General features: G+C 43.9%; 4 protein-coding genes and 2 pseudogenes across 10 annotated transcripts; 1 reads left to right on the forward strand and 5 right to left on the reverse strand.

Annotated features, from left to right (window-relative positions):
- Window positions 1-6,819: 6,819 nt before the first annotated feature.
- LOC143383941 (chymotrypsinogen B) lies at window positions 6,820-11,070 on the reverse strand. Its single transcript, XM_076838961.1, has 7 exons — window positions 11,019-11,070; window positions 9,694-9,797; window positions 9,529-9,608; window positions 9,346-9,424; window positions 8,951-9,131; window positions 8,035-8,168; window positions 6,820-6,981 (listed from the first exon to the last, which is right to left on the reverse strand). The coding sequence occupies exons 1-7, from the start codon at window positions 11,068-11,070 to the stop codon at window positions 6,820-6,822; spliced, it is 792 nt and encodes a 263-aa protein (XP_076695076.1).
- A 6,419-nt stretch (window positions 11,071-17,489) lies between these two features.
- LOC143383249 (chymotrypsinogen B-like) lies at window positions 17,490-19,341 on the forward strand (annotated as a pseudogene).
- A 5,774-nt stretch (window positions 19,342-25,115) lies between these two features.
- Bcar1 (BCAR1 scaffold protein, Cas family member) lies at window positions 25,116-63,890 on the reverse strand. 4 transcript variants are annotated; one of them, XM_076837637.2, is made up of 8 exons: window positions 50,464-50,630; window positions 38,002-38,186; window positions 37,554-37,710; window positions 31,906-32,067; window positions 31,582-31,698; window positions 29,363-30,460; window positions 28,361-28,450; window positions 25,116-26,093 (listed from the first exon to the last, which is right to left on the reverse strand). In XM_076837637.2, exons 1-8 carry the CDS (start codon window positions 50,473-50,475, stop codon window positions 25,581-25,583), a joined length of 2,334 nt encoding a protein of 777 aa, XP_076693752.2. In that variant the 5' UTR covers window positions 50,476-50,630; the 3' UTR covers window positions 25,116-25,580. The 4 variants fall into 4 exon arrangements, with proteins under 4 accessions (XP_076693752.2, XP_076693750.2, XP_076693749.2 ...); XM_076837635.2 differs by lacking the exon at window positions 50,464-50,630 and adding an exon at window positions 63,750-63,890 and having other exon boundaries at window positions 37,554-38,186; XM_076837634.2 differs by having other exon boundaries at window positions 37,554-38,186.
- Window positions 63,891-84,367: 20,477 nt separating this feature from the next.
- On the reverse strand, window positions 84,368-199,859 carry Cfdp1 (craniofacial development protein 1). Its single transcript, XM_076838419.2, has 7 exons — window positions 199,657-199,859; window positions 184,491-184,608; window positions 180,868-181,084; window positions 179,280-179,407; window positions 168,346-168,465; window positions 94,915-95,073; window positions 84,368-84,666 (listed from the first exon to the last, which is right to left on the reverse strand). The coding sequence occupies exons 1-7, from the start codon at window positions 199,718-199,720 to the stop codon at window positions 84,576-84,578; spliced, it is 897 nt and encodes a 298-aa protein (XP_076694534.2). The 5' UTR covers window positions 199,721-199,859; the 3' UTR covers window positions 84,368-84,575.
- LOC143384411 (small nuclear ribonucleoprotein G pseudogene) lies at window positions 141,161-141,382 on the reverse strand (annotated as a pseudogene).
- Window positions 199,860-204,353: 4,494 nt separating the features above from the next.
- Tmem170a (transmembrane protein 170A) lies at window positions 204,354-219,272 on the reverse strand. Of its 4 annotated transcripts, none has more exons than XM_076838815.2 (3): window positions 219,043-219,272; window positions 210,496-210,597; window positions 204,354-208,049 (listed from the first exon to the last, which is right to left on the reverse strand). In XM_076838815.2, exons 1-3 carry the CDS (start codon window positions 219,173-219,175, stop codon window positions 207,919-207,921), a joined length of 366 nt encoding a protein of 121 aa, XP_076694930.1. In that variant the 5' UTR covers window positions 219,176-219,272; the 3' UTR covers window positions 204,354-207,918. The 4 variants fall into 4 exon arrangements, with proteins under 4 accessions (XP_076694930.1, XP_076694929.1, XP_076694931.1 ...); XM_076838814.2 differs by having other exon boundaries at window positions 210,427-210,597; XM_076838816.2 differs by lacking the exon at window positions 219,043-219,272 and adding an exon at window positions 218,711-218,780 and having other exon boundaries at window positions 210,427-210,597.
- Window positions 219,273-236,617: the final 17,345 nt, after the last annotated feature.

Genomic DNA, 236,617 nt, shown 5'->3' on the forward strand with positions numbered 1-236,617 from the left:
GACAGCTAATCCAGGGCCAGTGAGGAGCAGGAGGACTGGCAGACCATATCCTTGGCCCCATCCCGTGAGCACAAAATGCAGACTGAAGAAGATTCTCCGTGGGATAAGAAGTGGCTAGTGGCTTTCTGATGCCTGGGCTCTACAAACTCGGGCTCACCCACAGCTTTCCACAGCCTCAGCAAAGGGATTGACACCGCTAGGGATTTTGGCCTCTTTCCAAAGACCTTATGGGAATAAGTAAAATCACAAGATGTCTGAGAAGCTCAGCTACTTCAAAAGAAAATCCATAAATTGGGATTACAGATTCCATTAGAAACAGATACGAGGGGGGAAATGAACCCACATTTAAAACAGGCATAATCAATACTAAACAAGATAAAATGTTAGTGGTATCAAGTATGAAAAAGACAGAGGCACACGCCTGTAATCCCAGCAGCTCACAAGTCTGAGGCAGGAGGATAGCAAGTTTGAGGTCAGCTTCATCCACTTAGCAAGACCCTAAGCAATTAAGTGAGACTGTCTCAAAACAAAAAAATAAAAAGGGCTGGGGATGTGACTCAGTGGCTAGGCACACCTGGGTTAAATCCCAGGTACCAAAAAACAAAAAGGAAAGAAAGAAAGAAGCCCCAGGGCTGGAGGTTGAGCTCAGCAGCAGAGCATTCACTTAGCACGTGCAAGGCCCTGGGCTCCATCCCTGCGACACAGCATGGAATGAAAAAACAGTACAAAATTATAGGCATGAAAACTGGTGATTGAAGTGAGAAATGTAAGAGATTATTTGTTTTGTTTTGAGTTACTGGGGTTTGAACCCAGGGGCACTGTACTCCTGAGCTACATGCCCAGCCCTTTTAAAAATTATATTTTATTTTGAGACAGGGTCTCATTAAGTTGCCAAGGCTCACCTGGAATTTACAATCCTCCTGCCTCAAATCTCCAAACTGCTGGGATTACAAGTGTATGCCACCACATCAGGCTTTCTGCTTCTCTTTCTGCTTCTTCTGGGAGAGTTAATTGACCTTACAGTCTGTTCATTTATGAACTGTATTCATTTTACTATTGATTCCATCTGTTATGTTGTTGCAGGACACGGTGGCGCACACCTATAATCCCAGCGCCCAGGAGGCTGAGGCAAGAGGATCACAAGTTTGAGGACAGTCTTAGCAACTTAGTGAGACTCTGTCTCAAAATAAAAAATGATTTTTAAAAAGGCTGGGGATGTAGCTCAGTGGTAGAGTGGCCCTGGGATCAAACCCTAGTACTAAAAAAAAAAAAAAAAAAGATATCATTTTCTAGTTGAAGACAGATGGAGATAAATTCCTCAGATTGAAGAGGACAAAATTGAAAAAAAAAAAAACCAAAAAACTTTGTTTGAAAAAACTCAAGGGCACTGCTGGATGATTCCACTTATGTCAAGTTCCAAAGCTGTCAAAATGTTGAACTATGGGGGCTGGGTTTCTGGGTTTCTGGCTCAGTAGTAGAGCATTTGCCTAGCATACATGAGGCACTGGGTTTGATCTCCAGCACCACATAAAAAGACTAAACAAAATAAAGATGATATTTCCATCTACAACTAAAATATATACATATATACACACACACACACATATATATATGTATGTGTGTGTGTGTGTGTGTGTGTGTATATATATATATATATATATATATATATATATATATATATTTAAAAAAACAGTGATTAAAAAAAAAAAAACCTCTAGGGGTGGGAGCTAGAGACACAGAGGGCACATGGGGTCTTCTGGTTTATTTCTGGACCTAATTGCAATGTAAATGTCATTCAAATTGTGGAAAGTCATTGAATTGCTCACTTGTGAGCCATGCACCTATGTTATTCTTCAATAAAGTACACACTAAAAGCTGGAGGCCATGTACTACAAAGTACCTCAAGAATTAAAAATGAAATCATAATAGAAATAAAAATAGTATTGAATACATTTCAAGGGCTGGGGCTGTAGCTCAGTGGTAGAGCGCTTGCCTAGCATGTGTGAGGCACTAGGTTCAATCCTTAGCACCATATAAATATAAATAAATAAATTAAAGGTATAAAAATATAATAATATTATTTTTAAAAATTTAAGGATGACACCAAAGCAGCACAGCCAGAAATATATTAGGAAAGAAAAAAGGCTGAACATGAATGAGCTGACTATCCAAATTAAAATGTTTTAAAAATCACACATGAATAAACATGAAGAAATTAGCAAGCCAGCATTACCCCATACCAAAGCCTGATAAAACATTGCAAGAAAGAAAAGTTAATGCCGACATCCCTCATAAATATGAATGCAGAAATCTTCAATAAGATACCAGCAAACCGAATCCAAAAATAAATTTAAAAGATTATACACTATGACCAAGAGGAATTTGTCCAAAGCATGCAAGGGTGATTCAACATGAGAAAATCAATCAGTGTAATATACCACGTTAATAGAATGCATGGGGGAAAAAATCACATGATCGTCTCCATTGATGCAGAAAATAACTTGGAGAAAATCCAACATCATTTCATAATAATAATAATAATAATAATAAAGGCATTTAGAAAAGCAGGAATAGAAGGGAACTTGTTAAAAAAGAAATACCCTGGGGGCTGGGGTTGTGGCTCAGTGGAGAGCACTTATCCTAGCGTGTGTGAGGCACTGGATTTGATTCTCAGCACCACATATGAATAAATAAAGGCCCATCAGTAACTAATAAAAATATTTAAAGAAAAAAGAAAATATGCCAGATGTGGTGGCACCTGCCTGTAGCCTGTAATCCCAGTGGTTTGGGAGGCTGAGGCAGGAGGATCACAAGTTCAAAGCCAGCCCCAGCAATTTAGCATAACCCTGTTCCTAATAAATAAAAAGGGGGGTAGGGGGACTGGGGATGTGGTTCAGTGGGTCAGTGCCCCTGGGTTCAATCCCTGGTACCAAAATAAATAAATAAATCCCCACAGAGAACATCATGCTCAGTGGTGAAGGGCTGGGCCACAGCCCAGTAGCAGAGCCTGGCCTGGCTTGCACGAGGTCCGGAGTTCCATCCCAGCCCTGCAGACATAGTAATGAACTTCAGTGGTTCTGAGGTCCTAGGAGGAAAACTCCTATTTTATATCACCCGAATCCCTGATGAGGTAAAATTGATCTGAAGATGCTAGTGCCACTCACAGGTTTTCAGAAGCATAAGGAGGTCTCTGTGAAGGAAGATGAAACCATACAGAGTTCCAAATCACCTCTAGAAGTTTTCTCATATAGTGCCCAGAACTCAATGAAAAAATATAGCTCTACATGTGGATCAGAGCATGTGCAAACCTCAAGAGAACAACAAGGAAACAGACCCACAGGACACGTGGATAAGACTGAGATATCAGCCAAACTCAGGGATGCAGGCCTGTAATTGGAGCGGCTCTGGAGGCTGAGGCAAGGGAATCACAAGTTCAAAGCCAGCCTCAGCAATGGAGAGGTGCTAAGCAACTCAAAAAGACCCTCTCTCTAAATAAAATACAAAATAGGGCTGAGGATGTGGCTCTGTGGCCAAGGGCCCCTGAACTCAATCCCCGGTACCTCCACGACCCCTCCCCCCCAAAAGACTGAAATTTCAGCAGAGAACTCAGAAGTGTTTTAGAAGACTCAAAAGGAAATTCTTAAAGAGAAAGCTACTGGGCTGGGGAGATAGCTCAGTTGGTAGAGTGTTTGCCTTCCATGCACAAGGCCCTGGGTTCAATCTCCAGCACCACAAAAAAAAAAAAAAGAAAAAAAAAAAAAGCTACGATAACAAACATTATTAGCTAAATGATTGGGTTTAAGAGATGAAGGGAAAATTAGTACAGTAGAAAAAAATCCAATCTGAAATAGGAATGAAAAATACAAAACACAACAAAAGAGCTACCTGGGAGAGAGAGAAAAGTCTAGCAGAGGTTTGTTAGTTTCCTGAGATTGTTAGAACAAATGGTCCCAAACCCAGAGGCTTCAAACAACGGAGATTCATTCCTTCACAGTTCTGGGAGTCCATCATGAATCCCACTGTGCTGAAGTTAAGGTGTCAACAGAGCCACACTCCCACCTGTCGCCTCTCCAGCTTCTGGTGGCTGCAACACACCAGTCTCCACTTCACCCCTTCACGTCCCAGTTCCTCCAAGTCCAACCTACTGCGGCTCTTTCCGGACACTTGTAATTGGACTCAGGACCCACCTGGATAATCCAGAATGCTTCCCACCTGGAGATTTGCATTACATTCACGAATGCAGAGGCCTTTTTTCCTCATTAGACAGCAGGCGTGACGTCACACGTCATTGGGTGGCCGTGACTCAGCCTGTTACAATGTGTATGACTGCGGTTCCTGAAGATGGAGGGAAGGGGCAAAAGCAGTATTTGGAAAGATGACAGCTGAGAAAGTTCCAAAACGGTTTCTTGATCCATGATTTTAAGAGTCTCCAAGAACCCCAAGCAGGATAAATTGAACGAAAAACCCCAAATCATGGTAAAACTGCTGAAGCCAAACCAGTCTTAAAAGCAACTACTAGCCAATCCCTAAAAAAACAAATGCCAAATGTCTTCTTTGATATAAGGAGAGCAACTAAAAACAGAGCAGGGAGGAAGAGCAGGAGGAAAAGATTAACATTAAACAGGGACGAGAGGTGGGAGGGAAAGGGAGAGAGAAGGGAAATTGCATGGAAATGGAAGGAGACCTTCGTTGTTATACAAAATTACATACAAGAGGATGTGAGGGGAAAGGGAAAAAAAAATCAAGGGAGAGAAATGAATTACAGTAGATGGGGTAGAGAGAGAAGATGGGAGGGGAGGGGAGGGGGGATAGTAGAGGATAGGAAAGATAGCAGAATACAACAGACACTAGTATGGCAATATGTAAAAACGTGGATGTGTAACCGATGTAATTCTGCAATCTGTATATGGGGTAAAAATGGGAGTTCATAACCCACTTGAATCAAATGTATGAAATATGATATGTCAAGAGCTTTATAATGTTTTGAACAACCAATAAAAAAAAGCATCTAAAGAAAAATTATAAAAACCCTTTAAAAAAGGATGCTAATTCACAAAAAGGCAGGGGGCACTAGAGAAGAATAGCATTACCTTTGATTAGGTAGAGGGAAGGGATGGGAGGGAAGGGGTGGGGATGTGGGGATAGGAAAGATAGTAGAATGAACCAGACATTATTACTAGGTATATATGTGACTGCATGACCAATGTGATTCTGCAACATGTGCACTCAGAAAAATGAGAAATTATATCCCATCTATGTATGATATGTCAAAGTGCATAAATGCATTCTACTGTCACGTATAACTAATTAAAACAAATAAAAAAGTTAAAATGGTTAAAAACAAACAAACAAACAAAAAACAGGAACAATAAAGACCTGCAGGCACTGACAGGAGCTGGGGCACCTTGTCATGGTGAGGCAGCAACAAAGTACCCTGTGAACCCCAATAAACATCTGGAGAGCTACTGGAGAAGCTCCCGCTGGCCAAAGAAGGGACCCTGTGAGCTTCAATAGGCTGTTAGAATGGATCACAACCCTCAAATGTGTCTAGATCCCCAACTTCATGATTCTAAAACACAAAAATAAAAACAATTGTATCACTGTTGGAGGAGGGTGGGGAACAAAATCGCTATCTTAAAATCTGGTAAAGGACACAGTGGACCTGGTGACACATTCCTGTAATCCCAGTGGCTCAGGAGGCTGAGGCAGGAGGATTGCAAATTCAAAGTCAGCCTCAGCAACTTAGCGAGGGCTTAAGCAACTTAAGGAGAGCCTGTCTCAAAATAAAAAATAAAAAAAGACTTTAACTCAGTGGTGCTTAAAAAATTCATAAAGAGCAGGTGTCGTGGCGCACACCTGAAACCCCAGCTACTTCAAGGCAGGAGAATCACAAGTTTGAGGACTCCTGGGCAACTTAGAGAGAACGTGTCTCAAAGTTTTTGAAAAGACTACAGATACAGTTCCATGGTAAGGTGCCTGCCTAGCCTGTGTGAGGCCCTGGGTTCAACTCACAGCACTACACACACACACACACACACACACACACACACACACACAAATGGTAAAGGGAAAGGTAAAATTTTGCCCTGTGTGTTCTATGTGAATAGTGTCACTGGGACTTAAGTGGTACTGGGGAGGTATCTTCATGGAAATATACTCCAGGTAATAATGAGGAGAAATGTTGACAAGGGACACCATGAATCTGCATCTCCTTAAAGAACTGATGGCGTTGGGCTTCACAGTTGGCTAACCTCACAGAGAGAGAGAGAGAGAGAGAGAGAGAGAGAGAGAGAGCGCCAGTCCTTACACGGCCTGAGGAAAGAGCCAGCTCTGCCTGCAGCCGTGCGAAGGGTTACATGGAGGGCCATCCAACCTCTAGGACAAGCAGAGCCAACACTCAGTGCTGTCCTTGCTGGCAGCAGGGTGTGTGTGCAGCGTGTGCCGAGGCCGGGGTCTGAAGGGACACTGGGTAGGGAGAGGCTGTGGGCAGAGAAAGTGGCTGGAGCCTTGGCAGAGGCAGAAGGGCTGCTGCCTTCCAGAAAGCTCCATGGGTCCAGTTGGCTCCAGGAGGCAGGGCTTGAGGCTGACCTGGAGTGGAGTCCGCAGCAGGGAGGAGATAAAGACCTCAGCTCCCTGAGGAGGAGGGATTGCCAGGACACCTACACCCTGGATAGGGGACAGGAACACCATCCCTTGGGGGGCAACATGGACAACCCCATTCCCATGTCCCCTGGATCACAGAAAGACACACGTGGTAGGTGTTTCTGATTAGATCAATTTATTGGAAATCACTGGAGTGGGAATGGCCGGAACCATGGTTCAGTTGGCTGCCAGGATCTCCTGAACCCAGGGTATGAGTGCAGTGACGCGGGCATACACAGCAGGGGTGGTGGTAGAGCAGGTGCCGCTGCCCCAGGACACGATGCCCACCAGAGTCCAGGCTCCATTCTTCTGGCAGACCAGAGGGCCCCCAGAGTCGCCCTGAAGGAGAGAGAAGGAACTTGTCTCCAAGCCTGACAGGGGTGCCTGGCTATGGGAGACCAACCTTGCACATGACTGAGTCACACTCCCCGGCTGGGTGCTGAGGCACTCAGTCACAGAAATGTGGCAGAGCTTTCCCCACCCTTCTTGGGTTTGAGGGTTGGTGTCTCGTGCATGGGTGTGTCTTGGTATAGCCCCATGGGTGAAGCCACGCTCACCTGTTCCTTTGTAATATAACCCCTTGCCCTGTTTAGGATAGAATCTTCCATGGAAGTGCCTTGTGTGTGTCCCCTCTTCTTACTGTGCCCCTGGGTGTGGCCTACCCAGGTGTACCTCCTGGCCTGACCAGATCTGGGCTCTGACAGCAAGTGGACAGCACCCAGGTGTCCGTCAACCTGCTGACAGTGGACATCTGGAAAATAGACTCAGCCCCCTGAAACCTGACCCCTTGCCTCATTTGAATAGCTTCTCCTCAATAAAAGGGGTCAGCGCGTGTTCTCACTCTCTCTCTTCCTGCGGACCCTTAAGGTCAGAGGAGCTGTCACAGCGAATCCAAAGAAAAAGGTATCTGTGTCTCTTATGTGGTTATTTTGTGCAGCCCAGTTAGCCCAGTTTACCTGAGCCTTTTAGTTGTGATAACAGAAACCCAGCACCTGGCCCACTGGAATCCAGGGAGCGGGCAGGGAAACGACTTTTGTGAGCACAGTGATCATGACCAAACTGCGCACATCTGGACTGGGTGGCAGTCCAGCTCTGCTCCTGGAGGAGCCTGGCCATTGTCTGAAGCCAGCTGGCTCCTCCAGCTCACAGAGCCAATGTGGGGGCTGGATTCCCGTGGGCAGCACAGCACCAGGCCTGGCCAGGGGACCCTCCTTGGGCATCTTTTAGCATCAGTCTGGCCTTCTGGTGGGCACGGGGGAAGGTGAAGGTAAGCAGAGAAGGGCAGAGGGGAGTGGGCAGCTCAGGCCTCTGGGGAGGGAGGAGAGCTGTGGCCCTCCTGGCCTGACCAGGTCTGGGCTCTGTCAGGGAGTGGACAGCACCAAGTGGCCGTACCATGCAGGAGGAGACGCCGCTGGCCCCAGCACAGATCATCACATCAGTGATCTTGCTGCCCCAGGACTTCTTGCAGTCAGCAGTGGACACCAGGGGGAGGACTGCCTGCTGCAGCTTGTCAGGGGTCTTGTTGGCTGCAGAGACAAGAGAAGGCACAGTCAGGGACCCTCAGGCCCACCAGCCACGGAGAGCGGGGGACCAGGAAAGTTCCTGATCCTTAAAATCAGCTGTGGGCACAGCGCCTGTCAGGTCCACCCTGTCCAGCCCTGGGGCCTCCGCCCGGCAGCCACTGTGGGCAGGCAGCATGAGGGGCCCCTTCTTTCTTCCCAGGGAAGGGGTAGACTTCCTCGAAGGGGACACCTGCAACCTGCCACTCTCAGGGAGGGCCAGGAAGCACCTCCCTTCTCCCCTCCTTGGCCGCCTCTGTCTGTAACAGAACAGGGGACTCTGCAGGGAGAAAATCGAGTGATAAGCTGAGAGGTGGCTCGGGGCAGGTGAGCCAGGCTTCCTTCTCAGGACTCTGAACAGACCTGGGCATTGAACTCCTAGCCATACGGGGGAACTGGACACTCCCTGCCTGAGCCGGACAGACGACCACACTGGACACGTCCTCTGTGGGTCCCACATAGGCCTGTGAGGCCTCCCTACTTGTGCCTAGGTTTAGGGGCTTTCTGATCAAGCATATCACTACCAACCTTTTACCTTCATTTTTATTTGCATTTGGTCGATTTAAAATTTTTAACTCATTTGGACATTTTATAGATTTTTTAATAAAGGAATGGGAAGACTTACGAATGTTGGGATTTAGACAACAACAACAAAAAAAGCCAGATGAGGCCTAGCTGGAGACCCCCACTGGTCAGGCAGCCCCAATGCCAGGGACAGCACCCGCTGTGCAAAGGCAGGTCACACTTACCATTGTACTTGGTCTTGCCCCAGCCGGTGGTGACACACTGTGTCCCAGCGGGGAAATCGTCATTAGCGTCAGGCAGACACACAGCAGACACGGTCTGGGAGAAGCGGGCAGGCGTGGCTAGCTTCAGCAGGGTGATGTCATTGCGGACAGTCAGCAGGCTGAACTTGGGGTTCTTGAAAACCTGTGGGCGAGGACCAGACAGGTGAGGCCCGCGAGCGCTCAGGGTCTGCGGGTTTCCAGGAGACAGGCTCTTTCAGGTGGCCCTTTAGGACAGCAGACCCACAGGAACCAGGGAAAAGGATTGTAGGGTCATCCCAGCCCCACTGCGTTCCCTTGCTGTGCCAGCTCCTCTGCCCCTGAGCTGGGCCCCTGCCCTGTCCAGCTGGCCTGTGTACCTTTGCGATCTTGATGACCTGGATGTTCTCTTTATCGGAGCCCTGGTCAAACTCTCCAGCCACCACCAGGTCGGTTGTCCTAGGCAATGAGACATGGAGGGTTGAGGACGGGGAGTGGGCCCTGTGCCCTGCCTCACCCTGACTGGAGCTGGTAGCAGAATCCCAAGGCTGCCCAGTGCTCACTTGACTCCGCAGTGGGCAGCAGTGACCACCCAGTTCTCGCTGATGAGGGAGCCCCCGCAGAAGTGGAAGCCAGTTTTGTCCTGGTGAGGAAGAAGATGAGGGTCACTACTCCCACCTGCAGCCTGTACCCCCAGCCCAGCCAGTACCCCAGAACGCCCCTCTCACCTGCAGGGACACCTGCCAGGGCCAGGAGCCAGGGATAGCATCCTCTCCATTGACGATCCTCGACAGGCCACTCAGCACGGGGTGGATGGCAGGTACCCCGCAGCCTGAGGGGGCCATAAGGGAGCCAGGTGAAGGGCTTTAGCTGGGATTCAATCTGACCTAAACTGCCCATTTTGCAGGATTCCTGATTTCTACTTCAACCCCCCAGTCCAGCTCAGGACCCCACAGAACAGTACCACCTCCTCTGGAAAATTCTCCTAGCTGCCAATCTCAGTCATGTTTCCAGGGATGCAGATGGACATGGCTGTCCCCACCCAGACCTGCCCTGCCAGAAGGAAAAAATGGGCTGGGCCATCAGACTGCCTGGGCTCCACTCTAGGTCCCCCTTCTTCTCTGTAGACCTTAGACCAGTCAAGGCTGCATTCCAATTCTCAGCTTTCTCAGTTGTTAAATGGAGAGAACAATTCAGTTTCCCAGGTCAAAGCTTTGCTGTTAGATTGTTGGGAGCAGGGGATGTCATACCCCCTACTTGAGAGGCTTAGGCAGGAAGATTGCAAGTTTGAGGCCAGCCTCTGCAACTTAACAAGACCCTGACTCAAAAAATAAAAAGGACTGGGCATGTAGCTCAATGGTAGAGCAACCCTGGGTTCAATCACCAATACAACAAAGAAATAAATAAAAACATCTTAGCAGGGTGCTGAGCTAAGTGGTGCACAGCTATAATCCCAGCCACTTGGAAGGCCGAGGCAGGAGGATTGCTTAGAGTCTCGCAGTTTAGGGGCAGCCTCAAGAGAAAACCAAAACCTTCCAAAAATAAAATAAAAATAATTAACAAAAGAAGATGTAATACCTGAAGCAAACCTACAAAAAGGTAAGAACTGCTAAATCCTGACAGTAGACATGTGGATGCCATTTTCTTTTTATTATCTCTTTTCTTCCTCTTTAATAGAAAACACAATGCTCAGCACGTGCCCAGCATGATAAATACGAACACTGTGTGGACGCCAGGGAGGTCTGCAGCCCTCACCCCTCCCACAGCACCCCAGCTGAGCCCCTTCTGGGCCACAGACCATGGCTGGGTGTAGGTTTGTCTTTTCTCCTACTGAGCAGGGTGGGAGGGCTCAGAAAGCCCCAAAAGACCCCTTTTCTCCCTGCAGGTGCCTGAGTCCTGCTCCTGGGGACAGGGAATGGGGCTCAGCCCTAGCTCAGGGTCATGCCCCTCTGGTTCCTCCAATGGGGCCCCACTGCAGGGTCCACAAGGGGCTCAGGAACCTCCTCTCTGGCCTCCTCCCAAGCCTGGCCGGTTACTGGGTCCCAACACTCACCGAAGGCGGTCCCCAGGAGGGTGAAGCAGGAGAGAAGCCACAGAGAGGCCATGGTGCTTCAGTCAGGAAAGGTGCCGCCTGCCTGCCCTGGAGCCCCTTTTATGTCGCTGAGGATCTCAAGCTGAGGCCAGTCCCTCTGGCCCTGCCCAACCAGGAAGGCCTAGAAGCCGCGCTCCCTGTTATCCAGGGTCCTTGGGCGATAAGTCGGGGTCCAGATTTCCCACTCCTGGCTCTCATCCTGGAACACCCTGGGAAGAGGACAGCTGCTCCATTCCAAAGCCACCTGCGAGCCTCAGCAACACCCGGCACCCCAGGTGCTGAGGCCAAGGCAGTGCCAGGCAGGCGCTCAGCCCCTCAGAGCCAGCTCATGCAGACTTTGCCAGGAGGCAGAGCAGGGGACTCTGTCACTCCTAGTGCCACCGGTGGGCTTCCCAGCTCCTAATTAAATGCAATCCCATCACAAGGTTCAAAGAAGCCTGACCGGGTAGCCCGGAGGCCCCCAGAATCTCTCCTGCTGCTGGCTCAGGACCATAAACATGGACTTCAGGTTCTCAGTGAAGAGTGTTTCAACGGGGGACATTCATCGAAAAGCAAAAGGTTGCATGGACACTCAGAATTATCTAGGGGGTCACCTGTGCCCAGTCCCACCCACAGTCCCTGTGTGGAGAGGACTGAGAAGGAATAGCAGAAACTGGTCCAAGCGAGCAGGACAGTGCCACTGGTCTTTGTAAAGTCAAAGTGTGGATTTGAACTTGAATCAGTTTTGGAGTTGTGTGTTCTCCGTCACAGAGGCCAGTCACAATGCTTAGCATCTGGTTGAAGTGGAACCAGGCCATGAGGGTCCTGCAGGCCCCGGCCCGTGTCTGTGTGGCCCACAGTCCCAGCCTAACTGATACCCAGGCTTTTCTACACCCTAACCACCTGTGTGGCAGCCCCGGGGTGCAGCCCAGTGTCAGCCCTGACTTTGAGCATAAGGAATTCATATAACCCAGGTCCCAGGCCTGGGTTATTTATTGAAATATTAATATTTGGGGGGGTTCCCCCTCACTCATTCCAAGTAGATGGCCCACACATTTGTATTTTCCTTCTCCCAGGGACTTTTCCAGAGCAGCAAGCCGCAAACAGCCCAGTTAGGTCAACTGTGAGAACTAACCTCACTGCGAACTTGAGAACAGGAGGTGTCTGTCCTGGGAAGGCTCCAGGGCGAGGGAGGGAGACAAGCCTTGAACCATCCTTTGGGGGATCCAAGCTGGAAGTGTGGAGCCCCAGGAAGGGGTCACAGGGCTGCAGACAGCCACCACCTCATCTTACTTCCTCAGTGATGTCCTTACGCAACCATGGTTTGCAACAGCAGAGGCTGGGTTTGAGTAACAACCAGGCTTGTACCTTGCTTGTGGTGTTGGCTGCACTTAGAGCACTGCACACTGATCTGTGGTTCGCCATATATAAACACTTCAATATAATTATTTATTGATGGAAAGGACAGTTGGGATATGACTCCTCAGAGGCAGGACCTGAATGGGGGGGGGGTCCTTCATCTACAGAGGCTAGACTCTAGTCAGGTGTCCAGGTTCCAGTGTCTTGGAAGTGCCAGTACTAAGGGACCCATGTCCAGTGCCCCACAGACCCCTCCAATGTCCCAATGCCAGGCAAGCCTGTTACTTCAGCACAACACCCACTCAAGGCCAAACCCAAGGAAGCTGCAGGGTATAGTTGTATCCTGGATCAGGGCCTCCTATTTTTACAAAACACTTCCCCCAAACCCAGGATGCCTTGAAGAGCCCTGCCTGTGGACGCCATTCCCTGTGAGAATACGGATCTCCTGAGTACCTCTCTGTGACTGAACTTCTCCCTGCCTTGCTTACTAGAGGCCACATGCGACAGGGCAATAGTGCAGACTGGGTAGGGCTTCCTGAAATCCCTGGGGCTGGTGGACCCAATCCATGAACATGGGAATTGCTTCTCCCTAGGAATTTGCAGGAGCGGAGATGGATGCGCTCCAGGAGCCTGTGAGAAGAGGCGTAACTCCAAGGCAGACCAGGAGGGAAGAGTCAGAAATTCTAGGGGAAAAGTGGAACCCAGGAAAATACAGTAAAGAGTACTGCAAACTTGAGAGACTAAAGATCCATCAATCATCCATTGACTGATGACTGCTTGTTAGTTGTTAAGCAACAGCCAAGGCAGAGCCATGGCCTGAGGGGAGGTGAGACTGATGTTCTGCTTCACAGTTTTCATGGTCCCTAGCCTGACAGCAACTCTGCCACCAATGCCTGAGTCTTCCCTGTGCATTAGCACCCAGCAGGGGAGGGGAAAGGGCATGGTGGTACTTCCTTGGGAGGCTCCCCTAGATCAGGCCTGAAAGTGACACACTTTAGGGATCCACATTCCATTGGCTAAGCTCTGCCACATGACTGCATCTGACCCAAGGGACACTGGCCATGGCAGTGGTCTAGCTGGGTGTGGAGGAGCAAGAGACCATTCAATTTGGAAGCTGTTGGCACTCTGGAAGTGGGAGCTGGCGTCCACTTAGCAGCACATGCACTGAGATGGGGATGCTGAGAGCTGGCAGGCAGAGAGGAAGTCAGCAGAAACACAGGGTTTGCACACAGCACGAGAGGGGGACTGTCTTCCAAGTGAGCTGCAGTGGGACCTGCTAGACTGAGGGGGCAAAATGCACCTTTCATGCAGAAAACATTCCCCTCCACCACACCTGGAGCAGGATGAACCCTGGTGGGGAGAGTTTGGGCAAAGAAGCGCTCTTAAATTGCTCCACATGGGGATTGTGCCATCAACTACTGGCTCTGTGAGAAACGTCCTAATCTCTGGGGTAAACAGTTCCCAAATTCTATGTCCTTTAGAAGTGCCAGTACTAAGGGACCCATGCCCAGTGCCCCACAGTCCCCTCCAATGTCCCAATGCCGGGCAGGCCTGTTACTCTGGAAGGGAAATTTCACAAAGGTGACCCTCAGAATGGGGCAAGGGTTCCAAAGCCTGTATTTCGCTATTGAAGAAAAAGGTGGACAATCAGTGGCATGACTTGATTGGTGGCGAAGCCCACATAACAGCAACTTTGCCATCTTAAGCCATTTGTAAGTGAACAGTCCAGTGCGTGAGGCCCATTCCCAAGAAGGCCAGCAGACGTCCACATCAAGATGCAGAGGTGACTTCCCAGACCACAGCGCACGCACAGGGACGCCCTTAACAAAAAGGGAGAAGCTGCTGCCCCCCTGGACCCCTGGGTGAGCTTCAGAAGCGTGGTGACAGGAGCAGGATGAAAGGAGGACCGTTCACGACCATGTCACATGAAGTTCCAGAGCCCATGGAGAGAGTCCAGCATTCTGCCCCCCCACCCCCGGGTGGGAGGAAGGAAGGAGGAGGAAGGAAGGCGACAGGGCCCGGGCAGCAGGGACGTCTCCTCCTCTGCCACCTCTGGCCCGGCTGTGGTCCCGGAGGGGCGCGGACCTCCGACCCCCGCGCAGCCTCAGACCCGCCCCTAACTCGTCGCTTTCCGGGGCTTCTGGGTCTCGGGTGGGGTCGGTGTGGCGAGCGCAGGGCGGGGCCGGTTGCAGGGTCCCCCAAGCAGGAGTCCCGCACCTGCGCCCCGACCCCGAGCCCCGCAGCTGCGCGGGTTCCCACGGCCCGCGCCGGAGGTGCAGGCTCCCACTGCCACGTGTCGCAGCGGGCGGGGCTGCAGGGGCTGTCGGGGCGGGCCCCGGGCGGGTCCCGGGAGGGTCCCTCCCCACCTGCTGGGCCCTCTGGGCAGACGATCAGGTGGCCCCGCCAGGTCCTTTCTCGGCTGCCCCCTTAACCGCTGAACCCCCCCGCTGCTGTCCCTAGTCTCAGCCCTTCCGCCACCAGGGGCTGCCTCTGCTGTTCCCTCTGAGTGACAGCACCTCCTGCAGGATCCTTTGTCACTCAGGAAACTCCTAGGTTGTTAAATTGGTGTCCTTTCAGGGTGTCCTAAAGACCTTGGCCTTTTTGTATCAATGAAGATAAAGATAAAATAACTTTTGAGCTGGTGGCCACGCATATTTGACTTATTTATTTTTAATTGACTTTTCCTTGAAGATCCGACCCACCCCATGTGTCTGCCAAAGGCAGGAATTTGGGTTTCTTTTCCTTCTTTTATTCCAGGAGAGGTCTGGCCAGCCTGGCTGACAGGGGGAACTGCAATGTGCACACAGGTCAGGAGATACTGAATCCTGTTCCCCTTCTGCTTTCCCACCGGATACATGTGGCCATGCCTCTCCCATCTTTTTTTTTTTTTTAATACTTATTTTTTAAATATTACACAACATCTTTGTTTGTGGTGCTGAGGATCAAACCCGGGCCGCACGCATGTGCCAGGCGAGCGCACTACCCCTTGAGCCACATCCCCAACCCACATGCCTCTCCCATCTTCTAACATGAGCAAAGGGCATGAGCAGGCAGTTGGTTCAAGAAAAAACAAGGACTGTTAGGCTTGGTCCTGGTGCTTTCAACATGGATCATGTCCTTCTGTCACACATACATAGAAAGGAATCAGAGAGGGTGAGTAAATTGCCTGAGGCTCCATAACTTCTGACACCAAAACCTGTACTGTGAACAAATACATCATGGTCATCGATGCAATGGAAATACCAACAGCCATGGTTCATCATTTCTTATGCCCTTTGGGGGCTTGCCCTACACCTGGCAGCCTAAACCCCAAATTTCTCCCTCCTCCCCACTTCCCACCCTGTGAACCAAACCAGTAGCCAGGTCTACCTGCTGCCTCCACGCCCAGCCTGGTGCCTTGAGCCCAGCCTCCGCCAGCTCTCGCGGGGGAGCTGCTGGCCCAGCACCCTGGCTTCTCCATAGTCTCAGTCTTGCCCTAAGTAGCCACATGGCCACCTCCAGGATCCTGTGCACACTGACTCCTGAAGGAGGGGACCTTGCACGGAGTGAAGGCAGCTTGTCCCTCTGAGCCACTCAGCCCAAGTGGCTACCCCAGACCTCCAGCAGAGCCCTCTTGGCCATTCCCAAGACCAGGTGGTGCGTCCTCAACCCCTGGCCAGTCACTCCTCTGTTCCACAGCAGGGGGCAAAAGCCTGGTCCCCAAACCTCTCCCCTCTTGACCACACTACCCAGGGCTATTTGAACAACAAATGGACTCAGGTATTTGTGCAAGGTCCTCCAGAACACAAGAGATTAAGTTGGGGCTCATATGGTGGGCTTCTGAATGCAACCTCAGAGCAGGGCTGGAGGAGGAAGAATGCAGGTCAAAAGTCCCCTTGTTCAGCCCCGGCTTGGCCCTTGGCCCTTGTCCCCACGCTCCACTGTGGACTGCAGCTGCTGCCATCCCAGGGACCCCTGCCAGCCCTGTTCTATCACATCTTCCCACCAGGGCACACACCCGGGGAAGGGATTATCACTCCAAGGTCTCAGATAACAGCCTGCGCTCAGGGATATAAGGGGCAGCCCTAGGCGGGTGCGCTCCTCTCTTTAACTTCAGCACCACAGCCTGCCCTGACCCCCACCTACTGCCTTTGGTTGGTGCCCGTGCTGACAGGAAGGCTGGGTCCCCTTCACCCCCAATCCTGCCCCCAGTTGAGCCGTGCAGTGTTGGGAGCCAGGGTGAGTCCCACCCCCTCTGAGCCTCACTGGCCCCAGCTCTATAGGGGGGACATCGGGAGGGTTGGACCAGACCACATTCTCGCTCACAGGCCCAGATGCGACCCCACAACCCGGCAGCTGGGGAGCCCTGTTCCTAACCCCATGTCCAGTCAGCCTGAGGCCCCAAAGGAGGCAGAATTTGTAAAGCTGTCCTGAGGCCTGAACCCTGTGTAGGGGATAGGGAGGCTGGTGTGGAGGGACAAAATCTTCTCGGAGCAGTCAGCAGTGAGTATGGGGCTTTGGTGGCCCCTTCAAACCCTTCCATTTTGAAACTCTGAAACTTACCCTTTTAGCCTCCAGTCACTGAGCACCTACTATGTGCTGCTGCTTCAGGCAACTTTTTTTTTTTTTTTTTTTTTTTTGGTGCTGGGGTGGAACCCAGGTCCTGGTGCAGGCTAGGCCAGCACCCCACCACTGAGCTACACCCCAGACTTTTGTCACACATCTTCATACCAACCCTGTGAGCCTGGCACCAGATCTTCTTTTGCTGGTGGGGAAACTGACTTCCACCAAGCAGGCAATGCTGGGCCCAGGCTGAAACACAGAGCCTAGCTCCCTGGTCCTCCCTGCTCCCTCACTGCCCCTGTTGGGCTTCCCTTGACAGGGAGCGTGGGCGACTGAGTCTTCTGCCTCCTCTGCTCAGCACAAGTCACACCGAGTTGCACCTGAGAGGTACCAGGACTAAGGTGGGAGAGTCAGGGCTGGCTTCCCAGAGGAGGGAAGGGGTGAGCCAGGCTGGGTCCCAGAAGCTGGCCCAGGTAAGGGTGAAAGAAGTTGGGACTTAGTGGCCTCAATCTCAAACTTGGCCTCTCCCCTCACCCTACCCTAACCCCCAGGATGCAGGTTCCTGCCATCCACCCGGTGCTGAGTGACCTGTTCAGGATCGTCAATAGAGAGGATGCTGTCCCTGGCTTCTTGCCCTGGCAGGTGTCCCTGCAGGTGAGAGGGGCATTTTGTGTAGTCGGGGGCACTCTGGGGTGCTGGCCAGGCTGGGGGTGCAGGCTGCAGCCCAGGTGGGAGTAGTGACCCTCATCTTCTTCCTCACCAGGACAAAACCGGCTTCCACTTCTGCGGGGGCTCCCTCATCAGCGAGAACTGGGTGGTCACCGCTGCCCACTGTGGAGTCAAGTGAGCACTGGGCAGCCTTGGGATTCTGCTACCAGCTCCAGTCAGGGTGAGGCAGGGCACAGGGCCCACTCCCTGTCCTCAACGCTCTATGTCTCATTGCCTAGGACAACCGACCTGGTGGTGGCTGAAGAGTTTGACTAGGGCTCCGATAAAGAGAACATCCAGGTCATCAAGATCACAAAGGCACACAGACCAGCTGGACAGGGCAGGGGCACAGCTCAGGGGCAGAGGGAGCTGGCACAGCAAGGGAATGTGGTGGGGCTGGGATGGCCCCAGAATCCTTTTTCCTGGCTCCCGTGGGTCTGCGGTCCTGAAGGGCCACCTGAAAGAGCCTGTCTCCTGGAAACCTGCAGACCCTGAGCGCTCGCGGGCCTCACCTGTCTGGTCCTCGCCCACAGGTTTTCAAGAACCCCAACTTCAGCCTGCTGACTGTCCGCAATGACATCACCCTGCTGAAGCTAACACGCCTGCCCGCTTCTCCCAGACTGTGTCTGCTGTGTGCCTGTCTGACGCTGATGACGATTTCTCTGCTGGGACATAGAGTGTCACCTCTGGCTGGGGCAAGACCAGTCACATTAATGACAAGCCAGTCTGGTTGGGAAATGAGCACGATGGGCTGTGGTGCTGACCACCCATCCTGCCCACCAGACTGTAGCACTGTGCCTGGGGCCACCAGGGCAACCAGGCTGCACAGTGGTGGCCCTGCCCCTCCTCTCAAATGCCAACTGCACAGTCCTCAGCAGCAAGACCACTGCTGCCATGCAAGATCATCCCCTGCACAGTCCAGGCTCCTGGCTCTCCCCACACCCTCTCCTCCCCGATCCTGGATGGGTTCACGCAAAAGCCAGGCCTTGGGTAGGGAGAGAGGAAACAGGAATACTAAATAGGTGTTTCTCCAGGACCCTTCCCTCTCTCCAGGGACACGCCAGCCATGAATAGGCAGGGAGACAGGACCCCTGGCTGATCACTGATGGTATCAGCAGAGGGTGCCAGGAAAGGGCTCTACTCTTAGAGTTGCCATTGGCATCCAAAGAACAACACTTCCTGGAGTTGTGCAGTATTCAGCCTGGACAGTGGGACATGGTGGCCCAGAAAGGCTCAGGCAGCCCTTGCCTGCTTACCGTGGCCCTATAGCCACCTCCACCCCCCCTTCCTTTGTTAGTCAAACCATCTTTATCGAGCTTCTATTTTGGGACCTCACCCTGAGGGTGGCCCAGACTTCCAGGGGCACAAACCACCCAAGGATCTGCTGACTCTTCCATTATCCATCCACCCAGTGAGCATGTACTGAACATCTACTGGTGTCAGGCCCTGGACTGGCCTCTAGGAATAATGTCCAGGGGTCCCTGGGCCAGGCTGCCTGCACTGCCTGATCAAAGCCCCTTCTCCCTCTCCTGTAGTCTGACTCTGGGGGGCCCCCTGGTCTGCCAGAAGGATGGAGCCTGGACTCTGGTGGGTACCATGTCTTGGGGCAGCAGTACCCGCCCCACCTCCAGCATGCCCGTGTCACAGAGCTCACGTCCTGGGTGTAGCAGATCCTGACGGTCATCTGAATCCCTGAACCAGCTCTGGCCTCCTCTTACCCTGCTCCCCACAAAGCCTGAAATGCCTGGAGTGCCTGTCAGTGCTGTTTCCCTGGGGGACTCCAAGTCCTCACTTTGCTCCTGAGCTTGGGCCTTCCCTGGTTTGGACTGGGCTGGGTCAGACCAGGGTTTTAAGAGGGTCCCTTCGTAGTCTTCTTCATTTGGGCTTTAGCTTCCCATGCGGTGGCCAGGAATGACATAGGCAAATGAAATGGGGGTGAAAAGAGGGATGATGGAAGACAGGCATGCACCTGTAATCCCAGCAATTTGGGAGGCTGAGGCAGGATGATTGTGAGTTTGAACCCAAAAGAAAAAAGAAAAAGGCACAGCTCGGGAGGATCGTGAGTTCAAAGCCAGCCTCAGCAAAAGCGAGGCACTAAGCAACTCAGTGGGACCCTGTCTCTAAATAAAATACAAAAAGGGGCTGGGGATGTGGCTCAGCAGTCAACTGCCCCTGAGTTCAATCCCTGGAAAGAAAGAAAAGAGAGAAAAGAAAGAAAGAAAGAGGAAAAAGGGAAGAAGGAAGATGGGATCTGGATGGGTGGAGCTGCTGGTCAACCTAAAAGGCCTTCTCCACTCCCATCTCATGCCATCAGGACATCGGGGCCCTTACCTGTCAGCATGCTCAGAGACCCTCCCTGGGGAGCCAGCGGCTGGGGAACTGGCCTGTTCGGCCCCACCTGCCTGTGGTTCTGGGGACTCTTCCCCATGATGGCCCCTCCAGGGTGCCTCTTTCCCAGTCCTATGCTAGAGCCAGGTGACTTTATCAGCCCAAGGACTCGTGATAAGGAGGGATGGCAAGGCAAGCTGTGATTGGTGGGCTCAGTAAACATAATGCCCCCCTCCCCCGCCATACACCATCACAGGCCTCTGGCTGGTCCTCAGCCTCCCCTGAGGGTAGCAGCTGGTGAGTGGGAGGCCCAGGCAGCCTGGAAGCCCCCTCCCCCTCACACCTGCCTGCTGGGGCCCAAACACCCAGAAGCAGGAAATGGGCTGTGGGGATGCAAGTCCTTCTACCACTGAGCACCCCCCTCTGTGGGGCACCAGGTTCCCCCTGGTGGCCAGTTGTGCCATCTTCTCATACCCTGCCAGGCACCTGCCCACTCCTCTGGGCACTCCTTCTCAGTCCCCCTGGGTATTTTTGCTTGCTTGGCTCTCCTGGGCCTCAGCTATGCTTGGAGGAACCTCAAACTCAAGTAGACATATCTGGGTCCCCTCTCTTGTCTTGGTTTCATCCATCTATTCAGTCACCCACCCCAGAAGCCAGGGGTCACCTGGTTTGTTCACCTTCTAAATTTGTCTTCCAGCCCCTGGTCTCTGCCACCCCAGCCTTCCCACAACCATCCCTCCAGCCCCCTGTGAGCTCCTCCGGCTCAGCCCTGTGGCCCTGTGGGCAGCCTCTTGGGTCTGTATCTCCAGGCACCCAACCCATTCCTGCTGCAGACTCCCAGGGGAGGGTAACCGAGGCCTATGTCCCAGAACTCTGAGCTCAGAGGGGAACAGAGCAGGTCAGAGCAGCTGCCCACTGTGGGGGTCTCTGAACCCAGCTTCCTAACTCTGATCCCCAACTTAATGCCCAGATTCTTGGGCCCCCTCTGCAAGGGCACCTGAAGGTGGCTGTCAGGCTAGAGGCGGGTGCCCTGCAGTGGCCAAAGCTCTAGATACAAGTGTGCCAAGGAGGCCTGGAAGTGTCAGGTCTTTATCCTGGCCTGCTGGGCACCATTCCATGCCTGTCCCCACCCTCCAGGCTTCAGTCTCCCCTCCACCCCATGCTGAGGGGCCCGTCCAGGATCATCAATGGGAAGAATGCTGTCCCCAGTCCCTGGTCTTGGCAGGTGTCCCTTAGGTGAGAGGGCATTCTGGGCGTGTGGGGGTCACTCTGGGGTGCTGGCCACGCTAGGGGTGCAGCCCAGGTGGGAGTAGTGACCTTTACCTTCTTCCTCCCCAGGACAGGACTGGCTTCCACTTCTGCAGGGTTCCCTCATCAGCCAGAACTGTTGCCTACTGTGTGGTCAGGTAAGTCTAAAGCTCAGGAAACTGGGGTCCCCAGGGCCAGAGGACCCTCATCCCTCTCAACCTCAACCAAACACTGCACTCAGAAGCAAAAGGGTCTGCGCAAAACCTCCTATAACTCAGCTGCAACCTGCAGAGACAGCCACCCTAGTGCTGCCACTCCACCTCCTAAGACGTGCCCCCCAGGCCACCTGTATTGCAGCATGGGGAACCCTGGGAGGTCAGTCCTGTGCCTTCATTGTGCAAACAGGGAAAACAAGACCCAAAACAAGAGCGGGATGCACTGAGGCCCTATGAGATTCAGTGGCTCAGCTAGGGTGCAGCCTACTGGGAACACTTCCTTGCCCTCTGAGGTGTCAGCCATGAGCCCTTGTATGGGCTGCCACCTCTCCTCTCCCCAAGAAGGGACACTGCATGGTAGCCAGGGCATCTGGCTTTGCCTCTGAATAGGAGCCCCTTCAGGTGCTGAGGTAGTCAGGAGATGGACTGGTGTGACCACAGCAGGGTGACAGCAGGCTCTGGGAGCGAGACCTCCTGGGGAACGGGCAAAGCCCCTGGCCAGTGCCCTTGGCCCTTCAGGGCCCACCAGCAACTCTACCCAGATGTCTCCTCTTTCCCACGCATACCTTCTGCTTCTGAAATGTTTGGGCTGGGATGTGGCTCAGGGCTGGAGCATTGCCTGGCATGAGTGAGGCCTGGGCTCGTCCCTAGCACCGTAACCAATGAATACGTTTTTCTCATTGGTTTCTTGTGGTGCTGGGACTTGAACCCAGGACCTTGGGGATGCTAGGCAAGTGCTCTACTGTTGATATACACCCCTAGCCTTTGGGCATTGTTGAAAAACATGAAAATAAAAAAATTGAACAACCCTGAATGTCACGTGTCATTTCTCCCTGGGTCTCCACAGCTTCCTCTGCCCCATTGTTGTTCCTATTCCACCTGCTCCGAGCCCACTTTGTCTCCCAGCCCAGTATCCTCAGAATTCTCCCGTCCTCCACTCAGAGGTCCACCCAGATCCCACCCTGGTCCCAAGAGTGTTTGAGCACACCCTAGGGGACCTGTGTGCTGTCTTCCTCAACAATACCCTGCCAAGGTTTCCTGCCCTCCTCTCAAGCCTGGGATCCTGCCTGCCGGCCCAGCTACAAGGCCAGCTTCCTTGCAGGCTGTCAGGGGTCACAGTGGCTGCAGGAACACCTAGCACAAGCCTGTGTTCCTACAGGGGCTTTTTAGGGAGATGCAATTTAGATTCTGGTCAAAATTTCAAGCACACTTCTGAATTGTAGCAGTCATAAATCATTCCATTTCTTTCAAATCCTCTAAATTAAAAATCTACCAAACACAAAATGAAAATGAGAGTTAATGACAGAGCCTGAAGCAAACTCCAAGCACAAGCAGGCCTGTGAGGCTCTCCAGGGCCAGGCAGGGAGAGTACAGTTCCCCTACATCATGACTGGGAGTCCAGTGGACAGTTCTGGTCCAGTACTCTGGGAGGGTGGCGCTGGCTCACCTTCCTCACCAGTCCTTCCTACAGTCCATGGCCTGATTTTCCTCCTCTAGAGCACCTGGTTCTGCCTTCCAGGCCTAAGCCCAACCCTGCTGGGCCCAGGGTTCTCGCCTGTCACTGACAGAATCAGCCAGGAAGGGGAAGAGGGAGGTGCTACCTGGTCCCGATGCCTTCATCAGAGAAGTCCAACTCTTCCATGGGAAGAAAGAAGGGGCCCTCACACTGCCTGTCCACAGCAGCTGAAGGGCTGAGGTGCCCAGAGTGGGCAGGGCATGGCTGGTCTGCACTCTGTTGAAGCTCTGCCTGGGGTGGGATTTGACAGGTGCTGTGCCCACAGCTGATTTTATTAAGGTTCAGGGTGCTTCCTGGATGCCCCTCCACGAGGCCTGGGTGGGTCAAGGGGCCCTGTCTCTGTTGCCTCCTCTCTCTGCAAAGACCCCAACAAGCTATAACAGGTGGCTCTGCCCTTTGTGGCCACTGCCAAATATAAGAAGTCCTGAGGCAGCAAGATCACTGATGTGATGATCTGTGCTGGGGCCTTGGTGCTGTTCACTAGCTGACAGAGCCCAGATCTGGTCAGGCCAGGAGGGCCACAGCTCTCCTCTCTCCCCAGAGGCCTGAGCTGCCTACTCCCCTCTGCCCTTCTCTGCTTACCTTCACCTTCCCCCGTGCCCACCAGAAGGCCAGACTGATGCTAAAAGATGCCCAAGGAGGGTCCCCTGGCCAGGCCTGGTGCTGTGCTGCCCACGGGAATCCAGCCCCCACATTGGCTCTGTGAGCTGGAGGAGCCAACTGGCTCCAGACAATGGCCAGGCTCCTCCAGGAGAAGAGCTGGACTGCCACCCAGTCCAGATGTGTGCAGTTTGGTCATGATCACTGTGCCCACAAAAGTTATTTTTCTGCCCGCTCCCTGGATTCCAGTGGGCCAGGCACCCCCCTCAGGCTTGGAGACAGGTCCTGTCTCTTCTACAGAGTGACTCTGGGGGCCCTCTGGTCTGCCAGAAGAAGGGACCTTGGTGGACATTGTGTCCTGGGGCAACTGCACGTGCCTGTGTCACTGAGATCATGCCTTGGTTCTGAGAGGTTCTGGAAGGTAGCCAAGCCTCCTCCTACCCCAACATATGCATAATCCGCTCTCCCTCAAACCCTACCAGGAGCAGCTTCCTGCACCTTTGTTGCCCCCACCTAATTTGCTAGGGGTTGCTGGGTGTAGGTGGCCCCCCTGTGGAGCCAAGAACCAAGTAGGTTGGCAGATCACCCGGCCTTACCCACTTCTGTACAGACGGAGCCAAGTTCTTATGCAGAATGGCCAGAGCTGGGGGCAACAGCAGGAGCACCTGGCACACCCTTGAGCCCCCACGGGCTACAGGCTGCTGGTGGAAGCCTGGGGAGGGCAAGGGCCTGCTCTGGGCCTCTACCCTCCCAACTTGGAGATTCAAATAGTACACTTTGGGAATCCCACAAACTGAAATGAGTTTCCCTATAAGAACACAGTTTTGGCTGGGCACTGTGGCGCACACCTGCAATCCCAGCAGCTCAGGAGGTTGAGGCAGGAGGATTTCGAGTTCAAAGCCAGCCTTAGCAAAAGTGAGGTGCTAAGCAACTCAGTGGGACCCCGTCTCTAAATAAAATACAAAGTAGGACTGGGGATATGGCTCAGTAGTCAAGTGCCCCCGAGTTCAATCCCGGGTAACCACTCTCCCTCTCCCCGCAAAAGAAGTTTTAGATAAATTCTGTGAAAATCAATTTCTTGGTGTGCACAACCAATTTCCTCCAGCGGTGTCCTTGCTCCATGGGACCCAGCAGGGCTCATCTTCCTGCTGGATCTGCCTTCTGGCGGCAGGGGCTGGCTGCTGGTGTGTGGACACGCACTCTCTGGAATGGCCTCCACCACATGCCAGGGGACCACACAGCTGCCGCCTTGATGGGCTGTGCTCACCCTGAGACTTCTAGGCCTCAGGCCCTGTATCCAGTGGCAGGCTGTGCCCAGCCTCTCCCCATCCCGTCCAGTACCTGAGGCTTCATCTCCCAGGTCCAGGCCAGCCCTACTTGTGAGGGCCCTGGTTTTCTTCTAAGGGAACCCACTTTTCCTTCACCCTCCTGAGAGGCCACCCAGTCCTCTTCTCTTACATCACTTCCCCTTAAATCTGCCATTCACACTCCGCAGCATCTGAGGGCCCATCTGCCTCCCAGCCACCGGCCCTGGCTCGACCCTCACACTCCTTAGGCAGCTGCTTTTCATTTTCAAAATTTTATTAAATGTAGACTATTAGTCAAATGATTGGAAAATCAATAATGAAAAATAGTTCTTTCGGGTTTTCTCCCACAGAGAAGGAATACGCCACTGCTGCACTTACCCGTCTCGGGGACAGGGTTAGGCCAAGGGCCACAGGAAGCCCTGGGGACTGGAGCATATGGGCCTCCACCCTGGCCCTCTGTGGCCACCCTCCTGGTCCTATAGCTGTCTCAGGGACAGCACCAGCTGGCTCCTTGGCCCTGGCTCCTTTGAGATGCCATCCCACCATCCTGCCCTGTCATAAATATGTACAAATCCCTGGACAGTAGAGGGCACTGGGCCCGAGGCAAAGCTGGGGTTCCCTGTCCCCAAGCCTGTGGGGCATCCACTCTCAGGATGGCTGCCTGGGGTAGCTCGGGCCATTGCTGCCGCCTCCCCTGCCTCCACACCCTTGTCATCTGCTCTCAGGCAGTGGCCAGCTGGCCTAAGACCCGGCGGAACTGTTGGGTACTGTGGCCCAACTCCTTGACCCTGTCCACCATGTCCTGGGCAGCAGAGGGTGATGGGTACTGTAGGGCAGCAGCCTTGGTGGTGGCCACAATACCACGCAGAAGATCGCACAGCAGGTTGCTATAGTGGGTAACCTGGCTGCGTACGTCAGCTGCCTTGGCCTGCCGTGACAGCGTGTCCCCAATAAACACTAGCTTGTGGGCGCTGAGGATGACGAACTTGCTATGCGCCACGAAGATCTTGGGCGGCTGGTTGGTGGCCACAGCGGTGAAGAAGGCTTCCACTGCGTCGGTCAGCGTGGTCAGGTTGGCTTCACACTGCTCGAGGTAGAAGAGCAGCAGCTGCCGGTCTGAGGGCCCCAGGCCACCTGTGCGCCCTGGTGCCAAGGGCTGGGCCGGCGTCCAGTTGGCCAGGTCATGGTCTATGGGGCGTGATACCTCCTGCTCCAGGCGCTCAAACTGCTTCAGCTGGGGAGGTGGGGGAGCAGGACAAAGGTGAGGCTCTCAGATAGACATGTGTACCACTGTTCACAAAACTAAAACTAGGGGCAACCAAAGTATCCAGGAATAGGATCAGAACAGAACATGCTGGAGGCAGGAGCGGGGGCGCTCGTCTGCTATTCCAGTCACTCGAGAAGCTGAGGCAGCAGGTTGGAGGACAGCCTTGGCCACTCAGACCCTGCCTCAAAACATAATTTTTTGTTAAATTTTATTTTTTAGTTATAATTGGACACAATACCTTTATTTTATTTATCTACTTTTATGTGGTGCTGAGGATTGAACCAAGGACCTCGCACACACTAGGCAAGCACTCTACCACTGAGCCATAACCCCAGCCCCCTCAAAACACAATTTTGAACGCGGGCTGGAGATGTGATTAGTAGAAAAGCACCCTTAGTTTCAATTCCCAGTACTGGTAGGGGGATCCCATGATGCAAGAGTACAGAAGGAGGATAAAGTAGGTGGCTATTTCTTAAAACAATGTAGATTCCAGGGACTGGTGTGTAGCTCAGTGGTGAGCACTTGCCTGGCACGTGTGAGGCACTGGGTTTGATCCTCAGCACATTGAAAAAAATATTCATAAAATATTTTTTAAATGTCACAGATATATTATTTTTTCAAATATGGATATCCATATTTGATTTCAATTATTAATGCTCCTTTTCCTAAGTATCTTCTTCGTGCCAGACACTTCTCAATCATTTCACATTCCACATGCCCCAGTTGACAGTGGAAGCCATGTGGCCAGGGCTTAGGGTGGCACAGGCTCTCTCCTCTGCCTGGCTCCGTACCTTGATGGGTAATGTCATTGTCTTTATTTTGTGCTATTCTATATTTTAACTCTTTTAATTATCTTCACAGTTGGACATAAACCCTTTTAGCATTTTTTTTTTTTTTTAGTTGTATATGGACTATGGACTCAATGCCTTTATTTGCTTTTATGTGGTGCTGAGGATTGAACCCAGTGCCTCACACTTACAAGGCAAGTGCTCTACCACTGAGCCACAACTCCAGCCCCCCTTAGCATTTTTAAGTCACCCCTTTCCTAACCTAAGAGATGACTGAAACTATGAAGAAAACTCTGCAGATAAATGAAGCAGTGTTATTTAAATAAGGACGTTTTGGTACAATGTAAAAAGGCTAGGGTTGTGGCTCAGCGACAGAGCACTTGCCTCACATGCGTGAGGTACTGGGTTCAATCCTCAGCACCACATAAAAATAAATAAATAAAATAAAATAAAGATGTTGTGTTCATCTACAACTAAAAAAATATTTTAAAAATAAAAAAAATAAAAAGGTAACAATAATGTTATAGGGCCTTCAAAAAGAATTTATGAAGAGTGTTTTTATTGTGGTGGGGAAGTGGGTTGCTGAGAGGCCCAGAGTTTAACCGCTCACAAAGTCTCCTCTGTAGCAGGTACAGGAAGGACCTGGGACAGAAACCAGCTGGACCCAACTCCCATGACCACCTCTCCCTGCCAGGGTTTGTGTTCTGCTCTATCACACAGTTCTTGGCTCCCTACAGTGTCTTTGACCATTAACAATAATTTAACTTCATTGACTGGTACCAGGATAGAACCCAAGGCCTTTGGCATGGTAACAAGACTCTCCATGACAAGGCTATACCCTCAACTCTAGAATAATCACTTTAAAATAAAGCAGATTAATCACAGGATGAGGTGGGACACACCTGTAATCCCAGCAGCTTGGGAGTCTGAGGCAGGAGGATCACGAGTTCAAAGCCAATCTCAGCAAAAGTGAGGTGTTAAGCAACTTATTGAGACCCTGTCTCTAAATAAAATACAAAATAGAGATGGGGATGTGGCTCAGTGTTCGAGTGCCCCCGAGTTCAATCCCTGTTACTGCCACCACAAAAATAAATAAATAGATAGATAGATAAATAGATAGACAGACAGATGGATGAATCGATTGGTTTAGGCCAGATGTGCACCTGAAGTCCCAGTTAATCAGGAGGCTGAGCCCAGGAGTTCATGGGCAACACAGTGGGACCCCATCTTGGATAAGATAGGACAGAACTGAATATTAACAAACCAAGTCAAAATTTAGACACAGATGGTCATGAGACCAGACAGTTACTTGCTGTGGGGGGAAAGTGGTGGCAGGTGGATCTGGAGAGGAAATGACCTCACTGGGAGAAGCTGGGGATTAAATGTGTCAGAGCTTCACCAGGCCAAGTAGTGGGTCTGGGATCTCCCTGGCCGGACAGGGCTCACCTGCTGCAGCTCCAGCTGGCCCTTCCCCTGCCGCATGATGTTGCCCTTTTCCAGCAGCTCCTTCTGCGTCTTCTCAAACTCTTCCTTCCCCTGGAGTGGGGGAGACAAGCCTGGGCTGAGGAGTGTCTTTGGGACTAGAAGCACCAGCAGCCACCAGGGGCACAGTGAGGGCCCAGGCACCACCAGGTGGCACTGCATGTGCACACAGGCTAGGAAGGCAGCCCATGCAGGAATTCCTTGCAGGAAGGGGCTGGGCACAGGTGAAGCCCCTCTACTCCCATGTGACTCACCAATGTGGCTATGGCCAGCCTCCCTGATCTGGTTCCCACAGCAGCAATCAAATCCATCCTCTCCCCTGATCTACAAAGCCTGGCCATCTGGTCCCCACCCACTGGTGCCACTGTGGGCCTTGGCACCTACAGGCCCTCAGTCTGGAATGCTCCTCACCAGGACTTCTCAGCTGGCGCAAAGGTACCTGCTTGGGGACCCAACCTCAGAGACCTGGCCCTACCCGACTTTCCTATCCTTCCTATTTCCCCAAACCTCCATGTTTGCAGCCACCTCGGCTGGGATCACCAAAAGTCCAGCTCCAAATTGTTTGAGATTCAGTCCTGTAGCCCCAGTGCTACAGGACCCAAGAACGACCACACTAGATACTGGCACTCATCAGTGACCAAGCCTGGAGTCAAAATCTGACCAAAAGCTGGGTGTGATGGCACATGCCTGTAATCCTAGGGCTCGGGAAGCTGAGAGAGGAGGATTGCGAGTTCAAAGCCAGCCCTAAGCAAGGCCCTAAGCAACTCAGTGAGACCCTGTCTCTAAAAAAAATAAAATAAAATAAAAAATAGGGCTGGGGATGTGGCTCAGTTGTCAAGTGCCCTTGGGTTCCATCCCTGGTACCCCCCTCCCCCAAAAAAGACTGACCACAAGAATCCTGTGTGTGTTGGGGGCAAAAAAGGTGGCAGAGCTAAAGCCCAGGAACTGGGTAGGGAGAACACCCACCTGCAAGTGGACGTAGTCATAATCCTCCATCCAGCCCCCCTCGCTGTTCTCGTATTGCCCATCTGGAGAGTCCTGGGAGGTAAACTTTGGGGGTGAGGGCAGGGGCCGTGACTGGATGCTGCTGGCCTTGTCAGTGGGATTGGGATGCAGGGTTCCGCCCCCCTCAGGCCCTGGGGCAGTGGCCTTGGTCCGTCTGAAGAGCAATGAGGCATTGCCATGCAAGAAGGAGGCCAGCTGCTTGGCATCCTCAGGTACAGCCCGGGAGCAGGCCACCAGACGGTCCATATCTTCAAGGGTAAATGCTGGAACTCCCCGGCCACTGTCAAGGACTGGACCATGTGCCACCAATGTCTGGTACACATCCTCCATCTTCTGTAGCTGCCGACTAAGCTTGGCATGTAAGGTGCGGTCAGAAGTGTGGGCAGCATTGCTCACGGCGCTGCGGGCGAACTCCAGTAGCTCATGGACAGCCGCTTGGACAGCAGCCACTGCAGCCCGTAGGTCCTGCACTGGTGGCTCCTGAGGTTCAGGGGTGCTACGCCAGCCTCCAGCCCCACCAGCACTGCCCACCAGGTCCAGAAGGTGGGACACAGTGGCACTAACACCCTGCTGCAGCCGTGCCAAGGACTCCACAGCGACCTCTAGCTCCAGGGGCTCCCGGCCTGGCACTGCCACCTCCAAGGAGGATGCCGACTGGCTGCTGCGCGTGCTGCCTGTGCTGGAGGCCGACAGGCGCTTGCCCTCGGCAGGAGCCTCTCGCTCAGCTGGTGGGGGCACAGAATACACACCATCATCAACCACAGCACCATCAGCTGCCTCAGGAGGAAGCACCCGTTCACGAGGCACATCATACAGGGTGCCGGGACCAGGCCTCCTCAGGCCAGGGGGCACGTCGTAGAGGTCAGGTGCAGGGGGTGGTACGTCATACACATCCTCAGCTGGCGGGGAGTCCGGGGGAGGTGCAGCAAGGATTAACGGGTGGCGAGCTGGGTCAAAGGGCTTGGCCTTGGCAAAGGCAGGGGGTACATCATAGGTCTCCTCGCGCATCAGTGGGCCATCGGGCACATCCTTGCTCACCGATGGAGGAACATCATACACCTGGGGTACCAAGAGATGGTCAAGGCTGTCTTCCCATCTTCCTGTCCCAAGAACCAGGGCTGGAACCAGCCACACACAGACCTAGCCTAGGTTCACACATGTCAGCCCTAAGGGCCATGGCTGAGGAGTCAACCACTCTGAAGTCAGATGACTCTGCTTCTCTATGCCCATCTGCTCACCCATGAGAGAAGCCCCTCTTGGGTTTGCTGTGAGGATATGTTTACTAGTTTATGTAACCCTGCCCCTGTGAACACTCAGGGAGAGGTTAGTATCATACTGCCTCCCCCACTGCCATCACACCATCACCTCCGCCACCGCCACCACCTCTTCCACCATCACCAACACTACCACTGCCACCATCAGCACTGCTACCTCCATCACCATCACCTCCACCTGGGAACTTTCCACTCTGTAGCAGGTACTTGGCTGAGCTTTGTATGGGTTGTACTTGGGGTTGGCCCAGGACAGTCCTATATAATTATCAGTCCCATTTTTGCTCTCAAAGTTTCCTGGTTTATGGATGGGGTTGTAGCTCAGTGGTAGAGAACCTGACTAGCATGTGTAAGGCACTGGGTTTGATTCTCAGCACTGCATATTAAAAAAAAAATGAATAAAATATAGGCCCATCAACATCTAAAAAAACAAATGTCCTGGCTCAGCCAAGCATGGTAGCACATGCCTGTAACCCCAATGGCTTGGGAGGCTGAGGCAGGAAGAAGGAAAGTTCAAAGCTAGTAAGGTGCTGAGCAACTCTGTGAGACCCAGTGTAAATAAATAAATAAAATGCAAAATAGGGCAGGGTTTGTGGGTCAGTGATCAAGTGCCCCTGAGTTCAAATCACCAGTACCTCCCCTTCCCCATACCTGTCCTAGTTCAGATGACAAATTCAGTGGTCATCTTGCTGATATTCTCTCAAGAACCTTTCGAGAAGGTCCAACAATGGGCCATCTTCTGGATGACAAAGCTGAGGCTCATAAGAAAGCCCACATCTGTTCCAGATCAAGTGAGGGGCTAAACTGTGGTCTGCAGACATAGTCCCCACCCAGGTAGTGCATGGGCCCAACCACACCCGCACAGCCCCCTCGACACCTCTGAGGTCCTAGCATTCACAGAGTGCTCACCGCGTGATGATTAGATGGTGGCAGGCCCTTCTCCACACTGGGGGGCACATCATATACATCCAGCAATGGGTCTCGGCCATTAGGACCCTTGACAGCCATGGGGGGGGTGTCATATACCTGTTGGCAGGTAAAAAGGTACAGTAATACAAGTGTCAGGGTCACCTGGGTTTAATGGGAAGATTGGAACCCTGTGGCACCCACCCCAGAACAGACTGTGGATGCCTAGCTAGGGCTAAGAAAATCCAGTTCCCCAAGGGAGGTGCCAAGCAGAGGCATAGGCTTGCCATCTCTGACCTCTCCCACCCCTCGATCCCCAACACCTACCTCTTGGCCATACTGGCTGGGAAGTATCCCCCGAACAGGGGGTACATCGTAGATGTCCTGGGGTCCTGGGGCCAGCAGGTGGCGTGGGATGTCATACTCATCCTGCTCCAGCTGGGAGGCCTCATATACGTAGCCCTGCCCCACTCGGGTGGGCACCACCACCTAAGGACAAAGAGCTGACTTCACCACGGCCCTCGAAGCCAGCTTCTACAATCCACCCACAGGTCCTCGGGAAGACCCATGAGGCAGGTTTAGAGGCACTGGTTCTCATCCTCTGACATTTCTGTAGTGGAATGCAGAGCTTGGGGTACAACTTAGGCCCCTAGGTTTTGTTTAGACCTGTCTAGTTGTCATGCAGCTGGACGACCACATGGTTTCAGAGGAGGGTATATGTAAGGTGGGTGGGAAGCCACAGGCAGGGTGAAGGGCTCAGACCCTCGCTTCAGAGTGCATTGCCAGTGGGGCAAGGGGCCACCCTTGATTGGGTCCCAGCCCTGCAGGACAAGAGACCTTGTGCAAGGCCTTCTGAGTCCTTCAACAGCTCCCAGCCTGCTCAGCAAGGGAACTGGCTGACAACACTGACTCAGCAGACAGCTGCAGGTGCAGGAAACTAGGCTAGGCCGAGTGGAGTCACCTGAAGGAGATGCCCAACAGTCAGGGCCTAGGTCTCCCAGAAGCTGGGGGCATGGCAGAGCAGCAAGCACTCTTCCCCTGTCCCCCACTATACATCTTGGGGAGACTCCTGAGAGCAACATCAGGGCCAGTTCTTGGGCAGATGAACAGGGATGATTTGGGAGGTCAGAACCAAGACCCCAACCCTCTGCCCCCACACTGACAGAGTTTAACCACCTGAAATGAAAGGGTAAGGCCTCAGTAGAAGCTGCTGGCGGAAGCAGTCCAAATCCTGCTTCCCCAGGGTCTCTGGCCCTGACTCCAGGTCTGTGTCAGTCAGTCCCAGCAGCAGAGCCCTGTACTGGGTAGTGGGTGGGCCGGAGCCTGAGGGTCTGACCTGGAACACTCACAGCACTGTCCAGAGCAATGCTGCCCTCACAACAGCACTCATCCTGGAAGGGGCAGGGGTGTGCCTGGCAGCCTCCTTCCCTGCGTGATTCTCCTCGAGCCAGGCTAAGGCAGTCTCCCCCGCGGGGCTCCCTGTTTAGCTCTCTCCACAGAAGGACCTTTTGTTCCCTAATCAAAGGGGATGTCTGGGACAGGGTTGACTCAGGCCCTCCCCCTCAGGCTCAATGCCCCTAGAGCCCTGCCCAGGCCCCCCAGCAGGCATGTGCCAGCACCCCCCACCCCACCTCTCCCAACCAAGCAAAGCACCAGAGCCCAAGGCCTGGCAGAGCCTCCTGGGCGGCACAGAGGAGCTGGGCAGGTACACTCAGCCAGCTGGGTTCTGGGCTGAGTCTGGCAGGAAAGCTGAGAAGGCTGGTGTGCGCAGTTGCTGGGTCCACCATGGGGTGTCCCCCCCAGTCCCAGAGTCTGGGGGGGGAGTTGTGGCTGCTTCTCTAGACTCATCTCTCTCCTCCAGCCCCAGACTGGAGTCTCCTCCAGAGCTATTTTTAGTAGTTAGGACCTGCCAACAGTGGGGCAGGCAGAATAGGCGGGGCTGGAGGGACGTGGCAGGTTGGCCAGTCCTGAGGCAAGGATTCTCCAGGCCCCACAGCCTTCCAGGGAAAAGCAAGCCCTCTGGGCTGCAGGTGAACCTGCCCCTGGTGCTGGAAGAGGGGTGAGCACCTTCCCACCCGGGGAAGGCCCCATGAGTGCCCATCTGTCCTTAGGCAGATGAAGGCTGGGAGAACAGACCAGAGGGCTCTGATGGCCAGACCCCAGACCCAGGGCTAAGGGCAGCCTGCCACTTCTGCTGCCAAGTTGAGTAACTGTGGCAGCAATACAAGCCACCAATTTTTTTTTTTTTTCCTGTTAGAAAAATAGAGGAAGCCGGCAGCCAGCAGGGAAAAGCTTGTTAGGGAAATGAAATCCCCAGAGAGCTGCTGAGTCCTGGCTAATCACAGGTCACCCAGCTCTGCACCTGAGGCCCCATTAGCAGGATGTGGAAGTCTCTGGGGACAAGGGACGCAGCCAGTGCCTGGGAGGAGGAGATGGAGACAGGCACCACCTCAAGATCCGCACACTCCCTGACATACACACACTTCCTCCCACTCTGTGGAGCAAATAGCATACCGCACGGGACACATGCATGCGTATGAAGGCAGGCAGGGCAGGAGGCTGCTATCCTCCCAACCTTCCCCTCCTTCATAATCAGCTGTCTAGGGGATAAGTGAACAAACTCAGAAATAGGCCAGCTGGTCAGGGAATGAACTTCCAGAGTAGCCCCAACTCTACCAACCAGGGCAGGACATCAAGTGGCAGGTGGCAGGAACAGGGGCAAAGAGATCCCTTTCCTCTTCCCTCATTGTGCATTCTGTCCTGTATACTGACCACCTCTGGGCAACTCAGCTGATGGTCTCCCCTTTCTACAAAATGGACAATGCCCCATGGACCTGGGCCAGCACCCTCTCTGATGCATCTGTGCTGTCCCGTGTCTAGGAGTCTCAATTTGTTTCTCTGGGAATGGAGCAACACTGGAGTGCCACAGAGTCAGGCAGGTGATCACTTACTCTTCCTGGGGACCAGGACACACCTGAAGGGACCAGGACACACTGAAATACAGTCCCCTCTCTACCCCAGCTCTAGGCACCTCTGGCCCAAGGACCCAGCATGCCTGGGAGGAGACCAAGCTTCTCAGGTGAGCAGGGCAAAATCCAGGTAAGTACAATAGCCCCCATGCCTGGCATAGCTGGCCCAAAGGAGCGCCTGCAGAGTGGCTTTCCCCTTGGGGTCTTAACATACATGTGCAGAACACCTACCCTCAGCTTCCTGGTCCCCCCGGGGTGGCCCTGAGTGGCCCTGAGCTCCCATTCCCAGCCACGCACCAGATGGATATTGCTCCAGGGTCTAATCCCTTCTGGCCTCAGCCTTATTGCTTGCCCCCTTGGCTTTCTGGATGCCAGGGCCCTTCCTCCTCAGCCTAGCTGACCATGACCCTGGAACTAGAAGTCTGTTTCCCAGATATCCAAGGAGGCTCTCAGGCTTGTGGAGGCAGGACTTTGAAATGTGGGCATGGATGGACATATCAAGATGTCTAGGAAGCCAACAACACAGCAAAACTGGGAGCAGCCATTCCAATCAGGCTTAGGGAGAAAAAATTTAAAAACTAATAAAATGCTTTTGATATCTAGTGTTGGATCTACAACTTCAAAATGCAGAAGAAAATGTACAAATCTGTGAAAGACAAATAGAGAATATGCTAGACAAAATATGCCAAAATTTCCCAGTAATTACCTCTTGATTGGGGAACTTTATCTCTAGACTTTCTCATAAATTATGCATTTTCTACAGTAAACAAGCATTCCTTTCATGATCATAAAACAAAAGCAGATGCAATGAAGGCTGCCCAGGCCAGCAGTGATGAGGCCTCCTGAGAGGGCAACTGGGTCCAAGGCACAGGATTCCCCTTCCTGGGCCACCAGCCAGGTCAGTATCCTTGGGACACAGGTCTGGGCAGAGAAAGGCTTAGCCAGGTGAAGCTCTAAAGCAGTGTGAGAGCTGCTGCTTCCTAGTGCATGGGGCTTCTGCTGCCTGTTGCAGCCTTAGTTGCACCAGTACAAGTTTTATTACAAAAAGGAGGGAAGGAGAGAAGCCTGCTGTAGGGTGGAGTATGGACCTTGGGTGCATTCGTACATGATATGGGGTTTGTACACATGTGCACGAGATGGACCATGATGTATTGTGATGCTCACTGGCCAGGCACTGCTCCCTGTCCCTTCCCCATAGGAATGCTGGCCCTTGAGGCCCCTGCTCCTCCCCATGGTGAGCCTGGAAATTGTTCCACTTTGGGCTGTACCAGCCTAGCATGGCAGGCTTCTGTTATCTACTTGTCTCTGGCCAGATGGTTGAAGGAGCAGGTAGGTCAAGAAGAAGGAGCGTGTGACCCATAACCCTGGTAGTTAGGCCTGAGGGCCAGAATCCCAGAATCCCATCCTCTGCCTGTCCATAATCCCTGGCCAGGTTTCCTGGGTGCCAGGCCACTCTGTGGGTAGGGCTGGGATGACACTACCTGCTGACTCATGTCCCAGCTACTACCCCCGACCCCAGCCCTGGGCATTTCTGCAGACAAAGGCTCACTGCCACAGCTGAGTGTCCACTTGGCCCAATGTCTCTCCAGATACAGGTGGCTCTGGATTAGACATGGTAATAACATGAGGCAGGGCTGGGATCAAGGAAGCTGGCTCTGCTCTGCCTGGGCTGCTTCTAAGGGCCACTATGCCTATCACCAGGTGGCTGTGCCCGCCTGGCTGTTCAGGTGCTCCCTGCTAGTGAGGTCTGGATCTTGGGGTCCTCTTGGTTGAATGTAATGGAGGGGCAGACTTGGAGGAAAACAGGAGAGCTGGCCATGGGAACTCTACCCTCCAAGCCTGAAGATATCTTCTCTATTTTGGGGGCCCAGAAAACTCTATTCTCTCACTCTTAAAGTGGCTCTGGCATAGGAAGACACAGGTTCAGTGAAGGTGAGAAAAAGTTGCTCCTGACTCAGCCAGAGGCAGCCAGGGGGTCTTGGTCTTCACTCTAGTCCTATCTCCTTCCACAGGTAGACGGACTTGATGGGGACATGGGGACATGCAGTCAGGGAAATACAAGGGAGCTAGGCTCATAGCCAGCAGCCAACAGGTCTTGTCCCACTGTGGAGCCAGGGACAGCCAGATGTACCTAGCCCCCACTTAGGAGCTGACACACAAATCCTGAAGACTCACAGGAGCCCCTGAGCACAGTGGTGTCCCTCTCCCTCATCAGGGTCTAGAAGGCCTCTGAGACCAGAGGCTGCTGAGGGTCCTCCAGGAGCCCTCAGCCCTTCTTCCTCAGGAGAGCCCCTATCAGTGAGACACGCAGCACACGGCCACCAGGGGAGCACAGGTTTAAGTTCTGGCCGACAAGCTCAGAAGAGCCTAAGTAATGTCTGGGAGGGATCATCAGAGAGGGTGCAGCCTCCTTTGTCCTTTCCTTCTTTTTCTGCTGGCCAGAAAGTGGATGTGAGGACTGGAGTTCAGCAGCACCACGTCAGTTCCTGCCTGCTTGCCTCCAGGTATGGTTTATGGAGGAAGAAAATAACTGTTCCTGCTGTTCAAGGTACGCTCTCCAAACCCACATGATGCCCTCCATTCTCCCCTTCAAGTGCCACCCCAAATCCCATGCCCTCTTCCTGAACTCCCTGACCTAGTCCAGGCCCACTGGGCTCTGACATGGACTAGGGGAGGTCCCTGCTGCCCTTGCTTCACCTGCCAAGCCCCACCTGCCCACTGCAGGCCTGTCACGCACACCCTATGGCTAACACCCTCTCACCTGAGAGAGCCTGTTGAGGATCTCCTCATCCCCAAGGCCAGCTTATCTCCTCCCTGTTCAGGCCTGTCTCCACCAGATGAATGAACACATTCCCCCCAAACCTCCCATCTTGACCTCAGACCAAATGCACAGCCATGCTGTAGTGCAGGAACAGAGGTGGCTGGGCCCTCCTGTACTCCAAAAGCAGGGCCTAAAAACTGCACTAAAACCTCACTGTGCTGCACGCTGTGCCAGGATGGCCTTACCTTTGCAGGTGGCTTCGTCCCATCCCAGCTGCGAGTGTCCATGGATGGCGGGACCTGGTAGATGTCATGCCCTATGCCAGCAGAAGGTGGCACCTGGTAAATGTCTTGGGCAGGACTTCCAGGTCCTGGGGGCACCTGGTAAAGGTCTGTAGCTGGGCTGGAAAACGGGTGATGGGGTGTCTGCTTAGAGGATGTGGATGCCTGTTTAGCTGGGGGTGACTGGAACTGTGGACTGGGCCCAGGGGATTGGTATAGGCCTTGCTGAGCCTTGCTGGGTGTGGGTACCAGGTAGACGCTGTCAGACTGGGGCTGGTATGCAGTGGGGAGCATGGGTGTGTACTGGGAAGCTGGGGGTGCTGTAGCATGGAGGCCCTGTGAGAGGCCAGGCTGGGGCTGGGCTGGGGTGGCAGGTGGGCCAGGGCCAGGCCCTGCTGGCTTCTTGTCGTACATGCCCACCAGGATCTTGAGGCGGTTCCCAGGCACAATGCCCTGACGCCCATGCAGCGAGCAGAGCCACCAGCCATCCAGGCCCTGTGTGTCCCGCTCCAGCACTGTCATAATGTCACCCTTGCGGAAGGAGAGCTCATCCGGGGACTCAGCCACATTGTCATAAAGGGCTTTGGCCAGCACGTTCTGGGGAGAGAAGACAGGTGGGCATGAAGGTAGAAAGATGCGTACAGGGATTCCTCCAGCTCCCATTCCCCTGGGATCGGGAGGCACCCGGCTTTAGCTCTGTAAAACAACAACACAATTGGGGCTAAAAAGATTCTGGGACCTTTACCCCCATTGTCCCCACCTGTCCCCCAACAAAAAGGTTTAACTGATCCCAATATGTCTTTAACTGAGCTGGAGGGCTCAGTTAAGGTCAAGTACAGCAACCAACATCAACACCTGAGATAGCCCTGAAGATGTTTCTAAAAACCACTCCTGCACCACATGCCAGCCTCACCACACCAGGTAGGGCAGCAGTGATGATAATCACGGTACCGGGTTATGAGACAGAAAGATTATCCCAGGAGACACAAGAATCACAGCTTCTAAAGATTAAAAACACTGAAGAAATGAAATAAAGCTTCCCAAGTCCATTAGCAAAATACCAGTAATTAATGGAGAAACTTCAAACACCTTCCCTTAAGATTGAGAAGAAAATAGGATGCTCTCTATGCTTTAGTCCCAGAGCCCAGAGTCCTGCTGCCCTGGTCAGTTCAATTAACCAGGAGGAAAAAGATGACAGGGGGTGGGGGGAGGTATGCACATATCACCCAGGGACGAGATGGTCACCACTTGCTCACTGCATGATCACCCATGTAAGAGCCCACAAACTATGGGGTTGGGGTCGTGGCTCAGTAGTAGAAAGCTTGCCTGGCAGGTGTAAGGCATGGATTAGATTCTCAGCACCACTTATAAATAAGTAAATGTCCGTTGACAACTTAAAAAAAAAAAAAAAAGCCCACAAAGTAGAACAGATACTGCCAAGAAACGCCATAGCAAAGACATATAAGAACTACTGACACAGTGAGGCATGATAGCATATGCCTATAATCCCAGTGACTTGAGAGGCTGAGGCAGGAGGATTTAAAGTTTGAGGCCAGCTTCAGCAAATTAGCAAGGTCTCAGCAACTTAGACCCTAACTCAAATAAAAAAATAAAAAATGGCTGGGGAGGGCTGGGGTTGTATCTCAGTGGTAGAGAGCTCACCCAGCATGTGTGAGGCACTGGGTTCAATAAAACACCACATAAAATAAAATAAAGGTGTTGTGTCCAATTAAAACTAAACAAACAAACAAAAAAAGGGCTGGGGAGGTGGCTCAATGGTAGAATGCTGCTAGGTTCAATTGCTAGTACCAAAAAACAAAAGCAAAACCAAGAAAACCCAACCAACTCTAGAAGTTATTCAGGAACTAATCAAGCAACACTGCACAAGACTGCAGAGGAGGGGCTGGGGATGTGGCTCAAGCAAGCGGTAGCGTGCTCGCCTGGCATGCGTGCGGCCCGGGTTCGATCCTCAGCACCACATACAAAGATGTTGTGTCCGACAAATACTAAAAAATAAATATTAAAAAATTCTCTCTCTCCCTCTTTCTCACTCTCTCTAAAAAAAAAAAAAAAAAAAAAGACTGCAGAGGAGAAAATGTTTAAGTTCTATCAAAGCACTCGATACAAAACTTGAAGTAAAGGAAAAAAAAAAAATCTATCAAGTTCACAGAGGAATGACCAACAATAAAAAGTTCACTTGCAGGCTGGGGATGTGGCCTGGCATGCGCGGGGTGCTGAGTTCGATCCTCAGCACCACATAAATATAAAATAAAGATGTTGTGTCCACCGAAAACTAAAAAAAAAAGTTCACTTGCCCAAGCTTTCTTAGGACAGCGGCCCACCTTATCCTTGGTTTTGCTTTCTGTAGTTTCAGTTATCCTGGTCAACTACAGTCCAAAAACAGGAAAATTTCAGAAATAAGCAATCCATAAGTTTTTTTTTTTTAAATATTTATTTTTTGGTTGTAGTTGGACACAACACCTTTATTTCACTTGTTTATTTTTGTTTATGGAGCTAAGGATGGAACCCAGGTCCCGCACGTGTGAGGTGAGCGCTCTACCGCTGAGCCACAACCCCAGCCCAATCCATAAGTTTTAAAATCGTAACAGTTCTGAGGAGCATGAAGAAATCTCACACCATCCCACTCCATCCTGCTTAGGATACGAAGTCCCCATGCTGCCTGTGTGATTCGCTCTTGGTCACTTAGCAGCTGTCTTGGTTATCAGATCCACTGTCATGGCAAGGAGATAACACTTATTTTTATTAACAATGGCTCCAAAGCTCAAGAATAGCCATGCTGGCAATTTAGATATGTCAAAAAAAAAAAAAAAAAAAAAAAAAGAGGCTTCATTTAAGTAAAAAGGTGAAAGTACAATAAGATATTTTGAGAGAAAGTGAAACCACAGTCACATAATTTTTTTTTTGCGGGGGTTGGGGGGGCGGGTTACTGGGGATTGAACTCAGGGGTACTTGACCACTGAGCCATATCCCCAGGCCTATTTTGAATTTTATTTAGAGACAGGGTCTTACTGAGTTGCTTTGAGGGTCTCACTTTGCTGAGGCTGGCTTTGAACTTGCAATCCTCCTGGCTCAGCCTCCCAAGCCACTGGGATTACATATAGGCATGTACAACTGTACCCAGCAACTTTTATTATATTTTTATAATTGCTCTATGTTGTTATTATTGCTAATGTCTTACTTGCCTAACTTATGTTAAGCTTTGTATTGTATATATAGGAAAAAACATAGTATATACAGGGTTCATGCCACCTGAAGTTCCCAGTATCCACTGGGGGATGTTCCCAGGCTAAGGAGGGAAAGAGCAAATTTACTATGATTATGATAAAAATGACAACAGGGTTTTTCTTATTGGTTTGTTATGGTACTGCGTATTGAACCCAGGGCCTCCCACTTTCTAGGCAAGCGCTCTACTACTGAGCTACATTCCCAGCCTTTTTATTTTATTTTGAGACAGGGTCTCCCTAACTTGCCATCCTTCCACTTCAGCTTCCCAAGTAGGTGGGATTATAGGAATGTGCCATCATGCCTAACTTTGTGTTTTTAAGAAATTTGACCAAAAGGGGAAAAAAATCTAGGATGAAATGGAGGAAATTGGGGTTTATGAATAAGGTAAATTCTTTTGAAAATGAAGGGTATGGGAGCATCCCCTTTCCAACATGCCCAACTCCAAGTGGGCCTGGAGGTAGGAACAGGGATCACAAAGCAATGAGGGAAAGGCATTGCAGGTGACAGCAGGAAACTCGGTCACTATGTGAATGCTCAACATGGACATTACCCCATATTACAGATAAAGGTGATTAAAAACCTAAATATATAACAAACAAACACCTAAGTGTAGTGTTCTGGCACACGTTTATATTTGTAGGGGGTGTTATGGTACATGCTTATATTCGCAGCAAGATGAGAACATTGGCAACTTAGTGAGACCCTGTCTAAATAAGGATTGGGAATGTAGCTCAGTGGTAAAATGCCTCTGGATTCAATCCTTAGTATTGGGGGGAAAAAAGTGAGAGAGAGGAAAAACCTAAATGTAAAAGGTCTGACTGTACAGTGAATAAAAGCGATTAATCACAAATTTGAAGGAGATCCTATAATCAACAAGGAAAAGACAAGAACACCCACAGAAAATGCCACAAACATCACGAGTTCCCCAAGGGGAAATTGAATGGCCAAGGCCTACTGAAGGATGCTTAAGAGTTTCAGCACAAAGAGGTACAAATTAGGTCCCATCTGAAATCCAACTGTGTAGTCTACCTGGTGTTCTACCATTTGGAGAAGTGGCACCCCAGGGATGGTGCTAAAAGGAGCTCACTGACCCCACTGACCTCTGAAGCACCCAGCACCCAGGTGCTTGCCCATCACTGCACAAGGCCACCTAAATCTTGTTCTTGGCTTAAGAAACAGAAAATTGATGGTCCAGAGCCCTTCCTATAAATGCTATGAACATCTATGAAACAACATTCTATATATTTCAAAGACAAATTATCTGGGGACAGATCCCAGAATATTTCATTAGCTAATGTGGGTGCTTCTGGGAGACGGAGGGGAATGAGAAAAGCATGAGGAACAAACATGTTATGTGAAAATAAGACAAAGAAAGGGCCTTGTATGGACAAGAGTGCCAAAGAAGAGCAGCAACACCCCGCTGTAGTGAACCTCTTGTTGATTCTCACCACCACCCCAAAAGTGGGACCTGCTAGGGTCCTGTTACAGCTGGCAGATCCTCCTGGAGCAGGGACATGTGCTCCACGTGGCCTGTGTGGGACTTGGACAGGCCATGTGGTTAGACGCAGGAGGACCACAGTGCAGGCAACCAGGGAGCAGGGAGGCACTGGGGGCACAAGAGCCTGATGGGGAGGCTCTGTGGTCCTCCATGCCCACTCATGTGCTCCTCCATGCCCACTCATGTGCTCCTGCCACAGCCTTCCTAGCCCAGCTGCCAGGCTCACCCTGGACCCAGAGACAGCACAGAGGACAGGAAGTACCTGGATGAGATGAAGCTGGGCTTCTATGGCCTCCTCAGATACCAGAGAACTGTGTGCTCAGCAGGGGCCCCAGGGCTCACAAAAGGGGAAGCCTGGTCCCTAGGAGGTCAGCCCCATGAGAGCTGGCAGAGAGACCCCACCAGGCAGGGCTGGGTACTGAGGGAGGCCAGATGATTCGCTCTGGGCTTTAGTGCCGTCCCCACAGCCTGGTCTCCACTCTGATCTAAAGATGCACAGCCAGGTCTAAACTTGCCAAGGAAATGGGACCAAGCTCTGGCCACTCACTTGCTGTGTGTCCTTCCCCATTGACCTGCAGACTCTACCTCCAAGGAATAAAAGATGAGCTGGAATTCTAGGTGGCAGGAAGGGCCAGGGAGCAGGAAGTGGCAGTGGGGCTCCCTCCCCTACAGCAGAGCAGCAAGTCTGGGGAAAGGAGGTCCCCTCCTCCCCCCAGACCATCAACGGAGGATAGCAAGTGCTCCTCTGAGTTCCCTGGTCTTCTGGTCCACCATACTGAGCAGATGGAAGAGGATCACCACAAGGAAGAGGACAACACCACCTGGGGAGATGCCCTGGCAGGCAGTGGATGCTCCAGACCCCAGCAACAGGCCTTCCTGGATACATCACTCTCTTGCCTCAACTCACTTCTCCAAGGCAGCTAAAGGCCTCCAACCCAAGAAAGGGCCAAAGGTCAGAGAATTAGGAGGCAAGAGAAGCAAGGCCCAAGGGAGAAGCCAGACCCAGTAGGCAGCCTAGAGAGGACAGAGCCCAGAGCACTCACCTCAGTTCCAAGGTGAGCATTACAAAGGCAGAGCCCGGGAACTGCGCAAGTTAAGGAAATCCTGTCCATGCCACCATTAGAAGGGAATTGAAAATGCACTGAAGCATAAATTATGCCTCAATAAAACATTCTTCAAAGTTTTTAAATGGGGAGACTGTCAGAATGCCACTGGTAATGTTTCAGACGATGAGGGAGTACTTTCTCTTATTGTTTTGCAGAATTTTTAAATTTTTTGTTTAGTAAGTAGTTCTTCACTTGGGGTTGAAAAAATATACATATCCTGAAAAAGAAAAGAGTGGATAACCTCCTAGGCTCTGAGGCAGGATGAGACAAAGGCAGCTGTAACAGACCAAGGCCCCAGGAGGAGCAGGCAGGGGAAAGATCTGCCCCCCAGTCCACCAGGGCTCCTTGCCCCCATCCCCAGGCTGCCAGTAAGAAGCAAATTTGCCAAATATGGTCTACAGCCTGCCTCCAGGAATCACATCCCGTCAGGGGGCGGGACACCAGGGACACCCTCCCCCAGTGACCCCAGAACATAGAGCCGCCTGGCCAGGTCCCCCAGCCCCTGCCCTGGTGACCACAGGAAGTGCCAGCAGGGTGAGTCACAGGAAAATTCCCCTCCAGCCAAGTCAGGGGTTGGGGTGGGGGTGCAGACAGAGGGGACTGCCCCTTGGAGGTCCCTCACCTCTTAGGAGGGCATCCAGGGAAGTCTGACAGAGAGGCCCCACCAGGCAGGCTGGGAAGGAGCAAAGACAGGGAGTACCAAGGGCAGAGTCCAGTGAGGACAAGGGAGGGGAGAGAACTGGTTTGGCCCAGGTGAGCTGCTGATGCCTCTGGCCTCCCAGGGCTGCCAGAACCCCTTCTCAGCAGGAGTCACTGAACAGGCCAAGTCCACTGCAGCTGTGTAGTGTGGGGCAGCTGGAGCCAGGCTTGGAAGCACCTCGCAGGCTGGGAATGTGGCACAGGGTGCCTGGCACAGGGAGCTCCTTTGCCTGCGTCAGCTGGCATTCTCCAACCCAGAGCTCCCCATGCAGCTTTTTCCCAGTCTTGCCTGGGTCATGGGCACTGCTGATGCTCAACCTATCAACTGCTCCACTTGGCCAAGCCCCCGCCCTTTTGGCCTTTCTGCCTCCCCTACCCCCACTGTTGTGTGACCTTGGGAATGTCCCTTGCCCTTGATCACCAGATCTTCTTCTAAGATGACAGCCCTGGCTTCACTGGATTGTTCTTTTCTGTTGATAGAACCCAGGACCTCACACATGCTAGGTAAGCACTCTACCACTGAGCACCCCTATTCCCCAGGATTATTCTTTTGTTTAACAAAAGATTCACCTGGCTCCGCCTCTTACCCAAGCTCCCAGAGACAGTGTAACTCAACAAGCCTCTATCAGCACAGGGCTTACATTATAATGGGACAGAAAGATATCAAATAATTTGCCATAGCTGAGAGGAGTAACTCAGTGGTAGACCACTTGCCTGGCACACTTGAAGCCTAGGTTCTCACCCTAGTACACAACACACACTTTCCTGAGGAAGAGATACTACTGGTGACTCACCACAGAAAAGCACAGGGGCAGAGGACAGGCATGAGGCAAGGTGCTGAAGCAGGGGTGAGGATGGAGGGAGACATGCTGTGGTCCTGGGATGACAGGTAGACAGGGGCTGATCATATAGCAGGATCCCATGGGATAAGGAATGGATGGCGCAATAAATGTCATCCAAACAGTGCTATGGCCAGTAAGCCTGGATGGGGCAAAGTGCACACCACCATTGCATTCCTGCTCTGGATGTGCTCCCCACCTCCGTTTTCTCTCCTGGGACCCTGTTTGTGGAAGATTACAGGGAATGTGTGTCATGACCCAAATCAGAGGAGTCAGCCTCCCAAGCCCACTTTCCCAGGCTCCCTCACTGCTGGGTATAGTCAGTCGTATGACTCATGCTGGGCCAATCAGGTGCTTCCACTCCATTCTCTCAAGCAGCACAACTGGGGTCTTAGAAGGGAGCAGAGCCAGAGCACAAGTGCTAGTCCAGGCAGATGCTGTCAGCCATCTGTGCCAGGCTGCTACCTGACTTGCCCACCTCTGGCCATTGCATTCCTCCCTCTGCATCCTACCACTCCTCAGGGACACTTACACATCACCCTCCTCCAGGAAGGCTCCCATGACTCTCGCGGAGCACCCAACCCCCTTTCCCTCACCTCAAAGTACTGAGGTGAGGGAAAGACAAACGTGTTGTCGCTGTCCAACTCACGACCCCTGACCCTGGTACACCTGTGAAGGACACTTCTTCAGTGGAATCTTGGGTGCACACACACAGGGTCTGGCATAGGATGTGCCATACCAAGTGCCTGCAGAGTGGATGGGGCCAAGGAAAAACCCCAGCCCAATGCCAACACTCCTCAGCAGGGCCCACTCCAAACAACATCCTGCATGTGGAAGCTGACAGGGCTGCCCCGTGGGCCAGCCTGACTCTGAGAATGGCCCTCTTCGTGTCCCAGCACCGTCAGGCACTCTGATGTGGAGCGACAGATACTCAGTCTCCTGGACTCTGCCAACCGCCTGGAGGAGCCCTGGAAGTGCTGTGGGTATTTCTAAACTCCAGCTCTCGGGGAGGGGCAAGCTGGAGGTTGGGAGTGCTGAAGGGAGAAGACAACATAAGGTTTCTCCTCCAAGGAGCCCTCCAGCAGGCCCAACCTAGGCCGCCTGTGAAGGACACTGCAACATCAGAGGACTGCAGCTCTCCACATCTGACCTGAACCAGCAAATATGTTCTCAGCATCCACAAGCCAGCCCAGGGCGGGAGCCAGAAGGAACAGATAAGAAAAGGGCCACACAACTGATGGGTCCTGATGGAAACAAAAAGATGATATATTTACCCAAGGCCAGAGATGGAGCTCTCTCTTTCTCAGTGATTGTCTCATTTAACCCTCAAAGTGACCCTAGGAAACATTAGGATCATCCCTATCTTATGGGTGGGGAAACTGAGGCTCAGAACAGGTACCTGAATTGCCTGGGTCACAGATGGGAAGCAGCAGAAGCAGATTTGGGGCTGAGAGATAAAATGGAGCTCCCTCATTGCTGGGTATAGTCAGTCGTATGACTAGGGATTCCTAGGGTGGGCTTAGGTTCGTGGAATCCAGGAATGGAAATTTTAGAAGCCTTTCTTACCTGTTTAGTCCCCACCACATGCACTTATTCACCCCACCACCACCTCAAGCACAGAGCATCACATACAGCAAGGCACTCAATTAACACTGGTTCCCTTCATACCCAGACTCACTGCAAATACGGAAGGCCACAATTTTTATTTCTGGTGTATCTTGCTTGTTTGTCCCAAAGAACCTCCAGTGGCCATTAGACATAGGCACGACAGGCACACAAATGACTGACAGTAGCACTGGGGATCCAATGGGAGGCAAGCAGTCACAGCCACTGGACTGGATCCTGATCACCCCACCTCACACTGTCCAGGCTCCAAGGCAGTTCCTAGGGAAAGTGCCTCTTCCTTTCCCTGCCTGGATGTGCAGGGTGAAACTCTGGGACCTGCCAGCCTTAGCAGTGTCCTCCCCTAACATTCCCATGGACAATCTGATTAGCCAGGGTCTAAGCTAAAGTCCTTGGTGCTCGCCTGTCAGGGAGCAAGAGTGTGGAGAACCCCGTGACTTGTGTGCAAGTCTCACATTCAGGTGCTATTTCAAGAGGAGCCAAGGCTTTAGCCGTGCCTGCCTCAAGAGTGTGTGAGGGGGCTGGGGATGTGGCTCAAGTAGTAGCACACTCGCCTGGCATGTGCAAGGCACTGAGTTCAATCCTCAACACCACATAAAGATAAAATAAAGATATAAAAAAAAAAAAAAAAAAAAAAGAGTGTGTGAGGCCTAAGGGCAAAAGAGGTAGTGTGGGGGTCCTCAGCCTTGTGCCTGACACTCAGGAACCAGAGGAAAGATCTGTAGAAAGAGGGAACGATGAGGGTTCTTGTGGGGTGGGCATGCCAGGGGCTCCCCTTTATAAGCACAGGCTGGCCTTGGCTGAGCGGCAACCATGAAAAATTTTGTATGCAAGGCGAGAAGCATGTCCCTGCCCCAACTCCTGCCAAGAAGCCACAGGCACTGTCCTTGGGAAGCTGACAGAGGAGAGGGGACAAGAAGAGGGCCCTTCTGCAGCATCTGCAGCCCCTAACACATCCTGGAGGGTGGGGGCTATCCACTACTGTCCTTTCCTGGGCCCTGATGAAGGACTTGTGAGATTGTGGCTGGAGTTCACGTTTATGATGAGACCCTTTACTTCAGGCACAGCACTAGGCCCAGAATAGGGGTGAATCCTCAACCCCAGATTTATCATTATGGAGGGGTCTGGGGCCATACGTAGAAGGGACAGCAAGAACTTTACTCTGTACAAGACCTTGGTTTCTCCATCTTTTACATCTAAAGCCCCATGGAGCTCACCCTGCAGACCCTTATCTGGGCACTATGGCCCTCGTCGTGTCCCAGCACAGTCAGGCACTTTGATGTGGAGCGACAGATACTCAGGTGTCCTATACTAGACACCTACAGGCCTAAATGACAGCTTTTAGAAGTCCCTAACATAGCACCATCTGCCTGAACATAGACAGAGGAAGAGGTCACAAAAAGGAGGGTTCTAGGGCTGGGGTTCTGGCTCAGTGGTAGAGCACTTGCCTGGTGTATGTGAGGCACTGGGTTCGAGCCTCAGCCCCACATAAAGATAAATAAAGGCATTACCCATCCACAACTAAAAAATGAAAAAATAAATATATATTTTTTAAAAAGTATGATTCTACAGCTTAAAAAACATACCAAATCCCTGATTTATGGAATGCATGTGGGGTTGGGGCTCTGAGCCTAGGCCTGGGAACTGCTCCCACCTCAGAACCCATCCTTTGCTCCATTCCTCACATAGAAGCAGTAAGACAGGTGGAGCCAGGGTCTCTCCCCACTCTTCAAGGGACCAGAAAGAGCCAGATGGAGAGCAGAGTTCCACCCCCTTGGAGTGAGACCACCCTGCAGACCCTTATCTGGGCACTATGGACCATGAAGAAGAGAGAATTGTCAAGTGTCTTTGCTGGAGAACAATCCCCACCCCCCAATCCTGCTCCCCACACTTCAAGTCTGACTCTAATACTGCCTCTCCTATTCTAGGACACCTCCTGGAGGGCAGGGGAGGGAACTGTCCAGGCCAAGGGTAAAGAAAACAATGGATGCTACCAGAAGAGGGCCACAATGGCATAGACTTGCAGCCAGAGGGACCTCACCAAGTTGACAGCCCCAGTATCACCTGCCTCAAGGACTAGAGCTTCCCCCATCCTGGTACAGGGAGTGGAGGCACACAGGATGCAGCACATGGAAACTAGATTCTGAATGTCTTTCTCTGTGCCTCAGTCTCCCCCCTCTGCACCATCCAGAGGGGGAGGTGAGAGCAGCTGTCTGGGGACCTTTCCCAGGGAGACAAGAGGCCCGAGTACCACTGCCCTTACTTCATTTTATTGGCTATCCCTACAAAGATGATACCAGCCCATAGTGCTCACCCTCCTGCTCAGCAGAACCAGTAATGGCCAGAGGCTCCAGTCCTCCTCTCCCTAACTAAAAGTGATTTTTCCTGGCAAAACCTGGGGCTGCCCTGCCCTGACTCCACCCTGCTCCCACTGGGCTCCTTCTATGCCCAGAGCAAGAGGGAGGTGGTTGCTAATGCCAGGAGGGTGTGCCAGCAGTTCCTCCCCAAGGGCTCCCTTCCCTACAGATTCCACCTGCGCCTCGGCCCGGATCCTCCAAGCACTCACACCTGCACTTGTGTCCTGCCATCTCTCTGCCCACAACAGCCAACTCTCCACCTGGGGAAACGAGGGTGTGTCCTCCAGCCCAGGACTGTAGGAAACCTCCTCACCGGCTGAAATCCGCAAGGAAAAGATGCATGGTCTTTCCGTGAAGGTGACCAAAGCCACAGCAAACCCCCAGAAGTGCCCACCGCAGAGGTGCAGAGAATGGAAACCAAATGCTCTTAACACCTATATGGGAGCCTTGTGGATGGAAAAGAGAGCTGCTGCCCCCAGTCTGGAATTCGCAATCCCCAAACTCCCCCACTCCAGACCCTAGGTGGTCCGCTCCCTGCCGGTGTGTGCTACTCAGCAAATCCCGGCTTCCCCGACCCTTCAACGCAGCAAGTAGCAGGGAGCCCCGCCCCTACCCGGGCTCCCCCTCCCCGCGGACGCTGGGACTCTGGGGCTGCGTAAGCTAAAGGGACACCCTAGCTCTGTAGGCTGTCGAGCCAAGGGATTCCCCAGCGTGGACCCCAGAGCCCCCACGTCTACGTTTCGCAGCCTGCACTAGCCCCTGCCATGAATCCCCGAGGTGCGGCCCTGGACTCTCTCCGCTGGAGATCCGGCTCCCCAAACCTTCTGGCAAAGCCGGCGGATAAAGGCCCCGGCGCACCGCCCGGTTCCCGGAATCCGGCGCCGGCGGGCTGGGGTGAATCATTAACCGGCCCCGGCTGGAGCTCCGGCCGCGCCGACCTCCCGACGACGCCACGCACTTGCTCGTCCGGCCCTCAATCCCTACCCTCCGAGCGACCAAAAGACCGACGTACGTACGAACCGCCACCCCGCCTGGAAGTGCAACTTCTCGACCCCTCCTCACGGTCGCGGAAAGGGCTCAGAGGCTGGGCGCAGAGGCCCAAGGTCACACAGCAGGCAGCCACCGGCAGAGGGAGAGCGGGCTGTCCGCCAGCAACTTTCCCGGATCCAGGAACTTTCCTGCGGGCCGGCGGCCCCTGCGCCCAGCCCTTCCAACTGCCCCCGAGGCCCACTGGCTCTGGGCTCCTCCGCAGTGCCTGCCTCCCAGCACCCGGCCAGAGCAGGAATAGGTGCGGGACCGCGGGCCCTGGTCGGGAAGCGCTGAGTATCCAGCGGCCAGCGGCTCCCAGGACCCGCAGGTCCGGCAGGAAATGCCACTAGCTTAACCCCTTCCCTCCCGGGTGCGAGCAGGGCAGCCGCTAGGAAGCCGGTTCGCAAAGCCCATCTGAGCGCGCGGACCCCGCCCCACGGCCGGGAGCAGACCTCGGGCCGCGTCTGCCGCACTTACCAGGTAGTTCATGGTGTCCCGCCGGCCGGAGGCCTCGGCTCCCCTAGAGAGCGCACACCGAGCCACCCGGGCCTCGTACTCGGGGTTCTGAGAGAGCCGCAGCCGCCCCGGCCCGGCTCCTGGTCCGGTAGCCTCAACCACAGCCTTCGTCGCCCGGAGCCGGTCCCACCTAGCTCCGCCCGCCACCGCGGCCAGGCCGGCCCAGCCCGGCTCCCGGCATGCCTGGCCTCGCGCGCCCATTGGCGGCTGAGGCTCCCATGCAAATGAGCCGCCTGCCCGGGGGGCTCAGGCGCGCAGGGGAGGGGGGCGCGGGAGCGCGCGAACCCGAGCCTGCCCAGTGGGACAGCCCCCTTCGGCTCAAGGCCCCAGTCCGGTGTCCGGCTTCAAAACCTACTGCAAGGGCTGGGGTCCTGGCTCAGCTCTAGAGCGCTTGCCTACCATGTGTAAGGCACTAGGTTCGAGTCTCAGCCCTGCATATAATAAGTGAATAAATTTATATTAAAAAATTATACTAAAAATTTATATTTAAAAAAATAACAAAACCCCGAGCTGGGGTTGGGGCTCAGCAATAAAGCCGGCTCGCCTAGCATGTGTGAGGCCCTGGGTTCGATCCTCAGCACCTCATAAAAATAAATAAAATAAAGATACTGTGTCCAACAACAATTAAAAAAAAATATTAAAAAAAAAAAAAAACAACTTGCACTCAGCGGCTCAGGAAATTGAGGAAGGAGGATCGCAAGTTCAAAGCCAGCCTCAGCAACAGAGAAGCACTAAGCAACTCAGTGAGACCCTGTCTCTAAATAAAATACAAAATAGGGCTGGAATGGGGCTCAGTGGTTCTATCCCTGGTGTACACACACACACACACACCAAAACAGAAAACAAAACCTACTGCAAGGGATATTCCTTTCCCTCCAAATACAGGTCTCCCAGAAAATGCCTTTCTTGAAAGTCTGTCTACTCAAACAGCCTCCACTTCCTGGAAGACTGTCAGGATTGCCTTCTCCAGAGCAATAATAGGTGGGCCACAGTCCCCTCTTCCCTCCCTCCAGGCACCGGCCTCAACTTTTGTCTTTCCCACCCACCAAACCCTGGACATTTCCACATGTGTCTATCAGATAATCCGTCTCAGATCTGAATCTAGATGTTATGGGGAGGGAGCATGCCCCAGCCTGCAGAAAAATAACAATAACTACAACACGACCTTGGACAGTTTGACTGTGTGAGGACCCCAGGAAATGAAGACTCAAAGGAAGGAGATTGGAGCTCTGGCCTGACCTGACTTTTTTTTATAGGCAGCACTGCCCCTCCCCCCGCATTCCTCGACCTTCTGGGGACTCAGGCTGGCCCCCAAAAGCCCAAAGGGAGCAGGGCCAAGGTCATCCTGTCCTACCCACCCCCCAACCTATGTGCTCCTGGCCATAGCAACAAGGAACTCAGGAACCAGAGGCCTGATCTGATCCCTGCCTCCCTGAAGCAGCATTCTCTTACTCTGCTCTCACGTCTGCCCTAGGAGACCTGTCCCCTCCATTCTTGAGTCAGTCCTGGCCATGGATAAAATCTGTGCCCAGGACTCCCCTGAAACCTGCTCCAACTCGTGTGTGTGTGTGTGTGTGTGTGTGTGTGTGTGTGTCTGTGTGGACATGAAGAAGTAAAACCACCCCAGCAACACCTGAGTAAGTCTTGGCTCTCCTAAGTGCCCCCTTGGTAGGCTGCAGGTCAGTGACTGCCACCCCACACAGCAAAGCAGGATGCCAGAGTCCAGCGATGCACAATGCTCTGCAAGGAGGTCTAGGATGGAAACTGTTCCAGAGCAGCCAGAACCCTCACAGTCAGCGAGCAAGTGCTCACTATCTAGAACCTCCTGGAAGCATTAGGGTAGACTTGTTTCACCCAGCAGAGAATCCCTGGCATGGCCTGTGATATGCACACAAGCCCCTCCATCTGACAGGCACTTGGCACCCAGAGCTCAGCGCATAGTCCCTACCCAGATTTGCAATTTAGGCAAGCCCTCTGCATTTTGGGTTCCTTTCTCATCTATAAAATGGTAAAGTATTGTACAGTCAGGCTTCTCACAAGTCCTCTGAAGAGCTGATTCAAACAGGTTCCCGGGTCTCACCTCTCCTGAAAAGTGGGGCATCTGCACCTCCCTGAGCTTTCTGGCTTGGAACCCACTGGCCAGAACTTACAGCATAAGGAGCAGTGACCCGGAGTTCTGGAGAAAAAGGGGATAACCAGCCAACACTCTGCCCTCCCCAAGACTGCCCCCTGCCGCGCCAATATAGTTCATTTCCCCACAGAAGAGGAGCCAGCACTCAAGAGCACAGCCTAGGGCACCCCTCCTGATGGACCCCAGGCACCCGTGCCTCTGGCCCTCCTACACCCTATCCTTGTGCAGCTACCAACTCCTTAGCCTGAAGTGAGTGGGTCAGACTCTCAGGGAGTGGTCTAAACCAGCTGGACCAGAAAGAAGTGTTGGAGGCTGAAGGCAGTCTTCAGCTTGTCCCCAGGATCTCTATTTCTGAGGGCAGGGGCAGGACCAGGCCTCACTGCCAAGTGGCATCCTGCTGGTAGGCCTCCTGGTTGAAGGTCTCTGCGGGAATGGGCAGGTATACTAAAAGCCTGACCCTCAAAGGGCTAGCTTGTCAAGGAAGGGAGATACAGAAAGGAGGTGGGACCTTGGGAATGGGAGACCCTCCCCTCTCTGGAGCTGGATTAAAGGGGCACTGGGGGTGGGGCTGCTGGTGTGGGCGGGCAGGCAGGGGGAGGGGAACTGGGCTCAGGCAAAGGCATTTCAAAAATTTGCTCCTTTTCTACTTAAACTCCCCCCTCCCAGCCTGTGCCTCCTAGAATGGTATTTCCGCTTTGGAAGAGGGCCCCAGGATCCTTGTCCCACTGTTTGGGGAGGTGGGGAAGGCGGGTTATAAGGAGAGATGCCCCTTCCAAGGCGAGTGGTAAGAGGGGGAACAGGCTCTGGCTGAGGTGCATGGTATATGGGAAACAGAACCTCACCCCACCCCAGTCTGGCCTCCCAAGCTGCCAAGGAGCACTACAGGGATGCACCCCAGGCACCCAGCACAGCCTTTGTACTGGCCCTATGCCAAATGCCCACAACAATCCCCCATAAAGGGCTTTACCACTGGCCCCATTTTATAGGTGACAGGGGTGAGACTCCATGTACTGGCCCTGGCCTCATACCACACATTCCCAGGCATAGAAGGGAGAGAGCAGGCAGCCAGGAAGGGGTATGGGGGGCGCTGCTAGATTTCAGCACACCCTGACTACCCTGCAGCAGGAAGGAAGCCTAGGGACAGTAGCACTCCAGGCTTGAACCAGACTCCAGTCACATTGAGTCTCCCAAAGGACAGGCAGCCGAGACCTAAGCACCTAAGCACCATCCCCAAACAAAACTGCATTCTGCACTGGGGGCCAACACCTCCCCTACCCCCACTGAAGTTTAGCCCATTGGCAAAGAGGGCACATTAAATATCTGTTGATTGGACGGGACCTCAGAGTTGGCCCTAGTGGAAAGACTGGTGCAGGTGAGTAATTCAGTCTCCTGAACAGGAGGATAGTCAAGTCATGCCCAGTGTATGTGTGCAGGCACACACAGGTACCTGGGCAGTGGGACTGGCAGAAAGGAGAGAGGCCCAGCTGAGGAGATGGGATATGATGTTGGAGGAGGGAGGGCAGTGGTAGGAGCATGGCCTGGCACCAGTGCCAACACTCTCCTGAAGGGGAGATATCACCAACCCCTGGGGCCTGAAATCATCATCTGTGCAGGGAACACGGTGGGCCCAGCACATGAGGACCCTGGTTCTCACTGTCATTAAAGGGTTCACTGGGAAGGGAGCTGCTGCTGCTCAAGCTAGATCCCAAGTAGGGAGAAGAGCCCCAGGCAGGGTTCATGCTCTGGGCTCTCAGATCTTGCCTTCAGTACAGACCCACTGCACTCTTGCTTGATGCCCAACAATGTCCACTGAACCATTTATACCATCAGGATGGGAGGGGCACAGTATAAATGCCCAGCTCCAGGGGATGGCTAGACAAACTCCCCGAGGAAGATCATGCTGCTGTACAGTGGGCCACTTTCAAAGACCAAAATAATGCAGGAAAATGCTTCCAACATGTGAGATCAGGCCTAAAATGACATGCACAATATGATGGTGTATAGCCCCTTCCCTTTCTGAAGCCTTGGTCTTCCCAGAAGCAGGAGGTGAGCTGGCCGGTCAGCGGATGGCCAGCTCTGGGAACAGCAGCAGGAAAAGGTTTCCCAAGGCTGGAGGCTGAGTGCCTTCCCCTGGGCTGGCCACTCGGAGTGGCAAGTTCAAACCTGGGAGAGGGTACAGGGACTCTTACAGATGGCACAGAGAAGAGGTGAGATGGCACAGGAGAAGAGGTGAGGTGGCACAAGAGCTGCTACCCTGGGGACCAGGATGAAAACTACCACTACCCAGAGGCTCAAAGGGCAGTGCCTTAGCCAGCTCACATGGCCAAGAACACCAGAGCTCATACCCGTGGCCCCCCTGCCCAGCAGCCCAGGGGTGTCCCACAGAAAGGCACCCCTAGTGACCCAGACAGAGCAGAGTACGCACTTTCAGGGTGGTGTCAGAGCTGTCAGTCATAAACAGCTTTCCACCCTCTGCTCTTCAAGGATCCCAGTACACCCAGTGCCTCCCACAGACCATGCAGCTCCAGCTTCTCCCTTCAGGTGCTTCCCAGAAGGGGCAGCACAACTCTCCCAGTTATTTTCATTGTTTTTCTAATGTGAAAATTAAAAAGTAGCAGAGGCACCCACAGGGAGGTGTCTGCCTCAGGGTGGGTGCTGTGCCTAGGGGGCCCAAGCTTTGGGGGCCAGTATGGCAGCCAGGCAATGCTCAGAAGCTCTGCGCCCCACCCGGGGTGATCACTATGGTGGTCTGTGTCCCCCCTTTCTGTCCCCCTTCCCTCCCCCCACCTCTCTGTACTAGGGATTAAACCCAGGGGTGCTCTACCACTGAGCTACATCCTCAGCCCTTTTTATTTTGAGTCAGGGTCTCACTAAGTTGCCTAGACTGGCCACATACTTGTGATCCTCCTGCCCCAGCCTCCTGAGTCACTGAGATTACAGGTGTGCACCACTGTGCCTGGCTGTTTCCCTTTCTCTTCTGCACCTTCCTTGCCCATCTCCCACTTCCCTCTCCCCTCCAGCAGGGTGCTGCCACAGCTGCCCGCACATGTGTGTGGAATGAGGAGGCCGGGACCTATGTACTACCCTCCCTGCTGACTGAGATCTGGCCCCTGCAGCCTTGCTCCATGGCAGAGGCAGCCCCTCAACACTGCCTGCAGAGTAAAAGCTGGCAGACAAAACGGCCTTGGGGAAGAGAGAAACAAGGCAGAAGGAGGGGCATGGGGTGGGGCAGGTCCCTGTCTTCAGAGAAAGCTCAGCTGCTGGTAGCTGCCTTTCTCCTCTGTTTGACAGGCTGGGTGGGCAGGGACAGGGTGTGGTCAAGAGGCCTCCCCAGCCTGGCCATCTGCTCTTGCCTTTCCCATGGCAACCAGCCCCAGCAGATCAGGCAGAGGGGGGTGGCTTCACAAGCCATCTGCTGCCCACCCCAGGCTGCTTCCAACAAACTCCAGTGCCCATACCCACAAATACCCACAGAGGGGCAGAACTGTGTTCCCTGCCATTGGGCTGGGGTTAGTAGGGCAAGGGACCAGCAGGTTCATAGGAGGGGACCTGGGGCCTCTGGAATGGGAATACAGGTAAGAGTGGACATACAGAAGGCAGAGCTACAGCAGCCACTAGGAAAGCAATGCTTTCTTTCCTTGGACGTAATGCAGTCATCCCACCTGAGCCTGTTCTAGCCTATAGAGAGGTTCCATTTGCCCCAGGAGATCCAGTCCCAAGCTTTTGCTTACCTTTAGTCTATAAGGACAGGAGCAGACAATGATTCCAGCTAGCTGTGGGACCTCCAGTTAGTCACTGCCTCTCTCCGAGGCTCAGTTTGCACATCTGTTAAATGTAATCCCTGACAGCAGTTGTGCTATCCCAGACCCTGAGAAGGGTGGCGTGTCTGGGCTGCACACGGGAGGGTAACACCCGGAAGGCATGCTGCCAGCAGCACATCAATACCCCACACTGTCACATGTCCAGTGCCACCCTGATGGGCACAATCCCTCCCCTGGACCATACTACATGCACAAGTATACCCTGTTAAGTCTATTCCCCAAGACCTCCCAGCTCTCCCCACCTGCAAAGAACTCCCTCCTCAGGTGCTCTGTGATTCCTTGTTCTTCCCGCAAACCTCATCTGAGGCTCAGGGGCAAAATCCTTCCTTGGAGTTTGGTTGCCCTCAAATCCACAAGCCAATACAGGGGGTGGGCATGGTCTCCCTAGAACCAGGTTCTAGGATGCTGCTTATGGGGTCTATCTCTGTCATTCACACCTACAGACTGAGTATCCACTGCACCCTACGCACCACACTAGAATACTGCTGTGCAAATAGTCCCGTCCTCAGGGAACTTACACCCTGGGCTGCCAGGGTGCAGGACATTATGAACAGCTAATCACACATATCTGTGGTAACAAGGACTCTGTGGGAGAACAAAGCAGACAGCAGCAGACTGAGGGGGAGGGGTTGTTTTACACAAGGTACCTGGGGGGCCTCTCTGAGGAGGTGGCATTTGAGCAGATGTGTGAATCTTTTGCTAAGGCTCATTATGCAGAAAAAAAAAAAAGTAACAGTAAAGACTGGTAAAAAAAATAGCACAGGCGAGCCCACTCCTTCCTTCAGTGTGAAGAGACACTTTAGGCGACCAAAGAACGGCTCTCAACACTCCCTCCCCAGGCTTGGCTTCTTCTGCTGGGCTTGGGGCTCCCATGGTTGAAGCAGGGGCACCCTAGAGTATCTGACTAGTAGGGCATCTCGGTAGGCCAGTAGAGACTAAGGAGAGAGGATGGGAGACAGCTCTCAGGACAGGCTGCATTCTCTCCCACCTCCTGATCTCTTTGAAGTTCTCACAGCCAGGACCTGGGGGAGGGGGGTAGGCTGGAAAAAATGCAGATGCCTCAAATGGCTAAGGTTAACCTGCCAGGTAACTGAGGAGCGGAGACAACTGGAGAGGGCTGTGAACTGGTTACACCCCTTTCTAAGCAATCATGTTACTTTGGAAGATTCAGGATTTGGGAGCCCAGATAACTCTCAAGGCATGCCCCAAGGCTGTATGATTGGATATCAGGTTTTATAAAACACTGAAACAAGATATTAAACCAACCTCTGACAGTGTTCTGGTACTTAAAGATACACAGTACACAAAAGATAGCGACAGCAATCCATCAGCAAGGGAGTAGATCAATGCACTGTGACATATTCATAAAGGAAACACCTCTCAGCAACAAAACAGAGCAAACTATCAATACCACCACATGGATGAAAATCTCAAAACCAACAGGCTGAAAAAAGAAGCCAGATCCAAAAGAGTACCTACTACATGTTCCTACTTATGTAGAGTTCAAAAATAGGCAAATCTGCCAGGCACACCTGTAATCCCAGCAACTTGGAAGGCTGAGGCAGGAGGACAGTACATGTGAAGCCAGCCTCTGCAACTTAGCAAGACCCTGTCTTGAAAGAAAAAAACCAAAGGGCCAAGATGGGCTGGGGTTGTGGCTCAGTGGCAGAGCGCTTGCCTCTCACATGTGAGGCACTGGGTTCAATCCTCAGCACCACATAAAAATGAATAAACAAAATAAAGATATTGTGTCCATGTATAACTAAAAAATATTTTTTTTTTTAAAAAAAAGGGCTGAGATGTAGCTCAATGGTGGAGCACCCCTGGGTTCAATCCTGGGGATAGAGTGGGGGAACAGACAAATTTAAGGCAGTGATAGCAATTAGAATGGTGGCTGCCAAATGAGGTAGGGACACTTGACTGCAAAGGAGCTTTTAAGAACTTTCTGAAGTGATGGAGACATTAATTATCTTGATTTCACTAATGGTTACATAGAAGAGTCTACATTAGTCAAAATTCATCCAGTTATACATTTAACATACCTCAGTAAGAGTCTCAGCTGGTTTAAAAAAAAAAAAAATCACAGAAGAAAAATGCATGGCATTATATACAATTTCAGAATTTAAAAAAAAAATAGGTATTGCAATCCTAAACTCTTTTTTCCCTGGCTTTCAGGGAGCTTAAAATTAAATTTTTATGCCTAATTAGCCTGGACTTTCTGGAATAATCTTTCCTCTTTCCCAATACATTACACAAATAGTCCAGACTATTTGTGTCTTCCACTATAATCTGCTTCAAATCTTTCTTGGAATTTGGCAGAGTTTAAGTAATAAATTAAAATTACTGAAAAGCCCCCTTAGCCTCTAATCCCTCCTAGAAAGGAGATTAATTTTAGAGCTGCAACTTGTGACCCTCTCTCCTGCCAGAGCAGGCACCCTCCAGCACCTTTACTGAGGTCCCTAACCCACCCCAGCTGAGTTTCTTGGAGGGAGGGAGACAATGCCACAGCAAAGGGTGAATAAGAGGAAGACAAAGAAACAAAGGGGTTTGGCCAGGATGCAGTGAAAGCAAGCAACAGCTGTTCCGCAGTCAAGTCCAGAGCTGGGAGCTGAAGATGAGCCTGAGGGGGCAGCAGGGGCACAGAGAACCACAGAGAGAATAACTTCACACCCAGGGAGGGAAGTGGGAGGTGCAAGGGTCATCCCACCCCTACAGCAGGTGCTCAGTCACAGCCTTGAGCCTACTCCTTCAAGTACCTGATCCATAGGATGAGGTGGTGCCCTGCCTGCCCTGTGCCTTGCCAGGCTGCTATAGACCATATGGACAGATCTGTACCACCCCAGTGGCTTCTACTACCTTCCACTCTGCTCTACTCAGGGAACAGAGTATCGACCTGGCCTGGGATGCAGTGGGCCAGCTAGTGGCCCTACCAGATGGCACTCTGTTACTCTGTAGGCAAAGTGATGACAACAACCTCCCACTCAAGGCTTTGGGGGGGGGGTGCCTAGGGCGGGGAATGTGGCTGGGTGATAGAAGCTTGCTTAGCATGTGTGAGGCCCTGTGATTGGCGGGGAGGGGGAATATGGAGGGGGGTTCTTGCTGGCTGAGCCAGAGCAGGGAAGAAGCCAAGGTCATTCCACCACTAAGGCCTTGGAACTACAGCCACCTCAAAAGAAGGGCCACTGGAGGTGGCCCTGGGCAAGCCACAGAGAATGACAGAGGCATGAGGCAGACTGCCTGGGAACCTTCCCCACCCTGTTGTACAGGAGTCAGAAGCCCCAGCAGGAAAGGATAACAATCTCCGCAGATTCTTACTAACAGCATTGTGCATCCCTCACCAAGTTCTCCCCAGACCCTGAAGGCTCAGTGCCATCAACATCCCCATCACACAGAGGATGAACTAAGGCACATCAAGGTTCTCATTTAGGGCACAGAATCAGCATTTTGTGTGTGTGTGTGTGTGTGTGTGTGTGTGTGTGTGTAACGGGGATTGAACCTAGAGGTGCTTAACCACTGAGCCACATCCCCAGCCCATCCCCCTTTTAAAAATAAATTTTATTTAGAGATAGGGTCTCACTGAGTTGCTTAGGGCCTCCCTAAGTTCTAAAGTCCTCTCACCCTTAACCACCAAACACTCCTCCCACCCTGAAGTAGACTCTCTGGGATCCCTCTTGGCTCCCAAGTCTCCCAGGACAGAGGCTGAAATACCAGGCTCTGCACAACAATGCTGGTGGGGTTCCACACCCTCAGCAGATGGCCAGGGGCAAGCTGGAGTCCTGAGGAGAGAGTGAAGAGCCAGGTGGGCGTGGATCCTGCTCTGATGAAGCCTGCAGTCCTGTGAAGCAGCCTGACAGCAACCGAATGACCTCACCAATAAATGCACAATCACAAATGAAGGCTAGGAGAGCTTCCCAGGAGGTGGATGCATGGCTGAGCAGGAGCAACCTGGGAAGAAGGACAGGGCTGGTCTTGGTTTCTCCAGAGAGGAGCAAGCAGAGCCAAGCCTGTGGCAGGAGAGAGTATGGAAGGGGCTTTGGGGACTGAGCTGTAGACTCTGGACTTGGACACTGCTTCTTCCCACCTTATCCTCTTCAGCCCTTTCTATACAGCCTCAGCAGGCCACTGCCTGGCTTCCCAGGCCAGCTGTGAGCCCCAGGGCAGACCCTCCTGGCTCCTTGGCCCCCCTCCCACACACGGCACCTGCTGGTACAGAGCCAGGCACAGAGGTCACCCCAGTACCGCTGGCAGCAGTTCAACCAGATACCAAGCCCTGGCCACTGCTGGGCTGGTCAGGACTAGACCAACCTTGCTACATAGCACCAGGCAAGCTGCCTCCTTCCCAGGGGCACTAAAGGGGTTATATAAACTCATGCCTGGAAGGCCGCAAGCAGAGTATTAGGCTCTTAGCAGTCTTGGCCTGTCAACATCTCAACAGGCTGTAGCCTCTGCAATTACAGAGGCCACGCAGGATGATGGTCACTTTGTGGCTTTAGATTCTGACTGATTCCAGTTGGCTCCTGCCCTGATTCCACCTCTCTCACTGGCCATAGGACTCTGGCAAGACATGGGTCCTCCCTGAGCCTGGGAGGCCCAGCCCATGCCTGGCACACAGGACATGTTCCACACAAGTCAGCATATGCATCCCTTGAAAAGACCCATCCCTTGGTAAAGGAGCACGAGGGGTGGGAGGAACACCACTATTTCATCACAGGAAATAAGGCAAAAGAGACTTCAGGGCATTTCTCTGCAAGCTAGAGGTGGCCTCCTTCCTGACAGTGACAGCACAGTAAGCATCTTGCCACTCCTGAACAGATCCCATCCCAGTACTGGCCGGACATCAAAGGTAGGCCATTTCTAAGTGTGAATTGCCAACTGGGAGGCACTGTCCAGGGCACTGGACAGCCATGCTCAAGAGGAAAGCATATATTAGAGAACAACCTGGAAAAGAATGTCCAGGCACTGCCAAAGCACTGATTTTGGCTCCCAGCAGAGTAAGGAGCACTTAGCAGGGGGGCAGGGACACTGTGGTACCTTCCCCTCTCCAGCCTACGACTCCACAGGAGTCAAACAGCAAGTGAGATCCTTAGCACAAGGCCTGCTTAAAAACCCAGGGAGTCATAACCAGCTCAAAATGGCCCATCCCAATGTCTTCTCTCCTTGCCATCACCTCCCATCCCGTTCGGAAGCATCTTGTAATTTCTGTGGGTCAAAGTGCCTGCGTCAGCCCTATCCAGAAAAAGATTGCCCAAATGAGCGGGTATGCTTAAAACCCAAACGTGTCCCTGAGCACCACATGGGCAGTTACCACTCTGGGTTCCAAGAGCAGAGCTTGAGCAAGCAGCTTAGTCTGGAAGCCTCCATAGGGCCTCCCCAGCACATGAAAATAATCTTCTGCTCCAAAAATTAACTTCTAGTCCTACTATTCTTATACACTACCCAAGTCCTAGGAGACACCAGGTGATCTGACAGCTCAGACATCCTCTGCAGAATGCATGAGGGCTGTGACTATAAGCAAGAAGGTGGGGAGTGACTTGGAGCAGGCCATAATGGGGGGCAGATTAGTTGACCTCAACTGCAGTTCTCCAGTTATACCTATCTGTCCAGGTCCCACCCAATCTGCCACCCTCTCTAGTTATAGATGGGACACCCAAAGCAGATTTAAGGACAGCTGCCCAAAGTCCCATGAGACAAGTGGGCTGCATGCAATTCCAGACTCCACATCCAGAGCTTTGCACTGATTATGGACAACCAAATCAAATGTAGGTCTCCCAACAAGGCCTGACCAGGCTACCATATGGCCAGAGTGGCATTCCCGTTTACCACTGCCCTAGAGACCTTGGCCCTTAAGCAGACCTGGAGGTGAGGGTCCACTTTATTTTTCTGAACAGTGTTCACAGAGGCAGAGTTAGTTGGGCCCTAATGCTCTAGCCCAGGCAGATCCAGAGCTCTGCAGGAAAGCAGAGCAGAAGAGGGTCTGGGCAGGCATTTTCTATCTTTTCTTTTTGGAAATGAGGTAATTATGCTCTGAACCAGAACAGATGGGATGGGGGGTTCACATCAGCTCAGCCTGGAAGCCCTAATTTTTCATCTGTAATTCTGCATTACCGCTTCTGGAGGCGGGCAGGAGCTGGGATCTTTAATTCCATAATAACAGTGCTTTGCATTTACACAGCATCTCTCCTCCAATAATCTCCATACTTTAAAATAGTTAATTAAGAGACCACTTGCCTGCCAGGAAGCCCCAACTGTCTGCTTCACCAAAAGGATGGGGTCTCCCGGGTGAGAAGCAATTCCAGAAACAAGGCCAGGCTGGGCAGGGCTCTGGCTTATTACCTCTTCCTGTCAGAGGGAAAAGCCCCTGACTCAGCAGAGAAACAATGGCTGGAGGCCACAGCTCTCCCAGGCAAATGGTGCCCCCTCTGGCAAGAAGCAGAGTGCAGATTCCCACCTCAGTCTGTCCATCTGTAAAGTGGGCTGGGGCCTGTATGTGAGGCCTGGTCACCCCAGATAGCCAGGATCACTTGCCACCCTCAGGAGGTGAGACCCAGAAGTCTAGGGATGCTGTCCCATCTACGGAACATACAGCCATGGTCTGGGGGCTGCCCAAAGCCACCTGTTGGGCCAGGAAAAGGGGGTATCAGGCAGAGAAGGTTCATAGATTAAAGGGAGGAAGCTGCTGGTCTCAGGGGCCTAGAGGTTCAGCCAGGGAGCAAAACTTCCCGGAAAGTAAGTGGATCAGCCAGTGCAGGGGTGAGAAACGGCTGTCTCTGGAGACAGGACAGACTTTGACCCAGGCCTGGCCATCCTGGTGGGGACGCAGAAGCACAACAGGGCAACTATCCAAGGGAGTTTTCTGGGGGTCAGCACAGACCTCCCCAACCCTCACCCAGCCCAGACCTGGACTTTGGTTCAGGGGACCGACAAAGATCCCTCCCGACTAGGCCTGGCCATCCGGGTGAGGATTCCAGCCTGGCCCAGGTGTCCCAGTGGGGGCAACAAAGACCCCTACCGACCCAGTCGTCCTGGGGAGCTTCCCGAGGCGACAGCACAGACCCCCACCCGGCTCGTCTCTCCTGAAAGCTGATGAAAAGGCAGAGACAGAGAGGAGGGCGTGGGGGAGACGCCCCCAACCTGTCGCCCGACCCCTGCGCGAGAAAGACCAGATGGAGCGACCCCCAGTCTGGCTGTCCCCGCGGCATTAGGCCTCAGCCAGCAGCTAAAGGTTGCAGGCCGGGCCGGGGACAGCGGGCCAGGGGGGCGGCGGACCCGGGGTCCCGGGCGGCATCGGTACTCACCGGCACAGACATCGTGGCCGCTGCTCCCGGGGCCCAGCGGGCAGCGGCGCCGGCAGGCTGGGGGCTTGGGTCCGCCCGCGCCGCTCACAGCCCCCGGCGCGGGGTCCCGGGGCTCTGGAGGCTGCCCGCGGGCTCCTGCGCGCTCCCGGCGGCCGGACCGTCCGGCGGCTCCAGCCCGCACCGCGCATGCGCCGCCCGCCCCGCCCCGCCCCCTCCCGGCTGCTGTGCGACGGGCTGCGTTAAAGGCGAGGACCCCGGACCCCGGCATTTTTCTGTCGGCCCAACGCGGAGAGGAGGCCCGGTCCCCACACCTTATCCCTCCTTGGAGGACCACCTCCAGACGCCTCATCTCATGTCCGCCCAACCTTTTCTGGAGGCCAGAACCTCCGCCCACGGCACATCCCGGGTGCTGGGCGCCTATCCGCGGCCCTGGCCGGGCTCCCAGTCCCGGTGTCCGGTCGTAGACGCGGGTGGGGCTCGGCTAAAGGCAATAGCAGGTCAGCGGAGCAAGACTTAGAACCCTTTTGTCTTCCCCCAGCGCAGAGGGAACCCAGGGATCCCTGATACGCCCCACGGCGCCGCCCAGGGCTCCTCTGGCCACATTCCCAGGACAAGGGAGCTCCTGACTCCCCGGGAGCAGACTGGCCCATCCTTGGGTCCACCAGACAGATCTGGACTGATTTTTAGGGAGGATCCTGTCTCCTGGTAACCCTCACCTATGGGCCCACCCACAGCCATCCCTGCGTGGTGGGCCATCCCTTTAGATGCTGGAAACCTGGCACACACGAACCTCAGCCTTCCTTTCCCCAAGTTACACACCCCCAGTTTCTTCAGGCATTCCCCCACAGACATGGTGGAAATATGCACCAGCAAGCAGGGAGCACATACATGTTCATCATCATCCCTCCACCTCCCTTGCTGCTTCCATATTATTCTTAGATCCTTCAGCTACCAAAAGGCCAAAAGAATCAGGGGCCATTCTGCTACCCACCCGGTACAGCCTGTTCCTGCTTGGGGGTAGGTGGACTTTCAGGTCAAGGAGAGACACAGAATAGTAGCTGCCAGTTGCCCTGGGAGGGTGAGGATCAAGACCAAGCGGGGATCAGATGGGGGAACTGGCCAAGGGCAGCTCCTAGAGGTAAGCCCTCATGACCACCCAGGGGAGGAAAGACAGAGCCATTTCCACGAGGCTAGTTGGCAGCATCCTTGGCTCATGGGGGATCTGGGTTGTGGACAGGGAACTCTAGCCCCTTAGGAAGTATCTCTGGGTGCACTGTGGATCTGAACAGGCTCTTTAGTCTGTCTACCAGCTGTGCAGTGGCAAGAGGCCCAAGGTGATTGGATGGTGGAAGCAGAAATGGGGGTGCTGACTTCCCCAGGGCTGGCCCCAGCACCCCAGACCTTTACATTCCCCATCAGCAGATCATCCCTTGGAGTTTAGAAGGCTTTCAGCCTTCTTCCATAAGGGGTGGGATAGCATTGGTCTCCTCCCCAGGGTGGTTCTGAAAAAGTTCTGATGGTGGCCACCTGCCATGAAGAGAATACAAGATGTCTTAGAAAGGGGACATCAAGACCTGCCACCATACCCAGATCCTAGTTCTAGGACTGATTCGAGGTCCCTTTCTGCTCTGATTGAGCAAGGTTGTCCCCTTCATCCCTGGAGTGAGGGTCCCAGTTGAGCATCTCTGTGTCCCTAGCCCAGTACTCAGCAGGGTATTGCTGGAGGAGGCAGGCGGGGCCACAGCAAGTGGAGGGGTGGGGTCTGGGCTGACAGCTGCCACCTCCTCAAAGGGTGCTCTGTGTGTGTTTGGCACATGGCCCTGCCCGTGCCTACCCTCCTGCGTCCAGCTGGCATGGGGGCTCCTAAGCTGAGAGCAGTAGCTCAGCCTGGCGCCTGGGCTCCCGGCCACACACTCCGCTATCCTGGAGGCCCCCTCCACCACCGTGATAGCCACCCCTCCCTTACTCAGGCTCCACCTCCCTTTCACTTTTCCTAGGTTCTCTCCTGTCGCCCACTTTCTGACTCCTCTCTCTTCTCCCCCATTTTAGGTGCCCAGGCCAAAACAGGGTGAGCAGCAGAGAAAGAACCCTTCTGCACAAGGCAATGGGGATCAAGAGGAGGGCTGCAGCTGGGGCTGATCCTTAAAGCCACATCCTCTTTGCCTCCAGCTGCCTCCGGGGCTTTGCTAACTTGTCCCTTAGTGCTAGGAAACAGGACGCTGGCAGATCTGTCTTTTGCTCTGAGGACCTTGGGTGTGGGGTGGAGGCAGCTAAAAGAACCCCTTGGGGCACTGAGGGCCCTCTCCAGACACTACCTCGGTGCTTCCCTCATTTGCCCTGCAGGAGAAATGATCCCGGGATGACTCACTTAGTCCTTTGGAGAACAGCCTCTGGGGGCCTCACTACCAGCAGTTCAGACTAGAAGCAACAGCTGGGCTGCCCAGGTAGGCGCCAGTGACCCGAGAGGGACCTTGAGGGCAAACAGGGCCCTCATACCAGCTCCCCACCCAGGAAGGCTAATAGTTGTTCCTGACACTAAGGGAAAGGAATTTGGATGAGGCCTTTTGGCCATATAAATTAGGGTGGAGATAAACTTCACACCCGGCATCCAGACACCTTGTCTCCTGGGCCTTTCCATGTTTATAGAACCTGAGGGCTGAGATGTGGCTTGTTTCTCCTTCCCTCCAGGTTACTCTGACCCAGGAGCCTCTACCAGGAGAATGCAGAATCTTATGAAGACTTTCCCAGGCACCATGTCACAATCTTACATGGTACCTTGTCACTGTAAATGAACAAATATTGACACATCCTTAGTAACTGAAGCCCACACTTTATTCAGATCTTCTTAGCTTTCCCTGCTGTCATTTTCCTGTTCTGGGCTCCCATCTAGGATCCCATATCACATTTAGTTATCATTCCTGTCACCTCAAGTCCTCCAGACTGTGGTGGTTCTCAGGATTTCCTTGTTTCTGATGCCCTTGATGGTTTTTGAGGTTTATCAGTCAGGAAGTTTGTAGAATGTCCCTCAGTTGGGACTTGTCTGATATTTTCCTCATGATTACATTAGGGTTATAGGTTTTTAGGAGGAGGATCACAGAAGTAGAATGTTACTCTCATCACATCATGTCAAGATCGCTCATCACCTGGCCTAGGTGGTACTTGTCAGATTCCTCCAGTGTTGAGCTCTCTTTTCATTTTACTCTTGGAAGAAAATCACTGTACACAGCTCACTCCTAAGAAGTGGAGAGTTATGCTGTGCCTCCTTGAGCACAGAGTAGCGACTTAAGTGATCTGGAATTCTCCTGTATGGGAGAGTTGCTTCTTCTCCCCCATATATTTATTTATCAATCATTTGTCTAGGGGCTGGGATTGTGGCTCAGCGGTGGAGTTAACATGGGCGGAACCTGGGTTCGATCCTCAGCACCACATAAAAATAAGGTATTGTGTTGTGTCCATCTGCACCTAAAAAAATAATAATTTGTCTATACCACGTGGACCCATGGATATTTGTTTTAGACACTGGACAATAATCCAGTGCTATACACATATAATCCAATGCTACTACATGTATTTTGTTGCTCAAATTGTTCCCTCTTGGGCCATCGGGAGCTCTTTAGTTGTGAATCAGATTTTTCAAGAGAATCTAGAAACCCAGATTGTTTTATAAAATCTTTGGATTTCAAAATGACTGAGCCAAAGAAAATGTTTCTGCAGATCAACTTCAGGCAACTCGGCTCTGGAAGCAGAAGACCTGATTTGCATCTTGCTCTGTTGCTTGCAGGTGAATGACCTTGTGTGAGGAAGTTAACCTGCCTGAGGCTCAATTTCCTCATTTCTGAAATGGGAGACTACTCCTCCTGGGATGTTTGAGAGGATTCAGTTGAATGATTCAGTGATACAGATACAGTGGGTAGGCACTAGACCTAGCATAGATTCCTTACTTTTTCCCCCATCTGGGTTCAAACCTGGGGGCTCAAACGTGGTAGGCAGTGCTCTATCACTGAGCTATATCCCCAGCCCAGAATCTCTGCTTATTAAATGACAGAGATGATCCCTACCCATATGCACCAGCCATACCTGATTCGGCAGTTCTCTATGAAGGGCAAAGAACTGAGTTTATTCTTGGGAGGTGTCAAGGGAAACTTCAGGAAGGGGATGGCTGAAGGCTCTGATGTGGTCAGGAACAGGAAGTACCCACCCCAAGCCTGGTTTTCCGCATGAGTCAAGCCCCACCACTCTGTAGTAACACTACATTGAAAGGTGGGAGGAGTACCAAGAGCCAGAGGTCTTATCTTACTCTCTCTAAAGAACGAATGTCTTCTAGCTGGGCACCATGACCCACTTGGAATCCCACACACCTGTAATCTTAATGGCTCAGGAGGAAGAGACAGGAGGACGGCAAGTTCAAGGCCTTCAGCAATTTAGGCAAGTTCAAGGCCTTCAGCAATTTAGCGAGACCCTGTCACTAAGTAAAATACAAAAAAGGGCTAGGGCTGTGGCTCAGTGATTGAACTCCTGGGTTCAATCCTTGGTACCAAAAAAAAAAAAAAAAAAAGAGTGACTTCTTCACCCCAGGAAAGTAAAACAGACTGGTACAGAAAGAGAAGCTCAGCTTAGTGAAATGGCTAGGGAAGCCATCAGTCAGCCAGGCTGGATGCTGGGTTTGGTCCTGGTACCACCTCACACCCACTCCAGGACTTTAAGCAGGTCCAGTTTCCAGCATTCTTGAGTGGTTTCACAGTTTGAGCAAAGGTGGGCCTTTGGGAATGGGGTAAGAAAACCCCCTTGTTTTTCTCCATCACAGAACCTTGGGTACCTCCTATCTAGAGAGCACCTGGTTAGGGGACGGTTGATGTTCAAGACATTGGACTGCTGGGGGCACAGAGAAACGTCCTTTAGATGAGGGCTTTCAAGAACTGGGGGTGAGGATACATTAGTTTCCTCTTGCTGCTGTAACAAATTATCACAAACCTAGAGGCTTACCATAACAAAAATTTTCAGGGGGGTCTGAGGTCGTGCTCACTGGTAGAGCGCTTGCCTGGCATGTGTGAGGCACTGGGTTCAATTCTTAGCACCACATATAAATAAATAAAATAAAGGTCCATCAACAACTAAAAAAATATTTTAAAAAAGTTCTTAGAGGGATTTTGTTTTGGTGCTGGAGGTTGAACCCAGTGGACACTTTACCACTGAGCCACATCCCCAGCCTTTTTCTTTTTTCTTTTTTTTTTTTTTTTTAATTTTGAGACAGAGTGTCATTAAGTTGCTGAGGCTAGCTTTTATTCTTGCGATGCTGGGGATTGAACCTGGGGCTTGGGCATACCAGGCAGGAAGGTGATCTACCAATGAGCAGCATCCCCAGACCCAAATTTTTTTTTTTTTTTTTTTTTGGTGAGGATGTACCAGGTATCGAACTCAGGGGCACTTAACCATTGAGCCACATCTCCAGCCCTATTTTGTATTTTATTTGGAGATAGGATCTCACTGAGTTGCTTGTCACCTTGCTTCGCTATTGCTGAGGCTGACTTTGAACTCACGATCTTCCTGTCTTAGCCTCCTGACCTGCTGGGATCACAAGCGTGTGCTACCGCTCCTGGCCAAAAATATAATATTTTTCTGAAGTCAGAAGCTCAAAATGGGTTGCCAGGATTGCATTCCTTTTGGAGACTCCAGGGAAAAATCCCTTTCTTTGCCATTTCCAGTTTCTAGTAGCCACCCACTTTCCTTGGCTCATGCCCCAACCCTACTCTGACATCTGTTTCCAGTCATCAGATTTCTTTCTCTAGTTCGGACCATGCTGCTCCCTCTTATAGGACCCTTTTGATTCCTATAAGTGTCCTCATAGGTCTGAACTGAACCCACCTGGACAATCCAAGAAATTGTCTCCATCTCAAAGTCTTTAGTCTAATCACACTTGCAAAGCATCTTTTGCCTTGTAAAGTAATGCAATCATTGATTTCAGGGATTAGAATGAGGATATATTTGGGGGGTATATTAGCTGATTGCAGGGAGCTTGGGCATCACCCTACTCCTTGGAGTAAGACCAAGTCTCAGTATCTCACCTGATTCCACTCAGAAACCCAGCTCTTGTCCTCCCACTGCAAACCACACCCTGCCTGTGGCTAAGACACAAATAACTATGGAGACCCTCATGCTCCCACAGCGGCTCTCCCACTGGGCGTCACAGCCTGAATGTCTACCTTAGTGATTTGGCCAGTATAGGAATCCTTTTGCTTAGTTTAAGCAACACATCTCACTGTTCGTGGGAACAGCTAGAAATGATGTGAGGCTACAGTGTGCAGACAGGATGATATGTATGGCTCTTTTGACCCCAAGATTCCAGGAATTTATCCTAAAAAATGCACTCACAAAGAGCCAAAGAAATGCATGCAAGGATGTTACAGATTTCCTTTTGATTGGGAAACCTTGGGAATAACTTATGTGTTCAATAATGGGCATCAGTTGAACAAGTCACAGGACTCTACCATAGCAGAATCCCAGGTAGATGATACAAACAATATGGGATGACATGAAAATATGATTATCATGTGCTATGAAGAGAGAAAATTAGTTACCTTATTTTAATAAAAATTCACATTTCTATTTATGTCACATATTTTCACTGGGAAAATAGAATAGAAAGCAGGATATCAGCTCTACTTATGTTGGAAGTAGGGGTGGGATTTTTTCCCACCATATGTGATATTCAGGGATGGCCTTTTATACAGGTTCAGAAGTAGAACCTCTTCTCAATCTTCCTGGGTTAGAATTTCACAGACTACTAGTTTTTTTGTTTGTTTTTGGTACTAGAGAGTGAACTGTGGCACTGAGTCACATCCCAGTCCTTTTAATTTTGAGACAGAGACTCACTCAGTTGCTGAAGCTGGTCTTGCAATCCTCATGCCTCAGCCTCCCAAGTTCCTGGGATTATAGATATGCGCCACCATGCCCGGCTTATTTTCTAGTTTTTCTTGAATTAATTTATTACTTATCCAATTATTCATAGTAAACACGCATTTTAGATTATGTTAGAATAGGCATAACAAGAAAGTATCCATTTAAACCATTGTTAGGTGCACACTTCAGGGGACTAAATACATTCACCATGCTGTATGTACAGCCATTACCGCTGTGCATTTCCAGAGCAGTTTCATCATCTTAAACAGAAACTCTGAACTCATTAAACAATAACTCCCTTCTCCCCTCAGCTCTTGGCAACCACCATCCTCCATTCTGCTCTGTGAATTTGCCCATTCTAGATTCCATATGGATATGTGCAATCAATCGTACATGATCTGTTTTTTTTTGTGTGTGTGTCCACCTTATTTTACTTAGAATCAGATTTTTCAAAAGTATTTATTTATTTTTGAGATGGGATCTCACTATGTCTTAAACTCCTGGGCTCAAGGCCTCCTCCTGCCTTAGCCTCCCAAATAGGTGAACTATAGGCATCAAACCCAGCTATCAAATGTAATTTTGGCACACACCTGTCATCCTAGGTACTTGGGAGGCTGAGGCAGGAGGATTGCAAGTTTGAAGCCACCCCTAGGCAATTTCGTGAGACTCTATCTCAAAATAAAATTTAAATAGGCCGGGCTGGAGGCACACGGCTGTAATCCCCTCAGTTTGGGAGGCTGTGGCAGGAGGATTATGAGTTCTAGACTAGCCTTAGCCAATTTACAAGGCCCTAAAGCAATTTAGTGAGACCCTGTATGAGAATAAAAAATAAAAAGTCTGGGGTCATGGCTCAGTGGTTAAGTGCTGTTGAGTTCAACCCTTGGTACCAAAAAGAAAAAAAAAAAAAAAAAGGGCTGGACATTCAGAGGCAGACTGCTCTGGCCTCCTCCTGGGTTTAATCCCTAGAACCCTGCCCTCTGCCCCTGGAGCAATTTTTCAGGAAAATACAATCACTAAATTCTAGGAACTGCAAGCTGTCCTAGAAAAAGTTTCCCATGGACATTCTGGGTCCTGGGGCGTGGGTCTTCCCCAGGGGGTTGAGACTGAGGGAGGCTCGGTGGGGAGCTATTGAGTCATGAGCAACAGTGTGGAACCCCACATGCCAATCCCCTTCACTCCAACCAGGTGAGAGGCAGAAGGACTCCCCTCCCCAGGTAGCTGAGTTGGGGCAGACCCCCAGGCTTTCGCCTTGGCTCCCAGGATGCTGGCTTCTGGCCTCCTGGTCTTCTAGGACATTTGTAAACACCAAGCAACCAGAGCCCCTTCCAGGAACAGCCTTCTTGTCCTTAGTGACTGTGACAAGTGGAATTTCACTCTCCACTGGAAAAAATCCCCAGGGCATTATATTTCTGAATCCAGAAATGAAGCCAAGCGGCTGGCTAGTATACATTCTCTAAATTATTAAAGAGCCTGAAAGAGTGGCTGCCACATTGGGGTCACCAGTGCGAGTCCCCAGAGTCACAGTTTCACATTCTCAGCAAGGATGGATCACCAGGCATCCTGGTCAGCAGCTCTGATGTTGCCCAAGGTCAAGGATCTGCCCTAGGGTGGGAGTAGGGGGAGCACTGGGAAAATACTGCTGCTCCCTGGGAGTGAGACTGATCTCTGTGAAAACAGGAAGGAACTCACTGTAGGGAGTGAGGTCCGCACTTTGGCAACAATCCAGGCTGCCTATCACCTCTGACCTCCAGTGGCAGGACAGGGTGAAAGGCTGGCCTGGGTTCTGGTCCTACCATGTGAACTTCAGTATGGTATTTAGACTCTCAAAGCATGTTTTCTTCGCATTTCTACGATGGGGGTGCATCAGGCAGCAAGGCCTCCCACAGCTGCAGGGAGCACTCATCCCCACTGTACTCTGTGAATGGTGTCCCTAGGGGCAGGCGGTGCAGTGGCCCTGGTTTAAATGCACAGTAAACATTTTACTGGGAAGCACTGGGACTGGTTGGTGTGGCACAGGGCTCTCTGAATTCACTCAGTTGAAAGTTGATGCTGCAGGAGTTGCTGTGTGACTCAGCCTCTCCATTCTCACGCCACCCCCCTGTGCCTGGCTCCTCGGCTTTCTGCTTCTCAGGATACCCTGTCTACTGAGTGGAGGGGAGACCCATCAGGATGCTGAAGGTTGATGCAAATTTTGGTCTCTTGGCTACACTGAGCAAGTTTTGCATGTAACATCTTTCATATAACTCAATATTTAACCAAAGCAATGCCTGGTAGAAGATTCTAGAAACAGCTGAATGGTGTGGAGTGATGCTCATTGAGAGCACTCGGCCCCATCAGATGTCATCAGGGAAGGGAGGGAGCAAGGGGTGTAAAATGACATTCCCCATGAACACGAGACTAAGGCCCAGATACGTGGAGATAGACTCCAATGGAGGAATGAGAGTGACAGGCCCTTCTCTCCTCCTGCTGGGATTGGTAAAAATTTCCTGGGAGGCAGCCCGGAATGGGAGCTGGAAGATCTCTGGGCAGAAAACTAGTATGGGGAGGGCTGGCTCTGGGATGTGGCTCTGGGATGTGACCTGGACAATGTGACACAAAATCAGGCTTATGATAAGTCAAAGGTCATTGGGGCATAACTGCCCTGTCCACTGGGCTAGTGCAGCGGAAGGTTCTGGAACTGTCCATTTCTGTCTGCTCCTTGGATAAACTTTCTCCTTCTAGTTCAGAGTAGGTCTCAATCAAAACACTGGCTGTCTACTCAGAGAAGGGCAGACAGGGTTGAAATAAGCAACTTGCCCTGTTGAAGAGAGAGACCTTTCTGGGAGGGAGCATTCTATTTCAAGCCCCTGAAAATGTCACCTTCCCTGACACAATTCCATGTGTAGAAGTCATCTAGAAATAATCAGGGATTCAGCGAAAGACCTAAAGACAAGGCAGTCCCACCCTGCACTTTGTAATAACAAGATGTAGGTCACCTAAATGACCAATGGTGGAAAATTGGTAAAATAAATTATGGTATGTAAACCTTAAAAATCATGTCCTTAATGGATGGAGTTGGAGAATATAATGCTAAGTGAAGTTAGCCAATCCCCCAAAACCAAATGCCGAATGTTTTCTCTGATATAAGGAGGCTGATTCATAGTGGGGTTGGGAAGCAGAGCAGGGGAAGATGAGATGAACTCAAGATAGGGCAAAGGGGAGGGAGGGGAAGGGAGGGAGCAAGGGGTGTAAAAAAGTTGGTGGAATGAGATGGATATCATTACCCTAAGTACGTGTACGAAGACATGATGGTGTGAATATACTTTATATACAACCAGAAATATGAAAAATTGTGCTCTATATGTGTAATCTGAATTCTGCTGTCGTATATAACAAATTACAATAAAAAAAAATTTAAAAATCATGTCCTTAGGTGGGTGTGGTGGTGCACACCTGTAATCCCAATTGTTTGGGAGGCTGAGGCTGTAGGATTGCAAGGGGCCAGACTCTGTGACTTAGCAAGATCATTTTCAAAACAAAAAATAAAAAGGGATGAGGATGTGGCTCAGAGACATAACACCCCTGGATTAAATCCCCAATACCATAAAAAAGGAAAGAAAAAAAATTGTGTCCTCAAAGAAGATTTGAGCAAACAGGGAAATGTTCATAGTATAATATGGAGGGGTGGTGTTGTTTAGTGGTAGAGCAATGGTCTAGCATGCGAGACCCCCAGCACAGGAAGGAAGGAAGGAAGGAAAGGAGGGAGGGAGGGAGGAAATAAATACAAAAAGGCATGTAGCAGCCAATCTGACAGAATTCTGCCGTGAGGGAAATGTTCTATACCTACATAGTTCAATACTATAGCCAGGGGTATGTGACTACTCATCACTTGAAATCTTTGGCTGCTTTAATTTTAATGAATTAAAATTTTTAATTTAAGCAGTCACGTTGTCGGTGGTTTGTATTGAATCACACAGACACAGTATAATCCCAAATGTGTTAAGAAAAGGTATAAAAAAAGAACTGAAATTATCCTCAAGTGTATGGAGTGATTTTCTCTGTTAACAAGATTCTCGAATTTACATTGTGTTATTCTGTTTTCAAAGTTTCCTTTTTTGGGGGGGCGGGCAGAAGAGGGGTGATTGAACCAGGACTTCAAGAATGCTAAGCATGCACTCTGAGCTATACCTTCAGGAACGTGCTTCAAAATGTCAAGTAATGAACAGATTCCCTTCTATAATCAGAATAACTAAAAGGACTATCAGGAGGAGGGTGGGGAGAAAAGCCCAGAGCAGGTTAAGCTGGTGCTTGGAAGGGCCCAGCATGGCTGTGCTGGTGAGGAGCTGGAGACCTGGCCTCGGGCAGGACTTATTTTGGCAGAAGTGCTGCCGTCTGGTGCCTGAGTTTTCTCGGAGCTCCAGGGCAATCGAGTGGACACGCTGCAAACTTGGCTAAGCTGGTGTGGGTGTGTGCACAAGGATGTCACCATCTGTTTCCAGAGGCAGCAGACTGTTGCCCCTTCAGCTGTGTCTGTGGGTCTTGGGTGGATTTTGTTGCTTGAATTTCTCCCTTGCTTCCTGGGCCTGACTCAGCTCTGCTTCAGATTCCTGACATCTTGAAGGAGGTGTCAACTAAGCTCCTTGCTGGGACTCCACTGACTTTGGAAGGGAGCAGGAAGTTCCTGCAGGTGAGTCTCAGCAGACACAGGGAGGGAACCTGGGCTGGATACTCATTATGGTTTTGCTGGTGCAGCAGGAATTTAGGAATTTGAATTATTTGGAGTGGCAAGAATAAAGAAAGATGTAATTTTCCCAAATACATAGCCAGAGGCTTAAATATATTCTCTTTTTACAGGTAAGGAGGTCATAAATGGTAGTTCTCAAACACTGGCGTGCCTAAGAATTATCTGACTGCTTGTTAGAAAGGTCGACGGAAGCTGGATGAGGTGGCTCATGCCTGTAAATTCCAGTGGCACAGGAGGTGGAGGCAGAGGATTGCAAGTTCAAAGCATCCACAGCAATTTAATGAGGCCTTGTCTCAAAAATAAAAAGGGCTGAGGATGTGGCTCAGTGGTTAAATACCCCCGAGGTTCAATCCCCGGTACAAAAAAAAAAAAAAAAAGAAAGAAAAGGAAAGCCAAGTGCAGTGGTGTGCCTATAATCCCAAGTATTTGAGAGGCTGGAGCAAGAGTACTGCTTGAGCCTAGGAGTCCAGGGCAACATAGAAAGACTGGCTCTCTCTCTCTCTCTCTCAAAAAAGAAAAAAAAAAGAAAAAAGATTCCTAGTGTTAAATCCCAGTGATTATTAAATAATCCACCCTTAATTTTACAGATGTAGAGATGGGGTGGGGGAGGCAGAGGGCCAACCCATGTGCCTGAGGACACCAGCTGGTCAGCAGAGCTGGGATTAGAATCTGGGTGTCTGATGTGGATATCTTTCAACATATTACACTCCCCTCATTGGCCCGTGGCAGCTGTTTGGCCCTAAGGGCAGACTGAATTAGAAGTGAGGTGTATGGTGTTTCTCAACACCAACCGGTTCTCTAATACCAACTGGATGTCCAGTTCAGTTTTGACACTGACTATGCAGAATTAGTGCATATCCCTCAGGATAAGGGCTTGGTATCACAAGACTGTCTCCATTTCACATATCAGCCACAGATGGATTGCCCAGGCTGCTTCTGCCCAGCTGGCTACACATTTGAGAGTTCCCATGACCTCTTACCCCTATCAGGTCTGATGATTTGGTGGAATAACTCACAGGTTCTGGAAAGTGCTATTCTCAATAATACAGCTTTTTATAAAGGATGCAAAGGAACAGCCATGTGAAGAAGTACACAGGTCTGGAAGGGTCCTGAGTGCAGGAGTTTGTCCTGGTAAGTGGATGCATTCATCAACATCCCTGAACCCTGTTGTTTGGGAATTTTTATGGACATTTCATTGTGTGGGTAGAATTGATTCAATCCTTGACCATCGGAGATTGAACTTGATCTCTGGCTCCGCTCCCCTTCCTGGGAGGTCAGAGTGTTGCTGAAAATTCCAACCCTCTAATCATATGGGCTCTCCCATGCCAGGACCTAGTCCTTCAATAGCATACAAAGACAGTAAATTCCAAGGGTTTTAGGAGCTCTGTGCAGAGAACATGATAGCCAAATATTATTATTTTTTTTTACTATATCATATATTTGCAACTTTTTGGAAAATACTGCCTGCATTGCAAAGACAAGACAGTCCTTTGCAATGCTTATTCTCTCATTTCTAGCCCATTGCAGCTGGCACAAGGGGACCCACACCAGACTCTGGAGTAAAAGAGGTTTGGGAGAGGTGTAACTAGGGTAGGAAGAGGTTCCCCTCTCTGAATCTCAGGACCCTGATGCTCAAATTTAAAGATCTGATAACAGAGGCCGATGGAGAGCTGTAGAACAACTATGGGCCCGCTAGAGACACAGGTAAAGAGGCAGTCAGCAGGAGCACACTCTCAGACCTCCAAAGGGCTTAGAAATGTTTTCCATTAGCCAGTCAGGGTGCCTCAAGCTCTTTCAGGCCAGGTTATAATGCAAATGTGTTCAGTGGAGAAGAGATTGGAAGGGGCTGTTCACAGGACAGCTTCTTGATCTCCCCACAGAGGAACCAGGACTGGAGGCTTAGCCCAGCCAGAGTTGGCCACACCTCCCACTGAGAGAGGGCATCCACTATAGTCTCCAGTGCCCATTGTGGCCCAGAGTTCCTGGGCGAGCTCAGGATACTGGGCAGAATTTGAACACAGATCATTCCATAACTTTTGCCAGAAAATTGAGACATTGATTGTATTTCGTTTCTGTGCCTTCAAATTTCAAGCTCGTGTATCCAGGTCAGGAACCATTGACTGTGTATCCTGCAAGTGCAAGTCCAGGCAGCGTCTTTCTAACACACGGTCGGTCTGTGCTTGTCCTGTTTCTCTGTGTCTGCTGGGGCTGTGTTGGTGAGGGAAGGCCAAAGGCAGGCTGTACCATTGGCTGCCAGGAACAATCCCACCATCCAGCTGTGCTGGAAGGGGGACTGTAGCCTGCCCCAGTCCCTTCACTTTCCCCAGCCACCCTGAACTTGCTTTTGAAAGGGGCAGAAGGGGCATCTGATAGGTCACCTGTGTCAGCTGTGTCTTTTCTCCTGGGAAATATTCCAGAATCCACATGAGGGGATTCACTGTTGAATGCCTAAACTAGAATGGGATGCAGAAAAAGCTCTTAGGCACGCTCATCACCATGGTAACGCTTCCATTTGAATCTCTGGAAAGGAGACTGAGGTCAAATACTAAAATGTGTCGGATAAATAGATATAATAAATAATGTAAGAAATATCTGTTTTCCTCCCTCCCAATTTAAGCCTTAACTCTCAATTGTAAATGAAGCTCCTTTTTCATCTTCCTCTCACGGTAGGGCCTTCCCTGTCCCATAGAAGGAGCCTACCTGCTCAGCTGAGTGTTATCACTAGGTGTCAACATGTATATTTGGAACCAATTAACATATATTTTTACAAGGTTTTAAAATTTTTTAAATTGAGATTCACAGATTATAAAACTAGCCATTGTATTTATTTTTTGTGGTGCTAAGGATTGAATCCAGGGTCATGGGCATGCTAAGCAAGTGCTCTACTACTGAGCTACATCCTCAATGCCAAAGTAATGATTTAAAAATGGACAATTCTGTGGCATTTAGCACATTCATAATGTTGGGCCACCACTGCCTCTGTATGTGCATGTTTTCAACCTGTGTATCTAAGATTGCACTTGGGTCTTTTCCATTTTGCTTTTTGCATTGATATGTGCCCTTGAGCCAGCTGCAAACAATTGGGCTAGAAATAGTGAGAATAAGCAGTAGTAGAGGCCTGCTTTTCGTGTTTGCAACACAAATGGTGTTTTCCAAAAACTGCAAACACACCATGTGGTATAATAATAATGCACATGGCCCAGCTTGTTCATTCTGCAGCCAAAGCTGCTGCGGCCATCCAGTGTCTATTTTCACAATGATCCATTTTCCTGGTGGGCACTGGGTGGTGCAGAAGTTCAGAACAGGTCACCCCTGTTCTCATCTCCTGACTATTTTGAGTTAGAGGCACTTGAAAGACAGTAGATGCCAGAAGGACTCTCTGATCATCCCTCCTATTCTTTCAAGCAGATGGAATTCCCATGCAAAATGTGTCCTCCCTATTCCAGAAGGAAAGAGACATTCTTATCACCAAGGACAGGAAGTCAAAGGCAGAGAAAAATCTGTAAAAACAAAGCTTGTTACCCTAACCCTTACCCTCCTAGTCACTACTCTACCCCTTGTGCCTTGTCATATTTTCATGATTTAATACTCTTTGCCAGGGGCTGGGGATGTGGCTCAAGCGGTAGTGCGCTCGCCTGGCATGTGTGTGGCCCGGGTTTGATCCTCAGCACCACATACAAAGATGTTGTGTCCGCCGAAAACTAAAAAATAAATATTAAAGAATTTTTAAAAAATACTCTTTGCCAGACTCAGTGTGTCTATTATACACACACACACACACACACACATACACAAATACATAAAATACACATATTTTGTGTGGTGCTGGAAATTAACCCAAGCCTTCATGCATGCTAGGCAAGCACTGTATCATAGAGCTAAATCTTTGGCCCCCAACTCAATGTATAAGCCTTCAACACTTGCAGCTTCATATTTCTTATGAGGATTCCTGTACATGTAAAAAAAATACTTAAAGCTTGTATGCTTTTCTCCTGATAATCTGTCTTCTGTAGGTTTAATTTCTTAGGCCCAGCTAGAGACCCTGAGGGCAGAGGAGGGTCTTTCTCAGCTACATTGGTTTCCAGGCTTTTTATGATTACCAATAATCCTGCACATGCTGGAGCATCTCTTGGATGTAAACCTAGTAGAACTGCCATGTCACCAGCTGGGAACAGGTCCAGATTTATTAGGCACTGCCAAAGTGCTCTTCAAAGCAGTACTAATTTATACTCCTATAAGCTTGGCTTTCTTGCAGAATGAGAAATCACGTGCAAAATTATAGTAACTTAGCACTTGGGAAGTGTATAGCACTTAATAAAATGTAATGTGGGCAGAATAGCATCATTGCATTAATAAATCATTCACAGCAATCTATATATACATATTTTTTGAGATGTGGTAGATCAAACCCAGGACCTTGTGCATGCTATGTAAGCACCCTACCATTGAGCTATACCCTAGCCCTCTCAGCAACCTCATGAACATGCACAATCTGAGGCTCAGAGAGGTCAAGGGGGTTGGTTGGATACACAGGTAGGAAGATCTAAGGCAGGACGACAACTCCTATGTTGGAGCCAACCCGGGGTTCTCCTTGGGTTTGTTTCTCAGCCTCATTCTCCCTAATGTGGCCACCCTGTACCATATATGCACAATCCATCCATTTATGAGGTCTCAAGCAACCAGAATTTGCTATGGGTCCTGGAGAAGCAAACCTGAAGGACAGGCTGTGTGGTCTGGGCTGCTCCAGGGTACCAGGAAGAACTCTGCTCAACTCCCACATCCTGGTTGCCTCGATGGGGTCAAACTACTATGTACAAAGATGGCATCTGGCAGTACTTTTGGATCTAAGTTACCCTGGGAAGCCATCAGAAAAAGCAGACTAAAAAAAAAAGACCTTGCAGAGAAGGCTGGGGCAGGAATCAGGGAACACCTGGTAGTCCTGGGGAGGCAGTGCTGTGGGAGTGGCCCACACACTAAGTGGTTGCTGTCATCTGGGCCTCATCCCTCCTCCCCTCACCCCCTGGAGCCAGGTAACATTCCCAAGTGAAGAAAGTAATACCCGCTACGCTGCTCAGCAGAGCTTGATCATGGCGCAGAGTCTGGACACAGCACCGTATGCCCAGGCCTGTCGGAGCCACCTCTAGGTGTCCCTCCTGAGGGCTTCTCAGCAGCACACCTCCTCCTCGGGGAGCACCTCAGACACTGCCCTGGCTGGGCGGGATTGGGTGCTGTGGCCAGCATGTCCTTGGTCTTAATCCTAGTGTTCCAGCTGTCATGCTTTCAACAGCAAGCATCTGGGCATCCTCGGCCCCTGGCTCCAGAGTCGCTCTGTCTCAGCAGGATCCCCCCAGCATGGTTGTGGGAGTCAGAAGGCTGGTCATCCTGCCCTTCCACATTGTGCCCTGCACATGTGACTGCTGGCTGGTTCTCTGATGACCTCAGACAAGTTTCCTCCTCTGGAAAATGGAGGGGCTCTAACAGACAGCACAGAAGGAAGCACTGCACATGGGAGCACAGATGGTGATACAAGGAGCTTCTGGTTCTTCCCCAGAATCCCACCATTCTTATACCACCTCCTGTTTGTTAAGTCACGAGTCTCACCAGCCCACCTGAGCACTTCCAGCTCTGGAGAGTGGCACAGCAAAAGGCCTGACTGCACTCTCCAGGCCTGTTCAGGCCCTGTCAGCCCACACCACACCCACACCCTTCCTCATCAACCACTCCGCCTGTCCTGCTGATGCCTTGAGGTAGCACAGCTCCCAGGAGCCCTTCACCTGGTCCTCCAGTCCCGGGCTGGGCAGTAGCAGCTTCACTCCACTTCCCTCTAGGGGTTCTCCATGTCCTCCCGTGGATCAGCTAGTCTATAGTGCCATGCAGTTCTGGGACAGGCCATACAGCCGGGGCCCCTAGTCCTGTTTTTCCTTGCTAGCTCTGGCAGTATACTGCTCACTTCAGGTCTGGGTGTTAACCTGTTCCCTTTAGCCCCTCGAGGCTCTGTGCAGAGTTCCTAATTAGAGCACTTTGTTCTGCAGGAAACTGGAGCAGAGCACAGAGTCTTTGTTTTATCCTTTGACCTTTACTGTCTTAGGGCAGGTTTTTCAGTAATGAGAAGGCACAGGTGCCCTGGAAATCTGACACATCCATCTGGGACATGGAGAAGACGAAGGACTAATGGCTACGGACAGGCCGGAAACCCAGGCCCTGCGAGTTTCTGGACTCTATAGTACCAGCTGAGAAGTGTCCTTGGATGGGACTCATCAGTTATTCAGGCCAAGGGCCGAGAGTTCTGGACCTGGCAGAAGGCTGTCAAGCTGGCCCCGAACACTGACTCATTCTTTTCACTTCCCACTTCCTGCAAACATTTCCTTGACAATTCCCAACTCCTGGATAAAGAGACATCATTTCCTTTGGGTTACTTTTCACTGAATGTGGATGTGAAGAGCTAGATAAAATTCTTTTTGGTGTGCACTGGGAACACAGCCACAGTCAAACACAGGGCCTTATGCATGCTAGGCAAGTGCTCTGCCACTGAGCCAACTCAACAAGGAAACAAAGCTCTTTATTTTTTGAACCTGCTGAGGACAGGTCACAGGGCCTTGCATAGCCCAGCTCTACCACTGAGCAACAGCCCCAGCTCTTTTCACTTATTTTAAAAACCACTTAGAGGGTCTTGCTAAGTTGCCCAGGCTGGCCTTGAACTTGTGATCCTCCTGACTTGCTGGGATTACATGTCTGTGCCATTGTCCCCTGAGAAAAGGTGATTCTCTTGCTTGCTTTCTCCTGTGGTCCTGGGGATTGGACCCAGGGCCTCGGGCATGATAGACAAGTGCTCTATATCCCCAGGTTGAAAAGGTGATTCTTTTTTTTTTTTTTTAATACCTTTATTTGTTAATTTTTTGTGGTGCTGAGGATCGAACCCAGTGCCTCACGCGTGCTAGGTAAGCGCTCTGCCACTGAGCCACAACCCCAGCCCCTGGAAAGGTGATTCTGCGCATTCCTTGACAGGTGGTCAGATTCTGTCAAAAGGGGATAAACTCTAGAGGCTTTTCCAAAGACTCATCACAGGTCAAGTGACACAGCAAACCTGCTGGGGAAAGATGCACCCAATCAAGGGACAGCAGAGTAGAGTTGTGATAGTCACTAAACGCAGGACACAGAGGGAGAAGTCTACGTGAAGCCTGGATCCTGAGCGAGACAGGGCCCAGGCACACAGCTCCAATTTTCACTGACTAAGGGGCTTTGTTCTCCAGGTGGAAAGTAAGAAGAGCAAATCCAGCTGTGTGCAGAACACACATGCTCCAGAGCTTTTGTCCTAATCTCTTAGACCTCAGAGGTGTGAGCATTTGCTAAAAGGAAAAACCCTAACTTTCCCTGAGCTCAGCACCACTTACTCCATAGGATTCCATATCATTTTCAAACAGAGAGGAGCCAGCTGATGCACTGTTGATAAGCCAGTTGCTGAGCTGAAGGGCCGTGTGAAACGGTATGCGAGGCACACGAACTCTAGATGCCAGCTAGGCAAACAGTTATCTAAGCAGCAAAGGGATGGGTGATGCGCCAGACAGCACCACATGGTAGGACTTTCACCTTGAACCTCGGCTGGTAGCTCCTGTAGGCTGGAGGCCCTATACTAGTAAAAATGCTGGCTGGGCTTAGGCTAAAGGACTTTCTATTATTCCTGGCCACAACAGACCTCACAAATCATGAGTTCTAACGCCAGCCTGAAATGCTCTATTACCATTTCTAGAACCTGCTGTCACAGTGGATGTGAACAGTGTGTTCAAGTGTAGCTTATAAAGTACCTTTCTGGGTAATGATACCCCAATACCCTAACCATCCAGTCAGGTCTTGGTTGTCACAAATGCTGACCACACATTGGCAGCCTGGACGTGGAGACCTGCTCTGAGCTAACACTCATCTCACTCAGGCTGTCATCCACTCCCTTCAAGCCCGGGGCCCCAAAGCTTAGAAAATTGATCCCATTCTTTGGAACCCCACCATCACCCACAGCAGTGGTTGTGGGGCTTAAAGGTTCAATAACATGAATGGTCTCTACCTTCTCCTTCCCTCTTCACCAAAGATCGACTGTTAACCTCCTTGCTGCTCTCCAGACAATGGCTCATGCTAAGCAGGAAGTTCAAAATTTTGATTTTTTTCAGTACTAAAAAGAAAGAGTTCTTTAGAGTATTCTTTTTCTTTCTTTCTTTTCTTTTTTATTTTTTTTGGTACTGGGGATTGAACCCGGGGGTGATTTACCACTGAACTACATCCCCAATCCTTTGTTTTATTTTGAGGCAGGGTCTCACTCATTGCTTAGGGTCTTACTAAGTTGTTGAGGCTGACTTTTTAAAAATTTTTGTTTTTTAAAATTTTTTAGTCGTAGATGGACACAATACCTTTATTTACTTATCTTTTTATGTGGTGCTGAGGATTGAACCCAGTGCCTCACCTATACTAGGTAAGTGCTCTACCACTGAGCTACAACCCCAGCCCCATTGAGACTGGCTTTGAACTTGTGATCCTCCTGCCTTAGTGTACCATGCTGCTGGATTACAAGTGTGTGTCGCTGTGCCTGGCCTTTAGAATATTCTCTGACAAACCAAAAGTTAAAGAATTATTCAGGTGAGAACATCTAAATTGACTCTTCTTTGGGAAGGGGAAAAAAGGATAAAGGGAAAAACCCAGTTCAGTAATAATGTATCTTTAACTCTTGGCCTGACACAACATCAGTAGGAATTCCATTCAGAAGAGAAAGATCAGGAGAGAAACCTGAGCAGAACCAAGAACGAATGCCCAGGGTCTTGGCATTCCTCCACCTAAGTGAGCCTCCTGGCTCCAGAAAATCCACACCCAGGCTGGTCGGTTCTCCCCAGCGTGGCTGGCCAGAGCTCTGCCAGCCCAGCATGCCTGGGATGTGCTGGCTAGGCCCAGGTTGGACTTTGCAGCACAGCACAGGGAAGATGAGTGACTTCTTCATTTCCCCAGCCTCACAGAGGACTGATTTTTATTTATTTATTTATTTAAGGACAAACTTTTAAAAGTAAAATGAATGAAACCACATGAGATCAAGATACATAAACAGAACCTCAAAGTAGAAAAAGATCTTGCTGGGAAACAGTGGATGAGGAACACTGGAAATGTTTCACAGATGCACAAAAAGCTCACATTGTCAACAGGATTAAGCTGCTATGGATTCTCCCAGAACATCAAGGTTTCATTTTGCTCAGTCTGAGATCCCGTTCAATTTCAAACTGCCTGTGGTCCACTCGGTCTAGAAAAGCTTTCCGTTCAATGTACCTAGAAGATGAAAAAAATGTTTGTTAGCAGAATCCAACAGGAGAAAGAGATTCCTCTGTGTTGTCCTGACCCTTAGGGATAAACCAGGCTGTATAGCAGTCACATGCAGATGAGCCCAGCTGGTGCCTAGCCTGTCAGTGACATTCAAACCACTCCGTTTGGTCTATACTAGAGGATGATTCTGGTTCAGACATGAAAGAAAACTTTTAAAAGGAAAGGACAAGGCAACAGCTTATCAATGGAAAGTAACTACAGGCACCAAAGTAGGAAAACACTACACCTTTGCAACAGACTTTAAAGCAAAAAGAAATAACACCAGCTTAGTACAAACCAGAGGGAGCACACCGGCTGGGCAATGCTAGGTGAGGACTAAATCTCTCTGAGCCTTATTTTTTTTTCATAGTGACAAGGTGATTCCATATTTCTCAGTTGTGGCAATGTGTTGGTTCTGTGATGAGAGAAAGCTATGCATATTTTGTGTATATCTCAAAACACACAAAGATACCATTTGAAAATGGAAGAAATAGGACAGAAAATGTCCTAAGACCTACTGAGTAAAGCAAGCTGAGATTTATAGACTGCACTCTTTAGAGGCTATTTAATTGCATTTAGCTCTTTCCTTCCCACCATCCTTTGCTCTACCTGGCATCTTCCACACAGTTTGGGGCCAGGTTGCTTCTGCTAGGGTAACAGGAGAGGCTCTTCCCCAAATTCCACTAAGGAACAAGACTGAGTGCCTCTACCTGCAGTCCACACAGGGTCCCCTTAGGAGGTTGGCACTCTGCTTCTAATTTGGGATCAGGTCACTGGCCCAGATCTCCCTCGGTCCTCAAAGACAGGTGTGAGGAGGACAGGTCAAAGCAGGCAGGCACTAGTGAGGCTGGCTGCTGAATGAACCACAGCTGCATTTTAATGCACCTTCTTGCTATAATGTCTGCTGCAATTTGCCTGGGGAGGAGGAGATCTCTGCTGCTAATTAATCTATTGAGAGAGAAAAATTGCCATTGAAAATGGGAGACATAATTGAATCTCTGCACTAATTTTTCTTTTGTTGCACTGTGGAAAATGTGCATCTGTGGCTACAAGGTTGTTACATTTATGTGAGAATGTTACCAGGTTCAGGAACCTGTGCTCCTTTGCTGAGTTCAAGCTTTGCTTTGCTTTCCCTCCCCACAGCATCCTGTGAAGCGAGGTCCAATCTACCTGCTAACCAGTCACATCTGTGGCCATTAACTCTACATCTAGTACCAAACGCTGGCCAGAAACTGCAGGCTCTGAGGCCAGAAGAAGCTGACTGTGAGTCTTGTCACTCATTAGCTGTGTGACTCTGGGCAAGACACATAAGAGACAAATCCACTCTACTCTGAAGGGCTGCTGAGAGGACTCAAGAAAAAGTATACACACAATGCTTGGCACAGAGCAGGCACCCAATAAAATGGTAGCTAGTGCTGCCGCCATCATTTTAAGAAGCCAGCTTCCATCAGGGTTCTAGAGGACAACAGATGGCCCAAGTTGGGATTTTGTGTGCAATGAGCAACTAGTAGCCACCACCTGGGCTGGATCAGGAACTGAGGTGCTGTGTTAAAACTGTCAACAAGGCTATAACGATGGAAACACTAGGGCAGGGCCACTGTTAAGCTTGACATAAGCCCCAGGCTCAACGTTGTCAGAGCGTTGAAAATATAAGATGCCCGGTTAAATTTAAATTTTAGATACCTTGTCGGGAGGAAAGCTGCAGATACTGTGGACTTCTAATCAAGAGAAAGTAGAGAGCCTGGAGTGGTGAAGAGTAATCACACAACTAAATAACTCACTTCTATCTATCACTAAAAGACCAAGGTTCATAAGAGGTGGCTGCTAACAAAAACAGACCAAGGCCTTCCTCCTGATGCAACCAACCATGCCTGCACCATGGGTTTGGGGGAAGCTGGCTACACAGGAATCAGGGTCTTGAGGATAAAGTGTTTTAACTGCCTTGGCAGAAGAGCCATCCATGTGCAGAGGAATGATCCTCAGCAAGAGACTGCTGTGCCGCCAACGTCTGTGGGAACAAGGGGAACAGAGGGAGGGTTTCAAGAGGACTCCCAGGGCTATCTGGCTGAGAGATCAGGAAGGGGAAGGAGGAGGAAGTATGAGGCTTTGAGTATTTGTGGTCTTCTCCCTGACTTTCCTTTAAAGAGGAAGTGATACCCCCACTGAGGGTTCCTGGAAGCTGTGCTGGGTCCAGCCGCCTTGAGACTATTTAGTGAAAAGCCCAGGATGGGCATGAAACAGGCAGGTACAGGCAGAATTGAGGCTTAGGGAAGGCCTCAGATAGCAATGAGGGGCACATGTGCAGGATGCAGCTGAATTCTCAAGGTCGAGCCAGACAAAGGCCATCAAGGCGGGCGAGTTGATTCCCCTGTTCACAGCTATCAGCAGCTGCTAACAGGATCTGTGACAGCCTTGGTTTACTGCCAAAAGCTGACAATGAAGAAAACTTCTATCAGACACGACTCCCCCATGGCCAAGAGACAGGAAAGGTGCTTCCATGCCGACTCTGTACTTTTGGGCAAGATACTTAATTTTCTGTGCCTTATTTTTTCTTCTTGGAAAAACAGGAGAAAAATGACAATATGTCTTTGACAAAACAATGAAACTGTGAATCGTGCTTTGTAAACAATAAAATTAAAAAACAGCTATTCTAGTTGTTCTGGGCTCCAGGATTCTTGCTTCCCATTTCTGACTTGACTGCCCTGTAAATGGCCTCAGAACCTGGGCAGCCGGCACAGAACTCAGACAGTGAATGCTCCAGAAAGGGCAAGGGCTCTTGGGAAGCCACCTGAATGTTCACCTATTTCACTTCACCTAGGCCTCAAGAGTTTTCAGGCATTTTAAGTGGGTCACAGTCCCAGAACAGACCCGCTGTCTGACGATGCAATGGGAATCCTGGCTTCCGCACATTTTCTGTCTTGGTGTTTTTCTGGCCTATGCCCAGTCCTCCTGGGGGTCAGCCTGATTAAGCCCAGTCCATAGGGAAGCCTAGGTTAGGGGTGCACCACTCTTTCCTGCTGTTTTTGTCTTTGTGGCCCATTTAAGAAGTGATAGCTCTTTATTTTCATTAACAAAATATGTTAATAGTATCAAGAACCTAAGGGGTTTCTAGTTTTTCCTTTTAAAACCAGGTTAGACTCAACAGGCTCTGACATCTTTTGAATCTTCTAACCCAAATTACTTTTCTGCCACAATTTCCCTGAAATCCAGGACAATGGGGAGGGAGAGAGACATGGGAATGTGAATAAGAGAGAAGGCATGCTCCCAGGGAAGATGTTGATATCTCCTGTCTGGGAACCTACCCTTCTAGGGATCAGTGAACTTTAAGGGTGGGCAGAGCTGGGGGCAATGGCAAGATGATCTCTTAAATCTCTGTCATGTGGTCATCCTATTACTGCACACTGGTCAGGAGGAGCAGCATGGGGAGGGCAGGGCAACCTGAAGCACACAGAGGTAACTGACAGGGCAATTGTTATTATTATTATTATCATCATCATCATTGTTTTGTGATACTAGGGATTGAACCCAGGACCTCATGAATGCTAGGCAAGTGCTTTACCACTGAACTACACCTCCATCCCTTTTTCTTTTTTATTTTGAGACAGAGTCTTGCTAAGTTACTCAGGCTGGCTTGTGATCCTCCTGCCTCAGCCTCCTGAGTGGCTGGGATTATAGGTGTGCACTACCTGGCAGGGCTGCATCATTATTAGGCTGTCCAAGCAGAGCCAGCATTCAGTTCCCCAAGTAAGCATTCGGGGGGCAGCACAAACATCGGATGAAAGGGGGTAAACTTCAGTTCCTGGAATAAAGCTCTGGGATTGATGTACTGAGAATTTTCTGCCCTGAGAAATGCAACTGAAAGAAGCAAACTGCCCAACATGGCTCAGGCACACACCGACCCAGGACCTAACTCGCAAACATTCTGAGGGCAAGACTCAAAGGGAGATGGTTTTAATTCAGTTTCTTCTCCCCTGCTTTCTTCCTGTACCACCTCACGGCTGTGTGGCTCTAGAAGAGGACTCCTGGGGGTCATGAAGATAGATTCTTTGGAGAAAGAATTAGTTTCACTGGTGCCTTCTTTTTCAGGCCTCTCTGAATCACAGACACCTAGCCTCCAATCACAAGCTCCTTGACCTTCAAATTGACTGGACGGATAGCAGCAGTAATGACCAAGCTCGTGTTTTTCTTCTTTCTGTGCATTCATCGGTCCCCTCCCCTAAGCCTACTGGCCTCTGCCTTGGCATTGGCAGATACTGAACTGCTGCTGCTGAACACCACCAGGAAACTCGTGTGCGGCCTAGAGGAAACCACACTCAACACCCAGGGGGGGTCTGCTGACACTATCTGGAGTGCTGCATGGGCCCAGAGGCTGAGGTTCAGAGAAAAAGCAGAAATTCCTTGCTGGCCAGACAACTGGCTCTGGCATAGGCATTTCAACCAAATTGCTGACTGAAAAAGGTGCCTGGGTGGAGACATCATTCTGATGTATTATGCCCATCTTTTCTGGGTGGCTAGTGCTAATCCTATTAGGCCGACAAACAAAGTCACGGCTATTTACTAGCTAGCGAAACAGGCATTTAGATACCACAATGGTGCAGCACCTGCTCTGGAATGGGGGCTGTTCTGGGTGCTGGTGCTGGTGCAGAGTTGGGAACAAGATCCTGCTCTGGAGGGTTACTAAAAATGAATCAAAAAACAACATGAATTAGCCAATAAATGCAATGGGAAAAATTAAAGAGGGTGATGTGATTGAGGGGGCATTGGGCTATTCTAGAGAGTGGTGTCCGAGTCAAGTCTTGGATGGCAAACCAAAGCCTTCTGGGAGAGGAGTGCTACAGGGGAGCAGTAAGGCCAAGTTCCAGCAAGCAGGGGAGAAGTGGGCAGAGAAAGGCTCAGGGAGGGTCTGGCCAAGGAGACAAACCTTGATTGGAAGTGCTACTGCAGGGCTTTCTACAGGGAGATGAAAATGGTCTCTATTTTTAAACAATCATTTCAGCAGCAGGGGGAGAATGGATGAAAAGGTCGAGGAAGAGGCAGTGGGGCAGATCAGGAATCTTTAGCTGACACTGGATTGGGGGAAGATCCGCAAAGAAGGATGGGCTGAAATACTTTGGTGGGACAGAAGCACCAACTAGACTTGCTGGGTGTGATGAAAATAAGAAATCAGGGACGATGACCCAGTTTTCTTCTAACAGTAGCTGGACAGTGATGGTGGCATTTTTCTGAGAAGTCTGAGGGAGGGAGTTCATTTATGGAGAGAGACCAAGTATTTGGTTCTGGACATTGATATGTGCATTGGACATCATATGGAGATGCCACCTCAGTCTGTAGCTCAGTGGAGCAGTCAGGGGAGGGGATACCAGTCAAGGGAGGTGATAGTGTGCTTTTTAATCCATCAGCAGAAAATGGTAGCCAAGTCTTGAAACTTGAAAGTGAGCTTCCCTGGGGAGAAGAAATGGCTGCTCAGGGCCCAGATCCCCAAGTTGAAAAGCTCAGCAAAGAGAGAAAAGCCAGTCAGGGAGAGTAAAAGAAGATGTCTCAAAGCTCTACTTCTTACTGATGTGGAAAAAATTCCTGAAGAGTTGGCAGAGAATTAAATGGATGAAGCATCTAGCTTTCCAGGAAGGCCTGAGTCTTGGTGTGGTCAGTAATGGCAGGTGGGAAAAGAAATTTGAGCAGAGGACTAGGGGCCACAGAAAGAGAGGGAGCTTCTATTTATAAACATGCCAGGCATTTTCCCAACTTACTTAATTCCCACAAGGATCCTGAGAGTTATATTAAAGAATTTTCACTTTTTTGATGAAGAAACTGGGGCTAGTACCCATGGCAGGTGGGTAGCAGGGCCAAGATTTGAAATCTATTTATTGTAAATATAACCCATGAATAGAAGAGTTCATGAAATGGGCGAGGCAGCTGGGTGTGGTGGTGCTTGCCTGTAATCCCAGCTACTCAGGAGGTTGAGATAACCAAATAAAATAAAAGGGGCCCAGGATATAGCATAGTGGTAGAGCTCTTGTCTACCATGTCCATAACCCTAAGTTCAGTCTCCAGCACCCCACCCCGCTGCCCCACAGAGCAAGGCAAATGAATCATTATAAAACAAGTGCCGACATGGATGTCACTGAGTCAAGGGGTAAAAGGCTGCCTGCCTTGAGGAGGCCCCTGCACAACTCCTACTCCACACCTCCAAACTAACCAGGTGTGATAAGCTTGTGCAGGACTTGGGACCTCATTTTCTTGCTTTCAAGTTTTTTTTGTTTCTTCAATATTAAAGCTTAGTTGTGCCTCCTTCCGAATCTGATGTAAACAGAATTGCACTGGGTGTATTCTTTTGTGACTTACTTCTTTCACCAACTGACCTAATGAACATATAGCTTTTGCCTGTTTTGACCACCACCTAAATGGAATCATAAAGCTCTTTTTGCTTTTATGTTATTGTAATTTATCCATGTTCATTTCCATTGCTGAACAGCATCCCATAGAGTGAAGAGATCACATTTTACTTGCATAGTCACATGTGTCTTTTAGAGAATATATAACTGATTTTCTGTTGGGAATAAGTTAGGAATAGAACTGCAGAATTACAGGGAAATGACTATGTGGAGCTTCAGGAGGTAATGCCAAATGGCACACTCCAATTTAAACTGTTATATTTCCCAGATGAAGTGGATGTTTTTATCACAAAGAGACTCCTTTATTTCTGGTAATGTTTTTACCTAAAATCTATTTTGTCTAATATTATTATGGCTACACCAGCTTTCTCATGATTAATATTTGCACGATTTATTTTCTCCATTTTTAAATTTTCAATAGTCCTACATACTATATTTGGGGCAAATGTCTTTAAAACACCAAACAGTTTGCTGGGTTTTAAAAATAAATTTATTTATTTATTTATTTATTTATTTTGTGGTGCTGAGGACTGAACCAGGGCCTTGTGCATGCAAGGCAAACCTTCTAAAAACTGAGCTATATCCCCAGCCTGGTTTTTAAAATTTAATCTGTTAATCTCTGTTATTTAATTAGAGCATTTAGTTTACTTAATTAAAATATTAATAAATTTAGTCTTAAACCTACCATTCTATTGTGTGCTTCCCTCTTTGTCCTGCCTTTTCTTTTCCTTTCCTTCCTCTTTTTGGTATTGGGGATTGAATCCAAGGGCACTCAATCACTGAGCCACATCCCCAGGCCTATTTTGTATTTTACTGAAAGACAGGGTCTCACTGAGTTGCTTAATGCCTTGCTTTTGCTGAGGCTGGCTTTGAACTCGCAATTCTCCTATCTCAGCCTTTCAGCCACTGGGATTACAGGTGTGCACCACCACGCCTGGCCCTAGCCAGTTTTTTTTTTTGGAGACAGGGTCTCACTAAATTGCTTAGGGCCTAAGTTGCTGAGGCTGGCTTTGAACTTGTAATCCTTCTACCTTGGACTCCTGAGCTGCTGGGGTTATAGGCATGCACCACTGTGTTCAGCTTTCTTTCTTTTTTTCTTTCTTTCCCCAGTACTAGTGAACCCAGGACCACCCATATGCTATGCAAATGGTCTACCAGTGTGTTATATCCCGGCCCTTTTTATTTTGAGACAGGGTTGCCCAGGCTTGAACTTGTAATCCTCCAGTATCAGTCTCCCAAGTAGCTGGGATTACAGACATGCACTACTGTGCCTGGCCTGGTTCTGTAACTCTTTATATATATATATATAATGTATCTTCTTTGATTACTTAAAATATACAACATTCCATCTTTTCTCTATCCCTTACTCAGAAATTATATATACTGTTCTTATTCTAGAAATTTCAGTATATACATTTTTCCCCCCAGAACTAGAGATTGAACCTGGGGTGTTCTACCACTGAGCTACATGCCTAGATCGTTTTATTTTTTATATTGAGACAAGATCTTGCTAAGTTGCCCAGGCTGTCTTCAAACTTGCATCTTCCTGCCTCAGCTTCCCAAGCAGTTAGTATTATAGGCATAGGCCATTGTACCTGGCTCAGTATGCTCATTTTGTCAACATCTCTCCCTCTTTTCAGTGCTGGTACTGTTCACACATCTCAACATTACCTACTTTGAAGCTGGCTCTCTAGCTGTGTTGTGCTGGGAAGGCTTGCCAGCAACTGGTTGTCTGGCTCTCGGCTCTATTATTTTGATTCTGTGGTCTAGTGATTGGGAACCCCAGCTTTGCATTAGAATCCCTTGGGGAGTGATTGAAAGATATAGGTATTTCTGATCTGCCTATTCTAGACTCAATTCAAAAGCAGTTCTATCCAGGGTGGCTTTATTGCCTGAACTTTGGGAAATGTTCTAAGACATTTTCAGGCTTAGCTAAGGTGAGCCTCAGAGCTGTAATCCCTTCCCTGGAGTAGGCGTCAGGCCTCAATAATCTGCCTGCAGCAGTTGAGAAAGGTTAGTAAGCAGAGGTGTTAGCTGTGCACTGAAGAAGACAGGCATGAAGAGCCAAGGCAGAGCACAGAAGTCACCAGATCTGCACTGGAAAAATACAATCAGACCTCTGGAATCATCTAGTCGTGGTAGTTGGGGGGAGAAGAGCCCCAGACATAGGAGGGAAAAGCAGAACATAAAAGTGGCATGCTAGGGGCTAGGGTCATGGCTCAGAGGTATAGCATGTGCCTAGCATGCATGAGGCACTGGGTTCAATCCTCAGCACCATATACATACATACATACATATATAAAAAAATATAATTAAAAACAGTGGCATGCTATTAATTGTTCCCTAATTCATTTTTTCCACTACCTGAAAAAGTCCTTATTGGGAAGGTGTCCTTTTTAATCCTGTTTTCTTTTATTAACTTTCCCTTATTTTCAATAGTGCCATTCCTTACTTTTATAAGACCTCTGTTGGCTTGAGCAGAGTGAACAATGTCCAACCCATATAATCATGGAAATATAGCTTAAAATCCTTGTGCAAATGTGAACAAGAGGGGAAAAAAAAAAGTGAATAGCAGGGAGCTGAGTCATTAGAGCTGAACCAGAGAGAAAAGGTTTGGGCAGATGTCAGAGCCACACCAATTTCTGTCTTCACTCTACCCAGGCCTTCCCTGGGGAGTGCTGGTGCCCCTGCCTCTGTATTAAGGCTTTCCACTTAAACATACTGACCTGGATCTGATCCCTGGACAAGCTTACAAAATCATTTACACTTTTTTATTTTAAAACATATTGGTTGGCTTTCAGACTCATTCAAAAAATGTTGAGGACTATTTTAGAAATATGGCTCCACCCAACCCCCACCCCCACATGTCTTAATTATAATTTGGGTTATTAATAGCTTGAATAATTTGTACTTAATGCAGGTATTTACATGTGTTATTTCATGAGATCTTCACAACCACATGGTGGAGTGGTATCATTATCCCAATTTTATCAGTGAAGGAGATGAGCCTCCATCTTACCTCCTGTGCTGACAGAGATCATACTGGTGAGGGTGGGGCTGATGAGCAACCTCAGCTTTAGGAGAGGCCAATCAACACTTTCACTGTTAGGGGTGGGGAATGTTGACCTGGGGCTACTGTAACTCTGTTCCTTGTGGAACCCCATTTCTTTCTCATTTTAAAATCCAATTATCAGGAAAAGTAATGTGACAAGGAAGGGACCCTTTTACAACTGAATAAATAGTTCATAGACACCCTCTCAGTATTCCAAAGTGAAGAGAGAGGGGTTCAAGAGGAGCCTGGAATGCTGTCTGAGAGTCTGTGCCTCATACAGGTGAGGGTGAAGCCCATCTAGGGCCACAATGACAAGAACCAAACCAAAACAAAACTGAACAAAAAACCTCAAAATAATGTGACAACACCTAAATACTCTCTGTTGGCTCTGCTTTTGAAGCATTTGAATGACTATTTTCCCAGGAGGCTCAATGGTCCAGACTAGGCCAATATTGCAGCCATGAGCCAGATCTGACCATGTGAATAAACCATGTGACTTGGAGTTCACTGGAGCTATGATTTAGCAAATTCAGCCTGGCAGATGTGACTGGCCCAGAGCAGTGCTGCCAGCACACCCTCCCTCCTTCCCTTCACCCTGGTGGCTTCCTCAGAGACCTGCCCCACGTTAGCACAGAGCGCCACTTGACAAATCAAAGAACATTTTTCACTTCATCATGAAAAGTTCCTGCTTGCTGAGGCTGGGCAGAGTGTCTGCAATAACTCATCCAGAGTTCTGTGGAGGTCAAAGGAATCCAATCCACTCCTTCTTACCCCTCTTTCCCTCGATTATGGATAGCGAGTTCTTCTCCTATCCCTTCCTCCTCCTTGAAGTTCTCCCAGTCCAATTTGGACTTCTCAAGGGTGCTCATTTTCTGCTTCTTGGATCCAATTTTTCCCAAAAGGCTGCTCATGCCACTTGATCTTTTTAACCTAAGGAAAGAGAAAACATGAAACATGTAAAAACTCTGATCTCTCTCTCTCTCTTTAAAAATTTATTTTAACAGTACTGGGGTTGAACCCAGGGGTGCTCTACCCCAGTCTTTTACTGTTATTTTGAGACAGGGTCTCACTAAGTTGCCCAGGCAGTTGCTGCTGTGCCTAGCTAAAAACTCTGTTCATTTGATTAAGATTTTCTGTTGGGCACAGGGCTCCCTGGATTGGAGGCATTTATCTTACTGGAATCCATGTTCACACTAGGGTATTTCCTTCCTGGTGTGAAGAACAGTGTAAGTGGAGCAGAATTCTAATGTGCTTTTCCTGCCTAACATCTCTGACTGCTCTGAGGCACTGCAGACAGGAAACCCTAACCTCTTCAAACCTCTGTGTACTTGGTGTGGCAGGTCTCTGCTTGCAAAGAGGGAGGAGAGTGGTGGGACTCACGCAAGGCCTTGGAGTCACATGCTCAGGTCCAAATTCCAGCTCTGCTTGAATGACTAGAGGCTGGTTATTAAGTGTATGTACCTTGGTTTCCTAAGGGACAAAGTGAATGCTTACTCATGGGCTGTGGCATCTTCTAAGCAAAGGGCTAAAATAGCACCCAGCACAGGGTCAAGGTACCATGAATGTTGGCTACTGAGTCACTGTCATCATTGTGCTCTAAATCCCCAGGGGGCTCTTTCAAGAGTAAGAACCAGTTCCCAGCACTGATGAGCAAGAAGTCACAGTACCATAAAAGGGATCTAAAGTCACTTGCCTTTCAACCCTATGAGTCGGGCCTGGTTTTTCCCAGGAGTGTGGAGAACATCTCACCCCGAAAGCAGGGAACGTACATCCCGTGCTCTGGTTGCTGGTGATGCTATCAAGGGCTGAGGGAGAAACCCCACATGCCCAATTCAAGCCTTGGCAGGTCAAATGTTTCTAGTCAATGTTACATGTATTAGATAAAATAAGAAAAACAGAGGGCAGCTACTTTGTAAGAAGGTGGTTCGGGGGTGGGGTGGGGAAGGAACTATGGAAGAAACATAGCTTTTGGTCTTTTTATGAAAATAAAATAAGTTTTCTATCAGCAGTTAGAAAACTGGAAATTATTTTCTGCCTCATGGAGATATGCAAGAGTTAAAACATTTAAAAATTAGGAGCTGGGCTGAGGATATGGCTCAGTTGGTAGAGTGCTTGCCTTGCATGCATAAGGACCTGGGTTCAATCCCCAGCACCACAAAAATAAATAAATAAATAAATAAATAAATAAATAAATAAATAAATAAATAAAATAAAATAAAGTGAATTGAATATATATTCAAAAAACCTATGAATAACATCACAGTGCTCGGTCTCTCAGTGCTTTCATAGCCATTGTCTCATCTGACCCTCATTATAGCCTGGGACAGTGCATCATGAGCCCTGAGTTAGACCTAGTATGACCTAGTATCCCCTCCAACCCATTATGAAACCCCACGTGTGCCCCGGCGAGAGCCAACAGGACAGTTACAGACTAAACACAAGACTTCTGAGGCCAAACAACTGCCCTAAACGTTCTCATTCTATTAACCTTGGTCCAGAGGATGTCAGCTTCCCTCGTGGTTACGCCCCACTAACGCTGAGCTTAAGCTCAACTCAGAACAGGCCTGCACCATCACCCTTATGTTAATGAAGCTGGACAAATAAAAAAAGTTCAGAGGGGTTAAATGATACAACAAAGGTCAAATCAATAGAAAATGTGGACCCAGGAGAAGTGAGGTTTCCTAGACTCAGTGTAGTTTACTGCCCTGTCTTGCCTCTAAGATAAAAAGTTGCTGGAGAGATTTTTGACAGCCATTTTACTTTGCTTAAGATAACTCCAAATTGCTCTTTATGAGCTTTCAATGCATTTCTAAGCTTTTATTTCCCAGATAACTTATTCCTTATGACAACCTACACATACACAATTTTATCACAAGCACAGCAGAGTGGGGATATAGAAATTCCTCCCTCCTTCCCTCCCTTCTTTCCGGTGCTAGGATTAAACCTGGGGCCTCACCCATACTAGGTGAGTGCTCTACCACCGAGCAACATCCCTGGGATATGGATATTTAATGTTTCAAATCTTTCACTTTCCCCTTCCCCTGCTACTGTTCTGGCTTTCTTTCACCTGGATAATTTGGCCTCTTCACTAGTCTTCCTGGTTTTGTTTTGTCCCACCCCTTATTCAATGGCCCTAACCTGGCATCTACTGATATGCTGTCTTTAGGACAAATTTTCTAAAACCCCAAACTTATCCTGTCTTTCTGCTTATATCTCTTCCCTGACCCCGTACTGCTCTTACAATAAAGTCTAAACTTGTGAAGTCCATCTCGACCTTCTCTGGTCATATCTGCCCTTGTTACTTATGCTCTATAGTCCTGAACTTGCAGTTCATCTTGACCTGTCTCCTTTCATCCACCTAGTTCTACCTCCTCTTAGAAGCCAATTCTTCCTGGAAGCCTTCCCAGAGTCTTCTCTGATCTCTGGGTCAGATGCCGGTGGTGTTTCCCTCACTCCCTGGTTCTCTTCATCTGGTAGGACTGATCCTTCTGTAGCAGACAATTGGGGCTCTCACTTCAGCTGCAGCTGATTGCACAGTTCTGGGAAAGCCGAACTGTCAACAACATTCCATCAAATGCATACACCTAGAAGCTTTACTGAGCTGGCCACAGAGCCTCCTCTGATTCTGCCTGCCATGTTTCTTTGTTTTGGGTACTAGGGATTGAACCCAGGGGTGCTTAACTACTAAGCCACATCCCCAGACTCTTATATATTTTTGAGGAAGGGTCTTGCTAAGTTGCCCAGGCTGGACTGGAACTTGTGCTCTTCCTGCCTCAGTTTTCTGGGTCACTGGGATTATAGGTGGGTGCCACCATCTGCCTACATGTTACAAGCTCGGCCTGGACATGTGGTTAAATGGCCCAGCCACCTATCTTCTCCCAGGGAATTCTGGGAGATTAAATACTTCTCAGAAGTTTTGGTGGTGGCCCCATGGCCTTGAAAACACAGGCGTATACTGGTTTTTCTTGCTTCTTTGTCTTGGTCTTCCTGTCCCTCACTCTTGCTTTCTACCATCACTTCCCAAATAAACTCCCTGTGCTTGAAATCCTGGTCACATTTTGCTTTATGATTTTCCTCATGTAATCTCTTTCTTTGTGGATATTTAAGTTCCTGTGTCTCTAAACCTCCCTATGTGGCTATTCTGCAGATAATGGGCACTTAACACAATTAATGATGTCCCCTGGATCACAGAACCAATTGTTGGGAAAGAACCAGATATCTGTAGAATAACAGGTGTTCAAGAGCACTTCTAAACTGGGAGTTTTAAAAGGAATAATGTCCACGTTTATTCTCCTACCCACTCTCAACATCCCAGGGATCCTCATTTTTTTTAAAAATTTTATATCTTTATTTCTTCTTCTCCTTCTTCATCTTCTTTTTTTTTTTAATGTGGTGCTGAGGATGGAACCCAGTGTCTCACACATACTAGGCAAGTGTTCTTCCACTGAACCACAATCCGAGCTCAGAGCTCCCCATTTTACATGGGCAAAACTCAGGCTATATAAACTCTCACCCCTTGGCCTACACCTTTGATGGCATTCCTAGGCTGTTTCATCTTTGGACAAATCACTTTGAGAAGTCTAGGAGAAAATGATACTAGGTTGCAAGCAGTGAGGGGGTTTCCAGAAAAGGAAAAAAGCCATAATCTCTTTTGCACTGTTCACCACTAAACATCAGCAGAATGTCACTTGCGTTACTATGCTTTGGGGGAAAGCTTCCAGATCTGCCTTTACTGGGTTCATTAACATGGTTTCTGATACCCTAACTTGCTAGTCTCTAAAACAAAATAACCTAACTTTAATTGCATCTAAACAAACTGAATGATGCATTGATAACGGTGGCCAACATACAGCAGGGGGTCTCATCCCAACCAAGAGATAAGCAGCTTCTTCCTAGAATCTGGTATGTGGGGTCCCTGAATGTGTCTGGGTGCTCCTAATCACTCTCCCACCTTGATGTGGGGTTTAGAGGCATAATTCTGGCATCAGTCCACGTTTCAGGAGGGCAGATCTGCCACAACTCTGCCCCCTCTCTCACTAGGGTACATCCATCAGGCTTTCTGGAACCCAGACGGTAAGCTGGCTTTGGACAGAAGCCCTGTAGTGGGCCTCTCTCTCTGAGGATGCAGCTACCTAGAAAAGAGTAAATCAGCACTGGTTTCCTTTGGGCATTTGGCAGCTAGGAGGGAGGAAGTCAGGATTCCCTGGGGATATGGATCTCTCTGTTGTTACTAGGATTAGTGCAGTTCCAGATCATCAGAACCACTGATTTCTCTTTGTTCTGGATCCGGAGCCATAGGGCAAGGTATTGACAGAAAGTCAGCTTTGACAGACCAATCCCAAAACAACGCTACTTCATTCAAGAGAATGCTCACCTTCCTTACAAGTCAAAGTTCAAGGAAACACACCATGCATTTGCTCACTCACAGATTATACCCAGAACATCACAGAGACCTGTGCAGATATTACCAAGATATGTCTAATGTCTCAATGACATTTCTACCACCTAACCACCTTCTCCTGAATATCACACTGCTAATGACTTTGCTGCCATAGATTCTATGCAAAGACATGGAGTGTGGGCTTCACTCTAACCAGCCAGCTTCTGTGCCACAAGAGAGCAGAGCTGAGTGTAGATCACACTGGTGGAAGGAGACTATGACCAAGCTTTCTTTCCTGGTGTATTTGGTTCACCTGTCCATCAAATCAATTAGCATGATTATATTCAGCAATTCCTTCTCACCACACCTAGCCCAATGACCTGTCCTAATAGTAGATCCCAATGAAGACCCTGTACAAAAAAGACTCCTTAATTCAAAAAAGCAGAAGCAACAGAGAAGGCAAAATAACAGGTCATTTTTTCCATTTCTGAGTTCAAAGTTTACAATCATAATTTGCTAGAATATACTCTGCTTCTCTTTTAGCCCAAGAAATATAATTTTAACAAGCTTCATTGTAACTAAATGACAAACTCTATCCTGTGCAGTTTGTCATGAAGATACTATAGTAACTTGTTTGCTTTGTTCCAGGCCCCTCAGCACAGGCCCTGCATCCCAGGATTCACACTGTAGCGAGAACACTGAGAACACTGATCTATCTGCTCGCCCTGGGCTGCTGCTTTGTGTTTACAAGCGGATCTGGAAGGAAGCTGGGAAAGTGCACTCCTACAAGGAGAGGCTGGCAGGGTTTACCAACTGCCAATGAGGGCAGGTGGGATGATCTTTCCCCATAGTTCTTAAAATTAACCCCAGGCACCCAACCATCCCACTGCAAAGAATTTTTGGTTTGGGGAAGAATTTTAGAGTCTTTCATTCACTCATTGTATTCAACCAATAGCGATAACTGAGCTCTTATGTCTATCAGACACTGTGGTTGGAACTGGACATAAAAAATATAAGGCATCAATCTTTGGCTTCAAAGTGAAAATCTAATGGAAAAGAGAGCAACATATAAGCATACTGTACCCACAGACTTTTGGGGACTACAAGAGAAGTAGCCAGGCATGTACACCTGTAATCCCAGCTATTTGGCAAGCTGGGGCAGGATCCCAGGATGGGGCCAGTCTGGGGAATTTAGCTGTCTAAACAAACCAATGAACAAACAACAAAAAAAGAGGGGCTTTTTAATCCAAAATTTTTTCTTATATAGATAAGTTGTACTCCAAAAGGAAATGAACCTGCAAGTTCATGGTGGGAGAGTCTGAAGTAGCACTCAGTGCTTCTGACACTTAGCCTACTATATTCTCCCATGTGCTTGATACAGCTGGGGGAAAAATACTCTGGAGATCCTACCACACTCCAGTTTCTGTTACTGGAGGTGGTGAGGGAGGGGGTCTATTCTTCTTTTGCCGATTGTCCTGAAGCTCCCTGTACAGAGTCCATGTCTTTCTCATTCTTTTCTTGCTCATGGTACATGACTCTTATATTTTAAATGACCTAAGTCCCTGGAATTTGACAGTGGACTTACCCAAATGATTTCCCCCCTCATAACAAAGAGATTTGACACTGTACTCGAACTACAGGCCAGAAAAACTAGTTCCAATAGTGGATCGGTAAGAACAGGGTTAGCATGTGTGTACTGATGCACTCTGGACCTTTACTCAGACTTTGACATAGGGAGCTGGGTTCAGGTCTCTGCCTCCCATCTCAGAACTGGCATAACCACCAAGATGCAAATGATCTGAAACAGTAATTCTTTGGCAGGGGCATGCAGTTTCCTTAGTATCTGTTCACCATGTAGGAGTGAACCTTTTTTTTTTTTGGTGGGGCAGGGGGGCCGGGGGGGGGGCGGGGGGTTGGGGTTCCTGGGGTTTGAACCCAGGGGTGCTTAATCACTGAGCCACATCCCTATTCCTTTTTATACTTCATTTAGAGACAGGGTATTGCTGAGTTATTCAGTATCTCACTAAGTTGCTGAGGCTGACTCTGAATTCCCGATTCTCTGGCCTCAGCCTTCTAAACTGCTGGGATTATAGGCATGTGCCACTATGCCCAGCAAGAGTGGATCTTTTTGTAGTTTACACATGAACTATTTTCCAGAGCCATACAAAGGGTCTGGAAATGGTGACACTCTTGGACAGATAGGAAGAAAGCTCAAGATGAGAATTCCTCACTGAGTGCTTCTGCTTGGAGCTACTGCTCTTTCTGGATTTAGCTGAAATTCACAAGAATGAGAAATAAAACCCAAATCTCTGGGCCAATTTCGCTAACTACCTGTGTAAGTCTCTACGTCATCTTCCCAAAGCCCAAGATCAGATCACTCAAGGAAAGGGACTGGAAGTCAGTGATACATTAGGGAGACTATTCAGCTTCTGTTCATTTCCCAACACTGTATTGACAGACCTCTAAGGACTTTGGGATAGGCTTGAGAACTGTCAGGACTCTTGGTATGATTTGGATGTGAAATGTTCCCAAAAGCTCTTGTGTGAGAAAATGCAAGGTTTTGAGGAGAGTTTTAACACAATCCTGATTGGGATTAATTGGGTGGAAACTGAAGGCAGGTAGAGTGTGGCTGGGGGAGGTGGGCATTGGGGGCATGGCTTTGGGGTATATATTTGTATCTGACAAGTGGAGTCTCTTTTTCTGCTTTCTGATCATCATGTGAGTTGCTTCCCTCCGCCATATCCTTCTGCCATTATATTCAGCCTTGCCTTGAGCCTGGAGGAATGGAGCCACTGTGAATGGACGGAGACCTCTGAAATCGTGAGCCCTCAAATAAACCTTTCCTTCTCTACAATTGTTCTGGTCGGGTCTTTTGGTCAAAGCAGCAAAAAAGCTGACTAAACTCTCACCTACCACTGAAGCTGATACAATACCAGCAAAAAAAGTGACATCTATCACCAAAAGGTGAAAATAAAAGCTGGCAACTAGCAGCAGTGTCAGTTTTTATACAAATAGAAAATAATCTATTATTCAGTTCTATCACTCTTGTGCCAATCCAGGAATGAAGGGCATTTAAGTCTGTCTGAGTTAATTTCAACAGTTCTGTATCTTTGGAACATGTGAATGAAATATATATGATTATCCTGGTGGCAAAAGGCCTGGACTCTTACCTCTTCTGAAACAATATATTACAGAAAGCCCTTTCTAGCTCTTCCTTCCATGTGGTAAGTGCAGAAGTCTGTTTTGCCCTGTTCTGGCTTCTCACCTGACGCTGTCGAGGAAGACAAGGTCATTCTGGCTGAATTTGGTTTGGCTTAAGTGAAGAGCTGTTGCTAGATAAGACAATACCATCCATTATAGCCAATAAGACATGAAGATTTTTACCAAAAGCAACCAAGGTACTCCAAATGCACAGTCTCCTGGTCTCTGTTATGATCAACGGCTTTCATTTTGGGACAGCTAATTGGGGTTAGGTATTCTCAAGTGACACTGAAATGGACTTTTTCTCTGGAATAAGTCAACTGATTTGTTGGGCAGGCTCATTCCTAGCATCATACTCCAAGAGGCAGCCATGTCCCTCTCTATAAACAGGAGACCTCTACTGGTCTACTACTCTACTAAAATGGCCAACACAGTGGGTTTCAGTCCGCTGCCACAAGGGGTAATGTGTTGTCTGTTTATTAATCTGCCTAGTTTAGACCTTTTGGAAACAGCCTAAGTTTGGTAAGTGTTAGGAAAAAGTGGGGCCCCTCTCCCGTCTTCCTTGGTACACATAAGGTGTCTGCAATGCCTGATTCACATGTGTGATACAAAAAATGCCACTCAAGGATGCACAAGGATGTGCACTAACAGTGGGGTACAGTATTCAAGTGTTCATCCCATTCCTGCTTCTGAGGGATGTCAGATGATGGAACCTGCCTCAGTTCTTCAGAGAGGAAAATACTATCAAGCTGTCTTTTTTTAAAAAAATATATTTATTTTTTAGCTGTAGTTGGACACAATACCTTTATTTAATTTATTTATTTTTATGTGGTGCTGAGGATTGAACCCAGGGTCTCGTACGTGCTAGGTGAGTGCTCTACTGCTGAGCCACAACCCCAGCCCCATCAAGCTACCTTTTATCTTTGCATGTATATCCTTGAATTACAAAAATGAAATTCCAACCTTAAGTTGAAAATTCAAGTTGCTCAGTTTGCCCCTAACTAAAGCAAATGAGATGTATTTATTAAATTGAACGACTGAATGCTTACTGTTACATTTGTCTATGTGGATAGAAAGAGAAGGAATGGAATAATTACTTTCAAAGGCAACAAGATAAACTACTTAATGGACTACAAAAATAAATGAACCAATACATGCTACAACATGGATGAACTGTGAAAACATGCTAAGGGAAAGAAGACAGTCACAAAGGACCATATATGGTATGATTCCATCTATATGCAATGTCTAGAACAGGCAATTTTATACAGACAAAAGTAGATGAAATGTTGCCAAGATAGAGAGGGAATAGGAGGAGTTGGGGAGCTGACAGTTACTTGTGGCTAAGGGTGCAGGACTTCTTTCTGGAGAAATGAAATTCTCCATTGGAAAGACTGTGTGGGAAGCCACAGCTTGTTTTCCAGATACTGGTCCTAAAATTGCGGCAATGGATGTACAAGTCTGAATACACTAAAATTTCCTGACAGAGTAATAGGTGGGGAAATCCTTCAATAAAACTATAGAATTTAAATGGGTATAAAGAATTATATTTCAATAAAGGTATTTGAAAAATATAAATAACTACTTTTTTCTCTAGGCACTTAATTTATTTATTTATTTTTTAAAGAATTTTTAAATATTTATTTATTTTTTTTAGTTCTAGGCGGACACATCTTTGTTTGTATGTGGTGCTGCGGATTGAACCTGGGCCGCACGCATGCCAGGCAAGCGCGCTACTGCTTGAGCCACATCCCCAGCCCCAAGGCACTTAATTTAAATGTCCAGTTCATCTTTTCTCATTCAGGAAAAATAAAAGAAACTATTTTTAAAACAAAAATGTTTCCCAGATCCACAAAGCATTTTAGAGTTGACCTATCAATGCAGCTGGTCTAAAGGAAGGCTTCCTGATGGGCATGGTGGCGCATGCCTGTAATCCCAGCAGCTTGGGAGGTTAAGGTAGGAGGACCACGAGTTCAAAACCAAACTCAGCAATAGCAAGGTGCTAAGCAACACAGTGAGACCCTGGCTCTAAATAAAATAAAAAAAAATAGGGCTAGAGAGTTGTTGCTCAGTGATTGAGTGCTTCTGAGTCCAGTGGTAAAGTATCCCTAGGTCCAATCCCCAATACTGTATAAATTAAATAGATAGGTAGGGCTGGGACATATTCAGTGGTAAAGGACTCTGGGTTCAATCCCTAGTACCAAACCAAAGAACCGCAATATGATCTAGTGAGAAATTTCCCAACTTTCTAGTTTGGGAAATATCAAACTGACAGAAAAGCTGAAAGCAGAGACACCACTATCTGAATACTCTTCACTTAGATCCATCAATTATTAACATTTGGCCACATATGCCTTTTTATTTCTATATATAAAAATGTACTTCTGGAGGGAGAGTGTGGAGTTATTTTTAAGGAATTTGTATATACCATGTCACTTTACCTCTAAATACTTTAGCATGTATCTTCTAAAATGCTCTCCCACATAAACTCAACATCTTATATCAATCACAGCCAAAAAACTTGATAGAACCCAAGGCCTTGCACATGGTAGTTAAGTGTTCTACCATTGAGCTATATCCCCAGTCCTCTTTAATGAAGCATAGTCCACTGCCTTTTGGCCTTTGGTGTCACTGTCAGTGTTGAAGAGTCTACTTTGGTTGTCTTATAGAAAGCTGCTCAGTGGATTCACTGTTTCCCGTGAACAGATGAAGGTTAAACATTTCTGCTGGGTGTGTTGAGTAGATGAGGCTGGGTACTTGTTACTGTACCATCACCAAGAGGCACATGGTATCAGGTTAGCCCACTCTAGGGATGTTAAGTGTGGTCCCCAGGGTACAGTGACTTCGGGAATTCTCATTTGTAACTAATGAGTAATACATGGGGCAGTACTCTCAGAAGTAGGGAATTTTTGACTGCTTCTTATTTCTGGTGCTTTGCTCTGTCATTCTCTGGCCATATCTAAGGACAGACAGGGGTGAATGAATGAGAGAGGATCCGACCTGAAGGACAAATATAGAAAATCCCCAGAGGATAATAAAGCTCTACCTTTGAGAAAGCATTGAAGAAGTAAAAGAGCAGTAACTACAGAAAAGGCAAAGGGTTATGGGACTATCAGTAGAGGCCTAGGTTAGACAGGACAATGGTGAGGATAGCATCTCTGGGGCCAACAATAAAGCACTTACCTAGAAGTGAGGGTAATCTTCTTGAGGGGCCTGGTACATGTGAGGGTTAAATGACATACAATCAGTGGCAAGAAAAACCCCCTGGCTGGGTCCTGGTCTCTTGGAAGTGAGACTTCTGACTTCCCTTTCCCCTTTGTCCCATTCCAACGCAGCTTCACTCATTCCAGGGAAAAAGATAATGCCACAGCCCTTCCTGCCTGTGCTCCGGCAATTTCCTTCCTTTAGCCATTTCCAAGTGGAGGATTCATGGCAAAGCAGGGATGTGCTACCATTTCCCAACAGTAAGGGAGCAGAAGAGGCTGGTGGGCTCACTAAGGAGGAAATGTTGAATTTGCTGGGAACTAGGATTGTGCCCGGGATGGGAATGTTTGTTGCAGAAGTGCAAACTGTTACTGCCTTCATTTGTACAATCAGATACGACTGGGAGAATAATTTTACTATCCAAACCAAACAGACCATTTATATTTCTAAGGCAGAAATCTTAAAGGGAATATTAAATACAGTTTCTAACAAAAACCATACTATTATTTTTCTTTACACAAAACCTTGTCACCCAGCAGCTCAGGAGGCTGAGGCAGGAGGATAGGGAGTTCAAATCCAGCCTCAGCAAAAGTGAGGTGCTAAGCAACTCAGTGAGACCCTTTCCTCTAAATAAAATACAAAAAAGGACTGGGGATGTGGCTCAGTGGTCGAATGCTCCGAGTTCAATCCCCGGTACTCCCGTGCCCTGTCCCTCCAAAAAACCAAAACCTTTTGAGCTCCAGTGTGGAAGATATGGCTGATTTTTCAGATACTGGTTCCACGTGGGTTCCCAACTAATCGGAAGCACAGAGAAGCAAAAGCAGAACCAGGAACTGGCATTTAAAAGGCAATGACCGCTATAGGAGAACACTGCCTGGCTTTCTGCTGTGGCTATACCATGCCTGTGCAGGTCTGCACTGGGCTGAGGGCAGGAGCCACATGCATACCCATCATTCTCAGCAGGACAACACTGCTGGGCAAAGAGCAAGTCTCTCCAACTAGCCAATGTGAGAAGCAAAGCACCAGGCACAGAAGACCAATGTGAATCAAAGACGGGTTGTTTGTCTAAATGCTGACAGGGGACTTGGTATGCTTTCTCAAACCTCAATGTTCTGCTTTTTCTTTGACTTTCAGCTTTCTTCTTTTCTCCTAGGCAAGCCTCTGCTTCCTCATGGAAAAAAATCTGAGAATGTCAACATAAATAAATTTTAAATTCCTGGGTACCACCCAGACTGAGGTCACGTTCAAGTTTTCAAGGCATGGGGGTGTTCTCCTTCAGACCAGAAATGATTCCTTTAGGCTTATATCACAGAGACCTCATTTAAATTGGATCATGTCTGCCCCTTTTTAGAAATGGGTAGGCATATTAACCACATGGCCTTAAATGAAACTCAGATGAGCTGGCTAGCATACATTTTGCAAAATTATTCCCCCTTCTTCCCAAACTTCTCACTGCTACTAAATAAGCATATGAAGTCTCAGATGAGAAAGATATGGATGTTGGATCTGGCTGTGATTCCCGACACCTCAGAGTTATGTCTGGAGGGAAGTGTGCGTTTCAGTCCTTTCATTTGATGAGGATGAAGTGGTAAAGAAGGTAATTTTTCAGCACTTGGTGCTCCTGTTGGGATCCTACTCCCAAATCCCTTTCTTGGCAGCATGAGCAACACTGCTTGCTTACTCAGTTGCCAGGGTAGTGTCTCTGGTCTCTTCGAGGCTCCAATCTGCCAACTTCAATGGACAACTTAATGAAGCTCATCCCAACCTGCCCTTCTCCTCCCAGGGGCAGCTCCTGCCTCTCCTCAAAAAGCGAGATGTAGCACCAGCAGCTTTCCCCTTGTCATATCACCTCTCATAAGCCAGGGTTTACTTATTTATTTATTTATTTATTTTTTTAAAGAGAGAGAGAGAATTTTAATATTTATTTTTCAGTTATCAGCAGACACAACATCTTTGTTTGTATGTAGTGCTGAGGATCGAACCTGGGCCGCACGCATGCCAGGTGAGCGCGCTACTGCTTGAGCCACATTCCCAGCCCCTCCTCTCATAAGTCAGGGTTTAAAGAGCCTTTGGAAAGCAAAGGCTGCATAAGGGTGACCGCAGGAAGGGGCTATTTAAGAGGAGTCTAAGATGTCGCTCTGCTATGGGAATGCAATGGATTTCAACAAAGCAATATTTGTTCCCATGTACTTTGGTACTAAAAGCAGAAAACTACTGCATGCAGGAAATGGTTTTCATAGATGCTAGCCACAGCTGGGCCATCTGCAAACCACAACATCATTTCTCTTTAATAAATGGAAGATTTTTACTCATTGCATCACTGACCACCAAAAAATATTCCCATCTTTAGAGCAAGAGAAAATGATAAGTAGAGTCTCTTTCCTTAGTCTGCCAGCTAGGGGTTGCTAATGCAGCTTTTTCATACAGAAACAAAGATTGTTCTCCAGGGTTCCAGTCATGCATCCCTACTTCTGAGTAAAGAATGAACTCTTGGAAAAATCCAACTTCTTTGCATTCTGGGACCTGTCAGAGTTCATGCTTTTGTGGTCATGGCCCACAATGGGTCACAATGTAAAACATATGACGATAGGTCCTAGCCAAGATGACCAACACAGGTGTTTGGCCATTGCTGACTGGCAGGTGAAGGTCTGCTGAAACAGACCATGCCAGGCAGAGTCCGAGGAAAACAACAACTACTACTACTACTATTACTACTACTACTACTACTACTACTACTACTACTACTACAACAAAAATCCAAGTGTGATCAACTAAAAAAGAGCAAGCTATTCAGTTTTCGGATTTGTCCTCATGCTCTGGGAAATTTGGTATCACCCTCCCTGCTGAGAAAATGAAGCCTCTGACTTGTGGCTAGCTGTGACTAACACCCTCTCCTGGGGGACCGCTGGCTTTGTGCTCTCCTTCCCCTTACCATGAGGCTCGGCTAGAAACTCTGCAAGGACTGCATGAATATGCGGCCCAGATGCAGGAAGGAGGCTCAGAGTTGGGGGACACTGTTGGTGTCAACTGAGCAACAAAACAAAAAGGTGGAGCATTCACAAGAAAACCAGAATCAAACTCAAAACAAGACCTCAGTCTCACAGAAGATAAACTTTCCTCTAGGAATAAAGATAATGAAAACAACCCAAATATATCAGTTACTAAACTTACTTGTACTCTGAAAGAATGCTGGAAAAGCTGATCCTCAATCCATCCCTACTTTTAGCTAATACCTTTTTTTGGCAATATTGGAGATCAAACCCAGGGCCTCATTAACTCGAGGCAATCATTTTACCTATATCCTCAGTCCTCAGTGAAAAATTTTAACAGCTTTCTTGAGACATGATTCATAAAGAATTCACCCGTTTAAAATTGTATAATTAAATGGTTTGAAATATGTCCACCATCAGAACCTGATTTTAAAATAGTCACTCCACCAAACCCCCTGTGCCCATTGGCAGTCACTCCCTGTTCCTCCCAGCTCTATGCAACCATTCATCTACCTTCTGTCTCTACAGATCTATCTCAGTTAGTTTTGTGAAGCATACTGGGCTATCTGAGCATTGTTTGTACAGTGAAGTTTCAGATACCACAAATACTATTTTGTTTTGAAAGTACTCACATGCAGTGGCTTTGCAGTGAGTGCAAAATTTGCCTCTGTCAATCACTATTTATATATTTTTACCCTGGGCAAGTTAATTTCTCTGAATCTCAAGTAACCAAGTAAGGGGCAGTATCTGAGATGGGAAGGATGAGAAGGAATTTGCCCAAAGGACAAGCTAGGATAGAGAAATCCAGAAAGAGAAAATAGCATTTGTGATGTGCACAAATGCATTTGGCACAATGTTGGGTACACAGGAGATGACCAATGCTTCTTGTTGTCCCCACACTCGCACACTGCCTTGGCATCTGGTAGGGGTTTCATAAATATTTGTTTACAGAATGTTAGAATCTTAGAAAATGATGTCAGCCTTGTTTATCATAATAAATTCCCATATATGACACCTAGTAAAGTAACAGCTCTGCATTGGCTAGTGTCTCAGATGTTAATCTCCCTTACCTACCCGTTAATCACCCTTTCTAGAGGGGAGCTAAGTACTTTAAAGCAAGCAGAGGAAAACCATGTTTTTATCACAGCAGTTGATAGACATTCTTGAATAGTTGTTAGTATTCTGGAATTTGTCTGGGGCAGGCCTGGGCATCATCCCCGAAGGGGCCTGTAGAATGCCTGACAATTTTGTCAGAAACTGCAATCTGAGATGGAGGAGTTAAGATATCTTAATTGAGATACAAATAAAGGATAGAATTAAGAGGAATGATGAACAAATCTTTGCCCTCCCTTCTCATGATAAAATGCAGGAAGGGGAGAGGGAGATAGGAAGAAGGAAGAAAGGGAGAGGGAGGGGAGACAGCAGGGAGAAAAGGAAAGATTCATTTTATGTGAAAATGGAATTCTATAATAACTAGGCCAGAAAATTAGCCAAAAAGACTTTCTTATATATGGCAAAAGTTTTCTCCATTGTCACTGGCTATAACACACCTGGGATGCTTTTGGTTCGTTGCGGGCGGCAGTGCCCCCTTTGGAATGCTAGGGATAAAACTCAGGGCCCCACACATGTTAGGCAAGTGCTCTGCCACTGAGCTACACTCCCAGTCCCAGGGGCCTCGCTTTTAAAGTTCTACACACTGCTACACCATGAGCCAGGAGCACTGCTTGGATACAGCCTGGAAGCTAAAAACCTACACGGGATGGATGTAATTGGAGCAATTAGCTAACTCAGTACTCATTCAACTGAACAATTTCTTGTCAGAATCTGAATTATTCAGGTGTACAGATTTGCTACAGCAGCAAGCTGAGCTGCAGAAAAAAGATGGCCACTTCCTCCAGCTGTCATAGCCTGCTATGGCCAGGCAAGAGAATTACACAGACACTTAACACTTTAATTTTGTGGGGATCTGAGCTGTAGGCACAGTAGAACTGGCAAGGCAGCTACTAGCAGCTAGAAAGAGAGAGAAGCAAAAAGAAACTGGTGTTTCTCACTACTGGGGAGTGTGGTGTCCGTTAAGAACCTCAGTTAAAAAAAAAAACAAAAAACAAAATCCACATACTTTCAAAGAGAGATGGGGGGAAATGAGGTCATGCACAGATTCAAGACTTCCAAATGGCTTTAGCCTTTTCTTTTTTTTTTTTTTTAAAGAGAGAGTGAGAGAGGAGAGAGAGAGAGAGAGAATTTTTTGATATTTTTTATTTTTTAGTTATCGGCGGACACAACATCTTTATTTGTATGTGGTGCTGAGAATCGAACCCGGGCCGCACGCATGCCAGGCGAGCGCGCTACCACTTGAGCCACATCCCCAGCCCCGGCTTTAGCCTTTTCAACGCTGGAAGCTGGAAGCCAACAGTAGAGCAATGTCCTCACCATTCTGAAGGAAAATCCTTTCCCACTGCAGCGCTGCACCCAGCAAAAGTACTAATAAAATGTGAAGGCAGAAAGACATTTCCGTACATGCAAGCTTTCAAAAATTTAACTCCTATAAACATTTTCCTCAGGAAATTACTGGATGATGAGCTTTATTGAAATGGGGAAAGATATCTAGGAAAAGGAAGCTAAGGATTCCAAGAAACAAGAGAGGTCCACAAAGGGGGAGAAAAGGCAGTCCTTCAGCCCAATAGGTGCACAGAAGGCCAAAGAACAAAGACCCAAATTGGAGCAGGAGAATGGAAGGCTCTAGAGAGGATGTGTATTGGGGAGGGGTTTGTAGGGGGAAAGAGGGAGCTGACAGAATTCAGAATGTAATAAAATACAGAATGGAGTAGAACATAAAATATAGAATACATAGAAAACAGTCTTGTAGGGCTGGGGGTGTACTCAGTGGTACAGTGTTTGCCTAGTATGCATGAGGTGGCCCTGGGCCCAATCCCCAGCACTGCAAGCAAGCAAGAGAAAATATGCACGCACACTCGTATGAATGAAAATGAGAGTCCATTGACTCTAGCTCCATAGTGAACAATATTAACATAATGATCATCACAATAGTATTAAACTGGAGGAACTGAAAGGGAACTGGAATGCCAAGGGGTAGGGGTTGGTAGGAGAATGTTCGGCTCTTTTTTTGTGAAATAGGAATTGGTGCTGCTGCTGTGGCTTCTCTCTCTGAACTCATGATTCTCCTGTTTCAGCCTCCAGAGCTGCTGGGATTACACCAGAATGACCCTCAGTTTACTAATCTTCAAGTTCCAGGGCCTATCCCTAAATACACAGAATCCAAGAAGCACAATTTTACTATTATTTGGAAGGCTGCATCTCAGGCAGACAGCATGAATTCACTGCACCCAGCATGAATTCGTGGTCTTATCATCTAATGTGCGCTTCTACTAAGCTACACCCCTGACCAAGTTGGTGCTTCTTAAAAACTAGAATGAAAAGGAAGTTAAAAAATAATGTCTAGGTAGGTGTGGGAGCACACATTTGCAATTCCAGTGAGCTTATTTGAATGTACCTGTTGTCAATTTTGTTGAAATAAAGAACTGAAAGCCTGGGATTTAATGAGTTAACATGAGGTGAGATTTTAAAAATGATACATATATAGATATGGGATAGAGGTAGCCAGGTGCAGTGGTATACACCTGTAATCCCAGCTACTTGGGAAGCTAAGGCAGGAGGATTGTAAGTTTGAGTCCCAGTTTTAGCAACTCAGTGAGACCCTATCTCAAAATAAAATATTAAAAGAGGCTGGAGATATAACTCTAAGATAAAGCACCCCTTGGGTTCAATCCCTAGTAACAAAAAATTAGGTAGAGGTAAGGCCAAGATGGGGTGGTTTGTTCTACATCTGCTTATTTGTTTGGTACTGGGGATTAAAGCCAGGACCCCATATGTGAGCACCGCTGGCCCTGTCCCCTCACAGGCAAGATGTCTACCACTGAGCTACTTACTCTGCCCCTACATCTCTGTGTGTGTGTATATTTTAGTTGTAGATGGACACAATACCTTTATTTTATGTGTTTTTATTTTTATGGTGCTGAGGATCGAACCCAGGGCCTCATAAATGCTAGGCAAGTGCTCTACCACTGAGCCACAACCCCAGCCCCACAATACCTCCTTTTATTCATTTATTTATATGTGGTACTGAGGATCAAACTCTGTGCCCCACTTGTGCTAGGCAAGCACTCTACCACGAAGCCACAACTCCAGCCCCCTATAACTGGTTTTGAATTCCTCATTAGGGGGAAAATAAAAAAACAAAAACAAACAAACAAACAAACAAAAAAACCCCCACTCAACTTATTGCTCTTTCTCTATTGGCAAAACCGACAAAACCAGCTGAAATGATGTCAGGGATGAGAGCTAGAACATTCTTCCAGCACCTAATATACAAGGTTTTATTGTGTATTTCTCAAAAGATTCTGTGTTCTGTTCACTATAATATGAAGAGTGTATATCTCTCATAAGAATGGCCCTCAGTTTACTAATCATCAAGTTCTACTGTCCATCCCTAAGTACACTGAGTCCAAGAAGCACAATTTTGCTATTATTTGGAAGGCTGCTTCTCAGGCAGACAGTCCAGTCCTTATGAAAAAATAAAGCAAATTCTAGTTATTAAAAAACAAAAACAAAAAAAAAAACAAAACAACAACAACACAAAGTGGGCCTTATTCAGCAGGACTACTTCAATGGGCAATGGGACTTATTCCACAGCTATTTAGGACCAGCCTCCTCTGCCACTGGCACTTGCTGCTCCACCTGCTGCATGCAGGCATCAAGCATTAATAGCCAGGAGCTTAGAAGGAGAATCAAAGGCACAACAAAGCCTGCCTTAGCAAGCACCTGTTCTGCTTCAGTGGGGACCCAATGTAGCCCCTACCCCTCCCGCATTTGCACACTGATGGCAAAAGAAAAGGGTGAGCAATCACTTCAGTCTTTCCCAGGCTCCCTACCCTGCACTGCTTTTTTTGGCCCTGAAACTTATATATAGTGAGGCGCACAGATTTGAAGATATGGTTTATCTTCCATCAATTTTAGCAAATGCACACTCTGCGTACTCACACTTGTAGTCAAAATATAGAACATTTCCATACTGGAAAGTTCCCCTCCCAGTCAGCTTCTCACGTGCCCAGTCATGACTATTCTGATTTCTATCATCAGAGTTCTGCCCTGTTTTGAACTTGCTTATGGATGGAATAATACCGTATGTGCTGTGTCTGGTTTCTTCCAGGCAGCACAGTGTTTCTGAGATGCTTCCATGTGGTGTGTACCAGGGGTCTGTTCCTTGTTATTGCCATTTCGTTATTCCTTCTCCTGCACCCCTGAACACCTGGGCTGTTCACAGTTCTAAACTATCATGAATAAAATGTCCTTGTATTGAGTTCTTTTTGTAGACATGTTTTCATTTCTTCTGGATGAAAATCTAGTAGGTAGGTATATGTTTAAATTTACAAAAACAAAAAAACAGAACCTGCTAAAGACTTCTTCAAAGTCGTGAGCTCTCATAATTTATGCTCCCACCAGCAATGTATTGGAGTTGTAGCTGCTCTGCTGGTAACACTTGGGGCCATCGGCCTGCTGCTGAGATTGTCAAGTCAGAGTTGTGAGACTTTTTGTTTTGTTTTTAAATACAGGGAGAAAAATAAGACAAAAAAGGAAGTCCTTAAAGACTTTCATACCATACCCTCGTTATTAATGTGCTTATTCCTCTTCTTGCTCTCCACAAGCTGATTAAAAAGAAGGAAGTTTCGGTGGCTAGAGCAAGGTGTGGAGATGCCATGGCTTCCGGGCACCCTCCTTATTCATCTGCATGTAAGCTGGCCCCTCCAGCACTCCATCACTCCTTCACTTGTTCTCCTTCAGTGACTTAGACACAGAATCCAATTGACCTCTGGGAGAAACTGAGTCTTATTAATCATCAATGCTCTGTAAGAGCCTCTGTGAAACAGAGGTGCTGGATTATCAGTTACTTCTTGATTGTTGGAAAAGCCCAGCACCGCTGGCCCTGTCCCCTCACATGCATCTAGGAAGGGCCACTTCCTTGTAGTGCCTAAGCCCCTACTGCTGGGGAAAGGTTTGCTTTCTTTTGTCTCTTGCAATTAATCCCAAGAAAACCCTTTAAAAAAACAGAAAAGGTGAACAGGACTAGGAAAGAGGAGGAGAACGAGGATAAAGTGGCTACAGTAATACCACCTTGTTCAGATCATCTTGCCAACCCCAATGATCTAAAAACATTTGTACTTCCCTGGGATGAAGTTCCATAAATAAGCTGCTGGTGGCTCAGCTCCTGTGCACTATGCTGTCAAACAGAAGCCAACACAAGAGGAGGTGCAAAGGGTGGGGGAGGCTGCCCTCAGAGTGAAGGAGAGACAGGGAAAGGCCTCTTGCCCCCTTACACTATTGGAGTTAAAATGTCAAACCAGTCTTAAAAAGAACATGCACGGCACAATCTCAGCCTTACCAAATTGAAAACTCTAGAAACAGAAAAACACCCATTCAGATATAGAGCATCACATGTGAGGGCCGGGAATAGCTCAGGTACTACTAAAGTTGGTCTCCCAGTAGGTTATGGACCCACCTAATTCTATGACTATTCTGAGCTAGTCCTTAGTTTTGGGTTGGTCTTGCCAGCCATAAATGTAGCCTGCCCTGGATTGGGTTTCAAATGCCCTCTTGTCTCTTTAATTACAACTAAACGTTTGCACTATTAGAATATAAATGGGATGTGACAATTCACTGTAATCCCAACAACTGGGGAGGCTGAGGTAGGAGGATCACAAGTTGGAGGCCAACCTCAGCAATTTAGGGAGACCCCCAGCAACTCAGCAAGACATTTTCTTTTTCTTTCTTTTTTTTTTTTAAGAGAGAGAGAGAGAGAATTTTAATATTTATTTTTTTAGTTTTTGGCAGACACAATATCTTTGTTTGTATGTAGTGCTGAGGATCAAACCCAGGCCACACGCATGCCAGATGAGCACGCTACTGCTTGAGCCACATCCCCAGCCCTCAGCAAGACATTTTCTCAAAATAAAAATTAAAGGACTAGAGATGTAGTTCCAGGATAAAGCACCCCTGGTTCAATCCCCACCCCCCCAAAAACCCCCAAAACATGAGGTATAAATTTGTCAGATGACTTGTCTACGCCTCTTTGCCCTTATGGGGCAAAATAACAAACAAACAAACAAACCCACCCAAATTTGAAATGATCAAAAAAGAAACCCAGTGAAAAATAATCCCCTACCTGTCCTCTCACTCCCTTGCCACTCATTTTTTCTCTCAGGCAACCAATATTATGTTTTCAAGTATCCATCCAGAGAGATTCTCTGCATATACAACACTGACAGTTCATTGGCAACTTCTTCAGTAGTTGATTTCCAACTTGATATAAAAGCATTTGTGATAAATTTCCATATACTTACTTTTCTTTCTTTTTTGTTAGTAGGGATTGAACCCAGGGGCCCTTTCCCCTTAAGCTATATTCCCAGCCCTTTTTATTTTGAGACAGGGCATCACTAAGTTGCCAAGGCTGGCCTTGAACTTGTGAATCTCCTATCTCAGCCTCCCAAGTCACTGGAATTACAGGTGTGTGTCACCATGCTGGGCCCTATTTAGTTTTCATTTGAATCAGGACGTAAAGCTCAATAAGATTAAAAAATGTGAAGGATATAAGAGGGGCTGAATCCAACACACACAAAAAAATAGATGACTCCTTCCAAAATAATCACAGAAATAGGAGATGATTGGGAGACACACACAAACAAAAAAAGACCATCAAAGTGAAATTAACATAAGCACCCCCTGCCGCAAGTTGATGCTGCCCCTGCTTCTTCCTCCCACCCCCATCAGAATCAGGTTCACATGGGGTTTTAGTTGTCATTGAGATTTGAGACCAGGAAAGGGTGGATTCAGGACACATTCAGGGCGGCCTGAATGTGAGCACTGGGAAGATGAACACAGTCTGGAGGACTGAACTTCTGATGGCCACGAGACCTCAACTCCGCTGTCAGGAGCACGCAACTTCTCAAGTGCCGGATGGTTACTGACTTCATGCATTGTTTATTTTATTTGCTCTTCAATGTTTTTGTTCCCTGGTCTGGTTTCTAGACAATATCACTGTGGTAATTCTATAAAATTGAGAGGCTGGCCTCATTCTTGCTATTGGTAGGCTGGGCTGTTTTCTCTCTCTGAAAGATCTTAACACATTTTCTCATCCTTAGTATTCCGAAATTTCCATTATTTGTGTGAAATGTAAGTCTTCCTAAACTTACCAGTTGACAAATTCACAGTGGGCACTTTCATTCTTGAAATTCTTGTTTTCTTTCTGTTCTAGGAAACATCCTTCCATTGTCTTGTTGGGTACTTGCTACCTCTTACTCCATTTTTCCCATCTTCTTTTAGAACTCATGGTGGATGGACACTGGAACTTCTGAAAAGTCCCTCATTGTTTTCTTTTTTGGGTCACCCTTTCTGTCTCTTTTTATGTTATAGTCTAAAAAAATTCTTTGCCTTGCTCCTCCTGCTCACTAACTCCTTTCAGCTGTGATTTGTCATTGGAGGAGGTGTGAGGAGTTCCCAGAGGGGAAACTCAATTCAGGATGAGTGGGGTTCTTGAAACACATAGCAGAAATGAGTTTAAGGATGGGTCAGTTAGAAGCACAGGTTTATTTAGGAAAGTAAGGATTATGCACTAGAAAGGAGAGTGCAGGCTTTCTTGAGGGTGAAAGTAAGGCCTTAGTCTGGGGTGTTATTTATAGAGGGACAGGAGCTAAGGGGCAGAGGAGGAGCCAGAGAGGAGTTGCACAACTTCACACTAGCTCTTCTCATATTCTAGTAGAATGCCCCCTTCAGGTTACTTTGCAAGCAAAGACTTGAGCCAAGGACTCAGGCTTACTGCTCGCTAGTTGGTGTTTTGTACTGTAATGGTTCCTGGGTACTTCTCTTTTGAGGCTTGTTATTTCTTTTCTTCCTGTATCCACCAATTCCCATATCACATATTCAGCCCCTTTAATCATGTTTTACTTCCAAGATCCAGGAAATAAAATTTGCTTTCCCCCTAATAGCCTGTTCTTATGAGTGTTTTATGAGTGCAATATTCTCTCTTCATCCTTACGGGATATAAACACATTTCCCTAAGTCTCCTTTATGTTCTATTTCCTTGGATCCTCTGATGTTAGCTCTTCCTGAGCTTGGTGCTTCCCTTTGACGACACTGGAGTCTCTCCAGTGTTTGACAACTCTTAGTTACACGCTTGTCACAGCAGGTATCAGATCCTCTGTGTGTAACTGCTATGCCTGCTCACTACAGGAGGGAAGAGTGGGATGTTCAGGGCTTTTGGACTCTATGATTTCCACCTTTAATCTTATTCCAGCTGCCTCATCCTTTTAGAATTTCCTCAGGTTTCTAGACTATGCCAGACTTTTACTTTCATCATTGTTATAAACCTATTATTTTGGGATTTGGGGCATAAGTGTGGTGGTATGTGTTCAGTTTGTCATCATGAGCCATCTTAGGACGGGCCATTTAGCACTAACCAGGTAGAGACTGTGTTGAATACAAACCACTCACACAAAGCATCCAAAATGCACATAGTAGAAGCATTGGTGGTTCAGTGGTAGAATTCCTACCCGCCAAAATGTACATATCTTATAGTGGAAAACAAAAATTCCTTAAAAATCTCCAAACAGTATGTTTAGAAATTGTTTTAAGATGATCAATCAATCTCCTTGCGTTATCAAAGTTTCCTGCTACTTTTTATGATTTTCTAGGTACTGGTTTTGGTAGGCCCCAATACGACAAACTCCTCTAGTTACTGAAATAATATTTATAAGTTAACAAACAAGCTTTTGAGTTTTCTAAAACAAATGTAACACTGTCATTAATCAATCAATCAAGTAGACTGATAAAATCACATTTACAACCCTGTATCCTCTTTCAAATTATAGAACATTATCAAGAATCACTAAAGAAATAATTTCTGGTTACTCAAAAATAACTGATTTAAAGGAGATGGGTCTTCTTAAGTAAGCTAAAGACAAGATCTGCCTCCTTTAATAAGATATTGATTCCTTTTTTCTCCCTCACATTGAAATGTTTACATAAAACACAAACCACTTACATTGTTCTATTTAAACTAGTTTCTTAACAGAGTAAAGGGTGGGGAAATCCTAATAAAATGTCACTGCCTCAGGGTAAAAGGACATAATTAAAAAACCAATTTGGATGGGAGTATAGCTCATGCACAATCCCCAGCACTGCAAAAAAACCATAAAAAAGAACAACAAAACAGTTTTATGAAGGTTCTGCAATAGCAAAAAATGTGAATGAAATTTCTTTTTAAAAATGAGATTACAGTTCAAAAAAAGATTTAAGAAATAGAGGCTCCTTGGTAGGCTCTGCACTTTTCTGCTACAGGTTCTTTTCTTGCCTCCGATTTCTCATTTGCTGAGTAATGAAGAGTTAACTCATAAATTAGAAAAAATGTTGTTTCAGCTTCACAGAAAGCTTTTAAGAACAGGGTCAATGCAAGGACCAGATTCTTCATTAACTCATTAACAGAACAGGTCAACGTGGCCTCAGGGTTCATTTATCAGCAGGAAAACCTCAGCTGGTAATGATTGGTTGCTTCCTGCACATCTCAAAATGCAGAGTGGAGAAGTAGACTCCATTGTGAGTCTGTTTCCTGACTCAGAAGGAAAGAAAATATTTTCAGGATGACTATTCTTTTCTTAGGCTGGCTACATTTGGCCAAAGGCATAATGGGTAAACATGGGGGCTTCTACTCCCAAAGCACTTTCTAAAGCTTTTCTGTCCTCCAGTTAATGGCATTTTAATGATGCTATGTGTACCTCATTGGGCTTTACTGACAAGGCCTTAGTTTTTAAATGGATTTTTATGTAAATATTAATAGCTGTAAATTAGACAAGTTTCAGCAGTAATTGCCTGCCCATACACCTGTACCACATACCATGAGCTTCAATTCTCCATGGCTGTTGATCTTGATGGGGACCTACTCCAAAGTGGGATTCAAAGGTATTAGTAACCCTTGGAAACCCAAATCGTTTGCTATAATGTTCAGCAAGGCTTTCTTTTATAATACTGCATCTGACATCTTCCATGAAGAAAACTGCAAGACAGAGAAATTATCATACTGTCAAGAGAAGACTGTAGTTTCCAAAGTAAGAGATTGGCTGCAATAGCAGAGAGCTTAAAGCACAAGTCCAGAGGAGATTTCTCAGTGAGTAGATGGTACTACTCAGTGGTTGTATTTGGCATTGCTGTGGTAATTACACCTTGGAAATGTTTCTTTGGCCTTTCTGCAAATAGCAGGTTTCAGCTGGGTACAGGGGAAGGAAAAGAAAAAAAGACCTGACCCAGCAATACCCACACTTTCCGTAGCTCCAGCTGCGCACCTCTAATGAGGCCAAGCTGTTGAATTCCCTTTTCATTCTTGCTTTTGCAATACTGTCCCTGTTTCTAAGCCTTCTGTTTCACACTCAGTTTACTGCTCTTCTCAAGTGGCCAGGTAAGGAGGCAACAAGGTTCCATGGAAGAATAACTGGCTGGACAATTCAGAAGCTCCACTCCTGAGCTGCTCTGAATTTCATTTCCTTGTGATAGAGGGTCCCTGTGGTCTCTTTCACTTTTTAAACTCTAGTGGCATTTTATTAATTCCTATTTGTACCGTAAACACATTCCATGTTAAGAGTTTCAAAGATGCAATTCATGGGACTGAATATCACAGGTCACACCAAAAATTGCTAGCACAATGCCAGAAATCCATTGCTAGAATCTATTCATGACATCTGCTATGCTAGAGGCTGAACAATGCTCTTAACATCAAAGCTTACTTTTTTCAATTTTTATGTGGTGCTGAGGATCAAACCCAGGGCCTCACCCATGCTAGGCAAGCACTCTACTACTGAGCCACAACCTCAGTCCCCCCTTTTTTTAATATTCATTTTTTAGTTGTAGTTGGGCACAATACCTTTATTTCACTTATTTATTTATTTATTTGGCGCTGAGGATCGAACCCAGGGTCCCACATGTGCAAGGCGAGTGCTCCACCACTGAGCCATAACACTAGCCCCCTTACTTTTTAATATAAGTAGAAAACAGGGAGCTGATGCTGTGGCTCAGTGGTAAAGCGCTTGTCTAGCTTATGCAAGGTGCTGGGTTCGATCCTTAGCACCACTAAAATAAATAACTACAACCAAAAAAAAAAAAAAAAAGGATGTAGAAAACAATGGTACTTTCTTTCTTTTTTAAAAAGTGTTTGCATACTGGGCATTGAATCCAGGGTTGCTTTACCACTGAGCCACACCTCCTTTTATTTCTTCAATTTGGAGACAGGGTCATGCTAAGTTGTTGAGAATGGCTTCAAACTTGCCTCAGCCTCTCAAGTTGCTGGGATGTGTCACCATGCCCCGCAACAATGGTACTTTCTAATTATTGTGAAAAATGCGGTATCTATGGTTTTGAAAAATTGCCACTCGCTATAGTCACAAGTCCTTGATGGCACTTCCATTTTCACTGGCATTACTCCCTATTTTCCCAGGGAAAAAAGTCAGTAGAATAGAAACTTATGTGTTCAGAACTCTATGTCTCGGCTTCATAATAGCTTTGACAAAAGAAGTATGTTTTCTTTACCAGATGACTTATTAACAGTAAGACTATAAAAATCTGTTTAATTAGAACAAGGGAACAGGTGTTAAGAAGTCACCGAGCCCATCACCAGGGGTCACCGAAGACAAAAGCAGAGTTAGAGTTCTGCCTGGCTCCTGGATGCCAGACACCTGGGTCAATCTGTATACCAGAACAGAACACGCATCCTTTCTTTAGGTTTTATTTGGGAAAAGAAAAATATTTTGGGGTTGGGTGGCTGGGTCAAGGATTAGGAACCTTCATCCTGCCTTTGGGAGAAATGGCAGGGCAGTGATACTCCACATTGAGCAACTGTGCCTTCAGGACATGTTTAGCAATGACCGGAAATTTTTTTGGTTCTGACGTGGAGGCATTGGTTCTGGAGACGCATTATGGAAATCTAGTAGATAGAGGTAGCAACACTGCTAAATACTCTGTAATGTACAAGACAATTAACTATCCAGCCAAATGTCAGGGGTGCCAAGGCTAAGATGCCTCACGGCACTTGCTCCATCCAATCTGGGCAACTCTGCATATCCAATGCAATGAGGACAGCAGTCTCCAAGACAAAGCTAGTGTGCTCCTCTGAAGAAAGCAACCAGATTTAAGGTGAGGGCCACTAGTGAACACACCCCATTAAGTACCAACTTCTGGATGTTCTTGGAGTGGACAGATACAGAAAAATGAAAAAAGTCCCTTGACTAAAGTGACTCTATTACATGATGCTAAGCGTTTTTAAATATCAGTCAGCAAAACCCCTTCACAAAACATTCTCTTGTCTAACACAGTTCTTTTGTCAAGGATTCTAACTCCAAGAGGCCCTCAAAGGGTAAGCCTGGGAAGAACCAGGCTATGATTCCCTCACACTAATTGTGTTGACTTGATTTTTCTTCAGCAAAAAAGGAGCTGCTCTACATCCTGCAGACAAGGAATAAACACTAATGGAATTTTTCCCAAATGTAAAGGAGTTGTATGGAAAATATACATATATGATAAAACAGTCTGGGCAATTCCCAGAGTCACTAGGGGGACAGGCCCCAGATTACACAGGAGACTACCAGGGAGCTCATGACTTATATATATGTTGTCAATGGATATTTATTTATATATAGTGCTGAGAATTGAACCCAGAGCCTTACACATGCTAGCCAAGCACTCCACAACTGAGCTACAACCCCAGCCCAAGGTTAATCTTAAAGTATGGTAAAGAACAGGGAATAAGGAGCTAGGGTTTTGGCTCAGTGGTAGCATGCTCGCCTAGCATGCTTAGGGCACTGGGTTTGATCCTCAGCACCCCATAAATGTAAAATAAAGATGTTGTGTCTACCTAAAACTAAAAAATAAATATTAAAAAAAGAACAGGAAATAATCCAATAGATAGATCTGAGAGCTGAGTAACCTGAACAATAGATGAGCATGCAGTATTTTATGTGGAATTAAAAAAAAGTTCGTTCATTTGTGACATTTCAAAAATCTCTAATAGGAAATAGTTGCCCCTTATTATGAAATTAAAGCAGCACAATTTTATAGCTCTTATTTAGTGCGATTATAGTAAGTCAATAGGCTAAAATAAACCATGGTTACTTAAAATCCAAAAGACCAACTACATGGTTGCTGAATAAACTGTTAGCAGTAGTACACCAATTCTGAAGCCAATGAAAAGCTTTCCCTCTCAGCACAGACAAGGCTTTGGGGACCCATGCGTATTTTTTCCTTTGTTATACACAAACATAAAAAGGAATCAGAATTATGACAACAATATTATGAATGTACTAAGTGTCACTGAATTATATACTTCAAAAAGGTTAGTTTTTTATTATGCTATTTTACCCCAGAAAAAAACCAAAGGAATTAGGAATCAAATCGCTTCAATTTAGAAAACAAAATTAGGAGCAGTACATCCAGTAGGAAAAAAACCAATAAAATAAGGGTACAATTCATGACCAAACTACCACATTATAAGTCATGTTCATTTGTTTTACAGCAGTATATTCACATGAGAAGAAAAAAGGAAAACAAAATGAAAGACTACTCAAAACATACTTTTAGAAAGGGAATAGAAGAGCCTTAGGGAGAGTCCAGAAACAACACCATTTTAGAAAGAACATCCCCCAAATCTCTGACAGTTTGGTAGCAGGAAATCAAAATAATTTGTTTTCCTACTGTGATTGGTTTGAGGTAGACCAATTTGGAAGCTGGATTACAAGAATATAACTAAAAAAGGTCACCCTTTCAAGGCACGTGTTATCTGATCCTGAGTCAGTGTCCAGTTGCTGTTAAGACCTGGTCATGTAATCAGTGGCTAAATTGAGGCTGCGCCAGGGAATAATTCAGGTCTTTTATGGATAAGGTCTGAAGGGTCCCAGGTCTCTATCCAAAAAGAAATCTGAATGTCTGTTAAAAAAAAAAAAATGGAATTGGATGTAAGGGCGAGCCACATGGAGTGAAGGCTCAAATGCCAAAGTTCAGCATTCAAAATCCATCTCCTGTGAGCACTTCACCCTTCATGCTTACTAGAACACAGCTAATGTTGGGAGTAGAACGATGGTGGGGCTGGAGTTGCAGGCCAGTGGTAGAGCACTTGCCTAGCATGTGTGAGGCACTGGGTTCCATTCTCAGTACCACATATACATAAAATGTCCATCAACAAAAAACAAAGAATAGAAAAGTGGTGAGACTTTATCCTGGATTTTTTAAAAATATTTTTTTAGTTGTTGATGGATCTTTACTTTATTTAAGTATTTGTATGTGGCGCTGACAACTGAGCCCAGTTCCTCACACACCCAAGACAAGCACTCTACCACTGAGCCACAATCCCAGCCCTGAACTGGATTTTGACATAAAAGCCGCAGGTGAATGTAAATGAAGCAGCCCAAGGACCAGGAATGTCAATTTGCTGAAGTTCTCTAGGGGCAAACTCTAATGAACAGAGTACCAGGTAGACAGATAAGATGGAGGAAGCAACAATAAACGAAGTTTTTAGATAATCTACACTGGGCATAATTTGATTTTCCAAGATAGCTCTAAAGGCTCTACTCCTCCGGATGGATCTACTCCCCCAAAAATCAATACTCCCTGAAAGAGATTGGTGAGCCACCTAAACTCTGGAAATAATCCTGTCCTATACCTCTCAGAGACAGTATTTTGCTGTCTAATAAAAACATAGAAATCCTGTTGGTCAACAAAACTTCTCTTTCCCACCCTAAAAAATGGCTTTATTTTCCTTGGAAAAATGTAGATGGTCTTTTTTTTTTATTATTATAGCCGCTCTAGTGGGTGTGAAGTAATATCTTGCTGGTTTGAACTGCATTCCCCTAATGAATAATTATAGACTGTGAACTCTTTAACTAAATATTGTTGTTATCTTAAAACTATTGCAGACCTTTAATCAGCCTCAACTTAAGTAGAAAACCTTGCCAAAACCCACAAACACATAGCATAAGACAATTCACTGCATGAATCTTTGTAATAACAAGACTAGAAAGCACCCAAATGTTTATAAAAGAAAAATTAACCGAATAAACTGTTAGATCATACAATGAAATACCTTGAGTGAAAAAAAAAATCAATGTAAAAAATAAAAAACGAATGAGGAGCTCCTAGAGGTGCACGCCTACAATCCCAGCTATGGGGCAGATTGAGGCAGGAAGATCACGAGTTCAAAGGCAGTCTTAGCAACTTAGTGATACTCTTTGTCTCAAAATAAAATATAAAAAGTGCTGGGGCTTAGTGGTAGAGGACCTCCTGGATTCTACCTCAGTACCAAGAAAAAAAAAAAAAAAGAAACTCTAAGTACTACTTTCAAGTGTCATAAGTAGAAATGAGCAAGGTGGAGGAAGCTATCTGCTGTACTACTATAAATCCAAGAAAGGGTAGATAAACACCAGAAAATTTAAACAACAAAAGCAATCACTAAAAATTTTAAAATTAATCTAATATGTATCTAATGTTGACATTGAAAAAAAAAGACAAACTGTTCAAAGTGACTTTGGAACACAGTATTATACCCTAAGGATAAAACGAACTGCAAAAACAAAACACCCCAACTTAAGCCACTTGTACTAATTCCAACAGGTGATGGTGCTGACATTGTCATTCTGAGAGGTGTGTGTACCTTGAAGTAAAGTAAATTGGTATCTACATGAAATTCCAACATTCCTGTTGTTCTTGGCTTACAAAGGAAGAAGCTTTAAATTATAAGCTGGGAGTTCTAAGCTTGACTTGGAAGTAGTGGTATTCTTTTAGAATTAAGGAAATAACAATAAAGCAAAATGTAATTTTTTTTGCTTCTATGTACTGAAAAACTCTGTAAAAAATGACCGACTGAGTAAGAACAGGCATCCTTATCCCAAGTGTCTTGAAACATTTCCTGCTAAAAGGGACCAGGGCTCCAGGGGTAGATGACTAATACCAGATGTGGGGCAGAAAAATGTACAAAATGTGTCTGTCGTACCTGATAACATGGAAGCTATTGAAAACTACTAGGGTCAGTGTCAAAAGGACTTGTGAACTTATCTGAAGGACTACTTACTGGCCAAAGGTAAAATGATTGAAGAATCAATACAGATAATGACTGTAATGGACTGAAATAATATCAAAATGTTTAAATTCATGAATTCATAATAAAAATACTAACTAGTTACAACTGGAGGATGTTAGTGAACCAACTGATTTTTAAAATGGGTAAATAAAGGAATTTGTCCTTCCTATTTGAACTAGGAACTACGCTGAGGAAGAAGAGATTTATATATTGAAGGACTGTAACTAAAAATCAAGGAAGCAATGATAGAATCAGACCACCATCATTTTATAGCCATGAAGGGATCTAGAATCTTCAGTAGCTAGCTGGGCATGGTGCACAGGCCTATAATCCTAGAGGCTCAGGAGAATGGCAAGTTCAAAGCCAGTCTCAGCAAAAGCAAGATGCTAAGCAGCTCGGTGAGACCCTGCCTCTACATAAAATACCAAATAGGGCTGGGGATATGGATCAGTTTTGCAGCAATCCGCACTGGCGAGGTGTACTGGGCTCAAGAGCTGGCTGCAACATTAATCTAGGAAAAGAGCAAAAAAGCACAGGACACAGAAGTAATTTTCATAACGAGGGTGGGACTGCTCTGCGACCTTAATAAATCAGCTTCTACACTGGAAACAGTTTCTTTCATTTATTTTTTTAAATATTTACTTATTTTTTAAGTGTAGATGGACACAACACAATGCCTTTATTTTTATGTGATGCTGAGGATCGAACCCGGGTCCAGCCTGTGCTAGGCGAGTTCACCACCGCTGAGCCACAATCCCAGCCCCACAATCTCTTTATTTTTATAAGGGAACACACGAAGGAGTTTCGATAGAATGTTCTTCACCAAATAAGGCAGGGGATAAAGTTTCAAGGGGGGTTGTTCAATTCCATTAGGTAACGCCCAAGTCCAGAGTTAGAACAAAACTTCTTTGCCAAATGAGGGTGGAGGCCACTTGCATTGCACAGGGTAAGGTACCAATACCCCCTTACTCAAGGCTGAGAGAGAATGCTTATAGGTGGGTGGCTTTCTACAGCTCAGTGGACAAGTGCCCCTGAGTTCAATCTCTGGTATCCCACTCACCCTAAAAAAAGTTTGAGGTTAGTCTTAGCAACTTAGGGAGAATCTGTCTCAAAAAAGAAAAAGAAAAAAAAAGTAAACTGGGATGTAGTACAGTGGAGAGCACCCCTGGGTTCTGCCCAAGTACCAAAAATAAAAAAGGGCTGGGAGTGTAGCTCCATCATAGAGCATTTACCCAGCATGCTTGAGGCCTTGGGTGAAATCCCCAGTACTGCAAAACAAACAAAACAGCTTTGATAGTAATTTTGTGTGTGTGTGTGTGTTTATGTAGCTGGAATCTGATCAAGTCCTTAGATCCAATTGTTAATTTGTAGGAAAAAAAGAGGATCGAGGAACATATTAAACTTTACCACGAGACTATAACTAGTTAAATCCAGGATGTGGGAAACTCTTTATGACAAAAAACCTATCAAGACCCTGCCTCAAAATTTTAAAAAAATTAAAAGGCTCAGTGACAGAGTACCCCTGGGGTTGAATTTACAGTATCAAAAAAGACAAAACTAAATAACCAAATTTGTGAGAAAAATTGGATATTTGAACAGTGACTAAATAATTGGTAAAATTATAAAAACACTGTTAATTTTTTCCAAGAATTATAACAGTGATTATATTTAAAAAAGAGAGATACATATTGAAATATTTATGGGCAAATATTTTTTAAAGATATGTATTGAGCTAGATGTCAGACATGAGACTGTAATCCCAGTGGTTCAGGAGACTCAGGCTCTAAGTAGCTTAGTGAGACCCTGTCTTAAAAAAGACTGGGGATATGACTCAACACCTCTGGGTTCAATTTCCATACCTCTCACATCACCCCCAAAAAGTATTTAAATATTTATAGGTAAAATTATTTATCTGAAATTTGTTTTAAAATAATATGGGCAGGCTTAATAGGAATACTGGTGAAATAAGAAAAAGAAAGAAATGGAACCAGGGGTGATGGCACATACCTGTAATCCCAGCTACTCAAGAAGCTGAAGCAGGAAGATTGTAATTTCAAGGCCAGACTGGGCAACTTAGCAAGACCCTGTCTCAAAATAAAATTTTAAATAGGGCTGGGGACATTAAAAAAAGAAAAAAGAAAAAAAAAAAGTAAGAAGGGAAGAAAAGGAGGGAGGGAGGGAAGAAGGAAGAGGAAAATAGGACCATGATGTTCATAATGGTAAAAATACTCCTAATTTACTGAATATTTATTCTTTTTCTTTTTCTGGGAACATAAGACAACATTTGTAATTGAAGTAGAATGCTTATACCCTCTGTTGTAATTACTTTTTATGTTTAGAGGAGGAATTTCTACCCAAATTATCATAAAAACCCATGTCTCCAATGAAACAAGTATGCTTCCCCTATTATCAATAACAAAAAAAAAAAAAAATTTTTTTTCAGGTAACATAAAAGTTTACCAGAAAAATAAACTTGCTTACTTTAATGAACTAAGTGGTTTTCACTGGGGGAATATTCAAATATATTAGAAAAGGTAAATGTGAATCTGGCCTTCAGGTGATTTCTCAAAAGAATATGTAAAGTCCACAGAGAACAAAAGCCCTTCGTTTAGAAAACTGAAAGGGTGAAAAGCCAAAGGAAGAAAGGATGGCCTACAGCAGGGACATCAAATATCTTGCAATGTATCAGTGGTTCCTCCACTTCCAAGGTGATGGCCATGATAAATGTGATCAGGTGTCAGGAAACCTATCTGCCACTTGTATTCATGCCTTTGCTTCCCAGCTTCCATCTCCTTGGAAAAGCATCATGATGCAGCACAAAGAGCTCAGGTTTTGGAGGTAGACAAATCCCGTGAATCTGGTTCTAAGCCTGTTTCAACTCTGGGCAAATTAACAAACCTGTCTAAACATCTGTGTAAAATGAGGATAAAACTCTTCTTCAGGATTAGAGACAATACACATTAAATAGCCATGGTAGGCATTCATTGAATAACTACTACAATCATTATCTCTTGAGACTTGCTGAAAGAATAGAAAAAAAGCCAGGGACATGCCTGTTATCTCAGTGTTTCAAAAGGCTGAAACAGGAGGATCTCAAGTTCAAGGCCAGACTGGGCAACTGAGCAAGACCCTATCTCAAAATAAGAAAGAAAAAGAGATGTTGCTCAGTGGTAGAGGGCCCTAGGTTCAAACCTAACTAAAGAAATAGGTTTGCAAATAAGCAATGGGGTATTCTGGACTGGATCCTGAAACAGCGAAAGGCACTTGAGAGAAAATGAAGAGATGGAATTTGGTTACCAGTACTATCCTAATGTTAATCTCTATTTTTTTTTTTTTTTTTGTACTGTGGATTGAACACAGGCATTTTACAATTGAGCTACATCCCTAACCCCCAGCAAAGCCAGAGTTGCTGAGGCTGGCTTTGAATTTGTGATTCTCCTGCCTCAGCCTCCCAAGTCACTGGGATTACAGGCGTGTGCCACCACACTGGGCTTTAAATCTCTATTTTAATAAATGTTCCATAGTTATATTAGATGCTAACACTAGGGAAAGCTGAGTGAAAGTATATGGGAACTCTCCCTATCATTTTCAGAAGCTTTTCTGATATAACCTATTAAGATTACCCAATATAAAATTATTCTAAAACAAAACTTTTTTAAAAAAAGCCTTTATTTTTATTAAAAAAAAGCCTGAAGGGCTGAAATTAAGTAAAATAAATATTTTATATATTTGTAATATAATTTGTGTGTGTGAGATGCTGCGGATCGAACTCCAGGCCTCACAATTAGATGAGTGCTCTACTGCTGTACTATGGGCCTCAAACGTGTCATATATTTTATCTGTAATGAAATAAACATAGTTCTATATAAAATAAAATGATTAAAACCTTAATTTTTAAAATAGATATGTTTTTTGTGAGGATGGGAAATAATCATAAAACACTTCTGTCAAGATTAGGAGGTCTCCTAGAAAAGAATTTGTGCAAGCAAGCTGCAAGCTGAAGAATCTGCTTGGATAACAGAATGACAGTTTTACTTCAAAGAATGGAAAATAAACTAAGGCTATTCACACTTGGGTATTTGGCTGCCATTTTTTTCATTACTCAAAAATGAACGAAGTAAGTCAGTCTGTCACTTCAAGGAGAACTGACAGTATTTTTGCCAATGCTACATTTTGAGGTTCAGAATTTTGGAATATTTTTGTATAGATGATTGTAAGTTGGACAGCTTCCCAGGACTTAAAGACTTCTGATGAGACTGGTTATGCTATTACCCTCTAACGAAATTAGGCAACAGAAGATCTGTATAATCCAGCAAAAAAAATATGCTCCAAATGACTAATGCACGATGTTACAATTCATGCATATTGGTAATAAGATCATTCAAGGTACAAGGCAGAATGAAGAATTTTAATATACTAATACAAAAAGTTTATTGATGTGGTTTAGATTTCACATCATGACAAAACTTGAAGAAACCACCACTGTTCACATTTTGGTGTAGTATCACAGAAGGTTACCAAAGTTATCAAAACAGCTATTAAAATACTCCTTTCTTGCCAGCACAATGGTGTCTCTAATCCCAAACAACTGTGCGGCTGAGGCAGGAGAATCACAAGCTCAAGGTCAGCCTTGTCAACTTAGTAAGAATCTGTCTCAAAATAAAAACTAAAAAGGATTTGGGATATAGTTCAGTGAGTTCCACAAAAGTACCACAAAAGATAAAAGGGGGGGGGGCGGCAGTCAACTCTTTCCTTTTCCAACTACATATCTGCTCAAGGCTATATTTTCTTCTATTATTCAACCAAAACAACCTATCAAAACAGACTGGGCCAGGCATACGCCAGTAATCCCAGCAGATTGGGAGGCTGAGACAGCAGGATCATGAGTTCAAAGCCAGCCTCAGCTACGGAGAGGTGCTAAGTAAGCACTCAATGAGACCCTGTCTCTAAATAAAAATACAAAATAGGGCTGGGGATATGGCTCAGTGGTTGAGTGCCCCTTAGTTCAATCCCCAGGACTCCCCACCCCCCCAAAAAAAACACTCTAGATTGAATGGCGACACAGCTCTAAGAGTCCAGCTATCTCTATTAAGTCAGATAATAAAAAGATTCTAAAACTCGTGCTACTTTTTTAATTAAAAAATGCAGTGCTGTTATTTTAACATGTAACAGGTTTTTAAAATTATTATTATTAAAATGAGCTATTTTTAATTTTCTTAACTTCAGTTACTTATACTATAAATAACAACAGTCCATAACCCACTCGATAATTTTGAAAAATGCAAACGGGCCCTGAGAATGAAAAGTTCCAAAACTGCTGACATAGAGTAACGTCCACAATAAGCTTCTTTTCTCCAGTAGGAAGAAAAGCCAGATTCTTATTAACGGGGAATAATTCACACCAATGTTCCAAAACGGCAAAGCTCTGTGGAGGCAAATATGCTGTGAAGTGGATTAATTGTTGGATTTTAGTCAGTCTGTGCAATGAATTTTCCCCAAAAGACTCTTAGAGAGGGGGAGATAACACTGGGGGTGGGGGAACACATGACTAAAATCTCATGCCTTGAATTTGTCAAATCATCCAACCAGTCTTTCCTGAAAGTCCAGGGTAGTTACAACGTGCAAGCAGGTACTACCTCTACCTGGTACTAACCAACAGTGTTGACCTCCTATCAGATTCTCTTATCTGTTTTTCCAGAGGTAACAGCCTTAAGCAAATCTCAAGACATATTCTGACCACTGAAAGTAAGTATGAACTCAGAACAAAAAGGTAACAACCTCTGACCCCACAGGTATATATATATATATATGGTTGTCTACTTGACCAAAGGTGATTTCCCTGGGTGCCAGTATTTCTTAAATGGCAACTACAGTTTTCAATGCTTTGTTTATTGTGTAATATAAACACTCACATGTGTATTGCTAACTCCCCAGAAAAAGCTAAAATGATTTGCTGAGAGACAAGTTTTCTACCTCACTGAATCATCTATACTACCTTTTACAACTCTGATTTCCCAGCTGGACATGGGGGTAGCATACCTATATTCCCTGTTATTCTCCTGCTGAGGCAGGAGAATCTCTGTATGCAAGAGATTTAAGACCAGCCTGGGCAACACAGAGACCCCATCTCAACAAATAACCCCCATCCCTGAAATCTCTCTGATCTTCCAATAAAGCTTAGAATATCTGTTTTGTGACTTACCCGCACATATTTATCACATCAAATAAAAGATGGCTTCTGAAAGAAGTCATTTCAGAAAGTAAACACAAGGGACTTCATATATTGCAATACAACTTTTATTTCAGTCTTGTAGACTCTGAGGTAGAAGGTGGGGAAGAACTAAAATGTCTCAGAAGAGAATATAGTGCCTAATTAAGTTTCAAGCTCTGAATGAGTATCAGATGGCTGGGTAGAGAATAAAGCTCCTTGGAACCAAAGTAATGGGACTGATTCTAAGTCCTGCCATCAGATGAATAATAGAAGCCCTGGGGAAAAGACAGCTAAAATTTTTTTTGTGGTACTGGCACATAAAAAAAGCATAAACTAATTTTCTTTCAAGATTAGTTTACACATGTAGAATTATACCTGTCTAATAACTATATCAGTAGCATGAACAAATCAAGTTGTATATAACTGGGGTCCACGTAACCCTTATCAGTTACCAGGTATCACCAAGGCCTCAAGGCTTCTATGGGATTATCCTGTCCATTAAGATTTAAATAAAACTGTTCTTAAGTCATATGATCTGCCCAGATTGAGTCAGGAGGATATTGACAACCTAAACAGACCAATATCAATTGAGGAAATAGAAGAAACCATCAAAAGACTACCAACTAAGAAAAGCCCAGGACCGGATGGGTATACAGCAGAGTTTTACAAAACCTTTAAAGAGGAACTAATACCAATACTTTTCAAGCTATTTCAGGAAATAGAAAAAGAGGGAGAACTTCCAAATTCATTCTATGAGGCCAACATCACCCTGATTCCTAAACCAGAGAAAGACACTTCAAAGAAAGAAAACTACAGACCAATATCTTTAATGAACCTAGATGCAAAAATCCTCAATAAAATTCTGGCGAACCGGATACAAAAACATATCAAAAAAATTGTGCACCATGATCAGGTAGGATTTATCCCTGGGATGCAAGGTTGGTTCAATATACGGAAATCAATAAATGTTATTCACCACATCAATAGGCTTAAAAATAAGAACCATATGATCATCTCGATAGATGCGGAAAAAGCATTCGACAAAGTACAGCATCCCTTTATGTTCAAAACTCTAGAAAAAATAGGGATAACAGGAACATACCTCAATATTGTAAAAGCAATCTATGCTAAGCCTCAGGCTAGCATCATTCTGAATGGAGAAAAACTGAAGGCATTCCCTCTAAAATCTGGAACAAGACAGGGATGCCCTCTCTCACCACTTCTGTTCAACATAGTTCTCGAATCACTGGCCAGAGCAATTAGACAGACGAAAGAAATTAAAGGCATAAAAATAGGAAAAGAAGAACTCAAATTATCACTATTTGCAGATGACATGATTCTATACCTAGCAGACCCAAAAGGGTCTACAAAGAAACTATTAGAGCTAATAAATGAATTCAGCAAAGTGGCAGGCTATAAAATCAACACGCATAAATCAAAGGCATTCCTGTATATCAGCGACAAATCCTCTGAAATGGAAATGAGGACAACCACCCCATTCACAATATCCTCAAAAAAAATAAAATACTTGGGAATCAACCTAACAAAAGAGGTGAAAGACTTATACAATGAAAACTACAGAACCCTAAAGAGAGAAATAGAAGAAGATCTTAGAAGATGGAAAAATATACCCTGTTCATGGACAGGTAGAACTAACACCATCAAAATGGCGATATTACCAAAAGTTCTCTATAGGTTTAATGCAATGCCTATCAAAATCCCAACGGCATTTCTTGTAGAAATAGAGAAAGCAATCATGAAATTCATATGGAAAAATAAAAGACCCAGAGTAGCAAAAACAATGCTAAGCAGGAAGTGTGAATCAGGCGGTATAGCTATACCAGACTTCAAACTATACTACAGAGCAATAGTAACAAAAACAGCATGGTACTGGTACCAAAACAGGCGGGTGGACCAATGGTACAGAATAGAGGACACAGAAACTAATCCACAAAATTACAACTATCTTATATCTGATAAAGGGGCTAAAAGCATGCAATGGAGGAAGAATAGCATCTTCAACAAATGGTGTTGGGAAAACTGGAAATCCATATGCAACAAAATGAAACTGAATCCCTTTCTCTCGCCATGCACAAAAGTTAACTCAAAGTGGATTAAGGAACTTGATATCAAATCAGAGACATGGCGTCTGATAGAAGAAAAAGTTGGCTATGACCTACATACTGTGGGGTCGGGCTCCAAATTCCTCAATAGGACACCCATAGCACAAGTGTTAATAACTAGAATCAACAAATGGGACTTACTCAAACTAAAAAGTTTTTTCTCAGCAAAAGAAACAATAAGAGAGGTAAATAGGGAGCCTACATCCTGGGAACAAATCTTCACTCCTCACACTTCAGACAGAGCCCTAATATCCAGAATATACAAAGAACTAAAAAAATTAGACAATAAGATAACAAATAACCCAATCAACAAATGGGCCAAGGACCTGAATAGACATTTCTCAGAGGAGGACATACAATCAATCAACAAGTACATGAAAAAATGCTCACCATCTCTAGCAGTCAGAGAAATGCAAATCAAAACCACCCTAAGATACCATCTCACTCCAGTAAGATTGGCAGCCATTAGGAAGTCAAACAACAACAAGTGCTGGCGAGGATGTGGGGAAAAGAGTACACTTGTACATTGCTGGTGGGACTGCAAATTGGTGCGGCCAATTTGGAAAGCAGTATGGAGATTTCTTGGAAAGCTCGGAATGGAACCACCATTTGATCCAGCTATTCCCCTACCCAGTCTATTCCCTAAAGACCTAAAAAGAGCACACTATAGGGACACTGCTACATCCATGTTCATAGCAGCACAATTCACAATAGCAAGACTGTGGAACCAACTTAGATGCCCTTCAATAGATGAATGGATAAAAAAAAGTGGCATTTATACACAATGGAGTATTACTCTGCATTAAAAAATGACAAAAATCATAGAATTTGGAGGGAAATGGATGGCATTAGAGCAGATTATGCTAAGTGAAGCTAGCCAATCCCTTAAAAACAAATGCCAAATGTCTTCTTTGATATAAGGAGAGTAACTAAGAACACAGTAGGGACGAAGAGCATGAGAAGAAGATTAACATTAAACAGGGATGAGAGGTGGGAGGGAAAGGGAGAGAGAAGGGAAATTGCATGTAAATGGAAGGAGACCCTAAGGGGTATACAAAATTACATACAAGAGGAAGTGAGGGGAAAGGGGGAAAAACATAAGGGGGAGAAATGAATTACAGTAGAGGGGGTAGAGAGAGAAGAGGGGAGGGAAGGGGGGATAGTAGAGGATAGGAAAGGCAGAATACAACAGATACCAGAATGGCAATATGTAAATCAATGGTTGTGCAACTGACGTGATTCTGCAATCTGTATACGGGGTAAAAATGGGAGTTAATATCCCACTTGAATCAAAGTGTGAAATATGATATATCAAGAACTATGTAATGTTTTGAACAACCTACAATAAAAATTAAAAAAAAAAGATTTAAATAAAACTGGTACAATTTGCCATTTAATGGGAAAACATGTATCCCATTTATTCCTATAGTCTTGGAGTCTTTCTTTTATTAGCTGCTTCCAGCTTTTTTTAGTTGTTGTTTTGTTCTGATGAATTTCTAATCTCTGCTCTGTGACTCACTCATCTTTAGCACACATTGTATATATACACACTGTTCCATATATTGAGAACCCAATGTATAAAACTCTAGGTTATCCACTTTACACCCATGAGACTGGCAACACTGAAGTCTGCCACCAGAAAGGACTGATGCAAAAGAAACTCACCTGCTGCTAGACTGGTTCAATCACTTCAAAAAACAAAACGACCATATCTCTTTAGGTTAACATTTTAAACATATTCATCAAATTCATTCTTAGTTTTTTAAAATAGCTGGTTGTAATCCAAAGGATCGTGAATTAATTTAGTGGGTCATAGCCTGTATGCATGCATGTGTGTATTGTGGTGTTAGGGACTGAACTCAAGGTCCCCAAGTATGCTAGGCCAGTGCTCAACCACTTGAGTTACACCTCCAGCTCTAAAGGTAGTATTAAAATGAAACAGAATAGAATACAATGTGACATTTTGCCTCATTACACACTATGTACTGTATTTTACCTTATTCTGTGTAAGTTCAGTAAATTTTGTTTTAGTTGTGAACTCAGTTAGTATGTGTGTACATAAGGCAGTCATAATGAAACTATATTTCTTACTAGGGGGTTACAAAAACTGGACCTGTAGAACTACTTTACACATGCGCAAGAAACATGCAACAATGTTTGTGGTAGTATTTTTTCCAACATTGGAACTCTAGAAATAACACAGAAGCACACAAAAATTGTGATATATTTGTACAGTAAGATATAATAAAGTATATGAATGTCTGGCACCATGACAATGGATAAATTGTGCTATAATTATACTATTGTATAATTATCTAGGCAGCTGTTTAAATGGTGAATGAATAAGTTACATAAAAAAAGATATAATAAAGTAATAAATACTAATAAAGTAAAACTGCATCAACATGGATCTAAAAATAACATGACATAGAAAAAAATCAAAAAAATATATTGTAAACTATCAATTATTTCAAGTTTAAAAACAAGCAAACCTAAACAATGACTATTTAGGGGTACTCACATTAAATAATTAAAAAAAAACACTATAAAGAAAAGGATGAGAGGGGCTGGGATTATGGCTCAGCAGTAGAGTGCTCGTCTAGCAAGTGTGAGGCCCTGGGTTCTATCCTCAGCACCACATTAAAAAAATAAATAAATAAAGGTATTGTGTCCAACTACAACTAAAAAATAAACATTAAAAAAAAAAAAAAAAAAAAAAAAAGATGAGAATGACAAAATTAAGATGGTGCCAGGCCTGGTGGCACATGCCTGTAATCCTGGCAGTTTGGGAGGCTAAGATAGGAGGACTGAAGTTCAAAACCAGCCTCAACAATTTACTGAGACCCTGTATCAAAATACAATATAGCTGGGCATGGCAGCTCACGCCTGTAATCCCAGTGGCTGGGGAGGCTGAGGCAGGAGGAGAGTTCAAAGCTATTCTCAGCAAAAAGTGAGGCACCAAGCAATTTAGTGAGACCCTGTTTCTAAATAAATAAAAAATAGGGTTAGGGATATGGCTCAGTGGTCAGGTGTCCAAGTTCAATCCCCTGGTACCCCCACTCCCTCCCGAAAATAAATAAATTAAAAAAAAATAAATAAAAAGGGCAGCTGATGTGGTTCAGTGGTTAAATGCCCCTGGGTTTAATCCTTAGTACCAAAAAAAAAAAAAAAAAAAAAAAGGGAACCAGTATTTGGATGGGAAATGACTTCATGTCTAGAGGCAAGAAAATAATCAAGAGTGGGCTAGGGATGTAGTTCAGTGGTAGACTGATTGTCTAGCATGTGCAAGGCCCTGGGTTCAATCACTAGCACAAAAACAAAAACTAAATAACAACAAACAAGGCCATCCTGGTATTTTAAGTAACCAGAAAGCAAGAATACTTTTTATTTCTCCCAGTTCACTGAGGATTAAAACTAGGGGCCCTCTACCACTGAAATATTATCCCCAGTCCTTTTTATTTTTTGAGACAGTGTCTCACTAATTGCTGAGGCTGGCCTTGAACTTATGCTTCTCCTGCCTCAGACTCCTGAGCAGCTGGGACTACCAATATGACTGTCATAATCAGTGCTGAAAGGACAAAGAGGTCAGCTCAAAGACAATGCTATTAGCTAGACAGTGACAATATAAACATCAAAAAATAACTACAGTTAACTGAAATGAATTGTGTAAAAATAATTGAGCACCACAGAAAGAGGGTTAAAAATAGGTTTGTCTAAACTGGAAAGGGATAGTAGTTCTCTTTCTCCATCTCCAAAACCTCCAGAGGGAACATGAAGTAAGGACAAACAGAACAGAGCTCTTTTTTAAATTAACTGTTGAAAATCAAGATAACTGAAAATCTACCATCAGATTACCCCAAACAGACAGCAGTGCTTTGTAATAACTGTATTTATATTTTAACAGTTAAGGTATTTTAAAGTGTTTAAAAGAACAAGCCATATTATATATCAGTTCACATTTAATATTTAAGCAACATTAATTTCTAATAGACAAATAAACTAGACATTAAACATACCACAAGTATGTCACAGGGAAGATGTTAAGAAGATACACACAAGACTTCTTTCTTTTAAGAGCAATAGTAAAAAATAGTGGTTGAAACCTATTCTCTAAGAATATTATTCAATTTCTTCCACAGTAAGATGCATTTTGGCTATCCTGTCAGACATACCCATTCATTTCTCAATTTTCTTCCTATAAATCAATTCATTAACCAACAAATATTTATTGCATGCATATTTAACATAAGTTGTTCTAATTGTTGCAACTGGGTTCCCACTGTCTGGTGCTTACAGCTTCATCATATAAACGTGGCTCTGCACACATTAACAATACCTGACCATTGCCCAGTAATGCAGACTTTGCGAGGTAAAATACTGGGTTCAAGTCATTGATTCAGGTCTCTACTAATGTGTTTCAGACATTAACATCAGAACTAGACTGCTGCCAATGTCACAGATTTTGCTGCTTTGGGACAAGAGATCCAGAAAGAACTAAAACTATAATTTTAAAACAGAATATTTGGTCAGCTAAAAAAAAATAAATAAATAAAATTTAAGAAGGGATAACCTTTTGAGAAGCTAAGAGAATGAAAAAAAAATCTGATTTTTATAATACACAATAGAACTGCCAAGGCACCTGTACGCTCCATAAATATACTGTAGAAAATAACTCTGAACACAAGTAAATGTTCTCTACTTGTCTGGTTTCTTTTGGAATTTCTCAATGTCTGTTTCCTCTTTGTTCCCCTGTTTTCCTTGTATTTGTTCTCAGAACTTTTGTTATTTCTTTGCTCTCTTCCTTCTCCTAGTCCGCAGCGTGCTGGAAGTATGGCCAAAGAAAAACAAGCAAAAGAGCCTATCTTGACCATAACTGTCAGATCTATAGGAAATTATTTGTAGAATGTGTAGAAAAAAACAAAGAATTCAATGAAGTTATTGGTTCCCTTAGGTGCTTTCACTACCATCAAACAGCTAGTTCCTCCACTGTAGGATCTATCAAACTAAGTGAGGTTAGAATGGGACAGTTCTGGGTCAGTACTGTCATCTTGTATTTGTACTGTCTGTCCTACAGTCTTCCAGACAAAGAACCAAACCAAGGTTTGCCTACAGGCAACACTCTATTCTGGGTACAGAGGGAGGACCAGACTACAGCTCTAGGAGTTCTGATACCTTCACTGTGGTGAAAACCCACAAGAATCAAATTTAAAATTCAGTATATTCCTCTCTTAAAGGGTCAAATTCCTGTCCTCCAGGAAATGTAACATGGATTTTCTTGGATATATTCAATTGTTTTACTCCTAAATGTATAATTATATTTGGCTTACTTTAAAAAAAATAATATTTAGATTTTATTAAAATTAAAATTTTCTGCTCTACAAAAGACACTGTTGACAGAAAATGCAAGCAATGAACTGGAAGAAAATATTTATCTTAAAACTCAACATTTCACCAAAAAAGATATATGAATGACAAAAAACATAAAAATGTTCACCATTATATTCATCAGAGAACTGCAAATTAAACTAACAATGAGATACTACTATAAAACTATTGTAACAGCTAAAATCCAAAACACTGACAATGCCAAATGCTGGCAGGGATGTGGAACAAGAGGGGGCTCTCATTCATTGTTCATTAAGAATGCCAAAATGGTACCAGATGCTTTGTAAGACATTAAGGCAGTTTCTTTTTTTATGTTTTTAAATTGGTTCTTTTTAGTTATACATGACAGTAGAATTCATTTTGATATAATCATATGAGTATTCTAATTAGGATCCCATTCTTGTGGATAAATATTTGACTTTCTTCTGAAACCACCATAAAATCCTTCTGATAAATAAGTCTATAAATAAAAAAAGATGCTGTCAAAAAAAGGTATGCTGATTTTGGGTTTAGAAAATACACTCATGATAGCCCAAGAAAACAGGCACCACAAGAATGAAGCCAATCTTAAAGACATACTCCTCATTTCTTCACTTACAAGCAAACCTAAGTATTGTGTAAGGAAAAGGATTATTTCACTATGCAATTTCCCTTCCCCCAATACTAGGCAAACCCTCTGCCTGTTTTATATAAAACAAGTGCTAATTTTTAAAAAATATTTATTTTTTAGTTATAGTTGGACACAATATCTTTATTTATTTATTTTTATGTGGTGCTGAGGATAGAACCCAGGGCCTCACACGTACTAGGCAAGCACTCAACTGCTGAGCCACAACCCCAGCCCCACAATATCTTTATTTTATTTATTCATATGTGGTGCTGAGGATAGAACACAGGGCCTTGCACGTGCTAGGTGAGCCACTGTGCCACAACTCCGGCCTCAGTGCTAATTCTTTTTTAAAACAATATTAAGGGAAATGGAGAGGCAAAGGCAGGAAGTTTCTGAATGAACTTTAATGGCTGTAGCAAGAGCACCAGCTGAGAATTTTTAGGATGGCAGGGGTAGATCTTGTGGCAATGGGTGGCCTTGAGTTTGCAAGGAAACTGTCTGCTCTGAAATCCAGCCACTGGCCTTCTACTGGAAGAATCACATTTGGCCAACTTCATTCAGGCCCAAGAAAGCATTTGGTATAATGCTCCTTTTTTTTTTTTTTTTTTTTGCTATTGAAGTTTATTTAACAAAAAGTTTAATATGAAAATGTACATGACCAAATTTTCAAGTCATAGTTAAACAGGGCTTCTGGAGGGAGGACACGGATTTCTCTGCTGAACAGCTGTTATTTATACTCATTCTAAGGCTTCTAACATGATCATACTGTTTCCTCATATTACCACCATTCCAAGATTGTTCTGTTGTCCACTAGTTGCCATCTCCACACATTCATCTATTACAAGATTCATGAAGGGATCAAATCCCCACAATATTCTTAGACATGTCTGCCACCTTTAATTTCAATGATAACTTCTTGTCCATAATTTTTTCAGCTCAGGAGGGTGAGATTTGCTCATATTGTCTACTCTGCAGACTCAGAGATGTTTTGAAACGGTGGTATAATGCTCTTTATTCTGGCACTGGAGTCAGGGCTTACAAAGCCAATGAGGTCTTCTGGGGGAAAAATGCTAATTTTGTTTATCTAGAGAAAAATACAACAAATCAAAGAACGAACAGGAACTTTTAAAATAGCAAAAAAACTTTGTGCTTAAAAGTCAGCATAAGAGAACCACTCTTGTGAAACCTGACTTCCTAAATTGTTTATTACTATTGACTGCTCATCTAGCACACAACCTATAAGGAACCAGTACAAACGCTGCAATCACTAACCTATGTTAAAAAGGTGTTTGGGTAAGACATCTGTCTCTGGCAACTGTCCAGAATTGCTCAGCACGGACAAATGGGAAACTGGTACAAATTCCCACAGATCCTCAATCATTCATTCCTCCAGTATAACCAACTATTACGAACCAAGTCCTGAATTAAGAATAGTGAGCAAACAGATTTGATTTATGCTCCCACAGAGTTAACAGTCTAGAAGGAAAGAAAGGAAGTGAAAAAAAAAATACACACATACACAATAAACACAATAAAAGAAAACAGGGGCAGTGAGAGCTAATGATAGTGGAAACCTAACCTAAATGGGAGAGGTTCTCCAATGTACTTCTCCCTATCCCATGTTTTTGCAGTGCTGGGAACTGAACCCAATGCTCTACCACTGAGCTACATCTCTAGCCCCTAAAGAAAAATAACTTAAAAAAAAAAATCTACCTTTTTGAGAAGGAAGATAAGGACTTTAATAGTTTTAATAGTTTACCTTTTAAAAATAATAATTAATTACAAGGCAAAATATTCAAAATATTCAAGAAGAGTCAGACTCCAGTCTACTCTCAGCTACCAAATTCTCATTCTCCTGAAACAAATATTATGCTTAGCTGATTGAGAATCCTTCAAGGGATATACTAAACCTACAGTACTCAAAATGTGGTTCAGGGATCCCTGAGAGACCTGAGAATTTCTTCAAGGAGTTGAAGAGGTTAAAACAATTTTAATGACAACACTAAGACACTATTTACCCTTCTCTTTCACATTCTCTAAAGTATACCAGAGTGTTTTCCAGAGTCCCATGATTGGTGACAATATCAGCAAGGATCCATGTGAAGTGGCTATGAATGTTGGCTACCTTCTAAAACATCATACAGCTGTTGGTCCTGCACAGTTTACTAAGATAGATATTAAAGAAACTTGCTAAAAATGTAAGATGCACTCTCCTTACCAATTTCCCTTTTCATTTTAGAAAATATACTTATTTTTTCACAAAATTATGCTATTTATGTTAACATATAATGAACTTAATACTGTTACTTGAAAATCAATATTTTAAGTTTCTCAGCTTTAATTTCTAATACGGTAAAATGTCAACAGGCATCAAAAGCTCTTTGGAGTCCTTTATAGTTTATATGGATGCAAAATAGTCCTAAGACAAAATAGTTTGAGAACCACTAATCTAAGCACTTATAAATGTATGTCAATTGTTCATTTTTTAAAACCCTGCTAAATACTAGTTACCTAATATACTGTTTTGGTAGATATTTCTGAGAATGGTTACTTATTTATTTTTATAGGGCTGGGGATCAAACCCATAGTCTTTCACACATGATGAGAAAACCCTCAACCAGTGAGCTACATCTCCAGGTCTTTAATTTAAATTTTGAGACAGGATCTCACTAAGTTGCCCAGGCTAGCCTTGAGCTTTTCAATCTTCCTGACTCAACCTCCTGAATAGGTCATGAGAGTTTTAAATGGATGGGTGCTGAGAAGAAAACCAAGTTACTTACTTGTGGCTATGATCTGTTGTGAATTACCTGGCCATCAATACAATACAAAGTCGGCCAAGGTGACTGGCTAGTTATTTTTCCATCTCCCCTTAAATATTTAGTGGGTTAATACAAGGAGTTACTCTAAGCCTTTAAAGAGCCTACAAATCAGAAAGCAATGATAATTTAGATGTAATATTTGAAGTTGAATAATAAGGTTAACATATATCCATGATGTAAGAATAAGAGAAAAGCTATTATTAAATGGAATAACATGGTAATGGAGTAGGGTGTTTTTTTGGGACAAATCCTCCCAGACACATAACAATTATAAACTCCAGCTAACACACAGAAAACACAGGTTTATTTAAAGGCACTGGAGAGCAACCAAAGACAGGTAGAAAGTGGAGTGGGATCAGCCCTGAGGAATTGGGGACTGACTTTGTGAGATCTGACCAAATGCCTGTGGTACAGAGGGGCTGGATTCAAGCTGAAACCTGATTCTCCATGACTTGAGGAGACGATACTGAATCTGGCTGTCAAAACAGCTGGAAAGTAAAGTGGGAAATCCTAACTTGATCAGAAGATGTACAATCTATAGCATATTACAGGAGATATACACGGCTAGAAAAGGCATGGAAAGATGCTCAACATCAGAAGACATTAGAGAAATGTAACTTAAACTTGCTAGACCAAAAGGATTGACCCCATAAGATGTTGGTGAGAAAGTAGACAAATAGAAACACTTGTACATTGTGGTCAATATGTAAACTGGTGAGGCCACTTTGGCAAACAACTGGCACATTTTAAAAAACATAAAATTATCATATGTCAAGTAATTCCACTCCTTGTTATCAAACCTAAAGAAATGAAAACATGTCTATACAAAAATTCATACAGAAAATGTTCACAGCAGCATTATTAAAAACAACAGCCAACAAGTAGAAATAACCCCAATGACTGTCCATCAATGAATAAATAAAATCATTATAATGGAATGTTATTTAGCAATAAAAAAAAGAATGGATTATTGATATGTATTATACCATGGATGAACTCAAAAACATTAAAGTAAAAGAAACTAACAAAGACTATATAGTATGATTCCAATTGAATGAAATTTCCAGAAAAGGCAAATCTACAGAGACAGAAAGTAGATTAGAAGTCATCTGGTGTTGAAAATAAGAGCAGAAATTGACTGTAAGAGGGCAGAAAAGAACTTTATGGGGAATAGAAATGTTCTAAAACTGATTTATGAATGAAGGCTACAAATTTTAAAAATTTACTAAAAATCATTAAACTATTACAGGCTTAAAGTAGATGAATTTTAGGAGTATGGTAAATTATCCCTAAAAAAATTCTGTTTAAAAAAAAAAAACACAGAAAAAAAAGTGCTGGAGAAAGATGAGGGTAAGGAAGGTAAAATGAGACTTAAAAGGTTATCAGTCAAATGTAACATATGGACCTTATTTACATCCTTACTCAAGCAAACTTGTCAGAGAAAACATCAATTTTTGATAAATCAAGGAAATATGAACACTGAATGACTATTTGACATCAAGCGATTATTGTTTGTTTTATTTTGTTTTCCTTGTACTAGAGATTGAACCCAGGGGTGCTCTACCACTGAGTCATACCCTTGAGTCCTTTTTACTTTTATTTTGAGACAGGGTCTTGCTAAGCCCAGGCTGACTTTGAACTTGGGATCCTCCTGTCTCAGTCTCCCAAGCATGTGCCACTGTATCCAGTACCTCAGTATAGTTTTTGAAGGTAAAATGAGACTAATCTCACTAGGCATAGAAGAATTAAAAAAAAAAAAAAAAAAAAACTTGTGGAATAATAATAAAAGTAGTACAAAGCACATACTGCTTTGGAGAATTCTAATTTGTGCTTCTGCTCTAGATTTATCTAGGCTCATGGCTTTGCAGCAGGAGCTACTTATTCTCCAATGATCTAAACATAAGACGATTGCTAGAGACATACGTGCCCCCAGGCTTAATTCTTCTGATGAAATAGAATAAGCAATATTACAAATGTGTCTACTGGATCTACAATGGCCATTGAAAAAGAATTGTATTAGGCCAGTCGATTCTCTGCCACTCAGAGCCTCAAGATAAGGGAAAGGAAGCAGATCAGATCAAGTCTTCAAACTGGCCTACTTTCTTTCTTTCTTTTTTTTTTTTTTTAAATATATTTTACTTTATTTTTTTATGTGGTGCTGAGGATCAAACCTAGGGTCTCACGCATACTAGGTGAGCGCTCTACCTCCGAGCCACAACCCCAAGCCCCAAACTGACCTACTTTCTTTTGATCCACTTAAAAAAAAAAATTATACAAATCCATATAAACTCCAATTCTACAATATCTCTTGAAAAAACCATAAAATATGGTAATGTTTCCATGTGGCAAAAACTGGCTATTAGATTTTGGAACTGGTGTAGTGGTGCATGCCTATAACACCAGATGCTTGGGAGGCTGAGGCATGAAAATCCTAAGTTCTAGGCCAGATCCAGCAGCTTAGTGAGATTCAGTCTCAAAATTAAAAAAAAAAAAAAAAAAAAATTTTTTTTTTTTAAGAGTTAGAAATATATCTCAGTGGTAAAGTACCCCTGGGTTCAACCACCCCCAGCTTAAAAATGACACTGAAGTTGGAGGACCCCTGTATAAAACTGATATGAAGACAAACACATGTTCAATATATTTGTTAAGCAGGTAATATTAATTTAACTGCAACAAGTGTATGTATGTGTGTGCGTGTGCGCGCGTGCATGCAGGGGGAAAAGGTGCCTCTTAAAATTATTTGCTTTTTTGGTGATTGCTTTATTACATGCATCTTTAATATTTTATTTATATGTCTTAAGAGCTTTTAATTGTCACTAGGCTCATAACAGTCCATGGCTCTTGCTAAACAAAATTCAAGATTCATTTGCAAAAGAACCTGCCTGCTACAAAATTTAAGACAGAACATACCTTTCTTTATTAGTTTATTCATTTTATCAAATATCTCCTATATAAACATATATTGTGCCAAGTGCAACAAAGGCCAATTCCAGAATGATAAAAAACAAACTAAATATACTTCATGGGTTTCACTGTAGTGCTTAACAAGGTTTCTCAACCCTGTCACTATTGACATTTTGAAGGGGAGAACTCTGTTGTAGGGAGCTGTCCTTTGTACTGTAGAATATTTAGCAGCATCTCAAAACACTTAGAATCTAAAGGCCAGTTACATTCCCTATCCCGCTCTGGTTATGACAACCACAAATATCTCTAGACACTGCCAAATGTCCCCTAGGATATGCTACAAACTGAAACAATAATATACAGCTTCATAATTATCTCTCTCACTCTGTCTGTAAAATAGTCAAACACTAGCTAATATCATTTTTGTGTGTATGATGTTGAGGATACAAACCAGGGTCTCACACATGGTAGGCAAACACTCTACCACTGAGGATAATATCTTAAGTAAATGAAACTGTGGGCATTTAAAAAATACCATGTCAAAGCAAATTAAGACACTAAATAATGTCTCTATGAAATCAGATTTTTTTGAAACAGACTGCATGAAACAGGAATTATGAATTTTATTTTACAACCAAATGAATCATGCAAAGCAACAATAAGAATCAGGCAAGTCTGGGGCTGGAGTTGTGGCTCAGCAGTGAAGTGCTCGCCCAGCACGTGTGAGGCCCTGGGTTCAATCCCCAGCACCACATAAAAAAAATAAACAAATAAAATAAAGGCATTGTGATATTATAATATTAATTATTAATATTATACTATAATATTATTATAGTATAATATTTAAAAGAAAAGGAAATAGTGTTTTCTAGTAAAAGAATCAGGCAAGTCTGCCCAAGTCAAAAGCACAGACAAGTGCACTCTACCTACTTCCCTTCCCAGAAGCCAGCAATACTTACAATGGGGATCATCTTCCCTCTACTGTAAGATAAATCTTAAAGAGACTCAAATAATAACTATTAGCAGGGTTTTAATCGGAAGAGTTGGAAAAAGAGCTAAGAATGTCCAAGTTAATCAAAAAAGAAAAACTCAAAACTATCTACTGGTACCAAAATTTGAATGTATACATGTTTTTTTTTTTCTTAATTTTTTGGTAGTTGTAGATGGACAGAATGCCTTATTTATTTTTATGCAGTGCTAAGGATTGAACCCAGTGCCTAACATATGCTAGACAAAGCACTCTGCTCCTGAGCTATAGCCTCAGCCTATATATATTTATTATCTATTTGTGAATAACCACACTAAACAGCAGTAACACTCCCACAATTGTTATAAGACTGCTGACCAATCTCAGTAAAATGTCAATTGCTGCCAAAGGATCCAAATCAGTGGGACTTTCCAGTTCTCTAAGGAAGCAATGCAAGGTTGTCTGCAAAATGGTTCCAGAACCCAACCCATACTAGAAATTAAAAATAAAAACAGATGAAGCTCTGGGCATCAAATAGCTCCATGAAAGAATCAACAAAATCTAAGTGACTACTCTAGCTGTGTCTCAATTCAGAGTTTCAGGTCTGGAAATCCATTTATTTTCTCAACTGTTTGGAAAGTTCATTCAATTTTTCCTTCCAAGTTTTGTTTCATGGAAGAAAAAACCATCATATCTCTCTCTCTCTCTCTCTCTCTCTCTCTCTCTCTCTCACACACACACACACACACACACACTCACTTTGAATGCCTGTTTCAATTCTAAATAAAGCAGAACATGTGTCAGGGAGGGTATTAAAAGAGCCTCAGCAAGGAACATTTTAGTTATGTTCCAAGGACAAACTGTTAGCTGAAAAGGAAAATTAACTTTACCAACTGTATGAGAAAGAAAAAAGCTTGTGACCTTACTGATTTAAAGGCGTTTCCAGGCATGGAATCAGACCATAGCTTTAATTCCTGGTGTAGGAACGGAACCACTCTGGCCTGAAGATCACTCTGGCCTGAAGATGAAGTGGTGACAGTGTGCCTGACACACCTCTCTTGGAGCAGCTGCTCCCATCTGTCCACTTTCCCTCCTTCTAAAAGCTCCTGCAAGGTTGGGTTTATCCAGTTAACATGTGCTAAATGAAAAGGCGGCACATTTCACAGGCCGCAGCTATGAAAATAACACAACAACTACTTCAACACTTCCACAAGCACACGTGAAATCAGCCAAAGTATATTTAAATAATTTTATTCATTCTAGCTAAAGTTTACCAATATCTTTCTCTTATGGGACCTTCCTCCCACAGGAAAAAAAGCAATTCTGGGGACTGAATCCAGGGATATGCTAGGCAAACACTCTACCACTGAATTACATCCCTAGCCCTGATTTTGTTAAATGGAGAAGGGGATTACATACACATATACATCCATATACATGCTTAGGGAAAGGTCTACAACAAATCTGTATAACAGGAATACGGGAGCCATATAAATAATTTATAAATTTATAGTAGCATGTTAAATAATATGAAAGTGAAAATATATTTAATCCTTTATTTAGTCCAATAAATCCAAAATGTTGCTTCAACAAAGGAACTGATATAAAATTATTGACAGCTTGCTTATTATCTTTTTCTTACTTATTCTTCACACCTTAGTGTGGTTTTTATACTACACACCTCAAAATTCAGACTAACCTCATTTCAAGTGCTTAATAGCTACATAGGGTCAGTGACAAAGGAGGCCTAAAAAATAAACACTAAACTATTAACTTCCGTTTTGTTTTCCATGCCTTTCTGGGTCGTTAATTTTTTTTTTTTTTTTTTTTTTTTTGTGGTGCTGGGGATTGAACCCAAGGCCTGGTGCATGTGAGGCAAGCACTCTACCAACTGAACTGCATCTCCAGCCCTTCACTGTTAAAGGGTTAGGGATGTAGCTCAGTGGTAAAGCACCCCTGGGTTCAATCCCAGTACCCAAAACAAACTAAAAATTTAAACATAAAAACGACCCTTAGTTTAAAAAAAGAAAAAAGAAAGGAAAAAACTTCTTAACCTCAGGTTAGGCAGATTTCTTAGGATACACCAAACATAAAAAAGATACAAATTCCATCAAAACTGAATTTTTTTTGCCCATATAAACACTTCAGGGGGAAAAAAAAAAAAAAAAAAGGCAAGACAGGGACTGACAAAAATTCACAGCATTTATATCTGACAAACACTCTCAGGCCCACAATATATAAAGAACTACAAGTCAACAAGAGAATAACAACCCAATAAAAATGGGTAAGACTGAGACACTGCAAAATTTTACATATAAAATTTGCAAAAGATTACATATAAATGAAAAGATGAAAAGATATATAATCATTATTAGGGGCTGGGGATGTGGCTCAAGTGGTAGCGCGCTCGCCTGGTGTGCGTGCGGCCCGGGTTCGATTCTCAGCACCACGTACAAACAAAGATGTTGTGTCCGCCAATAACTAAAAAATAAATATTAAAAAATTCTCTCTCTCTCTCTCCCCTCTCTCACTCTCTCTTTAAAAAAAATATCATTATTAGTATTCAGAGCAATGCAAACTAAAACCACAGGAGACATTATTTTTGCACTTACTAAAAACAAACAAACAAACAAACAAACCCGGACAACACTATACATAGACAAGGATATGGACTAAGTGGAAATCTTAGGCATCAGAAATAGGAAAATGAAACAATATGACTATCTTGGAGATCTGTTTGGCAGTTCGTTATAACATTACATGCACATCTACCCTGTGACCCAGCAAATCCATTCTTAAACATTAATACACCTAAAATAAATAAAAACCTATATCTTCAAAAAACAATGCATAGGCCCATCAACAGAATATAAAAAGAAATGAACTGCTTATATACATAGCAACGTGATAAATCTCAAAAATATGTTGATTGAAAGAAGACAGGCACAAAAAACTAAACAATATATGATTTGATTAACATTAAGTTCTGGAACAGGCAAAATTAACCTACCATAATGAAAATCCTTTTCTGGGGTGATGTCACCATGCTATACCTTACTTTACCTTGTGGCTACATGGATGTATACAATTGTACAAACTCAAGGAACTTAATGGTTCTATGATAACTATCTCTTCTCATGAAAGTCAAATGCTAGGGGAATCAAAAAAGCAGTACTTTATAGATACTACTTGATACATGACAAATAGATTAAAACTGAGAAACTAATGCAGCTTGAAGGAGAATTATCATTAAAATGCTCTTCAACATTTTAATACTATATTGATGTGAGTTCACACATCTCTGTATTTTTGATATAATTTATCATTTATAAATAAGACAAAGAAATACTATAATTAAGATGATATATCCTTGTCTCTTTGAAACCTTGTTTTTTGGTTTTTTTTTAAAGTAACTCAACCTTTTCTTCAGTATTTCTAATGAACATCTATAATAACAAGGCTACCAGGTCAAGTAACCAGAAAAGGGGGGGGAAAAAAAGGGGGAAAGACATGAAGCTACTATATGCTCAGAACTAAAAATCAGGGGAACCACTGAAAAAGGTCAACATTTTATACCTCCTCCTCCCTAGCCAGTAAAAGTCACAGAAAATCACTTAAAGCAACAAACAGGGAGTCACTCCAAATCATCTTAGCAATAAACAGAATACCATGCCAAATGGCAGTAAGTTAAGCTCAAGTCCCTGTAATGTCCCTTCCATCTATTCTACCCAGCAACTTTGCTAGTGGTCACCAGTCACAGCCTGAACAAATTAGTAATGGGGTATATCATACATCAAAATCCCTTAGATACATTTTAACCAATGCTGAATGGGAGAAAACAAATGAAGGGCTTTCCTGTTATCCAGAAGGCAACCCAGCAAAGTACATGAAAAGCTGAGGGAATACCATGTGTTTCCTGACTAGCAAACAGGGCTCCCGGGCAAATGGCAGGGCTTCTGCATACTCCACAAGGATGTGCATTGTGAAATACACTGCTGTGGGAACAACACTTCTATGAGAGGACAGGTCAACCTGAAATAAAGGAAATAGCAGGAATTGCAAAATAGGTTCTTGTGGAATGAGTAAGAAACTTTCCACATGTCTATGCTTGAACTCTGGCATGATTAAGCTGAAATAAAATGTCATTCTAATCATATAAGAAGATATTACAGTCTGTTTCCGGGTTTAGTTACTTCCTGAACTCAAGCTGTGGAACCCAAACCACCCTGCTGTTGAGATTATAACTGACAGGAGAATACACATATAAGCAAAAAAATAAGAATTAAATCTTAACAGATCCAAATTTATTCATTAGTTTTTTTTTTTTTAAATGTGGTGCTGGAAACCAAACCCAGGGCCTAGCGCATACTAAGCACATTCTCTGCCACCTAGCTACACCCTCAGGCTTACCCATTACTTTTTTGTGTGTGGTGCTGGGAATCTGAACCCAGGGCCTTGTACATGCGAGGCCAAGTACTCTACCAACTGAGCTATATCACCAGTCCCTTATGCATTACTTTTTAAACATAATCACCATTAATAAAAGCTATTCATTTACTCATTCATTTAAATACTTGTAAGTTATTTACCACACACCAAGCTGGACAAACAAAGAAAAGATAAGATCTATGCCCTCAAGCTCACAGTGCAGTGGGGAAACTAACAGGTAAGCCAACTGGGAGTTCAGTAGAGTAATTACAATAAACACTACTAAGTGCAGTTGTAAAAGAATACTAGAGTTTTAAGATGTAAAACAGACCAACTGGCTAATTTAGACAGAAAAGGAATTTATTATAAGATATTGGAGTAATAAAAAGAGATAGGCCATCTCCTGGGACCACAAAACTAATGCAAACAAATTCAAAAGAGAGTCGAAATCTTAAAAGAGTATGTTCCCCCAATGATAATGTATTCAAACTAAAAAGCAACAGTAGAAAGACAACAGAAAAACTTCTAAACACTAGGAAATGAAGTTATACACTTTTAAATAATTCATGTGCCAAAGACAAGTCTCAAGGGAAATTTTAAAAATATAATTAATAGAATAAAAATAAGACTAATGTATCAAAATTTGTGAAACAGAGACGAAACAAGCAAGAAGGAAATTTATAGTGGCAAATACTGTTAAAGAGAAAAAGTCTCCAATCAACAATCTCGGCTCTCTCTCAAGGAACCTAGTAAAAGGAGAATAACACATAGGTCAAGTATCCCCTATCCAAAATGCCTGGGACTGGAAGTATTCCAGATTTCAAAACAATAAAAATTTTTTTTTAAAGAATATTTGCATAGAGTTTACCAGTTGCGCATCCCTCATCTAAAAATCCAAAATCTAAAATGCGTTAAAATTTGAGACATTTTGAGCACGGATGCTTTTTGGATTTTGATTTAAGGTTTTTGGATAAGGAATGCTCAACCTATGTAAGCAAAGCAAGCAAAAAGTAAGAAAATAATAACAGAGTAGAAGTCAGTGAAACTGAAGACAAAGACAGGAGGGGGAAATTCTCTGAAAACATAATAAAACCAACAAGAGTCTATCAGACTGACAAAAAGAGAGGACACAAATTACTAGTATCAGAAATGAAACACGATATCATTTACAGACATCAAAAGACAGTGAGAGAATACTTTGAAGAACTCTACCCACTAATTTGACAACCTATACAAAGCCCACAAATTACCACAACATACCCTTATGAAACAGAGAATTTGAAGAGCCCTAAAACTATAAAGGAAACAGAATCTGCCGTTTAAAAACTCCCCAAAAGGAAATTTCTATATTAGTGGTTGCCAGAGATTAAGAAGGGGAATTAAGGAGCTATAAAACTGAAACACACGGGATCCTAATGGAGATGAAAATGTTTTGTACCTTGACTGTATCAACCTCAACAGCCCAGTTGTTCTATTACAAGATGGCACTTTAGGGGGAAACTGGGTCAACGATGCAAGGGATCTCTGTTATTTTATAACTGTGTAAGTCAATAATCTCTCAAAATAAAAGTTGTTTTTTTTTTAAAGGTATTGGTTTACTTAAAAAATCTAGGAGGACTTAAGAATCAAGTTCAGAGACCAAATCAATGACCTAAATCATATGCAGACCTAGGCAGCCAGCACCCTCAAGGGCCCAAGAAAATTCTCAGTGTTCCTTCCCTCTGCCTCACCAGCCCTGGACTCAAAGTCCTAGGCTGAGGTGTAATGTTAAAGCTGAGGACTGTGAGTGACTAAGAACTAGATGCAAAGGAGCTGGGAAATCAAATATTTTGATTCATGCCTCCTGCGCCCATCAAGAGTGGCATCTAGGGCTGGGGATGTGGCTCAAGCGGTAGCGTGCTCGCCTGGCATGCGTGTGGCCCGGGTTCGATCCTCAGCACCACATACAAACAAAGATGTTGTGTCCACTGAAAACGAAAAAATAAATATTAAAATTATCTCTCTCTCTCTTTAAAAAAAAAAAAAAAAAAAAGAGTGGCATCTATGAGGTTTCTTGAAGATTTCTAAAGGAGTCAGATGCTAAACAAACAAAAAGGTTCCAATAATGAGAGGTAAAGATTTTCAAGAGACATTAAAAAGAAGCCAAATAGAATTTATATAGACTGATATGGATGAAGGGAGTTTCAAGCAAGCAAATTCATGTTTTAGAGTTAAATATTCTTAGGGTTGGGAGTGTAGCTCAATGATGAGGCATTTGCCTAGCATGCATGAAGCCCTGGTGTGATTCCCCCAGCACCACCCAAAAAAAAAAAAAAAAAGGGAGCTGGGGTTATGGCTCAGCAGTACATCGCTCGCTTAGCATATGAGAGGCCCTGGGTTCGATCCTCAGCACCACATAAAAATAAATAAATAAAATAAAGTATGTGTCCAATTATAACTTAAAAAAATCTTGGGTATTTTGTTTCTAACTAGAACAGAGAAAAACAGCAGAGGGTACAATGTAAATATAGCTCAAAAGAAAAGAAAAGCAACAAAAATTTAAGTTATAAAATATTTTAATGATGAAAATCAATAAGGCTTGGCTAGAAGAAGCTCCTCACATTGCTCAAAAAAGAAAAGTCATCAAATTATTTCAAAAGGATATTGACTATTCCTTCCTATGTGCACAATAGAAAGATAACGTTCCCTTTAAGTCTATTCAAATTTGTCAAATGCAATGAAAAACTTTAAAATTCTGTACTAGATGCTGGGAAACCAACCAACCAACCAAACTACCCCCCCCACACACACACCCCAAAAGGGTATCTCTACCCTTAAACAAAAGAGCTCATATTTTAGGCAAGAAAGAGATACTTAAGATAATCTAAATATCTTCCAGAAAAAGACACAAGAATGCTAGACAAAATATATTAAAAAATATTTAAAACGTATAGCTAAACTCGCAAAAAAGAAAGGGAAAACCCCAGGTGCTAGACTCAAAGAAGGAACTGAAAACCGCAGTAGTACCACATGAGCTGAGGGGGGTGAGGCGGAAGCGGGGGAAGACTTTTAATAACTTCCGGGCTTGGGTTTCGTTAGCCACATGAACAAAGTATTGGCCTTGGGTTTACAAAAGGTAGGGAACTGGAACTAAAATCCTAACTAAAGTGGAAACTATGTATCCTCAATGAAAGGACAGAATGGGGAAAAAATTCACCTAATAGCCCAGGGAGCAAACAAGAAAGTTTGTCTTTGGTTAGGTTGTAGCAGAGTAGGGAAAGTCTCTTCTGAAAATAGAATTGTGAGTTTATGACTCATATAGATTTGGGGTTCAAAATTATAGTACATGAATGGTCCAGGAAGTCCAAACTAAGAAAACAACATAACTAGAACATCTAGATCCTTCCCCCCGACCCTTTTTCAGAGTTGGGGATTGAACCCAGGGCCCGATGCTCAAGCACTTTACTACTGAGCTACAACTCTAGGTCCTTTAACCAGGACACCTAGAAGAAACAAATTCATACCCACTTCTGAGAAATAAAACTTAATCCCAGGCCTTCACACAGCTGAACTTTTGCCTGGCTTAGGCCTGCATGATACTGTAAAAAAAACAACTGACTCAAGATACCCCAATAGGAAAGCTGGCTTCATTCACCATACCAGCACTGAGAAACTTAAAAGTCAACTGATCTAACCTGGGACAAAATGGGATGACTTTCTGAAATGCTGTAAAAAGCCTGGATTAGTCAGCCCAGGGCACAACACAGAAACATGCTGGGAAGCAGACCCGATGATGTGGATTCCATCTTAAATGGAACTTTTCCTCAAATCTTTCCTTTGAAGGTAGTCACTCCATACAAGCAACCAAGATAAGAGTGATTTGTACTTGGTACTCCTTGGATCTTACCAGATCTCACTTTGGGTCCAAACAAGTCATGTCATGTGCTATGTGGCTGTGGAGAAAACTCCTCCTTTGGTTTCCACCTCCCATAGCATGCCATCACTCAAGCAGCTGGACCTAAAGAATCTCAGCTCAAAGCAGAAATCAATGCAAAACTTGGGCTTTTCCTGCTCACCTTCAAAGTAGCAACCACTGACAATGTACAACATTCAAATTGAAGCGAGCTAATTATCAAAAGGCTGTGATTTTTCTATAATGATCTTAAACATCCAGATTATTAAGTCTAAATACGTATGTTTGCCTAGGCTGCAATTTTCTTAGTGATATGGAAATACTAGCCTAGTTTTAAATTATTTCAGCTGAATTTTATCATAGGTTCACTTGAATAACAACTTTGGCAAGAATCCAGGACTAAGTGACCGAATATAGTAAGTGACAGATTTCAGACCAGTCTGATTTTCAATCCCTAACCAAAATAATTAGAACACAGCTGCTCAGCCTCTCTTATAAGAAAAATTCTCCAATCAAAACAAAAATATTTATCTAATATGAATCTTTCTGTATAATCATATATAATCACAGCCATCCACAAAATGGTATTAAGATTCCTTTATCAGAACCTTGCCAGAATACATGAATCGCTGATAGTCATGCTTTGAATGAACATTCTTCACTCACATTAGAAATTTGGGGGATAGTAACTTTCAACATAAGACATTTTCAAAGGATCAATACTATACAGTACCCAAAGGGGCTCATATACTCTCAGTGTTCATAAGATACAGATTATTTTTTAAAACCTGAACTTAAATTGAGAATTTACTTTGATGATTTGATACAGCTACAATACCCAAATCTAATGTATTTATTCTGTAAACACTTAACAAATGCACAAAAATGTAGCATTAGTTTAATTTTTGAAATAAAAGTCTATTTTCAGTGGAGGTTTTCAACGGAGTGGAAATTGTAAGGCACAACTCAGATAAGCATGTTAAGAAGTTTTGGTTGATATAGTGATTATAGAGAATATCCTGATGGATGCTGGTGATTGTATTGGAAATAGGCACTCTCATGTAATATGGGTAAATCAGTATTATTTTTGGCTACCTCTGTTAGAATTTAAAATGCACACATTTAATGGCCTAGCAATCTCCCTTCTAAAATTGCCACCAGAAATGACAGAATGAGAACATAAAAATACATGATCAAGGATTATTACAGAATTAATCTTAATTGTAAAGTTTGGAAAACTAAATGTTCATCAGGAAGGGAAGGGCCACTCAAATTATGGTACATTCACAAAATGGAATACCAGGTAAGTGTTAAAAAAGGAAAACAAGATTTTTATACTAAACCTGGAAAGATATCCAAGATGTCTGTTAGATAAAAATATAAGTTGCAGGACTGGGGATATAGCTCAGTTGGTAGAGTGCTTTGCATGCACAAGGCTCTGGGTTCAATCCCCAGCACCACAAAAAAGTTGCAGACCAATATAGACAGACCGAGTGCATTTTTTCCTTAACTATATGTATCAATACAATATGTTAAAATGGCACAGGGAAGGATCTACATACAACTGATAAGCAGTTAACAAAAGCACAAAACCATTAGCCTCTGGGGCTGGGAATAAAGAATTAGGCAGGCAGAAATGAAAAAAGACCTTTTTTTTCTGAAAAAATTTAAGTGGTAAGAATATAGGTCATTTTTACTTTCTTGTATATAATTTAAAAAGTAAACCCACAAGCAACAAAAACACCTTTGCATCTCAAGGACAAAAATGAGAGGGAAAAAAAATCTTTCTCTAGTAAACACATATGTAGGGTTGAAAACAAATTCTAATAAAAATGAAGAAACTGCATAGAACAAAGAAATCAAGAAATGAAAAGATATCAAGAAATGACCCTAATCAGAAAATAAAAACATACCACACTCATATATCTGTCCTAGAAATATTTCAGGTTCCTGAGAGCTATCTTTTCAGGGGGAACTCTGCCCTCTAGTGCACACTAAAAGACAAAGTCCATGAAGAAGTAAATACCAACAAATAAATGTTACAAAGTTAATTAGAATTTTCTCTTCATTCTGAGAGCATCACAACTCTCCTTAAATGAGGGTCTTCACATTCTTATTCCTAAATAACTGTCTATTATTATACTGAATAAACATTTTTGACTCTTCTACACACCCAAGAAGCACCAAAAGTGCTTAAAGACCCATTTTTTACACCAAGAGAAATCCAGAATGGTCAAAAGTGTAAGAAAATATAGAAAATTAGTTTTACAAGTTTAAAATACAGATAAACATCTCACTCTTAAAACCATGTTTTTTCTTCTTTTTGAAACTTGTTGGGACTATAATTCAAGAATAAAGGAAAAAGGCTGCCGTGTGTAATAAAGTTCATTTCCTTATAAGATTTTCCTTCTAAGAACACTAGAATTTGTCCAACTGTGGACGACTCTGAAAACCATTAGTGACACTTCCTAGATTCATTGTATTTGCTGTAGGTATCCAATCTAAATTGTCAAAGATTACCCCATCCTGGTTACTACAAATGAAAAAGTTTTTGCTTTGAAAGCTTTCCTATGTTTGGCATCTCACTTAAATGCTCACTCTGGCAGAGACTTCAGTTCCTGATCCAAATGTTAGGCATCAACCAGAGTGCCCCATTTCCAAAAGAGTATCAGTAGTCTCCCCATTGATACATCTCTCAATATAGCTTGGCTGGAACAATATCTCTGAATCAAGAAGGTAAATGAAATCACCATTAACAGATTCAAAATATTCAAAACTATTTATCTTTAAAGAATTATTTTCTTCATTTAATTTCAAATCTATTTTCTACGTATTTGCAACAAAACTTATGAAGGTATGTTTTAGTCTAATTCAATTTAATTTCTGGAGGGTTGAACCAAGGGCCTTGTGCATGCTAAGCCAAAAAAAAAAAAAAAAAAAGCTAAAACCAAATGGAGTATTAGCACTCACTGAAGAACATGGGCATTCTTGCTCCAACACAGTTCACCATTCTACAGCTGAAAGGTAAGACAACAGCAGTAGTATTAACCTGGGTTGCAAAACCATTTACTTCACTACCACTAGTTTCTAAATAGGATTTTTCTTTTTTGAGGCACCAAAAAAAAAAAAAAAAAAAAAAGGTTAGGGGTGCTCTGCCAATGAACTACATTCCCAATCCCTTTTATTTTTCATTTTTAGATTGGGTCTGGCTAAGTTACCCAGACTGGTCTCAAAATTGCAGTCCTCCTGCCTCAGCCTCCCCAGAGCTGGGATTACCCATATGTGCCACCACCATACTGGGCTGAAGCATCCTTTTAAAAGCTATCTCTAGTTTGTCATATCCTGGAATAAGTGGCTGCCAGAAGAAATACACTTAACCCAAGTTGGGCCAGGCATCTCTTATTTGACTCCCCTAGAACAACCCCTCACATAAGCTGCCCACAGTATATGATTCACATCCCTGCAGGAGTTGGCCATCATATGGGAAGAGCAATAGCCATTATTCCCCTGGTGCCGGATCACATCTTGTCCACAGCTCTACTGTTGTTAACAGATATCAACATACAAACACACTGAGAACTCACCTTAGAAATGTTCCTGTCCTTCAATTTTTTTAAAAATATTTTTTTAGATGTTGATGGATCTTTATTTTATTCATTTATTTATATTCAGTGCTGAGAATGGAACCCAGGTCCTCACACATGCTAGGCAAGTGCTCTACCACTGAGCCACAACTCCAGCCCCCAGTCCTTCAATTTTATGAAGCAGAAATCATACGGAAATACAGTACAGAAAACTTGGGTTTAACCATAATTAAAGGAAAAAAGACTTATAAAGGAATTACACACTAGCCTTCAAAGTCTCCCTCATTAGTTATAAAGTTGGGAGATTCTTTTAACAAATAAACAGGACCAAACAGGATCAAACAGGAGGGCAAGAAAGAGCAGTTGCATGGAAAGAGCTCAGGCTTTGTTCTCAAATGGATCTGGACTAGAGTTCTGGCTCCAGTAATCATCAACTCTGTAACCCCAACAAGTTAAGTGTTTCTTTAAGTCTCTCTAAGCCTCAGTGTCCTGATTTGTGAAATGGGCACAACTGTGGACGCAGTAAGAGGTAGCACCTCCCTCTTAAGTGTTTATGTTGACTAAATGAATTAATGCAGGGAAAACACTTAGCACCATGCCTTAAATGTGACTCAGCAGTTAACAAATAGGAAGTATTTATTCTTTTAAAAAGGATGATGAAATTCTTTTAATTCTAGAAAGCAAATTGTTTCCAAAAGGAAACTCACATGGGCATTCAAGAGAAACATGTCACCCTAAACTTGGGAGAAACAGCTTCCTGTAAGAGCTAAGGAGTGACACTGCCAATTAAGGACAGAGAAAGGCTGAACTCAAGGTATTCTGCATCAACCCATTTTTGCAGTAGAAAAGAAAGGCAGTAGCAAAACATCTCATCTCTCAAAAAACCCCAGAAGTCCAGACATTTAAAAATCAACATACTGACTAAATAAAAACATATACAGATCCAGTGATTTAGGAGATTGAGGCATGAGAATCTCAAGCTTGAGACCAGCTTGGGCAACTTAATGAGACCTTGTGTCAATATAAATAAGAAAAGAGTTGAGAATGTAGTTCTGAAGTATAGTACCCCAGTACAAAAAAAAAAAAAAAAAAAAAAAAATCAATAAACAAACAACCCCCTTCCCCCCAAAAAACAGGAGAGACAGATCTGGCTCGTGAATGGTCAGTTTTTTGAATTACAGCCCTGAAGCCGAAGGAAAATTGGTTATGTAAAGCTGGCATTTGGGAAAGGAAAAGTATTCTATACCCAAACTACATTAGCAATGCAGGACATTTAACATCCCTGAACCCCATCCACTAAGTACCAGTGGCTTCCTTGAGTCATTATGACCAAAAAAAAAAAAAAAAAAATCTTACCACACATTTCTGAACACGTTCTATTGGCAGCACCACATCCGCTCCAAATAACAAAGTTTAATTCAAAATTCAGTGGGAAGATCAAGAATATCTATTTACAAACAGTAATAAAATCAGGACAGGGCCAGCTGTGAGTCAACTAAACTAAAATCCAGAAATGTCATCAACTAGGAAATCTCACAGAGTAGAAAGCTTGAAGCTGATTTTGGAAACAAACCAAAAGACTTAATTCCCTCTTATTACTTCCAGAATTAACTTGGACGGAGAAAACTGCTTTTTTTCTCTTCCCTCATCATTGTTTTACAGCATTACTGGATATTATAGTTTTTTCATTGGTCTCTATCTGACAGCTGGAGCTTACATATAAAGCTATGTGCTTCAGAGATGTGACTACAGAAGAAGTTGAGGCACAAAAGGCACCTTACCCCTAAGCTGCGCTCCTGAACTTTCCCTTATGGCTCGTTCTCCTACTCAAGAGGCTGTCCAAATTACCACATAAGCCAGCAATTCCACTCCTAGTTACATACTCAAGATAACCACATAAAAATTTATACACAACAGTTCACAGAAACATTTGTTCATAACAGCCCCAAACTAGAAACCACACTATGTCCACCAACTAGTGAAAGGATAAATTAAACATGGTACAGTCGTATCATGAAAGATTATTCATTCTATTGTATGAATAAAAAAAGACATAAAAAAGAATGAAGCAGAGATAAATGTTACAAGATGGATGGACCCTGAAAGCATATGCTAAGTCAAAGAGCCAGACACCAAAGGACAAATATGACAGGATTCCAACCATATGAAAAGTCCAAATAAGCAAATCTAGACACAGAAAGTAGATTGACTGGGAGTGGTGAGGGTGTGGAGGTGGGGATGGGGACAGGGATAGGACTGAAGAGTGACCTCTAAGAGGTTCAGGGTTTCTTTTGGGGGTGATAAAAATGATCATGGCTGCATAGCATTATGAATGTGCAACCCTGTGGATATGCCATGGGTATTAATTAAATGGGTGAATTATGCAATATATGAATTATATCGCAATAAAGCAGTTTTTAAGAAAAAAGAATACAACCCATTATAAAGTATTAAACCGACATAATTTCTTCCCTTAAAGAAAATCACTTCTAAATTTAAAAAAATATCATAGGTCATGTTTGCTGAAAAATTTGCCTTCGTCTAATTCTCTCTCTCTCTCCTTTTGGGAGGAGAAAGGAGACTGAACTCAGGGGCACTTAACCACTGAACCACATACCCAGCCAGCCCTTTTTATTTGAGATAGGGTCTCATTAAGTTGTTAGAGCATCTCACCAGCTGCTGAGGCTGCCTTTGAACTCTCAATCCTCCTGCCCACAGCCTCCTAAATTGCTGGGATTACAGGTGTGAGCCCCCATACTCAGCTGCTCTAATTACCTTAACTATTACAATATTTAGCAATAAGCCCTCACTCATAACAGTTACTCTTTTGAAACAAGCGGGATTTCCTTTTGGAATGGCCATTCTCTTGCATCATATGACCTCACATGCTGATCTATTCCCCAGGTACATAGGCTCATGCCAACTGATCATGAGTCTCACAAAAGGATCAAACCAGGAAATGATGTCAGATTCAAAGGTAGCTCTTTTTGTTGTTGTTGATATAAATGTACTTGCTGTTGAATAATCTAGAGCCCCCTCTTCCCTTTTTAGCAAAAATTAGGTCCTGTTTTAAAAAACACACTCCCAACAACATGACAGCAATCCTTCAAAGGTTAGAGGCCCTTGGGCTGAAGATATGGTTCAGTGGTAGAGCCCTTGCATAGCATGCAAACATTCTGGGTTTGATCCCCAGTAATGCAATCAACCAATCAAATCATCATAGGCTAGATATCTGATTGTTTCATCATCATAACAAGAGATTCTAATTGAACATTAGAAACATTTCTTCCCAACACTGTGTCTGATTTTTATTACTTTATGTGAAATAGTTAATGTTCTGTATCAAAAGACAATATACTGAGAAATTTTGAAACTTAAAACCATGAGTATGAGCTGGGGTTGTGGCTCAGTGGTAGAGTGTTCACCTAGCAAGCATGGGGCACTAGATTTAATCCTCAGGACTACATAAAATTAAAATAAAAATTGTGTCCACCTAAAACTAAAAACAACAAAACAAAACAAACACCACAAGTAAAATTTATGTTGACTCACTCAAGAGGAGTGGGAGAGATCAGTCAACTGCCCAGACAGAAGACTGTTGCACAAATCAAAGGTTCTGGGACTGGGCAAATACACTGAAAACTGACCAACCACTGGGTCAGGCCTGGGTATTTTTTTGGGGGTGGGGGTATACCAGGGATTGGACTTGGGGGTATTCAACCACTCAGCTACATCCCCAGCCCTATTTTGTATTTAATTTAGAGACAGAGTCTCAGTGAGTTGCTCAGTCATCTTGCTTTTGTTGAGGTTGGTTTTAAACTTGTGATCCTCCTATCTCAGCCTCTGGAACCACTGGGATTACTGGTGTGTGTCACTGCGCCCAACTAGTATGGGTCTTGATCATAAGTATAGCACTACGAATAATTCTATCCACCATTGGGACAAACACTGCTTAAACTGACTCCACCCATAAGGTTGTTTGAAATTCAACAGTAAGGCATTTTTCTTTGCTCAAGAAACCAAGATGACAAAAGAAAACCACATGTGAAAATAGTAGGTTTTACTACTCTAGGTCATTCCCAATCTATAAGAAGGAGGCTAAACAGCAGGCCCTCAATGCCTGGGGAGCAAACCCAGGCCTCTGGCATGCCAGGCAAGTGCTCTACCAGCGAGCCACATTCTCAGACAATTCCTACAGTTAGGATTATAAAATTTGAAGACTAACAGGATAAGTAATAAATGCCAGGTTGAAAGCAAATGTAGCAAATGAGGGGCTGAAGCCTGGTCAAGCAGTTACTAGTACATGCCGGCAGAAGCTGAGTGCAGGTAGTGAATAGAAGAGGTAGTAAAAAGGACTGGAGGTGTGGGGGAAGAGGTGATCGCGGGCTTGGGATGACAAGACCATGGAAATTTAGACCCACCAAGTAAGCACTGTGCTTTCTATCACCAAACACAGACAGTGTACTTCTTGTAGTCTGATTCCGGCCTCTAATTAAAAGACAGTTTACTCCATTCTCAAAGCATAAACTTTAGCTTTTTATAGTCTAAGCAGTGTGCTATTTTAAACATGTGGAGGAAATGCATTTCCAGTTACAAACATTTGTTCTTCTGAATCTGTTCTTATTTGCTAGCAAAAGATGTGGGACAGGATGTTTTACTCTTCTGCTTTGGCCTTCCTGTATTGCTTAAATCTGTTTAGAGAAAAGGAAAATAAACAAAGTGTTTCTGTTGTGTAATTTCTATAAAGTAAAGCAGCTCCCAAAGTGAAAATATCAATGGAAAAATATTTTACTACATGAAGAAATATATATTTAAATTTATTTTTTATTAATTTATTTTTTGGTACCAGGAATTGAACCCAGGAGTGCTTAACCACTGAGCTACATCGCAGCCCTTTTTATTTTTTATTTCTTGCTAGGTTGCTTAGGGCCTCACTAAGTTGCTGAGGCTGGCTTTGAATCCTGAGCTGCTGGGATTATAGGCATGCACCACTGCACCAAGCATTTATTTCTTTTAATATATTAGATTACGCCAGTAGATTCTTCCCTGAAAACACCTCCCCTTGCTCTGCATGTGAAGTCTGCAGAAGATCCCAATGTTTGCACTGACAAAATGAGTCCACTCGACACCCCAGAGCAAGTGAATTCTCTTGGCAGTGTCTCTTTACAAGCATAATTGCAATCATAAAAGCTTTTCAAAATGCATTTCAGAAAAATGAGCCGGCCAATCTTGAAGGTCATTCTGGATTTATCAGAAATTCAAGACACACTGTATCATAATTAAATGTATCCCCATTTTCATGCACAACTCTGAGGACTTTTAATCAGGCATTTGGTAGACATATCCTTATAATCCGTAATGTTCCATAATAGCTTTCAAAGAAATTGATTTTGGTCAAACTTCACTTTATCTCCTTTATAAAGGAGTCAGCAGTTCCTTCATCTACTAAATAATATTTCCCTGGAATAGGAAATATGGAACAGTTCCTGGTATAATTATCAGATTCCCTCTATGCCCACTCCCTTGTCCTCTCTGCCCCAGAAACTTGCCCTGTAGAAACAATTTTCCTTAATCAAACTATAGCCAGACTCCTCTCACTCCTATTCTCAACTAAGCCTAGATGTTGACTCCTGTCCTTGCTGGGCATGACCAGTTTTAGAAGGAATCCTGCTAAGTCAGTTTAGAGAGAATCCCCTACATTTATAATTCAATCACCATACCTGCCTTTAGCAAGAATCCCTCTACCCTCTTAGTACTTTTCCACCCAGTGGCTCTCCTTTCTGTTATCTTTGTACATAACAGAATTGAGCTCTTTTATTCTTGATACCTATCAAAACAAGTCCTCAATCAAGTCTTCCTGACTATTTTAATAAGTGTCAGAGTAATTTTTCCTCTAACAATCTGCAATGGGCAATAAAATACCCTGGCAAGAGATAGGAGGGAGAGAAGAAAAGGATATCTGAACATTTTCCTTTTCCCTGGGAGGGTCCATGGCCCAGCTGAAGATCTCAGCTCCTGTGGGGTGAGCCCATTCCACATAATCTTGTCTTCTGCCAATGACTGTTCCCTTCTCTTGCCCCTTTGGGCCTACAGATCCAATGGAGTCTCATTATTACTAGCCCCAGGGACACCACACTATTCCTGTCCCTGTGGTTTTCCCATTACTTTGTGAGTTATTAAGCTCTCCTCAAAGTATCGGAATTTGAGGATACCATCTGTTTCCTGCTGGGTCTCCCTAATACAGATATCATCTCAGCAGATTTCTTATTTTAGAAAGGCAGCAAGAATACAGGAACAGGGAGAGAGATTTTCATGTGAGCAACCCAGAAGTTTACCCAAGCTGACTGTCAAGCTGCCATTTCTCTCTCCCCTAGCTGTCTCCATACTCTGCAGAGTACTTTCTGAAATAAATAATTTCCATGTAGAATTTTGCATCAGTAGGGATTATTGTAAGAGATACGATGGAAGTTAGAAGTAAAAACCGTGTTAGCTGAAACTATGCTAGAAACACAATGTAAAAGAATTTGTCTTTTTTTATCTGGTAGTTATATCCTAAGGTCACTTTCATAACAATACTTTTAATAAATCCAAGAAAACCTGTTTAAGAACAGCAGATGCAAGTCTGGCAACCTATGTAAAAGCTGCTGAAGGCTAATTCCATATGTAGCTTGAGCAATATGTGCCAAATTCAAGTCACAGTAGACTGCAAAATCAATTCAGTGGGTAATAACATTTTTTAAATGACACATAAACAGAAAATCAAAGTGAATCATATGTAATAAGTATAAATATCATTTCAGTAAGTGCACAGCAGTGTACATCTGCAGTCCTCGCTACTCAGGAGGCTGAGGTAGGAGGATGGCTTAAGTGCAAGAGTTTGTTGTTGTTTTTTTTGTGTGCTGCATAGAACCCAGGGCCTTGTGCATGTGAAGCAAGGACTCTACAACTGAGCTGCACCCCCAGCTAGAGTCTAAGAGTTTGAGGCCAGCCTAGGCAATATATCAAGACCTTATTATTATTATTTTTTTTAAAAAAGGGGTGCTAGGGATGTAGCTCAGTGGCAGACTGCTTGCCTAGCATGTGTGAGGTGCTGGGTTCAATCCCCAATACTGAAAAACAAAATCATCTCACCAAATTTTTATTCCTGTTTCTTATAAATCTATTTTTATGAGTTTAAAAGCACATAATGTAGAATGTATTCCTTACTATGGATGGCAGTCTTTTGACTTTTTAGTCTGAGGTTCTCTCTCCCTTTGGAGATAGCCTACATTCTCCCTTGAATAGGTAAGCAATCCTAAATAAACTTATCTATGCCTTTGGTGGGTGGGTGCTGAAATTCTTTTATTTTTGGATGATAAGAATGCAGCTGGTCCTAAGTTAAGTTACCCTTCTCTCTGGGAACTCCCTGGACTGTTCTTCAGAAATCTCTCTTCTCTGGTGACAATACTACCTGAAAGCTACTGGTCTGAAGAGAACCCCCTCAGACAATACAATGAATAAAAGGCTAAAAACACACTTCATCAGCCTACAGATTCCTATTTGCTTTTTATCTCAACCCTCACTAAAAACTGTTTATCTTTGTCACCCAGGAGAAGCACATCAATAACTAAAATAAAATATTTTAGAGAATAAAATATAGCAATATTTTAACTAATAAATGCAGATCACAGATTGAAGGCATGCTGACCCAGGGAACATTAACAGGGCCAGGTCTGGAGAATTCTTCATATTTCCATGAAGTTCTGCTCTTCTATAGACGTTCATCTGCTTTGTGTCAATTTTACTGTGGTAGCAAGCAATCAAATCCTTTTCCTTCTGAGATTTCTTTGAACGCCATTGATTTCTGCTACGTGGGAGCTCCAGTGCAGAACAATTAGGTAAGGAAATAAAGATTGGTGCAAGGCAATGTAGCAAAGTGGAAGGAGCTCCCTCCACATTGCCCCACGTTAATCACCAAGGAACATGCACATCATTGTACATCACTGTACTCCCAAGAACCTACAGCTCATGGCCAGAGGACTGAGCGCAGGGAACATGCAGAAGCAATTCTGAGCCAATGTCAGGCCAGAACTGGAGGGTAAATATCTGAGCTTCTTGGCTCCTCACTCTTTCTTCATAGTCTCAAAGTTTCTCAGCAGGGCTGAGTGGCAGCCACTATTAGCAGCAACCTGTTTAAGAACAACCCTTAAACAGCTGCTTTCTCCCTTTCACCTCTTTTCTGGGGCTTCCTGGAATCACCTCTCACATAAATGACTCGACTCGCATGCAAACCTTTGACTCAGGACTGGGCAGACACATCCTAAGAGAGTATGCCAGAATAACACAGGATTGTTTAGAGTCAGGGCTGCAAAAATTAGAAAGGCCTGCCCTAGAAAGCTCACCATCTAATAGAAAAATCATCTTTTTTCTTTTTTTTTTCCTTTTTAAACGTAGAAGAAATAAAAGTTTACTATTTGAACCAAACACAAGTTTGGAGAGAAGGAAGAAGTGACACAGAAGGAAGAAGTAAGGGTCAAAGAATTCAATTTAGAGACACCTTTTCTATCCCAAACACCTAGGGATATTAAGAACACAGAAATTTCTGCAGAAGTCAGCTGGGTAATCAGAGCTGTGCTGGGGATGCAGTCTGTGTGCAGTCTAGTGGCTGCAGGCTGCCACTTTCTTATTTACTATAATGCTTTATTTTTTACAAAGACCAAGAATTCTAGTCTTCAGCTAAAGATAATTCAAGTTACATAGAAAATACAAAGGAAGAAAACATTAAATTCAAAACAATATGTTAAGAAAACTATCTACAAGTCACCTTTGATTCACCATTTTTCTTTAAGGCAGGGTTTTATTATGTTGCCCAGGCTGGCCTCGAACCCCTGGATTCAAGTGATCTTCCAGCTGCAGCCTCCTGAGTAGCTGGGACTACAGGCACATGCCACTGTGCCTGGCTTGACCTTTTTATGTTCCTTTGAAGTCATGGGGGATGGGAGCGAATACTCAACTCAAATCTTCATTCAAAGTTCTGATGAACTGCTAAATATTATCATTCAAAATTTATTATTTTTAAATATAAACTTTACATGTTCAGCTTTGCGGTCAACACTGTAAACCAGGGCTTCCTTCAGGCTGGAATTAAAGGAGACCTATGGCCCATTTTCCTTTGCCTCTTCCATCTTGGTAAATAGTTCAGCAAAGGCAGCATAGTGTAATAGTTCAGCAGCATAATTCCTTCTCTCAGGAAAGGAGCCATGAGCGCTGCAGTTAAGGCAGGTCCTTGCATGGAAAACAGCTTTTCCAAAGTGCCCAGTACACCTGCGATTGAGACTTGAGTACTCACCCTGACCCAGCAGGGAGTGACGGCACAGCTGAAGGGACATTAGCCTGTGGTTTTTCTTTCTCATTTTGCTTGAAGAAGGATTTGGCTTCTTTAGATGTAGCATCCACTTCCTTCGTTACCCTGTTCCAAGGAAAAAGAGACATCAAATTTACAAGAGGAATAAAGAGAAACAAAATCTAGTAAAAAGAGAATAATGAGAACTAGAAACATATCCATCATAGGGCTTTTAATAAATTCTGGCTGTTGAGTTTTAGGATAAAAGTCTACTACAGTATTCTAGATAAAAGCTTTTTCACTGACTAAAGTTAACAAGTAAAACAACAATGCATGTAAATTTTATCCCCCTAAGTCCTCCCGTTACAGCTGTCAGCAAGAAGCACACTCCAGAGTCAGTCTTGTCAGTCTTACAGTAAAACAAGAAAATACAAAACCAAAATGTGTGAGTCATGTTCAACTACTCATTCAGAAAAACACTGGCCAAGAATAATGATAGAAAAATCCTATAAATCCACCTTGAGGGAATATAAGTCTATTCACCTTCAAGGATGAATTTTCTTACTAAGGATCATCTCATTCCTGAACCTAGTACTGTGTCTTGTATACAAGTGGCACAAAATGATGGTTAAGCTTGTAGCCAACATAGGATTGGCCAAACACCACATACCCACAGGCAAATGAGGAAAAAAATGCATGTTTACTGTTGTTACCACCAATACTGGAATGGTTTGCCACACAGCACCACTCTAACAACAGATGGCTGACAGTCATGCAGAATGGCCCCAAATAAGCAAGCCAATCTGTGACAGCACCCTCAAAAGCTCATTAAATTGAGATGACAGGAATTTTGAAGAAGGTGGAGGAGTAAAGTAGGCTGAACCCACCTGAGAGTCTGTTTCAGGAGAAACTAGGCCTCAGATCCCTTTTCCAACTCAATACACAGGCTACTGCCCTCCACTCCCAAGCCGGCAGGACCCTGTTACCCTTTGAAGAAACAAAAACCACAGGAGATCCAGACTCACAAAGGAAAGGACTAAAGCCCATTCTTAAAACAGAATTAAGTGAAAAATCTATTGATTCATTCTTCCCTTACCATAGTACCTTCTAAGGTCACGTGCTCTAGAGGATAGTGTTGCCACCCAACTCATAGTGGAGTCATACCAAAAAGAAATACATATACTACATTATGCTACTGAGGTGTGGAGTTCATTTGTTACCCAGTCTCACCTCATCTAACGTCACTGCATCAATTCCACTATTATAAATTTCAAAAAGAGAAAACTGGGAGGTTACGATAATAAAAGAAAATTTCCTTTAAGTGAAGGATGACATTCCACAAAAAAGCAGAAGCCAGGCTCAGTGGTGCACACCTGTAATCCCACCTACTCAAGGAGGCTGAGGCAGGAAGATGGCAAATTCCAGGCCAGCCTTGGCAATTAGTGAGACTCTATCTCAAAACCAAACATAAGATCAGGAAATGTAGGCTCAGTGATAGAGTGCCCCTGGGTTCAATCCCCAGTACTAGGGAAAGCCACAGAACACCTGACAAAGCAAAATCACATCAAGGCACAACATTGTGAAATTTTAAAATAATGATGAAAGAAAAGATGAAGATCAAGTGGCCCAAGTTACAGAAAAAGGAAAGCAGCACTTATGCAACACATTTTGGTTTTGTGTTTTCTTGTTTTACTGTAAGACTGACATGACTTTTTGTAGCAGGCACCTAATTAAGCATTTTTTGAAAAGCAACCAGATGCAGGCACTATGTTAAGATATTGGATGTGCACAGAAATACAACATGGCTTCTGCCCTTAAGGAGCTCACAGTCCAGCATGACAGCCAACCATGAAATCAAGTTGTGATGCTACATGATGTAGAGCACCACAGAGGGGGCATAAAGAATGTATAACATGTGGAGAAATCTTTATTTCTTAGTGTCAAACTCTTATCCATATTCACTAAAAACATGTTACATAAATTGGTACATTTCTCAGGGCTTTTGATAATTGACACTAATACCAGATTACTCTTCAGATAGTATTCCTAGAAGAACTCCATTTTTAATAAGCAATAATAGATTTGGCTATCAAAATATCTTCAAGGGGCTTGAGATATGGCTCAGGGGTAGAGCACTTGCTTATATACATGAGACCCTGGGTTCCATCCCCAGCACCACCAAACAAACAGACAAAACAAAAAACAAAATCAAAACCAAAATAAACAAACAAACAAAAATAACCCTTCAACCCTTCAAGTAGAATAGTTAAGTTATAAACCATTTCATACACAAGAGGGAACCCTTACAGGAAAAGGCCCATTATCAGCAATAACTAATGTAAGTATTTTAAGTAGAAATTCTACTTTAACTTAATTCTCACTCAGTATTTCCTGAAGTTTTTATTTGGGGAGAAACTTTTCCATGACTTATCTTTTCCAAAAGGTGAATCATTTAGGAAAGTCTGAGCTAACTGGCTCAGCTGGTTAAACGACAGGGAAAAATAAAAAGTACTATTTCCCCCCATTTCCCAAGGTAAATAAACTATATATTTTTCAAGAAGGGAAAAACAAAACAGCAAAAACCCCAAATTTAATTAAAACAGTTATTAAAAAAACTAAAAGACTAGCTTTGTACTAACACTACCTTATGCTTATACTTACAAATTCTTCCCAGTCATCACTAGCTTTTTCTCACATTTCTTAAAGGTGTAGTAATGCTCTTAACTTGATACAAAGACAAAAAAGAAAAAGCAAAATGACATCAAGAGATTAAAAGATATGCTAAATCCACACACCAAATCTGTATATGGGTTGTCAATTAAAATTCAGATCTCTCAAGTTCCCTCAAGAGGATTCCTTATAACACCTAAATTTAAGTATAAATAATTTAAGCTTTAAAAAAAAAATTGCCAACAATTAACGGTTTTTGTTCTCCTTAGGGGTAGGAGTTATAGAAGACTTTCACTTGCTCTGTCATTTATTTCTTTTAACATATGACTTTTTAAAATAATAAGCATTAATTACTTTTCAAGTATAAATAAACACATGCTAGCGAGAGTATGTAATTTATGGAAAAAGTGCCTCCATATTCTTATTTCCTCATTTTCTTTTTGATAGAGACACATCACTGCCCTCTTCTGGCAAATGGTGGGAATAATTGACTCACTAACAATCATCCAGTATTTAAAATCACCATGCATTGGCTTTCAGAAACGAAATAAGACATTTGTGTAATATAAATATCATATTCATAAACAAGCACATAAAATTTAATTTGATCAGAAATTTAATGATTTCTCATAGCAACAGTTAGTAATCAACTTTCTGTACTCTATATAGAAACTTATAAATCTTCCTTTAGGTATCTTGTTTTAATTTTTTTTTTTTAGTTGTAGATGGACACATTATCTTAGTTTTATTTATTTGTTTATTTTTTTATATGGTGCTGAGGATCGAACCCAGTGTTTCACACATGTGAGGCAAGTGCTCAACCACTGAGCTACAATCCCAGCCCCTTTATGTATTCATATGTACCCCAAGACACATGAGAAATAATCCAAGCTGAGAGAGACTTAACTTCCAAAAATTTTGAAACCTATATTCTTAATGGTACATTAGTACAGTTTCTATATTACTGTTATAGGATTTCTAAACCATTAAACGCTGTCAGTGTTCTGCTACTTATTACTGGACAAGGCAAAAGCTTCCAGTATGATTTCTGGAGGCAAAATACATCATTAATTCACATCAATAATTACTTAATGAGTCCCAAAAATGATTAATTACAAAGGAAAAGGGTGTCTTACAATGGAGAATTCTGACAGATATTGCCTTAACTTATCACTACAAACATTAGTGATTAGTAATATTTAATATATTAAAATAGTAAATATCCCTGCTGGATGAGAAACATTGCTAATGTAGTGTTTTTATCTAACATAATTAATCTGAAAGTAAACATGAGAAAACAGTGCAAAAATCCAAATTGAGGGGCATTCTGCAACACAAATGGTCTAGACTCTCTGTTCATTTAAGACTGGGTCTCGCTATATTGCCCAGGCTGACCTTCAGCCTCCCAACTAGCTAGAATTACATGCCAAGCTGGTAGACTCCTAAAAGATCAAATGTAGCCGGGCAGGGTGGCACATGCCCGTATTCCTAGCAGCTCAGGGAGGCTGAGGTAGGAGGACCAAGAGTTCAAAGCCAGCCTCAGCAACAGCAAGGCACTAAGCAACTCAGTGAGACCCTGTCTCTAAATAAAATACAAAAATGGGCGGGGGCTGTGGCTCAATGGCTGAGTGCCCCTGAGTTCAATCCCCGGGACAACCCCCCCCCCCAAAAAAAAAGACCAAATGCAGTATTTAATCTTGGGTTAAACCTTGCAGTGCATAAGAAATATAATTAGCAAGGACATCGCTGAGATAACTGGGGAAAGTCTGAATAGAATTGTGTGGGCAGCCACTCTGAATGACCATGCCTTCCAATCCTGAAGCACAAGGCTCTGACCAATCACTACAGTTCATGGTGACTTGGGTGTTGTCCCAGCTCAGATAGTAAGACTGTAGGCATACCCGCTGGGGTTGAGTTACACTCATCTGCTCCCTTGTAATCCTACCCCTTCTGCCCTTTTATGGACAGAACTTTCTAAGAACAGTGTCCCCCCCCCAAAAAAAATAGCCTACTTTCAAACGTGCTCCCTCTCTCTTATAGTCTCTCGTTGACTTTCTCTTGATCTCCCTTTTGGGGAGCTTGAGGCTAAAAGCCGGGGGAAGCCATCCTGAAGCTTGTGTAAAGGTAATTTGTGTCTGTGTTTATTTTGCATCACCACAAATTCATGAGTGACCTTAGTTCAGCTGCCCGTGCTGGACAGGGGCAACAGACTTGTACATAGTGATACTCAAAGTATAGGCTATAAAACTACATATTATTGGGAAAAAAACTTAAAAACAAAACAAAAAACTACCTGTTACTGGTTCAAGACAAGATGGGTACAGAAATTACGAGTACTTAGAAACCTGTTTAGCAATTTGACAGAGTCACAATATTCAAGACATGATCAGTAGTCACTGCATTAAACAAAATTAATTTAGTTAACATCAAACTTCTGAACTGAGTTGCATGCAATATAAACTGTTATCCAAAGTAAAACCACATTATAATGGGTGTAATATTTTATGGTTATTGTATCACCTGAAATCCAAAAATCTAGTGTAATAAGAATTTATGTTATTTTTATAAGCACTTCAATAACCAAGTGTGATTTTTTAAAAACTTAGTTTAAAATTAATAATTAATTTAAGAAAGTAAAATTGGCATTATTTTTATTCCTAGTAATTTAATGACAAAACAAAGTCTTGCCCCTGCTGAATGTTTCTGAAAAGAAATCATACACCTTTTTCTGAATGCAGCAACAGTAGTAAACCAGAACACTAATCAATATCATATGGGCTTGACTATGATCTTTCATATACTGAGTCTGGGTTTTGATCATACAGTGATAAAATTATAATGAGTTCTTTTCAGAGATGTTCTGGCTAAAAATGGAGCAATGACTCCAATAAACTTCAGGAGCGTTTATACAAAACATAAAGAAATAAGTTCAAAGGGAGTACTCAGGCCAGGTATGGTGGCACATGCCTATAATCCCAGCAGCTTGAGAGGCTGAGGCAGGAGGATTGCGAGTTCAAAGCCAGCCTCAGCAATTTAGTGAGGCCCAAAGCAACTCAGTGAGACCTTGTCTCTAATAAAATACAAGAAAGGGCTGGGGATGTGGTTCAGTGGTTGAGCACCCTTGGGGGGGGGAGGGGGGGGGAGGAGGAGGAGGAAGGAGGAGAAATAGATGTAAAATTTTACACATTAACAGTGCACTGAGGTCTTCTAACAAAGGACAGTTGCTTTGTCTTTTGAGAAAGAAGCACATTTGTTTGCTAAAACTAAAAAACAAACTCATTGTCTAGATATGAGAAAAAGACTTATCAATGAGTCTGCTCTGAAACATCAATAAATTCAAAGGTGATTCAAGTGTAACTTTCCAATGACAATACAACTTGATGTATTCAGGCTTATAATACTAAGAAAACTATAATACTAAAGCTTATAATACTAAAAAAATAAAATTAACAAAGTACTTTTTTCAATGCAACTTGCAGAATGCCAGCTACTGCTAACATGAACATTCCTTTATTATATCTGTGACTTAAACAGAAAGGTAATGCAAAGTGTTGATGTAATAAAACTAGGATCACATCCTCAACAGAGGTGGTTGGTTTGTTTTGGTATTGGAGACTGAACCCAGGGATGCTTAACCACTAGGTGACATCAATTTAAAAAATCCTTTATATTTTTTAGTTTGAGACAGGGTCTTGCTAACTGCTTAGGCTGGCTTTGAACTTGACATCCTCCTGCCTCAGCCCTCGAGCTGATGGGATTATAGGTGTGTGCCGCCATGCCCAGCTCAACAGATGTGGTTTGGAGCGTGTTTGAAGAAGTGTATTTTAATGTTGCAATTGCAAGAGAGAAAAACACTTTGGATTAGGAGTTTGTATTGGAAGAACAAATAAACACACTGCTTTCATCATCAAGAAAAATTTTGCTATCAAAGGAAAACTAAAAACAAAGCAAAAAATGAAGACACTATACTTAGTAAAGTAGTAAAAATTGAGAATTATGTAAGGGTAGTATACTTAATTAAAATTTTTTTTAAATTGAAGGTGGACACAATACCTTTATTTTATTTATTTATATGTAGTGCTGAGGATTGAACACAGGGTCTCACACATACTAAGTGAGTACTCAACCACTAAGCCACAACCCCACCCCTTAATTTTTAAATTATTCTCTTAATATTGATCAACTAAAAATTTGTATGCTGAGGTACAATGGTTATGAAAGGAAAAAATTCTGTTGAGAATGATGAACTACAAAGTAAACAGTGTTTTTAAAAGGAAAAAAAGACAGGTGGGCAGGGGTGATGGCTTCAGTGGTAGAGCACTTGCCTGGAATGTGTGAAGCCCTGGGTTCAATTCTCGGCACCACACACAAATAAATAAATTACATCAATGACTAAAAAAAATTAAAAAAACAAACAAAACCTCAGATGGTCCCCAATCAGCACAATTTGCTTCAGCCATTATTGTTTTAAATAATCTTATTATTTTAAATAATCTTAGTTCTTCTATGAAAAAAGCAATTCATCATGCTTTTCAGTAGCAAATAAATTATAAGGGTAAAAATGAGTTATAAGCCTGAAGGAAAAAAAGTTTCTACATATTGACATGTTTCATAGAATGTTTTCAATTATATTTTCTATCAAAAGAATATCCATGGGCTGAGGCTGTAGCTCAGAGGCAGAGCACTTGCCTAGCATGTGTGTGACACTGGGTTTGATCCTCAGCACCACATACAAATAAACAAATAGAATAAAGGCATTCTGTCCACCTATAACTACAAAAAAACCTAAAAAAAAAAAAAAGAATATCCATGCAGAGGAAATTCATGCATCCAGAATTCTTTATTTCCCCCACTAAAACATATCTTAAATTTAATTCTAACTTCCATGGGATAAATATTAGAAATGGCTATTTATATATTTTTAAAAATATCTTTATTTTGTTTATTTTTATGTGATGCTGAGGATCGAACCCAGTGCCTCACATATGCAAGACAAGTACTCTGCCCCTGAGCCCCAATCCCAGCCCCAGAAATGGTTATTGAAGAAGAATTAAAGATGAAGCTGGGCGCAGTGATACCCGCCTGTAATCCCAGAACTCGGGAGGCCGAGACAGGAGGATCACAAGTTCAAAGCCATTCTCAGCAATGACGAGGCACTAAGCAACTCAGTGAGACCCTGTCTCTAAATAAAATACAAATAGGACTAGGGATGTGGCTCACTGGTAGAGTGCCCTTGGGTTCAATCCCCAGTACCCCCCCAAAAAAGAATTAAAGATGAACTTTGAAAATACAATATTATTAGTTTCATTCTGCAGAAAAGTAAAAATAAAAATCCTGAACTTGCTTTAAAGTATAGACTTCCATTCCCATGAAAACATACTGAGTTTCTTTATGGTGATTGGAATTGGGGGAGGGGGGGGCTTGTTTTGTAGAACTTCAAGCATGGTAGGCAAGTACTTTACCACTAAGCTACATCCCCAACCCTAAACTATATATATATATTTAAAAGAAAACCAACACAAATTCAGACACAAGGATGCACACCTGTAATCCCAGCTACTCAATAGGCTAAGGCAGGAGGATCCCAAGTTCAAGGCCAGTCAGGGCAAAATTAGCAAGATTCTGTCTCAAACAATAAAATAAAAAGGCAGCCAGGCAAGGTGCTATACACCTGTAATTCCTATGATGCAGGAGGATTAGGAGTTCAAAGCAGCCTCAGCAATTTAATGAGGTCCTGTCTCAAATCAAAAAATAAAAAGGGGGCTGGGGATGTGGCTCAAGCGGTAGCGCGCTTGCCTGGCATGCGTGCGGCCCAGGTTCGATCCTCAGCACCACATACAAACAAAAATGTTGTGTCCGCCGAAAACTAAAAAATAAATATTAAAAAAAATTCTCTTAAAATAAATAAATAAATAAATAAAAAGGGCTGGGATGTTGGGCTGGGATTGTGACTCAGCGGAAGAGCATTCCCCTATTATGTGTGAGGCCCTGGGTTTGATCCTCAGCATAAAAATAAATAAATAAAATAAAGGTGTTGTGTCCAACTACAACTAAAAAATATATATTTAAACAACAACAACAACAAAAAAGGGCTGGGATGTTGAATGATTTCCTACCATGTGCAATGCCCTGGATTCAATCCCCCAATATAGGAAATAAGAAGAAAAAAATAAAAGAGAAAAGGGGCACAGAAATAATAAACATATACATTTCCCACAGGATAGTCCTGTGACCAATCCAACTTATATTAGACAAACTATAAAAAACGAATTCTCACAATAGAAACTTTAAATATTAAAACAGTATTATTCAGAATGTGTGTCTGATGTTTGAGAACTAATATTTCACTTTATTTATTTTGTTTCAATTACAGAATAATAAAAGGTGCAACAGTTGTTCTTATCTGTATTAATCATCCACATTCACACTTTCAATGAACAGCCTGTATTCTTTTCAAATTACTTAGGGTTTTTTTTCTCTATTGTAGTGGAGTTTAAATCCAATGACTTGCATGTGCTAGATAAGCACTCTCCACGAGCAACAAATATCCCCAGACCTTTTTATTTCATTTTGTGACGGGGCTCGCTAAATTGCTGAGGCTGGTCTGAAACTTGCAATCCTCCTGCCTCAGCCTCTTGAGTAGTGGGACTATAGGCAAGAAATATCATGTATCGTTGCTTTGGTTCATTTTGTCTCCAATACTGAAATGGAATTTTATGTTTGTTGAATATTATCAAAAACTGGGGCTTGTATTTTATATATCTTTTAAAATTATTTTTCTAGCAATTTCTTTTTATTGTGTTTTACAAAAATATTTGTCCGCAACAGATTGAACAATTTAAATCATAAGAGAGTAAGCTAATGTTAAATTTACTGATGTAAGTGTTATATTAGGTTACAAAGAAGAATATCTTTGTTTTTAGGAGACATGTTAAAGTACTAAGAAGGAAGTATTACAATGTATAAAAGTCATTCTCAGATGGCTCCTATAAGGTTAAAAACAAATAAATAAATCCATGTAGAAATAGAGAGGCAAAACATTAGCCATTGGTGGACCTGACTACAGTGAGTGTTGTAGTATAACAGTTAATACCAAATTCTGATTTCCAAAATGTATTTTCACTGTATATAATACAGTTGGCCTTCTGTATCAGTGGGTTCTACATCTGGTAGATTCAACCAAGTATAAATAGAAAACATTCAGGAAAAAAAACTGCATCAGTGCAGAACATGTACAGACATTTTCCTTGTCATTATTCCCTAAACAATACAGCTATTAACATAATATTTACATTGTATTAGGTATTATAAGTAATTTGGAGGTGATTTAATGTATATAGGAGGTTATACTTAAGTTATATGCAAAGACTATGCCATTTTTATTTGAGACTTGAGCATCTACAATCTTTGGCATCTTCAGGAGGTCCTGAAACCAATCTCCCATGGATACTGAGGGATAACTGTAATTGTCAGAAAACAGGTATCATTTTCAAGAATAATTTCAGCCCAGGTATAGTGGCATTGTAAATTCTAGCAACTCAAGGGCCAAGGCAGGATTGTGAATATAAAGACAGACTTAGCAACTTTAGCAAGGCCTGTCTCAAAACAAAAATGCAAAAGGGCTGGGAATGTGGCTCAGTAGTTAATCCCCAGTACCCCCCCCACACACACACACAAAGAAAAAAAAATTAGGGGAAAGTCTATTTTCAGAGAGTTCCTAAATTGTTATTGTCAAAGAAAATAAATGAAACCAACTACGGAATTACTTATTGGCATTTCATCTGTTCTCATTTAGCTCAAAATTATAGATTTGCTGTTTTCACATAATAAATTTAAGTAAATGAGAGAAAATTCCAGGCATGTAGCTCTTACCTATAACAGCCAGAAGGCCAAAGTTGTCATGACACTAAGCCCTACTATTTTCCTAAAGTATAGTAAACAAACCTTACAACCCAATTCAAACAATAATACTGAGGAAGGAAACAATACTGGAATCAAATTTCTCTTTTCAATTCTTATCTGATTTCGGAGACCTCACTGTGGATTCTATTTCACAGTTGAGGAAAGTAACAGAAATAATGACTTACGCAAAGTCACAAAGCACAGCAATGAGCAAGTAGAAATATAAACTCTTCTGATTTTAGATGGACTGAGGCTGTATTACTATAGTGTGCTGATTTTAGTTGGACTGAGAAAAGATGTCTAATACCATTTAGAAAGTTGCTCATTTTGAAAAGCGTAAATTTTAAAGTTTGTAAAGATTCTCTTACCTCACTTCTTCACCAGCAAAATCAAACACTTTGGTGATTTTAACTTTTTCGGTTTCTTTAGGTTTCTCTAGCTCCTCTGCTTTGACCAACAATTTACTTGAACTCATCTCTTCAGTCTCCTCTCCTGTCTATGGAAAAAAGCAAGAAATGCAATTAGTTTCATCAAAGTATGAACCTATAAGAGTCATCTAAACATGCTGTTTATGGTTGTCTCAATGTTTCATCTCTAATTAGTCAATGATTTCTTTATTGGGAATTTATTTGAGTAAAAGGCTTCAGGATTTTTTTGAAGAACAGCTGAGATGCAATCCCAAGGCGATTTTTTTTCTTTTTTTAATTTTAGTTGTAGTTGGACACAATACCTTTATTTTACTTATCTATTTTTATGTTGTGCTGAAGATTGAACCCAGTGCTTCGCACATGCTAGGCAAGCACTCTACCACTGAGCCACAGCCCCAGTCCCCTCAAGGCAATTTTTAAAGTTTGAAATTTGTGTCCAGTAGGTAGTTTTATTTTAAGGCAATATAATTGAAAAAAATAAACTCACTGTCCATCAGTGAACACTGTCTGTAAGTCCACCATATAGCTTGTCCTTAAGCTGGTTTTTCAATAATTGTCTTTCTGTTCTAATCTTACCCTTTCTGTTCAAATCTTAATATTTGTTTTATTTTATTAGAACATTATAATTATACATAGTAGCTGAATTCATCCGAACAAAATCACATGCATAGAATTTGATTTCAGTTCATGATCTCCTCTCTTCCTCCCATCCTCCCCCATCCCCTGCTCTGCACTGCTTCTCCTTCCTCTACTCTGCTAGATTTCCTTTTGTTCATCTATTTTTATTGGTTGTTTTTAGTTATACATACAGGGGAAATTCCCTGTGATGTATTTATATATACACATAGCATGATTTTTTAAGAATTCACTCTGTACTGCCTCCCCTTTCCTGTCCCTCTGTTCTGCCTCTTGATCTTCTATGCTACTGATCTTCCCTATATCTTTATGTTATCCTATCCTTACTTCTTCCTTTCCTTTACTCTAACTTCCACAAATGAAAGAAAACATTTGACCTTTGAGTTTCTGAGTCTGGCTTATTTTACTTAGCATGATGTTCTCCATTTCCGTTAACTAGCAAATGCCATAAATTCATTCCTCTTTATGGCTGAGTAAAACTGCTTTGTGTATATATATACACCATAATCTCTTAATTCATTCATTTATTGACAAACATCTAGGTTTATTCAATAATTCATCTATTACGCAGCTATTAACAATGAGGTGGCTATATTGCTATAGTGTGCTGATTTTAGTTCTTTTGGAAAACCAACAAAGTGTAGCATGGCTGGGTCACATAGTGGTTCCATTTCCAGTTTTTTTAGGAATCTCCATACTGAGAAAGGCTTCTTTTCATAAAATATAGAGTGCTTTTGCTTTTTACTAGTAAAGTTACAATCAAAAGGCATCTATCTAGTCTGCTTTCTGTTTAAGATTCAAATCTCAGTTTATAAACTGAAAAAAGAAAAATTATCTGGGAACCCTAGGGTATTTCTGGAGATGCTATCATACCATTCATCTCCAGCCTTACCTTCACCTGTGTACTAGAGGGCAATTTTGATTTTGGTCCCACGTCGTTGAGGAAGCTGGCCCAGAGCTCATCCTCCTTCTTTTTCCTTGCATCCTCTGATCCAGTCCCTTTTTCCTGTTCTTCTGTTTCATCTTCCTCCTCACTGCTACTTCCTCCAGATTCAGCCTTGGCATCTTCTTCTTCCTCTTCTAACAAGAGGCCACTTTGTTTTCTCTTCCTAATCATCAATAGTCACAAGAAAAGCAAGACAAGAGAGATAAGGCAAAATGTTTTGTTACCCCTTCCTCAATTCCAAATGTAATTCTGTATACCTGAAAAAAAAATTTAGATCTGGGACTACTAGATCTAGGGGAGTGGGGAACAGAAAAGATAAACTAAAATTTTATAGAAGATTTGAGCTCTTACTGTTAGCATCTTCCCCAATCACTAGAATCATTATATAGTGTTCTAAGTCAGGACTAGCTATTTTCATTTTAAAACAAACAAAACAAAACCCAAAATCACACCACAGAATTAATCTGTTCAAAACAGTGTTTTTGTTTTTGAACTGGGGATTGAACCCAGAGGTACTTTACCATAAGTCACATCCCCAGTTCTTTTTTTAAATTTGGAGACAAGGTCTAAGTTGCATAGGACCTTGCCAAGTTGATTAGGACCTCGCTTAGTTGCGGAGGCTGGCCTTGAATGTGCAATCTCTCTGTCTCAACCTTCTTGACTCTGTGATTACAAGAATGTGCCACTGCACCCAGCTATTTGTGTTATTTCTTCTAGAAGTTCTCAGGGCAAAATATATATCAGTGTTTTGTTCTACTTTCAGAAGATATGAAAGCTGGAATAGAGACAAAAGAACTAGGTCCAAAGCGGCTGGGGTGTGGCTCAGTGGTAGAGCACTTGCCTCCCACATGTGAGGCACTGGGTTTGATCCTCAGCATCACATAAAAATAAACTCCATGATTTTGTCATTTTTTAATGCAGAGTAATACTCCATTGTGTATAAATGCCACATTTTTTTTATCCATTCATCTATTGAAGGGCATCTAGGTTAGTTCCACAATCTAGCTATTGTGAATTGTGCTGCTATGAACATCGATGTAGCAGTGTCCTTGTAGTATGCTCTTTTTAGGTCTTTAGGGAATAGACCAAGAAGGGGAATAGCTGGGTCAAATGGTGGTTCCATTCCCAGCTTTCTAAGAAATCTCCATACTGCTTTCCAGATTGGCCGCACCAATTTGCAATCCCACCAGCAATGTACAAGTGTACCCTTTTCCCCACATACTCGCCAGCACTTGTTGTTGTTTGACTTCATAATGGCTGCCAATCTTACTGGAGTGAGATGGTATCTTAGGGTGGTTTTGATTTGCATTTCTCTGACTGCTAGAGATGGTGAGCATTTTTTCATGTACTTGTTGATTGATTGTATGTCCTCCTCTGAGAAGTGTCTGTTCAGGTCCTTGGCCCATTTGTTGATTGGGTTATTTGTTTTCTTATTGTTTAATTTTTTGAGTTCTTTGTATACTCTGGATATTAGGGCTCTATCTGAAGTGTGAGGAGTAAAGATTTGTTCCCAGGATGTAGGCTCCCTATTTACCTCTCTTATTGTTTCTCTTGCTGAGAAAAAACTTTTTAGTTTGAGTAAGTCCCATTTGTTGATTCTAGTTATTAACTCTTGTGCTATGGGTGTCCTATTGAGGAATTTGGAGCCCGACCCCACAGTATGTAGATCGGAGCCAACTTACAAAATCATGGAATTTGCAGGGAAATGGATGGCACCAGAGCAGATTATGCTAAGTGAAGCTAGCCAATCCCTAAAAAACAAATGCCAAATGTCTTCTTTGATATAAGGAGAGCAACTAAGAACAGAGTAGAGAGGAAGAGCATGAGAAGATTAACATTAAACAGGGACGAGAGGTGGGAGGGAAAGGGAGAGAGAAGGGAAATTGCATGGAAATGGAAGGAGACCCTCATGGTTATACAAAACTGGATACAAGAGGAAGTGAGGGGAAAGGGGAGAAAAAAAAAAAAAACAAGGGGGAGAAATGAATTACAGTAGATGGAGACAGAGAGAAGATGGGAGGGGAGGGGAGGGGAGAGGGGATAGTAGAGGATAGGAAAGGCAGCAGAATACAACAGACACTAGTATGGCAACATGTAAAACAGTGGATGTGTAACCGATGTAATACTGCAATCTGTATACGGGGTAAAAATGGGAGTTCATAACCCACTTGAATCAAAGTGTGAAATATGATATGACAAGAACTATGTAATGTTTTGAACAACCAACAATAAAAATTTAAAAAAAAAGTAAATAAACAAAATAAGGATATTGTGTCCATGTATAACTAAAAAATATTTAAAAAAAAAAAAGAACCAGGCCCAAGACTTATAAAATATATTGCTTTCACTAATACTTTGATTTTAAGTGAATTATCTAAATCTAAAATTCTTTTTTTCCTTTTTATCAATTATAACCTGCTTTTTGCTTCAATGCCCAGGAAAACAAAAAGTAGTGTAGTAAAACACTTTCATAGAAGATGTCCCTGAGTTAAATTACCTATCAAAATTTTCCTAATTCTGATGGAAATGTAATTCAGTATAGGCTTATGAAAGAAAAATTGCTAGGTCAGGTATGGTTGCGCACGCCTATAACCCCAGTAGCTTGGGAGGCTGAGCAAGGAGGATATCAGTCTCAGCAAAAGCCAAGGTGCTAAGCAACAAGGAGACCCTGTCTCTAAAGAAAATACAAAATTGGGCTGGGGATGTGGCTCAGTGGATGAGTGCCCCCTGAGCTCAATCCCTGGTACCAAAAAAAAAAAAAAAAGAAAGAAAGATTGCTTAAAAAAATTGAACTGCACATAACCTTAGATCAAACAATTCTACATGTACAAATCTCACTTTACATGTATACAAAGACATGTACAAAAACTATTTACTACAAAAACTAGATATGATCTAAATGTTCCTAATGAGAGGATGCGCAAGTCAAGTAAGGCCTGTCTGTGCAATGTATGTTTAAATGCACTGCGGTGGTACCATTTCCAACTTGTAAAATAATGACAGTGAAAAAACAATACAGAGTGTTGTAAAATAAACAGGGTAGGACATATATATATCCTTGTTATACACGGACAGAACATCTTTGGTAACATTCTTCTTCAACATATATAGGACATATATATATCCTTGTTATATAGGGAGACAACATCTTTGGTAACATTCTTCAAGGCTAGAAACAAGGTATACATTAATAGTTTGAACCATATACACATTTTACTTATTAGGCTTCTTTGTTTAATTAACCCTAAATATGTTGCCAGATATGTTGGTACACTCCTGTAATCCCAGCAACTCAAAACGCTGAGGCAAAAGGATTGAAAGCCCAGGTAACAATCCCCAGTAGTACACACACAAAAATAAGTAAATAAATAAAAATAAACCTAAAAATTTTAAAGCTTATCAGAGACCAAGAATTTATTTCTAAAATACCTGCAAATGTTTTCTTCAAAAAAAAAAAAAAAAAGGTCAGAAACCCTGGCCATAAGAAATCTTATCATCAGACTAATCTCAGCAATTAGATGACTGTACCATAAGCCCCTGACTTCTAGGGAACTTGAGAGCAACATCACCTGGCCGGAATGCTCTGAGCCTTTCTCTGTTTCCCTTTCGGTTTCTGTGTCTGCTCTTCACCATCCACTTCATCTTCCTTCACTAATTCATTTACGTCATCTTCACTATACTCTCCACCTGAAATCACATAACAGGGTGGTCAGACAGATGGGAAAGAAAGATTTTTCACATCAAGATGAAACATTTTCATTAAAAAAAAAAAAAAGTCCTGTATTTTTCCTCATTCTTAACCTAAAATATCATTTCCTTAGGGAAGACTTCTCTGTCCCTGGAGACTAGGCTGTTTTCCTAATCCTTGGCTTCCATAGCAGTCCTTTCCCCTCCCTAATTCATTCCCATATAGTAAAGGTTTGCAATTTCTGCTATGCTGTTGTTCACTCTTTGAAGTCATGGACACTGTCTGTCTTGATATGTAAATATTTGCTTAACAAATGAGTGAATGAACAAATGAATGGAGATTCTAAGTCTACTAATATACTTTTTGAAGAAAAAATTAATGTTCCCGTCTCATCTCAGATATAATAACAAAGACATCTTGTCTTGTCCACAAATGGGGTTTAGAAAGAAACTTAAAGACTTTCAGTTAAATATAGCAGAAAAAACAAACACATCTATGTTCTATCTTCAGACACTGATATTCAGGGGTTCCCAGCAAGTGTTGTCTAGATGCCCCCAGTCTGGCCACCCTCTGTGGACAACAGTCAATAAACCAAACCTACAAAGAGGTTCAACTTCTATTTGAAGTGCACACACCAAATGTATAGCTGAAATGAATCTATCTAGAGCTCCACGAAATGACACACAGTAAAACAGGACCCAGCTTGTGGAACAAAACATGGCCAGCATCCCAGAAGGTCCCCTGTATCTGCTTCCAGTCACCACTCACTGTCCCCACTCCAAAGGTAACCACTATCTTGACATTTAACACCACAGGTTAGTTTTTGCCTGTTTTTTGAACTTTAACCAAACAGAGGCCTCAATGTACTTTTTTGTCTAACTCAACAGTATGCCTGTGAGTCACCATATTGCTACAACTCGCTGTAGTTTATACATTCCATTCCTGAACAGTATTTCACTGTATGACTACACCACAAGTTATTTATATATTCTATTGTTGAAGGACATTTGGGTTATTTCCTCTTTGTAGCTGTTTTGATACTCCTATATACATCCAATCAGCTTTTAAGTACTTCACTCACAATGAATTAATGACCCCCAAACACCTGAGGAAAGCCTCCAACATGACAGGCAAGATTCAAAGAGAAGAAAATAAGAGGAAATAATCAGTGCAGGAATCAAAGTGGGAAAAAAACACCAAAAACCTTTATAATTGATATCCTCAAAAAGATAAGAGAGGGCTGTGTTTGTAGTTCAGAGGTAGAGTGCTCACCCAGCATGCGTGAGGCACTGGGTTTAATCCTTAGCACCACATAAAAATAAAATATTGTGTCCACCTATAACTAAAAAAATAAATATTATCTTTAAAAAAAGATATAAGAAGAAATGGGCTGGGGTTGTGACTCAGTTCAATTTTCAGCACCACATATAAATAAATAAAATAGGCTGGGCATGATGGTGCACGCTTGTAATCCCAGCAACTTGGGAGGCTGAAGCAGGAGGACTACAAATTCAAAGCTTGCCCCAGCAATTTAGCAAGGCCTTAAGCAACTCAGGGAGACTCTGTCTCTAATAAAATATAAAAAAGGGCTGGGGGAGGCTGGGGTTGTGCCTCAGCGGTAGAGCACTAACTTCACACGTGTGAGATCTTGGGTTCGATCCTCAGCACCACATAAAAATAAATAAGCAAAATAAAGATATTGTGTCCATGTATAACTAAAAAAAATATTTAAAAGTGGGGCGGGGCTAGGGATGTGGCTGGGTGGCTAAGCGCCCCTAGGTTCAATCACTGGTACCAACATAAACCGACAGATAAATAGATAAATAAGTAAATAAAGGTCCATCAGCAACTAAAAAATTTTTTTAAAAAAAAGGTAAGAGAAATGGTTGTATCCATGAAATAAGATGACTTAATTTAGAAAACAAAACTCTTGGGCTGGAGATATAGCTCAGTTGGTAGAGTGCTTGCCTTGCATGCTCAAGGCCCTGGGTTCAACCCCCAGCACCACAATAAATAAATAAATTCTTAAAAACTAAAAAAATAAGATAGCAGAGATTTAAAAACAGATAAGGAGATAGGCATGTGAAAACCTAGAGAATAAGCATCTCTTTCTCTCATACACAAACATACACACTCTCAATATGAGGGTTCCAAAAAGGGAAATCAGTTTGATATACCCAACACCAAGCAAGAACTAATTAATGAAAGAATTTCATGAGGAGAGAAGCAAGTTTCAGGTTAAGATGATAGTGTGAACACACCTGAAAGTGTGCTTCCTTATACCTCCATAAATAAACTGCAGCCAAAAGAATTTTTCATAGGACCCACAATGCTGAAGAGAAAAGGCAAGAAGACAATAGCCACATTTTCCTGAAACCTGGAGAAGAACTTTTAACTGCATGTAGGTCTGGAGAAAGTAAAAGACTACACTGATGGAAAATGTGGACTCCTCAATAGGCATATGGACCAACAGCACCAGCTGCCTCTGGAACCAGGGGTGAAGGTGAGTGCTCCAAACAGGGGAAAAGCTGTATGCAGAGCAGCAGTTAGAACCTTTATCCTCCACAGTTCTAAGCCATGGGCCTGTACCACCTCCAGCCACCAGCAGGAGCCTGAAGATTTTATTGAAAAGGAATCCAAGGTTTCTGGACAGGTGATGCCAAGCACAGGTGAAGGCACAAAGACTCTAAAGAACTCAAGTACTAAGTGACCAACATATATGCTATGACTAAATACTGAGAGTCCCAGAAGTACTGCCTTTTCCATAGTCAGATTTTGCTTTCTACTGAAGCGTTTTGAGGCTGATATACTATAAAGAAAAGTAGGAGGTACACAGGAGTTTCCAAGGAGCCAATATTCTAGTTCTTAAACTGGGTAGTGAATACATGGATATTAAATTCAATTCTATGTATACAGCTCACATTTTTTATTAATTAATCTGTTTATTCTAGTTAGGTACATATGACAGCAGAATGCATTTTGATTCATTGTACATAACTGCAGCAAAACTTTTCATTTCTCTGGTTGTACATGATATAGCATTGCACCATATGTGCAGTCACACATGTACCCAGGGTAATGATGTCCATCTCTTTCCACCATCTTTTCTGCCCAAAAGCCCCCTCCACCCCCTTTGCCCAAAGTTCCTCCATTTTTCCCATGCTCCCCTGCCCCCACCCCTCCCACCCCCGCCCCTTTATGGATCCCCTGCCATTTATCAGAGAGATCATTTGGCCTTTGGTTATTTGGGACTGGCTTACTTTGCTTATATAGTCCACATTTTTATAATGTAGAAAAGCTAGGTAAAAGCTAGCATATGCTTTAATCCCAGCTACTGGGGCGTATGAAGCAGGAGGATCACAAATTCAAGGCCAGTCTTAGCACTTAGTAAAACCCTGTCTCAAAAATAAAAAGGGGGGGAAAAAAAGAATAAAAGGGAGAGCTGGGGTTGTGACTCAGTGGTAGAGTGTTAGCTTAGCATGCATGAGGCACTGGATTTGATCCTCAATACCACATAAAAATAAAATAAAGGTATTGTGTCCACCTACAACTAAAAATATATATATATATTAAAAAAAAAAAAACAGATATGGTGGCACATGCCTTTAATCCCAGCAACTTGGGAGGCTGAGGTAGGAGGATTATGAGTTCAAAGCCAGCGTCAGCAACTTAGCAAGGCACATGCAACTCAGTGGGATCCTATCTCTAAATAAAATATTTTAAAAAGCTGAGGAGGGCTGGGGTTGTGGCTCAGTGGTAGAGTGCTCATCTAGCCTGCACAAGGCCCTGGGTTCGATCCTCAGCACTACATAAAAACAAATTAATTAATTAAAGATATTGTATCCAACTACAATTAAAATAAATAAATAAATTTTTAAAAAGGGCTGGGGATGTGTCTCAGTGGTTAAGCACCCCTGGGTACAATTGCCAGTACAAAAAAAAAGAAAAGAAAAGGACAGGATGCAGCTCAGTAGTAGAATATCTGCCTATCATGTGCAAGGCCCTGGGTTTAACTGCCAGGACAGGAGAGAGGGAATGGGAAAGAGAAGGAAAGAAAAAGAACAGTACAAAATATTATAAAAGGATATTATTGTTGTGCAAATACTGTTTGCACAAACAAAACTATGAAGTAACCAGTACACTCATGATTCCGCAATTTTGTCAGATATTGCCAAATTCTAACAAATACCTCATGAAAGAGAATTTGGCGATATCCAATAAAATTAGATAAATGTATTTACCTTTCAATTCAGCAATCTCACGGAATTCTATCCCAGATTATGTAACAGATTATCCACTCCATTGCAGTCTGTAATAACAAAGGATTAGAGGGGCTGGGTGCAGTGTTGTGCCTAGAGTCCTAGCAATCAAGAGGCTGAGATGGGAGGACTGTTCCAGTCCATGAGTTCAAGATCAGCCTGAGCAGCACAGTGAGAACCCCATCTCAAAAAAGAAAATTAAAATGAAATGAAATAAAATAAAATAGCCCAACCACAGTGGTGCACACTTGTAATCCCAGTGACTCAGGAAGCAGGAGGATCTCAAGTTTGAGACCAACCTCAGCAGTTTAGTTTAGGCCATAAGCAACTTGGCAAGACCCTGTCTCAAAATAAAAAATAAAAAGGACTGGGGATGTGATTCAGTTGTAAAGCGCCCCAGGGGTTCAATCCCCAGTACCCTCCTAAAAAAAGATATTATAACTTAGTACAGTTAATCTTAAAATAAAAATTTTGGTGGCAATCTATAATTTTGGGGGAGAGGTACCGGGTATTGAACTAAGGGGCGAGCGACCACTGAGCCACATTCCCAGCCCTATTTTGTATTATATTTAGAGACAGGGTCTCACTGAGTTGCTTAGCACCTCACTTTTGCTGAGGCTGGCTTTGAACTTGTGACCCTCCTGTCTCAGTCTCCCAAGCTGCTAGGATTACAGGTGTGTGCCACCGTTCCAAGCTATAATTTTTTTTTTTTTAAAGGTGACTGATTGAATAGAATGTGGTACATCTATAATGAAAATATTAGCCAGGCATGGTGGCTCATGCCTGAAATCCCAGCAACCCAGGAGGCTGAGTCAGGAGGATCACAAGTTCTAGAGCAGCCTCAGCAATTTGGCAAAACCCAGTCTTAAAATAAAAAGTAAGGGGCTGGGGATGTGGCTCAAGCGGTAGAGTGCTCGCCTGGCATGCATGAGGCCCGGGTTCAATCCTCAGCACCACATACAAAAAAAGATGTTGTGTCTGCTGAAAACTAAAAATAAATAAATAAATATTTTAAAAAATAAAAAATAAAAAGGACTGGGGAAGCAGTTCAGTGGTGGGAGCTCCTGGGTTCAATCCTCAGTAGAAAGACAGACATAAAATATTATACATCCATTAAAAAGAATGCACAGGCTTTAGGATATACTACTAAAATACCTACATAAACACTAATCCTTTTTTGTGACATATACTTTCTATCTAGTTCTGTCCACTGAAGCAGCACAGAATGTATGTCACTCTGGCAGACATGTGCATTTCTAAAGTTTAAACTGCATTTTATTTTTTATTTATTTTCCTCACATTTTTTATTGGCACACTGTAGTTGTACATACTGATGGGATTATTGCTACATGTTTGTATATGCACACAATATACAACATGATAATGTAATTAGGCCAACATCACTCCACAGTACTTCTCCCACCTCTGGGTTCCTTTCCTCTACTCATCTCCTTTGATTTTCACGAGCTCCACTCCCACTTTTCTTTTCCTTTTCCCTCTCTAGATTCCACATGAGAGAAAATATACGATGCTTAACCTTCTGAATTTGATTCATCTCACTTAACAAGATGGTCTCTATGGTTTCATCCATTTTCTAGAAAATGCCATAATTTCATTTTTCTTTATGGCTCAATAAAAACTCCACTGTGTATATAGTACATTCTCTTTATCCATTCATGAACACCTAGGCTGGTTCCATACCACAACTGTTGAATTGTATTGCTATAAACATGGGTATGATGTATCACTGTAGTATGATGACTTTAATTCTTCAAGATAAATATAGAGGAGTGATATAGCTGGGTCATATGGTGTTTCCATCCTACTCTTTTGAGGAACCTTCATACTGATTTCCATAATGGTTGTACAAATTTATAGTCCCACCAGCAATATAAAATTGTTCCTTTTACACTTTTGAAACAGAGTCTCACTAAGTTGCTTCAGATCTCACTAAATTGCTGAGGCTGGCTTTGAACTTGTGATTCTCCTGCCTCAGGCTCTTAAGCCAATGGGATTGCAGGTGTGCACCACCATGCCCAGGTATTACCACAATTTAAATTCTTTTTAAATTTATTTTTTAATATTTATTCTAAAAAAATTATTGATATCATTGAAAGGAAAAAAATCTGCTGGGTGTGGTGTCAGCACTTCTTATTATTTGTATACTTTCTTTTTAATATTTGTAGTGGTAGATGGACAGAATGCGTTTATTTTATTTATATGTGGTGCCAGGGATCGAACCCAGTGCCTCACGCATGCTAGACAAGCGCTATGCTGCTGAGCTACAGCCCCAGCCCCAGCCCATATTATTTGTATTCTCGCTGACTACCATTCTGGCTGGTGTGAGATGAAATCTCAGTGTAGTTTCTTTTTTTCTTTTTAAAAATCTTTTTGTAAAAATTAATTACTAATTAACTTTTTAATGTGGTGCAGAGGATCCAGCCCAGTACCTTACATGTGTGAGGCAAGTGCTCTACCACTGAGTTACAGTCCCAGCCCTCAGTGTAGTTTTGATTTGCATTACCCTAATGGCTAATTATGTTGAACATTTTTTCATGTTTATTGACCATTTGTACTTCTTTTGAAAGTATGTTTAATTCATTTGCCTATTTATTAATTGGGTTATTTGACTTTTTGGTGTAAAGGGTGTTTTTTGCATTCTTTATACATTATTTTTAAAATATTTTTTAAGTTGCTGATGGGCCTTTATTTTATTCATTTATTTTTATGCAGTGCTGAGAATCAAACCCAGTGCCTCACACATGTGAGGCAAGTGCTCTACCACTGAGCCACAACCCAGCCCACATTCTTTGTATGTTCTTGATATGGATCCTGTCAGAAGACTAGGTAGCAAAGATTTTTCTCCCATTCTGTAGGTTCTCTCTTTACATTCCTAGTTGTTTTGTTTGCTGTGCAGAAGTTTTTTATTTGATATCATTCCATTTATTAACTCTTGGCATTATTTACTGAGTTTTAGAGGTCCTACTGAGAAAGTTGTTCCCTGTGCTTATATGCTGAAGTGTTGAACCTATTTTCTTCTAGGAGTTGCATAGTCTTCCTTCCCCTTCCCCACTTCCTTCATACTGGGGATCAAATCCAAGGTGCTCCACCACTTAGCAATCTCCCAGACCTTTTCATTTTATTTGAGAGAGGTTCTTGATAAGTTGCTCAGGCTGGCCTTGAACTAGTGGTCCTCTTACCTCAGCCTCCCCAGTTGCTGGGGTTGGAGGCATGTGACACCACATCCAGCAGATTTTTTTCATTTCAATCACATCATTTATTTTTAGAATAAATATTAAAAAATAATTTTTTAAAAAAAATTTGCTAACAGCTGGGCATGGTGGTGCATACCTGTAATCCCATTGGCTCAAGAGCCTGAGGCAGGAGAATCACAAGTTCAAAGCCAGCCTCAGCAATTTAGTGAGGTCCAAAGCAACTCAGTGAGAGTCTCAAAATAAAATATAAAAAATAGGCTGGGGATGTGGTTTAGTGGGTAAGTGCCCGTGGGTTCAATTCCTGATACCAAAATAAACAAACAAATAAATAACTGTTCTAACAGCCCAGCTTGGTCACTCATGTCGGTAATCCCAGCAATTTGGGAGGCTGAGGTAGTAGGACTGCAAGTTAGAGACCAACCTCAGCAACTTAGCAAGGCCCTAACGACTTTGCAAGACCTGTCTCAAAATTTAAAAATAGAAAATGGGCTAGGGATGTGGTTGTACACCCCTGCGCTGAATCCCTGGTACCAAAAATAAAATAAAATAAAATTCCTACTTTGAAAATTGTAATTAAGGAAAAAGAGTCAAATATTTATCCTGTTCTGGTTTATGAGAGAAGGCTACACTTTAAAGAACAAAATCAACTAATAAATGTAGAAGAATCATAGGATAAGGAAAATATCCCAAACTCTAATATAGTAGTAATTTATGCAAGGGTTATCTTAAAAAAAAAAAAAAAAAGGCAATTTTAAGTGTAACCAACCCCCCCACACACTTTGGTACTAAGGACTGAACCTGGGGCAGTGGGTGGGGGGTTAACCACTTAGCCACATCCCAGGCTTTTTTGTTATTGTGAGACAGGATCTTGCTGAGTTGCTTAGGGCCTCGCTAAATTGCTGAGGCTGGCCTAGAACTTGCAATCCTCCTGCCTCAACCTCCCAAGTCGCTGGGGTTATAAGCATGCATCACCGTGACTAGCTCACCATTACATATATTGCCACACAGAATACTCTCTGGTTCCAAAGGAAAAAATTTACAACAGCAGGATCAGACTGTCATCATCCTTATGCAGAAGTCAAAACTATGGGTATTATCTTCTGATGTCATGCAATATGAACCACAGAAGTCATCTACAATGTAGTCTAGCCAAAAGTATTCCACTGAAACTCATTAAGCATTTAGATCTAACTTCCCATTTACAGAAAATCTGAAGAACAAAGAAACAACCCAAAGCACCATCATGAGGAACAATCGGACAAATCTAAAAGATGCTGTAAAACACTGCATCTGGTGTCCCCTCTTATCATTCCTATTCAACATTATACTGGAAGTATCAAGTACAATAAGGCAGGCAAGGGAAATACAAAAGTACTGGAAAGAAAGAAAGAGAGAAATCTGTTGCTTTTCAGATTTGACATGACTATATGAAAAATCCCATGGAACCTACAAAAACCTCTAGAATTGATCAAATAAGTCTAGCAAAACCATGGAATACAAAGTTTGCTGGCTTTGAGTTCACAATACAAAACCAAATGTATTGTATTTCCATGTTGTAGCAATGAACAACTGAAAAGCAAAGCTTAAAAGAGCTAAATAAATAAAGAGGGCTGGGATTGTGGCTCAGTGGCAGAGTGCCTGCCTCATATGCGTGGGGCAGAGTTCGATCCTCACCACCACATTAAAAATTAAACAAACAAAATAAAAATATTACAAAAAATAATGATTACTGGGGCTGGGGTTGTGGCTCAGCAGTAGGGTATTCGCCTTGCATGTGTGAGACCCTGGGTTTGATCCTCAGCACCACATAAAAATAAATAAGTGAAATAAAGGTATTGTGTCCAACAACAACTAAAAAATAAATACTAAAAATACAATATTCATAGTTTGGTAGAAAACATTGTTACAACTGTCAATTTCCCCAGAGGTCTACAGATAAAATGCAATTTCAAACAAAATCCAAACAGGGTACTTTTGGAGAGACTTACAAGGTCATTCTGAAATTTATATGGAAAGCAGTACAACTCTGAAAAAGAACAAAGCTGGAATACTCTCTCCACCTGATTATAACACTTAAAACTAGAGTAATCAAAACAGAATACAGATGCTGAGCTCTGTGGCACATGCCTATAATCTCAGCAGCTCAGAGGCTGAGGCAGGAGGATTGTGAACTCAAAGTCAGCCTCAGCAAAAGCGAGGCAGTAAGCGATTCAGTGAGACACTGTCTCTTAAAAATAATAATAATAATAATACAAAATAGGGCTGAGAATGTAGCTCAGTGGTTGAGTGCCCCTAAATTAAATCCCTGGTACCCCCTACCCAAAAGAACAGAATACAGGTCCAGAAATAAATCTATAAAAACATGGCCAAATCATATTTAACAAAGGTATAAAAGCAATTCAATGGAGGAGGGACAGTCTTTTCAGCAAATGGTGCTAGAATAATCAGATACATCCATATACAAAACCAACCCCAACCGACAAATCATACCTTATGCAAAAATTGACTGAAAAGGACAGATAATATGAAAAAATGTAAAATATGAAACTTTCAGAAAAAAAAGCATAGAACATTTTTGTGATCTTGGGATAGGTAAAGTTCTGAGATATGACAGCAAAAGCACAATCCATAGATAAATTTGACAAATTGGGCCAGGAGTGGTGGCACATGCATGTAATTCAGTGACTCAGGAGACTGAGGCAAGAGAATTGCAAGCTTGAGGCCAGCCTCAGCAACCTAGCAAGGCCCTAAGTAACTTAGTGAGACCCTGTCTCAAAATGAAAAAAAAAAAGGGGGGGGGGTTAGGATATGGCTCAGTGGTAAAGCACCCTGTGTTAAATCTGCAGTACACCAAAAAAAAAAAAAAGAGAGAGAGAGAGAGACAGATTGGGCCTCATCAAAAGTTAAACAAACAAACAAAAAACTGTGCAAACAACACTATTAGTTAAATAAAAAGACAGGCCACAGACTGAGACATAATATTATAAAACACATAACCAACAAAGAACTATATCCAGAATACATAAAGAATTCCAAAACTGAAGAGTAAAAAAACACCATTTTAAAAAAGATTTGAACAGGCACATGACCAAATAAGAGATAAGAATAGCAAGCAGGCACATCAAAAGACAGTCAACAGCCCTGGGCAGTGGTGCACGCCTGTAATCCCAGCAGTTCAGGAGGCTGAGGCAGGAGGATTTCAAGTTCAAAGCCAGCCTCAGTAAAAGCGAGGCATTAGGCAACTCAGTGAGATGCAACTCAGTGAGACCCTATCTCTAAACAAAATACAAAATAGGACTGGGGATGTGGCTCAGTGGTTAAGCACCCCTGGAATCAATTCCCGATACTCCCCTTCCCCCCGACCCCCGCAAAAAAACAGTCAAAGTCATCATTAGGGAAATGTAAATTAAATGAGAAAATTAGCTAAAATTAAAACAAAAACAACTTTACAATCCAAGTATCGTAGAGGATGAAGAATAATTGGAACTCTCATATACTGCAAGAATGACATGGAAAAGTTCAGCATTTCTTCTAAACATATAACTACCATAAAACCCAGCAATCCCATTCCTAGGCATTTACTCCAAGAGAAATGAAAGGCCGTGTGTGTGTGTGTGTGTGTGTGTGTGTGTGTGTGTGTATGTATTAAACACACAGCTTTTTTGTTAAACATCCACACTGGGCACAACCTGGTATCCCTCAACAGAGGAATGGATAACCGTGGCATATTCATACATGGGCTACAACACTGATATGCACAACAGCATTGGTAAATCTAAAAACACTTCACACTAAGTAAACATCATGCACATAAAGCTATACCCTGTTATTGTTTTAGTCAACTTTTTCACTGCTGTGACTAAAGGATCTGATGGAAAAATTTTAAAGTAGGAAAAGTTTATTTGAGGGCTCACGGTTTCAGAGGTCTTAGTCCACAGAAGTCCAACTCCATTACTCGGGGCTCAAGGTGAGGCAGAACATCATTGTGGAAGAGTGTGGCAGAGGGAAGCAGCTCACAAGGTGATCAGAAAGCAGAGGAAAAGTCCACTTGCCAGATACAAACATATATGCCAATTCATGCCCCCAGTGAACCACTTCCTCCAGCCACACCCCACCTGCTTCCAGTTACCAGTCAGTTAATCCCATCAGGGATTAATTCACTGATTATGTTAAGGCTATAACCCAATCATTTCTCCTCTGAACCTTCTTACATTGTCTCACACATGAGCCTTTGGGCTTACCTCACATCCATTAACAGTTATGCTTCCATTTATAATACTTTCTGAAAAAGGCAACACTTATACAGACTAAAAATAGGACAGGAGTTAGTTGCCAGAGGCTAGGGTTGAGGTTTAGGGAGTACTATCCTAAGAGTAACACAGGGATTTTTAGTTTTCAGGGGGGGTTGAGGGACCTGAAATTGTGAATTTTGGTAGCAATTACACAATTCTACACATTTGCCAAAAATCACAGAACAGTGAACTGAAGAGTAAATTTTACTGTATATAAGTTAAAACAAATAACTTCAGTGTTATTAATATCCTTTAAGTGATAAATACTACACTCATGAAACAAGAACATAAAGCTATTAAAAAAGAATAATCAAAGAAAAAGTTATTAACCTTTTTTGTCTTGGCAGCTGACATGCCATCCAGATTGAGGAACCTGTAACCTATAGGGCAAAGTGAGCCAGGACCATGGCCAGCTAAGCAAGCACCAGAAGCACCCAGGAGGCCAGGGTAATGCTAGTGGTATGCATAATCACAGGATTAACCTCAACAAATATTACACGGGTTACTTTGGCAAAGTTGGTATGAGACATTACCACTTAAAGAGGAACCAGAGCTTCTGCCTGACTAAAACTGTATATACTGGTCAGTGAGCAGATATAAGTAAATTCTGCCAAAAACAAGTCTAGAGCTGCTCCCATAACTGATGTATTGCAATCTGGTTACTACAAAATTTGGGGGAAGGGAAAACTCCCAAAGCAGCCGGTCACTGAGAAGGTGAGAAAAAAGGTCAATGGGATAGGAAAAAAGAAGAGGATAAAAATTAGAGAAGTTCAGGTCTATGGCTTAACATAAAAAAATGAGGATTCCACAAAAATAAAACAGAGAAAATGGAGAGCAGAAATCATCAAAAAAATCTTCTGGAGCACCAGGGGATCCTAAAAGGTTCAGTACAGTGACTGAAAACATACTCATACGGAGGTTATGTCATAATGATGTATCAGAAAATGGGAACAAAAGCCCAGCACAATGGCATGTGAGGTAAACCCAACTACTTAAAAGGCTGTCGCAGGATGATCACAAGCTTGAAGCAGGTCTGGGCAACAAAGTAAGACCCTGTTTCAAAATAAAAGGTGCTAAGAGACTGTTGAGTATGGCTCAACAGTAGAATATCTGCCTAGCAGGCTTGCCCTCCAGCATCACAAAAGAGGAAATAAAAGGAGCGACTTTGGATGTAACTCAGTGGTAGAGTGCTTGCACAATATGCTGAAGGCCATGGGTTTGAGCCCCAATTAAAAAGGGAAAAGAGAAAAAAACTTCTTAAAAGCAACACTGAAATCTAGAAGATGAAGGAACACCTTTAAAATTCTGATGGAAAATTATTTCCAACCTTGAATCAATCAAGCCTGACAGTAGCAAGCACTATAGTTACTTTTAGACATTTGAGATCTTAAAAAAATGTTTCTGCCATGCATCCTTCCTCATGAAGTTATTAGAGAATTTAGTCTCACTTTGGTGGGACATTAAGAAAGATAACTTAAGATAAAAAAAAAACAACAAAAAAAAACAGGCAACACTATACAGACTAGAGAATACAGAAAAGAGATAAAGAGAATATCCAGAGTGGCGATGATGGACATCCTAGGTTTCATAGTCAGAGAGGGCAATCAAACCAGAGTCAGGGGCAAATATGTGCATGGGCTCCCTCTCGTCCAGCGAGGAGGTCCATGGAACAGGGTAGATAAGAGTGTGGCTGTGGAGTCGCTAATCAAGACTTCTGGAGACCAAGCAGAAAGCTGGTCTGATTTTATTGGGCAGTTACTATATATATATATATATATATATATATATATATATATATATATATATATACACACATATACATACATACATATATATATATAAAATACGCAGTAGCTAAGCAGATTACAGGCGGCCACCAATGCAATATCTACTAACTGTCCTTGCAGCGACCAATCGAGGAGTGGGCTATGGAGCAAGCACAGGGACAGCAAAACCCAGCCTCATGCCCAGGGCTGTGTCTATGGGGTAAGTGGCCTGCCACTCAGACGCCCTTAACTTATGCCATGTATATGCAGCACTTCATGCACTTGTCCCCACAAATATGGACTTAAAGAGGAAAAGTGAAAACCTATTTTAAAGAATCTTTAATATTTTGGGAAATGATTTAGACAATCCTGAAAGTTCAGAGTGAAATTAGCGGTAAAAAACACAAAGACAGCTAAGCAAAACAAAACTAACAAAAAAAGGTAATTACCAACTCTAGAAGAGAGTTGTGCATGGAAAACAATCACAGTACACCAAATGGTATAGCTGTGAACAAGGTGTCACTTGGTCATAGGAAAAACGTAAACAATGAGTATTACTTGTCTAATCAAAACCTGACATAGAAATACCGGCAAGCTGAGGTGCAGAGGGTCTAAAGGTAGACGAGGGTGTGTGTGTGTTGGGGGTTGAGGGTCAGTGGAACAAGATAGGGGGGTGTTAAAAAAAGACCCACCATGGGTGAGTTATGTCAAAAGACAACCAAGGCGCTAGATTGACCTCTATAGTGCTTGATGAAGCCATGGAAAATTCCAAATTGAAAAAGTGCAAAGCAGTTTTCCCCAACTAGGACTGAACAGGGATGAGAATGACGGGAACTGCTAGCTTTAAAAAAAAAAAAAAAAAGCCTCTTAAAATGCTTGTCTATGTTTAAGAATGTGCACGCACAACTTTTAATTAAAATGGAAACCAGAAGGATAAGCTTGGGGAAGGTGCAGGATGGGGTGCGGGTAGGTTTGGACGGTTAGCTTTATCTTGACCCCACTTGGTTTGAGACACTCATCAGAAAAAGAAAAAAAAAAGTTCTTAGAGGACAGCAACGAGTAGGCCCTGCAAAGTGGCAAAATGCATCCTCGAGTTAACTTTCTAACTACGTCTCTTGTGAAGGTAGAAGGTTTACAGATGGACAAGGAGGGAGCTAGTAAATCCTTCAAGCTGAAAACAAGCTCGGTCCAGAGGACTTCGGAAGCCGCGCGTCGTTCAGGGAGCACCGACCGCGTCCCCAGCGCCAGGGCGGCGTTCACGTGCCGTTTCCCGCGCTGGCTACGAGAGGGGGCGGCGGCCGAAGTCGGTCCATGCGGAGCGGCAGCACCGAACTCACCCACGCGCAAGCTTTGGTCCAGCCTGGCCCACGGACAAGGGTCAAGAGGACCGGGATGACCGAGACCGCGTGCCACCGGGCCACCGCGGGCACCGGACGACGCCCGCGGGGCCAGGCGTGCCTCACGTGAGGAGCGGGGCGGGGCAGTCCGTCTCTCGTCTCAGGTCGCAACGCTCACCCGACGGCACGTAGTCCTCGTCCTCCTCCGAAGTGGAGAAGTCTTCGGAGTCAAATTCCTCCATGTCGCTGCCGCTTGGGGCCAGGCAACCCACAGGACTGCAGCAGCAGCCTCCGCCGGAAAAGCTCTAGGGAGTGATCATAGAGCTGCTGCTACAGCGGCGACGGCGGCAGCAGCACCTTGGGCGGCCCCAGCAGCGTCTGCACATGCGCAGACAGTGCCACGTGGTCGGAACACGACACTTCCGGTCGATGCCTCTGGGCGGGCACGCCGGACTTTGCGGAGCTACGGGCCCGCCCAGACGTGGTGTATGCTGGAACTTGTAGTCTTTGGTGCTGCCTCACCTCCTAGATGGAATAAATGTGCTTAAAGAAAATTACGTATCTACAGAAAGTACGGTTGACGCTTATTATCTGGGATTTGTATTTTCAAATTCACTTACTCGTTAAGGTTTTTTTTTCTCGTAAGCCCCAAATCAATAATGCGTGCTTTCTGGGGTTACTCCCGGGCATGCGCAGGAGGAACATTTGGAGTCTGCAGGGATTTAAGTTTCCAGCTGTGATTGAACCAGGCACAGGCTCCAACTTCTTGGTCCAATTCTCCCTGCTGTAAACAAGAGTCGTTTTCGCAGATCTATCCAGTGCCACTTTTTGCTGCATTTTTTGTGCTTATTGGTCTCTGCGGTTTAAAATGGCCCCAAAGCATAGTGCCGAAGCGCTGTCGGGTGTTCCCAAGCGCAAGAAGGCTATGATGTGCCTTACGGAGAAAATACGGGTGTTAGACAAGCTCGGCTCAGGCATGAGTTACAGTGCCGTTGGCCGTGAGTTCAAGGTTAATGAATCAACCATCTGGTGTATCAAGAAAAAGGAGAAGGAAATTCGCTGGTCTGTACGTGAGGCCGCTCCAGAAAGCGCTAGATTGACCTCTATAGTGCGTGATGAAGCCATGGAAAAGCGGCTTAATTTGTGGATTCATGAGATGACGAACGACAAAAAAAAGCATAATGGCAGCATTGTTGTGAGACTGAAAGCCAAAGAAATCTACCGTCACGTTACCCAGGGTCAGAGAACTGTGAAGCCCTTCTCGACCAGCGCCGGCTGGCTCGCCCGGTTCAAACGGCGCTACGGGGTGAAAAATGTTACCCTCGCAGGAGAGGCGAGTTCTGCAAACCTGGAAGCTGCGGAAGAATTTAAGAAATACTTGCTAAGTGTTATACAGGAGAAGGGTTATGTGGAAGAGCAGGTTTTCAATGCCGATGAGACCAACTTGTTTTACAAGGATATTGGCAAACGAACCTATGTAACGCAAATGGCCTCGAGAGCCCCTAGCTTTAAGTCATTCCAAGACCATGCAACCTTGCTATTGAGCCCCAATGCCAAGGGTGACTTTAAGTGCAAACCCTTAATGGTGTACAGAGCCCAAAATCCACAAGCACTTAAAGCGGAAAACGTGAACCCTATGCCAGAATATTGGAGGTGGAATAAAAAAGCGTGGATGATGTCTGATTGGTTCCACAATTGCTTCATTCCAGAAGTTGAACACTATCTCCAGGGCAGAAACCTTGCTTTCAAGGTTTTATTAATTTTGGATTATGCTCCAGTCCACTGCCGTGAAGAAGTTGAAAACGCACACCCCAACGTATAAGTTTTTTTTATGCCTCCAAACACCACATCTTTCATCCAACTCCTTAATCAGGGTATAATAAAAGCTTTCAAAGCACATTATACTAGAGAGCTTTACACAAAGGCTTGGGAGACTCTCAAGGCCAAATAAGGAAACCACCATGATGGACTATTGGAAGTCAGTCACTATACGCAACATTATTGATTATGTTGGCACAGCCTGGGACAGCATCAAGCCAGCTTCTATCCAATAACTGTTGGAAAAATGTTTGGCCTGTGTGGAAAATTTGGAAGGCTTTGAAGGTATTACAGAAAACATAAAGAACAGTGTCAGAAACATAATGCACATTGCACAGCAAATAAGCGGAGAAGGCTTTGAGGACATTAAGGAAGAAGATGTGGAGGAACTTTTGGCAGAGAAGACAGTAGAACCCACCAATGAAGACCTGGATGATATGGTTAAACAAGGCACCAGATTCAGTGAGGATGAGGATGGCAACAGTAGTCAGCCCAAGACTCCAAGAATTCTCCCTCTCACAGCAGCCAAAATAGCAGAATGGAATTCTGCCTTGGAAAAAAATTTTAATGGACTTGGAGGAGTGTGACCCTATGCTTGATCGCAGCCTCAAATTCAAGCACCTTGCCTCCACTGCATTTGCCCCATATACTGAGATACTTAAAGAAATGAGGCAGAGAGCCAATCAGACAAAGCTGATGCAATTGTTCAAGCCCAATGGGGAGGGACACCTGCCCACCCCGTCAACAAGTGGCAATAGCCCATCTCCTAAGGTAGATCTGCCAGATGTCGAAATGCCACTCCTTTCCTCTTCTGCAGAATAAATTCCACCCAACTCTCCCTTGGTTTTCATGGAGCAAGCCAAGGTTGAGGTTTACACACCATCCACTGCTCCTCCACATCCTACAGCTCCATTAACAGTAAGCTTTTGATGTTTTTTAAAACTTTAATTTTTTCAGGACATTATTATATTACTGTACTGTACAGTATATGTTCACAGTATTGGGTTTACTGTGAGAACTGTACAATGTGTCAGACTGTTTTCTGTACTATATGTACTAAATGTGTATGACTATGAAAAAGTAGTACAATTTCAGTACAGAAAAGTACACTGTACCAAAATGCTGAATTTGAGATGTTATGTTGTAAAGAAATACTGTGTATAATTATGTGCAAAAGTATATGTATTAAATAAGGTGTCTTTGGATAGAAACACACATAAAACAAGGTTACATGCTGGTCATTTGACAAAGGTGTTCTGACCAGCAGCTCATAGGAGTCTAAAACCCTGGAGGAGAGGTTATTAGAGACAACAGTATAAATGTTAACTACTGTCAATAACTAGAATCCGCTATATTCTAGAATGCAGACATCCACATGGATCTTTCTTTCAAGTTGATCCATATTATAATACAAACATATAATCTTTATTTTTTTCAGATGAAACATTTTAATTATAATCTAATTTTGGGATAAAGTAATCAGAATCAAATGCAGGTGAGACATTGATGACTGCCATGCTATTTGTTTTTTTTTTTCAACTGAAAGTTGCTTCTCACTGATACTCTGGACTGGACTGGATCTATGTCATCCAGTCCTTGAGTTATCTAAATCAGGGAATAGATTAGACATGTGAGTAGAGACATTACAGAAGGCTCTATACTAGCAAACTTAAAAAAAAAAAAAAACACAGCCCAATCCATCTATCAAAAAAACTATCTCCTTTAAGTGTACAACTATTTTCATATATATTCAAAGACATGAGCAATCACCATCAAATCAATTTTAGAATATTTTTATCACCCCAAAAAGAAACCCTGCACTCATTATTAATCATTCCCATTTTACCTGATCACCACATCTGAACATTCCATGTAAACGGACTCATATAATGTGTGACTGGTTTTTCACTTTGAGCCACATCCCTAGCCCTTTTTTTTGAGATAGGGTCTCTCACCAGGTTGCTTACAGCCTCAATAAATTGCTGAGGATGGCATTGAACCTGCAATCCTGCCTCAGCCTCCCTAGCTGCTGGGATTATAGGCAGGTGCCACTACACCTGGCTCTTAGAACCTGACATTTTCAAAGCTCACCTAGAAGTGTTCAGTCATGAAGCTTTACCTTTTGAGGAATTGCCAAACTGTTTTCCAAAACAGTTGCACCTCTTGATATTCATGAGATCCCGGTTTCTCCACACCCTTACCAACACCTTGTGTTTTTGACTGCAGGGTATGCAGTGGCAACTGAGTTTTGTTTTTGGCTTGGATCTCACTAAACTGTAACTCAAAACCCTTTTTCCAGTTGCCCAGATCACTGGGATTACAGGCACCTACCAAAGCCCTGGTTTCTCATTGTAGTTCTTTTTGGAAACTGAAAATTCCTCCCCTGCTGTGTCCTGAATACCCATAATCTCAGGGGCTTCAGGTCGAACTATGTGCATATCCTCTGCTCTGCACTCTAGCTGGCTACTAGAATCATCCCGTTTCTTGAACTGAGTGGCAGTCACATAACTTTTTACATATATATATATATATGTTATCAGGTTATACATTTAAGGTTTTTGTACTCTATTGCCTGTTAAACCTCAACTAAAAAAAATTACAATGAATAGGCAATCCCCTGCCAGACAATGTACATCTACAATGTCAGCAACTGTAGCAGTCATTTTATGACCATGAGGTAAACTACCCAAATTGGAATAATCCAACTAGCCTAATTTGGAGTTTTTCTTCAGGTAGATTTAGTGTTGAAATTATTAGCTTTTCATACATTACATCAATATTCATCCATCTCAGCACAGAATCACACAAATATTGGTGGTGATACATGGCTCACAATGTGGAGTTAATGTATCAAAGGCATATGTAAATACAGTGTAATCACATCTTTGAACAAGAATTTTCCTACAAATTAGTAAAAAGTTGAACATAAAATAAAGTTCAACATACATGTTAAATATTAAGTTACTAAAAATACCAAAAACTAAAGTCACACAATTTTATTACAAAAGATTAAACTCATTAGCCACTAAAAAAGAAATGCAGTTCCAACTCACAGGATTTAAAGTAATTCTTTATTGATAAACATTTACACTTGAATTAGAAATGTCAGTAGAAAAATAAAATTTAAATAAATTTCTATTGTACAAAGATTTGATCCTTTTGACTGTTGCAGTTAGTGAAATAACCTAATACAAAATGTTATGCTGATTTGGTCACAACCAGCCTTACAGAATGCGCAAAAAGAAATGCAAGTTCACAAAAACTTTCTGCGTGTTGATCACTGATGGCACCAGGGCTTCACATTCCAGGAAATGGTTCCTCAGGGACAGGAGGCGTGTGCTGCAGTGTAGTAAGAACTTTATACAAACCAGAGCAGTCAGAAAGGATATTGGAATCAAAAGTCAACATACCATGTAAAAACTTAAAAAAACATAAGGAAGGATTTAAAGTTCATTATTTGCATGAACTGTTTCTCACTAGTTTAAACGTTTCATGAAAATTAGTATCCTGCTGCAAAAAAAAAAAAAAAAAATAGCTAATAGCACAGAGAAAAATCTTTCTCATAATATTCATTATGCATTTGTTTATGAACTTAAGTTCACAAAATGCCTTTACCCCAAAATCCTATTAAAGAATCAAGAAATCAGCTTTAATGGTTGGGGGCTGCCTCCCCACATTAAAAAACCGTTTGGGGTGGGGGCAGTGGAAGCACAGCTAGGGGAGTGGTGGTTACATTTCTCTCTAAGAAAGTCAGTTGTTGGCAAGAGTTCTCAAAAAACTATATAAGGTAAATGTTCAACATAAATGCCAATATTCTTCCCTCTGAGCAACCACCTGCAAATAAATCTGTATTTGAGACAAGGAAGAGAGAAAGAAAAAGGGAGGAAAAGAGAAAATCAAAGTGGAATACATTCTTTGCTTAGCATTCAAATAGTTTTTCCCCCGAAAACATTTCAAGCTACACAGCGCAATCTATACATTCATTCACAGGAAAATGCTTCACATACTGGGATGGAGGAAACATTTAGCAATTTAAAGATACAGTTTATATTTGAAGTTTTTAAAGAGTAGATAATCAAATAAGAAAAAGATGCCTAAATTTCAAAATGCCTAAATTTTTGTCTTGGCTCTAAAAAAGGAAAAAAAGAAACCAACATTTTAATCATGGATCAATACGTTGAAAAATTAGATTTCAGGGGGAAGGATCCAACTACTGGCCCACATGTTTGTGACATATCCAAAAGAATGTTTTAGGCAAGAAAAAAGCATTTTTTTCAACAGAAATGATCTAAAACCATTTCCCAAAAGAAGGGATATAATACCCATATTTCTTAAACTGAAGGGATATTTTCTAAAATAACAGCTTTTTCAACTGAAAACTGTAATCTTTAAATATTTGTTGGAAGAAAGATTTGAGCTTATTTTTTTGTAGCACTGAGAACTGAACCCAAGAGTGCTCTACCACTGAGTTACCACCCCAGCCTTTTCACTTATTTGAGATGGGGTCTCACTAAGTTCTCTGGACAGGACCCAGACTTCTGATCCTCTTGCCTTAGCCTCCTGAGTCACTGGGATTACAGGAGTACATGCCCAGCTTAGATTTGAGTTTCTTGTTGGGGATTTTGAAAGGAAATTCGGCTACACTCAATTAGTTTTAACAAGCAGTCTAATTTGTTAAAAGAAAATGTCCAGTGAATTTTGTAATTCCTTTATAATTTTTCTCTATGAATTCCACTGGCAAATGTTCTCCTAGCTTCTTCTAATCAGAAGCCAGAGTGCATTTTGTTTTAAATGGAATAGATTCATGTGCATATGACCTCGTGGGATGTCAGCCTTAATCTCATAATGAAAGTTCTCCTTTAAAAATGTCAGAATTAAGGAGAGGTAGAGGGGGCAGTGATACTGACCAAATTATATTGTTATATTGTGTGCACATGTAGGAATATGTAACAACAAATCCCAATATTATGTACAACTATAATGCACCAAGAAAAATGTGGAAATAAAGAAAGTCAGGGTTAACTATCAGAAGTTATTTTGAAAACAGGTAACAACATTGATTGTATTCTAGACAAACAGTTTAGGTGGTAAGGATCAAATTACTTAATTTTTGCAATGTTTTTCCTTTTGAAGGTCAAAGTTTTCAGGCCTTTTAATAAAAAAGAAAAGCAGTAGGATAAAAATTAAAATAGCTAAAATTGAGTTTAAAAAACTTGATATTTAATTCTCTTTAGGGGTATCAATTTTCTTGAAAAGAAGTGTAAAGAGCAGAATGGGGACAGATCTGAAAATAAAACTTCAGGCACTTAATGGGAGTAGACACTCAAAAATACTGCACAAGTGGCTGAAGAGTCACCACCAGGTAAACACATCAAGACTAAGGAACCAATAACCACCAATGCTATTTTCAGCTGTACTTCTATAATTGTCTCAAGTCATCCATCCCAGTCACTAAGAAAATCTATAGCAGAATGTTTTAAGTATCTTATTTGTGCCTCAGTGTCCAAGAATATTCTAAACAATCTTGCTTAAAATTTTCAACTTAGCTGCTTCAGAGGATATGTAGATTTCTAATTAAACTAAATAAAATAAGCCAAATTAAAAGAGGGCTAGGGTTGTAGCTCAGTGGTAGAGCACTTGCCTAGCATGCGTGAGGCACTGTGTTCCATCCTCAGCACCACATAAAAAGTATTATGCCCACCCACAATTTAAAACAAAAAGCAATAGGAAAAAGTATAGAAATCCTTTTTCTTTCTTTCTTTTTTTTTTTTTTAATTGCCAGCCAGGTGTAATGGTGCATTACTGTAGTCCCAGTTTCTCAGGAGGCCCAGGAAGGAGGATTGCTTGAGCACAGGAGTTTGGGGCCAGAACATAACAAAACCCTCTTAAAAAAAAAAAAAAAGAAAGAAAAAGTCAATTAGCTAGCGTCTTTTAATCAACTGTAAAAAAACAAACTCATATCTCTTAAAATATTAAAAAATCAGAGGTCAAGATAGTTATACATAAAACATCACATTCTCATCAGTTATACTTTTAATGGTGGAACCAAAGTCACTACTTGAGTTATACTTCAACTTATTTCCTGTTACATTTCACCAAATTTGCTCTCAAAGCTATACTCAACCAAAACCTAGTTGGCTTTACTGTCATGAAGATACAGTGAAAGAAGAGTTTCCCAAATATTAATCAAGATTAGATCAACTAAGATTTTAATGCAGCTTATTCTGCTCATGTTAAATACACCAATATTGCCCAGTTCTCTGAAATATGCAACATTCATGAAATATGGATTTTCTCACCAAATATAGTAAGGGATATTCCAGTGTAAGGGAGGCCAACCCAAAGGCACAGTTGGCCTGGTTTAGGTAAAGATATGTGTGTAAAACTTAATCTACAAAAAAGAGGCCAAGAAACTTGTTTTGTCTTGGTTGAGAATGGATAGGAGTCCAAAAAGATCTTCAATGGCTACAGCTTCAAACTGAAGAAATATCTGATATGTTCTTCACATTCCTGTTGAACCAAGTTGCTTCCACTTGAAGAAATAAAACACACTACACTCCATCATGTATTCTCTGAGGATTCTAGAAAACTTAGGTTGGACACCTCAGCATAAGGGTGTATGCTATAGAGTAGCTAAAATCCGTAAAAAGGAGACCACCACCACACAGAATGTCTGTCCAGTGCCCAAGGTCAAGGCTTCAAACGGTATCATCTCCTTCCCTGCTGCTCGGTAAACTCCAGCAATTGCTGCACCTGGTTCAAAAATTCAAGTACATTGAAGAAAAAAAAATGAGGTCAACAAAATCGTGAAACTTAGCACTTAAAATTCTACACTAAGAAGAATGTTCCAGATTTTTTAACTTTAAAATTTAAATACTATAGAAATGTCTTGTTTCCCCTATTCTTTCTGCTGATCACCTGAGGTTTTGTGGTTGTTTGTTTATTTCAAGGCAAGGTCTCACTATGTTGCCTAGGCTGGCCTCAAACCTACAATTCTTCTGCCTCAGTCTCCCAAGATTATTCTACTTAAGTATTCTTCATATAGTTTGCAAATCACTGACCTGTGATTTTAGATGTAGACTCCATAAAACTCAAAGTCTCCTAGATTTACTGAGTAGAATAATCTGGAAGTAATAAGATCACAAAGAGCAATTCCTTCATGACCTTGACTGTGAACTCAAAAACATCTCTTTATTCCTGTGCCAATTAGCCCCATGCCCAGCATTGAAGAGGTACGGAATAAATGACAATCTTCTAAGTGAGACTGAGTAAGAAATGTTCAGGCCACAGGAAATCCCTGCTCTACCTTGTTATATTCAGGGTTCCCTTCAAGAAGGGGAAGAGGAGGGAGTAATGGGATGGTAAAGGAAGAAAGGAGGACTCAGTCTAAGCCATAAAGTTCTTAATTCAAAGGGTACACAAAAACAGAGATACTTAAGGGTTCTGTTTTAGCCTCATGCTATTAACTTTCCTATGCTAGTCACTGTAACTGCCTAAAAATTGAGAACACGAAACAAAAAACACCTGTGTCTACCCAGATACACACACACACATATATATGAACAAGAAAAAAGAAGAGTAATTAGCCAAAGTTGGTTTTCTTGAACATTCGACACTCTAAAATGCCTACGTCCACTGGCATTGTCACTAATGTCTGAAAGCACATCTCACTGGGATTCTTTGTGACGTAAGCTTAAGCTACTTGAAATGGGTCCTAAAGTGGTATGTATTTATTTTTATTTTTTTAAACCAGGAATTGAACCAAGAGATGCTTAACCACTGAGCAACATCCCCACTCTTTTTTATTTTTTATTTAGAGATAGGGTCTTGCTAAATTCTGAGGCTGGCTTTGAACTCGTGATTCCCCTACCTCAGCCTCCTGAGTTGCTGGGATTACAGGCATGCGCCACCATGCCCAGCCCTAAAGTGGGATTTAGATAATGGAGAGCAGAAAGGAAAAAGCCCACCAGAGAAAACAGCAAATGGGAAGGGAATAAACTCCACCCTAATGCCTAAAGATAGAAATAAACACAGCATTTATACATAATCACTGCAGAGCAGGCATCAGTTTAGATGCTTCATTGTGTGCACTATCTCGTTCAGTCATCACCCAGGCTGTAAAACGGAGATATACACATATTATATATAAATATATTTGGTACCAGGGAATAAACCCAGAGGTGCTTAACAATTAAGCCACATCCCAGCCATTTTTATTATTGTTTTTGGTACCATGCCAGGGTCTCACTAAGTTACTGAGGCTGGCTTTGAACTTGTGATCCTCCTGCCTTAGCCTCACCAGTTGCTGGGATTACAGGTGTGCACCACCATGCCTGGCAGTATTATCCTTATTTTACTGATGAGAAAACTGAAGCTGGTGCCTGGGGCCAGTAATCAAGTGTAGAAACTGGAGCGCAGAGGTCTCTGCAACTGCAGGAGGTGATGCCATCAACAGAAATTGGGTCACACTGTCTCAAAACAAAAAACAAAACAAAAACCCTGAAGTCAAAGAGACCAAGGAAATTTCTGCTTAAAGCTCAAGGTTTAAATTTCCAGTGAAAAAACTAAAGTGACAAATTTGTGGGACTATTAAGTGTCTGTGTTCTATGAATGTATTTATGTTTATATGTATACCTAAAAAAAATGCAAACTATGGTGGTTATTATTAATATATATCATTTTTTTATTTTGCTTTCTTAGTTTGCAATTTATATAAAACATGTTTATATGCTATTGTGAGCTTAAAAATAATTTAAACTTATTATTCTCACCATTGTAATTGTGTCCTATGACATGAGCCAAAAGCCAAAGAGCAAAACAAAAACAAAAAGCAGGTTTAAAAATACAATTATTTTAAAAATAATATCCATGTTTCTCTAGTTATTTCTGAGAAAGTTCTAAGGGCCAGGGGGAAAGGAAATAAACAGAACACAAATCAGGTACTTCTCAGGAAGTCAAAGATTAGCCAAACAAAGGGGAGTAAGAAAAAACAATACATTAAGGAATAGGACCTAAGATTAAAAAACACTTTTTATTATTTATCCTACTCAGATGTTTCTAAAACAAGTCCTGAAATTAACTGACTTATCACATTAAAAGTTTTTGACTGGTATTTTAATGTCTAACATACTTGTCAAGATTCCAGCAGTAATTGGTCCCACGATGCCCATCAACAGGATGCTTACAGACATGAACCTACCATATTTGTGATGTCTGAGGGTGAAGAGGGCCAGTAATCCAGCGGGGACATGAAAGAAGAGGGAGGACACCAGTGCCCACAGGAACACACCATACCACATCTCTGTGAGAAAAGAGAAAGGCAAGCTGCAAATCACTCACCTTCCCAGTTAACTTCATTTTCAAAATCATTCAGCTGCACTACAGGTTGGTTCATCAGTCTTATGTCCAAATACTGATGGTTTCAGCAAGTTCAGCAAATGACCACTCCCAGGCTACCACCTGCTTTTTGTACTTAAGGACTTATCTGAATCCACTAGAAGATTATAAACATAAAACTTCTTTAAACCTAGTCTGTTCACTTAAGTATTGTCTACGACAGTTTCCAGCTTCAAGGGCAAAGCTGATGTTATGGTTTGGATGAGATTCCCCGCAAAAGCTCCAGTGTTAATGTTAACATAGGAATGTTTAGAGGTGGACTGATAAGATTGTGAGGACTATACCTGAATCAGACCATTCTAGTTTGAATGATCTGTCTGGGTGTTAACCATAGCCAGGTGGGGTGTGGCTGGAGGAGGTGGGTTACTGGGGGAGCACCTGGAAGGGACTATCTTCCTTGCAGCGACCGCACTCCCTTCCTGACCTGCCCTGAGCTGAGCAGTGTTTCTCTGACAGGCCCTTGAGCCATGTACTTCTGCCTCACCTTGGTCCCAGAGCAAAGGACTCAGCCAACCACAAACTAAACCTCTAGAACCCATTAGCCAAAATAAACTTTTCCTCCTCTTAAGTTGTCAGATATTTTGGTCACAGTGACAAAAAAACTGACTAACATATCTGACACAGGAACAGAGATCACATAGCCTACAAAGTCTAAAGTATTTACTTTCTAGCTCTTTACAGAAAATATTGACCAATCCCCGATAAGCTACCTACAGTCTCAAACTGAAACAACAAGCATCTAGATCTGTAAAAAAATCCAAATAATTTTCCAACTATGTGAAGCACAAGATTGAGTACCAAACTGAATAGGCTAACATGCAGCAGATGCCTGTTGCCCTTTCCTGTCTTTGATTATCTAGTCTTCTAAAATGGAAAAGCTATTCCAGTATATTCATGCAACAGTCTCTTAAAGACAATGCAGTAAATATCAAGCCATCACCTGCTATTAGGATATCAAAGCTCTTTCTTTCTTTGTACCAGGGATTGAACCCAGGAGTGCTTAATCACTGAGCCATATCCCCAGCCCTTTATTATTATTATTATTATTATTTTGGTACTGTGACAGGTCTCATTAAGTTGTTGAGGCTGGCTTTAAACTTGCAATCATCCTGCCTCAGCTTCCCAAGCCACTGGGATTATAGGCATGCACCACTGCACCCTGCAGGATATCAGAGCTTTTTAAGCTGTAAAATAAACACCAGAAAATGTTTGTCTTGAAGAAAATGGCAGGTAAGAGATAAGGCAGGTTAGAAGAGCTAGTTCCTAAGAAGAGACTCTACCCACTCTTAAGATGACTGAAAATGAGCACTCTCCCCCACCCCTTTTTGGTGCTGGGGATTGAACCCAGCATGATAAGCACACACTCTACCACTGAGTTATGAGCTACACCCCAAGCCAACGTTAAAATATTTGATCACCAACTATGTTTAAAAAAAAACTGTATCACTTAGTCACTGTGGTACATGCCTGTAATCCCAGTGGCTCAGGAGGCTAAGGCAAGAGAATCATGAGTTCAAAACCAGCTTCAGCAACTTAGTGAGGCTCTAAATAACTAAGCAAGACCCTATCTCTAAATAAAATATTTAAAAAGGGCTGGGAATGTGGCTCAGTGGTTAAGCACTCCTGGATTCAAGCCACAGTACCAAAAAAAACCCCTACATCAGGTCCCTTAGAAAATAGACTAGCTATCCTCATGAACTATCCAAAAGAGAGAATGAAGGTGGCACATTAGCTAAAACTCAATATTCACCGTTAGGCTGGGGCAGGGAAATACCAGGCAAAGGTAGAGATCAGTGCTCAGCTTAACCCAGCAGGGTTTTTCCACCAGGTACCACTGCCATGTCCACTGGATAACTTTATTGGGGTGGGAGGTGCTGTGCTGTGCTTTGTAGGAACATGGAACAGCATCTCTGGCCAGAAGCAGCACTCCCCCACAGAAGTGACACAGAAGTGTCCACTGGATAACTTTGTTGGGGTGGGAGGTGCTGTGCTGTGCTTTGTAGGAACATGGAACAGCATCTCTGGCCAGAAGCAGCACTCCCCCACAGAAGTGACACTGAAAATATCTTTAGACATTGACAAATGTCTACAAGGAGGCAAAATTGTCCTGATTAAAAACTAGTAGCTTGCTGGGTGGCCCAATGGCACACACCTATAATCCCAGTGACTTGGGAGGCTGAAGCAGGAAGATCCTAAGTTTGAGGTCAGCCTCAACAACTTAGCGTGACCCTGCCAAAATAACTGGCCTTGGGGCTGGGGCTGTAGCTCAGTGGCAGAGGGCTTACCTTGCAAGTATGAGGCAATGGGTTCGAACCTCAGCACCACATAAAAATAAACAAATAAAATAAAGGCATGCTGTCCATCTACAATTACAAAAAAATTTTTTTAAATAAATAACTGGCCTATTTTAGTTATTTGCAAATTCTATTAAAAACACATTTAAATCATGCAATATGGACTATAAATACTCATACCCCAAGCTTAAAAAATTTAAGTACATATTATATAGAAATAAAAATAGTAGCTCTGTGTCCCAGAGTTTAATCACCAGTACTAAATAAATACATATCTGATAAGATTGCGGCCTTATAAGAAGAGATCCCAATCTCCAAGAAGAGAGATGATCCTAGTCTCTCTTTCTCTCCCTCCCTCCCTCCCTCCCTCTCCCATATCTATCTATCTATCTATCTATCTATCTATCTATCTATCTCTCTCTCTCTCTCTCTCTCTCCCCTGCCATGTGGAGATACAGCAACAAGGCAGCCACCTGCAAGCAGAACATGTTCTCCTCACCAGAACATGACAATGACCAGAACATGACAATGGTGGCATCATGATCTCAGACTTCCAGCCTCCAGAACTAAGAAAATAAATGTCAGGGGCTGGAGATGTGGCTCAAGCGGTAGCGCACTCGCCTGGCATGCATGTGACCTGGGTTCTATCCTCAGCACCACATACAAATAAAGATGTTGTGTCCACCAAAAACTGAAAAATAAATAATAAAATTCTCTCTCTCTCTCTTAAAAAAAAAAAAAAAAGAAATGTCTATTGTTTAAGCAATTTATTGTATTTGTTTTGTTAACACCACCAGGAGCTAAAACACCATTCCCACCTCCCCTGGAGCATGGCACCTGCCAAGTAGACCTACCAGACCCACACCTCAACTCCTCTAAGAGCTTAATAGCCAATTTGTGAACAGTTTATAGCAGGTCGGCGCTTCCCCAAGTTTCAGAAGGGGGAAGCATACTGCACCCCTACAGCCCTAAGCCACATCCACTGGCTACTTCAGTGCCTACATATTTTATATAGTTCCACTTAAGTCACTTCAACTAGAAAAAAATGTTTTATTAGATGAGTAGTACAGTTTATAAAAGCACTTTTCTGATGGATGGGATTTTTACAGGACTCTTAATAGCAAAAGCAAAACTGGATCTATAAAATGCTTTTTTAAAACCTAAGTGATTTCCCTTTAATCTACTGCACCTTAATTTTCCATCTATTTAATAGCTATTTATTGATTGCCATGTAGCACTTTCATCTCCCTGGCTCAATAGACTGTCAAAAATATTTGTCTACATATCTTACAGTATTTCCTTGTTCACTGCTTCAAATCAAGCACATTATCTTCAGTTCTGTTTACCTTGGCAGCTATGTTAGTCTATTCTGTGCTGCTCTAACAGAAATATTTTGGCTCACAGTTCTGGAAGCTGAGAAGTTTAAGACTGGGAGGTTACATCTTAAGAGTCAAGCATAGTGGCACACCCCTTTAATTCTAACAACCTGGGAAGAGCAGGAAGGCAAATTTGAGGCCAGTCTCAGCAATTTAGACCATGCTTTAAAATTGTAAAAAAGGGCTGGGGCTGTAGCTCAGTGGTTCAGTATGGCTGGGTTCCATCTCTAGTACAAAAAAAAAAAAAAAAAGAGAGAGAGAGAGAGAGAGAGAGAGAGAGGTGCTACACCTGGTAAGGGCACCCATGCATGTAACACTGCAGAAGTGTCAAACTGAGGGGAAAAGACATGGAGCGAGTGCAAGAGAGCCAAACCTGCCAGGTGTGGTGGCACACTGTAATTCCAGCAACACAGAAGGCAGAGACAGGAGAATTCCAAGTTCAAGGCCAGCTTCAGAAACTTAGAGAGGACCTAAACAATTTAGTAAGACCCTGTCACAAAGAAAAAAATAAAAAAGGTCTGGGAATGTGGCTCAATGGTTAAGTGCCCATGGGTTCAATCAATCCCTGTTACCAAAAAAATTAAAAAATAAAATAAAAAGGACTAGGGATAGCTCAGTGGTATAGTGTCCCTGGGTTTAATACCCAGTGCCAAATAAAGATTATAGACCTGTGCCACCACACCCGGCTTAAAGTCAGAGTTCTAAGTACACCACAACAGTCCTGGGGATGACAGTCCTATCGGATCCCCCAACTCCTGGAGTCAGATTGCCTTGAGGCTCATCACCCAGCAACCTGCACCTCTCCACTGTCCACTGGGAGACCCTTCTTTCTTTTTTTAATATAACAGTAGGTTTCTTCCTTTTTCAAAAATATTTTTTAGTTATAGATGGACACAATACCTTTATTTATTCATTTTTATGTGGTGCTGAGGAGCAAACCCAGTACCTCACATGTGCTAGGCAAGTGCTCTACCACTGAGCCACAACCCCAGCCCTGGGAGACCCCTCTCTTTACAAATCCCACCTACCTACAAGGAGTATGCCTGTTCCATTCCCTCCTCTGTAACAACTTGCCTTTGGGACTCTCACTACCAACTGAGGCCTGTCACCTCTCTCCTGACACTGCTGCCAGCCTGCCCACTTACCACTGGCCTTCCTCACCCCAGGGGTCTCTTGACCCTGATCTGGCCTTCCATCTTTTCTCTACACAAAGCCAGTCAGTCATTGTTATTGGAGTCAAGGTTTCTTGTAGGGGTGATGAACATATTTTCAAACTTACTGTGGTGATAGTCATACAATTCTGAAATATACTAAAACCCACTGGATAATACATTTAAAAAAAAAAAAAAAAAAGCAAGTCAGATCATCCCTCCTTCCTCCTCAAGTCCTGCAAGACTGCCTTCCAGGATCTGATCTCATCTCCACCTTTCTTCCCTACCCCATATTCCACTCAGGGACACTGAATGTCTCCTAGTTTACTCAGAAGCCTAGGTTTAGAAAAACTGACCGAGTTCACCTACTTGTTTGACCTGAAACATAAGGTCTGAGAAAGGAACACAGGGCCAGCTGAAAGGAGCCTCTAAATCTGGAGCCCTCTTGCCTACAGTTTCCTGTTTTCCTCGATTCCTTCAGATCTCTGCTCCAATGTCACTATCAAAGCAATCCTGCTCACCTGATGTAAAATAGCAGTCCATAGCCCCTTACACACACATAAGGGGCTATGGACTGCTATTTTCCATGCACCCATTACACCAAGCATAACAGCTAAGGGTGAGACACAGCCAGGAGGGTATGTGCTTACCACCACATTCTGATCACCTAACTTGAAGTCAAAGGGCTACACCTCATACATGTACTCAGCCAAATGAATGAATGACTCCTGGTTATCAATACCTTCAAGTTACATGTCCATGGCAGCAATGGTAAACTCAAGAACATGTTGCAGTTTAATATTTTCAGAACCATTTCTGAGAGCAAAACAATTTTCATTGCTACAGATTCTTTACTATGATGTAACTATCATCCCAGATCCCTTAATCTCAATCTTTTCTTAAAGGGAACTAAAAGCCAGACAGACTAGATAGGACATTCTATTCCAAATTATCACCCACATATGACATTTAATTATGAAAGGATTAAGGTATCCTTAGGTGGAGAGATTTGACAAACACCATCTTCACCAAATGGTCAAAGTTACCATTATCAGTAAAGGTACACATTTACATTATCACCTGATACGATACTCTAACAAGTGCAAAATATCACACCTGTTGGAACATTCTGATAAAAATGTTTTTAGTTGTAAAACATGAAGAAAAATCAAAGAGCTGGGCGCAGTGGTGCATGCTGTAATCCCAGCAGCTCTGTAAAGTGAGGCAGGAGGATCATGAGTTCAAAGTCAAACTCAGCAAAACTGAGGGGCTAAGCAATTCGGTGAGACCCTATCTCTAAAGAAAATACAAAATAGAAAATAGGGCTGGGGATGTGGCTTAGTGGTCGAGTACCCCTGAGTTCAATCCCCAGTACCAAAAGAAAAAAAAAAAAAGAAAGAAAGAAAGAAAGAAAAATCAACAAACCTAGAATATTAGACATTCTACACAATTAGCTTAGACTGTTCAAAAGTGTCAGTCTCAAGAAATTGAAATAAAAATAGAAGAATATTGTTCTAAGTTAAATGAGACAAAAGAGACATAACAACTAAATGCAATGTGTGAACCTTGTTCAGATCCCCCCAAAAGAAGGGGGGACCATTTGATCAATTGAGGGGAGATTTAAATAAGGCCTATTTGATCACTGTTAAATATCTTAGGAGTGATATAATTTTGTAGCTATGAAAGAAAATCCCTTGTGTTAGCAGCTACATGCTAATGTATCAGACATTAGTGCCATGAATTCTGCAACTTCTTTTGAAAGGGCTCTGGAGGAAGTTAAAACATGAGTATGCATATATATTTATAGAAAAAAAAGTAAAAGTCATGCACCCCCATGTTTTAATTAGTGATGGATCAAATATATGATGGTGGTCTCATAAAATTATAACATAGCCTAAGTATGTAGTAGACTATACCATTTAGTGTTGTGAAGTACACTAATATTCACAAAACAAAAATGCTTAATGAAAAGAGAAAAACTAGGGAGTGGACAAATTATATTGTGATATTGTGTGCATGTACAAATATGTAACAAATCCCACCATTATGTACAACTATAATGCGCCAATAAAAATGTGGAAAAAATTAAATTTTAAAAAAGAACTGCTTGGCTGGGGTTGTGGCTCAGCAGTAGAGTGCTTGCCTAGCACGGGCGAGGCCCTGGGTTCAATCCCCAACACCACATAAAAATAAATAAAGATATTGTGTCCAACTACAACTAAAAAATAAATATTAAAAGAAAGAACTGCTTAACAAGCCCCAGTTGTTAAATGATGCATGACTGTATCACTGAATCCTAGCACATGAGTAACTGCTATACTATTCTTTCAATTTTTCAGGAGGTTTGAAATTTCCCAAGTAAAGTTGGGGGAAGGGGGAAGAATAAGGAAACAAAACCAGACTAACCTAGTCATGGTAGTGTATAAATGTTTCAGGTTTTGGACAGGGTCTCCAGAATGTTGTGTATTTTTGTTTTCGGTGTCAGCTGTGCTCTTAATACTTTTTGAAACAACTTGAGCTGCCAGACTCTCATTTTAGGCATGATTACAAACTACCATCTTCATTCACCCCCAACACCGATTACCATCATCTTGTCTGCTACTTCACCAACCTGTGAGAGAACAGCGCTAGACATGTGATACACAGCAAGTCCCAGGTGTCCACTGAATGGTGCCTGCCAGTGGCTGCCCAGTGGATGACAAATCACAGGTGCCTTGTTTAAGACTGCAGTCCATCTGCCTTCCCTTTGCACTGTCTCAGGCCCAGTTCTTTGTTTACTGGGTCAGTCAACCGCCAAAGAACCCCCAACTCCCCCTTCAATCGCCACTCGTCTGACTTCTGGCCTTTAAAGGTCCAATACAAATAACTATGCCCGCCTCTCGAAGTCTTTATTAATCTTCCTAAAGGAGGTAATTCCTCATCTCTAAGCACTGACAATTCTATTTTGTATTACAACTTTGAAAACCCCACCAGGCCGAGCAGAAGGTCAGATGGGGGTAAGAGGAGTTAAAAAGAATGTGGGTCAAAGACGCACAAGGCGTGGTGGGAGAACCGGCAACAGGTCTCAGAAAGTGATTCCAGGAAGACCAGAGGGAAAAGGGGGTGGGTTTGGACCGGGTGCCAGCGATCAGCAGCCGGGCTCCTGGAGCAGAGGGGCTGAGCTACAGGCTACAGACAAAGGAGGGGTGGGTTCTGACCGCTGCTCGGCCAGACCGACGCGATCCAGCCAGGGTCCCCGCGACAGGCGGCCAGGCGTCATTCCGCGCCGCCAACGAGCCGGGCGCGACTCTGAAGCAGGCGCGTTCAAAACTGCAAAACCCAAGACCGGCCCCTCCTGCCTCCGGGTCCACCTGCGGCCGCTCCCTCCAACTTCGGCCTCCGCGCTGCCACCGGGTGGCGGGGCCCCGGGGACCTGCGAGGACGTGGCCGGAGACGTGGATCTGGGAGCCTGAACCCAGCTCTGGGAGAGAAGTCGCAGCCCGCCGGCCGGACGCACAGTGCGCAGGCGCGGGGCGGGGCGGGGCCGTACCTGGGAAGGAGCAGAGAGAAGTGGAGTTGGGGCACAGGGTCCCGTTGCCCACCCGCGGCACGAGCTTCAAGCTGAGGATCTGCTGCAGGAGTCCGGCCGAGCCCCCGCTGCCGCCGCTCCCCTCGCGCTCCATCCCGCCGCCATACACCGCATAAAGATTAGGGGAGAGCGCCCGAAGTGCTGCAGCCTAACTCCCCGCACCTCAGCCGACTCAGCGTCACCTTCGGTCGAGGCCCTCTTCCCCCCCCTTAACGGCGTGGCCAAGAGATAGTTCTTCCTTCCAATCACAGGGCGCCGCCAGATGGAAGGGGCGGGGTGAAAGTTGTCTCCGCCTTTGACGTTGCGTACGGCTGGCCAAGAACTAGTCCCCCGTGGGTTACGCCCCCTACTGGAGAATCTCCTGCTCCTTCGGAGCAGGCTGGCCTCTGCTCTTCTCTACAGCGCCACCTATAAAAAAAATAGGCCAATTGCATACGTCCTGTAAGACAAAAGATGGAAATTTAAAAGGGGTCTGACAGTAATCATAACAAATTTGTTGATCTTAGCAACTGTTGTTCTAGCTAGTACTGGATCCAAATATCTATGAGGTTCTTTCTTTTTTTTTGCGGTAATGAGTATTGAACCCAGAGAGTGGTGTCCTACCACTGAACCATATCCCTATCTATTTTTTATTTATTTTATATTTTATATTTTATTTATTTTTATGTGGTGCTGAGGATCAAACCCAGTGCCTCATACATGCTAGGCGAGCACTCTACCACTGAGCCACAACCCCAGCCTTATTTTTTATTTTGACTCAGGGTCTCTCTAAGTTGCAGAGGGTGGCCTGGAACTTGCCATCCTCCTGCCTCAGCCTTCCCTTATGAAGCTTTTTTGAAAAGAACATGAAAGTTCTGTAAAGCTAACTACGGGAGAAAGATTCCATTCAAAGACCTGTGTGGGAATAGGAAGGGAGACTGTGTATATATGTGGTAAAGTTTTTAAGTGAAGTGAAAATTTAAGAGAAATTCCAATTCAGTACTGCGAAATTGTATCATTTCCCTTCAGAAATGTTTAAATTAAAATTTAAAAATCAAGACAAGGAATAAACAAATAGAGTTCTCTGAGAATTTAGTAAGAATGAGAGGTTTCAACAAATTTCAGAAGACGGTACAGCTGTATAAATAAATACTTATTAAATATTTTATTATGTGTCACCAAGCCAAATGATAGCTATGCAATATCTGATTAGCCTGAACATCTCAGTGAAGTTATTATTCCTATCTTATTTTATGCCTATTTCACAGGATAAACTGATATTTAAAACACATAATTTGGCCAACACCACAAAATTAATAAATACCCAAGATGAGATTTGAGCATAGGTATTATTTCCAGAGCCTACCCTTTATACCATGTTTTGTAAAAGGAAGCCATAACTAAGGGACACCATGAAGGACAAGGAATCCTCTCGAAGCTTCTTAAATAAGAAGGGAGGTTGGACACACAGAGATTCACTGAGAGTCCACCTACAAGATAGCTCCATCAATTCTCTCCTCCATCCCCTGCCCCACCTGTGCATAAAACAGCTGACCCTAGAAGAAATAGAAAATGCAGGAAACAGAAGATAAATAATTTTCCTAATTAGCACACTCAAAAGAGCGGCAAGAAGATGTTGTATTCATAAAATCAAAATAGGATGCTATGAAAAAGGAGTAGAAAACAAGAGAGCTCTTAGAAATTAAAAATATGACTTCTGAGTTATATAATTTCATAGATGAATTAGAAAATAAAGTTGTGGAAATTAATGTTAGAGGCATTAGTGGAAAGGGAGAGCAAAGATAAGAGACAGGGAGGGACTGGGTACAGTAGTACACATCTGTAATCCCAACAACTTGGGAGGTTGAGGTAGGAGGATCTTACATTCTAGGCCAATCTGGAGAGCTCAGTGAGACCCTGTCTAAAAATAAATTTTTAAAAAAGAGCTGGGGATGTGGCTCAGTGGTAGAGTGTCCCTGGGTTCAATTCCCAGTACCACGGGCAAGGAGGCAGAGATCTGGAAGATTAAACCATTTAATTAATGGGCATTTTCGAAAAAAGTAGCAGAAAAAAATCGCAAGAATAAACTTTAAAACATAGTTGATGCAGAACTGAAGAGACACAAAAGTGATCAAGTGTCTAAAAGAAGGAAGGAGGGTGGAGCCATATATAACACATCCTTGTAAAATTTCATAACTAAGAATAAACAAAATAAATGGTGAGTTATATGATATGCAGTCATATTTCCGTTTTAAAATATTTTTAAATGCAAAACAAGTCAGACACACACAGAAACTACATATTACATGATTCCATTTCTATGAAAAATCCAGAAAGGCATACCTTTATAGATTCAGAAAGGTGAGTAGAGATTGCCTGGGGCTGGCAGTGAGAATGAGGAGTGATGGCAAGCGATCATGAGGGATCTCTGGGGCGATAGAAATGCTGGCCTGTGATGATGGTTGCACAACCCCCAAAGTTTATGAAAACCTTGAATTGTACACTTAAATCAAATGAATTCAATGGTGCATGAATGACATATTTAAAAAGCTTTTTTGGAAAATTACCAATAGAATACTAAAATGTCTGTTAGGTTGTTGCAGTGTTCAAATGTCATTTTTAACATTAATAACGGTAGCAATCATCTTAGCTTTCTACTCTTAACTTTCAGAGTCATTTCATTATTTGACTTAGGAGGGAGAAAAAGAACAATACTTTAAAGATGACTTAGGAATTTAGTAAGTCATTGAAACTGAAACTTTTCATGGTGTTAGTTGAAATTAAAAGATCGTTTGAGATTTACGGATATTTTCCCAGTGATTCTAGACTTCTTGTCAGTATTTCATATTCTGTAGAATTTGGGGGCATGTGACAACATGTGATTACTGCCAACAACATTTTTCCATAATTGTGCTGTATCCAAGGCATACCCTGGTAATAAATGATGCTGTTGAACCCTCCCAAAGAAAAGAAGAAAAAGGAAAACAATAAAGAGAAAGTCCCTGGGCCGGGCATGTCCTCCAGTTGTAGAGTGTTTGTCTAGTGTGCCTGAATCCCTGGTTGGATACCCAGCACAAAAAAATAAAATAACACGGTTTGGCAGTCAAGTGAAGGAGGATGGTAGACAATGCACTAGTACCTTCAATATTCAGAGAGCAAACTTTTTTAAACCCAATTTATTTTAAATTAAAAAGCATTGTAGAAAATACATAATATTTTCCTTTTAATTCAAGGACATTAGCAAGATTGTTTATTAGAGTTCTCTCCTGAAGACTGCGTTTAGAGTTTTTCTAATGCCAATCCCCTAATACTGTGGCTATGATTTTGCATCAACCAAGGAACTTATCTAAAATAAAAATAGTAAGTATTAAAAATGTCATGAAATATTTACCAATGCTTCCTTTTCAGTACATTGCCCAGAGTAGCAGGGTCCATTAGAAGTGGAACAAACCAATCATTTTAGGGTTATGTAACAATCAATTGTGCATCACATTAGGAAACATTATTTTGAATTTAAAATTCCCAGTCAAATTATGAATTGAGAGGTCAGAAGAAAGACATTTAGATTTGCAGAACTCAGAAAATGTGTTTTATGTGCCCTTTCTATCTTTCCTTCTTTCTTCTTCTTATTTTTTGGTACCAGGAATTAAACCCAGGGGTGCTTAACCAATGAGCCCCATCCCCAGTCCTTTTAAAAATATTTTATTTAGAGACAGGGTCTCATTAAGTTGCTTGGGCTTCACTAAATTGCTGAGGATGGCTTTGAACCTACAATCCTGCTTCAGCCTCCCAAGTCGCTGGGATTATAGGCATGCACAACCTTACCTGGTTTATGTGCCTTAGGAAACTAAGGGTATATTCCAGCAAAGTTAAAGAATAGTAAACAAGAAATAGAAAGATGTGCAAAGCAAGAACGGGGGAATTAACCAAGAGTGTTACTTTGACCTCTGTGCAATAGTCCTAGTAGCCACCTGTCCAGATTAAAATAGAAAGACCAGTATCCTCAGGAAGAATAACAAAATTACTCTCAAGCTGTAGACAATGTCATTACTGTGATTATGGAATAACACGTTGGTGCTCTGCTACTGAGCTACACCCACAGCTCTTTTTTAAATTTTTTATTTATTTAAGTACTGGGGGTTGAACCCAGGGATGCTTTACCACTGAGCTACATCCCCAGTTCTTTTTATTTTTTACTTTTTAAATTTTGAGACAGGGTCTCTCTAAGTTGCTAGGGTCTATCCAAATTGCTGAGGCTGTCCTCAAACTTGTGGTTCTCCTGCTTCAGCCTCCCTCAGCTGGGGTTACAGGTGTAGCTAGGAGTGCAACACTTAGATGAAATTCCAATTTCTTCTCTAAGTAGAAAAAAGTGAAAGGCAATACAAACTCTCAGAAAAACACAAACCTGTAAGAAAATTACAAAACAAACAAAAACTGGGTGTTTTGTTTTTGTTTTTGAGAAACTGAACACCCCACCTCATTTACAGCAATGCGCAGAACCGTAAAACGTTTAAAAGGCAAAGTAAAACATGTTCTCATGATAGTGAGAGTTATTAAACTAGATGCCAAAAGCACAAGATGAAAAAAATTTTTTTGATCAATTTAACTCTCTTAAACTAAAAAAATCTGTTATTTAAGTATTAACATAAAGAAAGTAGGACAAGCCACAGACTGAGAGAAAATGTTTGTGATACATGTTGACTGACAAAGGAGTAGCCACAGAGTATATCGGGCTGAGGGATAGTGGTAGAGTGCCTGTGGGCATGGATTCAGTCCCCAGCCCTGAAAAAAAAAATAGAACCTGGGAGTGTAATACACACTTCTAATTCTAGCAACCCACAAGGCTAAGGCAGGAGGATGGCAAGTTTAAGGATAGCCTGGACACTTTGTATCAAAATAAAAAATAAAAAGGACTGAGGAGATAACTTAGGGATAAGGCACCCCCGTGGTGTACAAAAAAGAAAATTTAAAAATACAGCATTACTAAAAATCAATAGAAAAATGACAAAGAGACGAAACACTTGCGTGGTATTTTATCAAAGAGAATTGGCAAAATTGCAGGGCATGGTGGCACAGGCCTGTAATCCTAGTGACTCAGGAGGTTGAGGCAGGAGGATCACAAGTTGAAAGCTAGCCTCTGCAACTTAACAAGATCCTGTCTCAAAAAAAAAAAAAAAAAAAAGTAAAAAGGGCTGGGGATGTGGCTCAGTGGTTAAGAGCCCCTGGGTTCAATTCTTGGTATCAGAAGTGGGGTGAATCTGGGGTTGTGTCTCAGTGGTAGAGCGCTTGACTCACATGTGTGAGGTACTGGATTCAATTCTCAGCATGGTATATAAATAAGTGATTAAAATAAAGGTCCATGAACAATTAAAAATTTAAAAAAACTGGAAAAGATGCTTAATTCTGTTATTAGTCAGTAAAACACAATGAAATATCATTTGTCAATTACAAATAGCCAAAAATTATGAAGTCTGAGAATGTCAGAGGTATAGAACAATTGGAATACCTTAGGCAAAAACTTGATGTAACTATTTAGAATAATGTTGAATGAATGTCACTCTCAGATGAATATCCTACAGCATCCTGACCTGGAGATATATTGTTCCTAGTAGAACCATGACGGCAAGTAACTGAAAACAGTCAATATCCTTCAAGGGAAGCATGGATAAATAAAATTGTGGTATAATTACCCATGAAGTACAATAAAGCAGTGAATATGAATGACCTGAACCTGAACAGCAAAAAGACAAATCTCAGCAAAAGACAAATGTAAAGTTGAGGGGGGAATCCTATGTCAAAGAGCACAGAATGATTCAACTTAAACCCAGTTTAAAAAACGGGCAAAATTAACAATATAGTAATTCAAGAGATTACCACATGGAGTAAAATTATTAAAAAATTACAAAAATGGGGCTGGGACTGTGGCTCAGCAGTAGAGCGCTCACCTAGCATGCACAGGGCCCTGGGTTCGATCCTCAGCACCACATAAAAATAAATGAATAGTATGAAGGTGTTGTGTCCAACTACAATTAAAAAATATATATTAAAAAATTACACAAATAAAAAGGGCTGGAGATGTAGCTCAGTGTTCTAGTATTATTTTTTATACCTTGCACATTTCATACATATGACATTATATATTTATTTATCTAAGGGAGGCAAGACAGTCAAAGTGTCAGTCACCATCTATTTTATTCCCAGTAAAAGCCAAAGTTCCTGTGGCAGATGACAAGTGGCACTCACCTGTAATCCCAGCAATTTAAGAGGCTGAGGCAGGAGGATCCCAAGTTCAAGGCCAGCTTGGACAATTTAGAGAGACCCTCAGAAACGTACTGAGACCCTGTCTCTAACTAAAAAGGACTGGGGATTAGAATAGTGGTAAAGTACCCCCAGGTTCAATCCCTAGTACCAAAAAAAAAAAAAAAAAAAGTAAAAATTTTAAAAGCCCCGGTCTTCACCAAGGCCTCCAACACCCTACGTGACCTAAACCCTCCCTCTTACATCCTAGCACTTTCCCTTTGACCCACCCTACTGGACACATGGGGCCCTTGCTCTTCTTCCAACATGCCAGATATGCTTTCTCATTAGGACTCTTGTGTTAGCTATTTCCTCTTCCAGGATAAATATCCCTAATTACCTTTAATTAACTCCCTTACCTCTTTTAATTCTGCTCAGAAGTCACTTTCTCAGCGAGGGACCTACCCTGACCACCTCATTAAAAACTACAGTTTGAGCCAGGCGCAGTGTTGCATGCCTGTAATCCCAGTGACTTCAGAGGCTGAAGCAGGAGAAATGCAAGTTCAAAGCAATTTAGAGAGACTTGTCTCAAAATGAAAAATAAAAAGGGCTGGATATGTAGCTCTGTAGTAAAGTACCCTGGAGTTCAAAAAAAAAATTACTGCTTGAACCCCTTCCCATACTTATACATTCCTAATCCCCATGATCCTTCCTTAATAGGATTTCCTAATATTTTATGTAATTAACTATTTATGCTATTTATTATTCATTGATCATCTCTCCATCATCAGAATGCAATCCCAGAAGGGCAGGGGCTTTTGTCTCTTGGTCTGTTTTGTTCACTACTGTGTCCCCAGCACCAACAGTGTCCCGGTACCAGGTTGGTGCTGAATTCATGAGTGTTGAGGGTGTGAATGGAGTTTTCAAGATTGGGAACAGAATAGCACAAGAACCGCAGCCTGAGCGGTTTTAATGTTTTATCTGGATAAAACATTAAAATATCCTTAACATATTCAGTTGTCCAGAAGGACTTCCCACACTGGGAAAATGTGTGGTTGGCCAATCCCATACGTTTTGACAATACTCCACACTTTTGCTCTAGTGTTTGAGGAATAGGATCTGAAGAGCCATTCATAGAAAACAGTTGTGCTGGGAGGGAATATTTATATTGTAAAAGAAACTGATGGGAGATCCAACTCACTTATGAAGGTTGGGAGATGGTCCGTTTGATTTGGGGCTTGGGGATCTTTAAAAATATGGTCCAGGTGATCCACTGGAGCAGAGAAGGTATCCATGAGGAAGCTGAGTGTAATGAACAAGATCTGTCAGTAGAGGGCGATGGGACAAAGGATACCTCAAAACAAAAATAACTAACCACCCCCACACACTGGTCAGGAGTGTTGCTAATTCCTTGAGACTGTGGATGCAAATGTAAAATACCCAGCTACCAAATTATTGAAAGCAAACACGAAGACTGATTTTATAATCGTGAACAGGACAAAATCTTTAGAACAAAACAAAATCCAGAAATCATAAGAAAAGAATTCACATTTAATAATTAGGGTAAAACATTAGAATTTGATTATAGTTTTAAAAAAGTAATTTGTGGTCATGTGATGACTTGATTTCGCATACACGTATGCCAAAACTAGTCAAGTTTTACACTTTAACAATGTGTAGATATTGTATGTCAATTACATTTCAATAAAGCTGTTTTTTATTGTTGTTTTGCTTCCCCCTATGCTTCAAGAAGCCTCAGAAGGAAAGTTTCATAAAGTAGGTTAAAAAAACAAGTGACTACATCCAGGTGTGGTGGCACATGCCTGTAATCCTGGCAGCTCTAGAGGTTGAGGCAGGAGGATTACAAGTTCAAAGCCAGTCTCCACAACTTAGTGAGGCCGTAAGCAACTTAATGAGACCGTGTCTCAAAAAAAAAAAAAAAAAAAAAAAAAGCAAGGCTTGCTAAATATATATATTTACTTATTTAGAAATCTTGGAGATCAAGTCCCATGGCAATGGCAACCACTCTAACCTTGGAGGTTAGAACATTCCTGTCTGGTCAGTCTAGCCATTAATCACTTGTGTGCAGGTTGTGTGAGATCCTCAGGTATGTGACATTTTAGTTATAATATACCCCTTTCTCCACTGAAAAGTCTTAACTGGGCCTCTCCAGAAATCTTCACCCAGACTGATTTTAGGACTGTCAGCAAAAGAGTCTCTGCAAAACAGTTCAATGTAGATAAACATCCTATTTTTGTGTCGCCCTGTTTAGTTGGCCACTGGCTGAGAAGATACCAGCACTCCAGGTGCTGGACACCCCCTTATTAGTTTTCACAAACATATCCAGTAGAGTACTTTGAAGAAATGTGCAAACAAGGCCTCTGACCTTGAACTGGGCTTCACAGAGATGTCTACATTTTTAAGATAAGAGAAGTTACCAAGTGGGCTCCATGGTAACAGCTGGCAGGGGGAGAATAGAAAGGGGAGAAGAAGCTCTCCTCTTCTCAGGTGTTGTCCTTGAAGGGTTAACTTGCCCAGAACAGTGAAAGAAAAAGCTGCTTTTCTGTGAACTTTTGCAGACTGTGAACTTCTAAGCCCCTCTCCTTACATGCTGGGTATAAAACTCTGAAACTACCTGAACTCAGGGTTCAGGGGATTAATTGATTACAGCAAAAGCTGTGTCCTCTGAACCTGGCTGCAGCCAAATAAAACAGTTTCCTGCTATCTTCGGTGCCTTGCCTCGTTTGTTCCTACAACAATATGTCTAATCTTTTACACATTGAATGTTTGTTTAACTGAAAATAAGCTCTGAGTAACACCATGTTTTCAGAGATCTCTATTTACTAAGGGCCTCTCCCATGGGCCTATTTTACAGTTTTCCTATCTTATCTTCATCCTGTGGTGGATTAATTTCTGTTCATTGTTCATTTATTCACACCAGATGTTTTCCCTTCAAAGACCTTCCATGCCCCCTCTGACAAAAGGAGGTTGCCCTCTATCCTTTCTTATTGTTTTTTTTTTTTTTTTTATTCTTATGATGGAATGTTTATTCTTGGGACATTGATTTAGCGTCTGAATTCCTCAAAAAGGAAGAGCTGTGCCTGCTCTGTCCCCTATTGTGTCCCCAGGGCCTGGCACTAGGCCTGACTTACTGAAGCACTCTTTTTTTTTTAATATTTATTTTTTAGTTGTAGGTGGACACACAATCTTTATTTCATTTTTTTTTTTTTTATGTGGTGCTGAGGACTGAACTCAGTGCCTCACTGTGTGCTAGGTGAGCACACTACCTCTAAGCCACAACCCAGCCCCTTAAGCACTCCTAAGTCTAGAGGAATCTTGCCTCCCTGGATTGTGGTAAGAGTCAAATGAGCCAGACATGGTGCCTATGATCCCAGGACCTGGGGAGACTGAGGCAGGAGGATTTCAAGTTGAACACCAGCCTCAGCAACTTAGTGAGACTCTATCCCAAAATAAAAAATAAAAAGGATTGGGGATGTAGTTTAAAGGTGAAGTGTCCCTGGGTTCAATTCCCATTATATAAAAAAAAAAAAAAAAATCAAATGAATCAAGGCAAAGCAACTAACGCAAGAAGTGGCCATACAATCTGAGTATATGTAATAAGAAGAGAAGAAAAGCTCTAGGCTAGGTGATGGGAAGCTTTGGAAGTATATCTTTCTCTTCTGCTAGACTCTAGGGATTTGAATGTGTAGAACCAACTGGAAAGTCAAAACTTCTTCAGTTTTTTAAAATTTTCCAAAGCATGGAGATTAGAAGTAGAGGGCTTTTCTCCAGACAAACATCTTAGTGAGATTTGGTTATAGAAAGACCCTAGGGCAAGGCAGGCAGAAAAGTGTAACAAGAATGAGGAATCAGCTCTGGACTGTCCAATATGGTGGCCACTGGCCATGTGGGACCACTGAGCACTAGAAATGCAGCTGGTCCCAAGTGAAATGTAAAGTACACACATATTGGACTTTGAAGACAGCATGAAAATACTGAGATCCTGTCTCAAAAGAATGCACAATAAATTAGTATTTTTTTTATATTGGTTTGATGCTACAAGTGTAATATTTTGGATGTATTGGGATATATAGAATTTGTAGTTAAAATTAATTTTACCAGTTTCTCATCTTTTTTTCCTTTGGTATCAGGGATTGAACTCAAGGCACTCAACCACTGAGTCACATCCCCAGCCCTATTTTGTATTTTATTTAGAGACAGGGTCTCACTGAGTAGCTTAGTGCCTCCCCTTTTGCTGAGGCTGGCTTTGAACTTGTGATCCGTCTGCCTCAGCCTCCCAACCTGCTGGGACTACAAGTAAATGCCACTGGACCCGGCGTCTCATCTTTTTTTAATGGCTACTAGAAAATTCAAAGCTTAGAACTACATAGAGGGTAGCTGGGTGCAGTAGCGTACACCTGTAATTCCAGCAACTTGTGAGGCTGAGGCAGAAGGATCACAAGTTCAATGCCAGCCTTAGCAATTTAGTAAAACCCTCAGCAATTAAAAAAAAATCTTTAAAAATAACTAGGGGAGCTTGGATTGTGGTAAAGTACCCCTGGGTTCAATCCCCAGTACCTAAAAGCAAAACAAAGAATCTACATCAGTGGTCCATATTCTATTCCTATTGGAGAGCACTGAGTTAGAGGCTAGCAGTCAGAGAGGGGTAGGAATACACTTCTAGGAGAAAAACTTGAAGTTGGCAGCAAACATGGTCTGAGGGGTCCCAGGGGTAGTGTCAGTGTGAACAGTGGACACAATTCTAATGTAGAAAATAGTCTCTTGATTGAAAAATAACAACAAAAATAAGGCACGTTATTGATATCTTAATGGCTTCTTGAAGAGTTGGTGGGTTCTCTGTATTCCAGGCAGTGTTTTACTTTGTGTACCCAGGGGTCCCACCTGTGCTTTGCTTATGCCCTCCTGAATTCCCACACCCACAGGGGGCCAAAGGCATGCTTCACCCTGTCTGTGGGTGGCTGCTGGGCCTAGACCCTTCCAAGCTATATCCTGTGGGAGAGTGATGGGAAGGTCTAATTTCATTACAGGTAAGGGTGCAGGGACCAGTTCTAACCCCATCAGTGGAGATGGCAAAGCCTGAACTCTTGTGGAAAGATGGGAGCTACAGGCTGCTAAGAGCACTCTATTCTTTCTTTTTTTTTTTCTTCAATCTTTATCTATTTTTTATGTGGTGCTGAGGATCGAACCCAGTGCCTCCTCACACGTGTGAGGTGGGCGCTCTACCAATGAGCTACAGTCCCAGCCTGAGCACTCCATTCTTAATTGTATCTGTTAGCCAATGCTGTGTAACCAACCAGCCTAAAATGTGAATGATTTGAAAACAATGCACACGTTGATTGTTCTTAAAGTTTATGATTTGGCTGGGCGATTTGGGTCTTAGTTGGTCTCACTGATATATCTAATTATCAGTTTATACAAAAGCTTTATTCAGGGGTAAAATTAAGCTGCTAAAATCTCATGTTGGCTGCTACTATTGAAATAATGTGCTTGGGGAGTAAAAAATAAATAAAAAATAAAATAAAAATAAGTTATTTCTTTGCCTCAAAATTTATTTTTAAAAATGAGTTATTTATGGGACTTATTCATCTTTCCAAGGAACATACTGATTGATCTTAAAGATTAGAAAGTTCAATAAATGGTGTCTTGAATATCTGCAAAACTGGAAAAACAAACCTGGTTCAAGAAGAATGTACAAAATATGTAAAGTAGAGTTGACTCTTTGAAAAAAAAAGGAACCCCCCCCACACACCTACACACAAAGTGAAACAGACTCCTCCTGTCAGTATATGGTGGAGTCTAGGTGGCACCCACCTGTAATCCCAGCGACTCAAGAGGCTGCAGCAGGAGAATCACACATTCAAGGACAGACTCAGCAACTTAGCCAAGACCTAAGCAACTTAGCAGGACCCTATCTCAAAATAAAAAAAATAAAAAGGTGGGGATGTAACTCTGGTAAAGTGCTTCTAGGTCCAATCCCCAGTACTCGCCCCAGCCCCCAAAGGATATGGAGTCTATTATCCCATCTAGGCTGGCTTGGGACTTTCTTTGGCCAGCAGAATATAGCAGAAGTGACAGTGTGTTGACAGTTGTCCCTGATGGCGCAACTGAACTCTCCCTCACCAGGTCTCTCCTTGTCCACCATGCTAGCCTGGACTTGTTTTCATGACAGAGTCAGGAGTCCCCCCAAAAGGACAAAGGCCCACATGAGATTGGTGGGCTCTCAGAAAAAAGAGATCTTTCTAGACAGAGACCCAAATCTATGAGCATGAACTGGTCTCTTTAGTTAGACGAACAAAACCTCCAGTATATGCTTGTATCAGCTCAACTTGAACAAAAACAGAATCAGTTTAAATGTCACCAGATTCAAAGACCTATACGATGTGCCCACAATTGATTTACGGTGAGACTGCTTAACCAGGAGGAAATATTCTGAGCCCCAAATATCAAATGATTGACATAGATTTGATTTTCACAAAAGTTTGCCTGGGAACCTGTGCTTTTCTTCCCAGGAAAATCTTATATGTAATGAGAGAGTCCACCCCTGGGTGTGTTACTGATCTTCTCCTCTGAAAGCCAGTAGCACCCTGCTTTGGGGGATGCATGCTTTTGCTTTGCTGTCCTTTAATAAGTCTTTGCTTGTGGCTTTCTTGTTTGCTCTTTTCTTTTTCTTTTTTTTTTTTTTTTTTTTTTGTACTAGGGATTGGACCCAGGGGCACTTAACCAAGAGCCACATCCTCAGACCTTTTTATTTTTTATTTTGAGACAGTCTCACTAAGTCGCTGAGGGTAACCTTGAACTTGTCATCCTCCTGCCTCAGTCTCCTGAGTCTCTGGGATTACAGGGTGCATCACTGTGCCCAGCTTTGTGCTTTGTTTCAACACAAAATTCTTTTCAGCAGCATAAATCAAGAACATGCCCAGTTGGAGTTGAGATCCTGTGTCACTTGGAGGGACTGCCTTGGATTCCTGTTGTGACAGAAAGCAAGCAGAATATGCCACCTGAAAATGTGGCTCTTTTACATAAAAATTAATTCTAAACTGAAGGCACCTAAAAAGCAGCAAGTACAGCAAAAAAGCTTCCTTTGCCCTCTGCCTTTGCTGCTGGTAGGCAGGATATAAATTCTTTAGAGGAGACAACTATAAACTCTTATCAACCCAGAGCTGGCAACAAACTACAAACAAATCTACCCTATCAGTTATGTCTTGTAAATTTATCTTCCTTGCTTCACTGCCGTGGGAAGCCTAAAACTGCTTTCCTTTGTCCTGTCATTTCTCTACAAATGTATTGTTCATTTTGAAGCTGCCATATGAGCTGAAGTTTGAAGCCACTGCTTTGAGTTATTTTTCTTTCTCTGATATGATTTATAAATTCATTCATTAGTGAGCTGTTTTTTTCTTAATCTTTCTTTTTTATTTGTTTTTTTTTAGTTGTAGATGGCCACAATATCTTTATTTTATTTATTTATTTTTTTATGGTGCTGAGAATTGAACCCAGTGCCTCACACATGCAAGACAAGCACTCTACCACTGAGCCCCAGCCCCAGCCCCTCTTGTTAATTTTTCTTTTTGTTAAAGAGCCCCAGCTAAAAACCTATGATGGATAAAGGTACAGTTTTGCCTCCCCTACAAGGCCAAAGCTGGAACTGGTGCACCATTTCCTAGGCTACATTCTGCTGGCCAAAGTGAATCACAGGACCAGCCCAGATTTAGAGGCCAGGAAAGGAGGCTGAGGCAGGAAGATAGCAAGTTCAAGGCCATCCTTATCAAGAACTAGCAAGGTCCTAAGCAATCTTAGGGAGATCCTGTCTCAAAACAAAAAGGGCTGGGGAGGTGACTCAGTGGTTCAATCCCTGATACCTGATTTTTTAAAAAGAAGAAGAAGAAAGAAAAAACAGTCATTTCTAAGTCAACCCAGAGGGCTTTGTTCATCACAGACTTCAGTGACAGGGCTTTCCTGTGGGGTGTGTGTGTGTGTGTGTGTGTGTGGTGTGGTGTGGTGTGTGTGTGTGTGTGTGTGTGTGTGTGTGTTATGCTCAGAGGCCAGGATGACATTGGCATTTTACAGGTTTCATTTGTCCTGCTTGGGTCACAGATTCTTTTGATGGCTGCAATTAGTGGCCTCTGTGTGTTCCACATGCTTTGCTGTATGACTCACCCATTATTCTCTGTCCCCCAAGGTATTCTTGTAGAAGCAAGGCATATTTAGCCAGTAACACAAGAATCTGTCTCCCTAGGATCCCAAACCAAACTTAGGCTTTACTGTTCCCCCTTGGGCACTTCCCTCTCCTTTGTCCTGAGTCTGATCTGGGTTCACCCTGAGGCTTGTCTTGAGTGCCTGCTGTACAGGGAGCCCTGGGCCTTTATCAAGCTTGTCCAGAGTTCAGGAGAAGACACAGAGCTACTGGAGCCTCTCACAGAGATCGGGGCTCACCTGAGCCTTATCTGCAGTGCTCCACATACAGGGAGCCAACTGGGAGCAACTGGGAGCCAGTCATCTCTGTCCTGGCACCTTGGGAGTCAGAAAAGAATGGATAATCATATGGCAAAGTGCGTGGAACAGCATAGGCCATTAATTGTGACCATCAACAGAATCTGTGACCTGAGCAGGAGCAAATGAAATTTGTCAGATGCTATGTCAGACTGGGTTCTAAGCTCCCCACCAAAACTTCTTGAACTCCACTAGAGATCAGTGTCTCCTCGTTCTTAGCCTCTGGCATCGTGAACCTCTTGCTCATCCTTCTTTGCCTTAACATTCCACAGTAACTGGGACTGTCTGTTCCTAGGCTGATTCCTCCTCTTGACACTGGACTCCTTATAGGGAAGGGCCAGCAGGTTGCTTCTGTCTTCAGTGGTCAGCAGAGAAGGAAGGTAGTTTGGGTATGGACATACCGGCAGGAAAGGGGCCAGAAGCAGGGTCCCCGATGCCCCAGGCAACTGTCTACCATACCTCTTGACATTCTGGTCCTTGAGACTTTTGTACCCAAATGCCAGGATGACTCCCTGACCTCCAGTGATCTGTGGCAGGGGCAAATGATCTGGCTTTCTGAGCCTGTGGTGAGGTTCTTTGGAATGAAGGTCCACCTTCATTCTTCATGTGGTTTCCTTGTTAGGACTATTAGCACTGAAGTCAAAGAGATGAGTTTGAATGCCAGCCCATATGCTAAGCTATGTGATCCTAGCCTTTCTGCTAGCGTTTGAATTGTGTCTCCCCCAAATATTTGGGTTGAAATCCTCACTCCTAAAGTGGGCATTGGGAGGGGGGGACTTCAGGAGGTAATTAGAGGGACCAAGATTGTGAAACCCTCATGATTTGGTTTAGAATCACTTTGGGTGACTGGTGGCAAGCATCAGTTTACAGGCCAGCTGTATGGATTGAACGAGGGGTGCTCTGCTCCTGAGTGTCTTCCCCAGGCCTTTTTATTTTGAGGCAGGCCCCAGAGAGCTGCCCTGACCCTCCCACTTGGTGAGGACAGAACTAGAAGGCACCATCTGTGAGGAAGTGGGGCCTCAGCAGACCCTGCCGGCACCTTGATCTTGGACTTCCATCCTCCAGAACTGTGACAAATTTACTTCTGTTGTTTATAAGTTACCCAACTTAAGGTAGTTTATCATAGCTGCCCAAATGGACTAAGACATTTTGTAAGTTATAGGATCCCCATTAATCTGAGGTCTTAAATGCCTTCCCACACTATTGTCAACAGCAGCAGATCCAGGCTTTATGTGACCTGACGGTTCTAAAACTGGAAGGGTCCTGAGGTATCAGCTTTGATATCAATATCTCTGGTCTCTCCAAATAAAGAAGCAAAAAATGTCAGCTCCTCTTTGCCCCACCAATCTAAGGTTACATCTAAGATGACAATCAGGAGTCAGAGACCCCCAGAATTCCTTCTGGTGACTGACAGCAACAATGATTGGTGGCAACCATCAGAGATTCCAGACCAACTGTGTGCTTCAGTGTGATGTGTGCGATACGGGGTTTGAACCCAGGAGAACTCTGAAATTGACTCACATTTCCAGCCCCTTTTATTTTTTTATATTGAGATAAGGTCTTGATAAGTTGCTGAGGCTCACCTGGAACTTGCAATCCAACTGCCTTAGGCTTCCCAGTACCTGGGATAACAGGTGTACGCCAGCACGTACTGGAGCCCCAGTGTGATTTAGTGTTTTGTGTGGACTCAAATCTGTTTCCTTGTTCCTAGAGGTTCTGTGAATTTTTTTTTTCCCCTTTAAGCATTTACAGAGCATTTATTGCCTCCTGTTTCCTGAGCTCAGTACTAAGTCTTCTGCATACCTAGTATCCTTTTAATAAGCCTTTAGCTGCCAGAGTTACGTGTTGTGGCTTAAAGGCAGGAATCTTAATCTTTCCTCCTCTAGGGCTTGACCTGGAAAGACCAAGGGAAGATAGAATCACCCCCAGAGCCTTTCTGCCTTCCAAGCTCCTGGCAAGCCCTATTAGTTACATTCACCCCATGAGCTGCCCCACCTGCCTTCCAGGCACAGATCCTGCTGCCAACCTCTTACTCTGCCATCCACTTCACCTGGCTTGCTGCCCAGGCCTCCCCAGCCATCTCCCCACTCCTTTCCTCCTCACTGCCTCCCTCTGGGCTTATCCAAATTTCTCTCTGGCCCAGAATTCGACACCTCTTATATACCACAGTTGTGTCTCTGGTGGTGACACTGCTTGCTTTTTCCTAAAGAAAATAAAATGGGGAGAAGTTCCACCCTTCTGATAGGAGACAGGTCTGTGCAAGCCTGATTCACAGCTTTTTTTCCCTACTGCAGTTCCAGAGCAAAATCCCCCTCCCTGCTTCCTCCTCTTTTCTTACCAGATGCCCTTGGACAAGTCTCTTTACTTCATGGGCTTCACTTCATGGGCTGCAAACTCTAATCTGATTCACACAGGTTAATTATCGTTTATTTTCATAAGTTGGATCTCTCCTCTCAGGGCAAATCAAAGGTTCATCGTACCTGAGCAGGGTGATGGGGAGGGGTGTGGGCTCCTGGGAGATGGGGCAGACAGACACTGATGGAAGACCACAAGACAGAGGCATCTTCTCTGATTTCTCACTAAAGATACAGGTGACTATAACCTGTGGCTCTGATGAAGTATGGTGCAGAGGGCGTGGGGGAACGGAGTCCAGGGTGCATATGGGGGAGGCAGCAGGAGATGATGTACAAACTTCAGGAGCAAGCTCACAGCTGTGCCCCTCCACTCCCAGCCAGAGCTAGACGTCCTTCTCAACTACTGCGTAGCGCGTCCCAAGGGAGGAAAGAATCAAGGGGAAAGAAAATGCTTGAGT

The sequence above is a fragment of the Callospermophilus lateralis genome, chromosome 18 (genome assembly GCF_048772815.1).
Source record: "Callospermophilus lateralis isolate mCalLat2 chromosome 18, mCalLat2.hap1, whole genome shotgun sequence".
NCBI lineage: Eukaryota > Metazoa > Chordata > Mammalia > Rodentia > Sciuridae > Callospermophilus > Callospermophilus lateralis.

Excerpts from the sequence above, each read along its gene's own strand:
- LOC143383941 (XM_076838961.1), bottom strand. The coding sequence starts at position 11,070 with ATGGCCTCTCTGTGGCTTCTCTCCTGCTTCACCCTCCTGGGGACCGCC. Across the intron at positions 8,169-8,950 it reads GGGCAAGACCAAGTACAATG|CCAACAAGACCCCTGACAAG; the intron begins GTAAGTGTGACC and ends TTGTCTCTGCAG. Across the intron at positions 6,982-8,034 it reads GCGGCGTCTCCTCCTGCATG|GGCGACTCTGGGGGCCCTCT; the intron begins GTACGGCCACTT and ends TCTCTCCTTCAG.
- Bcar1 (XM_076837635.2), bottom strand. Across the intron at positions 30,461-31,581 it reads CACCATCTAATCATCACGCG|GTGTATGATGTTCCTCCATC; the intron begins GTGAGCACTCTG and ends TTGGTACCCCAG. Across the intron at positions 28,451-29,362 it reads ATGACTACGTCCACTTGCAG|GGGAAGGAAGAGTTTGAGAA; the intron begins GTGGGTGTTCTC and ends CCCCCACTCCAG.
- Cfdp1 (XM_076838419.2), bottom strand. The coding sequence starts at position 199,720 with ATGGAGGAATTTGACTCCGAAGACTTCTCCACTTCGGAGGAGGACGAG. Across the intron at positions 184,609-199,656 it reads CGAGGACTACGTGCCGTCGG|GTGGAGAGTATAGTGAAGAT; the intron begins GTGAGCGTTGCG and ends ATGTGATTTCAG. Across the intron at positions 181,085-184,490 it reads GCTCAGAGCATTCCGGCCAG|GAAGAGAAAACAAAGTGGCC; the intron begins GTGATGTTGCTC and ends ATTGATGATTAG.
- Tmem170a (XM_076838814.2), bottom strand. The coding sequence starts at position 219,175 with ATGGAGCGCGAGGGGAGCGGCGGCAGCGGGGGCTCGGCCGGACTCCTG. Across the intron at positions 210,598-219,042 it reads TTCTCTCTGCTCCTTCCCAG|AGATGTGGTATGGTGTGTTC; the intron begins GTACGGCCCCGC and ends CTTTTCTCACAG. Across the intron at positions 208,050-210,426 it reads TACTGCTGGAATCTTGACAA|GTGCAGCAATTGCTGGAGTT; the intron begins GTATGTTAGACA and ends TTTTTGAACCAG.